Source organism: Dicentrarchus labrax, unplaced genomic scaffold (assembly GCF_905237075.1).
Source record: "Dicentrarchus labrax unplaced genomic scaffold, dlabrax2021, whole genome shotgun sequence".
NCBI classification, from domain to species: Eukaryota; Metazoa; Chordata; class Actinopteri; family Moronidae; genus Dicentrarchus; species Dicentrarchus labrax.
In genome coordinates, this window is record NW_026136702.1 from 17297832 (window position 1) to 17555923 (window position 258092).

At 38.5% G+C, this 258092-nt stretch overlaps 3 protein-coding genes and 2 long non-coding RNA genes across 18 annotated transcripts; 3 read left to right on the forward strand and 2 right to left on the reverse strand.

The window, feature by feature from the left end:
- Window positions 1-6777: 6777 nt before the first annotated feature.
- On the reverse strand, window positions 6778-12461 carry vip (vasoactive intestinal peptide). The gene is made up of 6 exons (XM_051378635.1): window positions 12321-12461; window positions 11336-11440; window positions 10670-10774; window positions 9513-9638; window positions 8920-9031; window positions 6778-8688 (listed from the first exon to the last, which is right to left on the reverse strand). Coding segments are annotated over exons 1-6 (459 nt in total). The 5' UTR covers window positions 12323-12461; the 3' UTR covers window positions 6778-8679.
- Window positions 12462-25815: 13354 nt separating this feature from the next.
- anapc1 (anaphase promoting complex subunit 1) lies at window positions 25816-82407 on the forward strand. Of its 7 annotated transcripts, XM_051425401.1 has the most exons (55): window positions 25816-26000; window positions 26621-26667; window positions 26763-26808; window positions 26960-27199; window positions 27513-27677; window positions 27838-27880; window positions 28009-28106; window positions 30128-30210; window positions 30450-30523; window positions 30645-30790; window positions 30874-31031; window positions 31510-31641; window positions 31914-32132; window positions 33389-33484; window positions 33746-33836; window positions 35245-35310; window positions 35427-35564; window positions 36040-36183; window positions 40261-40321; window positions 44771-44826; window positions 45138-45269; window positions 45385-45459; window positions 47433-47555; window positions 48127-48296; window positions 49918-50009; window positions 50360-50550; window positions 53071-53149; window positions 53858-53894; window positions 54657-54730; window positions 54936-55114; window positions 55951-56037; window positions 56137-56276; window positions 56639-56757; window positions 57079-57209; window positions 57480-57620; window positions 59809-59961; window positions 60229-60310; window positions 61725-61816; window positions 62452-62586; window positions 62931-63013; window positions 63544-63622; window positions 63788-63862; window positions 64655-64707; window positions 64903-65050; window positions 65241-65437; window positions 69164-69250; window positions 69878-69995; window positions 73357-73434; window positions 73636-73703; window positions 73887-74025; window positions 74743-74829; window positions 77262-77357; window positions 78619-78808; window positions 80726-80857; window positions 81674-82407. In XM_051425401.1, the coding sequence occupies exons 4-55, from the start codon at window positions 26984-26986 to the stop codon at window positions 81814-81816; spliced, it is 5991 nt and encodes a 1996-aa protein (XP_051281361.1). In that variant the 5' UTR covers window positions 25816-26000; window positions 26621-26667; window positions 26763-26808; window positions 26960-26983; the 3' UTR covers window positions 81817-82407. The 7 variants fall into 7 exon arrangements, with proteins under 7 accessions (XP_051281361.1, XP_051281370.1, XP_051281353.1 ...); XM_051425410.1 differs by lacking the exon at window positions 26621-26667; XM_051425393.1 differs by lacking the exons at window positions 26621-26667; window positions 26763-26808.
- An 8774-nt stretch (window positions 82408-91181) lies between these two features.
- LOC127377604 (uncharacterized) lies at window positions 91182-168206 on the forward strand. Of its 7 annotated transcripts, none has more exons than XR_007887721.1 (6): window positions 91182-91196; window positions 91291-91357; window positions 110653-110703; window positions 148542-148700; window positions 156158-156269; window positions 166759-168206. It is a non-coding gene; the product is annotated as an uncharacterized LOC127377604 (long non-coding RNA). The 7 variants fall into 7 exon arrangements; XR_007887716.1 differs by lacking the exons at window positions 91182-91196; window positions 91291-91357 and adding exons at window positions 91631-91923; window positions 103136-103217; XR_007887717.1 differs by lacking the exons at window positions 91182-91196; window positions 91291-91357 and adding an exon at window positions 91634-91923.
- A 41405-nt stretch (window positions 168207-209611) lies between these two features.
- LOC127377578 (bcl-2-like protein 11) lies at window positions 209612-235863 on the reverse strand. 2 transcript variants are annotated; one of them, XM_051425617.1, is made up of 4 exons: window positions 235538-235863; window positions 232707-233137; window positions 226897-227015; window positions 209612-214199 (listed from the first exon to the last, which is right to left on the reverse strand). In XM_051425617.1, exons 1-4 carry the CDS (start codon window positions 235549-235551, stop codon window positions 214035-214037), a joined length of 729 nt encoding a protein of 242 aa, XP_051281577.1. In that variant the 5' UTR covers window positions 235552-235863; the 3' UTR covers window positions 209612-214034. The 2 variants fall into 2 exon arrangements, with proteins under 2 accessions (XP_051281577.1, XP_051281567.1); XM_051425607.1 differs by lacking the exon at window positions 235538-235863 and adding an exon at window positions 234139-235480.
- Window positions 215793-230576, forward strand: LOC127377621 (uncharacterized). The gene is made up of 3 exons (XR_007887724.1): window positions 215793-216173; window positions 216331-216497; window positions 229069-230576. It is a non-coding gene; the product is annotated as an uncharacterized LOC127377621 (long non-coding RNA).
- Window positions 235864-258092: the final 22229 nt, after the last annotated feature.

Sequence of the window (258092 nt, forward strand, 5' to 3'; positions counted from 1 at the left end):
ACATATAAGCTACTCCTGGTCTAATTGTATGGCCAACAGAATTGAATTTAAAGGAATATGTTTGATACCAACCATTTGAATATAGCTCATCCTTCCAAGCATGTAGGAGAAACTATAGTGGCCACAAAACGCGTGGAAAACATCGAAGGCCATATATAGAGTGAAAATATACCTATGAATAGTATATTCCATTTCTGCCAATAGATCCTCTTAAATGTTACACATTGGACCTTTAATAGTCAGTGTGCTCCAAATCTCACCTTTTTATCTACTTTTTACTTGGCCACATTACTAAGAGGAAGTACACTGATGAGATTTATTGGCTGAATAGAAGGAACAGTATTGATCACATTTTGGAAAATACTTCATATCTGTTTGCTCTATATGAAACTTGAGCCAGCAACAGGTTAGCTTAGATTAGCACAAAAACTAAAAGCAGGGACAAACAGTGAGCCTGGCTCTGACTAAAGGCAACAAAATCCACCTACCAGAACCTCTAAAGATCACTAATGAACTCTTAATTAATCAACAATATCTTGTTAGTTTTTTTTAACTCGCAAATATCAATATCGGTAGAAATCCAGTTATGTGCTCCTCTTTCATCATATCACAAGCAACATGTTTTGTTGGAATAAAAGTAACACAAATCTTTCGCGCCGAGGAAGAGACACAGATGTGTTGATATAAATGAGAAAAGAGCAGCAGCTCTACTCTGAACATGTAAGAAAATGTCACAATGATGGAACTAAATGGACTATTTTGTAAAGCGTCAGAGCTGCTGATTAGTCTGTGCTGTGGCCTTTCACTCCCTCGTTGACTCAGGGTCATTTATCTAGCAGATTTATTGATCGGCTGCTGCACCGAGACACATCCCCAACACAATCAGACCCGATGTTAATCGTAAAAGTCGTTAGAGCTGGCTGCCACATCTGTGTGTTTGTGTGTGTGTGTGTGTGTGTGTGTGTGTGTGTGTGTGTGTGTGTGTGTGTGTGTGTGTGTGTGATGAACTGTTGTTAAACTTTCTGCAGGCAGAACATCCTCTCGCCTATAATCAAATATTGTAAATGAAAGACGAGAAAATATTATTTCATTATTTTAAGTGTCTTCCTGACAGCATGGCAAATCCATGTCTTTCTTTTTCCCACCAGCCCTCCTTCTCTCTTCTTTTCTGCCTCTATTCTTAGCGTTGTTTATCTGTGCATCTTTTGAAGTTCACTCTTAGTCTGCTCTTTTGCATAAACAGCTCATTTCAGCCCAAGGATAGAGGACGGGAGTTGTTGTGTGACAGGGCAACATCCAGACCATGTGAGCAATGTGTGTGTGTTTTTCAGGTTGATGATCCTGATGCGCAGTGACTTCCACATGTCAATCGGCCGTATGTCACCAAAGTTGAACTGTAAAAGCCCTGGAACAAAGCTGTCACTCGCGCTCCTGCAGGGAAACAAGAATGATGGAGGAAGTGAATCAAGTCCTTAGACTGGGGCTGAGGAGGGGAAATTAAGCCTGGCTGGTGACTTTATGTTTTTAATCTGAAAAGGGCAGAACAAATAGTAGATTGCTGTGGTGTGAGCTGGCTTGTAGTTTATTAGCTGTTAGGGAGCAAGATGGCAGCTTACATGTTTTCTATGACCAAACAATACCTCTTAAATATAAGACTAAACAATATACTGAAAAGGAAAGTTTACATCCTCCTTTACAGTTTACATTCAAGTTGCACAGTCAGTGGATTTTAGGGTTAATTATTTTTGCAACTAAAGACAACCCTGCATTCTTCAGCTGCAGTAACTTTGTGACAGGATAGTTCCACTTTATTGCAACTTATTTTTGTAGGTTTCATAAAGTTGTACGTTGTAAGGGTCTGTAAACTAGCAAGAGATGGCTAGATTTAGAAAATATCCAACCAAACAAATCCTACCCCCTCCCTTCAGTCCTCCCTCCAAAGCCACTCCCTTAACACACGGTGCCTGAGGAGAGTAGTAACCAGTAAGATAATTATGTGTCCCTCAATTTGTGCCATTGTTGAAAAGCCACACTGGTGTTAATCTGGTTTGACCTGTTGCTTTATCCAAACTTTTTGTTCATCACCTTTTCTCCTGCTGTGTTTCTTTTCTTGTTTTGTTTAGCACTGCAAACTGTTGTAGGTAAAGGTGGAACTATACATTTTGGCTGGTCTTTCTCTGCCATTCTTGTGCGACTAGCTCAGTAGTGTTAGCTATAACTGCCTTTGCCAGCTTGTGGAAGACCCTGGTAATGCCTTATGAGTGCATGTAAATGCTGACCAGAGCTATGAAGATAACACCCAGAAGAAGAATTACCTTTTAAGAGGAAATCTGAATTTTGGAAAAAAGTAAAAAATATTTATTGCAAAGCTGTCGTTTTTATCTCCCTTCTGGACAGCTTTGCAACCTTTCCAGGTAGAATCTGCTGAACACTTGCACACTGTATGCCTGATATTTCCCCCCCATCTTTTTTATTTATAGTCGAGCAATTACATTTTAAATAATAGAACGGCTACCACACTGACCTTGTGGTAAGATTGTCTTCTTAACAAATATTAGAAAGGTTTTTATTTCGTTGTGTGATTTAGGATTCTGCACACAAACTGGATTTTTCACTTAATTTGCACACATACGCATAATGAATGTTTGTAGTTGTAGAATCTGAACTTATTTTTGTGTTATGAGTGACTAGGGATATGCACAAATTTAACAATAAGTTGACTTGAAGAAGCTCACAAAGCCCTTATATATATATGAGTCATATATGTAGATGTACAGGTGTATACAGTAGAGGGACTTGAGTCTTTCAACATTGTAAGAGCTCAGTCTAAGCAAGTACACACACACACACACACACACACACACACACACACACACACACACACACACACACACACACACACACACACACGCACACAAACATGCACAGTGCTTGGTGTTAAAAGGTTGCAGCCCTCTCTCTGTCTGTCTATTTTTACTTTGTTTGGTCCATTAAGATCAGCAGTGATGAGAGTTAATGAGTGAAGCCTCTCCACAAAGCAGGCAGTAATCACAAATGTCCTGGAGAGCGGACACACACACCCACACACACATGCACAACATGGATATATATATACACACACAAAAATATACACCAGACTACAATCAATTAAAAGGTCACACTTGAGAACACACACACACACACACACACACACACACACACACACACACACACACACACACACACACACACACACACACACACACATACACACAGCCATCCACAAAAACACAAGCACAAGAACATAACCGCATGCTATAAATGTAACAAACAGGGAAACATACAACATTTACAGTAGAGGAAAAGTTAAATGTTACAAAGAATGTACACCCTTCCCCTTATTCCCATAATGTTCATGAAACATCTGTGAAGTTACAATAATAATGTATGGCTGTACTTTGTGCAGTTTGTGGGTGTGTTTGTCTGTCAAGAAAGATTTAAAAAAAACTACAAATGGTCTAGCATGGGCACAAGTAGATTTCCTTAAAATCTGGAGCAGATCAGAATCAAGGGGTGGACACACAAAGTCCCTTTGCAAGTAAAGCCTCACAGAGCAGCCAGCATGGCTGCAGACTCTTTGCATGTGAAATCAAACAATCTTATTGTGAACTGTGAAATTGATGTGAGGTAATGCTGAATCGGCTGAAAAGTCCTTTAAGTCATCCACACAGAGTGACCCCTTGGTGTCTGATTATAAGATAAGATGTCTGATCTGAGTTCAGCCCGGCAGAACATTGCTTATGACATTTATGAGTCAAATATCCGCTGCCATTTTGTGAGTCACAAGGGAGAGAGTGAGCAATTCCATTTAACTTAACACCAGAATTTAATCATAAGAAAAAACTGCATTCAAATCATCAGATTTCATGCGATTTTCTTTAATGATTTTCGATTTCTTTTTGTGCAAAAATCCCTGGGGATAGCACAGGTAAAAAATTACTCAACTTAGAAGTAGTATAAGGAGTTGAAATCGCATTTACAACTAACTTTAGAAATATGAAGAAGAGGGCAAAAGAAAACAATAAAAGAATACTTTGTAACTTCAACTACAATTGAGTTTTAGTTATATAATTTACGTATCTGCTGTTGACCTCTGATCACTTGTCTAAAGGACAATGTCAAAGCTTCATGTTAAGCTTCAAGCTTGGTTTAGAGGAGCCTAACCCCAGCTGGGTTTAAATTTAAACTTAGCCTAGTTACAATGTAAATTATTACTATGGTATGATTTGTGTATGACTGAAATAAAAGTGGTTGCACCATATATTTGAGTTACAACATAACTCTAAGTAAAAAGTAAATAGTTATACATCGGCCACTTAGTTATGACTTAACACAAACTAGTATCAGATTTAATTACAAACTAACTAGTAGTTACTAAGCCTCTAGTGTTGACTTTACACCCTAATTTTAGGAGAGAACTTTGACATAACTGGTGCAACCTACTGCAGATGTTTAAAAAGGTAAATAAAGGATAAATTAATTTACAAAACCTTCAAAACAGCATCTATTAAAGCATCTAACCCTAGATATGCGAAATTCTCTGAGGATTTGAATTATTACTTTGTTAGGAGTTAGGAGGCCTTTGTCATCATGGTTACATTAATAACCACTTGGTTAAGGTTAGGAAACATGGCTTCTGGTATATCTGCCATAGCTAACGCATGCAGAGTCAAATGCTGCTGTTCTGAATCAAGAGCGCATCTGCAAAAGCTTTGCAAATCTAGGGTAACCATCTAGACGTGACTGTGGAGTTGACCAAGGAGCTCCATAAAACCCTTTTTATTACAACAAAGTTGTAAAGAACAGGGCGGAAACAAACAGTCCATTTGCACTTCAACTTCTTTCATCACCTGTCTTTGGTAAACATTTCCTCTTACAGTGGGAGCTATTACAGAGCAGAGATGTGGAAACTCACAGTTGGTTGACTGAAAAGTCTGCTAATGGTGTGAAACATGACAACATGGCTGAAAGCATGGTTACTTTCAGACCTTTAGACTTTACACAACTGTCCATTAGCAGTTTCCAATATGACCTACTTCCACTAAAACTGTGAAAGCCGGCTGAATAGGAATTAAAGGTGTAATATTATTACATTGAATCTGAAGACTTCAGTGTGATTATATCAATAAAACATACACAGTACAGTGTATGTGTGATAAACTCTTAATAACATCAATACCTTGGTTTATGATAATAAAGAAACATGTCACCTAGTATTTCTTTATCTTTTCATGGTATTTGTTTATATGATATAAAAAAAGAAAACATCAGACTTATTATTTCATATAAAGAACTCAGATTTAGTTTTCAATTCTGTTTTGTTTATTTGCCTTACCTAATCCCAACCATTACCGAACCCAATATCTGTCACAGTGGATGTGCTTTTCTAAGTGTAACTAACCTGTTCAGCTTCATTTCTGGTTGTTGAACACTCCCGGAGGTCAGGTTGTTCTGAAAGGGCATCATTTAGCATCACAATCCTAGCACCACCTCCTTATCGCCTCTCCCCAGGTGATTTAATCCTCCCTTTCAAGCCTGAGCTGAGTGGCAAGACACAGGGCCATTTTATTGGTCCGGTTTCTGGAAGTGTTTCAGAAAGTCCTTAAATAAAGACCTTTAAGCTGTTGCCTGAAGCCGACATTTAAGAAAGGGAACCTCATAGCAATTGATTTAAATCCAGAAACTATTTGAAAAAGGAAAAGAGTTAGAGACAAACTAAGCCAAATATCCAATTGCTGGCAACGTGTTGCTGTCCATGGTGCTGAAAGTTTTGTTCTGCCCATCCAGAGTCACACAGTTTCTATGTTGTGCTTTCAAACTGCACAATTCTTCTCTCTTATTATTCTGTGTTTGCTATCATGAAACATAAGAGGGAGATAGAAAACAATGAGTAAAATAATGACACAGGATTGAATAGAATCGGGAAAGAATCTAAAAGATGCAACAAAGGAAGAAACTGTTGTAGAAGAGATATGAAGCAGAAATGGCCATAGGTAACACTTGTCTTTTTTTTGTTTCTACAATTTATGTCAGGCTATTTATCTTTATCTGTCTATATCTATCTGTGGGTGTGGTCAAATACTTGCTGATAGGATACTTAGATGATGCTTCTGGGAGATCTCAAACTTACTACTGGGACAGCTGGCACTTAAATTAGCTTCTAGGTCAAAAAGGAAAGAAGGAGGCATTTTAAGGGAAAACAAACACTCACTGTTTTTATGTCAGTGTTACTGAACTTTACATCAATCAGCTAACACCCATAGGGAAGAAGTGAAGGTCGCTTGCTTGTTTGTACTCATATATGTCAACGTGTCGCATCCTTCCGTATGATCACATCCATGGTGTTTTCATTTAGAAGCTCTACTTGGCTGACCTGGGATAGCGATGTTTGATTTAAAGCAATTAAAAAGTGGTGATTTAAAAAAAAAAAAATATATATATATATATACATTGCAGTTCATGTGATTGGAAAGGTCTACTGACCACCTAAAAAATATATACACTTGCCAGACATTTTGTGGAGACATTAAGAGTCTCATAATAGTTTGAATGCTGTTTTTCACCCATTAAAAGAATGAAATGTTGGGGTAAACACACAAACAACAAGTTGAGTGTTTGAAAGTTTTAAAGAAAGGAAAATGTAAAAAAAATATAAATCAACCATTAACAGCTCAAACTGATCAAGCTCATGTTGTAAAACTCCAATCATCAAACAATCAGCCAGACAAAAGACTCAGCTTTGAAAAATAAAACAATATATTTTATTTGGTGAGTGGTGTACATCACTATATGCACTAAAGGCAGGTCTATGCTCAGTTATAACGTCTTTGCTCTACATATTGAATAGTATAAAGTGATTATATGCATCAGCGTCCATTCAAAATGTTTTCCACTTCCTCTTTCTCCTGTATCTTTTTTTTAATCATCAAATGACCATGTTTGGATTCTCTAAAACAATTCAGTCGGCACTTACATCATGATTGCACCGTTGAAAATGGATGTGACAACGGCTTATTTGTACTTAACACAACAGATGTTCTGTTGAAACTTGTCCCTATTTGTTGTCCCATTTGTAATCGAACAATACATGTGAGGAAAGTTATCTTCCCAATGAAATGGAATCAATCAAATGTTTCATTGTAATTGTATGCAGCTATTGTTCTATTAACGGTAAATGAGGCAATATAATTTTTATAAAGCACAGATTCCACTGAAAACCAATGGTGCTAGAGTTCTCCATTGAAAGTTAATGGAACTATTGGTTAATATTAGTTCAATTAATCAGAATCCAATTAGACAGATGTTCCATTTAAAGTTAACTGTTGTTTCACAAATGTTTAACTTAAAGCTAAAGGGATAGATACACTGAAAACAAAATGAATACATAAAAATCAATGCTGTTCCATTGACGTTCAACAAGGCAAATGTTTAACTGAAAGTCATTTCAATTTCCACTCAAATTTTATAGAAGTTAGTTCACTGAATGTTATCGGGAGAAATCTTTCCACTGAAAGTTAATAGAACAGTTATCTTGAAACAAAATGTGACAAATAGTCCAGTGATTTTTCTTTTTTAATAAAGCAGTGATTTCACTGAAAGCTCATAGTGCTAGTGTTTCATTGAATATTATTTGTACAAGTTCTCCATTGAAAGTTAATGGAAGTACTTGTTAGTGGATATGAGTCAAAATTCAATCACACAGATGGTCCATTCAAAGTTAATTGAACAAATGTTGGTTTCTTCTTAATGCCAAAGTCACAACAGATCCACTAAAATTCAATAGAAAAGTAAAAGTAAATGCTGCTCCATTGATGTTCAATGGGTCAAGTGTTCAAATGAAAGTTGATGGCACAAATTTCACTCAAATTTAATAGGGCAGCAGCAAAATTCCATTTTATAGTATACAAGTATCTTCTGATTAATACTAAATGGTTCTGTTGAAGTTAAATTTCTGCAAAGCAATGATTCCCACTGAAAGCCGATAGTACTAGTGTTGCACTGAAGGTTAGTTGGACACATTCTCCATTGAGATTTAATGTGAGTGAAATTTCACAAGAATTCAATCAGACTTATTTTTTCATTCAAAGTTAACTGAACAAACCTTGGTCACTTAAAACTAAGGTTACAGTAGATCCACTGAAAATCAATGGGAAAGGTACGCTACTGAAAGTAAATGCTGTTCTATTGACATTCAATGGGTCAAACGTTTCACTGAAGGTTGATGGGACAAATTTCACTCAAATTTAATAGGACAGTGGTAACTACATAAAAAGTTATAAGAAAATGATTCCATTAAAAATAAATGGAACAAAGAAAGTAAACATAGTTATTTTGTTTATATTTACTGTTGCCAGTTGTCATTTTCAAACGCTGATGACCAAACTGCTCGTGGACATGCATGTTGCTCAGTGCGGCCCGCAGTCTTTGGCCCAAAATCTTTAGTGATTAGTATATATATACTGTATATATACAGTGTAAACATGTACTGTGTGTATGAATAGATAGATAACCACATTGGAGAACACATCATCATTGGTTGATTTGACTTTCAAATGTCCTTTGGATTAATACTCTGTTGGTTTTGGAATGGGCGGTTTCATGAAGATGACTTGAGGTATTCACTCCAGCATGGGCCCCTCCTCAAAGTGGCTGCAGGAGAGGGGAGAAAATGGAAAGGGTTATTGATCTAGAACAACAGAAAACTGACAGTCCCATAGTATCAATATAGTAATGTATCCTTAGTGTGAATGTGTGATGGTTGTAACAGAAATATTCTAGTTATTTAAAGGTTCACATATGAGGACATAATGTTTGTGTGCTTTTGAACTTTTATTTTTCGAGGGATCAACTTCAGTTTTAGACCTGCGTGTGTGTTCCTACCAGTTGAAGGTTGTTTAGGAGGTGATCCACATTGATGTCATTGTAGCTCTCCTGGAAAGAGTTTGGTTCGTCCCTGGACTCCTCCAAGTCGCTGGTTCCAGGATCTTCTAGGCTGTGAAGAAAATTAATACACATGAATAGTTTTATCTTGTGAACAGTTTTGTTTTGTTTTTTTAGTGCTCACGGTTGTGCTGTGTTCATAGAGTACTGGGAAAGTCTGTGTTAAATGGTCACATCACATGCTTTTTACTAGCAGCTGTTGAATAATGCTTTGGTTTAGATTTACAACGATATGTTTAAGAAGTTGTGCACAATGTTCTGAGGATTTTTGTTCATGATATAATAAACGTCGCTCATAATGTGTTGGCTAGTCTGGTTTCAAAACGCTGAGCTCATTGGAGTCTCAGCAAGCAGCAACCACAAAAATTGAATGGTGAAGTCAATGTGAATGTTCTTAATGGCTGCTACTGTACATACTGATTTGAAAGAAATACAGAATTCCATTAAAAATCCTAACCCCTTTCAATTAGTCAGCTTAAGGGTGAGAATGAAACAGAGATGGACAGGGGAAGGTAGGGAGGGCTGATACCCACCTTCTCTTTCCTGTTAAGACTGAGTTCAGGTACTTCTTGACGGCCATCTGTTTGCGGAAGCGGCTGTAGTTGTCTGTAAAGATTGCGTCTGAGTGGCGCTTCACTGGCTCCTCCATCAGCTCATCACTGGTCAGAAAAGAAGAATGAAGGTATAATAGTGTCACCACAGTTCAGGGGGCAGCAGGTTTCATTGCCAAATCAGTGCAGCTCAGGATCTGTGATACATGATGTCTTTCTTCTCTTTGTGTGTGTGTGTGTGTGTGTGTGTGTGTGTGTGTGTGTGTGTGTGTGTGTGTGTGTGTGTGTGTGTGTGACTGTGAATCCCTCCTGGCTGTAATGTAATGAAGCAGTAATGGTATAAATTAACCTTTAAAAATGTTTAGTCAATTACAAAATGCATCATCAAGCAGGTCGAGTCTTTTCATGGCAAATGTCAGCTGGTTCTCTGGTGTTAAACTGTAGACATTACCCATAGAAGTCACCTCTCGCTACATGAAATAATAAAACATGATGTATTTTGCAAAAAGTCTCCCATGACATTGAAGTGGAAAAAAAAGGGTTCGGTGAAAAACTAAAATGAGCTGACTAAGATTTAACAGCCAAAATCCCTGAAGGACCATCACAATCACAACTTTTAATTTCCTTCAAAATTAAGCCACACTTTAAAAATGCTTACTGCTTTCTTTGTGTGAGTTTACTTCAGTATGAACACAAACAACTCTGACATAACATTGTAATGAACAGTTTGTTACGAGTCTGAGGTGAGATTTCTCCCACTATGTGTGACATGTCTCCGACACCCTTTTTACATTTTATCTACACTTACACCTTTTTAAAGGACGAGGCTAATGTTGGCTTCAGAGAACCCTGTCTTTATCCGTTTTTCTCCCCTTTTCTCTTTAAAATAATAACAAATCTGAAACCATGTTCAAATTTTTTGGGATCTATCACTTTACAGATCCAGGTGTGGCAGATCTACGCAGCAGCTAGTCTTGACAAAGAAAAAAAAAACTGAAAAAGGTGTTTAAAATAGGTTTTAGGCTTTATGAAATCCCATTTAACAATTTCAAGCAATAAACAATTAACTAGAGTTTTCCATTTAGTAGTGATTCAAAGGCGTCTTCCTCTCGGTCTCTCCGGACGGGGAGGTCACATACCTGACCCGCTTCCCGATCAGAGACTCCAGGTACCTCCGCGCTGATAGCTGTCCGAGGAGTTTGCTGTATCCGCTGGTGAACAGACCGTCTGCGTGTCTCGTCGGTCTGCACAGTATCACAGGACAATTACAATAACATCTGGTTACATTTGATACATCGAAACACTAAATACTACAACAACGCGTGTCAAAAAAAAAAAAAAAAAAAAACGCGCACCAGCTCCAGTTCTCGATTCTGCTTAATTCTGACGGTGTTTCGGTTGTAATTATTGCTACTAATAATGATCTAAAGCGGGCAGCACGAAGACTTAGGTCACACACAAAAAAAGGGAAAAAAGATAATAATGATTCACTTCTTAAAGCTACCAACAAGCTTAAATCTTAAAGAGTTATCTGGTATGAAAGGCAAATAGCCAATCACAGCATCCCTTTCAGGAGACTAGAAATACAGTAATGCACTATAAGATCATAATTTAAACATTACAAATATTAAAGCGATTTTGGTGTAGTTCTTAACTTCGTTTTTGCTCTCTCTTCTCTGTTCTCTTTGAAACAATACTCTTTCTGAGGCACATTAATGTGATCCACGACCTCTGGCATCAATTACACACAGCATTTGTAATTATTTCTTCTTATTTTGTTTCGAAAGAACAATGGTTACCCTTACCTCATGGATGTGTACGGCAGACTCAGAGTCCGGGAGTATAACACACTGCACAGGGCTATTAGGAAAAGCAGCTGGGGGCCGGTTCGTTGTAACATCGCTTTACACCTGAGGATGGAAACAGTAATGGGTTATTCTCCATCTAACCTGAACACATACTGGACCATTTCCCACCAGTCTGCCGACGACCAGGCACTATCCTCCATACGTGACCCGTGAAGTTTTATTCATTACCTTAAATCACTCCCAACAATTAAGTCGTGAACAAGTGGCAAAGGTAAGGGAAAAAAGCGTAGTTTAGCCACGAAGAGCCGTTTGGATATCGATCTTTAATAAACCCCTCATTTAATGGTGAGTTTCGTCAGAGGAGAGCAAAAGACAGGCGGAATCTAATGCGTAATTACGCACGGCTGGCGAGGACAAACCCCATTACACCCCAGGTTCACTGCCAAAATGCTTTCCATCTCCTCAAAAATAGTAATCAGAGTAAATTTAACCGTCCAATCTCCGGGCAGTTTTCCGCTCACGGCTATTAGAGATCATTTAACTATCGGTTTCAACCAGTTCTTAACTGATTCAGATTTTAGTCAAGTCACTGCCATCTGAAAAGATGCAAAACACTTCGCTCGGTGGATGGTTAATTTTGACAGAAAATAAACACAGCGGAATCCAATGCGTAATTACGCACAGCGCGGACACCGGCGAGCTCTCAACATCTTATTACACCGCGGGGACGCTGCAGTTCTGTTGCCACCACAGATTAAAACCCAAATGTAATGTGTCGAACTGCTGCTGACATTACAACGAGCAATTCATTCTACTTAAAACTCCATATTAGGTTCTTTGGCAAGACTTTTCCAAAACCTGGTTGGAGCGCGCAAAAAGAAAAGAAAAAACACAAGTTGAAAATGACCAAACACAGACACAACCGAGAACCCACCATCTGATGAAGCTCTAAAATAATTTCTATGTAAATATAAAATCTTACATGTACTCTAGAGGAAGTTGTCAGATTTTTGCTCTGTCCGCTGCGCTCTCCAAAGTCCTGATCTCGAGTCGCTGCTGTATCTCCACTCTGTTGACCAGATGCTTCCTGACTCTCTTTGTCTTTCTGTCTTTCTCGCCTTCAGGTCTGCTCCCGTTTTATACACCTGGATGTTTCTCATGGAGCAGGAGGGGACATCAGATTCGATCAGGGGCCTGAGACGTCAGTAGGTCGCTGCTTCCGTCATCGGTCTTGCTCACGGTCGCAAACGTACAGGCTTATGGTGAAATTAGAGGGGAGTTTTTTTTCTTTTCTTTTCTTTTCTTCTAACTAACCGTAGGAATAACTAATTTATATGCCAACGTTGATGGTGTTGACTCATCTGATCCTTTTCCCCTGGGCTCTTCTCCCATCACAGTGCTGGTCAGGTGCTGCAGGAAGGGAGACATTGGAAATTGGACATGAAATCCAAATGAAAAGGATCTGAAATAGGAAGTTAACTCAAGAGTTTACTGCAGATGTATTTTACAAGGTAGAAGAAGAAGAGGAATGACAATATAAGGGAGAAGAAGGGGGTACAAGGTCAAGTCTCCACAAACCAAGAAACAGTTAATAAAAAACTTCATTATTTCACACAGCACCAAAGAGTTTCTACAAATAATAAACATAAACTGATGTAATATCCACATCAAATAAATATAACATGAGGTTTTAGACCCCCCGGATACTATCTCCATGAGCTGCAGTGATAAACCTTATAAGAGCTTTTTTCCCTTATTAATTTATTTCAATCATGTTTATACTGTATACATGTAATGTATAGCAAGCTCTTGTTTTTATCTTTATATTATGGTCTGACATCTGAAAGGAGAACTCATAGAGTCGATGCTGTGCCCAGAACTGGTCCAATGGGCTGGTAAAAGCCTCAACTTAGCTATTGTGACTGTATATTTAGGTAATGATTGGTAGTTGCTTATTATGTTGATACACTTTCAGAGTTAAATATATATAGTCATGATTGTGCTGTGGAGAAATCAATAAATCATGAACTTGTCATAATCTCTGAATGTCTGTTTAGCTGTTTTTTAGCTCTTGGGATGTAAAATATTTAATGCACAATGTCTGAGAACGACTCTGCTGAAGATATTCTTATGCTTTCATACTAACAAAATTATTTCAAAATAAACTTTTTTCAGCCCACACCTATTCGATACCATTTACCCATTTTCAGTCTCAAACCAAATCAGCTTTTCATCTTTCCAGTCGACACTAGACCAGAGAAGTTGTCCCTGAAACATCAGTATTTATGTGTGTAAAATGTGCAGAAATCAGAAATATATCACTGTTTATGTCACATTTGAAACCCTAAATATCAGACAAATGACACTTACTGAAGTACATATCATGAATAATAAAAAAGTCCAGCCTGCAGTATCACCAAATTCCGAACCAAGACTGTCAAATCTGTCTTCAGGCAAATATGATCTTGATGAACATTTCTGAGTGGAGATTTTTTTTAACATTTGATGTGTTTCACACACTCAAATTATCACACACACTAGACATACAGTACTTGAAAGTATGCTATTTTCTTTAAAACATGCATAAAAACTATGTGTTTTATAATACAGAAGAAAGGTTATCACGGGCAAACTGTAGCTTGTGGACCCCACTTTGAATGACTTGTTATAAATACGAGTTGTTGTCCTGTCTTGACACAAAAAATTAATTCCACAACAATGTTATCAAAATCCTGTTGCAGCCATTTATATCTATTTGTTTATATCCATAGTGCCACCGACAGTGCTGAGGACTGGATCTCGCAGATTACCATTTTAGACAAACACAATAACATTTTTGAGGGTTTTTGCAAGATACTGGCACTGTTTTCTATTTCAGATTGCGCTGGGCTTTTACAAAAGGACACCGCACAGGAGTGAAGTGTTTCTGAATCCACCCACAGTGTCCCTGATGAGCCTGATTTGCTCTGCTGGAATGGCACAGTGAATTAGTCGTGACGTTGGCCGGCGCCCCATCCAGCCCTCCATCCATCCCTCTATCCATCCACCCATATGCGTGTGAACCATTTAGCCAGTATCACTGGAGAGAAAAAGATGATTGGCTTAGACATGACCTACAGAGAGAGTGCAGAGCTTCTGTAGGTGACAGAGCAGAGATAGGGGGAAACAATTATAAAACAAAGAGAGAAGAGGCAATAGCGGTGTAGAATTAAAACGATAAATAGATAAACAAGTATCAACTTTAAATTACGTTATGTCAAATTAGCCATGAAAGTTATAATAAATGTTATTTCCTTCATTAGATTTGTTCATTTGTTTAATATCTTATTAATATTTTAATGTAAACATAGTATTTTAATTTGAGTATTCACTACAACCTTTTTTCTGTTATGTTGTCATTAACATCACCTCAACATCTTCTCTGACTCATATTCCACATTCCAAACAACTTTTAATATTTTGTCTAAAACTCTTATCACACTTAATATTTCCTTTGTATTATATGTTATGGACCATGATTAATATCGTCATTTTGTTTTTCTACGTGTTATCATTTCTTTCAACTAGGGCTGGGTGATGTGGCATAAAAATAAAACATGAACAATAAAAACAAAACACCACACTTAAAAACAAACATTTTATGTTTTATTATGTAATTAGGTGAACTCAAATCCACCTTTAGATAACAGTCAAAGTAAAAGGCTTTCAAGTTCAACAGAACTGAATAATAATTTAGAAGAGAAAAATGTTTCTGTCCAGTTATAATAAACTTTTTTTTCTGTCATATCAGTTACTATCTGTAGAGTCTTTTGAGCCCATGCCCTGTCAATTTTATTGGTAAGTCTGTACTAATTGGAGAAAGGAGGGGCTAATTCATTGGAATTGTATTACTTTAATTCTAAGTTTTGGTTGGAAAAAACCCTAAAATGGTACAAAAAGCATCCTATATTGTCACAAGCTGCTGAAAAACATTTTTACCTGCCCGATCAAATAAAAATGACCAATTTGTGCATAAATCTGTCTAATTAGGGGTGCTCTTTTGGCTGTCCTTTGGCTTTGGTAAGTACTAGTAGTTAGTTGGGTTTTTCTTTCAATGTTTCTTTATTTCAGATTCATTTCAGTTTTAAGCTCTTTGAGTCCTCTTTTGGTTGTATTTACTTCTTTGATTTAAGCACCACCAGCCCTCCTTTGTAGTTTTGCCTTACCCTTTTCATTTCGTAAAGGTTTCTTATTTCCTTAAAATAAATACCTTTGATTTGCCATTAAAGACCTTTTCGAGCTGGGTCGTAACAGTAGTTTGCAACTTTTTGCACTGCCCCAAGTAGCCAAAACACTTTTATTGAGACACTTTACTGAGTAAAATGTAACATACAGAATATTTTACACTTTGTGCTTACCACTGGCCATCAACTTTAAAGACTCACCTGACGGAAATTTAAAAAAATACATCAGAATTTTGGATTTTCTCAGTGGAGGTTTTGGAGAGAATTTTGTGCTAGGATCAAGAGAAATTTGAAATTTCTAAAAGTAATGTGAGATATACACTGATCAGCCATTATATTGTGAGCACTGACAGGTGTAGTGAAAAACATTGATTATCTGGTTATCATGGCACCTGTCATTGGGTGGGCTATATCAGGCAGCAAGTGAACATTTTGTCCGTAAGTTGATGTGTTAGAAGCAAGAAAAATGGGCAGCGTGAGGATTTGAGCGTCAGAGCATCTCCAAAACTGCAGCTCTTGTGGGGTGTTCCAGGTCTGCAGTGGTCAGTACCTATCAAAAGTGGTCCATGGAGGGAAGAGCGGAGACAGGGTCATGGGGGGCCAAGGCTCATAGATGCAGGTGGGGAGTGAAAGCTGGCCCGTGTGGTCTGATCCAACAGACGAGCTACTGTAGCTCAATCTGCTGAAAAAGTTCATGCTGATTCTGATAGAAAGGTGTCAGAACACACAGTGCATCGCAGTTAACATTATGACCACCAGGGTGCCCTGGTGGTCATAATGTTATGGCTGATGGCTGGTGTTTGGAGAGATAGATAAAAAAAAAAAAGATCTTTAAAGATGGGAGCAAGCATTTTTCAATACATATGATTTATATTTGCTTGCATTTGTGGTTGCGTACCTGATGATGATCATAAATTGTATTTACCACTACATCATGACAACAGCATATCTGGCCTTCCTCTTTCATATCTCCTTCCAGTCAGCAGATGACCCCGAACTCCTCCTCCTCCTCCCCCCTCTTCTTAACCATGATGGCACCATCTGAACCGTAATGTGATCAGTCCAGAGAGAAAGTAGATTAGGCAGAAGTCCATGGGAGAAGGAGCTGGTCTAATTGACAGCAGTGATTGGAGACAGATCCCTGCAGGAAGAGGAAGCTGATGGAGGAAACATCAGCGTTATTATGTTGATGGAATGTACGGTTGAAAACGTTCCTATAGATGACTAACAGGCCACCCCACCTCTGTACGCAGGATGACACAGAGGACTGAGGACAACAGGAATGTAATGTCTTCTTCCTTTAGTGGTGCTTCTTTGACTTCCCCTACCAGCGATGGCTCTGTTAGTCCTACTTGTACCACTACTACTGCAACAAATACTTCTGCTACCACTGCTATTGTTAGCTCTAATATCGTGCCCACTTTTACTACTACAGCTACTGTCAGTACTGCTTCAATGAAACAGTTGGATGCTTACTTTAAACTTACATACATTTACTTCAAACTTTCTGACCTGATGAAGATCCACGTGTCACTATTAAACTTTTGTGGCATGGCATGGCTGATAGCCTTGCATCCAGGTGAAGTGCATATAATTACTCTCCTTTATATAATTACTCCTCTTCTATAACTAATTCATCTTGGCTAGATTGTGAGTCATTGTGGCAAAAAAGGAAAAGAAGAGAGCCGTGGTCCACTACAAATCTCCCATTCCTTATGCTCTGTGTGCATTGTTTATTTACTCATGCAGTCACCTGCAGTTGTCCATCATGTACACTGCATACATACTTGCATAGAGCCCAGATATCAAACAATGTGAGTTGTTCACTCAGTGGTGGAAGAACTACTCAGATCCTTTACTGTAATAAAAGCAGAAATTCCATGGTCTAAAAATACTCCATTACAAGTATTTTAACACTAACACTAATTTAAAGATCCCTCCAACCTAAAGTTTTCCTGCTGGACACAAGATCTCTCCTTCTTCACTGTAAAGTCCATTCATGTGTGTGCACTGGCTTCAAGTTTGGACATCACACATCACACACAGTTGCAAACTGGACCAGGACTGACTTCCAAGCTATTTGTGATGTCACAAATCATGCCAGTAGGCAACGCCCCTTAAAATCAGATTTTCAAGGAGCACAGGGAAACTTTCCAGTTTTCATTATTCTGCACAGTGAAATTCCAACGTTCAACTGTAGGAACAAGAAGAGAAACATATTTTTGTCCACAGGGGCCACCAGAATCAACATAAGCTCCTTGTAGCTTCTTTTAGTGAAAGTAATGTACAGCAGTATCAGCAAAATGCACTTCAAGTATCAAAACTACTCATTCTGCAGAATGGTTCCTTTCAGTGTGATATATTATTATAGAATATTATAGTTTATGTTTTTATCGCTAATAATGTAACATGTAAGAGCATTTAATGTTCGATACTTTGTATACTGCTGGGTAGATTATTACTTAAGTATTAAAAGTACACTCAGTGTAATGCATCATATAATATAACCATATCATATATCCCACATCAAAGGAACTAACTATAAGTTTCAAATAAATGAAGTGGAGTATGAGTATAAAGTAGCATAGAATGGAAACACTTTTTTCAACTCATTACTCTTATAAAAAGTAATATAATTACTTTACTTATTACTCCCAACCAACAGTAATTAGTTACACTACTAGTTATATTTTTGTTCTGCTACTCCCCACAAAATTGGTAATTGTGTCCTTTCTCCCCAAAATTCAGACTTACGACGATTAAAATCCAGTTTTGTTTGTTAAAATTAAAGTAATGGAATATTTCCAGTTGCTGAATTTTTCAATCTTTCAAACTAGTTTCCTTCATGATTACAACAATTAATCCAAAGATGTGGTTGGATTGTTGGATTGCAAATCAGCAGAGGGTGACAACAAAAGTAATATTGTAACTATTTATTTTTTGGAGGAGTAACTGTAATACTGTTACTGAAATTCATTAGTAATTACTTAAACAACTAGTTACCGGGAAAAGTAATATTATTACTGTAATATTATTATTAGTAATGAGTTACTGCCCAACACTGACTACTACAACTGTTACTACTATTGTTGTACCTACTGTTACTGATTTATCTTCAGTTCAGTAAAACAAAATACTACATGGCAAAGATCACCAGTGGAATATACTTTTAGGTCCAAATGGAGGATGTCTTCGTAATGACACACTTTGCATCATAACTCTCCCACCAGCCAGTGTGATGAGGGGAATCCCCTGGCTTGCTGAGTGCCTCCTCTGCACCACATTATCCAATTAGCAAACCACAGAGTGACGGCTCTGATGGCAGATTACTGCTGGCAGCCTGACGGGACTCACTGGGGTCTCTCTCTGTCGCTCTGTCTCTCTCTTATGTATGTATGTGAGTGAGTGCGTGTGTGTGTGGCAAGTGGAGAGATGGAATGAAGCTACTGAGATAAGATACAGACAGATGAGGATGGTAAGAGTGTGAAAAAGAGATTGTATCAAAGATAGAAACCAAGAGTGGCGGAGTGAGGTGAGAAAAACTGAATCTGAGGGATCCAAATGAAATTAGCAAGAAAATGCGAAGTAAATCTGGCTTTTTTTTTTGCCAAACATACAGTAATACTCACAAAGAGCAGACAAATGGATAAAATAAGCCCTCTAGTGTGGTATAAAGGTTTCATTGACTTATTTTGTAGTAGGACAGCTGAACTATATAACATGCAAGAGTTTATGATGAATAGTGGTATTATTGCTCAGCTCATCTGCTGGACATCTATTTGGTTAAGAAAAAGCTCCTCCAACATTTAGCTCCTGGTTTCAAATTTCCGAAAAAATATATATCTGTAGTTCTCCATGTTCAGTCTCTTGAACAGAGCTGCTACCAATGGTTTCACAGGATTTTAGAGCCATACAAATAATATTACAGTTAAAAGCTTTAGCTCAAAACTGGACTGTGGCTTCAATTAGAAAGCACCCAGCGACCACATCTAAAGTTGCACGATCATGTCAAAACACACAGAAACAGAGAACCATGGGATTCATATACAGTACTTGCTGTTGTTCATGAGAAAAAATTACAATGTTCAATTAATGATGACTTCCTTAAAAACTGGACTATTACTATTACTACATTGCCATCTTGGAAAAAAATAATAACAACATGAGAGATACAAAAGCTTGTTAGCACAAAAACAATAAATGACGTATTAAATTTAACATTGCTGTGCCTCACCTGTGTGACATGAATGACATGAAATGGGTGAATGCTTTCTACTTTATGTGCATATTTTACATATAGTACAATAGCCGACGCAGTACAGTGGCAACATCGAGCAATTCTGGAAAGGTTAACTGATAACCTCATGGGTTTGTGTGTGAGTGATGGAGATAAATTCATTAACTAATTAAGAGATACTGTAAGAGACAAATACTGAATATGCATCACTGTGCGTTAAAGTATGACTAACTTCTCTTACAACCAGTGGGAGGAAGTGACCATCATACTAACAGTGTTTGTGCAGAGATGCCAGTATCATGACATCCCTCCACAGACAAATGACAGGCCTTTACACTCATCTGAAATGTCGTCATAGGTGCCGGTGTCAAACAGGTTTCCATCTCCCATGTGGGAAGACTCTCCACTTCCTGGCTCACTGTGGGCCCAGTTGGTTTGGTGATGGATTGCCATCTACAACCAGAGGAGATTAGTCTGATAGATTAGAGCTAAACTCCCCTGATGGCTAAACCTGGTTTACTGCAGCAGGAGACCGGCTGCATTCAGAGCTGAAAATGGAGACAATAGGTCAACACAGCCGGATGAAATTTGGGAAATGAGCAGCATTAATGCCGTAATGCAAATGACATGTTTACGACAGAAACTGTGTGTACAGAACTCCCTCCCAGATGAACTGGATAATAGCATTTACTGAACATACATACCAGTTTGGTCAAGTGACAGCTGTAGTTGTAGTCTAGAAGCTGTATATAGTTTACATACAACTCTAATTCTGTTTTTTTTCTATTTTTCATATATCTTGTATTTAATTTTGTTATTTAATGTGTATTTCTTTTCTTATCTGCTGTGTTGTATCTGGAGCTGCTGTAACGTGTGAATTTCCCCAGAGTAGGATCAATAAAGTCTATCTTATTTTATCTTAGGTTTGAGGCAACGTCTTTGGTAACTTTACTTTTGTTAGCCAAGCTTAGAAAACCAATTAAGCAATTTTCTCAAAGAATAAGTCACCATTTTGGGAATATGCTTTTTGTTTTTGTTTTCAAGCGTTAGTTGAATAGATTGATATCAATCTCACTTTAAGTTAAGCTCAGAGCTGGATTTAATGGTTAACCTAGCTGGTATAAAGACTGGAAGCAATGGGAAACAGTTAGCCTCACTGTTTAAAGCTATCTAAAGCTGAGTGACTAACACGTATCTCATGCTGTATTCACACCAGATCAGCAGAATGGGAAGTGCCTGAAAACCTACCGTTATCCCGATTTGGGAACATTCAAACATTATTCCAAGAAGGTTAACCCCACAGCTAACCTTGTAGTCACACCATAAAAATAGCCTAAAATTACGTCCTTTGTTGTGTTTCATATTTGTAGTAGCTTGTTAACAAGTGAAATCAAACCAAACACAAATAGTCAGTTAATATTGGATTTTATTCAGAAGCAGATGCAGCCATGTTGCCAGCAGTTGGTCAGACGTTCCCCAGATATCCGACTCAGTTTCAGCTCAACTTTTAGATCTTGTTGGTTTAATTTGTTTAGAAGAGAGAAAGAAATAAAAAAAACATTTTAAAAAATTGCTCCAACATGTAACCCATTGTCATTTTTACCTTTTATGTGTAATCTGTACTTGTACAGATTAAATAAACACATTGTTGTTGTTAATTTTTGAGCTTTAAAGGTGTTGGTAGGTGTATTTCTGAACTTTGGAGAGGCTATGACGAAAAATATACAATCCTCACAATAACTCATCCTTACACACAATCCTGTTTGCAGTTTGGAGCAGGCATGACTCCACTGTCAGTATTTAGTGATATTTCATTTCACACAAACACAGGAACACACACTAACAGAGACTCATCTCCTTCACTTACTTACACACACACACACACACACACACACACACTCCACGCATTCATCACAGACCGTGTCCCAAGAGGTTCCTTTAATGGAGGCCTTGTTTTTGGTGTGCGGCCTCCTGTACAGATCAATTAGACCACCAGAGCTCTTCATTGCATCCTAAATTAACTAAATACATAAATACATTTGGCCTGGATTCAGCCCCATGGCAGACATTACGTACAGCAATGCCATCCTGAGACTTTAATGGGTGCAACACACACTCATAAACGCACATGCGTGCACACACACACATACACAGTCACATTTCCATCATTAGCTCTCATTAACCAGCAAAACCCTACCCACAATGCACTCGGGTCTGGCTTTCATGGGGACCAATCGGATTACGTTGCTTGTTGCTCTCCCTGTTCGGGAAAACAACATAATCTGACATCTATCTATCTATCTATCTATCTATCTATCTATCTATCTATCTATCTATCTATCTATCTATCTATCTATCTATCTATCTATCTAAAATGTCTTTTTACTTTACACAGTAAATTTGTCTGACCATCATACCCCTTGAGCATGCGTGATGTGTTGCCTGAAAGCTCTTTTTGGGAAGGAATTCATACACGCACTTTTTCCCACTGCAGACATTTTAACTCATCAAACAGCTGCAAGTAATAACATAATAATGGCTGCATTCCATTTAGGTGGTGCCCTGCTATTGTGCATACTGGGTCACCAGCACACCTGAATGTGACAGAGTTGCCATTCATGTCATTAGCTGGAGCTGTGCCTTTCTGCTTTGACATGTCAGAATGTCTTGAAGAGATATTTTCCCATTGTAATCTAGTGGTTGAAAGTAACTAAGTACATGTACTCAGGTACTGTATGTAAGTACAATTGTCTGCAGCTTTATACTTGTACTCCACTACAATTCAGAGGGAAATATTGTACTTTTTATTCCAATGACTTTGCAGATTCACATTACAAATACAGAAAATAAACAACAAATCGATTATGCTGCAATATTGTAGATTAAGATAAAACTTTATTGATCTCTGGAGGGGAGCAGCTTTCAATACAATGCACTCCAATATAACATAATCACTAATTACAGGCTTAAAAATAACCCTAGATTTTAACCAACAATAGGATGTGTTGTAGAGTTGAATTGCATTAGATTGTACAACACTGCATTTTTCACTTAGTGTCTGAACAAAATCTGTAATGGACCAAAACATTGCAAACAATTAAAGTCACCATAGGAGCGTTATCTCCGTACAGATTCTTCTTTCGCTGTTCACTTGGGGAATTTAAGCCATTTCTGTCTAAGTATGAAGTCTACCACCAGAGTGCGACTCTATAACCTTCCCTCCCCAGTCGGCTGCAATGCGTCACCACAGACAGTTGTTGCTCATGGATGCTTTAGCAGCCCTGCAGTAATGAAATCTGACTGCCTGTTGTGGCAGGATGACCTCACCTCAAACAGCCAACCTGCTGCAGCTAAACGAGTATAATGAGGTGTCTGTCATGGTTGTATGGACGTAAGTTGTTGAGTTAGAGTTACCGTAAAGTTTATTTCTTGGAAAGGCAGCATGAAAAAAGGCAATTTTATCTGACACAATAACAACTTGATAAATAATTATTGGAAAAACTATAATATTTTCCTCATGGATTTGCTGTTTTCTGATAGTATCGATAGAAATACATTATCTGCAGATTACATTTTATACAATGCAACGTTTAAGGACAATTTACCAAACTGACTGCTGTTTTCATAACTCTGTATTGTGTATGTATGTTTCCCCAGGGTCAAGATAAGAGACCTCTGGAGGAAACAACCCAGGTGGGACTTGAACCCACAATCCCCAGCTCCAGAAGCTGATGCTGATTAGGCCACTGGATCAAGTACAAATGGACCCTTCTATTACAATTTGCCGAAATCCTCTGTGTGGTGAATACAGTAAATATATTAGGGAAGATTATTTAGTTTTCTTGTAATCCCAAGAAATGTAGTATGACAGATAAAAGAAAGTTCATGAAAAAGCTATTTTTTGTCTCCACACAACAAATAATTACTCAGTGATCTGAACAGAGCAAGTGATCGAAACATAGGAAAACAATGCTTTTTACTATATATTGAGAGCACAAAATATAAAACATAATTACACTTCTCCCTGGGCTTAAACATGTCTAAGTTAAAATGATGCTTTTGTCTGTAAATGTAAAATATAAAAATGTTGTGCTGCTCTTCAAGGCCAGAAACTGACATCGCCTTTAGTCTCCAGATTAATTAGGAAATACAAAAATGCAAAAATAGTGTGTAGAAAAAAGGGAACGCCTGTGATTCAGAGAGGGAATAATGAATGCAGTATTTGGGGAAAATATATATTTTTCCTTTCTCTTTAAAATTTCCTTTTTAGATTTAATAGATAAAATGTTCTCGCTCTCTCTCCTTATTTCTCCCTCTTTCTCTCTCTGACTCACACACCACCCTGGGAGCTCCACTGATATTGTCTGGGAGAGTTAACTCAGTCAGATCAGACCATGTTGTTGTGCGACATCCATCACATCCATCAGCACCCGTACCGCCCAGACTCCTCATTTTCCACTCAGGTATAATTTTTCATGACCACCTTTTACTGAATTTGATTTCTTAAACGCAGAAGGAGTTACATGATACAGTACAGTATGCAGTCTGTCTGTTTGTCTGTTCGGTCAACAACTTTATTGTAGACTGTAATGGAGATGACCTGATTGTGTTTTGGAGAACCTTGTTGCATGGAATAAATTAATTAATTAGAGAAAGTTCATGTAGAATTTCTAATTAATTATTGTACTTAATAATTACAGTAATTACCTAAATCTAAATTTAAACTACAAATAACTATTGGAAAAGTAAAATAACATAATCTAACATAAAAATAGAATATAAAATTGTTATATAATTGTTGTCTGAGTCTGAATCTTAGTGTGACTTTAAACCAACGCTGGCAATTACTCACCACTTCCCCGTATAAATATCAACTTATTTATTTTAGCTAACAATTAAACTTCATATAATTACATTTTGCATACTGTTTTACAAGCTGTTACTTATGTTAGTGAGAAAAAAATGAGTTCACACAAAATCCAATGACTGGTAAAATGTATCCAACCAGGTTGTTAACCTCAGTGGTGGATTGCAAAAGTGAAATCTTTCTAGGAAGTCTTTTCAGCTCGTAAATAAACAACATAAACAACACAACAGAAATCGTAACATGGAGAGAAAGCAGGAACCCAGTGGTGCTATTGCTTCCTATTCTAGTTATAATACCTGTTGTGTTGACAAAAATATTTGTATTTGTAATGTTTGTATACATATGTATATATATAGACTATGTGTATATATAGACTATGTATATATTACTTATATATATATGTTTTTGTTTCTTTATTTTGCTTCTTTCTTCCTCTCTGCCACACACACAGTCCCCCTTACCCCCATCCCAACTTTCAAATACAATCTCACATTACCCACTCCTATCCTACTAATATCTACTTCCTGATCATTACATACATAATTGTAATCATCATTGTTTTTGTCTTATTGTATGTTTGTATTATTGTAATGTAATATTATTCTTGTCAACCCACTAAGTCTATCTTGTATATCTTCTATGTCAATATGATTATGTCACCAATAAAACGTAATTTACAATATATATTATGTGCCGTGGCCATAACATTTTACAAAAAATAATAGAAAAGAAAAATAAGAAAGAAAGAAAGCAAGCTAATTACATTTTTTTTTTATTATTATTTGATTGACCAAGAAATATATACATTTTTTCAACAAATAAGGTAGTGGCAGAAGGTTTATCTTAAATTCATGGTAAGAATGAGCCACTAGTAATACTGTTGAGCCACTGCAGCAACATTTCAGTATGACATTCCCATTTTATGGATGTATACAACGTGTGACTATATGAGGCGTCCACTGCACATGGCAGGCAGATTAATTATTATTAAGTGTCCCAAATAGTCACAATGTTCCTGATCTAGCTCTACACCTGGCAAAAGGGAGGATGATGGATAAGACCTTCTGGATGAAGCGTCGTGGTGGAGGCAGCCTATCAGCGCTGTCCTTCCGTCCTCCTCGCTGCTGATTGGCTGACTCTTGGAGGAAGAGAGTGTCGGGACAGCAAAGATGTCCGCGCTCATTTGAAAAACCTGCTGTAGCCAAATCCACAGTTTGGCAGCTGGTCCGAGTTGTTTTAATGTTGGCGCTGGTGACGACGTTGTGCTCAAGCAAGGATCATACAAAGGAAAGAAAAGGACTCCGCGACAAGAGCCAGACTATTCCTTATTATCAGGTTAGCGGCTAAATGTCTCCCCGCTAACTCAAAGCTAGCTGAAGCTAACATTAGCTTACGTCCAACGGTACTCTACGGGTGTTTAGCATTAGCGTGCTAATGCTAAAGTACTTTATAGCTGACCTCTCAACCACAGCCAACTGACTGTCAACATGTTTATTGAGATAACTTAGGGCATCGTAGTGGCTGTCAAATACTGAACTTTGTGTTGGGGTCATTTTTGAGTGGAAAACTCCCAGCTAGCTGCTAGCATGTAGCGTGTGTCAGAGTCAACAGTGTTACTCTGCGGATCCCAACAATATCATGACAACGTGACGTTAACTAACATAAAGCCTGCTTTGGGTCTTCATCCTAGATGAGATTAACTTAGTGATATGGAAATTAAACTAGATAGAAATAAGTGAAAGTTATTCACACAGCACTTATAGTTAATCTTATGTTACATGTGAATCTGCTCATTATAATCAGCTCGGCTTTGTTAGAAAGATTCTGGCTTCTTGTTTTCTGAATTCATTACGATTTTTGTTTTTATGCTCTTGAAGCTGGACTCTTGTGTGTCTTTGTGTTGACCTGCTAACTCCAGTGTAAACACTGCTGTCTTCTTTTTGACTGGGTGCTAGGATTTCCCTTTTCAGATTAAAGTTGTGCATCACTGGCATGACAATAGGTTAGTACAGTATTGCCAAATCTACAGCAATTTTAAGTTAATATTTAATTTAGCTATTATTTTGGTTAAAAACCTTTTTTATGTGTTTGTACAAGGTGTTTCATATTAAGGATTTGGATGTTTTTACGACACTTGGTAGAGGTATGGCTCTAGATTTCTTTCATGGCACAGAAACTCATGCACAACATGCACAACAGTACTTTCTGGTAGAATATGTGGCCAGTAAATTGAAAAAGGTTTCTTGCTTATTTGTAAACAGTTTTCTGCCTTCCTCATCCCCCTTTCTTCCCAGAAATAATGCTGATATCTGGAACTCATGTCGGAAGTCGTGTATGAAGAGACAGCCACGATGATCGCCGCAGGGGAATTGCAGTCGTTTGTCCCATTTGGCCGCGAGCACTGCAGGAACCATCCAAATGCCTTCAACCTGCAGCTCAGAGAGCTCCAGCCCGCCTCCGAGCTCTGGTCGTCAGATGGTGCCGCCGGCCTGGTGGGGTCCCTGCAGGAAGTTAGTCTGCAGGAGAGAGAGAGGGTGAGACTGAATGGCATTACATTTTACATAATGGTACTAATATTCCACCTTTACAAGCACTTCTGTTTGTTAAGCATTAAAGAAACACCTAGAAAAAGTAGCATACAAGGATAATAACAGAGTCCAACAGCAGAAAGTAAGGAAATATAATATGTTCTTGCATGGAACTGAAAATCTTTGTTTTTGTGTGTAAAAGTAGCATTGTAATTGATATAATAACTGCAATAGATAATACTACCAAGTTCAAGTCTGTACAGTTTGTATTTCTGATTCTGTCCTTGTGTTGACCCAATGGATGTATTTTGATTGGCAGGAATGCTGGCAGCTTAGAAAAGGGTGCATGAGAGTCAGGGAGGAGGATGTGGAGTTCGAAGAGGAGCTCTACACAGCAGGAACCGTCGTCGTCTGGAGCCAGGGCAGCCGGACCCAAGCCTCCAACGTGTACAAGGCCTTCACCGTCGACAGCCCAGTGCAGCAGGTCGGTTACTGAATGCTGTCTTTACACCATAAACCATTGTGATGCTCTTCTGCAAAGGGTGTTGATTAGTATTTTTTGAGACTCAATGGAAAATGTAGACGTCAATTACATCTCAAACAAACATTTGTAGGATTTGACTCTCTTTTTATTTTGTCTGCAGGCCTTATGGTGTAACTTTGCTGTTCCTAAGAACAAGAAAGAGGGTACTGTATCATTAAAAAAATTTTTTTTTTATTGAGAAGCAAGTCTTGTTTCAGGTTAATTTCAATTAATTTACATTACAGTTCAAATTAAAGTTAATAAAGAAGATATCTTTAATATTGTTTTGCAGAGGAGGAAGTGGAGCAGACTGTGTGTATCGTCCAGAGTAGCTGTGTCAATGTTCACACAGTGACCGGGAAGGATTTCATATCACCGCTACCCTTCCAGGTGAGAGAGCACTAGTGGGGACTTTTTCATACTACAGGAAGAGAAAAGTCAAGACTTGCAGAGTTTCTAAAGCATCAGCTAAATGTCAGCTAGCTGGATTTTCCTTTCTCGTCACTTTGGTTTCCTTTGGTCTAACTTTCCACAGACAGCCCAGTCGTATTGTACGACTTTCTAATTTTGTAGGTGTAACATCAGTGGCAGTGTTTTCAAACGGTCATGCTATCTGACTCGTATATTCCACTGAGTAAAAAGTCCCTAGCTGTTTCTTTTCGATATAAATGCCGGATGCTGCTTCTTTTAGTGTGTGTGTGTGTGTGTGCGTGTGCGTGTGCGTGTGCGCGTGTGCGTGCGTGCGTGCGTGTGTGTGTGTGTTAGTCAGATTAGTGCTATTCCCCAGGGCTGAACCATTGTCTGGCTAACTGATAATAATGAAAATTTTGGATCGCTGACAATGCGAATGAACCCCATCAATATCAGATACCTGTGTGTGTGTGTGTGTGTGTGTGTGTCTGAGAGAGAGGGAGAGAGAGATCTCGGTAAGTTGTAGAAACGGTGTTTGTGGGCTGCTCAGAGGAAATCATGTTTTCCTCCTGTGTTTGCTTCTCTTGCTTGAGGCCTATGGAGGTGGTGATGAAGTGTTGGATATTTAGTAGCGGAAATGACACCCACTCTCATAAAGTGATTGAAGTGATTAAAGAGGCAAGCAGACAACAGCTTGGTGTTTTGAACAGAGTATGAAAATCCTTGTGAGAGCCTTTGCAACAGGAGGAAGCATCCCCTGGATGGGGTGTCCTTGACACTGAAACCCTCTCTAGTTGACCCTTCAACTGTCTTAGGAAGTGGCAAAGAAAAGCACAAAATGGCCACATTAATGATATGCTGAAATCCTGCATCCTCCACGACTGCATATGGCTGCATATCTTTTGCTGTAAACCCCCCTGATATTGTCTGAATCTGCATGCAGAGGCTGTTTAAATACTGTGGGGAAAAGGATTTGCTCTTTCCTACCAGACTGTCTCATCCTTGTGCTGTCAGCGGACACACTGGAATCATGTCAACACAAATGATTTATTGTATTGGAAGTATTACTGCTAGCATAACGTGTTGCACAGTGCGTGCAAACAGTTACACTGTAACTGTAACACTAAGTGCGTAATGCTCCCATACAGCAGTGTGGGGATCCTCTAACTCGAGGCTACTCTGTCTTGTCCACTTGCCATTTCCAAGACTGACTGACAGCTGCACCCTGCACTGCATCAATGTCAACTGAGAAGTTTCACTGAGATATCAGTGTGAACCTTTTTTTTTTCGCGCAGTAACTTTATTTGAAGTTTTTTCCTTTTCTGTTCATGCCTTTTTGACCTCATAGTCTATTTCAAATGACCTGAACAATACATACACACCCTGATGCTGTGATTAGCGAACCGAATGATTCAGATTTTTTAGCTTGAACCATTCCACTCCTAGTATTCTGTAATGGAAACTAGATCCCAAACAAGACTGTAAAGTGGCTATGATCGATATTTTTTATAATAATGTATCAAAGGGCAATATGTAATGGGAAAGTGGTCACTCGTAGTGATAAACCTACCGAGAATTATCGCCCGAATCTGCAGCTCCCCTCAGCTTTATAGTGAGTTGCAGCTCATTGTTTAGCTGTCTGGCTGCAGCTTCACTGTTTCAGTTCACTCTCCCCACTCTCAGTAGTTTTTGGTCACAGCTGTTTGTCATTGTCCACAAGTGACTAGCTGGTGAACATGGTGGAGCATTTAATTAAAACTGTTTGCTAACTAAAAGGTGATTATATGTTGTGCTTGCAACTTGTTTCAAGTGACTGGAGAAATCAATTAATGCAGGTTTAAAGAGTTGCCTATGTCTGCTTGTCAAGATGTACAAATGGCATTTGTGTCTGTGCTTAATCAAGTAAAATTTAAACAATAAAGGTGAACATTTTTATTATCATTAATACACCACAAAATTACAATATGTGAAAGAAGTCTATCCCGTCTTGTCTCCTACAGGTCTCAAATGTCTGGGCAACCAAATTTGGACTTTTGTTGGAAAGAAAAAACGCAGCGACCGATGCACAACTTGGCGCCCCCGGGTACACAATAACACTGCACACTCATGCATATGCATACACAAGCTCGCAGCAAAGAGCAACAGTAAACGAATCCAAACACCCATGTGAAGTGATGCAGTGATCAAAGAGCAAAAACCTAAAAATGTGTGTCTACATTAAAGACCTCCCTAGTTACACAGTCATGTAAACACACACACACACACACACACACACACAGAGTTTGGAAGGTAACTGAGTCACTGAGCTCTTTTTCTCTACAGGGAACCTCTGCCTACAGTGTTCAGCATGCTGCATCCTGTAGACGAGATTGCACCAGTAGTGTGTAAACCTACAGGTACGACACACAGTCACACACAATCACTCAGTCACGCATACTTTCCCACACTCTCTGTCTCTTTCGACCCTTCTGAATGAGTAGTTCTGACCTGATTCTGTGTATGTGTGCGTTTTTCCAGGTCTGTTTGAAGGCTCCCGTGTGCAGTATGCGTCTGACGCCAACATGAAGATAGTGTTCAGCTGCTGTCAGCCCTCTGTCGTTGTCTCCTATGATACTGTACAGGGAATACACTCCGTCTGGGCCCTGCGCAAGGTCACGCCTGATGTGAGTGATCACACAGACACACACACACAAACAAAAACAGAAACTCTACCTGTCCCTAACCTCCAGCTGTTTACTACCACCAGGAACGTTCTACTGTCCTGCGGTGTACAGCGGATCCAGTTGGCACGCCGTTGGGTCTGATGGCATCGGGCTTCCTGACCTCTCACCTACGTAATATCTCCCGCCTGGATTCCCCTGGTGGCAGTGGGGCAACCGGGCTTGGTCCCAGTACTGGAACAAGGTAGTGGAAGTGGAACTAGTTGATTAATCAATTAGTCAGTAGACAGTTAAAATTAGTCGGCAATTATTTTGATAATTGATTAATAATTTTAATCAATTTAATGACATCACCTTAGGTGTTAGTTAGGCCCTGCAATTTGGCATTTGGCTTTCATATGGAAGGTCCTCAATCATGTGTGCAACTATTTAAAAAAAAAAAATCTAAACTAAATCAAAAGCAAAACCTGTCCAAGACAACATCAATAGCAGTTCAGTAAAATCTATGCATCGAGACTAAAAGACACAATTAAAGATGAGACAGTCAATCCTGTCACAGATCTATCTTAGGACCGACATTTGAATGAATGAATAATGAAGACAACTTGAGATTGACAAAAACAAAATCAAGTACAGAAAAGAAGTATAAACATAGATTTGTCCGCTTGAAAGCATGTCTGGTCCCTTGCTATTGTCTGACCTCCTTGTTTTTTTGCTCCTAGTTGTGCTGTTGGTACCAGCTCTCCTCTCCACTACAGCGCTCTGCACAGCCACCAGAGCAGGGTCATAACGTCTTCACCAGGATTACACTCTCGTGTTCATTCCCCGAGTATATCCAACATGGCCGCCCTCAGGTGAATAGAGGCACTTTGTGTTTTTTTATTTTAAAGAAGCAATCTAGAAAACACATCTGTGACATAGATGACAGGACAGGTAGGAGGGGATTTAAAAATGTCCTGAAAACATAACATTTCAAATGATTCATTTCAAATAATTTAGCAAATCTAGTATTGTGTGTGAACACAAATGACATCTGAAAGACCCATTCATCAAAACGCTTCTCCACAGTGTTTCTAGTGGTCAAAAACTCACCCCTTTCTTCTTTTTGTATTCTCTACCTTTCCAGCCGTGCCCACTCTCCAGGAATGGCGGCTCCGTCCTTTTCGGGTGCTTCTCGTTTTAACACTTCTTTCCACAGCCCATCCCCGAGGGGGCACCATGGCTTGTTATCCTCTCCCAACAGCACGGTCAATGAGACGGTGCTGGTGCCCGAGATGGAGCCCATTGTACCCGACCTCTGCATGGAGCAGCTGTGGAGTGAGACGGTCACAGCTGGCTGTCACAGGTAATTACATGGACTGAACCCTACTGAAAACAGATGCAGAGTCTGTGCAGGCACTTGATTCACTTACATCAGTGACTGAAAATGATTGCGAGTATTGAGAGTTGATTTTAATGTTTTCAACTTTGTCTTGTGATTGATGCCCTTTGTTCTGGCAAGTCCAGTAATGTAAGGCTACGTAGCCTTTGACTTAGTTATAACACCTGAGCTTCAGGACACATAGCTTTTACGATTTACAGAAAATGTATCAGCTTATTCTCATAAAGTGTGTGTCACCATCTGTCATTACCTGCATCTTCAACAGAAACCCAGAAATGTGTTCTTTTTGAATAACAGAACATCAATATAAATACTTATTTATAATGTAATTTTATTTTATTCTTTAATCACAAACCCCAGTCAAGTGAAGCAGTTTGCCATGACTGGACAGCTACTTTATTTAGAATTATTGAACTACTAAAAGGTTTATGTTGACCAATCAATGACAGCATCAAAAGAGAGCTATATACTAGGGGTGGGCAAAAAATAATATCTTGTTATTTTTTGGGATTTTGGCAATAACGATAATCAGTCGATATCCTTTAAAATGTGATTGGAATTGTCTGAGTTAGGGCTTGTGTCCACCAAACGCGTTTTTAGCGCTTAGAGCGCTCAAAAACTCATTTTCTGAGCGCCCAGCGGTGTTAAAAGTTGAACAGATTTCAACTTGCAGCGCTCTTCTGCCAGAGAGGTAGACCCACGTCTCGGCACTAAATCATCTGAAGTACCGGTAGCTTCAGGGACTGGAGGTGCTTGCATTTTCTCTCTACCATCACAACGCGCTGCTAAACTGTTGCAAGGAGGATGCTAGCGAGAGGTCACTAGTTGTGAGACTGAATCCTGCCATGCGTGTATTAAGTGGATGTGAGGAGTTTTCGCGTGCGTTTAAATGTTTTTGGCGAAGTAATTTAAATACTCGATAATGGAAATTTGCACATCGTCAAAACAACAATGACGATATTATCGCAAACGATATAGATTGCCCACCTCTACTATATACCTAGAACCATTCTCACCGACTTAAAAGGTCCCGACCACTTCTAGCTCAAAAATGAAATGAAGATAATTTAAGCTTGCTCCTGGCAGCGATGGTAAACGTTAGTAGATTATTATCAAAATGTTTGTGAAATTGATCCCCTTTTTTGTGTTGTTGTGTTTTATTGCTTTTCTTCTTGTTCAGTAACTGCCGTTATTTCACATGAATCTTCACCTTTTTTCAGGGAGATGAGCAGCCAGGCGTCTAAAGTATTCCTGACCTCTGACCTCTGTGAGAACCGCTACCTCTGTTTCCTGGTGGAGTCTCACCAACAGCTCAGGTAAACAAACAAACACAATGAATATTTGATACAGACTCCACTAGCATGCACGTACTTTATATTATGGAACCTCAGGGCCCATAAAGAGTCTGGAAAAGTCTCAAATGATCTAAATTTAAGGTCCTACAGAGCAGTATAACAGTTACTTAATGGTCCTTACAGAAACATTGATCACTCAAATGCATAGACCACCAGACAAACTTGTCTGTCTCTCCCCCCTGACATCTTTACAAGTTCAAAACTTTTTCATTGTTTCCACAGATGTGTGAAGTTTATTGAGAGCAACGATACGTCTCAACTCATCTTCACCTCCGTCACAACCATCCCTGCCAAAGATGCAGAGCCACTGCAGGTATATTACAAAATATAATATAATTATAAGATTTACAGAGAGTTGGACAGGGCGGTCATGATACGTTTCCTAATCAATACCCACCCAATTTACTTGTTGTAGATCATTTCATGTCTTTTTGTTGGCATATTTGTGATGAAGAGTAGACAGTGATGTTCAGTTAGATATATTTGGCAAAAGTTGGTAGTGAACCAAAAAGTTAAATAAAATAAAGTGAGTTATGCATTTGTGTGCGTTAGTTAGACTGAAATATCTGCAAACAAGCGTAGTCCGGGATTTTTGGGTTTGACACTGCCACCACTGAAAACTGACAGACAGAAATATTCAATATGTTTCTGAAAACAATGCAGTTGGCAGCTATGAACATTTTCAGACTCCTCTGCTTTCACTGTCTCTGTTTTTGTGATATGTATATATTTGTGTATGGATTTCATCACTGGGCTGTAGCATCCGTGTATTTATTTAACATCAAATTCTTGTGTGGGAAGTGTGAAGTTGTGAATACTGCGTAGGAGGCGTTACTGTATCCTGTTTAATGCAACCAGATGTTCCATCTGATATAATTACGCCTTTATTTGCTCCCATTACATATCAAAAACGTGTGTGTGTGTGTGTGTGTGTGTGGTGTGTGTGTGTGTGATTATATTTTGAAATGTTTGTAATGTTTTTATTGTTTTTAATTCAATTCCAGTTTACCTACTTGTAGATAGCTTTTAAGTTACTTTTGCAGTTTTAGCTGATCTAGAAAGGATGTGTATTAGATTAGGTTTTATTTTTTAGTTATCATTTTATTTGAATTTTTAGAATAATTTCTAAGGAGTTTAAGGAAATATCGCATTGCTATATTTTCTCGATTGCTGTATTGATTTTTGTGTTAAAACCCCCAACCGCTAGATACCAGTGTTGTAAATGTAAACTGTGGGCTATGATGTTGGGTGCTACAGGGACTGTGGTGGTGTTTTCTTTCCTAAAATTAAAAGAGAAGAAAAAAAAAAAGAAGAGCAACTTATCGTTCTCATCTGTGATGTTATAGACAATGGGGATGCACAGGCAGTTTTGGCTGTTTTTAGTTTTGATGTGAGCTATCTAGTTTGTTTCAATTTTGTTCTTCTGTATACAACTGCTTTATTTTTTTACTCTTCGATGATGTAAGTGTATAGATATAGAAAGGTATCTAGCCACAGTTTTGATAATTGATTAATTGTAAGCATGAATACTAAAAGCTCTCAGAGAGCAAACCTAAATATCTTTGGGTTTTGGACTGGTGGTCAGAAGGAACCAGCAATTTAAATACGTCGAACGAACAATCGATTGAGAAAATTATAAGCAGACTAAACAACAATGAAAATATTTGTTAACTGCTGCCCTAGTGACTTAACATGTCTGACAATAAAACTTTGGCCCACAGAATATAGATGCCATGCTGGTCCTGGAGGCCTGTGGCAGTCTGGTTCTCTACACAGGAATCACCAGGGTAAGACCGGGTCAGATTAGTCCATCACAGCAGTGTAAAACACAGCAGTCTTTACATTCTGTAGATAACAATTATAAATAACATTTCTGCTCTGTCTTCTTTTGGTGTTCCTCTAGGTCAGTAAGGTGTTTGTCCATGGCCTCCTGTCGCCCCCTTTCAGTCTCACAAACCACCTCCCTCACCTGAGCACGCCGATGGACAGTGTTAGCACGCCGGCTAACGCTGGCAGTAGGCACCTCCAAAGACTGGATGAGGTACCTCCATATGTTGTAAACATATTCTTCTCAATGCGCTGATAGTTTCAAAGGCTTGAATTTATTTTTCTCTAGTAATGCATTTTTTATTATTTTTTTTTTTACAAAATTGTGCCTGTGTTACTTTACCTCTGTGCATTCATATCATCTGCACAGTTGCAGATATCGGTTTATCTCCTTGTTGCTATTCAATGTTTTACTGTCTGAAAAAGAATTTCCACAGAGAAAGATAATCTATCACAGTAAACATGGGGGCTTGATTTGGTTTCTTGTTTTTATAATTATTCAGTTTTGCTGCTTGAAATAATCAGGAAACAATCTCTCAAAAACTTTACAACCCATGTCTTTTTTTTTACTACCTATTTTAGAATTTACATTCTGTCACCTCATCTTGGCTGCTCACTTCATTTCCTTCTGTTTTCCTCCTTTCTTCCTACTTTTGCTTCACCTCTCTATTTCTTCCCCTCTCCTCCAGGCCGCTATGCCCTCACCAGTGTCAGAGCTGAGGGGTCCAAACATTAAACACCACGAAGCTTCGTTTTTGGAAGATTACACTTTCCAACAAACCACGCCTTACATCCATGCCTTGCGGGACCCTGTCTGCAACCGGGTCACTCTGGTAAGTTGGTGTGTGTGTGTGTGTGTGTGTGTGTGTGTGTGTGTGTGTGTGTGTGTGTGTGTGTGTGTGTGTGTGTGTGTGTGTGTGTGTGTGTGTGTGTGTGTGTGTGTGTGTGTGTGTGTGTGTGTGTGTGTGTGTGTGTGTGTGTGTGTGTGTGTGTGTGTGGTGTGCGCGGGCTACCTCCAACACTTTTACTAGAGTAGGGCTTTTTATAATAATTTTTTCCCTGCAATTGAGTTTACAAGGATTGGTCTAATCTGTTGATGGTTTAAATTACACCAGCTCAGACTGAAAGGGGATTTTGAATATCGTCAACATGAACCCTACCCCAGATTACATGTACTATACCTAGACGAATGGACTCCTAGCTGGGCTGAGATTAGTTGTTTCATAAGATTGATTTCTTTGCTGTTCCAGAGTCATGTTTAATTTTATACCTCTGGCAATTTAAGTCACTATTTGTTAAGTCAGCACTCATAGTTTTTTGATTGACACGCTTATCTTTTGATGTTCAGTGGATTCATTAGGTTCAAACTGCAGAAATTAAACAAAAAATCATATTGGAGGTGGACTAGACTGAATGCTAACTTGTTGTGTCATTAAACATTTTTCATATTTCAACCTTGTTTGGTTTCACAGCTGTGTGTGTCTCCCTGAAGGTATTGTTGAGAGAGAGAGAGAGAGAGATTCAGGCCCAGTAATATTTGTGAATGGGAGCCATAAAGCAGTGAGCGTTTGTGTGTGTGTTTCTGCCTCCTGGGTCAGTCCTGTCAGACTTGGTAAAGACAGTCTCTTCAGCCCTGGGACTCTACAGAATACACACGTTAAGAGAAAGTCACTGTTTCTTTCTCTCGCACTCGCATCAAAAGAAACTACCCAGTGTAGAAGTGAAAATCAGTGTCTTCAGGCTGCTGCTTTCTCGACATATTCCCTTCATTGATTCTCCCTTTGACCCTTTCATGTGTCAATCTGAAGACCAATTGTTTGCCAATGCAGTTCGCTGGAGTTTTTCAAAGCACCAGGTGCTCTCTGTTAGTTGTCAGGTCGACAGTTTATTTTCTTATCAAGGTTCCTTCTCATCAGTTCAGCTGTGCCGTGAAACCCTTCTGGAGAAAATGTGACATTTAAGCAACAAGATGTTGTGGTCCTTTTTTGCTCTATAACACAACTATTCAGAATAATTGAGCTAAACTACTGTAATAATGTGTACTTTATAATCCTAAAAAAAAAGTCTTCATTCACAGCTAAAAATATGGTTCTGTTATTTTTCTAGATCTGCAATTGTTGTGATTTATTTAAAGTAGCACAACAGTAATTGGTTATGAAATATTTGGAACACATACAGGTGTGTTTGTGTTCAGTACACTTAAACAATACAAAATGCTGATTTTTTTTTTACACAATGTTTACATTTACAATGGTACACAAATTTTACTTTTATTGATATCTTTTTATTTTTTGGGGGGAAAATACAGATATTGATCATTTTTGTAAAATGAAAAGATATTTAGGGTATTCTGCCTATGGGTTGTAAATTGTGATGGGTAATTCAGATTTTGGATGTGGAAAATGTAATACTAATGCCTCTATGTGACCCACATAAACACATAAAACCATCAGCGAGAAGATTTTAGTTTCTAGTTATTCTTAATGCCTGCCACCAGGTTGGATTTAGTCAGATATCCTTTGAAATCAATGAAATGACACATTACCCCTTTTGTTCACAGGAGTTGCCAGAACCAAAAAAAAAAAAAAAAAATTCATTGTTGCTGCTTTAAGTCTACACCAGACTGTTTCTAAACAAGTTGAAACTTCTTGTACTTCGGCCGAGATCCCACTCAGGAAACACCTGCTGAGACATCACTGATTGGATGTGATTGAACGTTTAATCTGATACATAGAGCAGCAGCAGCAGTTTGGATAATTCAGTGCCAGTGTTGGTTCCTGTGTACTTGGAGACAATGAATCATTGCACACACCAATTTATTTTTCTATTAAGCTGGATGTTTGCTTCTTTGTCAAGGTATTTCAGTACCATGTGATAGACAATGAGTCTTTTTCACAACAGACATTTGGACATGTCACAGTAGGAAAAGGTGTAAATAATAAGATTAATTAAAGCTGCAAGCAGAGTTGGGCGGGACCTCACACTCCGGGCAACTCGGGGCGCGCTGCGGCCGCATCGCGTGCCGTCATAACACGTGCGGACCACAACACGAAAATGTCACGTAAATCAGCTCAAAATCACCACGCAGCGCTTACCTCCTGTTGCCGGAAGGTGGCGCTATCACTATGTCTGAATGTTGTCATGTAAACATGTTCAAGGTGAGAGTGTTTCATTGACATTGGACCACGTACGCTGAAGTTATGAGGACGTGTTCAGGGCATAACTGTTTCAGAATATATGAAGTTTATTGGAGATTGGACATTGCACACTGAAGTTATGAGCACTATTTTATGGCGAATCTGCTGAAATGGACAAGTTGTCACTGGCACGCGGTTTAATGTACAGTCACAGCTCAACTTTTCAATCAGTTTGTATGACAACAGAATTCAGTGGCCAACATTGACCTCAACCCACAGACACGCCGTTCAACGTACAGTCTCAAATAGCACAACTTTTAATCAGCACCATTTTTTGACTGTACTGACCAATTTTGAAGCAGATCCGATAAAATCCCTAGGAGGAGTTCGCTCAAATACAACGCGAAAAGTTCGCCGAAAGTGAAACTTTAAATCAAAATGGCCGACTTCCTGTGGGGTTTCGGGTATGGGTCCGAGAGGCTTTTTTGTACGTCCCGGCATGTTACACGTGCCTACCGAGTTTCGTACATATCGGTGAAACGTGGCGCCGTGGCTGCTGTTTTTTTATCCTGTAGGGGGCGCTACACACACGACAAACACGATTTTTGGTATGTGAGCTTCAGGCACTACTCTACACGTGCCCTGTGAATTTCATATTCATAACTATTACGGTCTCCGCACAGTGATTTACCGTGCCAAAAGAGCACCACCTAGTGGCGTATTTTTTTTTCTTTTTAAGTGAGCCTCAGGGAGCCATGGGGAAGCATCGTACCAAGTTTCATCTTAATCACACATACCGTTGTAGAGATATAAACGCCACCTAGTGGAAATGGCCTGAAATTATGCACAACGCTTAAGGAAGACATGTGGAACTATGGACCCAAGTTTGGTGTCAATCGGACAAACCAATGTGGAGAAATGGTCCACTTCCTTTTTTTACAAAAAATCCACAGGAAGTGCTAACTTTATAGCGTGCTTTTTGTTTGAAATTTCAAAAATGTTCAAATTACTTTTTTTGCCAGGGCGGTCTCCAGGTGCTAGGTGAAAAATTTTGTGCGAACCGGACAAAGCGTTTAGGAGGAACATGAAAAAGTAGTTTAAGGACATTTCGCGCTCTAACGAAAAAAAATAAAAAGGCGGAAGTGGGCGGGGCCTATATAGGAAGATTAAGCTCCATTCACCGAACGCGTGGATATAAGTTTTTTGAATGTGCGACAAACTATGCAGAAGTTATTAGCCTAAACGCATTTTTCATGATAGTAGCGCCACCTACTGGCCAACCCGAAAGCGACGCATAGAATATAAAATTTATCACCAGGCCTGACCACTTTGCCAAATAAAATTGACTTTTTGTATATGTTCAGGGGCGCAAAAACGCAATCAAAAGTGCTAAAAATAATAAGTAAGAAGAAACATAGCAAATACAATAGGGACCTCCAGCGGTCGCTGGCTCTGTCCCTAATAATGGCTGAATTCCATTTAGCTGCTTCAGTTTCAGGATCGTGGTAATGGTGCATGCTGTCTCGCTGTCAGGGCTATTAGTCACGCCTGTCCCTTTTCTTCTATAACAGGTCAAAATGTCTGCTGTTTTAGATTATGTTTTCTGCAGTGGGAATAGATTTATAGTTGAGCGTAGTGTTTACTGTAGATAGTTTATTGTCTCAGCACTCAGCCCTGCTTGTCCTAACAAACAGAGCTGACCTAGTAACATTGCACTGATATGAAATTGAACTGAAAGTGTATAATTTGAATTTGTGCACAATCTCTCTCTAGGAACTAAGCAGTGGCTCAATGATGAGGATCTCCATCCCAGAGATTGCTACCTCAGAGCTCGGTGAGACACACACACATAAACACAAACACACTTAAGAAATTCTTTCTATGATTGTTTTACTGTTACTTTTTACACAAACACACAGCAACTGCAAAGAAACAAACAAACTCTATGCACAGATACAATAGTTATATAACTGGTATAATACTGTACAATAGGTATACTATAGCTATTGCTGCTATTATTAGGGCCCGAGCACTGACCGTACGAAGGCCCTATTGTAATTGAAGGAATTCTTTTTCCTACTAAACAAACGCATATTTGGAGTCTTTCCCATGCTCCAAAACTTTTGTATTTTCTAGGGTCCCACTATGAGCATGGCAAAATGGCCCCTGAGGGGCCCATAAACTGTACCACCCGGGGCCCCTTTCACCAATATGCATAAAAATCGGCACACACGTAGATCTTATCTAGACGAACAAAAAATCCAGTGGGCGCCATATCCCAAACCCAACAGGAAGTCGGCCATTTTGGATTTAGCGGCCATTTCTGGCGATTTGCACATGTTGTATTTGAACGAACTCCTCCTAGGGAAATGATCGGATCGTCTTCAGATTTGGACACAGCCAACTAAAGACATTTATGATTAAAAATTGTGCTATTTAGGACATTCCGTCGAACGGTGTGCGTGTGGCGTGGTGTGGAATTTCAACGACTCGCCATGAAAGAGGGATTTGTCATAACTTCTGCATACATGATCTGATCCCAAAGAAACTTCACGTTTGATAAGAGTCCTGCCCTGAACACGTCTATGTGATAATATTCAGTAATAGTGAGAGCGCCACCTAGTGGTGAAAGGAAATGAATTTTTTTTTACTTTTATGTATACCTTCAAGCAGATTGATCTTATCTAGCTGAAATTCTGTCAGAAGTTCCTTAGGACGATGACGATGACATTTTATCAATCTTAAGAACTTGTGTGGAACCGTGTGGAACCATGTTGCCATGGCGACGTGCGAAAATCTGCTTTTCTGTTACCATTTTAACACCTTTTGGGGGGCTAAACATGCCCGACAACTCATGAAACTTTGCACAAAATTCAGTCGTGGCGAAGGCTAAGATATTGTCTTGGTCCTGTAGATGGGCGTCGCAAAATGGCTTAGCCACGCCCCCCAGAATCAGGCCCCAAGACACGTATGACTGACATGTATGAAAGTTGGTACATATGTGCATCATGATGGGACAAGCAAAAAAGCCTCTTGGACCCCTAACCCAAACCCAACAGGATCAACTTCAGATTTAATCAGCGCAATCTAAAGACATTCATGATTTAAAGTTCTGCTATTTGCAACATTCCGTCGAATGGCGTGCCCATGGTGTGGCGTCCAATTGTGACAATTCGCCATGAAAAAGGAAGTTGTCATAACTGAAGTGTACATGGTCTGATCTCAATGAAACTTGACATGTTTGATAACAGTCCCTCCCTGAACACGTCTATGTGATAATATTCAGTAATAGTGAGAGCGCCACCTAGTGGCAACAGGAAGTATCACATTTTATACTTTCATGTTCTACTCCTAGCAGGATGATCAGATCCAGCTGAAATTTAGTTATAAAATGCAAAACACATTGTTGATGATATTTGATGAATGTGGTGAGTGGGCGTGTCTGTGGCATGGCATCAAATTTTGATGTACCGCCACAAAACAGGAGTTGGCTATAACTTCAGTGTACATTGTCCATTGGGCTCCAAACTTCACTTGTCTGATAAGAATCCTGCCCTGAACACATCTATGTGATGATATTCAGTAATAGTGAGAGCGCCACCTACTGGCAACAGGAAGTAAGCGCCGCGTGGCGATTTTGATCTGATTTGCGGGAAAGTTTCATGTTGTGGTCCGCACGTGTTACGATGGCACGTGACGTGGCCGCAGCACACCCCGAGTTGCGTGGAGTGCTAGGGCCCGTTCACCGCTGCTTGCAGCTTTAATTGTTGTTGCTTTCTGTTGTTGAAATGTGTACTTTTTCAGTTAGACCACACACATACATATACACACACAGATAGCTGAGTCAGAGCAGTTAGGTCCTGGAAATTAGGTTTGAGAGCTGCCCTACGCTGTTACACAGTGACGTATAATCTTGATGTATTGAGGATGCCATTACAAGACACACACACACACACACACACACACACACACACACACACACACACACACACACACACACACACACACACTCTGATAGTGATTACGCTCCTACATCAGTGAAGTGTCCATGTGTAGCTCTGAGAGAAAAAACAGATCCACAGGAATATTTTCTTGTTTCCATGCCTTATTTAGGTCAATCTTTTAATCTGTTTTTCTTAATTATCTGTGGCAAACAAGCTAGTTAAAATTGGACTATATAGAAACTTAAACTCAGATCTTTATCATCTCCCTTTGGAAATGGGTTGCACATATAGAAAATTAAAATCAACCTTTTTGCACATGTAAATAATTACCTACTAATAACTACTAGAGGGATGAGAGTGGAAGGCTTATGTGCATGGATGAAGTGAAAGATGTATTGAAAATGGAAATGTGTTGTGTGGGAACCGCAACTTGTCTGTTCCTCTGGTCAATAAAATTCACACCTTCTCTTTACACACTGGTAAGGTAATGTGCTTGTTTCTAGGTCTGAAAATAGAGCATAAAGATACATGTTTGCTGTTACTTGGTAATGTCATTATTTGTGTTGAGGTCCATGAGCTTTATGTTAAAGTCGGTCCACATCAATTCAGTGTATTCACTCAAATTTGAAAGGCCTGCTTTTCTCTGCTAAGCCACTAGATTCCCTCTACAGACCAGTAAAATCAATTTTTGAGTTAAAAAAACAAAAAGAAATCAATCAATTAATTTGAGCTTGGGAGCTTCTGTGACGCTCTTTTTTTTTTTTTTTTTTAAACAAACGTGAGTCAGCCTCTTTGTTGTTACTGAGGAAATTGCTGATGCCACCTCCCATCTGAATAAACTCCAGAGTCAGTGTAACTCATGCGTGACGTAAAGACGGCGTCATTCCAACTTTTCTTCCTTGTTAAGGCTTTACTAAAGTCTGTTTCCCCCTTCAGTTGTTCCAACTGACCTGTAGACAAAGATAAAAAGTATAAAAATATAGATTCCTTGTCAAAATAGAATCTAAACGAAATGTAGTTATCAATACCCATAAAACATCTCTCTTATATATCCATGTCATGTTGGATTATTGTTTAATTACTGCTTTCTTTTATTTTAACATTATGTTTCCTCTGCAAGTTGTGTAAAACACTAGCAGTCTTGTTGGGGAATGTATCTGCCTGTCAAACATGTTTAATTCAGACTGCAGCTCTGTAAAGTTTGGTTTTTCTTATGTTTGATGTGTAACAGATAATTGCTTGTGCATTGTTCAAGTCAGAAATTCTTGTAAATGACTGGAGACACTAGCCAAAATCCGGTTTTATGTCTCTTTAGCAAATGCTTGCTGAGGACTGAGTATTAAAGGAGTAATTAATATGCATTACGCTGACAATGTATTTTATTTTCTAGCTAATTAAAGCAGAGGTCTACCTGTGTATCTTTTTTGTGTTGTTTACCACATATGGGTCCCTGGGTCTGTTCAGAGCTCAACATCCTCTCTGACCATGAACCTTGAAGGTTCTTAATCTCACCTAGCTTTTTGTAAAGCTCACCTTTTGTTTTTTGCTTCACTAAAGTGTGTGTATGACTCTGTCTGCCTTTTGTGTGTGTCTCTTGCTTTATGTCTTTGCCATGCGTTTCTTGCCCATTAGTTAGTAATCGATCCTACAGACGAGGCTTTCTACCTCTAATGAAATGGCATTTATCCACCTCTTCCCTGACCTTTCCCACTCTGGATGTCCAATTAAGATTGCCTGGTGACGTTGATTAGGAATCTTATTGGTCAGAGTTGTTAGGAGACACAGTAACACTAATTACTGTTGTAGTGATGGTTCCTTTTTAATTTCCTTTTTTGTTTTCTGATTTTAAGGAGAAGAGGTCAAAAAAATTTCCAACAGGATTGGCATCATCAGAAAAAAATAACATAATAATTAATCATTAAAAATGATTAATTGTGGTTCTTGAATTTATATTAGCCGAGTTTTCTCAGTTGGTCCAGAGATTCAAGCCATCAAACCTCTTTTTGTTTCTTTAACCTCTGGACTAGACTGGGTCCTCAAAAAGTCTCATGTGGCCCCAGAAGTTTCACTCGGTAATGAATACTTTTATATCACATACATGGTTCATCTTAAAGCAGGATCAGAATTTGTCTCAGAACAGCAAGAACAGAATATACAAACTGAGTATATCACTCTTAACAAAAGAGCTGTTATCATAATTATCTTGTTTATTGCAAAGAAACGAAAAACTTTTTGTAAAATGACCATGTTTATTTCCCACTGTCATATCTCTTCAAATCACATCTTGTGTTTCTCCATTGTCACCTTTTCTGTCCCTTTTGTCTTCTATTTTATTCCAGTGAGGAAATGCCTTCAGGCTATTCGTTTCATCCTGCCCAAAGAAGCTGCCATGAAGGTTTGTGGAATGTTTGTGTGAACAAACCTTTTATTATTTATTGGTCAATAAGTATATGCCAGCATAGTTATGTTCTAAGTACCTGTACATATGGAATATGTAACTATATGCATATTTACCATTATGCTAAGCCTGGATCACTATTTTGGTTGATTGTCAGTGTTTTATTTAAAATCACTTCAATCTAAATGGATTTGAAGCATTTTCCTTTTAAAAAGGAAGAAAATAGTTTTGTGACTCTGCTGACATTGCCTTTCAACTTGACTAATTTAATAAATCCCATAAAAAATGGTTCATATGTTATTATACAGGTTTTGGTAAAGTGGTATAACATCTACAACGCCCCTGGTGGTCCCAGTGCTCATGCGGAGTGGAACCTGTTTGTCACCTGTTTCATGACACTGATGGGCTACAACACAGAGCGCCTGACCTGGACACGAAATGTGAGTCAGCTGTAGAAGTTTTTTTCTATTCTAAACCTACAAAAGCTTATTCTGACTTTGATCACTAATTCTTGTGTCCTGACCTTGCTTTGTGTCCTCCCCCATCTTTCCTCAGCTGCATTTTGAAGTGCCTCTCTCTCCAGTGATTGCAGCCAAGAAGGCTCGTCCCTCTGACGGAGGCTCTGATGAGGTGTGTGACTAATATATTATCTGTGTTGATGTCTGTGGCATATGTCTGTGACATATATTTTAAAATAACTGGTATACCTGTAACCTCTGAAGGACATTACATTTTTGTCCAATTTCAAGTTTATTTATAGAGCACATTTTGGAACACAGCAGAAGTATTGTACAGTGGTAAAAGCCAAAAAACAATACATTTAAAAAATAATAAAACATAGCAAAAGTGGCACAATACTGATACAACCAAAACAATGACAGTGAAATAAATTAAATAAGATAAGAGGGCAAAATTCTGGTGGACACAAATGCTAAAGAATAAAACTAGGTTTCTATTTTAATTTTAAATTAGCTTATGGAAGGGGCTGATCTAAGAGCGAGTGCTAGATTGAGGTTCAGTGGAAGCAAGTAGATGGAGAAGAGGATGGGACCAAAGATGAAACCTTGTGGGACTCCACAGGAGCGATTGGCAGTTTCAGATTCAGATGACTTTATTTTCCTTTAAATTTACGTGCAAAACAAGAAAACATTCAGGAAATGCTCTTCTCTTCCTCATTCTTCATTATCTCAACTATATTATATCTACATGCTCCTAAATATCCAGTGTGTAACATTTAGGAGGATCTATTAGCAGAAATGGAATATAATATTCATAGGTATATTTTAATTAGTATATAATCACCTGAAAATAAGAACTGTTGTGTTTTCATTACCTTAGAATGAGCCATTTTATCTACAGAGGAAGCAGGTTCTTTTCTACAGAGGTTGCTGTGTTGAACCATCATGATTCTACAGTAGCTCAGAATGGACAAACACTTACTCTAAATACAGCCTTTCTCGCTTTTCACAAGTTTCGCAGCCTCTATATTTAAATGGTTCCAATCTACAACCTAACCACTAGATGTCACTGAATCCTACACACTGGTCCTTTAATAGATGCATAATTGAAATAATGCTTTTATTATAGCATCAAGGTAAAGTTTTTTTTTTTTTTTATAGTAATAGAAAATGTACTTTATCTCTGAAAGATGTTATATGTTCATAGGCTTTGAATAAATATTAATGCCAACAAGCTATAGAAGTCAAAACTATTAATATATATAATATTTTATCATGGAAAGACCAGATTTCATAATTTCCTGTCACTCTAACAGTTTTGGACATCGGGAAAGCCCATCACTGTAGACTAACCCTATTAACCCAGGGGACAGTTTCAATATGTGTCTGAAATAAACATGTGACATAATGGACAAAATAACCTGTAGTCTGTCCTACAGTTCTAAAAACACACAGACATTAAAAAAATACTTTTACGCTGTGTGTTTGTGTGTTCTCATCAGAGCAAAACATGACTGTCAAATGTCGGTCAGCTGGAGGCTGTGTGTGTGTGTGTGTGTGTGTGTGTGTGTGTGTGTGTGTGTGTGTGTGTGTGTGTGTGTGTGTGTGTGTGTGTGTGTGTGTGTGTGTGTGTGTGTGTGTGTGTGTGTGTGTGTGTGTGTGTGTGTGTGTGTGTGTGTGTGTGTGTGTGTGTGTGTGTGTGTGTGTGTGACGTGTGTGTGTGTGTGTACGTGTGTGTGTGCGCGTGCCTGCGCACATGAGCCATATCAAACTGAGGCATGCTGTTGACCCTGTCAGCCTGTGTGCTCTGAGCTCTGTGTCTTTCAGATAGTTCACCATTCAACTTCATGGTGGTGCTGCCCAGATGTGGTGATGGCTGTGAAGCCACAAATAATACACCAAATCGACATAAAAACATTATAATACATATATAATTATGTCCTTTTTTTCCATTCTGAATGTTCCAATTCCATTATTTTTCCCCTAACACATGCTGCCTTTTTATCCATCAAAATGCATTACTGCATATATTTTGCTTTGTACAAATCTGTATTTTTATGTGGTTATATGCCATATACTTACAACATTGACCAATAAGATAACCCAGCTTTTACTGGTTTATATCTCTCTCTCCTCTCTCTGAAGGACTGGGACTACTTATTGGGGTCTCATTACCACCATCAGATGAATTCCCAGCCTGTCTGCGGTCCAGTGGACTCCAGTGGCTCCAACAATACTGTCATAACGGACACTGATGGCCTGTCCTCTGTAATTAACTCCCTCTAGATGGCTTGATAAATTACATTTTGTTAGATTTTTTTTGTTTGTTCTACATATTTGGGTCAGAGCATGATACACTTTGTTTGAATAAGACTTAATGTTGTATGGATTCAGATGCATCTCGCTAGATGCAATTATTACAGCCCTCAGAAACTCTTGTGGGTTCTACCTTGAAGGTAGGATTGATAGTAGGACTGTTGTATTAGACTGCTTTAGTTGTAGCTAGGTGAACCTAATAATAAACTGGTTGCTGAGTGTGTATGCTGCAATAGTGAAAAGTAATGGATAAATGATTGAAACTGCTGGTGAAAGGGTACTGGAGCTCATCTGACAGAGCTGTGGGGGTAATTCAGACAAAAAGGTTTTGGAACCTCTGGTCTTAATATTTGAAAGGCTTTTTCACCCTAACATGAATTCAGGCCTTAGTTAAAATAGTTACATAATTGTACTAATTGACAATGACAATGTCTCCCCTGTCTCCTTTTTCTGTATGCACACTGTGCTTTGCCTTGTATTCTTACAATTGAACTTATTTTTGTTTGTCCTTTGTTTGTCTTAGGTGTCCTCTCCCTCCTGTCCACCTCTAAAGTTGGACAGTTCAGCGCCTCTCTTCCCTCACATTCCTTCTCTTTTCTATGTTCTCCATCTGCTCTATCAAGAGCTGCAGCTGGACGAGCTGCAGAGAGCGAGAGCCTCATTGCTCGTCTGTCTGCTGCAACAGCTGGCCAGGTAACCACAAAGCACTGCAAAAACTGTTGTTTACGTACATAAAGGTTACAAAATTGAGAAGAGACAAATGAGAGAAAGAATTGCTCTACTTTACACCAAACTACATTTAACTTGCACCATGAGAAGAAAAGGCAAACACATTTTATTGTTTTCAGTGAAAGCTTGTGTGTAATCAAGGCTCTTTAGTGATGTACCGAGCAATAAACTTCAACAGGTTCGAGTGATCGCTGTGATGACAATAACAGAACAGGTGAAGTGGGAGAGTTAAGCGCTCTTCAGAGTAATTGGTCTGTGTTGGTTAGTACGTGGGCTGTTGTGAAGTATAGTACACATTTTCACACTCTCTCAGGCTAGCTAGTTATGACAAAAACAATGATCCTGGCTGTTTTTATAAGGTTTTTGTTGGGGCGCTTTTTTAAAAAACATTTATCTGAATAACATGAGGGAGAAATTGGTTTTAATCCTCTTCACATATCCTAAGTTACCATTTTATGATAAGGTATTTTAAGAATGATCCTCATGTAGCAGGTTTCAAAGCAAACAAGATTAATGTAAAGCAGAGGATCCAATGGAAGGGCTTTAACCAGCCTGTCGGAGCTTCAGTTTGCAGCCTCACTTTGCCTGTGGAAATTTCTGCCCACAGGAAAACGATGTGTTCAGAACTTGAGACAAAAGCCAGAAGTATCTCCCTGTAGTAACAGTGCTCCACTAGTGAGGACAGGATTTCTCAACAGTGATTGGACAGCTTCACTACCTACACACCTATCAGATACATTGATTTAGGTCACATTTATGTTCCTACAAGGTGCTATCTTAACACTGCACATTATCATTTTTATATCATCATTCATATCATTTAAAATATAGTATTAAATATGAGACTTTTTAAACATTATTATACATTTTAATACAGGAACAAAAATACCATAACTGTAAAATAACTTTACTATTTTGTTTTTCCCTCGCACTGGAAGTTATAGAAATAGTTACAATATAACAATATAAAAAGATACACAGGGTAATGAGGCTGTACAAAAGCATAAAAGCTTAGGGAAAAAAACGGAAAAGGATTTAGATTGACAGTTAATTTTACAGCTATAACCATGAGTTTATACATACATTTTATAAAATTAGATGACTGTATGCTCAACTATTTCCCAGTGTGCAACACACACATGCACACACAAAGCTTAAAATTGGGTGAGAGTCGGGGCTTAGTTCTGGGATTAAAAACTATTGATCAGCTGATGTAAATGCAGGATGGTAATGACTCACAGCTGCTACTTACTCAGAGTATGTGTTTAATTACTAAAAATAAGCTAAATGTCACAGAGGCTCTTTGAGAATGTGGAGCCATTTTTAGATTTGCCCTGGAGCAATTTGCTATCCAGTTGTGCACATGTGGAACAAGGTAGTTTTAATAACCCAGTGATAAAAGATTAGAAACATTGTCATTGTGAGTGGAAATGTTCCCTTTGTTCACTATGGTGGAGTTCAACCTCTGACTCTCTTATGCTGTAGATTTCTTTGGTAGATGAGATGTGACGTGTTTATGCATATGTAGAGTCATTGCTATACGGGAATATTAATAAAGTTGTTTTGCTTTTGTTTTTTTTTGCAGAGACCTCCAGTTGGAAGAGTACATGGATCTGTACTGGAGAGATTACCCTTCCTTAATTAGTGGCTTCAATGAGAGCTGCCTCATAGACCAGGGTAAGACCCATATGATAGTCTAATAATGGTATCAAGTCAGGAAACAGACAAGACATGATGTTGTGGAATGGAGAGGACAGGAGTGTCTGCTGCTGATAAAGACTCAGCATACAGTGTTTGCTTTATGTTTGAGTTTTTCTTCTCTTTCTATTATTTTGTCCACTTCTGGCTCCTTCTATATATCCCTCTTCCCTTGCTCCCTTTCTTTCCTCCCTGGTTCTCTGTTTTCACAATCCTTATCATGTTTGCCCCCTTTTCCTACCTGCATCCTACTTTGTCTCCACTTCCACCCCAACTTCTGCATTCCTCACACACACTCTCATCCCTCTTTCCCCTCTCCTCTCCTATAGTCCTCTGTTTTCCTCACCCTCCATCTTTCTATCCCTCGACAGCTCTGTTTGGTCAGATGCAGCGTCCGTCCTTCCTGAGGGCAGATCCTCCCTGTGTGCTCAGCTGGCTCAGTAGCTGTCTAAGAGGGGAGGAGATCCTGCCTTTCCCCTACCTGCCCGGAATCTGTCAGAGGACCAGGCTGCTGGTTCTGGTACGACCAAAGCTTAATTTTTTAAATAACAAGTAGAAACAGATGGGAAGACATAGGCCCTCAAACTGGAGACATTCACATGCTACACATCCTAGATGAACAGGCTACAAGGACACCAAATAATTTGAGTTATTATTATTATTGAATGATCTATTTTTAATAAAGACCAGGGGAAAAAAGGTTGAATTTAACCACTTTATCTATCACAGGTAATAATTAGTAACTCTCCATCGTGTACTGCCTGTGGATTCTTTCTTGAGATGTAACAGACAAACAGCGTGTATTCCAAAGGGTAGAAACGACTGTGGTGATTCACTCATAGCATGCTCCATTATCAAGGCATATGATGCTGTATATGAGCCAGGGCATATTTGTTATTTGCTTTCATAGCAGTTTGCATTTAATGCTTTTAAGTGAAACTATTGATATGACATTGAACAATTTCTTATATTCTGATATTAATGAAGTGTCTATTGCTGATACATAGTGCAATTGTTTTATTGCCCAGGCCCAATATTAATTGTGTGTTTCTAAAGAAGAGAAAAAATGAGGAAGAATATTATTAGTAGTCATGATCCCAAAATGTAGCAAAATAAACATAAAGTACAGATCCGATAGTATTGAAAATTGTGTCATGCATGCAACTATCCTCAGACCGCATGGCTCAAAGTCCGAAAATGGAGAAGCACCTTTCACAATTGAATCTTCGTCAGAACTTCGTTGTCTACAACAAAATACATAAATCAAAAACATATAGTAGAAATCAAAGCAAGTACTAAGTAGATATTCCATCTTGCCTTCTTTTCTATGCTTTGAGACGAAGCAAACTTTAAAAGTAAACTTGGATACATTATCTATACGTCAGAATATTTCAGGGTTTTGTTGAGTTATGGACATAGGCTTAAATCATCATAATTTGTACAATACAAACAAGAATGAGACAAATTTCCCCAGGCTGGGACCTCACACAATCAATATATTTTTTATATTTTGTCACACATCACAGGGATTGAGGAACTGCAGCTGAAAGGTTAAGGAACATTTTCTTAGCAGTGCAACTCGACGGTCGTAGGAGCAGATTTGATTTGTCAAAGGTTATACAGTTTTTAGAGGGTCTTGATGATGTCTAAGTGTGTTTTGTCTTTAACTTTGATGGAGTTCTGTCAGTCATTTTAAGTTTGATTTTCCACGTGTTCCCAGACATTCTTGTGTGTGTGAGCTAGAGATGGTGAGGGTAAAGAGTTCAGCTTTGATTGAGACACAGTCAGATAATCTATTTGCGTAGCATGTGATTATGAATTTTGCTATGATATGGCTTGAGATGTGTACATACGTGTGTGAGTGGTGCTGACGCATTCAACCTTCACTCATCAATGAAGGAAGGGCAACTATTGTTTCTCTGGAGGACGACTGAGGTGATGACGACTGAGGTGATGACGACTGAGACAGACAGAGAGACAGACACAGACATATACCGTATACACAGATCAGGATGTGAAAAGGTCCTGACAAACTTGTGCATTCTATTATCCTTAAAAATGCGTAAAAAATTGAGAACAATTGAATGGGGCATTTTGTGTCTTAAATTTAGTTTTAAGACAGGCAATCCCATTGTGAAGAATCTGTTCAGTCTGGCAGACTTACATTCTCCTGGGTCTGCAGTTGTTGTCTGACGTAGGCCTGATAATCAGACTTAATTGCCATTTCGTTTCACTTCCATTCCTTCTATTTAAATTACTGTACAACTCAGAGATGTGGGTGGTGATTCAGAGGTCTGGAATCCCATCACATACAGAAATAGAGGAATTGACAAATGGAAACATCTAACTATTTAATACAGGGGAACAAGCTCAGGCATTTGACATTTGTACGTTTGCAGTTTTAAGCTACTGCTGTTCCTTTGGTTACCTATAGGTGGGTTCTGTTGCACTGGTCTACGGGTTTGACCTTACTGATAATGCAGCTCTGCAAATGGATGATGTTGGCTGCAATAACTGAGCCTAAATTTAAATGCTTCATATCAACCAAACTGTTCTTGAAGACAGATACTAGACAGACTGTGGTTACACACAGACAGGCCCTTATGAAGTGTTGCCTACACACTACTTTGTGTGCATAAGTATGTGAATGTTTGCTTATTATTTAGTTACTAGCTCTAGCTTTTGTTTTGACCTATACACACTATCTATGCTGGTTTATATTGTGAGAGATGTAATGCTGCCAGGATCTGCAGTAGGAAGAGTAATGCTATTATAGTAGAAACAGCCAATGATCTTGCCCTCTGTGATGATATATGATGATTGGTTTAGATGTTTTCTCATTGTGCCTGGTTTTCATCATTTCAACATCATGATTTTGATTTAAATCTTTTGGCATATTTCTTTAAAAAATGTATACCTTAGTCACTGGAAATGTATATATAATGATGTAACTCTCATGTTATTTTGACTGTACAAATGATACCAATTCTGTTTTTTGCTTTGTAGTATTTATCTGTTTCTCTTTTTTCTCTTTCCTCAGAGTTATGCTCTCTACATCACTGAAGATGAAAATGCTACTTCGACAGACGTATCAAAGTACCTGGCCAAGCTCTCTGCAGGTGTGTGTGTCTTTGTGACTAGCCTTAAAGATCATTTCACTTCTCTTTGATTGCATCCTGGGACTACGTATGCTTCTGACTGAAGCCTTTGACTGTTTGTGTTCATGTGTACATTTATTGACAACCAGTCCTTATTACCTGCCAGTCCCATAGTTCCATGCTTCAGGGCCCAGTAACACAGGAAGAAAGGTAGTTTGCAGTGACGCAGTTTTGCATGTCACCTGATTTCCTCTATTTGTTTTTGCTTGGACAAAAACCCAATACAGTGCTGAGATGACAGCAGTCGCTGGAGGTGTTTGATCAGCCTACTTTCCACTGACACAGAATTGCTCATTGACTTTGTGGGCGGTGAGAGAGAATCCTGAGTGACTGTTTTTTTCCCGCTCTATGTTGGCATTTTTCACTGACAAAACAAAACCAAACAACAACAGATGTCACATAAATACACTCCTCCACTTATCAGGAACAAAATGTCACCTCCATTTAACCAGCAATTTAAGTGCCAATTTTCTTGTTAGTGACAAATTTTAGCAACCAATCATTGTAGATCTGAAAATGCTTTAATACAGTCTAGAGTTGTTTCCTTTCAGGAGCTGTGAAAATGCGATGAGCATGATGCGACATCTCACAAACAGAACAAATGAATCAACCTGTTGACCTCTTTCTCCTGTCATCTCACTGTCTCTGTCTCATCCTCCACTTTCTCAGGCCAGAAGTCTTGTGCCAGTGAACCTCAGTGCAGAAGGTAATTCGGTTCACAGCACTAAGAGGAAGAACAATTTTTTAAAAATAATTGAGTTTTTTTTTTTCTGTACACTATTATAATTTCAAAAAGCATTAAAGATCCAGTGTGTAGGATTTGGTCACGGTGAGATTACACATTGCAAACAACTGAATACCCCTCGCCTCAGACTCCATTTCTAAGCATGTAGGAGAAACTACGGTGGCTGCAAAATTTGCAAAAAACACGAAAGTCTTATTTCCTGTTTTCATACCTATGAATATTACATTCCATTTCTACCAATAGATCCTCCTGAGTGTTACACACTGGATCTTTAAATAACCCAAATGTTAAAGGTGTCCTGTGGGGTTCTCATGCACATAAACAAAGTTGTCTTTACATTCAGTGTCACTCACCTAAACCAAAGCCTGCAAAGCCTTTTTCAAACCTGTATTAATACAGCCTTGTTTACTAGCTAACAGGCATCTTATTTTTTGCCTTTGGTCATGCATTACTGATTTTCTTTGTACATTACTGCTACCTGTAGATCAGTGGAATTGAAACCATTCACAGGAATGTGTATCATGATGTGCAAGTGTGTTGTCATGCATGAGACCAGAAAAATTGCTCGTAAAAAAGCTTCTCCATAGCGCTGCTATTCTTGAGCAAGTAAAGTTAATTTTGAAAGCTATTTAAAAAAAGAAAAAGAATGATATCAATCTTTTTGCGTTTCATCAGATCTTTGTAGTCATCATTGTTGTAATTAATTATGTGTTTTTATTCTAGACAGAGCAGTGGGAAGGTGAGGGGTTGCAGTGGGAGTCTGGCTGAGCAGCTGGTGGTCTGGCTCACCTCAGAAGGTAAGACAAGCAGGTGTTTTTTTCAGTTTTTGCTGAAGCCATATCTTTTTCGGCACCACACTGGTTCACAATAATGCAAATTTAACACATTCACACCACAGTCTGTGAACTGACTCCCTCCCTGCCAGGCCACATGTCTGGAGTGTCTGTAATTTTTACCTGTTGGAGGCAGCCTCTAAATTAGGACATGGCTATTTTGATTTAGGTTTCACCTTGAAGGACTTGGAGTCAGTCCCCTTCGGCGTGGCTTTGCCTATCAGGGAGGCCATCTACCACTGCCGGGAGCAGCCATGTTCTGATTGGTCAGAGGAGGTCTGTCTGCTGATTGGGCGACAGGATCTGACCAAACAAGCCCACAAGATGACCCTGGGCAAGAGCAAAGCAGTAAGTGTGAAATAAGTAATATTCAGAGTCAGACCAGGCCAGGGTGCACACACGATTCATCTAAACTGAGTCTAAAATTCTGATTCCATTGTTACAGTTTGTACTTCTCAGTCCTAGTGGGGCGTTCCAGTCTGACCCTAATCCTTCCAAGTACTTGTCATCCCAACATTTGCAAGCACAAACAGTATATGTAATCCCTGCATTATTAATGAGGGCTTGCAGTAGCTTGACCAAGTCCAAGCAATATTTCCAAAAGCGCTTCCACTTGAAATATTTGGATAAAATCATCTTAAATTGTGCCTTTAAACATTGCTGCAGAAATTATTTTTACTTATTTGATAACTACATTAGTCAGTGTGCAATACACAGTGTATATGTTAAAAAATAAAACATTGAAAGTCTCCTAATAACCTGTAATTATAATGGCAACAAAAAATGCTTTACCTTCATACCATTAATATCTTTGTGGGAGTAATTCAAGAGCCCTTCCTTCCTTGATAACTGGAGGTTGAATCCATCAGCATTACACACACATGCATGTACAGACCTCCAGCCATAACAGGGTGTAATTGCTCTTCACGTTCCGAAAAAGACATGCTACGCAAATAGATTATCTGACTGTGTTTCAATCAAAGCTGAACTCTTTACCCTCAGTATCTCTTGCTCACATGCACACACACTCACCAGAAAGCCTGGGAGCAGGTGGACAATCAAATCATCTTTGGAATGAATCTTAAAACCAGTAAGGTTGTTGAGATGAAACGTCAGTCACATAAGACTCTCTAAACTGTCATCATGGTTGTCTGTGAATCATTTGTGTGTTTGTGTCTCTCCAGTCCGTAGGTTCAGGTCTGTCCTTGGAGCCTCCTGCGACCACAGAGGCAGATGAGGAGGAAGATGGGATGTCGGACATTATTCAAGAGGTAACAGGCGCAGTAAACATTGTTAGTTATCTAAAGAAGGCTTGTTGTTGATACCTTAGGTATTGTAATTTTGAGAATGTGTCATGTTCTCCTCTCCAGGTCACAGGACTGATCTGGAGTCAGGATCTGAGGGTCCAGGAGGTCAGGAGGCTCCTGCAGAGCTCCAGGCCGGTCCGGGTCAGTGTTGTCCAGTTACCAGAAGTTTCTGACCATGAGTACATTGAGGAGAAAGAGAACAAGTGAGTATAATGTATGTGTGTGTGTCCTGACTGCCAACATAAATACTCACAGACAGCAACAGAGCAATTTCAAAAGACATATACAATATCCTCTGGTGCCTTTCTCCTCATTCCTTTGAATTCCTGTTTCAGATCACACTTTCTTTAACTTTTGTTTTTTCACTGTGTATGTCTTTTGTTTGTCTCTGTTCTCTCCTTGTCTTTGCCTTACAATTGTACACAATCAATAGGATGTCTGCAGTAATCAAGGGTGGCGTGCACCTCCTGTCAGTTATATAGATTTTTCTGACTCTGAGCCTGTAATGTTTCCTTAGTTTTAATTCCCTGCTTTCTTTTTGTCCACATATGTGTATCTTCCCTAGACTCCTGCAGTTGTGTCAGAGGACCATGGCTCTTCCGGTTGGCAGAGGCCTTTTCACTCTCTTCTCCTATCACCCTGTACCGACGGAACCTTTACCTGTCCCAAAACTCAACCTGACAGGTAACATGATGCACATCCGCACCCTGTTTATGCATTAATGAACGTCAATGAACATATGGCATATTGTGAAATTTGAAGTGTTTTAGACAGGAATATTGAGGATAGGGGATTTATAAATTTTTCCTCAAAGTTATATCAGGGAATTTATAACTTATAGGAATAAAGCAGATTTTAGAGATTTTTAACCTCTGCTCCACAGGAAATTAAACTGTACATTAACAGGTGTTCTTTATGTATATATTGTGTGTACTCAACTTAGGATTTTTGTAGTTCAGTATTAAGTTCCAGATTTTACTTTGCATTTGTATTTTTCTACCCCAGGCCGTGCTCCTCCCAGAAACACTATGGTAGATCTGAACAGCGGGAACATTGATGTTCCTCCCAATATGACCAGCTGGCCCAGCTTCCATAACGGAGTAGCTGCTGGACTCAAAATAGCCCCAGCTTCACAGGTCAGTCACAAACCTCAGCTTCGCTACCTCCTCCATCAGGCTTTGTGTACAGTTTTACATACATGTTAGTGCAGCTGATTACTCACTTGTTTCTACAGTCAGTCCTGTCCTGATAATAAACCCTTATGTAATTATGTAATTTTTTATGAGTCTAGACAAACTCATAGAAACTTTGTCCCTTTTGTTCATGTTTGCATTGTAAACTCACCCTTATTTTTTTAGCTAAGAACCCTACAAAAAAATGTGAATTTCTTTTTGTTGGTATTTAAGGTGGACTCAGCCTGGATAGCCTACAACAAGCCAAAGAGCCCTGAGCTGGCTAATGAGTATGCAGGCTTCCTCATGGCCCTGGGCCTCAATGGACACCTCACTAAGCTGGCCACGCTCAATATACATGACTACCTCACCAAGGTACAGTACACACATTCACACAAAGGCATAAATGTGCAGAAACTGTCCGCACATTAGTTTCACACCTTGAGTTTCACTGCACAAGCAAAACAAACATACACATTTTATTTATTTATAGCCCTACAAATGTACAGAAGCAGATGTATTTTGGGTTTAATGAATACTTTCTACCTTAATGGGCAGTTTACAGTAGACAGCACTGTCACTAAATTACTGTTTCTTACTGCGGTACAAACACACACACCAACTCACACAGAAGCGCAAGAAAGGAAAACAAGTACGAACTTAAATACAGTTTATACAAAGGTACACCCAACTACTTTCATTTAACTTGCACACAAACACATGTACACACACACGTACACACACACCTGCACACACATTTTTTTCTAGATGACTGTAAATGAGAGAAGTAGACTTGCATCAGAGGCAGGCAACCAGTCAAAACGAAACCTTGCCCTCTGAGAACTTTGAAACGAGATGAGTCCTTCCCACTTTCAGGTGAGAAAAACAACAGGAGGCTGCAAGCTAAATCTTATTTTTGCTCAATTAAAAAGTCAGTGTAAAGATGTGGTTAAAGATAAAGAGTAACCATTGCACCAAATCCACACTCACACCCTGTACCAAGACATGCTTTGAGACTGATTCATTTTCAGTTCCCATTTTGATTGAGGATGTGAATTGATGCCGCAGTCCATGAAGATCAAAAAGCTCTCCTTATTAGTAATTTCTTTATAAATGAGATTTAAGTATGTTCTCATACATGTGCTTAAAATAAAAGTCCACTTGCTGAAATGGTGGAATTAAAAATATTAATGTCCCAAAGCAGATCCATTAGAAATTATTTTTGGATAAAGATACTGACAGCTCAGGGTAACACACACAGATTTAGTACAAATATAAGGGAAACACTGCAGAACTGTACAATAGACATTTAATACAGACAGTTGCGTGTAACAGCCTTCAGTCTGAATGAAAGCTATGAGCGTGGTTAACAGTGAAGCCTGTTTGTAGCTGGTGGTTTTATGTCGGTTTCTATTCTCGCTGTAAAAGAGAAATTACACTGACATACTCTGGATCAGTTCATTAGAATTGCGTATGGTTGTGGTTTTAGAGAGAATGTGGAGTTGTGTGCGTGTGTCCCTCGTCTTTTAAGCATCCCACTGTGTTCACCTTGTGGCTGCAGCCTTTTACAAAGTCAAACCGAGACAACGTCATTAGATTTATTTTTATTTTTTTCCATTTATTGTTTTAAGATCACAGTGTTATAGTGTTGTTGTTCATTTAAAAGAAATGTGTTTTAGAAAATAAAATACAGTAGTGTAGCGCAGCCATATTCAGCTACGGAGGCACAGGCCAACCCACACAGGAGGCAGTGACCGGTGCTAATTTGGTGGAAAAGTGATACTCCTGGCCGACACTTTTCTTCCCAATATTCCTGTTTGCAGCCATGATAGCAGTGTTTCTGGCCCATTCACTTTACCTTCACTTACTATGATACCATCACATTTTAACCTGTAACAGCTTGAAGGTTGTGTGCCAGCATTAATACATTTACCATAGTTTGAGAACCAGTGCACTAGAGAAATGGAACTGGTCTAATATTTTCACATTTAGTTGCTGTTTAGCCTTTTCCTGGATATTTTTTAGCAATGAATTGTCAGGTTATTTTTATATATATATATATATATATATATATATATATAAATATAAATATAAATATAAAAAAAAGTGGTTTAAGGTTTTATTTAGAAAAATATGTAGAATTTACTTTTAATTTTAATGTAATGATGACCCATATCAGTGTTGCTGTTACAACATGTTAGGGGAACATGGTATGCCTTTGCAATTATTAAACAGACACAAACACACACAGGTGTGATCCACAGGGGTCTAATGAAAACTGTCAGTCACGGTGAGCCTCAGATACCAGCCTCACAGTTAGAGCTGATTACATCGGAAGTAATTTGTTCTGCTACAGCAGGTGTTTAGTACACAGGGACACATATATTGCGTGGTCTGAGGTAATTTGCTGTCTACATTTAACTGAAATTAACCATTCTTTGAAGAAAACACTGTATTTTTCTTGGAAGTAATATAATATTCATATCATCAACAACTGTTTAGCTGTCTCTTTGACACCCTAAATCCACAATTTACCAGCTTTCTGTCCTTGTCGCTGCGTCAGGGCCATGAGATGACCAGCATCGGGCTCCTTCTGGGTGTGTCTTCAGCCAAACTGGGCACCATGGACATGTCAATTACCCGCCTGCTTAGTATACACATCCCTGCCCTTCTCCCACCCACCTCCACTGAGCTGGACGTGCCACACAATGTTCAGGTAACAGTGAATGTGCATATTTAAATGTCCACATGAGAGTGCATCAGGGCAATGAGGAAGAATATTAATTGTGGACTGTGAAAATGCAATACTTTAAGTGATTATACATGAGTATAAGACTAATTACACGGCTGTTAGTGTGTCTGTGTGGATTATGTTATTCAGATCTGCAAACATAAACGTACAAGTATACACTATTTTTTACACACACACACACACACAAAATGAAACAATAATCATTCAATTCTCCCTCTGTCTGTTCTGCAGGTTGCTGCTGTAATTGGCATCGGGCTGGTGTACCAGGGAACAGGACACAGACATAATGCTGAAGTCTTGCTGTCTGAGATAGGTGTGTATGTGTGTGTCTGCGTGTGTGCTTGTGTGTGCAAAAGATAAAAACATACAGTGACACTTTTTAAAAACAGGGGGATTCAAAGTTTTTAATTAAAGGTCTACATATTATTATTTTTTTATTATTTTTGCACAGATTAGAATTACATTAAAAACAACAAAGATAACAAATAGTGTAAAGTGCAGGGAGAGGCAGAAAACCCAGATGGGCTTATTTAAAGTCTCCACCTAAAATTTCATATTTATAAGGAACAAAAAATTAACATACACAGAATATTATGACTACATAAAGTAATAACAAACTGATAATAGAGAAAAAGAATATATAACATCAACAACAAATGATAATGACAACAAAATAACAATATAAAAACAAAAATATGAACATGATATAAAAGTGTGTTTGTGTGTGAATTTGAATTTTAGGACAGCAGTTAAATGGGCTTTTAGACATCTTTTGAAACATTTTATAGGGATGGAGTTTTTAGCCAGATGGGAAAAGGTATTCCATAATTTGGTACCCCTAAATTTAATAGTAAATTGACCCTTGCACGTAAAAAATCTTGGAGGATGAAGATCTAAAGATTGTTGCGTTGGATAAGAGTGAACCTGAGAATTAAATTTAAAATAAGTCTTAAAGTGCTCTGGAAAGTTTTCATGATCTGAAGATACCTTATAAATAAAAACACATATTTGAGAGATATTGATGTCATGAACAATAAGTATCTGGAGTTTCTGAAAAAGAGGTAGAGATGAGACATGTGACTCAGATCGGGTTGCCATCCTAACAAAATGTTTCTGAAAAACCAAAATTCTATGAAGTGAAGTAGGAAAGGTGCTTGCCCTTTCCTACTTAATTTTACATATGGTCAGAGATGCTAAATATTGCTGTCAAAATGCATAGACATAGCTCCAACGATCAGTCGATTAATTGACAATTTGTAGTCATTTGTCACTTTCATGCAAAAATGCAGGTTCCAGCTTCTCAAATATGAGAATTTGATATTTTTGTTTCTCATTTATGATAGTAAAGTGAATATCTGTTAGTTTAATAAAACAAGACATTTAAATACCTTACTGTGCGAAGTATACTGTACAACAAGCATGTTTAACTCGTATAGACATCTCGATTCATTGTGAAAATTATTGTCAGATTAATAGATAATGAAAATAATGTATAATGTCTTCGAGTGTCACATGCATTGTGTCAGACTAGCAACACTCAAACACAAGAAAATGTATCCTTACATAACTTGGTCTGGTCCAAATTGACTGCATAGTTTAAAAGTTGTATTCAAGCTCTGTTGGTCAATAGTAAAAGCACTAACTTCATTTGTAGTCAGGCAGAAGTGGTAGACCCTCTGTACCACAGTTCCACTCTTGACTTTTGAGTGTGTTTTCTTGTCTTTCAGGTCGACCTCCTGGTCCAGAGATGGAGTACTGCACAGACCGGGAGTCCTATTCACTTGCTGCTGGACTAGCCCTGGGCATGGTCTGTCTGGGGGTAAGTCACACGCATAGAAACACTCTGTTGGCCGAATAAATATTTGCAGAAATAGCTTAATGTTGTTTCAACATGCTGGAGGTTCCAGGTGGGGCCACATAAGATAGTTTTAGGGAACAGTGACTCACATGAAGCTGAACTTGAATAATATACCAATTTATTTTCTGGTACTACATTTTTCCTCTGGATTAGTCCCTATATATCTGCAGTGAGAAGCAATTGCATTCTCACAAAACTTGCTATTTATCATTTATATTTTAGAACACAGAAACATTTTGAGAAATTAAACTTCATTGTGGTTCTTTTTTGGCTTGACCACCACATCTTTCCACTAGACTGACCAGTAGTTTTTTCTCATAGTATAGAAGGTTACATTTTCCTAAAGTGTGAGAAACCAAAATCAACTGCTAGCTGTAAGAAACCTCATGTAAAGGGTTCAGTTGTAACACTACAATACCTTGTGCTCATTCCCACTGAGATGGGCTCTGGCTCACGCTTCATCTCCAAACACTTGCACCTTTATTCTCCCCTCTCCACCACTCCCTCCACCTCTCTTCCTTTCTCCCCTCTACTTTTTTCATCATCATCCTCTCTCCTTCCCTTGCCCACCCTCCCTCCCCTTTCTCTCCTGGCAGCATGGCAGTAACCTGATTGGGATGACAGACCTGAATGTCCCTGAGCAGTTGTATCAGTACATGGTGGGGGGCCACCGCAGAGCTCAGGCCGGGGCCAATAGGGAGAGACACAAGTCCCCCAGCTACCAAATCAAGGTAGATGGACAATTCCTTTATTTATATATATATATATATATATATATACATATATACACAACAGTATAGAAATGCCTATTATTTGTTTGAGGTGCTGTAATTTAGAAACATTGTCATTATATAGTCCTTCCTGAATTTCTTTTTAATAAACCACCATACACATTATCCATATTAAAATTCATAAAGGTGATTTTCATATTTGTATCATGTTGTTGTTTTCATCACGTAGTTATGACAGTGTTACGCACACCTTTTCAAATAACACAAATGTTGAAATTAGATGTTAACAAGACACTGATAGTTAGCTAACTAACCAAATATTTTGCTTTCTCCAAACATTTCAGGAGGGCGACACTATAAATGTCGATGTGACGTGTCCAGGGGCCACACTGGCCCTCGCCATGATCTACCTCAAAACCAACAACAGGTGTGAAAAGACAAACAACTGACAGATCCACCTATCTTTTTTTTTTTAATTTTAATAATTTAAAATATCAACTCATTGTACATTGACCTGGTTCCTTCCCCTTTTTTGTGCAGTGGTGCACTGTTATGAATCACTTGCAAGACATTCAAATGTTTCCCTTGCTGACTCAAGTGCTTTTACGAATATTAAGCTGTATTAACGGTACAGAATCCTCCATCAGTACTACGGTAACCCTGACGCTTAGTTTTATAAATTGTGTATAAAGTGTGGTGCTTTCTACTTTTCATCCATTTCTTGTCCATGTGAACTTCGAGCAGAACATCCTAACGTGCTCGACAAAAAAAAAATCTCATCTGACAGTGAGTGCAGTTGTCACGTTGCGCTACAGAAGAATCCTCCATCTTCTAGCCTTATGCTATTGGTCAAGAGGTTCCTGTCTTCTTCAAGACGATGCTGTATGTCTATTGGGTGAGAAGGTGTTTAAGGACGGTATTAACACCTCCTTGTCTCTTTCTGGTTCTGTTCTCTAGGTCGATTGCTGATTGGCTGAAACCTCCAGATACTTGGTTCCTACTGGATTTCATCAAACCAGAGTTTCTGCTGCTGAGGGTTAGTGTGTGTGTGTAGGAGTGTGTGTCTGTGTGTCTGTGTGTCTGTGTGTCTGTGTGTCTGTGTGTGTGTGTGTGTGTGTGTGTGTCTGAAAGAGAGAGAGACATAATTTCTCCCACCTTTCCATAATCTGGTATACCTGTCTCTCTCTGTCTTGCCTCTTAGACTCTTGCTCGGTGTATTATCATGTGGGATGAAATCCTGCCTAATACTGAGTGGGTCAAGAGCAACATACCTCAGGTGAGAAAATACACACTTATATACACACACACCGTATTATTGAGCTGACATATTTGGAGCTGTGATGCTGCAGACTTGGCAACTATGACTTGCAAATAATTCTAAACTGTGAGGTTTCTGTGGAGGAGAACAGGTTTAACTTCATCAGTTTGGTTATTTTACTCAATTTGGCGGCTTATTTGTCTCAAAAGATACACTGAGTTTGTTACTTAGTCTTGTGATTGTATTTACAATATAATTACTCCAATAAAATCCGGTTTATCAAAACTTTCCATTTGCCATTGTACTGTCCTAGTAGCTCTTTCCTGCACACAAAGTTAGCAAAGTTACTTGTGTTTCATTAGTCTGCTGCCAGGAAATGATCGTATGTATAAAATGAATAATAGTCTGTTGAGAACGTAACACAATGTGTGAACCTGGTGTGCCAGAAATATTTCCCCCCTCTGTTTCATAGAGATGTACGTGACATTATAGGGCAAAGCAATGGCCGTTGGTTAGGGCTGAGGAAAAAAAAATCACGCCACATGTGATTTATGGTTTTAATCAGTTTTCTTTCCTTCTCAAAAACAAACCAAAGACACCATCGCTTTGGGGATGTGAAACCCCACCACATCTGTAGTCTCTAATCACTGAATTTATTCAACAATTTCTAATAAGCTCAGTTTCTTACTTTTGCTCATTATTACCAGCTTTTTTTGACTTCCTTCCAATAAATGAAGAATGTTTTCAATACTATCTATTGAAATTATCAGTAAGTATCAGACTGTTACTGTTTTCTTCATTTGTTTTCAGATCATGAGGGGGACTTTTGACCCTTCAGAAGACATTAACATGGAGACAATGGCGTGAGTATTTAAGCCCAAAAACTGGCATTTCAATTGTTGTCATATGAATTCTGAATGTTGTACCTTGAATTGATGTCTTCAGGGGAATTTAGTGCAATCCAACAGCTTGTCACCAGCTTCTGTAGTTGCGTTCATAATGTTCTCCACATTGTCCCGCACCATGACCGATCATGTCGTGTTATTTGTCTCTCTCAGCCAAGCCCAAGACTACATTACTGCCGGGGCTTGTATGGCACTGGGCTTACGCTTCGCCGGCTCTGCCAACTCTGATGCCTTTGACTGCCTCTATGAGTTTGCCAGGAACTTCATGAAGATCATGTCCTTTGCTGGTACTGCTGCTGTTGTAAGTGTTACAAGTTTGTGTGTGCATGTTTAAATGTGTGCTTTGATCTGATGTAAGAATGGCCTTATGAGCTTGTCACAGTCATGAAGAGTGCAATGTTGTTGTCTCACCTACTTATACTTTGGATAATGATTTCTTATTCTCTACTCGTTCTTTCTGTCTCTGTCAACATGTGTACTGGTACTCCTAGCAGACGGGCTATTACAACCTGCAGACTGGTCTGTCAATGATTCTGCTGGCTATGTCCATGGTGATGGCCGGCACTGGGAACCTGAAGGTACTGCAGCTCTGTCGCTTTTTCCACAAGCGAACCGGCGGCGAGATGAACTACGGCTTTCACATGGCTCATCACATGGCGCTGGGTCTGCTCTTCCTGGGAGGGGGCAGGTGAGATGCACACACACGCACACACGCACACACACACACACACATACATATATACATATATATATATATATATATATATATATATACACACACATACACTATTATATGAAGCTTTTTCCAACAGCAGCCAATTACTGCTGGTCATACAAAATAAAGAACAGTTGGTTACAAAAATTAATACAACAGGAAATTGGCATTTGTTATTTCACAGATTCACCACAGGAAAAAATAAATGTTTTGCTGAAAACATGTTTGAAAACACTATAAAATGAACTAAATTCATCCATGTAATTACTTTTGCATCTTGGAAATTATATTTCAGAGCAAAAAAACACTTTTTTATTCTGCCACCCACTCTGATATCTCCCCAAGTTCATGTCCAGTACTATTGTTTTTAATTATATATAATAACATAAAATATTTTCTCAGCTATACCTAGCTGCTGTAGCAACATTGACTGCTGTTGGGCACCCTGTATATTATCTATGTAGACCAGAATGCAGAAATAGAACCCAAATAAGACACTTTAAAGGAGAAGGCTGGTTATTCTATGTTTTCCTTCTTGTCAACAAGTACCATAAAAAGACCAAAAACCAACATGGCGTTAGTCTGTCTTACAATTTTTTTCTAACTTCCCTATTCTGTCTGTGGCACTCAGCTGCGGGCCCAAAAATGGGTCATAAATATATACTTAGAGCTGGGCACTGTTTGTTTTATTAAATTATACAAAATAGTACATATATTGGGGAGTTTCAGCCGATGGTTAGACATCTGGTATTACACAGGGGAATAAGATGTATCAGACTTTGGCTCTACAGGCATTTTTATAGGATTTTTTGACAATAGGGAAAACACCAAAAAGGCCACTGTGAACATATTCAGTTCGGTTTTGTGGACACATAAGATACTTGCAAACACATATACAGGCATATACAAGAACAGGTATAATGTATCGTCATCATTTTAAAAACATTACCATTACTTCTGAGGAACCCTTGAGCAAAGCACTGAGCATGCAACTGTCCCTGAAAAATACACTTTGGATTTTTTCTCATTTTCTACATGTAGCCTCTCACATAGACACCTGAATCTCTGTATGCCAACAGTACTTAAATCATAAACACACTCACCAGATTTGGGACTGGTGTTGTTTGTGAATGACCAGGTGCACACACACTGTGTGGGTTAGGCACACAAATACACACAAGTCTGTTTTGAGTGCTGTCTTGTGCATAATGAATGACATTTATACACACACACACACCCACCCAAGCCAGGTTCCTCCACCACTGTGTATTTTCAAGAGAAACAACGGCTCCCACTCTCTCATTACATGTTGCAAATGTTTCTCCACCTACAGCCGTAATCAGATGAACCTTCTGATCATGTTTTATTTTAGACCTGCCAGCTGAACGCTCACACAGCTGGAGGGACTCGGTTTGAATGTCATGCACCGTAGTGTGTATTGACATGAGTGTGTTACTATTGGTCTGCTGAGGTTAAGGTTCATGCTGGGGAGCTCACTCATGCCATTGTAGTATTGTTGTGTTTCCTTCATTCTCTTCCCTCTGCTCGTCTGTCATTCAGTCCCGACCTGTTTGCGTTGAACATTTTTATTCATATTTGCTTGCAGCGTGTTTCATCGTTATCGCTACGTCGCTGTTATTCATTTGTTCTCATTCATTTTCTCACCTTTGCTTTTCCTCATAACTGCTAATCTATGTCGTGTGGCTTTCTCACCATTCCTCCCTTCCTCCCTCCCTCTCTCTTTCTGTTTGCTGAGTTAGTTTCTCTTCCCATTTATTAATTTTTTTTGGAAGGAAACCGAAGTGAAAGTTAGGTTTTCCATCATAGTCACACATTGCGTTAAGACTATTGATAACTATAGCATACAGCCTTTTTGTACCAAAGGCTTTGCGTGTTCTTACGGTGTTTGCATGGGTTTCTTGTGAGTGCTCTGGTTTCCTCCCAAAGCAAACACTAGCATCTTAGGTATTATAAATACTTCTGCTGTTGCCCTTGACCAAAACACAGGCCTCAGGACTGGAGTTGGTCCCTGGGAGCTGTCCACTGCTCCTAAAATAGTTAGTGTGGGTCAAATGTGGAGGACAAACTTCCCCACAAGGACTAATAAAGTATAACTTAACACATCTTTTATGGGTAGTAGAAAACAATATTAAAACAGCTAAAAGTTGTATTTTCTGCTCCACATACTGGACGGTCATACTTCAGAGATTGTAAATGTTGAGCCCAGCATAAAAGGAACTGGTGACTCAGAAGAACTGGTTGTTAGCCAGCAATCCTCCTTTTAACGGCTACCATCGTCCTATTGAAGCAGAAGTGGACCAAACTGTCAAAGCAGGAAGTTTCTGTTTCTAATGTTGCTGTTAGTCAGTTTGAAAGTTGTGAAGTGGCAGATGTCAGTTAATGGTCAGAGAAAAACTGTGATGTTGGTTGGTTGGAAATGTGAGACTGTTGATGCCTCACAGTTTGACAAAGTTTTTAACCATATTTGGTGAAGAGTAAAAATGTGTTATTTATTAATAAAACATAGGTAAAAGGCAGAAAAACACTTTTTTGAATAATAGAAGTGTATATTTTTCTTTCTTATACCTTTTAATATAATGTTTTAGGGCTTCAGCTAAAGATTATTTTCATTATCAATCAACCAGCCGATCATTTTCTCAATTAATTATTTGGTCTTCAAACGTGTGTGTGTGTTTTTATCTACAAAGGGAACAGATCCTCTTCCACACAGTCCACCATGTTTAACCAACCAACCAAACACTGGCTCTAGATAGCGACTTTCACGTAATTTCTCCTTAGGAAAGCTGAGCCGAAAGCACTCATGGTTGAAATCTGCACCGTCACTGAATCCTACACACTGATCCTTTAAACAATTTTAGTGCAAATGCAGAGTGCAATTCTCAAATTCCCCAATGCTCGTGGATTTGGACCAAATTTGCTCTAAAACATGCCTGTTTATCTTTTCCTTTTTAGGTTGCCTAAATTGTAAACTTGTGGGGAAAGAATGTAATGTTCAGTGTTGTGTTCGAGCCTCTTATACATCCCCCCCAGCAGCCTTTTAATTGAAGAGCAAAATCCTTTACCTCAGTTGACTGTTATTAAGTACTTTCACAAGTAACCTTCAATGTACAAGCAGCATTTATTGTCTGACCCAACTTTATTGTAATGACCCCATTAGTCAAAGTACACACTTAACTGCCAACTATTATGTTTAAGAGGCTCTGTTGTGGCCTGTGATGACGATGACTAGATTACAACACACACCTGGTTTCACTAACAGAGGGTTTATGAAAAAGTGTTTATTTTGAAGCAGTATGTCTTTCAAAATTGTGCAATATTGACAGTGCTTTGTGTTTTGTCATGAACACTGTAATTTAGAAATTTTTATTCTCCTCCAAAGTATACTTCACATACCCATCACTGGGTTTGTGTGAGCGTTGGTTGGCATTTTTTGATTATGACTGTTGCAACAAGTGGGCAATTTTTAGCACGTTAGAGTTTAGTGTGTGTGTGTGTGTGTGTGTGTGTGTGTGTGTGTGTGTGTGTGTGTGTGTGTGTGTGTGTGTGTGTGTGTGTGTGTGTGTGTGTGTGTGTGTGTGTGTGTGTGTGTGTGTGTGTGTGTGTGTGTTTGTGTTTTGAGAGAGAGAAAAGAATGTCTTTTCATTATTTGTGATGTTTTTTTTAATGTTGTCATGTTAGGTACACCCTGAGCACCTCCAATTCAGCCATCGCTGCTCTGCTGTGTGCCCTGTACCCACACTTCCCTGCTCACAGTACTGACAACCGGTGAGAACAGCACACACAGTATGATAACAAAATCTTGGTAAAATGTTCTCTTTCACTATGTTTGGTGCTGAGTGGGTGATGTCTGTCACATGTGATGGTCCACAGAGTCCTAGAAGGTGGAGATAGATGTGTATGAAGATGAAAACATGTTAACCTTCAATTAGTAATGGACAACCTGATGAGTCTGAGGTTGTATAAGTTAGCTGCACCAACGCAACCCCTCAAATTATTTGTTGTAACTACTTGATTGCTGCTCATAGCTTACACACACAGGTAGGGCTGAGTTCCGTTCACCAGTTCCCCTTGGATCCAGTTCCTGGTCTGCAAAAAACATGGATTTGTTGAGTTCAGAGACTCAGTGTTTGTTTTTTTTTATTAGCAAAGACCACTGTTGAAAATGTGGAACATGGGTTCTTAAATGCAGGGTCACACACCCGACCTATTTAATGGTAATTAACAACATAATACATAATAACATAATTTGAAGTGAAATAAAAAATTATTCATTCATTCAACTCGAGTGCTTATCTCTTCATTTTATTAGAAGACAATATACTTGATCTGTCTGGCCCTTTCATATTTTACTGTAATCAAAATCTGTGTGTTCATGTTGCTTTGATGCTGCAGCTACCACCTGCAGGCCCTGCGGCACTTGGCTGTGCTGGCTGCAGAGCCACGCCTGCTGGTCCCTGTGGACGTGGACTCCCTGAAGCCCTGCTACGCCCTCATAGAGGTCACCTACAAGGTAAGTTCATAAAGGTTGGTCAGGCTGACACAGGTAGCCACAAATCTGTGGATGGAGGATAGTTGCCCTTCCCTTGAGCAAGGCACTTGGGCCAACACTGTTTTAGTGTAGAGGCTGATTTTGTAGTTTGTCTTTAAAATGGTGTCACAAAGTGTGTTAGGAGTTTGACAGTTTATTAGTGGTTATTTCTACCCACCTTCATCATCATGGGTGAACATGGAGGTCTGACAACATCCAAATTCACAAGTTGACATGACAAGCTCCTATTGCCCTATGTTCTCTTTAATATTATAGAATCAAACATGCACCAAGTACAATTTGTACAGTTTTTCTGACGCATTGCATTCACTTCCTCCCTCTCGCTCTCTTTCTCATTCTCTTTCTGTCACACATTCTTAAATTGTCCATCGCTGCACTTCCTCATGACGTGTTTTGCATGCAAACACATACGCACACATATATGCTAACATGATCTGTAATGTAAAATGTGTGCTCGTTTCAGCTCATTGTGATGTGCAAGAAAAATACCTCTGTCCATCAGACTAGCACCTTCTGCTTTTTGTGTCAGTGTCATTGCTCTTAGCTAGACGGCTTCCATGAACTCACAGTTCAGACACTTGATGCGTAATTTGTGCCCACACCTTTTAGCTACGACTAATTTCCAACTTTTTACCACCGTAAAAACAGCCACACTGGTGGCATCTCATCAGAAGAAGAAAATAAAATAAAAAAAATAAAATATGAAAAAGATAGTTTAAAATAAAGACCACACTGGTACATGACCCAAAAAGAGATGAGAATGATTACAGAGGTAGTAGTCGCATACTATAATGTACCAGACGATCAGAGATCGCAGCATCCACCAATCGGATTTCTTAGTGCAAAGTCTTAGTCTTAAACGGCTGCTAACAAACATGTGCCCCTTTCTTCAGGAAGACACCTCACCTGAAACAATGCTCTCCCCTAATTCTCCTTCTTAGTGAAACAAACTGGAGATATAGTGAATCACTTTGTCATAGAGAGAGAACTTAAAAAAAAAAAAATAAATGGAATATGGATGTCCCTAGCAATGGTTATATACACGACTTCCGCATGTTACTGTGCTAAAGGCTTTGGATTGGTTCTGCAATCAAATTTTTTTTTTGTTTTTGTTTTTGACTCTTAATTGTTTCCACCCAGTCTTAGCAACTAAAGCTAGGAGAAGGTCCTTAGTCTATTGAGCGTTTAAAGATTGGATTGTGAGTTTAAATAGTTAGATTTTTACATTAGACCATATTAATTGAAATATATTTCACTTGCACTTTGAAGCTGTTTGGAATAACAATGTATTTGATGTACATTGGTAAAAGGTCCCTTGGGTACATTTAAGGTATTTAAGCTAAGCCAAAAAGAAGCAATGTTCACAAGGTAGATTTTCTAGTTTTTGTCAATAGCTTGTTTCTTTTCAAACCAAGTTTATATTTATGTGGGCCTCATTATATACTCAGCCTTCAGTTAAATTAATATTGTAGGACAGTAAACAACCGACCTTCAGTTAACTAAAGGCTATAAAAATAGTTTTACCAAAGTAATTGTTGTAGCAGACCAAGGTTTTGACGTACACTGTGGTGCAGTCCTCACTGTGGCTCAGACTTCCGGTTTTGCGTGACCTTGCACAAGACTACAGTGAGTCTATTAATTTTGGCCACAGTTATGTCATTTGGATCATGTGCACTCATGTGAAGCAGGAAGGTGACATACAGTGGTTTGTCCAGATGCCCCACTTTTCAAAAATGTAAAGATTTAAAAAACAATCATTCATATTTCACCAGTACATTAGATGCTTATGTGAGAATAACTGTAGATGTTTTTCTAGCGTGCCATATTTACTCAGTTATTATTATCCCACAGTCTGTCTAGAGTGCTCCAACATTTTCAAACATGTACATTCAACAGGCATTGTTGCAATACTGTAGGTGTGTCCTCACAGATGCAGTAAATAGCTCATGAGTTACAGGCGCAGTTTCTCAATCTCCCTCTGTGAGGTTTCATTGCTGCTCTGTACAGATGTGGCAAGTTTAGAAGTCTTGTTCGGTTCTCCAGTTTTTCTGCAGCACTGTGAGGCCCTGCTAAATTTGTATTAGCATTGATTATGGTTTAGTTTGTCATCTAGAATTTTGATTTAAATCCTTATTAACTCTATAAGGAGCAATTTGAAAAATACATTATGTGTTTCTGAGGTTTTCTGTAAAAGTAGGCCCACAGTGTGCTAAAGCAGACTGTGTGACATGTATGGAAAATTTGGAAACACAGAGAAAAGTAGAAGTGTACACATCCAATGGGAGGATAGGTGGTAGAGTTGTATAGACTCAAGAAACATTTTTCTAGTCAGTTTTCTGCAAAAGCTAAGGTACTAAAGTACTTAAGATTTATAGTATTATGGGCAATGCACACAGAGTCAAAACACCCACACCCATTGTTTTCTATGTGGGCCAAGCTCAGTGTTGGCGTCTTTTTGTGTCAATACGGGTTGATGTGCATCATCTCATCAGCACACACCGCTCTCCTATATCCCAGCGTTGATGAGCATCAACTTTGCAGAGAAGCAACTATTTTATCATATATGCTTATTGTATTATGGCACATTACGGCTACTGTAACTTGACTACTACTTCTGTCTGTTTGACACATCCAGTCGGGGCCATGGCAATAAACCATGTGACGCTGACAGTAATGCAGCTGATGTGTGTTACTGAAAGTGTTCATAACAACAGTGATTTTTTGGGCATTTTTGTTATTTGTTTGTTTGTTATGGATACTAGGGAGATGACAGGAAATGAGAGAAAAAAGGTACCCGAATAGTTTCAAACTGGGCATGTGGACGTTGCGGACTAACCCGCCAGAGCACATTTAAACTCCCGATATTTCAGTGTTTGCACATATGAAGGATGCTAGAAGGTTAAAGATGGAGGTTGTTGCTGTTCACAGTGTGGACCACCTCTGACAGCATTGCTCACTTCAATTTAATTCACAGCAGAAAGCTCAGCTTGACACTGTGAACATCCTCAGTCATTACGTCAATCGTTAGGGAAATACAAACATTCATACACATTTTACATACTGTATGAGAGCCCATAAAACTAAATTCATTTTTTTCAAAATTAACAGTTTTTGGTATTCTGCTGTCCTGTATTGCTACTTCTTGGTAACGTTATGTATGAGCACAGTAAACTGTTTCATTGCTTAATGAGAAATACCCAGAATGTGGCTCATATAGTCATGTAGCAATTACTAAGTATTATTACCCTTCATTGCAGCTGTAACTTTAATATGTGAGAGTGTGAAAAGTATGTTGTAATGACAGCATTTCCTGTCGTTTCAGGAAACCAAGTGGTACGATGAGACGACCGTACAGTTGATGGCTCCCACCATGCTCCCTGAGCTGCACCTTCTCAAACGGGTAAAGTCTGAGAACAACATTTCACAGCTTCTGGACTTTGTAGTTCAGTGGAAACTAGAGTAGTTCAGTATTGCTTCCTCTCTGCTGAGGATTAGCTAATTGATAAATATTTTACCGTATCAATTCCTTATGCCACCCAAACTATTTGCAAGTAAATCGAGCACATTCAATTTTTGCCTAATTTGTGTTTATTTGTTGCAGGTAAAGGTGAAGGGGCCACGATACTGGGAACTGTCTGTAGACCTCAGCAAAGAAACGCAGCATCTAAAGTAAGTGTAGGGCGAATGATAGTAAACGTCATTTGTTAAATTCTTAAACAGAGGTTTTAAAGGCAATTATTTAAATGAAACCATGTGTGCCACAGATGGGTTAGTGGAATCCAGGTGGAAGCTCCAATCTCATGTATTGATTTGGTTGACTTAAAGGAAAATCTCTCTATATATTTCCCTCAGGTCCATCCTGTCCAGAGATGGGGTGTTGTATGTAAAACTACGGGCTGGCCAGCTGCCCTACAAAGATGACCCTCAAGGCTGGAAGAGCTTGCTGGCCTCCGCCGTCAACCACCGCAACTCTGGAGTCAGAGCCTTCAAGGTAAACCCGTGTCACACATACCCAAGAACACCAACATCCATCATTTCAAGTCCTTTTTGTTTGAAATTCCATCTTTCTTTATAGGCAGGAAGTAAAAAATACTGTGTGTGTTGAGTGGGGAAGGTCTCATGGCTGATTGTTGTCTAATAATAATAACAGAGGCATTGAGATTTGTCCTTGTTATTAAGTCCAGCTAGAAATGTCCTCACATGTTAACAATATAGACCCCAATCGTAATGTATTTTGCCTTTAATCTAATTTCCTTTAATAACTCTGTTTGAAATAGAGCAACACATTTAAAGAAAAAAAGCCTAAAAATAGTGGAATTGAATTGACCACCTCCCCAGTGGCTGGTTGTGTCCAGTCTTGGCAGGTTGTCACTACAGGTTCATCAGGCAGCTGTGTGAATGACAGACTATTACTGGTTCCCTGATGGCCTCAGTGTATGCCGTCAATACACCTGCAGGTCCTGAGGAGGAAGGGGAGGGCTCAAAACAAAAATTATTTATTCCACTTGTCCTCACTGTCCTTCCTGCCCCCTTATCTTTTTCTTCTTAAGCATCCATCCTTCCTTCTGCTTTCTCCTTGTACCCTTTCCTTCCATTCATCTCTCTGACCCTCTTCCTCATCCTTTGTATCCCTTCTTGTTTCTGTATATGTCCTTTTATGTGTTGGTTCATATAAATAAGTTTACAATTGAATCGTGTGTTTCTGCAGCCTGAAGCCATCTCTACATTCACGTCAGAGCCTGCCTTGGTCTCCTTTGCAGAGTTCTTCTGTAAAACATCTGAAGGAATGAAACACGTGAGTTTTACACACATATAGATGCAGGTGCATTATAAAGCCAGCAATTTTGATCCCTAATTGCATGCCTTTGCATCCATTTGTCTATCCTGAGAAAGCCTACAAACCTCGAGAAATTGTTCCAGAGTTAGTTCTGCTAATGTAGTTTAGAATAATTACAATTCATAATTGTAATTTGATATTGAGTAATTTGAGGTATATTGTTTATTTTAGTGAAGTGTAATTTAAATGGTATTATTATTGTATCATTAAGATCATTATTAAACAACATTTTAATCAAGGAATTTCAGATTTGTCAGACATATTCCATGTTTTTACTCTCCAACCTCAACAGGCTAATAGCAAGCTAATGTTAGCTTTGTCTGTTGGTTTAGTTACATAACATTTACACCTGGATTAGTTAGTATAAATATTTATTCACAACTAATCTTATGTAAAAACTAGTTTCTGTGATGCAGCTTGTTTTAATTTAGTGATGTGTAAGTCTCCACTTAGTCAACACATTTTAAGGTTAAAAACTAATGATAACAGTTAACAGTTGATCCACTTCGCTCACGGTTCCTCTCATTCTGAGTTATAATACTCAAGCTTCAAATTTTCCGGAAAAATGCATTTTAGTAAACGTCAAGGCTAATTTTAAAAAATCAATGTATACGATAATTGCGACGTTATCTTACAGAGATCAAAATGATTTCACAAACAACACCATCTGTCAGTGGAGATAATACATGAAGTATTAACCTCACGTCCTGTCTGTGTTTATATAATGAATTATATTAAATGAACTGACACCTTGAAACATGTTTCTGGATTGGCTAACAAGTTTCCAAGGTTCAGTGTCTGTGGTCTTGATAGAGATCTTGTGAGAAAGACAGTCAAACATGATTTTGACTCAAAAGGCCAAAAACTGATTTGAAAACAAGATTAATGAGAAGAATTCTTTGATGTGCAGCTGCCTTACATCCCATGGATTTAAACACAGGATCTCTCGGCCTCTCTTGGCCTCTGCTGCAACGACATTGATGATTCTTTAAAAAAATCTGTGCATTACTTTTCAACTGCAGTGCCACTATAAAGGTCCACTGTGTAACATTTAGGAGGCTCTATTAGCATAAAAATAATATAATATTCATAGGTATGTTTTCATTAGTGTATAATCATCTGAAAATAAGAATTGCTGTTTTTTTGTGACCTTAGAATGAGCCATTTTACAGACAAGCGAGAAGGTCCTCTTCCACTGAGGCTGCCATGTTGAACCACCATGTTGCAAACCAAACACTGGCTCTGAATAGGCCCTTTTAGTGTTTTTTGCGAGTTCCGCTGGCCGCTGTAGTTTCTCCTACACTCTTAAAAGGCTGAGCTGTATTCAAACAGTTCATGCTACTACTGCTTCATGAGGACTGTGTGGGCGTTCTTTGATCAGATTTGATTTGACAGCGGCCTAATAACACAACAACCCACCTTCATCAGATTTTTATTAAAATTGCAAAATCCTGATTGGTGGAGAGGGCGGTGTGATATCATCTTTTTCCAATGGAGCCCCGCCCATTTCTGAGAAGTGCAAAGAAAAAAACACAAATACAGAAATTACTCATGTGGTTTATCGAAAACAGAAACTTTTGCATTCATGTAGGATCCAATTGCTATTAGTAGAAAGCTGACTGACAAAATAGGTTTTCAACACTTTCTGTGCTGCAACCTGGACGATTTTCTCAGCTTTAAACACAAGGCAGCTTTAAATGTATAGCACGTCATGCACACTCAATCTGCTCATTAACCACCTGACTCCTATTTTCCGAGTAAAGAGGCTGCTTCATCAAAGCTTCAGGTTAATTAGATGGAGGTCACTGGTTTCAGCGCAGTAAAATGGAAGAAAAATTGTCATTTTGTAGCGTAACATTCGGTAATTGAATTTAACAACATGGCAATTTTGAGTCCTTCAATTTAATTTACAAGACATTCCAGGTCACTTGAAAGTTATTAAATTTGCTTCTAGGAAGATTGCTTAGAAAAAGCACAAGCTTAAATGCACTTGCTGTTATATAAAGACGGTTACACTTAAATGCCAAAAACTACATGAAACAGAGGTGCAAATTTACTTTGTAAGGTCTCCGTCTGTTTAACACAATGATATGTGCTCAAATGGAAAAGCATAAAATGTTTACAGATTTCACCATCATCAATATCAGAATGCAAAATATAGAGACAGCAGATAAAAAGAGATATGTTAAATAAATCACTAAAAAAACTAAAAACTGTAGCTGCTAAACGGAGCTAATTAGCCTTGGCTTTTGAGCTTTTTGTGCTGTCATGGATCCATCTACATTGTCAAAATGTCTTGTTATTTTAAAGAGAATTTATATAATGTATACACCAACCTGTTTGTGTCTTTGAATACTCCTTCACTCACGCTGTCTGTGTTATGTTTGCAGAGAGAGGATACTCTGGTGTTGTTTTCGGCGATGCTGTATGAATGTGTGACACAGGAATTTCCTGAGATGCTGCCCACATATATTGCTATTGAGCAGGTGACACAAACACACACACACACACACACGTGCACTGTTATGTGCTGATGCTGTTGAATTGTTCAATTACATTAACAAGCAACAATAATGAAGATAGGTTGCTACAGTGGTTTAATACAGAACTGCTTATACTTACTTTCACTAAGACCAAAATATAATATTATACTTCTGCAGAGATGCATGTTAATATATAGAGAAGGGGTAACTGTGTGTCACAGAGGAGCCCACACACACCTCCCAAATCTCAACAATGCGTAGTGTGGGCGCCTTGGTAGCTCACCTGGTAGAGCTGGCACCCTGTGTATCAAGGCTGAGTTCTTGCTGCTGCAGCCATCGGTTTGAGTGTGACCTGAGGCCCTTGGTCCCCCTTTCCTGTCTGTCTTGAGCTGTCCTGTCCTATATAAGTAAAAAAAAAAAGGTTAAAATAAATAAATTAAATAAGCAAGCTTATTGGACGTTATCCAACGTCTTGTCAGGAGGCGTTTGGGTTTAGTTACATTACATCATATTGTCATACTGTCAGTACTGCCATAAGTGATTTTCCAGCAGAGCACAGGCATATTCCTCCTTAAGGCACGTAATGTCCATTTACGTTGATAAATCCACATTTTGTTTTACCAGTGTAGTCTTTTTTTCTGCCGCCGGGATGAAATTGTTTTCTGCTTGCTCATTTCTTCTAAGTTTTCTTTACATTGTGGTTTACTAAATGTGACACTGTTTCCTAGTAGACACATATGTTAAACCCCCAATCCCTACATGTATAAAAAACATGTACATGTACCTTCTCTTACATGCAGCCCAGAGAAACATAATCCTATATTAACATTCTCACCAACACACTGAACAACAAACCACAGAAATGAAGGTAATAACCATTAATATCTAATTCATTTTTCAAAGTTGGATACCCAAAAGCAAAAAAAAAGGTAGGGCACATACAGATTTCCAGGATAAAACTGACTTATCTATGGACTCATTTATTTGGGCCTTGTAAAACAAACATGCTAACATTTTGGCCTAGTGGCCTTCATCAGAGCATGTTCTATGAGTTTGGTGCAGCACCATAAACAAAATACTGGGAAGGCACATTCTTTCTAAGATCTAACTAATCAAGACTGACTATCAAATGTAATGGATATCTGTTTGTAATGTTTTGAAATATCCAGTGACAACTACACTTACAGATGAAAACCTAACACCACTGAGTTAACAATCCATTGTCATTCCATGTGAAGGTATGTTAACCCTTGTTGTCTCCCAGGCGGTGAGTGCTCTGCGTCGGGGTGACCTGCTGCAGACCTTCCCCCTGTGGCAGATGCGTCTGGTGGTGGAGCTATGGGACAGCAGGGTGCTGCGAGGCCCCGCATACAGCGATGACGCCCTGCTCACCTCCGAATTTCTGCCCGTCATGAAGAACATGGTGGATGTAGCACTCGACAGCTGGCTCAAAGGTGAGAGGGATGATGACGTGGAGTTGTGTTAGTGAATACGGATGAAGGTAGCTCAGTTTGGATAGATGCAGGTATGTTTTTATCTACAGAGGGAGTGAGTCCTCTATGGACTTGTTTCTACAGTAGCCCAGAATGAACAAACCAAACACTGGCTGTAGATAGAACCTTGTGGCCACTGTAGTTTCTCCTTCACGCTTGGAACGGGACGGTGATGTGAGGGCTTTGCAATCCACAGCTACACTGCTAGATGCCACTAAATCCTACACCCACTGGACTGAATATTTTGGCTCTGTTTAGCAGTAGTGTCACTGGTTCAGTATGTCACATGTTGGATGTGTTTCAGCTTGTTTTCCTGTACAGGGTGTAGCACACTTATGTCAGGACAGACTGTGTATAAACTCAAACAAACACACATTCCATCACTGACACACACATACAGACACACACAAACACAGACACACACTTACAGTAATACATGTGCACTAAGAGGCGTGGGAAACAGGTGAAGTGGTTAGACAAGGCTTTGATAATGTAAACAATCCTAACATGCCTTCACTTTCATGTTTCATGAAGCCTCTTGGCTCTGGCAGATGTTACAAAGGAAAACCAAACTAACTTGACCTCAAGCATCAGGAATGTTGCTGTTCTCTGGAACTCACCCATGAATGAAATATGTGTCTAGAGCTATCCTTGTTGGGGTTTTTTATTCTAGTTTCTACTTCTCAACTCTCAGTAGCATTAGTCTTTCTCAGAAGTCAGTGCTGCAGTGAATTTTGACATAGAGGACACTGTTATATGTGTGTAACATTGTTCTTACCCTAAAAATCTTGTTGTTCTGTGAGGTTTACTTTTAAAAGTGTCCCAAGTCAAATTCAGCCAACTCTCTCAAACTTGTCGTAAATTGTTAGTATCTTTCTGATGAATACCACCTGTTAATCATCAAATGTCCATGAGAATGTATCATTAGCATAATCAACATCCCTGAAATTGCCATAAAAAGCTGCAGTTTCTGCTCCGTGTGTGGGCAGGGTTGATTCACAAAAATGTTCCTGGACAGTAAAAAGAAGACTTTGACAATACGAAGCCTCTAGTTCTGCTTTTGGAAATCGGCAGACAAAAACAGATGTAGCCGTGTGAGGAGTGGTGTTAAAGGACACAGCAATTAGAAAATATTAGTAATGTGCTACACCTGCCAATGGTGTGCCATCAAAGCAAAGCTGACATGACGGAGATAAAGGAAAAGGGGATATTACAGACTAAACAGTGACGATGATGATATAGTGAACAGAGTATTAACTTTGCATTAAAGGACCAGTGTGTGGTGAAACTGCAGATTGCAACCAACTAAAACCTCTTTACTCAAGCGAGTGTAAAGGAAAAATAAAAGTTGCGAAAATTGTTTGGTTTTTTCGTTCTGGGCAACTTCTGAAACATCGTAGTTCCACATGGCTATGGATGAAAACTGCTCATTCTAAGGTAATGAAAAGGTGATTATACACGAATGAAAACATACCTGTCAACATTATAGTCCATATCTCCATTTCAGAGTGTGATGTTGTTCCCAGCTCCAAATTTGGTTCTTTCATGAGGCATGTTGTTCCTCAAATCAACAAGGCTTGTGATTAAGATAAACACTAAACTAGCGGCTGTTTATATAGCGGTAAACACGTTTGATCAAATGTTTTTGCATGTTACAGTCTGTCAGCAGTATCCTGTCTGTCTGTCTGTCTGTTATTTAATCAAAATCAAGCTGGCCAGCTTTGTTTCTTGAATTTTGTTTATAATTCGTTCCCTATACTGGTCATTTGTCTTGTGCTGGTTGTGTGATGAAAGGAATGCATTAATTCTAGACCTGTTGCACAAAGTAAAACCCTTAATTAAAATACTCATATGCATTGTGTACATTTTATCTCCTAGACAACAGCTCAGTGTTGAGGTCCTACATGAGGGGTGAAGCCCTCCCTAAGGACGCCCAGTCCATGGTGTTGGCCTGCTTTCTGGTGTACCGCTCCATCCCATGCCTCAGGAACACACACACACAGCTGGAGGGTAAGACAAACACATGTTCTCACTAAACTGGAAAACTTCACCTGCGTACACTCAAACACTCAGCATACTTTTCATAGTACATAGTAGTACATATACTTAAGGGCTGCATTTAGGTGCAATTTTGAGGCACTTATACTTTATCACTATATTTCAGAGGGAAATATTGTACTTTATACTGCACTACATTTTATAGCATATGCTATAACTACTACTTGCTTTTCAGAATACGATTTTATATTAAAAGCATGTTTAGCTTGTAAAATGTCATGCATTACTGAAGATTAAACCAGTTGTTCCTAACATGTTTTTGCTTGTAACAAAAAGTCAGTGTGTAGCAGTGGCTCTTTGTCACAGGTGTCTAATGTTTGAGTTGTTAACAGTTCCAGCAAAGAGACATTTGCTCTTGAAATTCTAACCTGGTTTCATTTTTAAAAAACTGTGAGGCTCAAAGAGGTCAAGTTATTCAATATTTCACAAAAAAGCAAAGATTATAGAGAAGTCTCAAAAAAGAATTTATGCCATTCATCATCCCATGACCCCTCAGGTTTATCATGTATCATCAGTATTAACAATCTAATAATGACATATATAATAATATATCACTTACAGGGGACATCTTACTATGAAACAAGTGCTTGTATGTTTGATACTTTTGCTGGTAATACTTACTGTCATCAAATAACATAACTAAGTCTTCTTTACCCAACTCCCATCCAAACATCCAGTTCATATGGAATAAATGCAAACTCTCGAAGAAAATGATTTTTCTGACAGTGATGTTGAACTTATCTGAAGCTCTCCTCTCCCACCCTGCAGGCTGCAGCTCATTTGGGGATTTATTGTCACGCAGCACCCAGCTGGGCATCCCTCTCAGAGACCTGCTGAGGCTGGTACCCGTCCTGCTGGGCTCCGCATCCGGACCACAGACACTGCATGGCTTCCCTCAGCAAGCATTTTGATCCTGATGCTCAGTACTAGTCAACTGGCTAGTACCCTCTCAGAGATGCAGTCCCATAGCCTTACGTTTCCCACTGCGAGCACAGGTAGGACAGATAACTGATCACTACCTGTAACACCTGCGGGTGTGTGCGGCAAGAGGGACCAAATGTGACTATAAGAGGTCTTGTGTCGTACTGCGGCATGGCTGCTCTGCCTCTGAGAAGAAGTGTTTGGAAAATACAAACTTTGTTTCCTTCTCAGTCACTAGTAAATGGAAAGAACTAATATTAGAGTTTTGTAATATAATATTTCTATTTAGGTTTTTTTTTTACACTATAAAGACAGGTTGGCTGCAGTAACTATGCAGTACATATGCCATTTTTGTGGTATAACAAATCCAGAATTGGGACTAACTGGCTCAAAAGTCATGTGGCAGACAATTTTGTTCACTGCCAAACAGGGAAGGACTGGTCAGTGCAAAGTGAAAAGGGTTTGGCTGTAGTCGCACCAGTGTCCACCCTGACTGTGAGGGCTCTCCTGAGTTCAGACCACTGTGTTGTGAGGACGAGAGGACAAAGACAAGACAATAAAGTACCTGCACGCTTCATGAATACTGTGGTTTATTCTGTGTCGTGATATTTCCTCTTGAGGCTCAGTCCCTGCGGTAATCAAGAGGTCAACTGCCTAAATTGTTTTCTCGTTATTTTTATTTTTTTTACAAAGGTCTGTCTTCTCATTAAACCACTAAAAGAACTGCACATTATTTTTTGTTTTCCTGCATTCACTCATTATGTGAAACTGGTCAGCCTTCTTACGCCGTTGTCTGTCATGTCTTGTTTATTTAACATGGATGTTGTTTTGTTGCCAGGGTTGCATCCTTTTGGTCAAGGCTGGTTTATTGAAGTGAGTCGAGGATCAAAACAGCATGTGTTTTTCTTTTTTTTAGGTGGGTTCCCCACATGACTGGAGTCCCCTTATCTTACAGTGGTAGTTTTGTAACAAAACAATATTCCCCACAGATACAACTGAATTCACTCATTGTTTGCACTTACTGGGAAAACATTGGCTTTCAGTTTTGCCTGTGTGTTTTTCTCTTACACTTACAGAGTTGAATAAACCGAATGATGCCCTTAAATTGCTTTGAGAATCTCTGAAACTATGATCATCTGGCACGGCCTATGATCACGCTGCCAGCCTCTAATGTTCATTTTTATTTAGGTTTTTTGCAAAGTGGTACAACGACCAAGTTCATAAAAATAATTATATATTCTTTGTCTTCAATCCACCTAAACAAATTGTCTGTTTTGTGTAGTTCTTCCAGTGAATTGTATAACTATATTTTGCCTCACAAAAGAAACTAAAAGTGGCAGAACATTTCAACACAGCAGGCAAGGACTGCATTGGAAACCACATCTATACATTGAGAGGTAATTGAGTCTAAAATTCATCAGGTACTGCATCTGCAAGTCTATTTTTATACATACAAAATAGCCTTGTTGGATACTTGCCACATTACCACAAGGCACTGATGCTTTTGTTTGATAGTTTGCCTAAGAGCCTGCTTCAGCCATTCACCACTAGTCTTGTGGCACCAGACGATCAGAGATCAGCGTCTACCAATCATCTGGGGATTTCTAAATACAAAGTCGTTGCTTGAGCCGCGATGAAAATGGCCGCTAACAAAAGTATGTCCCCCAACTTCAAGGACACTGTTTACCTGAAATGACCAGTGAAACAGACTGGAGATATAGCGAATCACTTTGTAACATGGAGAGAGCTTTTGTCCATTCTGGGCTACTGTAGAAATGTGGTGTTTCAACATGGCAGATGCTGTAGAAGAGGACATGCTCCCTCTGTAGATATAAACGGCTCATTCTAAGATAATGTAAACATGATTCTTTTCTGCGGGTGATTATACACAAATGAAAACATATATATTAATATTATATTGCATTGCTGCCAATACGTCCTGGTCAAATACAATTTAAAATAGTCAGCAGCAGTACACGCCAACACGCTGATAACATAGATATTATGACAACATAAATGGACACAACTGCTAATGAAATCAGATATTGCAAACAGTGTCAGGGTGTTTTTCTGAATACATTCACACAGTTGTGTGATACTGTTAGATTTTCTCATGCATATCAATATTGTGTTCAGTCTAAACACTTTGAAAACCCAGGACTGTGGGACTTTCCTACCAGGAAATCCCAGATCGTCACCAAAATCTAATCGACCATTTCTTGGGCTGATGCCTATCTGTCATATGAGCTTTTGAAAACAGTCAAACTTCTAGACATTAGCGCAGGGGTGGCCAATCTGAGGCGGGAAAGACATGAGGCAAAGATACTGTGAGAGGGGTTGGCCCGGATGCTTCTGCTAGTCTAAGGACCACAGGAAGTTAACTAGTTATTGTATTTTCTGTACTTGATAACACAGTCAGTAGTTGGCTGTAAAACAGATCATGGAGGCAATTAAAGTAGCTACAATAAAATCCTGGTTTTTGTTGTTTGAAAACCCCTGCCTCAGACTTTAAAAATGTTCAAAAGTCTTGGATTTTGATGAATATGAAAACTCAAATGCGATGTAGTTAGTGTGTGGGAGGATGTGCAGTGTGGGTTCAGCTCAGAGTCTCAGATCATTTCTAACCAACAGCTCTGAGAACATTCCAAAGCAAATGGAAAACATCCGAACAAACAAGTGGGTCCACACCCTCCTCACAGAGCTGCAAAATGCAGAGCAGCTCCTCACCCTCAGATCAAACTCTTTTAAAGGTAATGTGTGTTTGTATATCTTTTGTTTATATGGTACCCTGAGGTTAGATGAATGTTGTCTCGAGGTCCATTCAACGTATGTCCTCATAGCAGAAGTAAACGTTTGAACTGCCTCAGGATCCTTTACTGCCTGCAAATGGAAGTAACTGTCTGTTTTTGGCTACCAGTCATTAACTGTAAAAACAGCAGGTTCAAATGATGGATCAACAATGTATTTTCTAACTGCTGTAAGTCTACTCTTCCTCATACCGAGGCAAATTCCCCTGGTCTGGGTGGACAAAACGCAGGATTTAACACATCTGTTAAGCTTTGAATTTGCTGGTCCACCCACATTTAAACACTACTATGCTTCCTGTTGAACAAAGCATTAAAAAAACCCTCCCCACGATCTTCTCAGTATTTTAACCTTGAAAAGGCCCAAAAATAGCAACCAGACATGACTCACATCACTGTTTGATATAAAAGAAACTTTGAGACCCCATGACTGACATTTTGTGGGTACTTCTGTTATGTCTTTCTAGAATACTTCTTGGCTTTTTATCAGCACTCAGAGTTTTTTTGGGTGGATACTTGACATGGTTATTGCTGTGGGCCCAAAGTGATGAATAAATGTTTAAAAGATTAAATACTTAAAATGTAGGTCTGGTAATTAATACGAAATCCAAACATGAATTTAACAGGCTTGTCCTATGCATAAAACTTAGTGTAAATCTTCTCATTAGGACCCCTGCCACCTTAATTGACCTCCCTCCTCACTATGCCAACATGCCACCCATGTAGTATCATGTTTGACTGGGTATCCAGTATCACACATCATTAGTAAGATAACCAGGCCTTCAGTGTCTTGCTGTGTGTTTAGCTTACTGATCGTGCATGTGGTTTCCTGGAAACGTGGCGTTTCCATCTACATGTCTTAACAAACATTCCAGGGAAATGTCACACGACATTAACCAGTAAAGTGAGAGTCCAGGGCCAACAGGAAGTGGGACAGCCTGTGGGTGTCTTTGGCGCGTCTTTAGGATGATCAAAGTCTGGTGGTTTTAATAGTCCTGGAGTCTCCACTGAAGGCCATTTACAGGATTCTTCTTCTTTCCTGAACTTGTATAAGCTACTTGTATTCCAGCTTTTGTGATGCCGCTGGGCCACAGGGTATTCTCGGTAAACGGGTAAACACAGGGAATGGCATAAAAAGAGGAATCTCATTTTACTAGCTAAGTATTGCCTCTAGCAGACAAGGGGACACTTGGTCTGAAGCAGTTCATTAACTGCAGCTCATTACAAGATGGAAGTTGTTTGTAGGTACGATACACACGTTTATTTGTCGAATATATGTTTAGGTGTAATCTCTGGATATCTGGTTGAAACTAGGGATTGAGATTAAAAAAGGATAACTGTGTGAAAGTGTGAAACTGAAACTAAACTGAAGCTGACATTATCTGGTCTTCATTTCATTGTGGTTTCTTTCTAAATTAAAAATACCAGCAGATAACGTTCATCCACACTCAAATAGGAAACTGTTCGATAGCAATGTGGCAGTGGTGTTTGGGCTGACTTTCTTATAAAGGGGGAGGAAATGAGCCTGAATTCCTTTGGCTAACACTGTGTAATCTATGTCAAAGAAAAAAAACACACAAACTCTGAAACTGGAAACATTGTTGAGTTTTAGCCACACTAGCTGCGGAGCTTGAGAGATGGCGACGACAGCCCATTGATGGTGGCAGTCTCTCTCTGACACTATTGTTGTGATTACTATAAAATGTTATTTTAATAAAAGTAAAAGTTAGGTTTTCGTTACCTTGAATGAGCCTTTTTTTTTTATATCTACGGAAGCCGTTGGTCGCCTTCCATGTTTAACTGCCATGTTTCTACAGTAGCCCAGAAGGCCAAACCAAGCCAAACACTGGTGACAGCTACATTGCTAGATGCCACTAAATCTTAGACACTTGACCCTGGGCATTCACTAACTAGTAATCTTGAGGGCTGACTTGGTACTATGCCCTTGGATCTCCACAAAACGGAGCATACTTTCAGAAAAAAACTTAAATCTTCCTCATATTTAATATTTAAATGATTAACTTCTTCCTAAAAAAAATCAGAAAACTAAATCTGGTGATACAGTAGCAACTCTAATACAAAAATGGTATTTGTTATTGTAGCTCATGTCCTTTGCCATCACCGGTACCTGCTGGTATGTTCAATATGAATAATATATGCTGGGATATTGGGTGCCCGGTTAGCTCAGTCGATAGAGCTGGCGACCAACGTACTGGGGCTGGGTCCTTGCTGCAGCGGCGCAGGGTTCGGATCCGACCTGCGGCCCTTTGCTGCGTGTCATCCCCTCTATCTCTCTACCTCCCTTTCCTGTCTATCTTTGGCTGTCCCTATCAAATAAAGGCAAAAAAAATGCTGGGATACAGAGCAGATGCATCCCCAATAAAGTAGGTGGGATAAATGCGGCCTTTGAATTAGCTCGTGAGCTGAGAACACAAGTTCAGACTACTTTATGTTGTTTTGGGTCAGTCTCTTGCAGGATACTTTTTCAATTTTCCGGTAGCCCTACCTTGAGCTTAATGCTGTCATATATGCTGGGTACTTTTTTTTTTACTGGAAGCATAGCATACTTCCTGTCTCCCTGCTTAGTAAGCAAGTAAGTGTGTGCATTCCACGGTTTGCCTTTCCTTTCGCAGCATCAAATATTTACCAGGTGTTAAATGGAAATGTTGCTGTGGATCATGGCGATCCAAAAAAAAAAACAAACAAAAAGAAACCACATAGCAACATGCCAAGTGGAACTCCGCTCTTACCCGAAAGGTGAAAAGCTGTGCAGTCATACAAGCTTTCAAGGTTAGATAATTTACCCCTTTATCAGCTCCATGGGTGGTCTGTTACTGAATCAACAATACCGATGAGCTGAGCCTTTCTATTGTTGAAGCCATTCTGGATCGCATTTGATTGCCTTACAGAATGTAAGATTGCGTAATAATGTGGGAGTTGTGTTTTGTCCCAGACTACACAGCGGCATGTGTTGGGAAACCTTGACTGAGACCAGTGTTTGTAAGGACTGCCTGTGTGTGTTGAGCCTGTGGGAAAAAGAGCACTGCCTCCAGGAAAAAATCCTGTTGTTTGTTTCCACAATAAGCCAATCTAAGTGTGTCGCAGTGAACACACCCTCCAACCCTTTTCTCACGATGGGACTTTACACACAGGAGCACAAAGTATTGAGATGTATTTTGTTTTAACCCTTACTTAAACCATTTAACAAAAGGACACTTTCAAGGACTTTGATCTGACTGCAGTTTCCTTGTAAAACCGCAGCCTGACTGTGGACCACCAAGTAGACAAAGTATGTGTAAAGTAGTAAAAAATAGGATTTTAAAAAAGGACTTTTTTAAAAATCATATCCATATAATTTTTCAGTGCATTATACGAGTTGAGACAACAGAGTCTCAACATTTACACAATGTCTCGACTGATTAAAGCCCTGTAAGAGTAACTGATACTAGAGTTTGATTTTGATTTAGAAGTGTGACCACAACATGGAAGAAAATCAAAAACAGATCAGTGGTACAAATCTGTGTACAAAATCACTGCCTGGTAAATATCAGTGACACTGAAAACTACAATGAACATGAACTAGTACATTGTAGTAGTATAACAGCACTCTGTCTCTATTTCCTGACCAACTTTTGTGAGTTTTTTATGCTTTTTTTTGACCAAAGGGAAATCATACATCTGTATATTTATTACCAACTTTGTGAATCTCTTATTGACATAAATTTACTCAGATTACTCTTTTACTTTCTCTACATCTCTTTATTTTCTATTCAGTTTTGAGAAATGATTTTTTTTTTTTAACTGAAACCTGATTGGGATGAAGATAAAATGTTGAAAAGACTGGTATGTTACAAATGATTAAAAATGAGTTTCTCAAAGCTTCTAGCTGTAGTACAAATGATAGATAACATTCACATCTGATGGGTCTCCTCTTTTGAGAGGAGGTGTAGCTCTAGCACATTTCAATATGTGGGGTAGACAGAGACATATTATATCAATCCATATACCATCTGGACCAGCACTACTGTTTTTCACTACATTAAAAAACATCAATGGGCAAGATTTTGGGTAATATAATATCCAAACACGAATCAAGAGTTAAGTATGAGGGGATGTTGCTGCATTATCTTGTTCTGAAAATGACTTCCTTTGGCAACGAGTGGGAGTGTTTTATGACGACATTTAGCAGTGAAGACTGGACAGATGCCTCCTTCATGTTCATCTAGGTTACCCCTTGAAGGAATAATTGAGCATTTATGAAAATAGAAAAGAGTGGGAAGAGAAGACGTCTGTTAAATGTGTAGGGCCGGAGGACGTTAGCTTAGCTTAGCATAGCATAAAAGCTGGAAGCAAGGTCTTAAAATAGCAAAATAAGTCTACCAGCACCCTTTAAAACTCTTGTTTAATCTGTACAAAGTGTAAAACTGACAATGTGTGGCATTAGAGGTTGTGTGTAAATATTTGTTGGCAGAAGTGTAGAAAAGAAGGCTCACTTTTTTTCCCCCCATTCTCAGTCTTAGCTAAACTTAACACTTGCTCTTGGAGAGTATCATACATTTTCTGACATAACTCTCGGCAGGAAAGCACATTATAGTGTATTTTCCAAAATATTAAACAATTCCTTTAAAACAAAGTAATGTTTTGTGACCCCTCCTTGCTGATTGCATATGTTTACTGGTTGTTACCTGTTCAACCTGAACAAGTAAAATCTGGAACTTTTTAGGGTGATTAGAGGAAAAACACACATCATTTTGAGTAACAAAGAGATATTTTTCTTTCTTAATCATCTCATGACCTGTCAGATTTCTCTTGGAACTCCTGTGTGGGAACCAAAACACTGATCTAAGTAATACAGAGTAGTATCACATCCGTACTTAATTTACTGTATTTCAGTCTATACCAAAATCAATACTATCTGTTCCTTAGAAGTATCTGTAGAAATTCAGCAGATGGCATTTGGGTCATTTGTGGGATACAGTTTATTGAAACATCTGTACTGGGAGGAGTTCATTTTCCCAATATGACAACACATTCACTTTACTTCCCTCTCTCCTAATGCCCACTTTATTGTGTGTTTGCACTTAAAGAGACATTATGTAAATCCGAACAGGAAATTTCTCACTCAGCATTTACGCAGAAACTGGGCAGGGTTCCTTCTCAGTTCGTTAAATACAGAAGTGTGCGTCCACACGAGGAACTCCCCATATCTATCCCATTGAGACTAGAACAATTCGGTGGATCCAAACATTCAGAGCAGTGAAAAAGAGACCCCCACTCCCCCCCCACACTACCTCTTCCCCCCCCTACTGATAGCCCGTGTCTTCTTTTGCTAAGGCATCAAAAGCTAAACGAAACAAGCTGCAGGGAAGCCACCCCAGCATTTGCCACAACTTCTGCTTTTAATTTCTGTGTGTGTGCGTGTGCGTGTGCGTGTGTGTGCGTGTGTGCGTGTGTGTGTGTGTGTGTGTGTGTGTGTGTGCGCTGAATTCCCCTGCCTTTTTATGCATGCTTTTAATATATGTTAATGTCATGTATTATTAGTATATTGAACATGGGAGAAGAAAAGAAGGACGACGGACATCCTCTGCACGTGGATGATGTGGTTTGGCTTTTAACGGTATTGATTAAATGGGGGGGGTTTTATTGCTTTTAGTGCTTACTGTGTACTAATAGTTGTGTGTATTTTAATCTCTTTTTTCAGGTATTTATATCAGACAGTATGTTCTCTTGTTGGTGTCTGTTGATTACGATGACAGCACTGTAATTTCCATGACATTTGGATGAATAAATAAAACTCTGAAACTTGTTGGTCACCCAAGTACAGCCTCACAGAGCCATTACCATGGCTGTACACTCTTACAGTACTCTTGTTCAAATTTAGCTGCAATTGGAAAAAGTCACTTTTAGTCTTGTTTGCATCAATACATTTATCTTAAAGGTTGCTGGGCAACATTAAAGGTCCAGTGTGTAGGATTTTATGGCATCTAGCGGTGTATTTCCTGATTGAAACTCACTTGTTTCACCCTCCCTTTCCAACGACAATGGAGAAACTATGGTGGTCACGGAATGCACGAAAAATGCAAACAGCCCTGTCTAGGGCCATTGTTAGGTTTGTCCCATCTGGGCTACTGTAGAAACATGGCAGCTCGACATGGCAGCCTCCATGGAAGGTGACCTGTGTATATTATTAGATATAAACAGCTCATTCTAAGGTAACAGAAACAACAATTCTTATATTATACGCTTATGAAAACATAGCATTACATTACATTCTATTCCATTTCTGTCAATTGATCCTCCTGAATGTTACACACTGCGCCTTTAAAACAGGCCTCTACATCCTCTTCTTGGACGTATGCCTCAATGGAAATGTAAGGATGACAATGGAAATTAGCCTCGGAACTTTCTTGTGTCGTGTTATCCTTGACATTTTCATACTTTGAGTGTGATGTAATGTAAATACATTATTCTTGAAAATGTTTAGTTTGTTGGATTTACACAGCTTGGAGTCCCAGAGGGGTGGTAACAATGCCACGGAGACCACCATAATGAAAACATCAAGCGAGGTAAGTTCTCATGACAAAATATTGACCTGTATATTATACACCATATTCCCTACCCTTCCTACCCTAGTATCTAGTTAATGTGTGTATTTTGCAGAAGCTGTCCACGATGAGTGACCTTTAAAACTGATGCTCAGCCTGAGTTCACTCCATTGTTCATAAAGGTCAGTGATAGGTGTGGTTCTACCTTCAGCCACTGTCAAATGAATGGAAGCGTCTATGTACCTTACAGCATGCCTGTGTGTGTGTGTGTGTGTGTGTGTGTGTGTGTGTGTGTGTGTGTGTGTGTGTGTGTGTGTGTGTGTGTGAGAGAGATCTACATTGTGACAGAAAGCTTCATTCATACCATAGCTTCCTCTGGTGCAGCAGAGAGGGGAAGGACTGACAGGAGGTGGGTGTGACCAAAAATACAAAAATCTATTACACTGCAAGTCTGGCAGCCCGAATCAGTATGAATGGTGGAGCTGCAGAGGACAGGTCCGGTGCAGCAATTAAGAAAGTTTGATCAGAGAAGACAGACAGAGAAAGAGAGAAGGAGAGAGAAAGAAAGCGCGCACATGGTTTGCGGTTTTTTCAGTTTGATTTTTTTAGTCCGCAAAGTCTGAAAGTGAAAGAAAATGTGTCAGGTCAAATTCTGGTGCAGATGCGTGCCCCGCAAATGCTGGCTCAGTTTAAAAAGAAAAAAAAAGAAAACGTGCAAAGTTTGGGCTTGACCGCCAGTGATGTTTGGGTAAGTCTGCCACTTCATTTTTCTTCTGTCTATTAAAACTTCACACAAGTTAAGTTGTCCACTTCACAGCTGTGCTCCCTTCAAAGTCCAAACGGGGAGGCAGTTTATGACTTTGATGAAACTGCACACTCACTGGGGTTGAATTTGTTTTAAATTTCACACCGATATTTCCATACTCTTGCACAGAATTGGTCATTCCAGAGCTGCCAACTGTTTTAAGAAGTTCAGAAGGGGTTTGAGGGCCGTGGCAAACTCTGTCATGCGTAATGGGCGGTTTTCTTGTTTAAAGGAAGTATGCGGTGTCAGACAGAGATAGTAACCCGGTCTTCCTCTTCCTTTTGTATTTTTTTAAAAAAGTTATTGAATGACTTGTTCTGAAACGCTCTGCTTTGTATTGAATGCACCCTTTTATCTGCGCTGTAGCCTTGAATACATGACAAGTGTCACAAGAGCAGCAGCTGGTTATTATTATGGCCAACCGACAGAAAATAGTCCTTTTCTGGTAACTTGTGTGAACTTCGCAGATCTATTTAATGTCGGATCTTTATCAGTGTGTGAAGTTTGGTTGGTGAGCGTCACCTCCTGGAAAGAGTCTTACCAGAATGCAGTGGGCGTCGCTTAAATACTTTTATGAACTGCTGTAGTCAGGGTCTGTGAAAGGCTGCGTTCAAATGCTGTCGGAAAAGAGACCTAGGTTGTCTTCATGTCATCTAGAGATAAAACTTTTAGAAACACAACTTATTGTGCTTTTACAGTTATGACAAAACAAACGTACAAATGATGATTTCTAGCTGTCTAACATACTTTGTGCTACATCATCAGGACAATGAAGAGAAAATCAAACGTGTAATTGAGGGATTCATTTGAAAGAAACGACAATTTGTGCAACTTTTCATTGCCTCACACTATCCCTCCCCAGCAGTTTGGAGTTTGTCTAGTTGTCATGGAGATGTTTTTTTCATTTCTGTTTTTACTTTCAGGACCTCTCATCCATGTTGCCATAGTATCTTTAGTGCTCAGAGACACTGGCTCACTTTCTTGAGTGACTTTGAGTGACTTTTAACCCTAAGTTTAATGGCCAAGGTGAGCTACAGCTGCTCTAATCCAACAACAAAACATGCTGAAGGTGCTAGCACTACTGCCGATAAATTAACCATAAGGAATCTTAAGAATTACGCAAATAACTATTAAGTTGCTCTTGGATGTAAGTTCCTTTATGGGGTCCTTAATTTCATTTTGGCAGTTAGTCTAATTTCAAGCATCAAAGTTAGATCTTGCCCTTAAAAATTGTAGTTTTACCAAAAAAAATGTATCTCTTCCTTCAATTACAGCTCAAATGAATGTGTCACCCCTTTGCTGTGACGTTTTAATATTCGCAACAGTATTTGAACTCATCGCTAATGTCTCCTCATGCCTCCACTATCTGGTCTCACATAAAGTGAAGATGCAGTTGAAGTTTTGTAGTATGTGAGTGAGTTTCATAATGAGTGACGTGGGATTTCCCTGGCCCCTGTTTCCTCCATTCATGTGGCTGGGAGATCGAGAAGTATAGAGCTGTCAACCCGGATATGAGCTGAATATTGAGTGTGTGTTCAAGGGAGAGAGGGGAAGAGAGTGTGTGTGTGTGTGTGTGTGTGTGTGTGTGTGTGTGTGTGTGTGTGTGGAGAGAGAGAGACGTGGAAACAGTGTGTGTGTTTGAATGAGAGGGAGACAATAGGGGAGGGAGTGTGTTTGCATGTTTTATTTATATAACCTTTATTTAAAGAGGCTTGTTCTTTGAGTTCATGTATTGTATTCCCTGTGTGAGTGTGTGTGTGTGTGTGAGAGAGAGAGAGATATATAAAGCAGCTCAGTCATTTCCTCATTGTGTTTCCTTGTGACCTCGGCAGCTCAAGCTTCCTCTTGTCACTTGCACCATTTTGCATCCCCAGCAACTAAGTATGATGCTTAGCAGGATGTTCTTCTGATGTTAATCGATGTCATATCATATGTTTTTGACACCTACACAGGATGACAGATTACATGTAAAACATTTGTAAATCTGAAAGACATGTTCCAGCCTTGCTGACAAGTTAAGTCAGCCACCTGTGATTTCTTTGTAGATATTCCAACTGTAGCACAAAACAAGGGACATATATCTATAGCTACATATATCTATATCTATTACATATATATATATATTAAATATGTATTTTATGATCATGCTGCAATACTGAAATCACCACTAGGGGACAGTGTTACTCCAAAACAGTGTGCGGCCTAAAATAATTTTTTAAATCCAAAAATCTAAACAGCTGGCAAAGTAATCACAGAGTGAGGTGTTGAGGCAAACCCCACAAGCATGTTATAGTAATTCATATGCTATGGGAAAATAAAAGCCCGTACACATCCTTGGTGCATCAACACATTTCACTCAATTTACCTAGTCAGAACTCCTCTCCTTTGTGGAAGTTTACAGACTGCTTGATCGATGTCTTCCTCTATTGGCCTTTCTCACAGCAGATGTTCATAACAGAAAAAGCAAAGGTGTTATAATGTTATCAATCGCTTTGTTACGTGTCCCACAGTGCCATGACTGCAACTACATTTACATGCAGAAAGTGTTTCGGTTTTTGCCCTTATTCTGAAAGGGCAAATGCCTGCCAATTGAAAATTAATATTCCACTAATACTGGCTTTTACATGCAGTTGGCCACACTCCGATTAACATAACTGTTTCTGATGTACTGTACAGAGGAATTCCCCTGCTTTTCCCACTCTTCTTTTTCTTCCCTTTCCCGCTTTTTTCAAACTGCAATCATGTTGCTCCCCTGGTAAAAGTGCAGCTGCTTGAGCCATTTTGCCTATTTGCATCAAGAGGATTTTTTTCCCCAAGTTTTCCATTGGTGGCGGACTCCATTGACTGTGCAAATACAGCCTCCCTCTCTCAGTTGGCCAACAACCTTATTGAGAAATCAGTGTTACGATATTTGCACATATCTAAAAATCATCCAACCTGAAATGGGGGCTTTTCTTTTGTGTATCAGTGTGTAACAAACTGCGGTAAAAAAAAACCACGAGAGACATAATCCAAATGCGCTGTATACCTGTCCAAAGAATGCTTCTAAAACCTGAATAATAAGAACTAATTAGGAATATCCAAATGTAATATGCTGTTAACATGAGCCTTATCAAATGTGTAATATAGTTGTATTCTATAAAATAGTAGAAAATCAGTGTGCAGTGTACAATAGCAGCACCCTGACTCTGTTTGACCTGAATGGAACTGAACCTTAAATGGCTGCTGTGAAAAAAGGTCCTGAAACTGAAGCAGCTTAATGGTATTCAGCCATCATTAATTTCAATGTTTGCACCTGGGCTTTTCCAGTTGTGACGTGTGAAAATTTCTTCAGTGGAGAAAACCTATTAAGGCCTGTAACTATTGGTACAGAATAGTTCCACTCATTGTGCTAATCACCTGCGTGGGCGACAGTCTGACATTTTGGAAATACTGTTGCTGTTGCTCAAAGTCAGACATTCTCTCATTTTGACTCTTGACACTTGTCATTTCTTGTGTTACTTGTTCTCATATAGAGTTTTTATATTGACTTATGCAGCAGTTAAAATAAACTTTCATAATTAATATCTGCTTGCCATACATAACTAATAATTTGATATCTGCATACCATTTAGCTGCATTCCCGCTATTGTGCATGTTGACTTACTAGCATGGAGCAGAAACAATGAATCGGTTAAATGATTAGTACATCGATACAAAATGTATCTGCAACTATATTGATTATTGATTTTAATTTAATCCTTTTTCAAACCAAATGAAAACTCAAATCTGTTCCAAATGTTTTAATTAGAGCTAACAGGTGAATACAACAGTACAAAAGGTCAAAAGAACATCACTTGATACGCACACTTGTCGTGTCAGTCAGTTACATTTTTGGGGCTTTTCAACTGACTGACACAAGTGTTCATTCATGATGTGTGTGCAGAAGCTAGTTTGGTAGTCTTTAACTCCAGCACCTCAGCTAAGTCTGAACCCAGGTGAGCAATGTGTTGTTGTTTTTTCTCTGACTTTTCAAGCCAAAATGCCACCTTGTTCATATCAACCAGTTGAGCTACCGGGCGCCCCATATATATGTTGGGGTTTTGCACTGTTAATGGGGCAAGATATTTGAACATATCGCCTACGGTTTTGGGAAATTACACATGACAAAACTATTAATCATTTAGTAGAAGAAGATAGCGTAGCTTAGCTTAGCACAAAGACCGTCCACCTTACAATGTTTTTCACTGTGTATGTTCGCTAAATTGAAATAAAAGTTTCACTCACTATAGATGTGGCTGTGTTTGCAGTATGCAGCCATATTTACCATGGCTAAGTCAAATGTTTGTTATAACCTTAATCAGAGTAAAAAATGCCCTCTGCAGTATATCTGTGATATTCGTATGTTAGTGAGCATGGAAATAAATTCAAAGCAGGAACTGGCTTATTATAGGCTGCTCTGTGTGCTAGACAAATTAGGGGAAATAAACACGAGAGATGTTGCTATGGAGACGCAGGAAGGAGCAGAGAGAGGTATGAAGATAATTTCTAGTTAAACTTCCGTCCGAGCCAGGTAAGATCGAGGTTAATTATTATTGGGTCATGTGTTGAAGTACCAAAACAAACAAATATAACCAAAGTTAAAGTTAAGTTAATGACCTTTCCAGCACACTGGTGATCAAAATTTGTAAAGGAAAATAGCCAAGGGGTAGGGATAGTGTCACAATTTAACCAGTATCTTTTATTGTGCTTTTTTGGTGACATAAGACAAGAGATTCAACTTTAACTTACATTCAGAGATTTTGGCCACTTGGGGGAGCAGAAACAAGCTTAAACACAATTACATATCACCTTTTGAGTTGATTCGGCAAATGTATTAACTTGTTCGGTTGGTGTATAAAAGCTTTCGACCTCTTTCATGTACATGTAGTAAGGGGTGTCGAGATAAACCTTTTCAATAACCTTTATCGAAATAATTTATTAACATTATTTTAGTAATATGATTATACCGTGTAAATAATCCAGCTCCTTTTTAAATAATCGATTCCCGTTCTCGCTTTGTGATTCACAGTGTATTTGTTCTAATACGCTTTTGTACAGTCACGGTTACAGAGTCTTTCTTTACATCCCCACACTCACATTTTGAGTGTAATTCATTTGCAAAGAGACAAAACACACAATAAAAATTTGAAAAGATGAATTTGAAAATCGTGACAATATTAGCGTAAATTCTTTTCACTACAATAACCGTGTAGTGAAAATCTGATATCATGTACCTATAGCACCACGACTTCAGACTGTCAGAGCATACACGCAAAAACTCTACTTACTACCAACAGGTAAGGACTAAGCTTGCAGCTACTGCCCAGTCAACTACAGAAAAGGTTCAACTGTTGCCTCCTCAGACTGTACCACAGTCGTAGGTTTGCTTTGCTTTGCTTTCCTGAGCATGCAGTCAGCAAAGGTCTTTAGAGGCTACTTCTGCTCTTTATGTTGCAGAGAGAGCTGTAAACCACAGATGGCTCATTCAAATGAAAGTAAACCTTGTGTCTATTTGTGCAGCGTCAAAACCAAATGAGTAGGCAGCTTTTACAATTACACACATGCACACATACCGAAATAAGTTCAAGTCATCTCACTGTCATTTGTAACCCTTATCGGCTCCAATTCAGCCTGAATCATTGCTTCTCATTGGTCAGATTAGAAATGACTGAGAGCTGTATAATATTTACTTTTAACTCTACTACTACAGCATAGATATGATTCAGTGTGTTTCATTAGATACCTCCCTGATAAAAAATAGAACTTGTTGTGTATGGGAGGCCTGGAATGATTTTAATTTTCCAATAAATCTGCATAGTAAAAGCAAACTTGTGCAGCTGCACCTCCATTTCCATGTTCTCACTTAAGTTGAATTAGTACCTTGTTCCTCTGTGTGTGCCTCCTCTTTTACCTCCTTTGGTCTTATAAAACCTTTTCCAAACCACAGTGGATAAAGTCACAGATGCAAAGTAAAACTATTTAACACTGGACAGCCACTAGGTTTCATTTCCAGCTGTAGTAGTTTCAGTGGAGAGTTTTAAGGTCTCATTATGGTCTTAAAGCAGTAGTTTGACATTTTGGAGGGACACTTATTTGCTGTCCTGTTGAGATTTAGATTAAAAGAATAGATGCCACAATCATGTCTGTGCATTACATATGGAGCTAGAGTTGGGGCGGGGCAATTAGCCTAGCTTAGCATAAAGACTGGAAGCAGGGGGAAACGGCTAGAGGTTTTCCAGGCAACCACAAGACCCCAGGAAGTCACTACATTTCGCTGCCACACACTTTTTTTTAACCTGTTCCTTTTGTGTAAAAAAAACAAGATACAGTATGTCAGTTAGAGAGCTTTTAAGCTTCTGGTAGGTGTGTTTTTGAAGTTTGGTGGGAGCCAGGTGAGCTGTTTCCCTCTAGTCCTATATAGCCTAATAAAATAAGGTAATCTGCTCTTGGCTCTAGCTTCATACCTACTTCAGCATATAATTGGCAGCTTTCTTTGTAAACTATAAACACTAAAAGCTCTCAGGTCTGGCAGTGTCACATAAGTGTACAGTAAGCGCATCACCACAGTGCACGTTAACGCAAACATGTGCGTCACTCATGCGGCACAGGGACAGTAGCACTTCCTCTTCTGTCACTGTCAAACATATTTAGAATAATACCCCAGTCAGGCAAACACAATACTCTTATCTATACCATCTTAACTTTTCAGGAACTATTAACAGAAACCTTGTTTGTAGCTTGAGGGGCGTTGCACTGCATATTTTATGTTTGCCATGTGGTGTTTGAGCCTTTTCTGAAAGCCTGGGGTTGGCGAGAAACAGGATCCTCTACTGATGTTTAAACATGAAACCACAAAATTTGTTTTATGCAAAATCCTCACTGCTCGTGTCTTGTGAAAGAAAATGTGGAGGAATGTCTGTCTATATTCACTGGCTTGTGCATGAACGTGTTTGAGGTGTGTGTGTGAATATAGGGGAGGGTGTTTGTGCACACTATGAGTGAGTGGGTGCTGTGTGTGTGTGTGTGTGTGTGTGTGTGTGTGTGTGTGTGTGTGTGTTACTCATGTGGCCAGCTGGAACCTCTTATCATTTTCTTCTGCAGGTGAAGTGAAAGTACAGTGAGTTTAGAGGCGAGCATCAGCATAATCTGTCAGCAGCATTCCTATCTTATCACACTGTTTGTCACTGTATATGTTCTAAAACCTTATCAGCAGACAGCATGCAGAACATGTACTTTACTTGGGTGGCTTTCCTATGTTATTGTAGGAGGGTGGGAAGAGGGTTGTTTCTCAGAAAGTTTCAGGTTTGGCTGTGCAGAGCACCCTGAGTGCAAGAAATTAGTTCATATGATTTTGTTCTGACTTCAACCATTAGTTGACTATTGTTATTTTTTTTGCACAGAGGAAAGATGTTGCAGAAGCGTTCACATTTTTGTATGGGTTAACAAAGATCACAACTGTTCATGTTAAAGGGGAAAAAGAATAAACAGTTAGCCAACATGCATGACCATGACTTTTAGATAAGAACATTTTTTAATGGAAACAGGACTTTAGAATCTGCAGTGGAGAACCGAAGGAAGCATAATGCAGTGTAAGCATGGCTCTGCATCTGATTTGAGCTGCAACTGCAGTTTTGATATTGGAGACATTGACAAAATGTTGAATCTTTTGGCCCATTCAGTCGAAAGGAGTAGAAAGAAAAGTAAACTGTTCGAAGGCTCCAATTTTGCTTGCTGCAGAGTTGCTCAGTGTCTGTGGAGGCTTGGACTCAAGCAGCGAGCCTTGTACAGTCGTTGGAGACCATCAGGAACTGGTCTCTTTCCATTTTCAGTTCAGTCAGAGAAACTGAAGTGACTTTAGCAACTGCAACAGCATTTTCATACCTTATTAAGTAACACGCCCATGTCTGTTATCAGTACTTGAACTTTGAAACAAATCATCTTCCTGAATTGACAATGAATTGTGGCGATAACAGTTCACTCACACCCATAATACACACAAGTTTTGTGGTCAGGTTTTGTCGAGCGACCACGCTGGCTTACAGTTAAAGCTACTGGTTTCCAGTAAGATTCTGCCATAGGGTGCAGCTGGGTGGATGGAGGATGTGTGAGTTCTTGTCTTGATGGCACTGAGGGGTTAACTGTCTCACACTGTGCAACCTATCGGTAACTAACGGCTTCCACAAGTGCACCGTACACTACTACTGTGGGGTTTTTAGTCAGAGCTACTGGTTTCCAGTAAAGACCTGCACCCAGTGGCTTCACAGTAGAGGAAGTGGTAGTGGTGGAGTCTGAAACTTCAAAAAAAGCTTTTCAGGCGTCAATTGCTTATCTTTTCATGCAAAATGATTTTTGCCTCACATGCATTTACATATAGTACATGCTTTTTAATTAATTGAGCTAATGCTGCAACTTCCTTTGAAAATACACAGTGAAAGGTGAAAGGGTCAAAGGTCAAAACCACAGCACACTTCAATGAGCAGAACAAATATGCCTGTTTTATGAGTCCTTGCAGCACTTGATCAGGCAATTCTCATAATTCATTCTTTTAAAAACAGAGCTGACATACAACTTTTAGACCATCAAACATTCTGGGCTTAATGTTCACAGTTTCTGACTGTGAAACAGGTTTTAGGTTAGAAAAGCCTTCCACAGAAGTAGAAAAAAACACCCTAATATATTCTTCTTTATAGATTCTTTACAGTATTTAATACATTTTACCTTGTGAATGACGTCAAGCCAATATCATCACCCTGCGCTATACACAGGCTTATAGCGACACTCAGTGGAAGACCACAGACATTACATTTGTACAGATCCACATCTGCTTAATATCCATATGGACATTGTAGTTCTAACTTTTGGTATATAAAAGCACAGCTGGTAATTAGGATAATATTGAATGAACAGTCACACCGTTGGGCAGTGACACAATCTCCAGAACTATTAGTCGATTAATTGACTATCGAATAGTTGATCAACAGAAAATTAATCTGCAACTAATTTAAGAATTGATTGTTTCTATTATTTTTCAAGCAAAAATCCCAATTATTCCCATCTACCAGCTTCTCACTTGTGAGCACTTCCTGTATCTCTTTCTTATTTGATAGTAAAGTGAATATCTTTTTGAACTGCTGGTCAAAAGGGAGTATGGCTATGCATTTTCTTTCACCTGAACTATTTTGGAACGTATTTTTTGATTTAAATGTGAAATATCAGTCAGAAGCATATTATGCATATAGTAATCATTACTCAGAAGCAGATGCAACCCAGCTCCTGCAGCCAACCTTTCAGCCTCAAACCTTCAGGACCACTCTGCCTCCACCTGCTGTTTGAAAGCTGCAGAATTTTCAAACGGTCCCTAAACCTTTTAAATCACTCTTTAAAAGAAAAAAAACCTTTTATTGTTACTAACCACATTTTATTCCTCTCCAGTTATTTTATATAATTTTACATTCTGTGTGTTCATTAATTGCTGAATTGTACTTGACTGATTGTCACTCTTTGTAGTCTTGTAAGGTTTAAATCCTGATTTACCTAAAGGGCATTTGGACCTTGAAACAAGAAAGTCAAGTATCTATATAAAGTGTCTTTAACACACTTAGATCTTGTTATATGACATTTCTAAACTGCACAGAACATGCTTTTTAATGCACCTAAGATTACATTATTAACAGGAAATTGCTAAGATTATAATATAATTTAATAAATGTAACCACAAAACGTTTTAGGAGATATTTGAAGGCTCTATTTTATTCAGAACATCTCACTGACTTCTAAAAAGTAGATAAATAAATAAATACTGGGCTGTTGTCAGAAGAGGGCAGTGTTTTCCACATCATCCCCAGCGTCTGTGCGCTGGAATTAAGGTTCCTAGTGTTTGTGCCCTCCAGCACCATCAGTAGATTCTTTCAACCTCTGTCATTTCCAGAGGGTGAATGTTTGAAACCCCGTCCCCTGAGGAATGGGTGGTATTGATTGATTTGCGGGTGTCAGCTGGCGATATTGATTGGCATACTTACAGATAACAATGAAGGAGGACAGTGAGAAGCAGTCAGGTTTTGTTTCACACAGTAGATCAGCTTACTGATGGCAGAGACAGCTGTAGCAATGCATTAGTTTAATTGTGTGTGTGTGTGTGGGGGGGGTGCATGCATCCGTTTTTAGTGAATATTGATTGAGCAGCAGTTGAAGCTTTCCAATGTTGGTAGGACAGAGGGGCAGCTGCACCTATTCAGGGCCCTACTAATTAAAGATGAATATTCCTTAAAGGAGTATTTCACTGAAAATCAACAGTATCACACACTCACTGGCTCCTTCCTGGAGGTCATTCCAACACAGGGAAAACAGAACCAAGAGCATACAGCCATGTCAGACACAACTTTAAGCTAAATGCTAATGTCAGCATGCTAACATCCTCACACAGTGACAATGCAACATAACAAGTATAATGTTTATCATGTTCAGCATGCTTACATTTGCTAATTAGCACTATCACGTACAGCAGAGTCTGATGAGAATTTCAGTGGTTTATTATTTGGTCATAAACCAAACCTTGATAATGTTAGTAGATGGGGATCACCCTGAAGGGACCATGAATGTCTGAACCAAGTTTCAGGACACATCATCCAACAATTGTCAACATATTTCACTAAAAGCCACAAATGTCAAACGTGGGGGGGTTTAATACTTAATCCTGGGAGACCTTGCAGAGATTTGGGGACATACAGTACTTGGGCGCTAGAGGCAACAACAAAATCAGCTATTATATCTTTAAATATAACATTTCACATTTTTCAGATTTCGTTCCTTTTGTTCTTAAATGTACTCTGGCTCAGGATGACAATCATTTTCCTCCCAATGTTGTGCAGACACAGTAAATTGGTTCAATTTCCAATTTCTATACTATTTCACCTCATTGGTGATGCTTTTTTTTGCTTTTATCATGTGTGAGATAGTTGCTGTTGATTCTTCATCTTAGTTCTTCTTGAAAGTTAATATTTCAAAGTAAGTGTAAGACTCCCATTAAAAAAAGACTATGTTTATTTAATGGACCAGTGTGTAGGATTTGACTGCATGTAGTGGTGACATTGCAGAGGTCTACCAACTGAATATAGCTCCCCTTCCAACCATGTAGGAGAAACTACAGTGGCACAGTGCAACATGGCGGGGCTCCATGGAAGAAGACCTGTTCTCCCTGTACATAAAAACAGCTGAAGGTAACGAAAACACAATGATTCTTGTTTTCAGGTGATTATACACTAATGGCCCTTCTAATAAACAGTTACATACTGGACCTTTTTAAGATGCAGACTCAATTTCCATTTAATTTCCCACACAAAACACAGGCATAAGAGTCTGTTTAGTTTGACTTTTGGTTTGACTGGGTTGTGATCAACAGACACTGCCTAATTGGAAGTTTTCTTTCGGAAAACAAAATGTGAAAGTCAGACACGGAGTGACCTGGAAACTTCAATTTCCACTTTCTGATTGGAAACAAACAAAAGCCAGACGCCTCTGCCGGTCTTGTCTGGCTTGCTGTGCTCATTAATATAAATTAATGACATGTAGGAAAGTAGGACTGTGAACAGGGTACAGGCTCATAGTCTCTATAGAGCTCTGATGAAACTTGGCAAAAGCACTTTAGGAACTGAATCACCCTGGAAATATCCCTTATGGTCATTGTAAGATCACTTTATCACAGACTAACTCCTGAAGTGATTCAAGAATTACAAACTCATCATATTTTGTTTATTTATACCAGGGCTGCATTTTCATTGTTAATTAATTTGCAGATTATCTTCTTGATTAATCGATTAATCATTTGGTTAATTTAAAACAAGTAAATGTATTGGTGTGAGACCTTGGAAACTTGAAGACTGAGACACTACTGGACCCTAGGTGGAGACAAACAGATCCCACCTGCAGAGCAGCCCTGGTTGTCTCACTCTGGCATTAATCATAGTGAAAACACATACACATTTTCTCTTTTTCTGTCCCATACACTAAGCCCAGGGGACCACACACACAAATCTGGGAATACACCAAAATACCTCGCACACTGCCATCCATAGAGCCACCCTGAAGACATTGTCAGATATACAAAATTTCCCACACCGACACAGGATAACCCACTATTTCTGAGGGAAAAGTGTCTCACTCATCTCCCTCCGCCCCATCTGTCCATCTGTCTCAGTGGGCTAATCAGAAACACAATAGCGTCTCAGTGTACCACCTGGAAACTAATAGTGTTTAGACTCAAGGGGAGGTGAGTCAGATCCTCTGCTCCCACTGAGTCATGACCTAGACCCAGACTGGACTCTCCCAGAGTGGATAGAGCAGGAGGAGGCAACTGTCGTGGGGAGAATGTGGGAGGAAAGACGACAGAGGTGAGGCAGGGAATTCATTTTGCAGGGGCAGAGAAAATAGAATAAACACTACAATGTAATGTAAGCCTGAGGCAGTGCTAAGGTTTTGGTGAGACTGTCTTGACGGTCCTTTTGGAGGTTGTAGCTGGTTTCTGTTGCTCTGTAATTATCATTACGTCATTGTTGATGAGTGACCACTATTCGTCTTTGATAATGCGGTTTTCATACAGTATATTTGGTGTCTCCATATCTTGGAGAGTTTCACTTTTTACATTCATATTTTTACAACTGATGCAGAACAGCCAGTCAGTCGGTCTTTGTGTTGCTCTGTTTGCCTTATTTTGCTTTGTAAACTCGCTTATGAAAATGATTTTAGATTTCTACAAAAGCTGACATATTGCCCATTCAACTTCATATGACTCACTTGTGTAGGTGCCTTTGTCACAGTAATTTACAGTAGTTGATGCTTGCACTGTGGTTGTATCAGTAATGAATGCCGTAGCATTATTTACTGTGGTGCAGCACAGGGTTCTCAGAATTACACTTGACGACGACTGGGTGACTCAGCAGTGACAAACGTTAGGTACCCATGCAAGAAGTAATGTGCCCTACATGTAGGGAAGTAAACGGGTCAGTATGCTTCATCCAAAGTGCAAGTGAGATTTTAAAACAGCACTGAGATCCTACCCCTACCCCGACACACCTTTTCGACGGCAGGATTTGGGCCCGACAATTTATGTAGCTGTCCGAAACTGACAATCCAACAATCACACCCACTTCACACAATGTTTGACAAAGTGTGAAGGTGAGAATGTATACTGGACTTGAACTGCTCTCTCAAGCTCTGTTGTTTTTTATTCTTCACACAACACTTCAGACATGGTCGGACAACATGCATACGAGTTTGTTTCAGGCATATTCTTTAGCCTTAAAAGGTTGTTAAGGTGGATGGGAGAGTCTGCCATTAATGCGGAAGACTTGAGTTTGTGTTTTTTATTAACTATATCCCTCCTTCCCTAACCTTAACCAGGTGTTGTCTAAACCTAACCATACCTTAGCCACAGTTCATTTGTCAAGCCGGACAAATTTCTGTTTACTGCAGAACTGCTGTACTGTGTTGGTGGATGTTTCTGGTTCGGTCCCATTGTGAAAATGAGTCCTCATGTCCTCATGTTTCCATGGTAAAACATCAGCAGACAAATTGTTCCACTTCATGTCAAAACAGCAACAGCAGCAACCAGAGGACAGAGGTGGAAGTGTTGTTTTGAAGAAATGGAAAAAAGTAAGGGAGAAAAGGGCTGATGGAAATGTTCTGCTGAAATAAAGTGTCTCTTTCTTCTGCAATATTATGACTTTAAAGGGGACCTATTATGTTAATTTCCAGCTCTTCTCACCCCTGTTTCTTTAGTTTTGTAGACATTATGTAGCCTATTTTACAACATAAGACAGGTTCGGGTTTTCCGTTTTGTCCAGAAACCCTCTGAACATTGTTAAATCTCATCAAATATACATCACAGGAGGGGGAAAGGGGCTGCTAAAGGAAGTGACACAGCCCACTCTTCCATTGGCAATTACCCTGGAGTGAGGTCAGAGGTTAGCCTCCCTTGCACATGCTGAGTCACTGGGACGGCAGAGTGAGGACGTGGAAGAAATTGCTGGTTACTCAACACAGACACATGGGAGTGCTTAAATGAGTCAATACTAATGTAAAGACTGTTTCAGCTTTCATTCTTCAGTGGCAGCACCTGAGTGCAATGCTGCTGAGTGTGAGATTATTATATGCCATCTTGGATTTTACGTGGGTTGAACTGTTCGCTAGTCGAATCAGAACTTAGCAACCGTAACTAGGCAAGGCCTACTGTTACGCAGTAAGTACAGTAATCTGCATCTAAAGCGTTCAGAGGTTTTGGTCATTTTTAAATCGCCTTTCCAAAACTAAAAACACAAGCAAAAATGTAAGGACGGTCAGAAAAATCAGTATTTGCTGGCTAAAAATGAGATGCCTACTTTATGACGTTCAGGACAAGTGAATACTGGCTTACATTTGTTAGATGCCATATTAACCTGTATTTGCTGGATATAAGTAAGTGGATAAGTGAGTGAGCAATGTTTTGCTAATGTAACTCAGCAACCATAAAAATGGGAAATTGCTGTTTCAAAGACAAATTTTCTCATAAGAGGCATTCTGTGGTACTGGTTTCAGCCACTGCAGGCTCACCCAACCACTGTCCAGGGGCAGATAAAATGTCCTGAACATCCAGAAATAATACAACAGCAGTCATACAGGCACAAGGCAGGGTCTCTGCAGACACAGATGCCGACGGAGTGACCAGCCATAAGTAATAACTTTGTAGGAAAAGTAATTATATGGTATTTTAAGGAGGAAAATCCTGCTCAGTGCCTTGAAAGACTCAATGTTTTTATATAAAGAACAGTTAAATTCTTCTCCTTTCATTACTTAAAATGTTCACGTGAGCCAGACATGTTTTTATGTGTTTAGCAGCTGTTTTAGTTATAAGAAACCAGGGCTAGTCTAGTATATCGTCGTCTTCAACTGAAGAATTTGTTTATTAATGGCTAAAAATGTGCAAAATACAATTCTATTGCATGCTTTTCAGATTATTTTTCAGTAACTGACGTCATTTAGGGTCCTCTACCATATAGCTGTTCATGGGGGTATAAACACAGCCATGTTTACTATAAACTATAGTTTAAGCGAAACCAGGAGTTAAAAGACAACACCTTTACATAGTTAAAGCCAAATAAATACATCTAAATTAGAGTAGTACAATGTTATATATTTTGTTTAATATTATATAGGCATGGGCACATAACTTTGTGAGGGTTGAAGGTTTGATTCCTACATGGATACTAAAGATAGACCCATGTGGCATTCATTGTGATATCATGTATAATGGGTTCTCCTTGACTCATCTATAGACTCAATCTCCCACAATCCTCCCACAGTGATGAGCCAGCATTTCTCAAAGTCTTACTTTCTCTTTCTCCTCTTTGTTACATTGAATCTGTAACACTGCAAGTCAGGAATGAAAATAATATAAGACATTTTCATTTCATTTTTATTACCCCCCTGGTGGTTTTATAACGGTCAAAAAGGGTCAGTGGTTTTCCCAGTGTCTATGTTTGGCTATTTTTCTTAAGTGACTTTCAATAACTAAGTACCATGTACTGAATATATTTAGCAATGCTAGCGGCGTGGCTCTGTGGATGGCAATTTTGGCATTTCCTCCAGTCAGTTGACCTTGTAGGTCTAGACTAAAATCTCTCAGTTGAGCAGTTAAGCTTAATTGTTATGAAATCTTGTACAAACATTCATGGTCCTTAGAGAATTAATCCTACTGACTATGGTGATCCCCTGACTTAGCATCTAGCTCCACCTTTATCTGTACAATACTTTGCTTTATGACCAAACACCTTTTAAAACGAGCGACATTCAGCCACAGCAGTACTTTGTGTTTTTACTAATTAGTAAATGTTAGCATGAGAACTTTAGCATTGTCATTGTCATTATGTTAGCATATTGAAGTTAGCATTTAGCTCTTGAATACACCCTAAAAAACATAACCTATCATAGCATTAACACTAAAATAGAATGGTTGTTGATTCTTCGTCTTGTTCATGTGTGAGTCATTTGATTGAGCTGCAGAATTTACATGAGGGCCTTACTACACACTGTATCATTTACAGTGATAAGGCAGGGTGGCTTTCAGCTGGATGGTCTTTTACCAGAAATGGGCACATACAGTCTGCAGTGCTGCAGTAATGCTGCATAACTGTCATATCCTGTTCATAAGCAATTTATAGTATATGTTATTAACCAGGCAGAAGTACAGTGGCATCCGGTGCAATAATCTATTCCCCATTTGTGTCACTGCCAGTATGACTACAGATAATATGCATAGGCTATACATTGCATCATGTCCAAGTTTGTACTTGCCTGTGTGTCTATTGTTAAACAAGAGTTTTTGTGCGTGTGTGTTGTGAAAAGCGTGGGAACTGCAGGGGAGGATGTGTGAATTTACAAAGTTTCCTCCGGAGAGGAGACTGCACTGGATGGGGCAGGAATTAGTTTGTGTCACAATACCCCAACAGGCAGGCCGGTTCATACTGTGAATATACAGAGTAGTGGTAAAATCCAGGATTCATACTTGTTGGTATTACGGGTGATTTTGTGTTTGTTGCCTCTCTGCAGAGCTAAAAAACTTTATCAGACTCTATCAGAGTGAGTGGCTCTAAGGTTACATTTGACTGTACAAGGGCCTTGACTATCACAGGAGACAGACAACATCATGACACGTTCTCGGGATGATACAGTAATGTTGTTTTCACATTATCTATCTCATTACTGCTGTGTCAAAATAAATTTAATAACATTGGTCAGGGTGAGGGGGACAGATGTTTTAAAGTGCTCTGATTTACAAATTACTAGACAAAAAAATGAAATAAAATTAAACAGTTTCCAGACATATTCATGATACATAGGTCACCACATCTGAAGCGTGTGGCCCACAGATGTTTAAACCTACACTTTCACCATCAGAATAACTTCCAGTTTTGATTTCACGTCTCTACTGACCTAGCTTTACTTTTGCCGTGCCATGTTGTTCAGACTGCTGCTGTACTGTGGCTCCACTCACAAAAGGAACAGTTATTTAAAATTTGCGCTTACAGGATTTCAACACAAGCAATTTAGAGGCAAAGTATGTCCATCTCAAATATAGAAACAACCTCTTAAATCATAGAACTTTTCCTCAAAGCTCAGATGGGTGCTCTTAAAGGGATAGTTAAACATTTTGGGAAATATGCTTGTTTTTCTTGTTTTTCTTGGCAAAGAACAGCTGGGTTAAGTGTGCAGCATCCCGATGTTATGTTGTTACAAAGGCCCAAACTAAAACTGAAACTGTGCTAATCTACCAACGTGCACTAGCCAGAGATGCTGCTCCGAAGACAATTGTGTATTTGTCAAGAAATAATTCCAGCACATACAGTAATTCCCCCTAAGAACACCACTAGTCGTTTTTACATTTGTGTTTATGCACAGATAGTCAGATTAGCTGCTTCTCACATTTATGCTAAGCTAGTGTAGGAGAGTACAGCATAATAATAAATGCTAAAATGTTGTGAGTAGCAGTCTTGCTAGTAGAGAAGATTATAAAGTCAGTCATGACTCAGTTATACAGCAGTATCTCTGTAACGTTAGGTAACATTAGCCTACTGAATTGAGCAGAGTGTGTTTCTATTGGTTACGAGGCCAATGCTTAATTTGCTCAATGTGTTATTTCAAAGTGACAAAAAAGCTCATGTATAGCCTGATTTCTCCTGATGTTCTAGTATGGATGTAAAGCAGAGTGATCAGTGACCCTTCCCTGAATGGACAAAAGTTGAGAAACCATGCCTCTGGGAATTCTGGGAAAAGGGAAAAGCTGCTTTATTTTTGAATTTAGCAGCAGATTACACTGTTTCTCATGACACACAGTGAGGTCAGTTCACGGGTCGACTTCTCAGGCTTTCTCTAGAGGAACACACACACACACACACACACACACACACACACACACACACACACACACACACACACACACACACACACACACACAAAATATACAGACATACAGTCATCCCATATGTGTGGAAAGGGGAAAATAGCAGAGCAGTTTGAAAGAGGAGGAAATACTGCTGCTTAAGTGGGAGATTCTTGTGTGTGTGTGTGTGTGTGTGTGTGCTTGCTTCAGAAAGTTGGCCACTCATTAGTAGAGAGAGCTTTTAGAGGAAGTGGTGGTTACCTATGACTCAGCCAAACCATGCATTTCATTCTTTCTCTCTCCAGTCTCTCTCTGCACTCTCCTCTCTCTGTCATCTGCTTTTATTTCTACATTCTATTCATTCCTCTTTTCTGTTCTCACTCTTCATTTTCTGTCTTGTCTCTCTCTGAATCTCTGAATCTCTGTCTCCCCTCTTCTTTTCTCTCTTCTCCTGATTCCTCCTGACCTTTGGGAGGTATCTCTCTCTCTGTGTGTGTGTGTGTGTGTGTGTGTGTGTGTGTGTGTGTGTGTGTGTGTGTGTGTGTGTGTGTGTGTCTTTGTGTGTGTGTCTTTGTGTGTGTGTGTGTGTGTCTTTGTGTGTGTGTGTGTGTGTGTGTGTGTGTGTGTGTGTGTGTGTGTGTCTTTGTGAGAAGGAGTGTGTGGGATGATAACTGGCTTCCTTCAGAGTGATTAAAACATTCCTTCTCTTTTCTTCTTCCTCTCTCTTTCTCTGCCCTTCTTAGTTGTTAGTGAAGACTTTCTGATGAAGAGGAGGATGAAGACTGGTGAAACTGGTGAGTAAAAGCAAGCTGGACAAAGTTTTTCTTTTTTAAAACTGGCTGGTATTGATCAAGTTAAGAAGGAATGCAGATCCAGGAAACTCTTCTTTCAGATTTGAATGTATGGGCTGCTCTGTCATTAGATCACTATTTCTGCTTTAATGGTTCAGTAAAACAAAATATACAGATTTTAGGTTGTGTTGCAAGACTTAAGAAAACAGAGGGCTGAAGAGCAGCAGCCATTCAAGAGCTAGACGGAAAATATTACAAACGTTTTCCAAACTTTGATGGATTTGACTTTTTGTGGCGCTGAGTGGTTAAATGTTGTTTCTTTAGATCATTTTTATTTCTCTTAAGACTTAAAATGCAGTTTATGAATCCCCTTTTTTGTAAATAGATCATAGTTCATGATTTTCCTTGATCAATAAATAACACTGCATACAAAAGCGGTTTCCAGTGATGCAGCGATGGTTTAAAAAAAGAAGTGTAATATAAAATCTCACAGTGGATAATCAGCGATAGCGAATAGCACCGTGAGGACAGTTGTGTTCAGTTTGTTGGCAGTTTGCGGTGAAAATCGGCTATATTTGGTACTTGGCACGTAGCCCGTTTCTTCAAATTTAGTCATGTAGTCATGGTGTGACGCACTGACCGCACCTGTGAAGGGCTAAAGTGAAAGTGGCTGTGTTATAATATCCTGGTGATATTACAGCAGCTGTCTTAGGATGGAAAGTGATCAGAGCTCCAACTCAGGAGCTCTATAATCACCTTGATCCATCTGTGTACAGGAATGAGTCTTTTACTGACGTTTGTGAGAGTTTCACAAGCTCTACTGACGCACATTATCAAGATTATACGAGCAGTATGGTATATCAGTGTACACATGAGAGATCGAAAACACATGTACTGTACTCCAGATTCAACATTTTGTCTTTGTTGAGTGGGCTAGCTGTAAGTGACGACACTGGCAACGCTGACAACAACGGTGTTGTTCTGTAATAATGTGTTGGTAATGCCGCCATATATAGAAATAATTATTTTTTTGTAAATTATCTCTTGGAAGATACATTATTTGTTTTCCTCAATGGCAAATAGCTTTGTAGATTCTGTAATTCTTGCAGTGTCAAAACATAGACACCACATATCAGGTGTATCTATTTATCTAGCCAGCCTCAGTGTATCTGACAATCAGCTCTGCTTCACATTGGCCCACTCTGGCTGCCATATTTAGTGTGCAATTGTTGCAAACATCTAATTGTGTGCTATCTGAACATGTCACTCTGCTGTGTTTGCGGGCAACACTCATGATAAAGATCTATGTGGTAATCTGTTTGACTTTGTTTTTCTGATTCTTAGCTAGCTAGTACTGTCATGAAACCATCACTTCCTAAGTGTATTAGGGGAATTCAGTTAGCAATGCGCCATTTGTTTTAATGTAAAAGTTATAAAAAATGTTTTCTGATTATTTTTATTACCTTTAAATGTAACTTTTAATTCTGACAACAGAGAAGAACAGTAGAAGCAGAAAGAGTTGCAACTCACAACAATAGCTGCTTTGCTAACTTAGCCTACTGACTGCTTAGCAAGCTAAACATTAGTGTTAAAGTTTGTTCAGACAGAACAATGTTTGCCTTGAATTATTCGTTCAAATTTCACAGCTGGACCGTGTGCAGTCTGTATTTATTCGCTGCTAGCTGTAAGCTAGCTAGTGCTCAGCACTTGACTGTTGTCAGAAGTCACCAGGAAATCCAGTTCTCTGTATTTGCCTCCAGTCTCTTATATCTCTGTACATATACGAAATAGATTCATAAAGCCCTGGGATTCACATGAAAAATAGCTCAAATTTAATGTAACTTTGCACCGCCCCAGGTGAAATTGTGTCTACTTAGCATCTTTCCATTGACGTATGCAAAGGTATTCCATGTATAAAAAACATCAATCTCATACAAAGGGAAGATGAACCAGATTTAGCTAATAGTTAAAGGATAGATCTGCACCACCATTTGAGTCAACATTAATATATTTAGAATCTTATTATTATTATTATTATTGGGTCACTTGACCAAAAGTCTTTGAACAGAAAGTAAGTAGTTGAGGCCTGAATAAACCCCAAACAGACATGAACAGCAGTGCACAGTGGATACTTTATACAACACTGAATTGTCTTTATACATAGATGCGTTCAAGACAGGGCTGTCCTGACACATGTCCAGAACCTTGGGGACATGCAGATGACAAATTGTCGATCAGATCCCTGTGGCTACGCTGATGTGGAAAGTATAATTTGGGCTCCCAGCTGCACAGCTGAAAAAGTAACAGACGTGTCATTCTTGTCTGCACCATTTCTTCAGCATAGATAGCACAGAATTGGTCATTCAGTCGGGAATAAAAAACAAGGTCAGAGACTAAGGAGGGTCAGTGGTTGCGGTCAGCCTATTGATGCCTTACATATGCGTCCTTTTTAAGGCTTACATTTGAGGAAAACATTACAGACCATTCCCTTTTTTAATTCCAACCCCTGCATTAATTTCTGTGCAAAAACAATTGACATAATTTGATGTCTCAGTGGTGGTTCCAGCCTGTTTTGTATACAAATGTGTGCGGGTTTGTTAAGAACTGGACTTTTGAGAGCTGTCAGTCCTCAAACTCTGAACCCATTTGAAGTATTAATTTAGTTACACCTGTCAATCTCATTTGACTTGTTTTCTATCAGATACCTTGTGTATTGGACTGTCATGATACATTTTAACCTTGACTCTCATAAATGCGAGTCTTAATCAGTATCATCAAACTGTGGCCTCGAGGGTTGGTCAGAAGAGTTGGTCAGCATAATACTCTGTTTTATTATCTGTAATATCTCTTTCACTCTCTTTTTCACTCTCTGCTGTTTTTCTTACCCCTTTCATTCTATACACTCTTCTTAATGATCTATAATTGGTATCAGTTTCCGTATATTGTCAGAAGAAGCTTCACAAACACACACACACACTCACACACACACACACACACTCACACCAACCTATGCCAGCCCTGTTCCGTCAAGGCTCCCCCCGTTTACGGTAAATGTGTGTTTTTTATCATCTGTGGGCCTGGATTAAGTGATGCAGTTAGTTTTGGTATCATGTCCGTAGCCATGCATCTCCACCACTGAGAGAGACCGAGAGCAGTGCAGCGTGGGTAGGTGTGGGAGGGCTGTGACAGAGATGACTCAGCGCTCTGTTGCCGGGTAGAGAACACTAAACACTCCCACCCCCATACATTTAAAAAATACAGTATCTGATAGCTGTCATTCATACTCTGCCTTGGGTAAACGCTTATTTAAACTGTACATTGATAATATTTGCGCTATTCGTGGGGTTGGGTTGGGTTAACCTTGGGTTAAGCCCCTAACCTAACCCAACTATTCTAGCCCTGTCTCCCAGAAATTGTTTATATAACTAAATTGCAACTACAAATACATTTTGACAGAAATGTAATGATGACCAGATTACAATTTTTACCAACATAATGAGGAAATGTTGTGAAATTACATGTCTGACAAGCTGTTAATGCGGACCGTGTCAGTAAAATGTTCATTGACTACGTACTTCTTTTGTTTTCCACCAAAATATCTTATATCTCAATACAATGTCTACTCGTAGTGACAACTGCATTATTGATCCTGTTTAAGGTTAGGGAAACATTGTTGCCTGGTTCAATCCAGAAAAGGTCGGCACTGACTGGAGACACGTGTTTAACATTTAACAAAAACCACAATCTTTCCCTAACGCTTAACAAGTGCTCTTGTTGCCTAAACCTAACCACAAACAGGAGTCTGGCGGTACATTCATTACCTTTGCCAAGGAGGTTAGGATTTCAGTTTGTTTGTTTGTTTGCCTGTCAGCAGTAGAAAAATGACTAGCCCGATTTTCAAGAGGAGGAAGGTAGCAGCATGGGCCAAGGAAGAAGCCATTACATTGTGGAGCAGATTCAAATCTATTTTTGATGGATACACAAATAATTTTTCCTTTGATTAACATTGCGATTATAGGTCAATTGTAACGTGTTATTTCATTCACTCAAAAAATGTTACCTCTGAACATAATCCAGCCGGAGGTTACGTTGGACAGCACAGCCTAACTGGGATAACCATTTGGTTATATATAAACATAATTTTAATAGACAGGGTAGCTTCCCTCTGAGCACTCCTTTAGAGATAGTTTAAATTTGAGCTGATTAAAGGACCAGTGTGTAGGATTTAGTGGTTTGTCCCTTCTGGGCTACTGTAGAAAGATGGCGGTTCAACATGGTGAACTCCATGGAAGACGACCTGCTCTCTCTGTAGATATAAAAGGCTCATTCTAAGGTAACAAAAATGTAACAATTGTTATTTATTATATTATACTAATGAAAACATACCTATGAATATTATCTTCCATTGCTGCCAGTAGATCCTCGTAAATGTTACACACTGGATCTAGCTTGTGAAGTTTACTGTAAAACCTGGTTCATTTTATATTCAACAGTTCTCCCCTACAAGCGTTATGTTATCCACAAACACCTGACAAATTTGCAAAGCCTCCTCTTTGAATGTTGTGAACCCTGAGTTTATGGTACTTTTAAAACCTTAAATTACAGTATCTTCACAACTGCTGCAGTTGGTGCAAATGTCCGTCATGTCAACCCCGTGCTCGAACCATTTATGCGTACTTTACACATGGAATTCGGTGCACCATCATCCAAACATCGCTTTATGGCGTCAGTCTTGGTTTAAGTTTAATGGTGTCAACATGTCTGTTGTTGTCATGAGTCCATTCGAAACATTATTCACCGTTTAATTACTTTGTACATGTAGATGTAGATAAGTGAAATATTCTGATAGCTTTAAGTTGTGACTCAACATTTTTTTCAAATGTTGTCAGTTGCCTTCTTTAAGTGTTCTTAATCATTTGAATGTAGCTTATTGTTTGTTGTCTTCCCAAAATGTTTATTTCAGTAATTAAAATAATTGGGATGAAACTGGTGTAAGGGGACTTACATGAAATCACACTGTAATTATTATTTTTGGCTGTGGACCACATGGCTGATACTCCAGGAGGACTCCTGGGAGTCCCCTCAAATGACTTTGAATACCATAGTAAAACATTAACCCTTAACAGTCTTATCAGGCTGATTTGGCTGCACAAAATTACTATTTACTATTATTTAAATTACAGTCATAGTGAATATTTAACCTTCTTGTTGATTCATGTTGATTTCTCAGACGATCAGATGAATCAAAGGTCTATATTTGGTAATCAATCCACAACTCAGCAGAAATATGAAGATTTTAAAGAGGGTTACTTTTTCAACTGAGAGGAATATATTTATATATTTGAAGGTTTGTGTTTGGCAGTTAAGAGTAGCTACAGAAGAAGTGAGAACTTGCTATGTGTCATCCAGAGAATTAAAGCAGAAACGAGAGATTAAAAATGACTTTGCACCACAGCTCCCTTGAGGTATACAAGCAACTATCTGACCCTTCTTTCACTCTGAGAATAGACTGTATTTTATGATTTATGATAGTATTCCACCTGAAACTTAACATACAAGTCAATTCACACTTTAAATGTATTAGTATCAAGGGAATATATTATTAATTTACAGTAAGCTAGACCAATATTGAACCTGACTATCAAGTTTCCTCGTTTTTAATCAAAAATATATTTATAGCTTGCAAATAACACCATAAAGTCCATTAATAGCTGTTCTGGAGTTTTCAGTTACATTACACAGTCTTCCTCAGCAGATGGAGATTCTTATCCACGTTTGATTAAAAGTTAAAATTAAAAAATTTAAATTGTCTAACAGCTACTAAATGGACCATGTGTTGAGTATTGTCAACAACTGTTTCCAAGGTCAAGAATTAACTTTTTAATCTCTACATTTATAGAATTTTGGAATAAAACTGAGCAGATTTTTATTTAGTCTTTTATCCACGTTTTATCTATTGTGGCTTAAACTAGCAGTGTTAAGAGTATGATCGCCCTTGAAATGGCCCAAAGCTACAGAACAAATGATGTAAAATCACAGAGCAATTATGACTCAGCTTCACTTGAAACAAGTCAAGTGTATTTTTATCCCATGAGAGCTTTACAGTAAATGCTGAACACAAAAACAGACGAAAACAAGCCACAATAAAACCAAGGAGAAAACAACAAAAGACAGAACGAGTAAAACGGTACCAGATTGTGTGTGTAGGCTTAGTTCTGGTTTGAATCAAACTGGTTTTGGTTTGCCTGAACGTGAAACCATGACATTGTCCATAAAAATGCCTTCTCACTGTAGAAATTAATGAGTCAATAATGTTAGAGTATCTCAACCATGGGGTTGAGGTACCACATGAGCTTCACCAAGTTGTTGACAATGTAGAAAATAATAAGAATAAAAATAAGTTCTCATAATTGGATGTGAGCTCCTTTTAATGGTTTCAATAATAGAATTCAAAAGAATACATTCACATAAACTGCAGGGATGTTAAAACTGTCACGTGGTAGAAAAGGTCAGGCACGTGTGTGTGTGTGTGTGTGTGTGTGTGTGTGTGTGTGTGTGTGTGTGTGTGTGTGTGTGTGTGTGTGTGTGTGTGTGTGTGTGTGTGTGTGTGTGTGTGTGTGTGTGTGTGTGTGTGTGTGTGTGTGTGTGTGTGTGTGTGTGTGTGTGTGTGTGTGTGTGTGTGTGTGTGTGTGTGTGTTGTAGGCCCGGTTGAGCTGGTAATTTGTGTCCCTAAATGACGATAAACCTTTTATAGCACACTGGATAAGTGTGTGCCTGTTCTCATGAGTCAGATGTCAGGTTTGAGATCAATAAATGTTATAATATCCTGTCAAGGTGAAAACGGTAGTAGGTCACTAGTTTGTGGGCGTGTGTGTGGGTGTGTGTGTGTGTGTTCTGTTACACCTTTACTCATCACGAATTACGCTCCGAGATACAGTAAATGACTAAGAACGCCACAAACATCACTCTGCTCTTTACTCAGGGGTTGTAAGAGAAGGCACAAATGACAAAGACGTTTTCAGAAGCTCATATTCTACGGTTAGCTGCCTCATTTGTCGGCTCAAACTTCTCCTATTCTTTCTAACTCTTTTAACTCCCATTAAAGAATGACTAAGGTCTTCCTGTTAGACACATAACTCTTCTACTGATTTTGCTTTGTGAAATACAGGGGTTATAGAGTTCAGGTAACCTTTTTAAACTGGCCTTGCTGTGTAACATTTGAAATATGCACAATGACTGCATTCAGTTAACAAGATACCATCACTGAGATGACTGTCAGCCTAGTGGTCTTTATAATGCATTTAGCATTGCAATTAATAAAACAAAAGGTTGTATAAGAACAGACTCGTGGATACATTAAAAAGAAAACTAGGGGCACCCGGATAGCTCAGTGGATAGAGCTGGCGACCCAGGTACCGAGGCTGAGTCCCTGCTGCACGGCCCAGGGCTAGAATCCGACCTGCGCCCCTTTGCTGCGTGTCATCTCCTCTCTCTGACCCCCTTTCCTGTCTATCTTCAGCTGTCACGATAATAAAGGCAATAAAAGCCCAAAAAATATACTTAAAAAAAAAAAAAAAGAAAACTATAATATAAGCATCAACTTTAAATGGAGAATGAATAAGCTAAAATAGAGGATACCAAATACTAGACACGCAAGGATTGGTTGATTATTGAATTAGTTGATCAACAGTAACTTCACTGACAACTGTTCTGATAATTCTATTTCATTTTTAAGCAAAAATGCCAAATATTTTCTGGTGGCAACTTCTCAGATCCGAGGATTTGAGGCTTTTCTTTGTCATAATAAACTCAATGTCTTTGGATTTTGGACTGTTGGTAAAATAAAACAAGCAATTTGAATACATCTCGTTTGGCTGTGGGGAACTGTAACAGGCAGGGGGCATATAATTTGTTTTGTCTTTTATTAACATTTAGCGGTGTATCCTTCCAAATGCAAAGGATGAACAACAGTGACCGCAAAATGCACAAATACACAAATGCTCCTATCCATAGCCGGGGTTTGTTTCCCTTCTGGGCTACTGTAGACACATGAGAGGCTAATTGAAAGGTGACTCATGGTGTTTGTAGATAAAACCAGCTCATTATCTGTTAAGGTAACAGAAACATAACAATTGCTATATTCAGTTGATTTTAAACTAATGAAAACATAGCTATGGACATTATATTCAAATGTTACACACTTGACCTTTAACCAAGAAAAGATAATAGTGTTAATAGCTTTTAATACAGATATTGCACTTGTAGCAGCAAACCAAAAGTGTTTTTAAAGTGTGTGTCTTTATAATGCAGCATAGTTTGCACAAAAGGTCTGAGGTACTGCCATTTGCAACAAAGTAATACACTTCAGAGCTGTGTATAACTGTCATTTACCATATTAGGTATATTACTTGGTGGAACAAAACATGGTGTAGCTAATGAGACAGACTTTTTTTCTGATGTTTCTTGTAAATACCTTCAGTAAATCTTATTTTCCACACAGATTCTTGGTACCAAACAGCAGAAATAATAACTTTACAGCCTCCAAAATATCGCCATCCTCTGCCTCGCAATTCTAACCACGCAGTTTCAGCTTTATGTCAGATTACTCTTTGTGTCTAAACGTTAGGCGACTGTTATCAGCTCTTTCCATTCTTCTTCTTAATCTTCAAAACAGAGTGATGAGAGTGGAAGGTGTGTAGAGAAAACAACAGGGCTTATGAGAAAGTACAGCAAGTTCATTCTGGGAATCTTTAGCAGATATAAATCATCTCCACCATGGAATCATCTGTTTATGAAAACTATATATTAAAGGAATCAGCACTGACAAAAATATATTGATGTTTCAAAGTGCAACATGTAGCTGATTTTTCTGAGTTTAGCTTACACTATCAGCAGCCTGCAGGCAGAGGATGTTTGCCCAAGGGCATTTAGATGTTAACAGTATGTCCACATTAAGCTGGCTACAATTAAAACCCATCTTGTTTTCTGCTTTTTGGCCTTCTATTCCCATAAAATCACCATTTTCTGGAACAAAATGTACTTAAAGTATCAAGAGTAAAGGTGTTCTGCAGAAAGAAATGTTCTCAGTAACCAATATATTATAATATATGACATTATTACTGATGCATAGATGTGTAAATAGCATTTTACTGTTGTGACTGTTGGAGGAGGACCTAGTTTGAACTATTTTATATACAGTTCTGCTAGTTCAGGCCAGTGGTTCCCAACCCCAACCCCCTGGGTAAATCGGATCGGTCATGAGATGAGCAAAGTGAGAGGAAAGAAGAAGTTCTGTCACATATCATTTTGTTATTGTGAATAATGGGATAGTTTTACCTCTTTTTCCTAAAACAATTATTTGAATTACATAGTTTGAGATGTTTAGTGTCTTTGTTGGAACTGCTTACAACTCACGGACATGATAAGCAATACATTTTATAATCTTATGTTTGTTTTTTTAAAACAAATCTTGGTATGCAAAGTAACTATCAACTATAGTATATGTAATCAGTAGTATGTATAACTTATTGCTGCAATTATCAGTTGTCCATAAAGAGGTCACACAGCAGTTAATATAGATGAATTCATGCTGCACATCATTTTAATTGGGATAATAGATGTAATTAATATTTGGTGGCTGTTGGTGTCATTATACTTAATTACTTCATTCTGATGGCCTCACAAGCAGAGTTGTAGGGATTTGTTTTTGGTACAGCGTGATAAAAAACAGTCAGCAGCAAAACCTTAAAGGCAGACACCCAAATGGCCTCTCAGCTCACTGCATGACATTAGAAGATTTGGAGGGCGGTCAATACAAAAAAAAAAGTCAGGAAGTCTACAAATCAAAGCATTTCACATGCTTGAAAACCAGCAATGTACCTCCTTTTAAAGTCTTTGAAATAATACTTCAACAAGAAAAAAAAACTTAGTTCTTGTACATATGAAAAAGTTTAGTACTACCAAAACTCAAAGCAGTGCTCATTGTGAACCAAAGGTCTTTTCAGTGTATTTAAACTAATTTAAGATGTATGTAAGGGGAATTTTAATATGTTATATATTAATAGAGGTTAAGCTACCCAGCAGTATATAGCAGTGTATAAAGTCATTCATTTTAGCTCCACTTTCACCAGCTGCAACATTAAAGTGATATGTACATAAATATTGATTATTATAACCCATTCTGCTTAATGAGTACTTTTACTTTTGGTATTATAATAGTATTGCAGCTGCAGATTGCCATTCCTTCGCTTCACCCTCCACTTCCAAGCACGTGTTTGGTTTGTCCGTTCTGTAAAAACATGGCAGTTCATCATGGCGGCCTCCGTAGAAAGCGACCCGAGGCATCTGTAGATATAAAGGGCTCATTCCAAGGTACCAAAAACATAACGATTCATATTGTTAGGTGATTATACACTAATGAAATATAGCAGTTATGTAGATTATATTCCATCTCTGCCAACAGATCGTCCTAAATGTTCCACACTGGACCTTTTAAGGAAATGATCGGAGTACTTCTTCCACCACTTGTAGTGTAGTGGTGCCTGGAGATGTTGGTATACTCTTAATTTATGCCCCAGTAAAAGAATAGATTGGCATAAATTACAGTATAAATGAGGCACTTCTACTTGAATCCATGTTACTGTATTGCTTTCTGAGTGTAGCGGGTCAACACTGTGCTGCTCCAAAGGTTTCCTGGGTTTTCACTGCTTTGATGTGGACGTCTGCTTTCCAGGAAACATTGGCAGTGTTTGACTGTTTCCACTTCATCAGTAAGTCACCGTGTCTGGAGTGTTTACCTGGGTGGGAGCAGATGTCATTGCATGGGTGTAAGAAACTGAAACCAGGCAAGTTGAATGACAGTAATATGAAAGCATGATACTCAGTAAACACTGTGTCACAAAGAAAGAAAGAGGGGGAGACTTAAGAGGTGTGGTTAAATTGTCTCTCCACTAGAGGGCGACTCCTTCCCACAGAAAACAGCCTGTTCACTCCAACAGTGTTTTCTCTGCTACCATCAACTTACCTTGCCTCAAAAATACCTTTCAGTTGGCTTTAAACATTATTTTCGACGCTTTTCTTTTACATTTCGATCCAACAGAAACCTAAAGTTCAACCAGCCGCTGTTTAGCATGATTAAACACTGAGTCTGTTTAACAAGAGGTTTATTATCATTTCACTCTTAACAGTTCACACAGCAGTTTTCCACCAGAATGAACACGTTTTATCCAAATAATCAGAGCAATATACCAATATTATCAGACTACCTAAGACTGTTTAAGTATGGCTGTGGCGCTAAGTACCGAGTTTAAAGGCATTGTACAGGTGTAGTCTATTCTCTCTGCTGATGCCTTATGTATTAATATTCCCTACACACAGAATAATGTTGTCGTTATAGTTTTGACCTATAAGTATGATCTTCTGATTGTTTCTATTAATGATTTCATTTTTTAAAAGTCCCATTATATGCATTGTTTGCTGTTATAGAACACTAGTTTTGCTGTGAGGTTGTTCGCAACAGTCCTCCCTTTGTGTCCCATCGTGAAGCCCGTAAGATCGATTAGAAATCTGCGTGCATTTAGTCCCTTTGTTACTTAATTACCAGGATTTTAAGACAACCACGTGATTAATGTGATTTTTACCAAAACGAAAAAATGGAAAAGGAATTTTCCCAACATTGGCTTATTCAGTTATTTGACCTTCATGTTAAAGACCTCGCTTTCAAATAAATATATCGAATCTACATTATATATCTACATTAAAATAAAATGCCTTTTAGTGTATTTTGTGCAGGCTTTAGGATGTCTAATACACAGTGTGGTGTTGTTGGGGTGGAGAGAGAGAATTGCTTTATTAGGTTATTTCTAACTAACATGCAACAAACATGTAGGCTATGGTCCGAAAAGACACAAAGAAATAAATAAACTAAGGGGGCCTGTCTAAGCACGTCCTCACTTCAGAAGATTTTCTAAAAATCAGAAGCAGAAAATGTAATATTTTTTCATATTTAATAGCAGCATAAACTTTCTGCATCTTCTTTTCTGTTGCTGGAAAATTAAATATAAAATCGGCTGCTGGCTCAATATTAGGTAAGAAATACTACTTATTAAGTGACAGTGATTTTTGTATTTACTTTACTCTTTTTACTTTAATTTAATACCTTTTCCACACCGGACAATGGTCACATTTGGAGCCAGTTTATGCTCAGACACGATGGCCTGCAGACATGTCAGCCGAGCCTCTGAACGGCGCTGGAGCAAAAATAAAAATAAAAAAATAAAAAAGAATGAAAAGTAATGAAATCCAAATGTGACCTCTGCTTTTTAACTCCTGGCCCTTCTCACCTCCTCTTTCCTCTTGGATTTCCTAACTGCGCGGTCTCCTCTTCGACGCTTAATAGGAGATTTCTGCGGCAAGTCGGTGCTTTTTAGCGCATTTTTATTATCTATCAATCCAGCTCTCATTTTGCAGCCGTGTTACTTCATTACTCAGTGTATCTCTGAACAGTGAGGGTGTTATTAAACGAGCCATATGAAGAATAAAGGCTGGCAGAAGTTCGTTTTATTAATCTATTAAAATGTATCATAAACCGGAGGAACTGTAGTGAGTGTATGTTACACATTAGATACAATAAGACATAATTAAAACTGCAATTAAGACATTCTTCATAATTAAAAACCCTTTAGTTTTTCGGGGGAAAAAAAACACGTGTGATTTGAATAAAATGTAAAATAACAAGATGCCACGATTTCCTTTGTGTGACGTGGAAATATCTATGCATGTATGTATGTTTATTATTCTGTAAACATAAAAAACAACAAGAACAGATAATGTAAATGTCACAGCCTGATAAGCTTCCTGTGTGATGAGAAGGCAGACATTTGACATTTTGGGTTTGTTTTTCCTTCTCACACTCTCTCACACACCCAGAGAAGTCATCTCAAGTCGCACGGGAGGTGTATTAATAAGGAAGTTACTGCGTATCTAAAAATAAAAATCCCTTTACATTTTTGAGGATGTATAGTGTTTGATTTGTATTATTGTCTTTAAAAATGACAGAAATATTCAATCTGTCACTGAACAACAGTTTAAGAACTAGTAGCCCACTTATTTAAGAAAATTAAAGCCCAATAATCTATTTTATTTCTGTTTTTATTATGGAATTAGCATATCAATTCACAGTGATCTCCACATCCTTTTATTTTTTTCTGTAAACTTAACTGTGAACTTTGTAGTACGGTGCTAAAATTATCTGTAAAAGGGAATAAACGAGAATAGCTAAATTCCTCTTATTCAATATCTGAGTCATGCCTCTCTGCAGTGACAGAAAAATATGGCAGTAAAATCCCAAAACATATTTAAACAAGTTTAAACAAGCACCTATCTGTGAAATCAACTGCAGTGTTTGAATTTCATTTTCTTTGAACTTTGAATATATAAAGTTTCACATCTTTATTCTCATGTGAGTGTGTTTGTGTGTTTCTGAGTCACCTGCGGTTGTGAGGATGATAATATTCACCCCACTGGTGTCTCTCACTTTAAGTCAGCATAAAATGGATATTAGACTGCTAAAGCTTGAATTGTAGATTACTGTAGACAGAACAAATCATACATTTAATATCTATTTGGGGGTTGGACTCCTGGAGCTGCTTTAACTGTGAACCAGACAATGCAAATATAGGAAATGTGTAGTGGAAAAAGAAGGAGGGTGTACTACAAACCTGGAACAACAAACTGAAAATCTAGTATCATTATAAGAAAACATGAATTTCATTTCATTCATCAAAGATCCTAGATCTTTGTCCTGCTGCATTAGATGGTGTATATTATGGATTTACAGTGTAACAATTAATCTCATGATTAGTTCAGTTTGTGGCGTTTAACCTCCACACAATCCCTTAACAAAAACCATTACACTTTATATCATAATTCATAAAAAAAAACATACATTATGTTTCAGTCTATTGCAAAACAACATGCACAAAACAAACACAAAACAAACATTTTCAGGACGTGTGAATAACTTGTGGATTGTGAATCAAACTCTTAATTACATGAACACTGTATAAAGCTGCACATACACTGAGCTGCCAGTTAGGTAGACTAAAACTAATGCAGTCTAATACTACGTTATACATAAATATAATCTAGTTTGTGGTGCTGCTGAATTGTATTTCATTACACAGAGAGTTGTTTGTTACCCAGCCTGCTCTCACTACGCTGTAAAGTTCATCAACACCACAAACTGAAGCCTAGAAAACGATCATACAGTTGAATCAATGTCTCTAGCACAGTCCAAACAGAAACTGAATATTATACTCTTTGTGAAGGGAGGATTTATTGCAGTGCTGTTGTATTAGACTGCATTAGTCATTTTCCAATGAGTGTAAAACGACTTTTGCCACAGGGCACACAAGCATTAGATTTAGGGTGTCGGCGACTCCATTTTCTGAAGCAGGAGGTGGTTGTGGTGCCTATAAATGGTCATTGTATTATGGTGAATAAGCCTTTAGTCTGTATTCAAATGTATCTGGTAGCTGTGGATTTTTACTATTAGCAGTGTGTAATATTCATACACACATAGAACTCATAGAAACCAAAGCTTTGTGCAAATTGATCTGGATTGAAGTGTCAACGGTCTTGTCTTAAAGATCAAAGAAATTGGGGGGGGGTATCCGTTGGTAGTGCTGGGTGGAATGATTTCCAATGCAAGTGAGCTCACACTTTATTAATCTCGAGACACAAGGCTCTTGTCTTTTTTCAACTTTTTCATTCGCTTCCCAGATTGAAATTCACACTTCTCTGATCTCAGATAAACATCAAGTGAAACCTTACAATAAATACGGTACTTTCATTCAAACCGTAATCCTCTAATCGGGGGTTAAAGTGACACCTGCTTCTACCAAAAGCACTGTGGGCATCAAAGCAACGCCTGTTATATTGTTGTGGTTATGAGTTATGTTAATGATGATACAGATATGTGTTTTTGTCGAAGTGACTGTTAAACATAGAAGTGACTCCATATGTGAAACGAATAATACTAAAGCAGCAATCTGACGTTAAACCTCATCTCCTACGTATTTCTTTATTTAGGACTGCCTATACAGTGCAGTCCATGAGCATTATAACAGTGATGTGTTTTTTTTTGTTGTTATTGCTCTATTCTGCTTAGATCTAAGTTTTAAGGTTGTTTGGAGGCGTTTGTATCCATATTAAAGTGTGGGACTTTTTTACCCCTAGGCGAAGGAGGATGTATAAAAAAGGGCTGCAGTTTATATACGCTTCATTGCATGTGAATATAAACAACTATAAACAAATTAAAGTTGAAACTCAGCACTTTAACCTTGCTGTCACTGGTTCATCTCAGATCGAATATACGGCAGTACAGAGCCAGCCAAAACGACACCACTCCAAATGCAGGGACAGAGGAATCACCTGCCCGCCGACGTAGTTTTATTTTGACAGTTCTCACTGTTGTTCCTTTTGTAGTTCTTGCTGTATTATCGAGGTTTTTCTTGATAAGAAATGAAAATGATCTTTTAACTCTGCAAACTTCACCTGTGATTATTGACCTAGTGTATAGAGTTACAGTATTTCTTCTGAAAACTTTTCTTTAAACTACAGTAAAATAAGTTTAGGTAAGAGAATGGCTGTAATTTAAGTCCTCTTAGTAAGTATCTCATGCTTCTCTACAATGACTGAACACACACAACTGTACGGACATAAATCTTAAACCAACTGCTATCATGCACCTGGATATGAAACTGAAACCATTGATGCAGCAAACATAAAACATAAAGCAGAGAATTACAAAACTACTGATCGAAAACTTAATACCTGATTGAACCATGGAAATTTATTTTTTATTTCCTCATGCATACACTGAAACTACGCTCCTTTACAGCTGAGTCAACTTACAGGTTGTTTTTTTAAGACGCATTTCTCAATACTTATTTCACTTTGCTACATCCTGATACACATTGGGACACAGAGCGCCTCTTTTCATTCCTTCATGACCTCAGTGAAAGACTGAAGTAATTGTATCTGACAGTATGGCATTTCATTGTTCTCTTCCAGTCACAGAGTGGTTTACAGCCCATCCCAGCACGGTATCACTTTTTTATTACACAATGAATTCTGGGTGTCTGGACGTACCTGCAGAGGATGCCAGGGATGGATTAAGCATGCAAAATATTGTATTAGGTATTTTCCTGGAGAGGGACATAAAATGAGAACTTGTTATTTTGGTGGGGTTTCTAAAACAATGACAATATGCAATTTATTTTTTCTTTATCTTCATCATCATGGATCATGTGTAAAATTAGGTTATTACTTATGCGTGTATGTCAATAACTAAGTGTTATATATCAGATGGTCAGACATAAAACAAGTAGGTCATGATTAAGGCCACGGTACAGTTTGGACATTGAGTAGCACAATCCATTAAGTTTTTGTAATAACATCTCATCTAAATCTAATAAAACATACTTCAAAGACAATAGTGATACAACTACCTGTTGTTAATGTTTTTTTCTTTTGTAGGTTTTTGTGTAATGAGTTACAAAGTGTTACTGTTGGGAGACACATGTTGAGAGTGTGGCACAAGAGCTGAGCCTGAGATATGAAGCATTTTTGGTTGCAAGATTGACTGTTGTGGCGGTAAAGAGAACTGTCTGAACCAAACAGTTTGAAACTGTATTGTCATTAACCCTGCGAGGCCCACTTTAGGTTTATGCATGTTGCAGGGCCACAAATTGTTTTGAAATCACAAAACAATCAGCAGTGGCGTACTCACGCTATGCTGTTTGAGGGGCAGGAGCAGAAAAACAAATAAAAGGCACCAGGGTGCAGAAAGTTATATATAAGCAAGAAGAAGCAGATACAGATGCATTAATTCTCCAGTTTAAAACCTGAGTGAGGGGACTTGTTTTTTAGAGGACTTGCACTAAAATAATCTCCCTCAGCCTGTGTCCCTCTGTCTGTGTATGCTGACACATACAGCAGGTTATGTAAGGCCTCCATGCATGATGATGTTGAATCAATAACAGCATTAAAAATACACATCACTGTCCCAGTATTTACATCTGACAGAGACATAGTTGTACAATAACTGGGTCAATAGTTAAACTGAATTGCAGAGGACGTGTTTTGCAGTGAAGGTCTCTGTCTAATTTAAAAGTGTAATTAAATTCAAGCAAGGCTCATAGGAGGAGGTTTCAGTGTGGAACGAAACCCGGTGTTTGTGTCATACCGCTGCTGTTGTGAAGCTACATAAGGAAATCAGGCAAGGATCCTGCGGTGAAGCATGCCAGCTATGGAAATGAGTGATTATTATCATTAAGTCTTCCTGACCCACTCGCAGCACACACCCATACCTGCTAACACCCTCATACTGTCTCACGCAGGTAAACACCACTCACTTTGTCTCAGCACGCACTTTTATCGCGTTTGCCAAGAGTGTGTTATCCTGTGTTTTCTAAAGGCCTTTGGCACACTGGGATCTTCCTGGGTCACCTTGACAGATATTATAAATCTGCTGTGTGTGCTACGTTTTTGTTTTTTGAAGCCCACTGTGATTTTAGAGGGGTTTTTTTGTTTTAGTTTTTTAGCACTTTACATTGCTGACAATATCACTGTTCCCCTTCAGTATCACAGAGTTTTAAGTTGTGCATGTAAGGAAAGGCGAGTGTATTTGAAGAGCACAGTCAAATATTAAAAAGCAAATACAGCATTTTGGAGGCAATTATCTAAATTAAATTCTACTACGTCTATTAAGGCTGCTGTAATTAGTGTTACTATATCTGCTACAATGTATATTACTACCACTACTAGTGTATAACTATTGATATTACTATTATGACTAATTATCTTTTATTAAAGACAACTACTATTGTAGCTACATGCTATACTGTTACTACTAATATTACAACTACTACTATGATTGATACTACTACTAGTACTTCAACCACAAGTAACACTGCTGTAATAGTAGTACCATTACTGCCATTGTTTCTACTTTAATTTATACTACTATTACGACTACAGCAACTTTGTGCTTATACTACTGTTACAACAAGTACTATGATTACTGTTAACATTGCCACAATTCCTTCTGTTACAGCAGCTACTATAACAACGACTACAGTTAGTATTACCTTTAATACTAATTCATTAAATTGACATGACAGATGAATGCAGATTACAGTACGTGTTTGCATACAGGGTGATTTACTTGGCAGATTGAACTACAATACATTTGTTTGCTGGTGCCTTTAACAAAAACTGAGCCGAGTTTGTATGTGATGTACTACACGTTCACAGCAATATGTGTTTTTATTTCTTGGATTTTTCTTCTTTTTGTGTGTTATGGACCGTAAGTAGTGTTTTGTGTGCTGACTCATTTGGGTGTTGCTGCAATATACTACTGTAGCTCTGCATTGTGAGAAATAATGGTCTGCATTAACTCACTGATGCATAGATCTGCTCACAATGACTGCTGGTTCTTTGGTTAACCAAAGCAGTGATCCCCAAACTGTGTGCGGAGAGACAAGTCCAGGTGTGCCGTGGGATTTTGTGACAACCATACAATATGAAATATGCAACTACACAAACATTTAATACATTTTTAATTTACTATATCAGTACTTTGTAAACTTCTTTGTAGTTCCATTACCTTATTTTAAATTTTGTGACATGTCAGGTTTAAATGGGAGTGTTGTGTGACGTTTCAAATGAATTATTTTTTAATGAATATTTCAGTGATAGTTGTTTGTCATTAGCAATTAAAAATAAACGTTTACAGAGTGATGACAATGATTGTTGTATTATTTTGCATGGATATGAATACAGATGTGCCTCAAGATACTGGCTTGCTGTTTGGCTTTGGTGTGCCTTGGGCACAAAAAGTCATCTAAACAGCTGAATATAGTCCAAAGATGCAGAGATGCCCACAGTTCTATTTATACTGCATTGTGTGTCTGCATACGCGGATGTGTTCATGCATGTTTTGTGTACGGACACATATTTTGGGCTGTGTGCTCATGTGGACCCTTGCTGAGCCACATGCACATGTGCGTACTTTGAGTTTTAGCTTGTGTCTGATTTTGGTATCTAGCTGAGAAAACTGGTGCCAGCTGCTTGACTCATCAGCTGCTGGCTCAGAGAAGCTGCACCAGCTTGACCAGTAGTGTATGATGGCCATGCCCCGACCACAATTATTGGTTTAGGTGGTCACTAGTTCCGGATAGTACAGTATTCTGAGCACATGCTCGTCCTGTGTGGTCAACCAGCATTTACCTCATTTACCATCTAACTAGCATCATTCATTCCTGACCAGCAGATACACAGCTGTTCCCATCAGCACATCTGTCCTGTTTTCAGGACTGAGGTCATGTCCTCTGTGTGCATGTGTAAGCGGCCGTTTTCATTGTTTTTAAGCTCAGAGTGTTTAAATTTCACAACTTTTATGACACAAGAAATTATGATAAATAAATAAAAGATTCAGTATCTTTCCACCAGAACTTTATTTCTGGAAGCACAGAGAAGGCTTTGAAACAGTATTTAGACCTTCATATTGCAGCTGTAATTCTTTATTTTATGGGCCTGCAATTTCCTAATTTTTTATTTAAAAATTGATTAAAGTGTCGCTGAAGAGCTAACTCAGTAAGGAAAATTTGAGAAAAAAACAAAAAAGATTTGAAACTCTCATGTTGGTGCCCACCAGAAATTAGGTCAGACCATTTCCACACCCGCAACATGTTGTGTTTTTTCAGCAGAGAGAAACTTGCATAGAGGAGGATTTCTACAGTTGTAGCCACATTCAGTAGTAGGAGCAGCAGAGTGACTTTTCTTTGCCAATCACTTCATTAAATTGAGTAAATATTAACTACCTGGCTCATCTCCTCTGTCAGAAATGTCACTTTCCTCTCTGCAGTTTGAAGCATTTCCTGATGTTCCACGCGTTGTAAGCATGGCATTTAGAGCAGATGAGCATGACCTTTGAACATTAACATTAAGAGAAAAACTAATTTGAATCATGCACACAGCTGTAAATAACAGGTACATCACCCTGTTACTGTACGAGCCAGAGTCTAAAAATATACAGTTTTTCGAAACAAAAAAAGAAATCTACAGGAGTGTGACTAACAGAAAAACAGAGACCGTGAGAGTAGATGGGGTGAACTCTACAGAAGGGTTGTGCTTTGTTGACATTGTCGTGTGCTAGCAACTGATGCCAACTTTGGGGTTTTAGCTGTGCACATGATGGCTGAACATATAACAAAAGGAGACCTAAAACCATTTGTTGTGCCCTTCATTCCTGATATATTTTTGGTAAAAGTGAATAATGTGCATTTATTTATTTATTTATTTATTTATTTTATATAAATTAGTTCAATGTAGACCTTTGGCTTTGTTGGCAAGTAAACAAGCCAGCTGCTACTGTATGCTGTTATCTACTAGATCATGTATATTGGATTCTGAGCTACTCGAAAGACAATAGTTTGCAAGTAGACGACATTATCTGCTGTGAACAATCAGTGAAATTATAAGTTCCCAGTCAAAACTGCTACAGATACTGGTTAGCGCTATTATTAAGTTGAGCTACATGTTTCTTTTGTTAGATTAATCTAAATATTGTTTTAATTAATCAATCTATAAAATGTCTGAAAATAGCGTAAAATGTCCAAAGTGATGTCTTTTAAATTGCTTGTTTGGCTGGACCAACAGTGCAAAACCCAAATATATTCAATTTATCATTGAAGGAGACTAAGGAAACCACGAAAAATATCCTATTTGTCACCAGAACAGAAACCTAAACTAGTGCATTTTCCTTAAGAAATTATATATATGATTAATCTGTTATCAAAATAGTTTCCCTCTGCCGACTTATTGATTAGTTGACTTATTGTTTCAGCTCTACAATCAGCTGTTCATACATATTGTTATCAAGAGCTTAGAAACCTCCACATGGCTACTACATCACTGAAATTAAAAGAGAAAAAAGACATTAAGTGTTGAGAGTTCAGGTGAGAGGAGTGTGTGGGCTTTATTTGGCTCCACAGATGGCACACGCACCCACAAAATGTTAAATGTCAGCATGTAGCAATACCGTTGTTAAACACATCTCCCTGAATAGTAAAGCATGAAACCCACAAACCTTTTCTCAGTTTTGTTTTTCAGAAGTTGACATGAAAAAAAAAACAGTTGTTTCACCTTGAAGCTGACTAAATAAGGTATGTTTTCAGCCCAGATATACGTTCATATTCCTGGAACACATACAATATCCCCGCCATTCATCACCTGTTTATTTATCAGAAGCGGTTGGTTTTGTGATGGATTCCCCTATATCAGGTCTGTTCCTGTCTAACACTCACCAGATTGTGCGAGGAAACAATCTGCTAATTTGAGGTAGAGAGATGTGCCGAGCGATCGCAGGCGACCTGCTTACCGCCTGCCTCTTATCTGATCTTCCTCTCACTGATCTGTGTCATTATTAAAGCAGAACTCTGACATGAACTGGACTTTCCCATTTTCTCGCATTCATTCAATTCTGACCAAAATCTCTGCAGGTTGCACGATCACACCTTACCTGTCTGGATGCAGTTCCGGAGTAAAGCGTGTGTTTCCAGTATTTTAAGTCAAACTGAAATCACACAAAAGATTTTGAAATGTATTGTTTTATTGACAAAAGGAGAGAGGCAAAAAAAAAAAAAAAAAACTGGCTTGGATAATATACTGGATAATACATTATTATACTGATATTAGTTTATTGCAGATATATTTGAGCATGTGTCAGTTACTATAATTAACAAAAATGTTAGTACATAAATGCTAAATATATATGCATGTCTGAGATGGTTAAGAAACAGTCATGTAACAACATAGTTTGTCCAGCAGAGAGCTGTTCACTCATTAAATATATATCTTAGTCACATTTTAAAAAGATAGACAAATTATTTAAATGTGAGTGACAGAAATGTTCCTTCCTTAAGATGCAGTCAGTCCGGATTTTGCCTGCAAAATATACTTGCATAGCGTGGAAGGTGGGTGGGACAGGAAAGGGCGTGGGTGGTGTTGTAAGCAACAGCAGCAGTCCGCAAAGTTGTAAATATACAGCATTTTTATCAAATGTCTTATAGTAATTACCCTCTATTTATTTCTTTGTTCTCATTGCAGCCAAGCAGCATCCCTCCTTTTCTGCTGCTTGTATAATTTTGCTGGGTAGTTATGTAAACAACAGATATTTCTATAACAAGGTCAGTCCCATCTCCTCTCTAAAAAAACTGGCTGGACATGGAAGAGTCTCAGGATTTAGTCAGGTGGGGTCAATTCACAAATATATGTCACCCAAAATCTGGCGTGACAGCACCTTTAACATCTGAGCCTCTGAGTGGGCGGGCCCGCAATAACCACAGACCTGAGCTGGTTGTTGTGCCTCACAAGACCAAGACAAGAGAGAAGTATAGATAGTGTTTTGTTTAGTGGTGTTACTGAAAAAGAAGAATCACACCATTTAACATTTAAGCTAAAACTAACACGGCCTAATACAACAGTCCTGCAATAAATCCTACCTTTCTGAATACAGAGAGCTGCTTCTGTAATTTAGCCTACATTCCCTGAAGGTGGAGAAAATAACATTATATATATATATATATATATATATATATATATATAAATAAAAAATATACTGTGGGTTATTAAAATCTCTGTGACCTTTGTGTTAAACTTTGATAGGCTATATGCAGAGACATTTCTTTTTCAAAAGACTGTACAGGACATAAGACTTAGAAAGCAGATCTGTATGCTGTTACAGCGCAAAAAACATGCGGTCAAATTCAGTTGGACCCGCCATCTTGATTTATTGTTGCACTGCTTTAGATTGCGGAGAAAGCTGCCAGCTGGCAAGTACAAAAGAAAAGGCTGCAGCAGTGACTAAGATGGTATCTACAATTTGAGAAAAGTCTTACTTTAGATCATTTTTATTATTGTTACTGTCATGAGTCACCACTGCGTTGGAAATTACACGCTTTGTCCACAGCACTGGAGGGCTGCAACCTGGCAGAAAAGATGTATGCTCCACAGTAAAGCAGTGTTACATCTTTGTAAGCTCACTTGTTTAAAAATGTGCACTCAGATAATTTGCCTATTGTCGATGTCTGAAAACTAACCACAAAGCCACCACTGTTTGGATTTTCATGTTTTCATTTCAAGTGAAGGATGGATTGAGAAAAGTCTGCGGCCTTCAAGGCTCAATAAAACTCTTTCAGAAACCCACTGCTTAAACTCAAACCTTCTTGGTGGTCAACACTTTGGTCAGAATCGATCATTATGTTGGAAAAAGCTGGTTCAGGATAATTATACTTTAAATTTAAGGAGTCTTGCATTATATTAACATACATCTGTCTGAATTAGTTCATTGAGCTTGAGGCTTTAGCGAAGTCTGAGACATAGTGAAGTGATGAAGAAGGTAAAAATCAAAATTTTTATTATGAAATGGCCATGCAAAGAAAAACAGTTAGTGTGGACCAGCTCACAGATAGACTCAATCCTCACCGCCACTTTAATGTCACCCACTTTCACATTTGCACAGGACTTAGAGCTCTGATTTCTGAATTCTAGCAGCTGCTCAGACTCAGTTTTAAAGTATTATCAACAACAACAAGTTAGCCAATTATCTACAATTACTGGTTAGACAGATATATTTCCGAAGAAAAGCCTTTAAATACGTTTCACGGTAGGTGAGGAGGCCTTACTACTGCCAGATAAAATGACTCATCATGATCTTACAACCCTGCACTCTATCAACACATCCAGGGGTTTCAACATGCTTTAACTCAGTGGGAACCATCAAACCTCTACCAAATCTCAGAGGTGTGAACTGTTAAAATGTTTAATGATTCACATTTTCTTTAGCTTCTGTTTATTCTTTTTTTTTTTAACATTTTCCTCAAAAGCTGAGCTGATACTGTTTGTTCCCTTGTAGCTGTAAATCGGCATGATTTGAAAAGTTCAATTCATCAGTTATCACTGAAAGAAAGTAAATTCAGTCTTCCTATTGTGACAGCTGAGAGGCAGAACTGCAAATATTTCATAACATTTAAGTTCGGAGTTACCAAACCTCTTGGGTGTACCCTGGTTTATCACGTGGGAAAATACACACTTCTTTTAAAATATCACCAAATGATGCAATTGATGTGACTGTGAATGTTTCCATTGTGTGTGAAATTTAGAAAATGCTTCCTTAAATTTGGTCCTTTAATCACAAAGGGTAATGGCCTTTCATCTCTTTGTTTCTTGTGTCTAGATTTGTACTAGAAACAACAATCAGCCTGGTGGGTAACAGTGCTCAGGTGTTGCCTTACAGTAGCTGCCTTTGTTGCTTTAGGGTTACACTGTTAAATCATTAGGATGCACACAGTATTTGGTACATTTTTCACTCCGTACTTTGTTTTGTTGCCTGATGTCAACTGTTTTTTTTTTTTTTCATCTGCTTTGCCCCAGATGATGTTTTCTCTCACCCTGAAGGCAGTGCAAGTAGACTTTCAGCTCTGATGAACAACATCCTTTTTCAGATATCTGCAGTCCAGTTTTAGCTGTGTTGTCTCACTTTAAGATATTTGGCTGGGGAGCGTAGCCCAACAATGTTGCCATCGTCTATCACCACTTCCAACAACAGGAGACACAGTGATGATCAACAACTGTGTTGTTACAACTTTTATTTGCTCTGGGAAAGTTAATAAGTATGCACGCTTTTCTGGAATGGACTGTTAAATCAGTTTGTTGTGAGATGGCGTTGCCACTGAGGTTTACCACATTAGAAAATACAATAAATGCAAGATTATTTCGGGGGCTGACAATGTAGCTTCATCTCTTACCTCATCACCTTTGTATAACCACAGTAAAGAACATCTTTGTCCTTGCCGTATGTGTAATTACTGTAATTATTTGCAATCTGTGGGAAAACAGCAAATCAAATGAAATATAGTGAACTAAAATTAGGATAATCTTACTGAGGTGTGTGCAACATGGCACCTGATGCTTTAAATGTATACACTAAAAGTGATTTTAACTTATCAAGTTATTTTTGCCTATAAGTGTGTCTTTAAAATCAGATTTTCTTCCAACAGATGAAAATATCTGCCAGTGCAGTGAGATTATAGCAAGGCTTCCAATGCAAATGAATTATTTTCTAATATCAAATCAAAATTTTGTCTCTGTTGCAACGGCCTACCTTCTTCTTTTCTTGACAAGTTGATTTCCGTTACACACAGATTGGTATGGGTTTTAAAAATAAGTATTCACTGTCTTATCAACAGTGAGTCTGTGCCATTGTGTCTGTGTGCATGAGACCTCTCCCACTTGTGGTTGTCATGTCTCCCAGACCGTAGGAGGCCTGCAGTCTCTCACATCAGGACAGCTAGACGTCTGAATGCCACCAACACACACATACTCGTGCACACAGTTTTCTGTGATATAGAGGCTGATAAACAGACACACATGTTGTGAGGACAGAAAAAGTGCCATGGTTGAAGGACACAGCCTCCCACCTGACCAGATAAAATCAACTTGTTACTGTTAGAAGATGCAGCAACATGTTTAAAGTGTAAATAATGGAGCTGTATTTGAGGGCTACGCTTCTTTCTTTTTTTAATGTGTGAAAATGAAAATGAAATGAAGTTGTCTGTTTCTGCAGTACCTTTTATTTTATTTTTATTTCAATTGATAACATACAGTCTTATTGTTGTGTATAGAGAGACGAGTAAAGAGCAATGAAGGAGATGTGGGAGAGTGGTCTTTTGTTGTATATAAACTCATAAACCCACACTAAAGGTCACAGGTTTGATTCCTGCAACAGCCACACATAACACAAAGTTGTATCTGGTTGAAGCAAGCTTGAAGTCTCTCTGTTTGCACTGAATGCTGCAGTGGACGAAACACCCACTAGGCTAAATGTAAACTGCTATATTAAAGCATTTACTGTTAGTGAGATTTTAAAGAATACGGCAGGTGATGCAGGTCTATATTATTCTTGCTGTCAACAATTTATGAAAAGACCAAAACAAACTAAAAATAGTTCCCAGCAAATGCAGTCACTACTCCTTTGACTTGAAGTGAAGTGACGAAGAGCCTACAGCTCTGTGAGGCTGTTCTTTGAGCTAAATCCTAACATCAGCATGCTACCATGCTCACAATGACAATGTCAACATGCTGAGGTTTAACATGGTGAACATCAGGTACGTTGACCATGTTCACATCTTAGTTTAGTGCATTAGCATGCTAACATTAGCTAGTCTGCATTGAAGACAAAGTGCAGCTGAGGCTGATGGGAATGTTGGGTATTTAGTCATTGGACAAATGACTTGATGTTGGTGCTAGATGAAAAATGAAAGTTATTACAGTTTATTATGAGGGGGACATCAAATGCCAAGGTAATCTATTAAACAGTTGACATTTCACCCAGAACCACAAAGGTCAACTTCATGGTTGTGCTAACTTTCCCAAGTTGGGGTATTACCAAAATCAGTAGGATACATCATCTGGGGACCATGACTATCTGTTCATAAGGTTGTGCCACAAATATTGAAATGAACACAAAGGTTCAAACATCTTATGGCAATCCATCCAACAGATTGAATATTATTGGTGGACATTGCTACTTTTGGGATTTGTTGACAATAATAATAGTACAAAATAATGTTAACCTTTACTCTGAAGCTGTTTTCATAATTTTCATGGAGTTGACATTATGCACACAGAGGGACAAAGTCAGTGAATTGTCCTTTTACAGTCATTTGAAACAACTCATTTTTGGTCCACCAGTGCAGACACCAACCTTGTATCCAAGAAATGAAGTTTGTTTTCCCAAATACGTTGTGGTGACAAACGTAATGGCTGATTGGATTATATTGAGATGAGAACTTTTTTTTTTAAGTGAATGAATGACTACATTTATATACCACACTGGAGTCGCAGGGTCCAGACTCCCGTCTGTGGTTAGGTTACGATTTGGGAAAGATTGTGGTTTTGGTTAAATGTTGATAATGATATTGTGTCTGAAGTCACTGCAGACATTTTCTGTGAACCAAACTATGATCTTCCCCTAACCTTAACCAAGTGTGGCCAGTCACAAAACATAGCCATAGAAAAGTTTACATCAGCTTTGGCTTTGTCTCAACTCACATAATAAATAACTTTGTACTTAGTGTAACCTAAGGACATTTGAGCAGACAGGCCTCATTGTTTCTAGATCCTTCACACTTTGCATATAGGAAGAGAGTGGGAGTCAGTGCTGCACTGTTCTCTAAGCTTCATTGCCCTTGGAAACAGCAGGTAGTTCTGTTTTCTCTTGGGTTATTTTATTACATTTTAATGCAATACAGCCATTTGGTTAAGAGTATAGAATAAATGAATACACTATTGATAGAGGAGTCAAATTTTCCAGACCTCAGCATGTTAAACTTTAGAATTAGGTCAAAATTACAAAGAGATTCGCCACAAAGAAAACGGTGGTACGACCTTTGATATTCACACTGACTGTTGGCTTGTCACCTTCTCTGATTCTTTCAGTCCAACTGAACCAAAGTGTTGACTTGTCCTCTGTCAGCTTGTGTAATTTCAGTGATTTAAACTTGAATATTTCTAAGACAGACAACGCCACTTTTTTCAACTTTCTTCTGGTTATTAAGCGTCAGCAAGTAGAACAGTGTAGTGCTGGAATTAGCTATAATCTATGACTGTCGTATTTTAATGTAGTGATATACAGTGGCTTATGTGTTTTCGTTCATTAAGAAATGTCTCTTTTTAGTCTATCAGCATTACTACTAACATTAACAACTTTTTTGTTATTGGCCTGACTCCAGACTTCATGGAGGTTTCTCATCTATGAATCTAAACTGCTTCAATTTTCCACATCAATAAGGCCAGTCATCATACAGCAAACTCCTGATGGTGTTTAACTGCCCCACTGAGAGACTTTGGTGCCTTTAGCGGTCAGTTTTGCTTGATGAACATCTGTATGTGAATCTGATAAACGGACCAAACTTTGATCACGCTACCTTCTGATCTCTGAGCACTTTGATGTTGATTAAACATTAAGAAGACATGTGAAACTTTAGGAGACTCTTAAACTGCCAACTTCCTCAGAAGTGGTTGTCAAGTGGTCAGATAGTTTCGGAAACCCCCTTCCCTGGTCTGTGTTGGACCATTCCTGTAACCTTCTGGAACTGATGATCTGACATTGATACCCACCCAATTAATGCAGTGATTGGCCAGCGGTGCAGAGGTGAGAGAGGAACTAGGGTTTGAACTTCTTTCTCTGGCTCTCTTTTTTTGCATTCTTTTAAACTATTGCTGTCCCGTTTCATGTGAACAACCAAGTACATACACTGTGAATGCTGTCCAGGAAAGATGGTCTGAAAATGTGCACCATTATCCCCATATTTAAACAATATTCACTCCTTTCAGTGTGGCCATTCTGCACAGCTATAAAGCCTTTTGATTTCCAACGTGGAGGACAACATGACCCTTAAACTAAAATGATGTTTTACACAAGCACTTTGTTTATACTGTTGCATATTCTGTAATTATGTATGCATTGCTTGCTTTGCAAATACAGACACAATAACATTGTCAATAATGTTAACTTGATGTCTGGTCTCTGATATTTGTGCTTCAGGTTCATGAATATCTATTTTATGTTTGTTTTCTGTGTATGTAGTCCATTGTTTATTTGCTATATCCGTCTATCTAGCTCAGGTTCAATAGAAAATTTGAGTGGAGTTTTGTTCTGCTTGTTGTCTCCCATTGTTGCCTGTTGCTGGGGCGTGTTGGCCAATGAAATAACCAGTGGTGTGTGAAACTGCCCGTGAGTTCAGTGAGTTGTGACCTGCTCAGGTTGTCAGTCCTAATATAAACACCACCGTAATTTACTGAAAATTCAGCGTCCCCGGAAATTCACAGAGTGCACGGTCAAATGCTTTTGAGTATCTTTACGCACTCATAGTGATTTACCAAACTTGTTGACTTCCCTTCATTGACTTCCTCTTGGAAGATCCCTGTTGCCATCTTAAGTGAAGTTCCAGTTATAGCCACTGAACAGTGATGTTAGTGGACACCTCTTACCTGGAATTCATCTCATTATTTCACCTGCGCACAATGAAAATAAAGTGATCAATAAGAAAATAAACCATCTTTAACATTAATTAGTCCGTCCAGTATTTCGCTGGCTTTTTATTGGGGTCGTTGTGGCCTAAAATACCTGATTTCACAGCAGCTTTTCTAAAGCAAATGAAATTGTGGTGGCTACTTGTTCCAGTGAGAATAAAATTGCTGGTAGTTTGGTGACGTTTGGCTCAACACTTTGCTGGGGCACTGCTGTGACTGGTGGGAAGCAACAATGATTGGTGGCGAAGAATTCGCAGGGTTTGGTTGAATTTGTGTAAATTGTTTGGACTAATATACCATTAAAAGCATTTGAAATACTTTTCTTCTCTGAATAGTAAAACATAATTTATAATGCCCATTTTACAGCCCTGTGTTGTCCTCAGACTCTCGTCATTTTAAAAGTAGCCTCTCGTGATGTACAGTCGTACTTGAATGACCAAATGACGATGTTATGCACGCTATATATTTTGTTATTCTTTGCGAACTTTTGAGGGCACTATAGCGGATCAATTTTACACTCACTTTCGGGCACTGAAATGGTTTAAAAGTCCACTAGGTTGCAAGTGGAGAGTCAAGAGATTCATCCTGGTAAAGTGTGGTGTTGCTGAAAATCATTACACACATTGCTCTGTGCCAGCTGCCAGAGGAACCACAGACCACCCGCATTGAATCATATGGAGCACACGATTTGGGGTTAAGCACCTTGCTCAAGGGTATTATGATGGTAGATTCTGAGGTGGGGGTGAATTACTCACTCACTTTCTCCACATAGTTTTTCCAAGCTCTCTCTGACAGAGAGGGGCTATTAGTCACAATGAGTAAAGTTCAAACTACTACTATCCCAGAAAGTCTCATATTCTAACATGCAGGAGAAATATTGTATATATTCATGAGGGTGTAGTTATCTTGAGACTGCTTCAGTTAAGTGTGGAGGTGTGCAAGGCCTAGTTATAACTGGTTGCCTGTTCACCTCTTCAACACTTTCAATAGATGGTGCTGTCGTTTTCATGTCACTTCAAAATGGAGACCGCAGCTCTCCTACGGACTTTTGTTCTCTCTCTGTACAGCCTCCCACATTTCCCTGCTCTGTCTGTTATTTGCAGCAGGTCTACGCGCACCACAATTTAACCATCGTGTCTTTCTGTCTGTCTTTACTCCCTCTGTCTTTTTTGAGCCTCTTTCATATCAATTTTTTCTCTTTTACTTTTGGTGTTTCTGCTTCAAAACAGTCAGGCACAAAACAGAGAAAAGTAGATTAATCTATTCCTCTACTTGCTGTGAAACTGAATCTAAAGGAGAACTACTTTGATCGATGAGGCATTAAAGGTGACATGATTCAGACTAAAACCCACGTTTTAGAAACTAACGCTTCATAGTGAAAATTTAAACTATGACTTGTGAAAAAAAATGCATAATTTATGACCAACCTTTTTTATCATATACATCAAAAGCCTCCCACATTACTTTTCGGTGTAGTTTTACCTGTTTCATAATTTAACTGTACCCTTCTTTTATTTTTACTTTCCTTTCTTCCTCTTTGATTCTTCTTTCTACATAAAATATTGGTAATTCTAAAATGGAGGACAGTAAATTAAACTAGTAAATTAGTCCATATACTCAAACTAAATTCAAATAAGAATAGAACATTTATCTAAGTACAGAAATTAATACTGTAGATTTAAAATGCTCTTATATACACAAAACCTTTTATTTTGAACTTGATTCCTTCCTTCTGTCTCTCTTGCAGTTTTTTTTCTTTCATTTTCTCCTCTCTTTCAACTTAAAAATATCAGCGGCAGAGAAAGAGGAAAAGTGTTTCAGCTCCTCTACCCACCGTTCTCTCATCCTCTCAGCTTCCTTTTCACTTTTTGAAATGCACACCGCGCCTGATCGCATCAAAGCCCAGCCTCGACGTCTTCTCCTTTGCTCTCTCTGACTAATTTTGATAGTGACAGACGCCGAGTAAAGCTGATCTGTCTCCTTTTTATATTTTTAGGCGACACAGTCATGCTGGATTATGTCATGTTTTTCAGGTGTACTTTGTAAAATAGGTCGGTGGGACGATGGTCTCCAGCGGCGGCTGTTTACATCCCACAGAGACAAACCCAGGCTCTGTTGACTGGGGAAAAATTGTCCACCTTATTTCTGATTTGACTTTGTTTTTACTGTGTTTGTCGGACGCTAGAAAATTGTAGTCGGAGGCTGTTTGGCTTTTAGTCACAGGCCCCTGAACGTTCCTCGGGGGGGTCTGAGTGTCAACATAAAGTTAAACTGTTGATGTTGTTGTAGAAAACAATGCAAAGTAATTATTTGAACCTGTACTTGTACACAAAGTGTGGTTTGCCTGCTTTAGGTTTGTGTTTTTTAATAAATAAAACTATCAGTAATAGTGAAACTCTGAATCAGAATGAGAATTACTTTGATCGACGATCCTTTAAAGGTGACATATAAACTGTTGAGTAGTGTGGGTGGAGGGGTGTTAAATGTTGGCAAACGGTTATTTTCTTTTTTAAGTACTATCTACATTTATGAAGGTATAATGCTTTAGTGTTATATTTAATGTATTACTTACTAACAATACCTTAATGTGTGTAAACAGTTTCACACAATATTTTATAACATGAATAGCACCATGCCATTCCACACAGTCATTTAAATTATAGTTTGTGACTTATACTGAGCTTGTTTTAAAATTAAACTGATTTAATTAAATTAAACAATATAAAATGTAATATTTGAACATTCCCACACTCTTGAATTGAATCTATAAAATGATTGGTCATATTGAAAGTGAAGTAGATACTGAAACTCTAAGATGACATTTATTTGTGTTGAATTTGTTTTTCAATTCAGTTTCAAACGACATATAAACTCTAACTGGTGACTGTATTTTGTGTTAATCGGTGTCAGACTTGTTTTCTTCTTATAAATAAATCCATAACTCATACTGAAACTATGATGCTTTGGAGTGATAATATTACCAGAGCACCAGGGGAAATTTGCCTTGTGAACTGTTCGGTTCTCTGAAACCCACTCAGTTTCGACTGGAAAAAAAAATCTTTTAACCTTTTCGGCAACAACAAATGCATGTGTAAAAAAAAAAAGAAGAAGAAAAGAAAAAAAGAGCAAAATGAGGGTGGTTGAATATTATCAGGGTGCTGTGTGCCTTTACTCCTGTGAACCAGTTCAAAGTAAAAAATCCTGCTGTAGGGTGCAAACACTGATGATTTAGCAGGATCACACAGGCACATACCTACACAATTTGAATTTATTGTTTTCCTTTATTTTGTTTGTCTTGAGCGTTTGAATATTTAAAATAATTCTTCTCCACGGCTCCTGCCACGTGTGATGTTTGATAATTTATTTTTCATGACTGAGACAAGCAGTTTCAAAATGAGACATAGAGTATTTTGCAGCGAGTCTCGTATGTACAACGTTGACAATATTAGTTTTTGTTGACTTTGACTGTTCCTGTTATGTTACTGAATATTTTGTTGAGAGACTTTTACTGATTTGACTGTAGGTGTATGGTCTACATTTGTCTTTGCTGAGGACTCGATGTAGTTTAACATTTTAATCATGATGTTAAAATTCAATTTTAAATTCTTATTTAAATTTTCAAAGAGATTTATAATTGTTTGGATAAACTTTTCTTTTTTTTCTTAGAACTTAACTTTATTGGTTAATGTTTTTGTCACTATTGCGATTTTTTGTTGTTTGTTTATAGAAATTATAAAAAGCTATACAATAGATATAATCTACTACAATAGATTATATTTGACTCAATCCTTAATCCCCAATCATTCTCTTTGTGGAGTTTTCTGAAAACACTTGCATACATTGGTTAGTTTAAGATATTAAATGTCACTGTTTGCTCAGTTTCCCTGATCCAAAATGAGACACTGAGTAAATATAAACATGTTTATGGTTTCAGTCAAGCAGTGTTGCGTTCCCTGAGTCCGTGGGTGGCATCACTTTGTTGCCATCAGCGAGTGTTTGACTAATCACCTCACTAACGTGTTCATTGTGTGTGTGTGTGTGTGTGTGTGTGTGTGTGTGTGTGTGTGTGTGTGTGTGTGTGTTCATGCAGCTACTCTTATGTATTGATCCCAGACTTGTTGTGTGTATATGAGTCTGTGCTTGTATGCATGTGTGCAGTTTATGTGTGTATACATGTACTGTACTGAATAGCTGTAAAGATATGTGTATGTGGTTGTTTTTTTTCCCCTTTCTTTTGAAGTGTGTGTACTCCTGTAGTTATGTGTCAGTATGTGTGCCAGTGTGCATGTACTTATTACACGTAATATTACTGCTTATGCTATGTGTGGGAACATATGGTGTGTACATGTGGTTCTCTGAGTGTGTTGTGTTTATGTCTTTGTCAGTCGTGTGTGTGTGTGTGTGTGTGTGTGTGTTTACAAAATGTGTGTATATATGTATGTGCTAATTACCCATATAATATGATTACTGCTGCTATGTATGTGAACATATTGTATGTCTACGTGTGTGTGTGTGTGTGTGTGTGTGTGTGTGTGTGTGTGTGTGTGTGTGTGTGTGTGTGTGTGTGTGTGTGTGTGTGTGTGTGTGTGTGTTATTTCTGACAGTGTGTGTGTGTGTGTGTGTGTGTGTGTGTGTGTTATTTCTGACAGTGTGTGTGGTTCTATGAGGGTTCTTCTCCCGTTGGATGCAAGTGTATATGTACATACAGTATTTGGGTGCATGTGTTTATATATATCTGTCACTGTGTTTGTGTGTCTTTTACATGTCTATGTCACTCTACTGAGTGTATATATATTAGTGTGTGTTTGTGTATTTTTTCATATATTGTGATTTTGTGATCTTCCTCTTTATGTCATATCCATAATGTCCGTATGTAGACATGTGTGTGTGTACAGTATGTGTGCATGTATGTATGTATTTTTTTATTTTTTATTACCACCACTAATATATGTTTGAGCAATTTCTACTTGTGTATGTGTTTGTGAACTTTTATTTTTGACAGATTTGACAGATTGTATTTATCATCAGTACATCAGTACTGTATGTTTACGACTCTGGGAGTACATGTACATATTTTTGTCAGTGTGTGTGTCTTTTTACATATGTTATATGTATTTATCTTAATGTCTTTGTCCATATGTAGACTACATGTATGTGTGTGTGTGTATATGTACAAGTTATTATTATTAGTAGTAGTAGTAGTAGCAGTAGTAGTAGTGTTAGTATTAGTATTATTATTAGTAGTAGTGTTAGTAGTAGTATCAACATTAGTAGTAGTAATATTGATATTAGTAGTAGTAGTAGTGTTAGTATTAGTATCAATATTAGTAGTAGTGGTAGTGTTAGTATTAGTATCAATATTAATAGTAGTAGTGTTAGTGTTAGTAGTAGTAGTAGTAGTGTGCCTTCAACTAAAACATGTGTGGACGTATGTCTTCTAGTTAGATTAGATTAGATTCAACCTAGTAAAAGTACTAGGACAACGGAATGCAGTTAAGCATCTAACCAGCAGTGCAAAAAGCGGTAAAGTGCAGCGTAATGTGCATATGTACAGGGATATAAAAAATAACATTATAGATATATATATGATATGCTAGCAGGATATATACAGTATAAACAGCATTAACAGAATAAACTGAGTGAAGTGAATACAGTAAGATATATACAGCTATTAAGTTAACATATTTAGCAGTAATTATATAGTGCGAATGTAATATAATTAAATATGTGTTTGTGAATGTGTACATTTATTTCTCTCTGACTGTGGTTCTACTGTATGAGTGTGTGTTCCTCTGCAGTTGTGTGGCGTGTGTCCCTGTTTTATGCGCCTTGGTCTTTTTCTATACTTAGGCTACATGTGTGTACAGGTATGTATTCATATGTACATGTTATTATTCCACATATAATAATATTACTGCTACTTCTACATGTGTGAACGACTGTCCACTTGTGTATGTGTATGTATTTGTGAGTATAAGATTTTTGTGTGCTTTTCTATATATGTACTATAGACTATGCGTGTACAGTGTGTGCATGTACAGTATATTTATTATAACTACTACTACTATAATGCGTGTGAACATACAGTTTGTCCACTGTGTGTGTGTGTGTGTGTGTGTGTGTGTGTGTGTGTGTGTGTGTGTGTGTGTGTGTGTGTGTGTGTGTGTGTGTGTGTGTGTGTGTGTGTGTGTGTACACATTATTTTTCACTGTGTGATTCTATAGGTGTGTGCACTGGTAGTTGTGTGTGTACACAGTATCGGTGTGCATTTATTTGTACAGTATGTGTACGACTGTGTACATGTAGGTATGAGGTATGTATGCATGTTTGTGTGGGTGTTTACATGTATAATTTTTCTTTGTCCGTATGTAGACTGTGTGCGTGTGCGTGCGTGCGTGCATGCGTGCATATTTTTATTTATTATTAACAATATTATGTGCATGCATGTACATGTTTATCTGCAGATAGATGGGTGAAATTAAAGAAAAACATACACATTAAAATCACTTAGTTTAAAAATGTAACCGTGTGAATCATACATTATGGCTTTCACAAGATTGTGGACCTACTAACCACCGCCATGAGGGACTATATTTTATTTATTTTGTATTTTCCCTCCAATAGGATTTCACTGATTTGTAGAATCTTTGCAAAAGCAGCATTGAAGCTGTTCTGGAGGCTTGGGTTGAACCAACACCTAACTAAGGCACTTCATGTTGATTTTTTTCTTGAATTTATCACCCATCTGTCTGTGTGTGTATTTATGTGTACAGTTGTGTACAATATTTGTCACTACATGTTATGTGCTAACATGTAGCTTATGTGTGTGTGTACTGCACTGTGTGTGTATTTATTTGCATGGACGTGTGAAAGAGCTTGTTCCCTCTTCTTGCTGCTCATCATCTGTCTGTCCCAGCTGACATTTACACATTCAAATCAGAGACTGTTTATCGTTGTTTGAGGCACCATGACAAGATTTTGTACTCTGTTCAAGATACTTCCATTACTGCAGCCCGTGCAGTCACTGATTCATATATACAGACTCACTCAACACAGATGTGATGCTCTGTTGACGTCAAGTAAAACCTCACACGTCCCATAAGTAAACTTTTCAGGAACTAAGAGAAATAACTTTTTTTTTTCTTTTTAGCTTTACCACCATGTTGTTAACTTTTTTATGATTTAGAATTTCAAATATGCTCTTTGAAGTTGGTTCATATACATTTTTGTTGAAGTTGTCATTCCATTCGATGTCCTGGAGACCCTGGGCCCTCTTTAACATTTAAAAAAAAAAAACTGTCTCACTGTCAAAACAACTCAACTTTTCATGATTTTAGGAAAATTGCTTGTAAACATTATTTTGAACTTATAACATGTTAAAACTGTCACATTCATAAAATGTGCAAGCGAGGGATTACTACTTCAGTTTACTTTTGCACATATTGAGTCCATAAGGTCCAAACAAGGAGGAAGTAATGTGAATGTCAGCAAAACACAACAGTTAAAAAACTATTGGGGTTAAAATAAAGGACATTTAACACATGTATATATATTTTTTTACTTTTTCAATATACTTCCTGTACTGTATGCCCTACACAACTCTAGATGACTTGTTAGATTTGATCATATTATGAAGCTAAAACTTTGAATTATGTAAATCTAACTTTTATATTTACAATCGTTGGTTTATACCTTAGCTTATGGACTGTTGTATTTATAAGCCTGGGACCTAATGATAATAGGACATAATAGAAGTTAAAAGTTGTGTATTTTTTCAGGCTCTTGGGAATAAATGACAACTTTATCCTTTAGTATGCGGACTACAACCCTTTTCTGTCAATTCTTCCCACTTTCTTTTGTACTTTTGTGCAGTGTCACTTACAAAGGTGGAAATTTCTACTTTCGTCCTGTTATAGTGAATAGGTTTCTTGGTAGAAATGTTCATATGACAGACAAGTACTCCCACAACATCACCTTAGAATCTTTTACCCTATCTTGTTAAATGATTAACACATCCTGTCAGTATTTACAGAGCTCTTCACAACCATTCTAAAGTTATACAGGTTAACACGTGTGTCAGGGTGTGTGTGTGTAATACATCACGTCAGTCAATTTTAGATTGTTGACATACAAGGGTGTAAAGTGATGTTGATTACAGGGTTTAAAGTTACCAACCAGTATTCTGCCAAAGACTTGTCTGTAACCTATTAACCATAGCAACCATGAGAGCACTATAATATAGCATTGTCGACTGGCGTCATAGAGGTACAGACTAATACACTGATTCAACTCTAAGTGTTAATATTCTGTAAAAATTCTGTAGAAATCAAGTCATTATTGATAGTTATGACTAACTGCATTCAGCTAACAATCTGGATGCATAAGCCATTGATCCCATTATTTGAATACTGTTTCCTAATGTTATCCTTGTTTCAGGAATAGTGAATGCCTCATCTCAACAGAAAAACTAGCGTGTTGGAATTTTTTGCCTTCTGCGACTTCTTCCAAACGTTGACCAACAGGAGCACAGAAGAGCGTTCTGTGCTCCTGTTGGTCAACGTTTGGTAAACAAGTGTAAACATGGCGTAGAGGAACGATGTTGTTGTTGCTGCTGCTGGGTGGAAATGTGTAACAGAGGAATTTAAGTAAAGTAAAAAGGATTTTTTTCTTTGTTTTTTTAGGCCTTTCTGAACTCAAGACATCCAGCATCACAACCGGAAGATGGTCCAGAGCATGTCCTTCCTGATGACATCATGCAGGTCGTGAGCAATGGCAAGCTACAATTGGTCGGGCGCCTACAGGGAGTCTGTCATGGATCTCAACCAAGTCACGCCAAGAATGTATGACTCTATAATAGCCTAATCTGACACAGTGACCATATTAACAGACAGAAACATTGTGCTGAGTCTGAATCTGGCATTATGTGATGAGATACAGACCAAAGTATCTGGGGATAAAAAGCTTATGTTTACTTCTCACATATGTTATGGACAAGGTGGCATCACTGCTGCTGTTTGCTGACCTCGCTTCTTCTGACATTTTAATTTTAATATCTGTTGAGTTTGTTTTTAGCCTGGTGAGGACAGAGACAGAAATCCAAACCTATTTTACAATAAATATGCATTTCAAAATGTTTTACATTTTTTTTCAGAAGGGTCTAAAAGACACTAGTCCGTTGCATTATGGGAAATTGACCCATGTTGGACTAAAAGTTAAGATTTTGGCCTCTGTTAATTCAGTGACTGTTCTTCTTCTGACCTGTTACTCAAGTTTGCAAGTAATCGCAATACTACAGTAAATCTCTGGAGCACCTTGAAGTTAAAATATGTGGATGTACGATCAATTGAGATGAGAGATACTGAAAACCAGTGGCACAAAAGTAAGCTTAGAGGTGTGAGTGGGCTATCAAAACAGAGAGACACTAATATTTTATCTGTGCTCATTTCATTTCAGTTTCTCTGCTCTGTTGATGTTTAGTGATGCTGATAATGTGGGCAACACACTGAGATGTAAACAGTATGTAGACAAGAATTATTGCTCTGAGGTGTATGTGATTTTGTTTGCAACAATGTTGAACGCCAAAGGTTCCTAGGACAATAAGAAACATGTTTGGTAGCTCTTCATTGCTAGCTTTTGTTCTAGGAATCACTCTGCTGTTGTAGACATTGACAGTGACCTGTATAGGAACCTCAACTGAATGTAAACATGCTACAGTAAGGCATATACTGAGAATTGAAACATAATGACTGGATTTTCCCTGTGCTCCGCCGCCTCAGCAACTCACTGATATTAAACCTCTCACTTCCTTTTTGAAGCCGCTTTGTTTACCAGCCAACATGCTATTTATACTGGAGGCCTCTGCTCGCTCACAGCCTCAGATTACTGGTGAAAAGGATGTGTCCTCTCTAGCACGTGTCTCGTTTGGAACAACACACACTTGTGTTACTTTTTAGTGCAGCCTTTGACACTATTTTGTGTAGGTAGAATTTATGGACATGTATGAAAACACATCAACTTTTGGTTAGTTGCCTCTCATCTGTGTGACTGCTAGTTTTGAATATTTTCAAAATGCAACAAAACCAAACTTGTAGAACTTTGAAGTCCTCCTCCACTCAAAAATCAGTTCTTCTTCTTCTTCTCCTCCCTACAAATGGATGTTTTAGCTTCACCGTGCAGAATGATGTATGTGCAGAGTTTGACACTAGAAAGATGTTTTTACATTCATCTGCTGAATTTTTCCCTGTGCTCATTGAAAAACTGATCTTAGGGGGCGGAGCCTACCAGCATGATTTGTGACATCACAAATAGTTTAGAAGACATTCTGATCCAGTTTGCAATGTATACAGTGTGATGTAAATACTTGAATCCACCAGCGCTCATACACTGAGAATGGACTTACTACAGTGAAGTAGGAGACATCTTGTGTCTGGGGCGGCTGTGGCTCAGAGGCAGAGCGGGTCGTTCCTTAATTGGAAGGTTGTGGGTTCGATCCCCCCGGCTCCTGGTGCCACATGTCGAAGTATCCTTGAGCAAGATACTGAACCCCAAACTGCTCCCAATGCCGTGCATCGGTGTGTGAATGTGTATGAATGTTAGTTTCTGTTCGATGGACTTTGCCTTCACTGAGTGAATGTGTCAAAGGGTGAATGTGGCACGTAGTGTAAAAGCGCTTTGAGTGGTCGGAAGACTAGAAAGGCGCTATACAAGAACAGGTCCATTTACCATTTGTGTCCAACAGGAAAACTTTGAATATTCATTGATTCTGGAATTTTTAAAGGCGGAAGAAAGGAGTAGAAGACTTTTTACTGATTTTCTACATTTTTTACAAAGGAAAAACACATCAGACACATTATTATTCCAAGCAGATTGTATCTTAATACATGTCAGGAGGGGATCTTTCATTTCTTTGTCATGAAAAATACAGGCGGTAGTAGCATAAACATCAAATTATGCTAAATAAATCGAAAAATCTTGACTTTATCCCATCCCTGTTTGCATAAGTTCGGGTTAGAACTCTTGCTTGTTCATTTTGTACAAAAACCAAATAGTAAAATTGTCAACTTGTGGTTTTATTGGCCGTTACTGCCTTTGGACGGAGCCATGCTAACAAGTTTCCCACCACTTACAGTCTTTATGGAAAGCTAAGCTAATCGCCTCGTGGCCCTTGCTTCATATACTGTAGCATGCATTCTGAAAATGACGATGGAAGAGGATACATAGTTGAACAATATTACTTCAACCCCTCGGTGTCTACTTTGGGGTAATGCATATCTCTTTTGACACGATATAAAGCTAACATTATATTGACACAAAATTCAGTAGACAACAGGAACATTACATTTTGTAATTAAATATGTCTGTGACATATTCTTTCCTCATGAAGCTTTTGTGCTTGGTTTGAACCTCTGGGGAGGTTGACTCAGCTGTGTGGTAATTTGTGAGGCTGTAGTTTGTGTTATTGTTTTATTACGCTGGATTGGAGGAGATAAAATAACAAAATGCCATAATGCTGCTCTCTGGTTCCATGTGCAGTGAGTCATATTAAATCCATTTTTGACAAAGAGAGTGTTTATGTGCCAAAACAGGTTTTACAAGACAGAATTATTGTCACATTCCGTATGTATGTATGTATGTATTTATGAATGTGTATTCTGTGTGTGTGTGTGTGTGTGTGAAAGGTCAGTGAAAAGATTGAGATCACAGGAGAGCCTCAGACGGTCTTCTAATAAACACCACAAAATCACATTCATTAAATCGGATACTCTCATACTATTGAACATTTATTGGCTCACTTTTAATGTCAAAATAGAGACATCGTAGTGTAAGGCACTGGTTCCCAATCTGGGCGGTTTGAGCCCCACTAGGGGTCGCCAAAACCTTACGAGGGGTCACGAGGCCTTCTTGATGTCAAAGGACACTTTCTTTTTTAAATACAGCAGACCTACAGTATATCTCAGCACTTCATTCATTTCTGTGAAGAAAACTAAATGAAATTGTTATTTTCTAAAGAACCCGAACACAATACAGAGTACAAGTGTATAAAAAGGAAAACTCATCTCTGATATAATATTCACAGACCGTAATCATCGTTATGCACCAACTTCCTGCAATTATTTGTGTTCACTATTTGGGTTCATTGTACAGTATATCAGGTGTACTAGACTGTTAATGTTATACAATGAACATAGTATGAAATATCCATAAAATATATCACTCAGTTAGTGGCTGTCAGTTACTCAATGACAGAGAAAGGGTCCTTTTAAAAGAAAAAGGTATGGAACCATCAGTGTAAGGGATTACAGTTTGAAATTGAGTGATTAGGTTATACAGCTGCAACTAATAATTATTTTCTTTATTGATTAATCAGTTGATTTTTTACTTGTCTTTTGGTCTAATACATGTCAGAAAAAGGTGAAGAGTGCCTTACGTCTACAAATGTCCCCTTTTTTTGTCTGACGAATAGTTCACAAAATCAAAACAAAATCAAAAAAATCTGTTTAAATTATATAAAACAGAAAAGCAGATCTGCACATTTGAGCACCTGGAACCAGATAATAATTGGTATTGTAGCTTGGCGCAGAAACCAGAAGTGTGGAACACCTTGACAGGGACCTCCTAATCTATATCTGGTGTGTTCTTAACTGGTTTCCTTAACTTTAGCCACTGGTAAGCCTACATTTAGGAATCATTTTTTTCGATTCCTACATCTTCACTCAGGAGAGTGATGTCGCCTTCAGTTGTTAGTGTTAATCTGTTGATGGTGGCTGGTTGCTTTTCAAACCACAATGTCTACGTTACATGTGTTAAATACAAAAGATGCAACATGTGGGTGCAGCGAGTAACATTACTTTTTCTATTGAGTAATTAGTCGAGTAACAGTTACTTTTACGATGAGAGACTGATAATAAGTAATCGTTTACATTTCTCAGGTAACTCTCGCAAGACTGGTTATATTGTATATTTTTTATGTTTTTACCTCTGTTAAGTTTGAGATTTGCTGTTTATAGCATATAAGTCTCACATAAATTTGCACTTTTTTATTGGGTGCGTTTTAGCACTTGTTGCAGTGTGACTGTGTTGTGTAGTACTGTAGAATTAGTAGTAGTGGTTGGAGTAGGGGTAGTACGAGTAGTCGTAGTACTCAAAATGAGTGCTGTAGTAGAGATTATTATTATTACCATTAGTTTTCATTAACAGTTGTAATAACTGCCATAATGCCACTTTAGCCTCAGTACCTTTTATGTCAACTTTGATACTAAAGTTTGAGCAGAATACCTTAACCTTTACAGATGTTAATAAAGGAGGGGACAATAATAGAGTTTTTAAAATTAACTTTTAAGATGTAGCAAGTTATAAATAAACTAAAATAAGTGTAGTTATTTATATCATTCTAAAAAGGAGGCGTAATAACCACAGCTGAGCGCTTCAACAGTGTCAAGTGTGAAAATCTAAATATTGAAAACTGCAAGGAAGAACAAATTCAGCTACAGTCACGTGCTGATGAATGTTTACAATACGTGATACATGTTTTAAGGGGCAGATTTAGTTGGTTGGGTGAAAAAATGTCTTGCCACCCCAGTTTGATGTCAAATTATGTCAACTTTAACACATTAATAGATAGATAGTTAGATTAATTTGATAAATTAAATTACTAAATGTGTTAAAAAATTAAAATTACATGTAATTGAAAGTTCTGTTATGGCCATATTTTAGACTAAGTGACATGTATTTGGAAAAATGTCTGAAGATTTGGAAATAAAACAATTTATTGATTTCTAATGCCACCTTTAGATATTTCTATTCAATTTGACACGATAATGTAATATATTTGAGTCAAAATGCCTACATTTGGGGGCTTTTCAAAGTAAATATTGCCATGGGATTGTTTACGATTAAATCATCATATATTTCCGCCAACCCATAAAGTCTCCATGCCACCCACTTGCCACCCCGTGAATATTTCTTTAGATTTGCCCCTGGCTGTTTTTATAGGTATCTGTTTTCAAGTGTAAAGTGAACAATAGTCTGCTTACTTTATCTCTTCTCCATCATCATGAATCACCCTGACTAACCCTGCAGCAGTGTGAAAACGCACTGATGGTTCATACCCTTTGTACATATGATTTAGGGATTTAGATCTTTTGTAATCCATCTGTCAACATGTGATACATTTAGCATATGAACTCTGGTTTGGGCTGAAGGTTAACTGAGGATATATGTTTAATAACAGTTCAGTTTAGGTTATTGACATGTAATGTGTCATGTGTAAAAAAAAGAAAGAAAGAGAGAGAGAGAGAAAAAAAAAGAGAGAGAGAAAAAGGAAGGGAGAGAGAGAGAGGGGGGGAGAAAGAGGGAGAGAGAGAGAGAGGGGGGGGGGGGGAGGGAGGGGGAAGGAACAGTGGGAGGTTCATATTCTGTTAATATAAAAGGCAATGCAAATAAAATAAGACTTAGGAGTAGTGATAGCATGTGCAATAGCAGAACGTGTGCTGTTCCAATGCAAAACATGGCCAGGATGAGGGATGATTATTTATTACTTTAAGACACTTTACAGCAGCGTAAATGATTTGAGAGTGATGTTTTTATTAGTCCTTGAGGGAAAACTGTCACTGCTGCAGCTCAAAATTCAAGGTGCACGCTAGAGATGAAAGTGGAAAAGATATAAAAGGATATAAATAACGCTGAAATTAGTTTAAATAAATATCCTTTAAAAAGGAACGATGAGAGATGAGAAAAAGTTGACCACCCACATCAGATCTTCTTTCTGTCACACACCCCACACACACATACACACACATGTACAAACAGGCTACAGGTTTAGTCAAAACGCTGCCCACACAAAGGCCTCTTTGCATCTGTCTCATGTGTGTGGGATGGCTTTTCAGACATTGCCTCATGTGTCAAACACTACACTACACTAGCACATGCAGAATGGTGAGTGAACTTTTACTGTGAGACACACACACACACACACACACACACAAGGGTTCCCATTGCAATGAAACATATAGAAACATTTGGGGGTTAAACTTTGTTTTCCTGGACTACATTATTTACAAAATATGACAAATTTTACGGCACAAAATGTTACCACCGTCGAGGATATGTTTGTTTTCAGTCCTGTTAGTAGGATATCTTGGAAACGTGTTTACAGTTTTCAAAGGCAGTTAAGCCATTTGTGAAGTAGTGCGGATCCAGATGTATTTGTTTTTCCAGGAATTGTTTTGTTAACACACATGCGACACAATTTTTGATGTGTTTATTGGCCCTGATTAAACACATTTTTCTGTTATAAAAATAACATATTTTAAGGATTGTGTGGCTTTTTACATTGGGTATATTGATGCTGTAGAAAACCTATAGCCGTATTTGCCATGTATGTTTCATGTAATTATGAAACAAGATGTAGTCATCCAGCATCTTTCAGTGGTTAACACGTGAGAGAAGATTGATTCCAGCGGTGAGGGCATCTTGGTATCTCAGATAGAAAAGGCAGTGGAAACGGGGTCAATTCAGTTTTCTTGTGAGAAAATTTTTTTCAGCTATAGACACAGTTTGGCAGTAGCTCTCCGATATATACCTAGTGTGTACGCACCGGTGTGAGATTTGAATTTCCGCACGGAAATGGGTATTTCTCAATAAGAGCGTGCTCTGTGTGTGTATGTGTGCCTCCGTACAAACTTGGAACCAATCATACAGAGACGTTTATGAGTCAGCTGAAAGTGTGTGATATCATATTGTGCCAAAGATTTGATAACATCAAAGAGAGAATTCTGGCAACATTTTACATGCAGAAGTTCTTGAACAGGAATAACAGTTTGATCAAACATTTGTCTGAATGAGTATGAATGACAGCGTGTGTAATGGCTGCATGTAACAGCGCAGTGAATGATTCAGTCCTGATACAGGATGTTTAGATGAAGGAAAAACAATATTAAACAGGTGTGACACCATTCATTTATACATAATCGTAGTTGTCGGTATTAGAGAGGTTTAACACTGAACAGTGCTAATGTGTTTATTAGGTTACTTTTTTGAATGCTCTGACTTTCATTGTTGAGACTTACTTAAACCTGCGACATTAAGTGAACTTAAGGAACTAGCTGAGACTAGAATTAGCTGAGGAAAACCTACACAAGACAGTTGATCTCATACCCATCCTTGGAGACTTTTTTTTTCTATAGAAATAAAATGAAATAATTTAGTGGAGAACTCCCTAGCAATGAATGAATCCATTTGAGTATTCAATTACAGACAAACTGACTGGTTAAAATGGGGATTTTTCTTTCTTTTGCAGGGTAAAGGCGCAGGATTGAGAAATTGTTCTACCACAGGACTATCAGGCTAGTTTCCACCACAATCACCCATCCTAACAGACGGTGGGAAACCACCTCAGCAAAGCTCATCCGGTAGGAGTTTACAGATTTGTAAACTACTGTACTTGCTGTCTGACCTTGTTGATAATATCATGTTTATCTGACAAAATCCCAAACTTTTCTTTCTATGTGTATCAGCTGTGAGAGCTGTGTGTGTGTAATGTGAGATGGAGTTATACTTATAAAGATTCCTACACATTCAAAACATGGGGATCCCCTGACTGCAGTAAACGTGGTTGACAAGCCTACCTGAAATTACCTCGTTTGTGCTGCTGCCTGCTCATTTCTAGCTCTCAGTAAGAAGTGTCCAACCCACGCTAATGTCATTTCTCCAGCAACAGTTTTGCTCAAGTTCTCTTTATGTTGTTAATCTTTGTTTCATCAGTAAATATCGAAGGTCAGAATAACTTCAATTGTCCTGCCAAGTGCGTGACACTTGATCATTGCCTAAATCTGTAAAACTTGGATTGTAAAAATCGTTTGGCATGTAAAAAAAAAAATCCTCCCACACAGTCTCTCAGTTTCTGTGACTGTAGGAAATGCAGTCTGTGTTTCCCTGTTTGTGTGCCTCTGAGCAAGACACCATCTGTAACTAAACTGTAATTTCTCTGGCAGTTGCCGATAAATGCCAAAACCTGCTTACTGTATAAACCAGTACGACTACAGTGGCGCACTGGAACAACAGAGCGCCTTTGTGCTTTGCTCAAGATCACCTAATAGAATCACAACTTCAGCCATTGATCCTCCTCAGTTTTATCAACTGATCTGAGATTTGTATCTTCCATCTTCTTCACAAAGCTGCTTTCTTAACAGAAAAAGAAAAGAGACACTAAATCCTTACTGCACTGTGTGTCATATGAAAGCTGAAATTCTTGGAAAAAGATAAAAGAAACAATGAGCACTTGAACCTGATCTTTACGTAGAGAAAAATAAAAAAACATAAATAGGAATAAAGGGAAAATTAGACATTGGATTATTTTAATAGGACTTTAATGCCCACAATGTCCGGCTCAATTGACCGGCCATGATGTGTAGGCTCACACTGAGCTGAAGTATGGAACGCCTCTGTGTCCATTTAATAAAGTTTATTCAAACAAGACAACTACATCCTCAACAAAGATGACAAAAAGAGAGAAAGTCAGTGTTACTTTGTATAAATCGACTCTAAACTCTGGTCTGTTATGCAGTGAAGTTTGTTTTTTCGCCAAATTAAAATAAACTCACTGCAGTTTATAATGGATCTTTTGCCTGCAGCCAGGTGAAAAAAATCGAGCCACCGAATTGCACAAAATGCAAGACAACAGGCCCAAATGTCTGAGCCAGATTGTTTATCATTCAGGCAATTAATCTGGTGTTGAGACCCCAATACAAACTGCACATTAAACCCCCCCATCTGGCACAACTTCAGCCCAATTCTAAAATTGTTCAGAGGCAACTAAGTTCAAGTTTAAAATCAAGGTTAAATTGTTTGCTTGGGTTTAGGCTTAATTGTGCGTCTATGTGCTATCTGAAATGTAATTGTGATTGCTGAGGATCATATTTATTGTGAGACCTTTTTAAAGTAGTTAATATCTCTAATTATTATGAGAATAATGTAGTTATTACTCTACTTTCTCAATGTCGACCATTGTTTCCCTCTCTACTGCAGCAATAATACATATTGTGGAGTGAAAGAACTGCATTTATAAAAGGAACCTGTAGCCAAAATGCAAAAAAGAAACATTCTGTGGTTTATTTTGACTTTTATTGTGGAGGTAAAACATCAAGGGGGGAACCTGCTGCCATTTTGATGACACTCCAGCCAGTCACCTTTTCTAAAGGCTTGTTAAACAGTCTGCAAAAAAAAAACTCATAAACCGGAGGTACATCATGGGGGTATTTTTTCATTGCAGTCACCTTCAAACAAACCATCCAAACCATTGCTTTTAACACCTAACACACTCTACATCCTCCTTCCTCTTCTCTCCTCCTTCCCCTCCTTCAAATATCCTCCCTCGCCTACCGTTTACATTTTAGCCGACTCTCTAATGCTGGTTGACTGACTGAGTGCAGGTGCAGCGGCTCAGATTAATTAGCTAAAGTGGAGTCCATCCATTCATCACAAAGTCCTAATGATCAATACTGTAAGTGTCATGGCGTCAGACGGGGGGAAAATGCAAGTGTCAACACTATAAGCTCATACGTTGCTGTGTGTGTGTACAAGTATGTGTGTGAATGTAAATGTGTGTTTGGAGCTTTATATATCAGAGAGAGAGAGAGAGAGAGAGAGAGAGAGAGAGAGAGAGAGTACCTGGCAACAGAGGAGATAACAAGAGCCAAGAACTGTAAAGCGGCTAAGAAGAGCAGCTGACGAAGCATTTAGGAAAAGTACAGTTGAGGGTGGAGTGATACTGCATTAAGCAAGTAAACCTGGGACTTTATCAAGGTTTAAATATGCATTGCCTTTAATATGAGGGCTGCCAGATGTACAGTAAAATAGAGGGGACTGTCACACTGATTGTATAAAAGTGATTGTTGCCTCAGCTGGAGTTTAGTCACGTCACAGCAACCTGTAGTAACTGGAGTACTCAGATTTAACAGGGTTTAATGAAGACCAGTCACAACATGTTTACACCTTCATCACAGTTATTTGAGGGTGAACAAGCGACTTGTGTGTTAAACTAAAGCATCTCACGTTTTACTGTCAGTTTGTTGGAACGTAAGGACGACATGTCATATGTGAGAGGATAATTGGTACATTTTAAATGTTGTCTTACTGCCTATTATGGTTTTACTACTGGCATGAATGTGATCAGTTATTGCTTTCAGATGAAAACCTTATCACTCCAAAATGCTGACTTTTCAGAAAATAAAAGTATTTTGTCAGCCTAGTTATATGATTACAGGTTTGAGTTGCAGAGAAAACAAATTAGTGATATTTCTCATACAATAATCAAAGTAAAATCTAGATCTACAGTGAGGATTTTATCGTTATAATAGCCTGTTAGTATGGAGTGTAAAATATTTGGAGGTTTTGCATAATGCATGTTACAAACAACATGTTGTCAGTTAATTGGGAGGAATTGTTGTTTTTACAGACATTGCTAGAACCAGGCTACCTGTTTCCAGCTTTTATGCTAAGCTAAGCTAACTGGCTGCTGGCTCCAGCTACATATTCACCACACAGACGAGAGTTGGAATTTAACTTTTTTTAGCAAGTAATCAAACATATTCTAAAATGGTTATTTCTTTAAGTAACAGGACTGCTGGTGAGAATTGCTCTTACCAGTGTGTTTGACAGCATCTTGCATTTTTTTGGTATAGGGTGCAGTTTGGTGAGGGTATGGCTTTCTTTTATGTGATGTGTGAGGAGTGAAATATCTATGAACTCTAGATCAATTATAACCTGGTCATTGGGGTTCATGGAACGTAGTTTTATGTTATGCCAATGGTTTTCCAACTAGGACAGAACTGCCCTCCACAGAAAGTCAGTACACTGAGTTGGGGCTTTACCAAAATAGAGTATACTGCAGAGACGAGTACTCTGGGATTGGTCAGTGGCGAGATTTTTATTCTTTAACTTGTAAACGGAAAACAGACCTGTGAAGCTTTCGTCTGACAGACACATCATTTCATTTAATTAGTAACTGACTCTCTTCAGTGTGGGTGTATGAGAGCCTGTGTGAATCTATGTGTTAACTCAGTGGAAACTGAAAGTGCAGCATGTTTCCAGTGATCTTCCCTGTGCTCAGTCCGGACACGGCCACTTGGCCAAACGCACACACACACACACGCACAGCACAAAAGAAGCAGATGTAAATTTTCCCTCTTAAAAGTCGTGCAAAAGAGCCTCTATTCCTCAACTTGTTTTGACAGCTGTATGTTGTGTGTGTGTGTGTGTGTGTGTGTGTGTGTGTGTGTGTGTGTGTGTGTGTGTGTGTGTGTGTGTGTGTGTGTGTGTGTGTGTGTGTGTGTGTGTGTGTGTGTGTGTGTGTGTGTGTGTGTGTGTGTGTGTGCGCGCGCGAGCAGATCACAATTTGTGGTCAAATGTCCCACCTCTCTAATTTTGGTCTCAGGCCCAGCCATTTTATCTCCACATCCATCTCTCCAGTCAGCAAATGAGCCCCTTCTCCCGTGAAACGTAGAATAAAGAGCAGATTAAATGAGAGTCCAATGGAAAGTAAATCACTCACTCCGGCTCTCAATTCTTACATGTGTGAGTGAACGATAAGTCTTTTTTTTTTCCATTGCAGACACTTTGATGTGTTATAGCAGGGAGAGCACAGGTGTTACTTATAACATTAACAATGGCTCTTTTATTTTCAATTGACAGTGTGATCCTGAAACTGAAGCAGCTAAATGCAATTCAGCCGTCATTAATTTGATTATTTACACCTGTGTTGCTCTGACATGTCAAAATGTCGTCCGTAAATCGGGCCTATGAAAGAATCATAGGTCGCTGTGTGCAACTAGTGGGAGGCTTAGGACATTCTAACAAAGTAAAATTGTGTGACGCTTATAAATGATGTAAAGCTATCAAATGTATATATGTTGAACATATCTGTCTAAACAAATGCTAAAACTGTCTCAATATCTCTTAAAATTAACCCAGACAGTATCACTGAGGTCAACAGTTCCAGTGCCTCCTTCCACAACTCTTCTCACATTTGAATCACTGACTCTAAAGATAGAGAAAAATGTGAACCTACCCTTAAACCAAAGACAATGCAAGAGAATCTAAATCTGTTTCCCCGTACACTATTTTTTCTCCACATACTGGTAGACACGTGGGGCAGGTATGAGACAGATAACTCAGTCTTGAACCATTTGAAACTACCAACAAAATGTAAAATATAGAGCTTCTAAGCAATCAGGAGAACAGCAAGGCAACAGCAGAGAAACAAAAACAATACAAGCACAATGCAAACAGGCTTTTTAACATGAGTTTCTGTTTTCAAACCTTTGATGAACAAACCACGCTAAATGTTCTGTGTGGTTTCCCTGTGCTATTGTAGGTGACTTCTTCTTCATTTGATCACAAAGAATCAGCAGTTTTAAATGTTGTTTTGTTTTTTTGGGTGTCATTTCTGTATGTCCCACATGTCGCAGGCTGCATTCAAACGGGCTTCAGTAAGCTCTGACAACCCAGCAGGGTGTTGGCTTTATCTTAAATTTGTCATACAGTAGTATAATGTTAATATGTAATTGTAACTTCTTTGTAAACAAAGCACATATTCACATTTGTTTCTGCTTTTATCCTTTATAGTCAGATATTTGTGAAGCAATGTCCAGACCATTCAACTATAATATATTATTGTAAGACAAGACTTAACTTTCTTTATTGTCTTGGTCAATGTTAAAAAATTATTTTAACTTTACCCTCATTTCTTTTTTACATTTAACTAATTACATGTTTTTTGTGTTAGCTATGTATACATAAATAGACCATATAGTTGGCAATACTGGAGTAAAGTTAAATATATTATAAATAATCAAGTGTCATTGTAGTGTTAGATTCACCTCCCAGGAGGTTACTTAATAAAAGCTTATTTTAATAGCTGCATGTTTTAAAGTCACATAAGCCAATATCTTTATATGTTGGATACTGTACTGTGAAAAAGAGGATTGTCAAGACGATGACTTATCCGCTGCACAAGTCCTTTGTCTTCACCCTTGATCTCCAGCCAATATATACAGCTGGTGTTAAGTACTCTTAAACCTGCTTAACACTGATGCAGGTTTCCACTTCATCAAAATGAACGACAAGATAAAACACACCCTAATACATCAAACTGGTTAATCTCCTTTCACCAGTAATGAATAGACGTCCCACTGACCCATGGCGTGTCCCCTGATCTTCAACCGAATTACAATTTGTATTCACGCTTGCTTGCTGGATAGAGTAAGTGAGCGTCAGATAAGAGCTGTGGTTGCAGAAATATGTAACAATCCTGGAGAATGAAATGGCTAATTGGCTAACAGATAGATTTGTGTTGCTAGGTTACCTTTTATCAGTTAGTAGCAAGGATCTGGGCTTTACTGTATAGTATTTGCCTTTTTACAAAGCTTTGTTCTAAATATTGTCACCGTCTCATGCATCAATTCTCCCAAACTGGAATAACAAGAGGTTTTCCTGGGCTTCTTTTAATTTTGCCAATTAAAATGCAGCACTGAAAAATATATATTACACAATACTGTTACAATATGTGCAACAGCATCTTTAAAATTTTAATTTCATTTAATGGGAATACTTTTGGTTGCTCACTTTAGTTTACAACATTCACACATCTGTCAACTAGTCTCTGTCTTGTTTAAAACGTATTCCGTAGAGAAATGATGCTCTGGTATATTAAGACCTATGGGGACATCTACATTTTCCGTTAATAGGATTTTTTAAAACTAATTTCTCTTTTTGAATCCACTTCTAGATGAAGGTCAGTCAAAGATGAGATGTTGCTTTTAAATATTTAAAAATAAGTGTTGCAAGCTTTGAGAGCATCCTGTCACTTCTTTTCAATAAATGTAGTTTAAAGCTGCCCTGAGAAAGAGCTAAATGCAGCAGGCAGGGAAGACAAAGCACTGAGTCATCTATCAGACTGGTTAATCCTGTCCCTTCAGTAAATTATTCATCATAGTTATATGTCTTTGTCCTGAGTGAAAAAGATCACTGGAGTGAAAGGGCACCCATACTTAATCCCTGCTGTCTAAAGACGGTCATACAGTTGTTTACTTTAAAGAGAAGCTGGTCGTGGTTATGGGCCGACTCAAATGTTGCTCCAGGTGTTTCTCTTCCCAACAGTTTGAGCTTTGGGGCATTTGTATTTGTTAAAAATTAGTGGTGGTATTTTGGAATTTATCTATTTTCATTTCCTGAGAATCTGACTTAGTTCAGAGACACGGTTGTTGACTGTAATATCTGATACTTGTACTGAAATTGACAGAAAGCCAGTAAACCACTCAGAGTGGAATTGAAACATCTTTTCACAGCTTTATACTGAGTATGAAACTAAGTGGTACTCCACTTAAAAAGGCCAACAGACTAATTTATCTCCTCAGCTCTTAACAGAATGATTAACAGCGTCACCAAAGCTGAGAAATTTGTCCAGCCTACGGTCGGTGTAATGGCTACGGGGCGAGGAAGGAGACTGGGTTATAAATGGAAGACTGTAATTTATCTTTTTTGTTCTTCTTCGAGGTCTTTAATCATAGCGTCCACCTATGGGACCTTAAGACATTCATCCTCCAGAGAAGAGCCTGTCAGTTAGTAGATAACTAGAGAGATTTGTCTTAATAAATGTGGTTGGGTATATGTATAACGTGCATTTACATAAGATAGCTCTGTTTCTGGAGATTTTAATTGTGTCTACCACAAACAACAGCTAACATTTATGTGTGTATAATCATCTTATCAAATCATTTTTGTAAAATAGATGAATCTTCAAACAGGGCAAATCAGTGCTATTAAAAACCGGTGATGATGAAAATGATCTTAGATTTTATTACTATTTGAGAAAACATGAAACAATAAATGACAAAGATTACTTGATTAGAAGAACATTTAGAAGCACACTTTGACAGACTGCAATAGCAATATTTATATACTTTATAAACCAAATCATAAGTGAAATATAGAAGAAATAAAGGAAGAAAGAAATAAGACCGTTAACATAATTAAACATGTTGTGCTAACCACAACAATAGAATATGCATTTTAAATACTGTAGCCTTTGCAGGAGAGTACATACTGTACAGTGCTTCTGTATATCTTTAGTTGATTTAAAAAGACTAATAAAATAAACACCACACATGATGAGGGGGACCAGATTAATGCAAAAAGAAAACTTATATGCCATCTCGCTGACAATCAAAGCATCTCACATGTGTTGGTTCACAGTACAGTCAGTGTAAGCTTTCCAGAACATCATCTGCTAAAAGCCTAAAGTGTAAATGTCTGCAAACGGCTTTCTGCCTCATCTTTTCCAGTGATGCACAAAGCTGTGGGGAGGAGGTCCTATTGTCTGTTGTAAAGCCAAAAGTGTGCGGCCCTTTTATTCTACCAGGGAGGCAACGCTTTAAAGTTGCAGACGGGGTGCATCATGACTAAACAAAGCGTGGTCAAATCAAAGTGACCCTAATTATTAGACGTTGTAAATCATGTTTATTTAAGCTACAGTTTTAAGGAATTTCCCCTGATGTTTGAATTGAAGTTTAGTTTAGAAAGTCCAAAGTGAATAGATGAAAAACTATTTATTAAAAACTGAATAAAGATAAAGATTTGGCATGACAGAACATTTGCTTTCTTCAGGCTCTGCTGTATATTTACAGATATATACAATAACTCCTGCAGTTGCTAAGCGGCTAACAGAAGGGGCTCTGCCTTTTTGATGTTCTAACAAAGAAAATGAGGAAGATTAAAACCATAAAACTCAAATGTGCCTGCACCATTGTTTTGCGCAGTTGTTCTATCAATACACAAGTCTGTGGTGCAGACTGTGTGTTGATGTTATGTCATCCATTTCCTCTGCAGAGAGTGTATAGTATCTGTACAGGTGACGCAGGCAAATGCTCTCACTCATACATTCACGTCTGTGCTGTAGAGGTCATGTAAGGCAAGGGATTGTGTTGCTTCTGTGCATTTATTTTTATACATTTAGACTGATAGCTTAAGTTTAATGGGCTACAAAGAGGCTGAGCATGTAGCCTCAAATACAGGGGCTTAATAGTGAGACTGACTTGTCAGGATAAAGCTGCCAGGTTTTTAAACACTAATTTTTACTCACTACAGAAAACTAAATGGAGCTTTTCTCTGCATGCTGGGTACATTTCAAGGTCTATTTAAGGTCTGTCTATTTGTTGTTGTCAGTCAACTGTTTTATTTTAGCTCTGGCTCAGAGCCACGGACACTGTTTATACATGTAAATATATGCAACTGCATATTATTTTACTCTTTGGCTTTTACAGTTTTCTGTTCCCTGTAAAATAAACTGAGTTCCCCTAGGAACTATGCAATATGTAGCATAATAAATATCCAGAGATATAGTGCATATTGATCAATGAAGAATGCCACACTATGACAGTATAACATGGTAGTTTGGAAAAACTGGCAAAAAACAAGAAAGGACTAGTTGTTGTTTTGTTTTTTTTTTACTTTTGAGCCTAAACATAATTTCTGTTATAGCTGAGCCTCCGTCTGTGACCAAAATGTTGAAGGAAAAAGAAATAAAATTCTGGTTTAATAAGAGCTGGAAGATCATCTCTGGATTGTGACTTAGTGTGTATTTTTAGTCAAAATCATAGCCCGACATTTCCTTTGTTTTCGTCGATGAGCCTTGTAGTGTGCGTGTGTGTCATGTCAACAGACTGATCCAGAAAGTCTGGAATTAAAGCAGGAAGCTACAATGACGCTGGACGTTGTACACAGATGTTTATTAAAAGAGAGTGTTGTAGTAAAGAAATCACATATTTACATTTGCCAAGTTTTGTCTAGACGTGCATTTATGTTTGTAAAGGCAGTAATTATGGAAGTGCGTTTTTACTATAATTAGATAAAGTTAAAGTCTCCTAAAACTTGGGGACTTCACAGGGGACAAATGATGTGCTGAAGGGACAGTTAAGACTGATATATTATTGATATTATTATTACAGATATATAGTTTGATACTTGTTTGTACCAGAAAAACAATGCTGGTAGGTTGGTAAGGCATAGTTTAGTAAATAATGGAGTTTAAGAAGGAATATTATTCAGTTTTATTTACTAATGTATAATATGATTTTATAATTCCTAAATTAATCTGAACTCTTTTTTTAAACGACAAATTAATGTTTTAGCTTGTTGCTTTATTTTATTTTTTGTCTAAATTGTCAGTCTGAAAAAAAAAAATCATAAGAAAGACGGTACAACATGTTTGATAGAAATAATTATGTCAACCACAGCTCATCAATCCTCAGATACCAGTTAAGAGCTTCAGTCATTTAAAGAAGAACAATCCAAAGTGTTACCAGAAGGGAACTGAGGGAAAATGTGTAAAATTTATAAACCATTCCAGATTTTGATACATCTGCTTGTTATAAGTCATTGATGCCAGTAGCCATTATAGCATTACCTGAAACAAGTAATTGCTGAATGTCATTAACAATATGCACCCTGCACTGTTTATATTCTATTACTGGCTGTTATAATACCTGATTATATTACATGTGGACAATCTGAGGAACCTTGATAAATAAAAGTCTAGATTGTTTTTTAGGGAATTGAAATATCTTTCCTTCTCTGCAGGTCTGCAAAATGCAATTTTTTATTTGTGGGCAATAAAAGCTGAATTTTATTGTGTTGCATTGTGTGCCGTTCCAGCCTGTTATTTTTAATTTGCTCACAGAAGGCCTATAATGCACTTAATGATGCCCTATACTACCTAAGCACCACTTAATGCAATGTGTCACCATACGTTTTTATATTTTGTACGTTATTTTCCTACATTTACGGTCATTCCACATGTTTTCGGTGGTCTTTCCCTAACAATGTTTTTCTCTTGTTCTGTTCCAGTTCAGATGTTGCTGAGTCAGTTTTGGGGTCATGTCATCATCATCATAAGATGGGGAAGCTGGTGAGCAGTGACCACAGGCAGCATCGGAAGAGGTGGTGCCTGTGTGTCGTGGTTTGCAGCTGCTGGTTCTTGGCAAAAAAAAAAGTGCTGTGGAGTTGCCTCAGGGAATAATTTGCTCAAATGTTGAAAGGAAGAACAAATTCAAGAGGTTTAAAAGGGCAGTAAGTGAGATTTATATTGTCGCATTGCACCAGATGACCATAAAACACCTGCAGGAGGTTGATAGCGTTGTTAATTGTCCAGGTGCTGAGGTTTTCTGGGTTTCCAAACTGTCTTTCCGGCTTGTGGGCTGTTTTGGAGCAAAATTTCCACACCCAGAGTGAAGTCATGCTGATGTTGTTGAAATGCCAGCTGGTTATGAACACACAAAGATGACTTACCCTCTGGAGTCCTGAGTATTTTATATTTACAGTAACATAACTTCATTTATATTTCACATAGAGGCGAGTTGAGAAAAACTGTTGAAGTGCCGGTGTCGGCTTTCACAAAGTACTTCAATTATCTCTGCAGACCATAACACATATTTTAAAAAGGAATTATTTTAAAACACTGAATTATTAATACTTTCAGTAATTTACAGGCATACATTGTAATTTAACAGACTGTACCATAGTTGTATTTCTTCTATTTTTATACATAGTGAAACAATATTTTTCTTTTCAACCTACAATCACTAAAGATTTTTTTCTTGTAATTTAGGTTCCTGGAAAAACGATTAGACAATGTTGCCAACTTTGGCGGCAAGGACAGTTTAAAAAGTTCTTAAAAAAAAAAAAAAAAAGACGAAGATGAATGCATAAATGTCATTTTACCCTGCAGCAAATATCGTTTTGACAGCTGATCTGGCAAATCTTGAATAACAACGGTGTGAGCTTACGTGTTCTTTTATTGTTCACAAAGCCTCATTTCTCTGTCAAGTTGTGTGGTTTAAAGCTCATTAGTCTTTTTTTTTTTTATTTACACAGGTACATTTTTGACCTCCCAATTTAACATTTAGCTTCATGTAACACTAATGAAAATTTTGCATAAACACCAGTAAAGCTTCCTTTGGCCTGAATGACTGAATGAATTTGTTCTTTCTCTTTGTCTGTGTAGATAAAGCACATTTCCTGTATGTCAATGTCAATCAAAATAATTAAATCAACTTAAACATTAACTTGCAATTCTGTCAAATCTTCTTGTTTTCATGTTATAATGTAAGGCCATGAAATACACTCAGCACATTGATGACTAGCAGTACTTCATGTGTCTGTGACATACAGGAACACACACCAATGACCTGTCTGTTAATAATTGAGGGCTGCAACTAACAGTTATGTTCATTGTCCATTAATCATTTGTTAATTGAATGTATGAATATATTAAAGTTTCCCATCACAAAGCATAACTTGACGTGATCAGATGTATTGATTTGTTTGGCCAACAGTCCGAAACGCAAAATATTTTTGCTATCACAGGAGACAAATACAAGCAGAAAACCTTCACAGCATAGAAATTGGAACCAAGCGAATGTTTGGCACTTGCAGATTATTTTTTTGTCCATCATCTTCCTCCAGGGACAGTTAATGCACTCAACATTAAAACAAATATAATTTAAAATATTTTCATAGCTTTCATTTAATGCTCTTCACAGAAAAAAAATAACTGAATTGATTTTACGTGAAGAACTGGGACTAGGTTTTATGGTTGATCAATAAAGCGTTGATCATTAAATTTCTGGCTGAGTGTGACTGCTGAGTAACACTGCACTGATTTTACACTATTATCAGGTCATAATTTATGGGTTGAGTGAGTTACATGACCCTCAGGGTGTAAAGCCACGTTGTTAAATTTTCGAAATGTGGTTATCAGTGAGAACATGAATCATTCCTGTGAGATTTACTTTTCCCAAACACATTTTCCCCTCCTAGGAATAGTGATTTTATGTTTGTCCTGAGTTGAACCGAATTTTCTGTCTGACAAAAAACTGGTTTCCAGGATCAAAAGAAAGACATCGAGGTGTTTTGTGTAGATCGATGCTCTGTCTGCAGCACAGTTAATGCTTTCAACAGAGTGAGAGAAAAGGCATGAAACGGCACACCACATTTTGGCTTCAGTGGTCACTGAGACCATGTACATACTAATGCAGATTATAACCTTTACTATCCACATAAAGCACAGAAAACATCCTGAGCAATAATGACACATTTTTTTCACCTTTTATTTATTCAGAGGAGTCTCACTGAGAGCGGGAACGCCGTGATTACATACACACAGTTACACATTCACACCTGGAAGCAGCTCCACTGGAGCCATTGGGCTTAAGGGCCTTGCTTAAGGGCCTTGCTCAGGGGCACCACAGTGGTGGTAATGTTCATTCAATCGATTCAACTGACAACCTTCCAGTCACAAGCTCACTTCTCTAACCTTTAGGCCACCACTACCCATTTTTTTGGTCAGGTGATCTATTGGAGATACTTCTTGTAAACAATACAAATCACCTTGAAATGGTGAACTTGTTTATCAGACTTGAACAAGTCCAGTAATTTAGCTGTTTTTATTTTAGCACTCCCACATGGACAGCAAGACAGACTTGGTACATCGACACACCAGACCTAATCTGCATTAATGTGAACATGGCCTGAGGCAGAAAGGAAGGGAGGACAAACAATACTGATGGAGATCAGGCTCTGTACAGTTACAACATTTGGTGGACAGCAGTGCAAGTGACCCTTGTAGGACAGATCGACCTGGCCACTAGCCTTCAGATCATTAGAGTTTGAGATTTAAGAGCTTGTCTGTGTTCTTTTTAAGACATTGTTGTGTTATCACCGAATCTGAGGCAGAAGCCTGAATAAAGACAGAGAAAAGAGATCAAGAGTGCGAGGGAAAAAAAGGAAGAAAGGCAGACCGTGGGAACTAGAGAGAGAGGGACAAAGACCAAACAGGAAAGAGCGTGTGTGAAAGAGAGCAAGATGGAGAGAGTCAGGGAGAGAGAGAGAGAGAGCGAGAGCGAGAGAGAAAGAGGAGGGGAGATATATTTGTCTGCCTATAAAGCTCAGCATGCTTCTCGTTTTTGATTTCAGGGCTTGCCGTGTAAAGTTTAGCAGAAGTGAATCCTGATTGTAAGAAATGATGACAATACACCAATAAAACATCTCAAACCGAGGAAGCTGTCTGTTGTTCGTATGTTTGAAGGAGAACAACAAAACTACAGTTCACGTTTCTGTAAAGAACATTTTGTTTGTTTTGACTGGACTGGTGAGAATAGTTCAAAACTGTGGTGTGAACTGAAAATTGGTTATCTATATTATACGTGATATTTATGTCATGTGAGTAATTGACACAAATTCACTTGATTCATCTTTTGCATGGGACAGTCATTTCTTCCATTAGTCAGGACGTGTGGCTCCTCTTATAATATCAGTGATGGATGAAGTGCAGCTGTAGTTTCCACTGATGTTCATATTAACTATTTCAGCTCTTAACCACAGGAAAAGACTTTTTGTTGTCAACAAGGCTGCACAGTGATAATGACGGCAAGTACAACCGTATTGTAAAAACTGTATATTTACAACTCTGTTGGTGTGAAACCGAACTGCACAGAATGCAAAGTGCAAAAACACATCTCACATATGATTAACACAAAAAATAAGTACACTTGTGGGTGTGCTCACACTTTTAAATTCACACTTTGCCCTTATAGGTAAACTACTACTACTACCAACTGTACATTTTGAATTTGGACAAATATAATGGGAGTCGAGGCTGTGTTAGTGCTAACATCAAAAGTTTTAGCTACAGTCTATTATAATGGATCCATATCTTTCTTTTAGACAACTAGCCTATATATGTTTGAGCTAACTGCTAACAGTTAGCTCAAACATATATTTATCTTTAACATATAACATATTTTATTGCCGCTAGTCTGCCAAACTGTAAACAAATATTGGCTAAATAATGGTTCAAGTTGGAGCCCAAAGCTGACTCACTCACTCAAGGCAACACTGTACTTCCTGTTTACACCCCCCAAAACCTCCCAAATTATGGGAACTGTAGTACTGGAAGCAGTTGTCTTGATTTTGTCTGAGAGCCACAGTGTTTGAAAAAAAACCCTGCATTAAATAAAGCCGTTAGCTCATGAAAAGTTTAGTCTGTGGAGATGTTTGTACCATATCTTTAATGGGTTTCACACACATCTGAGCTAATTTTTGTGGGTTTGTGTGTGTGTGTTCATGGTCTCATCAATCGTCAGGTTTAAGGTTTATACCTTAAAAAAAAGCTGTATACATCTTTTGTGATGCAGTAGACCTCTATATCCTTGTTCTTAAGTATCTGTTGGTGCTCATCATTTCAACTAGTTCAGACCATGACGTGGGAGCAGGGGTGAGGATGGTGCTCAGCAACGATAAAAACCACTCGCACTGAAAGTTCACAACCTTATAACAAAGTTAGATAAGGTCATAGTATATATACAAACACATGCAATGGGTGGTGAAAAAAGATTTTCTCTGCAGAGGTGAGATAAGGTCAGTTTAAGTGCAGAGGACTACAAAGTGAAGGGTTAAATAAACCTCTTGAATCTTAAATGCTTTTTTGGAACACGTGTTCTTAATATGTCATCAGTCACTAAAAACCTCCCTTGATTTGAACATATTCACAATTATTTGTATTAAAACTGGAAAAGGACTAGAACGTAGATGTATTTGTTGATCAAAATAAACTCTTGAATGTAAAAAATATCTTTGGTGATTATAATAAATATAATGCAAATGCAAAAGAAACAAGCATTTTAGCTTGTGTCAAAGAAAAAAAGTCTTGGGTGCCCCCAGTAACCCCGTAAACAAACATTTTCTACCGTTAGATATCAGATAATCCTACACAAATATCATTAAATGAGTCAACAGTGTCGGCAGGTTGATGCTGCTGAACAGTCTGTCTGTGGCTTTGGTTTGATCCAGTGGCCTAAACTGAGATCAGATGTGACAGACGGGGGTAGAAACTAGGAAAGAAGAGGTTGAATTTGACATTTTGATCAAGTCAGGCGAAGACACACACACACACACACACACACACACACACACACACACACACACACACACACACACACACACACACACACACAAAACACACCAAGAGCTGTGAGAATGTCAGTTACACACTTATCAGTGTACAGGTCCAATACACCACAGGCACATCAACAGAAAAAGCTGCTAATGACAACCTACATGTTTAGTATAAATACTTTGTGGATGCAGCTTTTGTCTTTTAGACATACTAGCAGCGTGAGACTCTCAGCAATTTTGGCCTGTAGGTCCACTACTTTGGTCTTGACTGAAATATCTTAATAACTATTGGATGCATTGTCGGGAAGGTTTTGTACAGACATTTATGTTTCCCAGAGGATATTCCTCCAGCACCACCAGCAGGGTAAAATTTGGGGATTTGTGGCAATCCATCCAACTAGATCATATTTTAAATCACCCTCAGCAAAACTGTGATGGTGATCATGGTAAACATTACACCCGCTCAACAACAGTATGTTAGCATTGTCATTTAGCATTTTAATGTTGGCATTACAGTACAAGGGGGTTTCACATTGATAGCTGAGCTAATTTTTGAGTCAACTGGGTGTATAGGCAGGACCTCAATACCGTGGCTCTAACCCCAAACACTACTGCACAGACTCTGGCTCCAAATTATATCATCAGGGCAAGATGGCAGCCCTCGTGTCTGGGACATTTGAGCTTCGTTTTTGTACAGTGGGAGGAAATGGAGACACATCATCCATCTTTATGTAGTCTATGGCATAGTCTCACAGAGCTGCTAGCACGGATGTAGTTCAGCACCATGTACTAATTCTACACTGAATACTACATACTAATAGTATATGGTTTTAGCAGTCAGTGAAAAATCAACATACCTAACCACTTTATACAAACAGAAAATGACACAATACACGCAGCGTTAGACATCCATCAAACTGCAATAGTAGAATGTTACTATAAGTCAAATTTCACAAATACAAAACAAAATGTTAATGTTATGTTGACTTAAAGGTCCAGTGTGTAACATTTAGAGGATCTACTAGCAGAAATGGAATATAATATTCATAGGTATGTTTTCATTAGTGTATAATCACCTGAATATAAGAATTTTTGTGTTTTTGTTACCTTAAAATGAGCTGTTTTTTATCTACAGAGGGAACAGGTCCTACAGCGTCCACCATGTTGAACCACAACGTTTCTACAGTAGCCCAGAAGGCTCTAGATCGGGCCTTTTGAGTTTTTCACAAGTTTGCCATCATAGTGTCTCCTACCCACTTGGCAGATGAGCTGTGGTCAAATAGTTGTAACTTCACCACTAGATGACACTAAATCCTACACTGGTCCTTTAAGATGAATTAGTTATTTTTGTTTTTCAAAATCTTTCTGAAGCTGTTTCTACAAAATCTGCAATGTATTTAAATAAAAACTAAATAATAAAATATTTTTTTGTGCATTGCATTGTGGGAGAATAGCATCTATTAACAGCATTGGTGCATACTGTGTGTGTTAAGTATACTTAATTTGGTCACTTTTAACATTTTACAGTTTTTTTTTTTTTTCAGATTACAGCCTCACTGTGAAAAATGTGAGTTAAATAATAATATAATAATAAAATATGTCAACATTTTTTACTTTAAACTCAGAACTCAAACATATTTTTCACATGAGGCTTGAATCTTTCTTTGTAGTCTGCAAATTTATTTTGAAACAAGTGAAAGTAAAATTTCCACTTGTTTTTCTACTTGAGTCCTGTTGCAGCACAGGCAGTAGGACATACATACATACAGGCAGGCAGGCAGGTAGATGACCCAGGTGAGGCTACTGTAACCCAATTCCATGATAACGATGAGTCAGTGGTGTGTTTATGCTGCAGACGTCAGACGATAATGGGAGCGTAAACAGATATTCATCAAGATGTACTTCACGTGTACTCTGGCACCTGGACTGTTTTTCTTCACTATGACTCACTCTGTACACAACTCTCTGTCTCTCACCTTTTCACCGTAATACACTTTTAATTCAATAAACTTTGTTTGAATGTAATACATTTACATTTTAAAGACTTGAATGTTACTTAAAATACCTCTGTATTGCTGGGTAAAATGGTTTTCTTAACTTGCCTTGTTTTTCTCTGCAACTTCCAAGTGAGAACATTGCCTGAAACATTTTTTTCATGGGCTGTAGGAGTGGATGGATTGACTCCTAAATGATCAATGTTACTGATTAAGTAATTGAGCCTACTTAAGTCCCGCCCCTTTTTGTTCTGTGCTCCAATAAGAGTTGAGCAAGCCTCGGTCCACACTTCAGCCAACTTTGTCCTTTCCTATACTTGGATAGTTAGCAAAATGTTAGCTAACTAATGAGTGATGTAAATAAGCTCGCTACTTAGCTAGTGTTTTGCTCAAAATGTGGTTAGCACGCAGCATATCTAAGTACGGGAAAGTAGGAAGCTGACTGCGGTCCTGTTATTAGAGCTCAGAACAAATATGGGCGGGACTTAGGAAGCATCATTTCACAACAATAGAAAAACAAAGTGCCAAATATTTGGTAAACCACTCAAATTAAAAGCAGGGCGCAAGCTGCTCTGTAATTCTGCCCCTCTGTTGTGCACACAGGTGTGGAGTAGTACTTCATGCAGATCACGTACAGCCGTCATGGACAAAACAGAAGACGATACTTACTTGGATTTTCGAAACATTTCATTAACGGTCCGGTATATTGCCAGCAATACAATTCTGCTCCCATTGTCACGTCTTCATTGTTTAGATCTTTATTATTAACTAAACTGTAAAATCCGATTTGGCTTTAGCTTTTCAGTTTGAGCTGACTAATCGTGAAGTAACTGTGCCAAGCTGTGGTACAAAGTCTCGTCTTGTTTGTTAGATTGTAATTGCTGAACCAGACTGCAGTGTTCATGACAAACACACTGTTACATAAACTTAGAAAACAAATAGCCAGTTAGATGATTTTAAACGCTGTGATAAGAGCGGACTGGAGATTAAACACAAAAGCGACAACTGCAGTGTAAATGTAGAGTCTTAGATTCCCCTTTGTGTCAAACACTCTCATGAGCAACTATTTTATTTTTCTTATATTTGAAAACACATGTCTTGGTTATTAGTTTATTTTTATGGCACTGTCTTTTCTTTAAGATTAGCTTGCATTTATGATTTATGCGTCACATGACAATACAAACTACACGCAGGCTGTCTCCTGTCTGTGTGTGTGTGTGTGTGTGTGTGTGTGTGTCAGTTATTGCAGTGCCTCAGGCCTCTGTGCAGCACGGACTGAGAATACGCCCAGACATGTCTAACAGCAACCTTACCACATACACATACACAATCCCATTTGAGTCTACATGCTGCTGAGATACACTTACACAGGACGTGCCCCCCCACACGCAGTTATGCACTGTGGTTAAAGCCAGCTGCTCAGCTGGTTTACTGCCCAGATAAGACAGTCCCGGGTTCAGCCTCACTCTGACAACATGGACACACTGTTCTGATGACCTCAATGACACCGTGCAAAGAAAAATCACCTATGAGCTGCCACTCTTCAAAGATAAACTTAAAGTGTCGCTAACACATATTACAAAAAACAACAACCATACTTTATCACTCATTCTTATACCCTGTTCACACTGCCTACCTGAGAAGTGTGTAACGGCTGCCTCGCTGTATTGCTGCAGCGAGAGAGTCCTATCTGTCCATACTGACAGATAGAGTTTGCCTTTGATAAATACAGTACAATAAAAGCCCTGTTAACATATTAACGGATTCTGTCCACAGAAACACGATTTAATCTAAAACGATACAGATAGAGGAGATGTTGAGGTGTTTAAAAAAATATGTTTATATTTTTTTCCATGTCTGTGACATATTCTAAATACACAGATCAGCCATACTATTAAGAGCACCACAGGGTGCCGAGGTGGTCATAATGTTATGGCTGGTTGGTGTATGTATACATTGAAACTGTAGTGATGTATGTATACATTGTGGGAAGATGAATAAGAGGCAGTAAAGTGCAATATAACCTGTTGTGAGTCTTAGGAATTTGATTTCATCACGTGGGTTCATGTAGTGCTGATGATGCAGGATGACAGTCACCAAAACTATTTCGTGAATTGATTTGGATTTTTGGACTTTTGTCAGTGAGAAGAGAAACAACGCCTCTTTTTCTTCTTGGTCCAGACCAAATGAACTGATCTACAAGTATGAAAGCAACCTTATAAGGGCCTTTCACACCTGAAAGTCTAAACCAAGCATTTCATCTGGTTAGTTTTAATTTGACATTGGAATTATGCACGCACACTTAACTGTACACTTATGTTCAACCTCATCACCTATACTTGCAATTGATTGGTTTGTAAACAGTCATGCATCTACCATTGACATGTTATCAATTCAAATTTTCTCTCTCATCCTGTCACAAATATAATGACACAGTTTTTAATAGGTAGCTGTGAAAGGGCCCTTGGAGTAAGTATGAAAACTGTAATTGTGAAAACTGTAATTGTTGTGAACTCATCAGTTAATTTAGTTTATTTTTCCAGAACAAAAGGCAATAAATCCAGATTTTATTCCCACCTACATCACATTCTGTACTGGTATAAGCTGCAGTTTGTAGCTCACCAGTATCACAGACAGCCCTTGGTGTGGTCAAAGTTCAGACCTGCCTACACCACATGTAACTCCAGAGTTATCATGTAAAAGGGAAGTGCCAGTAAAAGAAAAAGAGAAATAAGGTAAAAGTGGAACATGTTTGCATTTACTTTCCTACCATTGCAAATGCCTTTATCTTGACTCACATGTTAAAAAAAACCCTCTTGGATGCCCCTATGGTAGATAAAACATGATAAAGTGCCCTTTTTGGAAGCTTATCCCAACCCAGATTAAGTTGTTTCACCATAAAGGCATCACAGCTCTCAGCGTGCCACTCAAACAGCCTGAGTCTGCTGCTGCTGAGCACAAGAAAGCAGAAAGTTGATTAGTGCCTTTCTGAAAGACACTTAAACAGAATTATTTTCACAAAGTACGTCAATTTGTATTGTTGCATTCACATACGATGTTATTAAATATAATGAAACATGGCTGCCTCCATGGAGAAAAACAACAGCATTTTTTTTTGTGTCAAATGCTTAAAGTCCAGGTGAAACAGAAATCAGAGTGCTATTTGCTTCCACATATTGACGTGTTTCCTGTAAAAACAGCCAGCTAGGGAGGGATGTGTCGCAGTAGCCAATAACACTGTTTGTTACGTCCCCCCTGTTAAGCAGCTGAAGCGGACCCATTAGCTGACTGAACAGCACAGCAAGACCAGGACTGAACACAGCATCCGATGCTGACAGACGACAGTTTGACCCCAGGGACTTAAGTACTGAGGTGTTTTGTGCCGGTTTTGGCTCCTGCGACCGTGGGGCTCAGCCAACTAACTTCAAGTGCACGAGCTAGCTAGCTAACAGCATCTAACATTACTGTTGCAGACAATTCCTTTTTTAGCAACAAGCCCATCTGGAAACTCCATAAATCACCTCGGTACCATTGTCGTCAAACTGGCCTCTGTCTGTCTCAGAGGTTGTGTTCACCGGGAGATTGCTGAGCCCCGTTCGCTTGTGTGATAAAGTGATAAAGTTGTGTTTTTGTATGGTTACCAATGAGGTCCGGCCCCCAGTAACACTTAAACATCCATGCTCCGTTCCGTGCTGTTCGCTAGCGAGCCAACTAATGAATCTGTCCCTGTATCGCTAAAAGATTGATTGACAGTTGAATGTTTCTCAAAAATGTGTTTTCTAGATTCCTCTCTCCTCACCTTTTCCTTCCATCTCTCCTTCGTGGGAGTCATTAAGATGCAAGTGAGGGAAATGTGGGAGCGATTAGGGGAATCGTGATGTAGTACTCATAATTGCTCATTGCTGTTCAAATTCTTTGGAAGCTCCCTCAAAGGGCAGGGCCTTTTCTGCCAAATTTAACTGTAACAAACTGGTCAAAATGGTCAGTTCCTTGACATAGGTGTGTCAAATCACATAAAATACATTAGTAATCACAGTGGTATATGATTGTGTTCGTAGATCTAACCAGCAGACTCTTTGTGCCTGCTAACAAAAGTGATTCACACTATCCTCATCCACTCAGACGATCACAGGGCTATGATGTGGTTGTGTTTCATAAGTCTGAAATATTTGCAGTGATGATGGTGATTACCTTGTTTATTTTCACAGTAGTAGAACTGTCATGAGTCAGCTGAGGGAGGGGGGAATGATACAGTTGAAAAATGGTTAAATCACATTCACAGTTAATAAAACTGAAACCAAAGATATGAAAGGTCAAAAGTAAAGTTTGGAAACTTTGAACAATGGTTTGAAGTTAAAAACATGATTAGTATTGTTTGATATAGCTTATCACTCTGTTCTACAGATCTTATTGTCATCCCAAAAATATTAAAATGAAATAAAGCCTAAGAACTATTGCATTGGTTAACATACTAAGAGCTCTAAGATTCCATGTTTAGTCTCTGGACGTCTCTTAGTTTCTGACTTTGCTTATGTGTTAACCTAAATAAACTGAAACTAAACCTAAGCTGTTAGATGTTAGAGCCCAGTTTGCAATGCAAAAGGATACCAGGCCTGGTACCACGCAGCTCTAGAAAAGCTGCACTATGGCACTATGGGAGAGAAGTCGAGCTCACCCGGGCTTCAGGTAAGGGCTGCAACCTTACTTAGCTGTCGGCAACCACTCGCAGCACATGTAGCCTGCAAGTAGCTAGCTAAGGAAGATTTTGATCTTGGTTAAAAAAATGTAAAGTCAGCAGTGACTTGAAGCATGAGGTGTTTACTTTATTAACATTTAACTGTAACTACAATCTTTCACTAACCTTAATCATAGTGTTTCTGTTTCCTGAACCAAACCACAGAGATGCAGGCGCTTCAAAAACAAGAGACCAAAAAGAGGCGGACATGGGAGGGTGAATTGTGATCTGTGGAATCGTACAAAATGAATGTAATTTGTTGGATATGGCTGTTAAAATCTGTCTGTGTGCTTGCGTTTCTTGTACCATTGGACGTACCTTAAGCGATGTTGCTGCATTCTTAGATGTCAGATATAAACATGGTGAGTCAAATTTTGTCATGACCATTAGGAATAATGGCTAAAACAAAGAAAAACCAAGAAAGGCTACCGCTTTTATCCACATGTTAATATTCAAAGTTAAGGGGTAGGAGTACTGGCATTGCACATGGCCTCTTTGCATGAAAGGAAAACTGTTTTGTACTGCAGGGGTTTGTAACTCCATAATTTACAACACATTTAAATGTTTTACCTACCAGCTTGGTTTCCTTTTTCTCTAGAAAATTCTGCACCTGCAAATGATGGCTGGTCAACTGCCAAAGTGGCTGTCAGAGTTGAAATACTTAATTAACTCAAAGTGCAGTTTATTCAGTGTGATATAAATTGTAATGCATTAGCTATTTCTGGAGAATTAATTTTCCAGTCGTGACCACTTGTCATGTTTGGTGTGACAGTTAAATTTTGGAAAATAAGAATTGCACAGAGAACCTATTTGTTTTACTAATTCAATGGAAAGTGAGTCGAATCCTGCACTGACATGGGTGAAACCACACACACACACACACACAAATGTGACACAATGTGCTATTTTGAAAGTAGCTGAGTAGATAAGATTTGCATCGGTGGTGTGGGACATATACTGTGGCAACTGCAAATGTCAAATCTATTTTTGTGACTTGTTTTACACAAAGTTACATCTTACATATGCACATTTTATACATAATAGTATTACAAAAACTAATACCTGATAAAAATGGCTCCTAAAATGTGAATGCAAATAATAGCACTGGGTCAACATAATAAAAATCAAATTTCCTTAAATATTGTCCTCCAAATTGTCTCCTGACTTTGGTATACCAATGAGTCTAAATGATAATCTGATCTATAATCCATAGTCGCTAAAAAGCTTTTTAACTGGGGCTTTTAAAAAAAGGCTTTTGCAACTCATGTCAAGCTACACGTGAAGGGTTGAAAATGAGCTTTGGTTAAAATGGAGAAGCTTGTTGCTGTGGAAACAAGGCACACGCACACACTCTCTCACACACACACACACGCACACACACACACACACACACACACACACACACAAAGAGTTGTGAGGTTGTCTGGGAACATGCTGTCTTGTTCAGACAAACCGGACATCAGGCGGACATGTTGAAATTTGAAACTGCACAGTCATACTCCAACTGACGTAGTTGTGTATGATATCATCTGGAAGTGTTGCAATTCTTGTATCCCTGAATATGCGATACTGCTCTCTGTGCATTTATTTGTTTACTCAGTGGTTTTTATATTAAAAACAGGTCGACACCCTCATGTTGAGAACTCTTCTGATGAGCACACTGCAGGCCTACATTTGTAAGAAAATGAAATACTGTGTTCATGAAAAGGCCACTTATTTTATTTTATTTTATTTCATCAGACAAAAACATAACAATCATGATTGTGGCACACTAAGAGAAGTCGTGGAATTTAGATGTTTTTAAATGACAACAGGAAGATGATTAGATGTCACTGTCTACCGATACAGTGTACTTTCAATTTGGCTTTGTGTTAATATACAGTACATTGGTGTGGTCTCAGTTTAGGCATTTGGAGAATCTACTGAGGTCAAGTCTGATCTTGAATACTGCTCATATATGCAAGAAAAAAACATTTAGGGATCCCTGTGGGGAAATTAAAATGTAAAATATGAGCTGACAGAACAATACAAGAATGAGCTATAAAATAGCAGAAACATTAAAGCAGTGAAAGTTGCAACATGAGACATAAATATGAATATTATGAAAATAGATGCCGCTAACAATTTCAAGTAAACCTCCATTTAAATATGGAATATGAATGACAAGTTATGAAAGATGTAGTAGTAGTTTTTTGCAATGTAGTAGGCTGTATGGTTACGATATACTTGAGCAAGACTTCCAGGGAAATGTTGAATTTTGTCTTCCACATGAATTGGATTGCATTATGTTAGGGTCAGGCATATATAGGCTGATCTGTACTTAAAAGGGAGAAAAGTAACACATAACTACTTTGTTTCTTGCTCTAAGTAGTAACATTTTCTTTTTTCCTTTTTTTTTCTTACAAAGTCCTAACTAGTGGTCGACCAGTATGGATTTTTCAGTGACAGATGCCGATATGTAGAGAACAGGGCTGCCGATGCCCGTTATATGCCAATATCAAAACAAATGAAAGTCATGTATAATTCTTTTTTCTTCTACAGGAAATTTAAGAATATGTCTACAGCAGGATGCATGAGAGTTACAGTACATGGCTTGAAACCAACTTTTTTACCACCTTCCCAAAACTCACAAAGGGGGGTGCAAACATTGTTCCACCGTATCCACACTGAGAAGGCCCTCAACTTAACCCAGATGACTCTTGGATTTATAGGCAACTAGCTACAGGGTGGAGGTCTCCTGCATATTGGTCTGGTAGGAAATTGACATGCCTCAAAGAAGAGACCTGAGAACAGCCAGACCAATCCAAATAGACCTGAGGATAATTGGGCCCGATCCACAGTTGGTCTAGCATCGTGAGGCACCAACTAATCAGAGCTTAGCCAGACTGATTGGCACACAGCGGTACCATCTCTGATTAGACTGAATAGAACTCAAGTCCAGGTCTCGGTTATGTGTTGTGCTCCCTATCAACGCCACCGAGGTCAAAGTGAGTGCTTATTCACTGACAGTAAAAGCACATGTGTTTGGGTTTATCACAGTCAGTAATATCCAACTCTCAGGCGGTTCACAGTAGCTTAAGTGAATGTGTTAGTTACTCAGTCTTGAAACACTCATTTCAATTTGGTAGTGACACAGACTTTTGGCTTGTTAGCTTCGAAACACATGTCAGAGATTGAAAGTAAGGATTAAATGGAGATGACTAAAAGTCAAAATGACTTCATGAAGAAGAAACTTGTGAATTTAGCTCATTTTCCCAAAGTTGAAGGTTACTGTTGGAGCAGTTGGTAACAGCACAGAACAACCCATGTGGTTTTTGATGATTTGCAGGTGAAGGGATATCCAGCTGTCTGTTCAAACCAGGATTAATTTCTTTAAAAAGTTTATTTATTTATTTTTAGATTATAACCTTTTTTCTAAATGCATTTTGTTTTCAATCTCCTTTATGTATTACTCGGCAAAAGGCGTACAAAAGTCATTAAAGAGTCTAAATCTTTTACAGTAATTGCAGTGTTATTGCACTAATTTACAAGTATGCCACTGCAGTAATGCTTGTGTAGTTCCACCCATAACCAGGATTAGTTTATGGACCTAATATGTGAACATGGGTTTTAAAAGTATTTCTCATATAAGAAAAAGATTCACATTACAAAAAAAACCACAAAAAACCCCGAGCCTTTAAAATCTGACCTCTAATAACGGCCTCACTCTTATTTAACCACAAACCACAAAAAGTGTAATACTGAAATATTATTTTTCAGACGAAACCTTTAACTAAAGTGTCATTGTAATGTAATGTAATGTACCCACTAACAGCTGCCACAATCATTTGAAGGTATCTTATGTTCTTGTGTAGTTGTTATATATTTAAACATGATTTTCACACAGTCAGTTATCTGATTGACCTTCAAGATGACACCAGACACGCCAGGAATATCTACAAAATGTGTTTACAATCCCTTTACCATTATCAACTTGTGTATACAATGAACCTATGCTCCCTTTCCCCCCTCTCTCTATCTAAATACAGCCACAAAATCTCTGCTGTTTATAAATCTGTACAAGAATAGCCCAGCCAATCACACGATACAACAGTGACAGGTACACAAAATCATTGCCCAATCAGCTGTCGCATTAATGTTTGCAAGATGAGTCACAGTGGCTAAATAGAGGCAGGAACCTTATTGGTGGGAAGAGTCCTGAGTCACCAGGCAACAGTTCCTCATTGGTAGAAACTCTAACAAATGACAAGTGAGAATCTTTCATGCTCAAAGTGAGAACCAGTTTAGGAGGGAAAAAATGAATGAGAGGGGGAAACATATTTTACTTTAGCTAAGATTAGCTCAAATTTTGAAGTGGACTGCCTGTTTATGAAGCAGTTTGGTACATTTACAGGAAAGTGACAAATGTCCCAAACAAGTAAGAGTTGAGAGTCGCCTCTGTATTATATTACCAGTCCCGATAGCGTGTTGCTGGTATTGTTTTCACCTTGCGAGTCTGTACGTGTATGCATTTGTCATCATGTCAAAATGTGGTCCTGGAGACACCTACTGTAGCAGCGACTACCACAGAGGGGATTTTGGCAGGTGTTTATAATGTATGTCGGCAGAGTTTTTCACCGCAATAGTGTCAAAACCTGCCAGATGCAGTCAGGAAACCATACAGTCTGTAGTTGAGATCACAATTAAGGCCCAGTTTAAAGATGGGTGTGGCCCGACTGTGTAGTAATGACTAATCATTATGTGTACTGATGTGATCCCATCGCAAAATGGTCTCTAGTTTAGAGATGTGTATGACAAACTACAGGTATACTAATACTTTTTACCTGTTTATTTAAACTGTTTGCCTCATTTATACTTCATTTCAAGTGTCTCATATTCAGATAAAAGCAAGATGACCTTTTAAACACTTTCACTTTGCCACATACATATACACGTCTCTGTTGTCCAGATCACAAATCTGACTGCAATCCATCTTAGTTTTCCCGCTACATGCAAATCAGGGTCGACCCTCCTCCAGTCCAGGACTTCAAACTGTTTGGTAGCGGCCAAAAATGCCAGAAGAAGAGAAAATTAAACAGTTTAGCTAGCTATCTAACAGTTATCTGTAACCAAACACAAACGCGTGAATTAATCCTATTTATGAACTACAAACACAACAAAAGTTTTAGTGTCTCTAACTCACGCCACTCCCTCACCCATACAGATCAATGCCCTCTCACCCTCACAGATCATTCATTGGTTGAACTGATAAGGGATCAGACAAATGCTACAGCAGCTCAGTACGCCTTGTATTTGATGGTATGTGTAGTAATCGCTGGAGACGTTTTACCTTGTTGCTTTACTGAGACAAGGCACAATGGTTCAGTTACAGATGACTTGGATTCCCCTAGCTAAATAAGTTGTGGTGAATTATTAGTCAACTATTAATGTAGCAATTAGAGGTTTCGACCACATCTTATGTCCCTCATTACAAGATGTAGTTGAAACCTTTAAAACAAGCTAGTAAGTGGACCTTGAGTTTAAATTTAGATTTTTCAAGTACTGTCCCCATGGTCAAAAATGAAGGTCTAGTATAAACCCTTTATAAAGTATGCCTTACAGAGGAAAAGACCAAGCAGATTTCCGATGTTAGTGCCATTTTTTAACAATTTTGTATCACAACAATTGGGTGAAGGATGGATGTCCGTCCACATCACTTCACTGCTTCACATTCATGCAGTAACACACATTTGCGGCTCGGAACTGCCGCTCCCAACCGCAAACCTTCACCGGCTCCACTTCTCAACCCCACCTCTGTTTTTCATTTACAGTGATCCCATGACCTGCCAATCACAACCCCACCTCTTCAACCTCCAGGCTACCACTGTCCCAAAACACACATATTGGGCAAGTTTCTGACTTCCTCTTGACACAGAGGGCACCTGGCGAACAAAAGCTTGGTCTGTATGTCGCCCACTGTCGCCCACACCAGATGGGATTCTTTTTTTACATCTTTGTTTCAGCAGAGGTTTTCAGTTATATGCTGAAGTTTCCATTCAACAATTTGTGGTTTTGAATAAACACTAAGCTCTCATCTAAAGAGGCAGCTAATGAGAGCCACATCCAGACTTTCTCCCCTCTGTTTGGTTTGGGTTTTGGTGGTAAAAATGAAAGTATGGTAGGGATGCCAATAAATAGAATAAAAGGAAGAATAAAAGTTTTGATTTATACTGTAAATTAGACTTTTGTTAGCCCTGAAAACATCTTTGTACACTTTTAAAGCTGCAGCTTAATTGCACTGTATTTACCTTGAACAAGTTAAACAATGTCAAGTCAACTCAATTTTGACTCAAATAAAAAAATCTGCCTATGATGGTTTGAATATATAGGAATCAGTGTTTTTGTTACATTTGAATGAGCCGTTTTATCGTCACACGCTGCAGGTCACCATTCATGGAGTCCGCCACATGAAACCGCCATGTTTCTACAGTAGCCTGGAATGGACCAACCAAACACTGGGGGAAGACAGGGCCTTTCGTGTTTTTTTTGCAATCTGCAACTTCACCACTAGATACTACAAAATCTTACATACTGGTCTTTTAATAAAGTTTTTAAAAGGCAAGAGAAATCATCTGTTTTGTGGCAGCAATACAAAACTTGGCCAAATTAAAGGTCCAGTGTGTTGGATCTAGTGGCGTCTAGTGGTGTAGTTTCAGATCGCAACTGACTCGCTACACTACACTTCCAAGCATGAAGGAGAAACCACGATATGTGTCAAAAATTGTTTTGTCCCTTCTGGGCTACTGTGGAAACACGGCAGTTCAACATGACAGATGTAGGAATATAATGACAACATAGTTACGCATATTATATTCCTTTTGTGCCTCCTTAATGTAAAAACACACTAGACCTTTAAATCTGTGTCTGTTGTCTCTTCCCAATACAGCAGGGAAGAGATAACATCAGTGTCATCAGTCCAGTTTCAGTGGAAAACACTAGCAGCACTGGGACTCAATCTATCTGAATATTTCATACGAATAGATGAAACCTAATAGACGTCGCACTGTTCACAGACTAACCAATTTTCTAGACAAAGTAGAGTGCAGGAGAATAGTTTGTAGTTTGTTCACCTCCTTTAAGAGGTTACTGTAGCTGTGTTTGTTAAGACACATTTACGTGGTTGTAACATTTTCTTTAACATTTGCAGAAGTTGGAGATGTTAGTGGTTACAGAAGTTCCCTATTCTTTTTAAAAATATCCTTAGTGTTTAAAACACTCGAAACACAGGAGTCTCCTGGATAACTTAAAGTCAAACTGAATTAAAAATCATTATGGTATATGTTTCATTACTTTTTCAAGACATGATGAAATCGTCCTATGGCAGCAATTGACTGATATGAACTGACATTGCTCTGCAACCCTGTCTCCTTAAATTTACATATGGATTTTGAACATTAGCTAAATTAAAGATGTCACTTTTATATTTTAACCATCTTCAAAATTAGGTTGTCTTGTCAACATAGACGATAGTAGAAGAGACTGGCTTTAGGATTAGGTCAATAAATGAGAGCAGCCATACGTCACTTTCTTGTCTTCAAAATTACCATGCCCCCTTTGGGGTGAAAGAAGCGTTGTAAAAGTGCCTTGTGGCACCATACCTAAAAACGTGTAATTCCCCAAATGGCGAACTTTTTTCAATATCTCTTTGTTTTTTGTTTAATTTGGGGTAAAGGGAAATGGGTGATTAGAGCAGCATTAGCGGCTTTAGCATGGAAAACCATGTCTGAGCAGGCAAAGGAAAGAATGATGAGAAACAATGAGAGAAATCCCAATCACAGTCAATACCCCAATCACACACACAATAAAGCGTTATGACTATGAGAGGAATTTTCTGGAATTGCAGTGCAGATAGGGACAGGAGGTATGGAAGTGCATGTTTATGGATGTTTAAGAGCAGGCTGTTTATTTCTGTTATTTGAATGAGAATCAGAGGTATAGCTTAGCTGCCAGGTGCTTTCAGATGGAAAAAGCATGATGAACTAACATTATCTAACTCAAAACACATACTGAGAAGCAAGAGATGTTGAAAAGTATATAAAACATAGAGTAAAGAAAATGTAATAATACTTTGTAGATAAGATATCAATAAGATCAACTTTAAAGTTGCCAGTTTGAGGAAAATACTCCTTCCTAAGGCAGGCCCCTCCAATGTTTGCCCATTTCCCTTATGGAAAGGCCACCAGGGCATTTAGAGACAGCTTGTTAACATTTACAACCGTAGACTTGACAGATTATAGATATAGGAGGCTCTTTTTAGTGATTTATTAACATTTTAATTGCAGGTGCCGTTCAATAATGCACTACATCAGATCTATAATGCATTAATAAATTATTTATTAACTATTAATAAAACCATTAAGGGTCCCTTATCAGAAATTGGCACTAAACACACTATTTTGTTTAAGCTTCTGATAATGTTCACAGATTCATCTTCACTAATTGGCAAGTAAAATTTAATTTGATTCATTTCTTGGTAACGGGAACTTTTTATTCTTATTTCTACCAGAATGTCAAGATATACAAACACTGATGTGCTCAATACAAATATACACTACTACCAGCAAACATGTGGCCCATGACTGCTGAGTGACATGTTGTATATTCATTGTGTTTACCAAATTCTGGGGTCAGCCATGGCCCCTCCCCTGTGTGGAAAATGAGGAATCAGACACACAGGCTATACACAGAAAAAACTGGACTTTTTATTGTTGTATCATCTTTGATATAAAGAATCAAAGACCAGTCTGATAATTACCGTCAGATTACCATTTTGAGCAACTAACATGCAGAGTTTCCTGCTGCTGCTTTAATTTCCCATTCTGGTTTTTCTGCACTCTGACTCAGAACTGGCACATGCCACTTTCAGTTCAAGTGTTTCTGATACTTTGAAGACTGTTATTTATTCCATATACAGTGATCAGCATAAATGAATACACCCCCTTTGAAAGGTAAGATTTTAATCAATATCTCAATGAACAATTTCCAAAATCTTGACAAAACTGAGTTTCATAGAACATTTGTTTAACTCATAACATGAAAGTATGGTGAATAATATAACTTAGATTACAAAATCTTCAGTTTTACTCAAATTAGTTGATGCAAAAATAAATACACCCCAAAACAAAAACTACTATGTCTAGTATTTTGTATGACCTCCATGATTTTTAAGGACAGCACCAAGTCTTGGCAACATCTATCTTTTTTGAAATATTTTTTGGGGGCTTTTATTGCCTTTATTACAGTGACAGCTGAAGATAGATAGGAAATGGGGGGCAGAGAGAGGGAATGACACGCAGCAAAGGGCTGCAGGTCGGATTTGAACCCTGGGCCGCTGCAGCAAGGACTCAGCCTTTGTACATGGGTCGCCAGCTCTACCCACTGAGCTATCCAGGTGCCCTCTTTTTCCATTCTTTAAGAACAACCTCTTTTAAAGCCTGGATGCTGGATGGAGAATGATGCTCAACTTGTCTCTTCAGAATTCCTCATAGGTGTTCGATTGGGTTCGGATCAGGAGGTACTACTTGTTCAATACATACTTGGGCACTGAATCACTTTCACCCTCTTCTTTTTCAGAAATGCAACAGTGGCCTTAGATGTGTGTTTAGGATCATTGTCATGTTGGAAAAGTGCACAACGACAAAGGGCACAGTGATGGTAGCATCTTCCCTTTTGATATAGAGCAGTACATCTGTGAATTTGTGATACCATCAATGAAATGCAGCTCCCCGACACCAGCAGCACTCATGCAGCCCCACATAAGGACACTGCCACCAGCATGTTTCACTCTGCCTACATGCATTTTTCTTTGTACTCCTTACCTTTTGGGACGCCATGCAGTTTTGAAGCCATCATTTCCCAAAAGATTTATCTTGGTCTCATCACTCCAGAGTATAGAGTCCCAGTAGTCTTCATCTTTTTCAGCATGGGCCCTGGCAAATCCTTGGCGTGCTTGTTTGTGCATGCCATTCCTCTGCAGAGTATGCCGTATTGTGTCACAGGAAACCGCAATGAACAGGGCAGTTTTCTTCAACTCTTCTCATCAGAAGGCGCTCCTGTTTAGGTCTTACCTTCAGTGGATGGCCTGGACGCCTCTGTGAAATGGTTGCAGTTCCATCTTTGTTAAATTTTTGTATCATTTTTGCTTCAGTATTCTGACTGATAAGTAAAGCTTTGCTGTCCTTCTTGTAGCCTTCACCATTCTCGTGTACAGAATTTATTTTTACTTTCTCAGGTCTTGTGACATTTTTCTTCTGTGTGGTGCCATTGTTGACAGCATTAAATGGGAAGGTGTTTTCTTTGTTAAGTAACGCCCTTTTATAGTCAACTGTCTGCTGGACACCTGTTTAATGAATAATTAGACTCACCTGTGGTTGAATTCTTGTTAATTAGAATTTTGTAGTCTAAAATTTAGCTTTTCTCCTTAGACTTTTAGAACATTTTACAACATGGTCTTGAATTAATTTGTGAAGAAAATTACTTTTTTGTGTGTGCAAATTAACAAATCTTGCTTGCAATCAATGGCCCACATTTCTGGGAGTATTTTGAAGTATAGTATCCCATAGAAAATGTTGATTCTGAAAGGAAACTAAAGGTTTTCTGACAAATCTGTTGGGGTGTAGTCATTTATGCTGAGCACTGTATTTATTATTGTTTAAAGGCTACTATTTAAAGACACAGCACAGTGTGTGAAATGATGCAGGCTTCTGTTGTTCTAAACTTCTCTGCTACACAGAAAGTGATGTTTACCATCCACAGAAAGTGAAACTAAGAAAATGCTAAGGAAATATGTGTCACCACCAGAGTATGAGACATATGGGAAGTGCAGGACAGATGAAAACCAATGGGCTATTTGAACTGGTGTCTTAGACACTGTCCTAGAACATTTCATAAAATGGCTTTTAGTTGAGGTAGAAGGAAGATAACTCAAGTTTCTGCATGTTTTAGAGCAGGTAGTTTTACCCACTGATTTAATGGGAATAAGAAGCGGTTTAACTGCCAGGTACTTTCAGATGGGACTGAAAATTGTGAAACAGCAAAGTTGACTGATATTTATCAGATTCAAAATGAGAGGCACTGAGGTAAGAGAGGTCATACAGTAATACACCGTATACTATAATATATTGACTTTTAAAAATATGTACAATTTGACATCTGTCATGAATTGACATTTTGTAGTGAATGTACATAGACGTAGAAATTAAAATAGGATAAGAAAATATGATTCTTGTGGATTGGTGGTAGACTGATCTTACTTACAATGTTTGTTTTCAAGCAGTGGAATAAGTATTCTGATCTTTTATAAAGTAAAAGTAGAAATACTACAACATAAAAAAATACTACTTTATTAAGTATACTTAAATATATTATTAAGATAGATAATGGACTAATTTTGTAATTGATTGAAAAAATTCATTTACTGATTCCAACTTCTCAGATGTGAGAATCTGATGTGTTTCTTTCAGTTTTGTTTTTACTGTGCAAGGGAATTTTATTTTACTTTGTCATATACTGTTTCTCTTAATGCTCTGAGCCAGATCTTCCTTAAAGAACCTATGAAACTCAAAGGAGGAACTTCATCAGGAACCAACTATGCCACCTTGCAATCACTGCAGAGATCTCAGATTAACTTTAGACAAAGAACTCTCTGATTGGAAGAGACATGAAGGCGGGGCTTGCAGTGTGGTGTGACTACCCGTAAATGGGGAGGGATCCATATGGAAAGTACCTGAAACTTTTAGCTAGACCAGGAGTCAGGGCAGGGTCAAGTGTATTCAGCTTTGTGTGTATGGTCATGTGCCTGCAGGCTTGCCCTGTGGTGATTTCAGTTAACCTAGGGGTAAAAATGTTTTTCATCAGTGAAACGAAATGATTTCAACTGAACATCACAGGTTTTCTATGTATATTAAATATTACCATAATGTAGCAATTTTTTTTAATGTTTTTTGCTCTATTTTCAAAGGAAAGGTGAGTCATATGCTCTTCATCAGAATAATCACCTGATCTGATGAGGAGCTTGTTGCATGACATACTGTGACCTGTGTGTTTAATGAATCGTAAAAGCACAGTCACACATATGGTATGCTATGTTGGCACAGGCTCATTGGTAGAGAATGAAGTTGTAGAGCCAAAAAGTGAAAGACAGATTGGCTTTCATCATGAATTTAACTCTTAGATTGATTGAAAAAATTAGAGATAAAGAGACAGACTTCCAGACGGAGAGACAGACAGTCAGACACTGACATTAGTGCGGCCATGCATTGTCTGCCTCAGTGACACATACTTTCCATGATGTGGTTAGATGTGGTTGACCTGACTGTGAGATGGCTCTGCGTTTGCATCAAAACATCTGCTATTACAGCAAAACATCAGAAAAAGAGCATTTTTTGATTCTTTTGAAAATATTTTTGCCTAATTTGGCTGTAAATAGCAGGAAAGGACAGGGAATCCCTCGTGCATATGTAGAATCCCATGCAGCAGTGTCAGACTGTGCCACTACCATTAAAATATATAGAGGTTATTATAGAATGCAAATACACCGAATGGTTATTGCTATAAAAATACCACAAACGGTACCAAAAGTAGGGTTTGATTTAATTATAATCCTTTCTTGAAAGGTTATTGGGCTGAAATGATACAGTAATATCATTAAGTACGTTTAGCACCTTCAATTTGTGTCTGAATGTACATGTTTACTGTAGGACTGTGTCGTATATTTTAGCTAGTTGCAGTAAAGGCAATCAACAATGTCCAGCTCCATAATAGTGGAAACTCCCCCAGATTTAAAACAGTCCACCTGTAATCCTTGTTAATGGTCATGTAATCTTTTACCTACCATTCATACACATTAGTCAGTGCACATAAAAATGGTGTCCCACTCTAACAATCGCTATATTTACTTTATGAAGTGCTGCCTTAAATGCAGCAGTGTCACAATGAGAACAAAAGCCAGTGGGAGTAACACATCCATATCCACAGCTGGACATTCTTGAAATCTAAATCATCAATAAAAAGGGAATTGTGAAACTTTTTCTCTCTAAAGAAATGTTTAGCAAGGTACTTCGACCTCTACATGGGGACTGACAACAGATGAATGTGTATATGTCATTTCCCAAATAATGCGTGTGACCTTTAGAAACTGTAGCTGCCTGCTGTGTTGTTGATTTTTAACATATTTACTGTACATGTGCAACTGTTTCCATAGAAAGATATACTCAAATGTACATGAGCAGTCCAATTACCTCAGTTTGTGGTTAAGCCATGAGTCATGAGTTGAATTCTGATGCATGAACTTACAACAACTCACTACATGATAAACACCACTTCCTCGTATGGACAGTCTTGGTTTGCATTTCTGGGAAATTAAGAGGGCACCCTGAGCATTAGCAACATATTTTTCTCACTTTTCCTGTTTAGTTCCTCTTTCTCTTTGAAAGCTCCATTTCCAGTATGTTTGTACTGTGTTTACTTCTACAAACTATAGGTGTGATGTAAAAATACTAATTGATTGACAAAACACATTATTGATCATCCTTCAGACACATAAGTATTGTCTGATCTGAGGCCCCAATCAGTAGGATGACATTATCAGTGCCTTCAAAAACAATTAAAAACCGCTTACAAATGTCTTGCTTATTGTTAATTGACTGATGTTTGAGCCTCACTGTTCAGTATGATGTGCAGAGGTCGACACTAGAAGAATGTTTTCACATTTATCTGCTGAAGAGAGAAAGTTTCTCTGTGTTCACCAAAATCTAAGTTCAGTGTTTTGTGATGCTTCAACTGGGGACCTTTGCTGTCACAAGGTTACAATAATAACTATCTGGTTAAGGTTTCGAGAACAATGCTGAATTGTTAAAAGAAACCACCATTGACTGCAGTGTGGGTATGAAAACAGGAAGCAAACAGTGGTCTCCAGTGTGAAAGTATGATGTTCTGTTGACCCACCGCAACCTCCTTTCTCCGCGGACTGTGTCGCTCAAACAACATCACACTGGACAAGAGTCATAATTAATAAGTGAGTAGTATCTGCTGGAAATAAGGAAGACTCATTCTGTGAAATTAAAGGCTAATAGAGAATCACTGAAGATAAACAGGACACATTTCTACTGTCTCTGAGCATTTGCTTTCTACTAAATATTTGACTTCTATTTGGTTCTTTTAACATTTCCAAGAGTAGCTTGTTTGAGCTGAGTCGGTGTATTCTGTATTCTTCTGTTGTGAAGTCATTCCTATACTGACTCAAATTTGAAGCAGCAGAGCCAAAAATATTCCCATTTTCAGTCTCATGTATGAGTCAAGGCCCCCAAAGACACAGAATCCTCCATTTCCCATAATGCAACATAATATGAGTATTTCATCAGAACCTCCCTGCTTGGTGAATACCCGTGTCCAAGTCCACACCCACAGATGGGGCCGACTGTCGAATTGAAATTGAATTTTTTCAGACTTGGGAAAGCTCCTCCAGATTAACATTATAAAATGGGCTGAGCTGTCATTTTCAGTATTTTTCAGTCAATTTAAAAAAAAATTTATTGCAGGGCAGCCCAACATTGTGCCACACATAGCAAGACAAAGCAACCTGATGCGATGCAAAAACACGAAAACAAGACAACAGCACAACGAAGTGCAACGCTTTGCAACAAAGACCCTCAAAGCAACACTGTATATCTAAAATAAACAGTAAATGAAGACCCTTATCAAAGATGTTGCACAAGTCTTTCAACTTTTTACTTTAGTCAGATGTATCTCACATTATTTTCCCCAGAGTTCAGCGAGAAAAATCAATTTCAGGAAGGTGAAGCTGTTTAGTTGCCTGAGGTGATGGAGCAGCTTTGATATCTTTGTTTTTGAAGATATGACACTGTGGTGGAGTTTGTGCAACAACACCTGATTTTAAACTTAAGTGGGGTTTAAAAGGTCTTTCACCAGCTTCACAGAGATTAGACCTATTTGTCTGCACAGCTGCTTTACAGTTTTACACACTAAGTCGAGTGGCTGATGAAATATTACAGAGTGGTGTAATGAGGCACATGGCAGGAGAGGAAGAAGTCTTGTGATAGGAAATCCTAACGTGTGTTAACGAAAACCTTCATGTGTGAATTTGTTGATCCAATAAAGCTGTTTTGTTACAGGACTTTCACACATTCCTTAATGTGATATGTGTTATAATTTTATTTCATGTGGTAAAAATTAAAGCTATTTTTAAATCCGTTTCAGATTAAGTAGCAAATGCATCACAGCTGGACTTGTTTGACTCCCTTTCATTAAAGAATCACTGAAATAAGTCCAAACTGAGCAGCATTTCAACTGGAAAAGCTCCATTTGCAACAGTTTGCAGCATCTTTCTTGTTGAAAAATATGTGTCCTTCTGAGGGTGTGCAATGACTTACAGCATTATTTTACAGCATTTAGTCAAACTCGGTGGGTGTAATGGAAGTTAAATTCACCATTGCATGGTGGAAACCTATAGAAGCCATCACACTGTGTTGCCAAAGCTATCACTGCAACTTGGGGTAAATTCTTCACTATTAAACACATATTTAAACCCTAATAGCAACAACACCACTTTTCTGGAACATTACCAGTGTACCATAGTGCACTATTATCTGGGCTGTAGCAAATATTTCATAAATACTGCGGTCATGAGTCCAAGTCCACCCGCTGCAAAGATTTTTTTATTAAATTAATTTGCTTAACTCTCAAACCGTGCACTGTATTTGACAACATGAAATTCAAAATAATGTTTCAAATTGTTCTTCACGTTGCCAGACACTGGAGACACCGGCCCTGAAATACCCACCATGTGTAGGTTTTAACAGTACAATATAAAAGCAGTCAGAGTTGCTAAAACCTCCCAAATTCCAGGAACAATCCTAAGAGCATGACCTCAGTGTCAATAGTAGCTACAGCCCTGACACCACTATGATATTGTGATTTTTTTAGAAAGTTACCATTAGAGTAAGTAAGTAAGTAATTCAGTTAAACTCTGAGCAAACCTTATTTTTCTGCAAAACATCTTCATCCTAAACCAGAACATTTGAAAACTGAAAAGTTTCTAATAAGAGTCATTTAACTTTTCTTAAACCAAACGGGAATAACAGCTTCTTTTGTCTGGGGGAATATCATGAGACAGAATAACACTGGATCTCGCTGTGAGTCACTGGATGACGTGTTTGCTCTGTTAACTGCCAGCGATTATATGTTGTGTGAGACCAACCTGTCATTAACCCAGAGGGCACAGAGGCAGCAGTAGCATGGGCTGAGCACCAAACTTCCCCAAACAAAGTTAAAACTGTTAATTTGGATTTCCAATTTCTTCTACATAGTGACATCAAAATGTAAAAATAAATCTATTTTAGTGCAAGTGTTGTCATCTTAATGTTTGGTGAGATGACGCAATTACATACCTAAAGCATTTATAAGCGACAGTTCTGCATTTGTCAGATGTCAGCTGACTTCCTGAATTGTATGTAGGTGCTTTTGCCCTTTTGCCCTCCCAGACTCGCATGACATTTGCCACATTTATATGTCATGTTTACTGAGCAAAAGAAGTGGCGCTATGTTGTAAGAAAGGACCACGTACAACACTTGTGACTGTGTGAGCATGAAAAGCTTAATTTGAACTTCCAGGTCCATTTAGGCCTGACAGAAATGATTTCTGTCGTCTCTGTTATCTTTGCAATGTCAGTGTCAGCAATTCTGCAGCTGTTTGCACAGACAAATATTTGATCCTGTGTTTGTAAAGTGAAAACTTCCTACCATGCAAATTTCCCATGTGCTGTTTTGTGTTGAAGACAAAGGATCTTGTGTACCTGTTTCAGCCTTCACGCATTGTCTTTCTCCTGTCATAGAAAAATGAAGGCGGGAGGGGAATCTTTAGAGGAAGGGTTTGAACAATGTCAGCAAATGGTCATGTCAGGGCCTTATACGAGTATATAGGACACAGAAAATTGCACATACATGTTCACTTTTATCCACCTGGTCTTCAGGGGATTTTGTGATTTTATTTTCTGATCTAATAAAAGAGCCTTAAAAGACTTTTAAGGCTGTAACATGACAATGCTGCTGTGTAGTCAGTAGTATAGCAAAATAACATATATACAAATCACACTATGGGCTTTAAAGTCCTCTCATTGTTGGCCTTTTCAACACACACATTTTAAACTAAGTTAGAGCCTGTGCAATCGCCCACATTTCATTCTCACAGGTTTCACAAGAAAGCAGAAATGCCATGACAATGATCTGTATGTAACTTACTTAAACTAAGCTGGGTGCAGTCTTTGGGCCTGTTCGTAGCATTTCCTATTCGAGGAGCAGAGGGTTTGTGGGATGTTGGAGCCGTAAACAGGAAGTCAAGCTGAGCACAGGAAGTGCATCACTCAAACACAATTTATCATTTCCAATAACCCAGTTCAGTTTGTGGCCTTTACGGTAAATTACAAGTATACAGACACAACAAGTACCATGGCATGGCAATTTCTTACTATTTTTTTTCTACATTTACAAAGTCACTTTTTCATGAAAAAGACAAATCAGATGAATCTAGTTTTAACCTTTCATCCCCTATTTATTTAAATCACATTTATAATGGTTTTGCACCTTTTATCCACATTTTTGTCTGTGGCTCTCAGCCCCAGTTCCATTGGTTCATAGATCACAAATCCTTAAAAACAAGTCACAAATATATAGTTTCATTTTTTAGGGCATTTGTTGGGGACTATTTTTAGCCACAGATTAATAGATATTTGGTACAGTAGAGAGTATTTACAGCAGCAGGCCATTGTATGTGGGACTGACTCAAAATAGTTGAATCTGTTTTTTGACAACAACTCCAGATACACTGACAATATTTGTTAGTAGGATTTGTCTTTTTTATTTTTTTGTTGTTGACAATAAGAACAATATTGAGTTGTGAAGTGGAAGAAATTAATGGTTCCATTTCCCATAAACAATGTTGTGTGACTCACTTCTACAGCTTGGATCAGCATGAAACAAAGGTACAAGCCTGGGAACGTAAAGATATTTGGTGTAGAAGTTAACTACTACTACATACATGAAAGTCTTGACGATCTTCTCATTTAACTCTTGGCAAGAAATCAAATAAGGGGCAGTTTTTCCCCAAAGTGTCAAGTTATTCCTTTAAGTTGACTGGCTGGGAAGTCATTTGGTCCATTACTTTATTTGACTCAGGTTAGTTTGGATGACTGGTTGGTTTCAATGGTTGACTAATTAGGTTGGTATGCAAACTAATTTGTTGTTTGGTGTGTTTGCTTGCTGGTTTATTTGGTTTGTGTGGATTCATTTTAACTGGCCTGGAGAGGTTTCATTGTTAGCCTGTCTAGCTCGGGTTGGGTGTATTTGATTTGGTTGTTTCAAATTGGTTCCTGTTTGGGCTCTCTGTAAGTGGGTGCTTTGTGGTTTGGTTTGGCTTTCTCTAACATGTTTTGTCCAGGCCACATTTGCTCGGGACTGTTGTGATTAGTCTCATGGGGGAGCATGGTCTCCCGTATCAAGTTAGTTTGGACAAGATTGAGTTAAATTGCTTGTGTCTGTCTGTTCTCTTACATTTCACCGCTTTCCTTTGCTGCGGACTGTTTAAGTTGGTTTTATTTCCTTTACTTTGGTTCACTTGTGGTTTGTCCCCTCTTTAGCTTGGATTTGTTAGGTTGACTCTGGAGCGGCTGGCTTGATTTGCCTCGATGACTATGGTGTGTATACGTTGGTCTGAACTACTACAGAGCTGCATATCTGCTTCACTGAGGCTGATGTAACACTGAGCCAAAGAGCTGCAACACTGCTCCTGACAGTGCAGTGCTGCTCACAAATAGAGATGCTTTGATACGAGACAAAACAAGCTCATATACTGTATTTGCATGGATGCACGCACACACACAGACACACAGATTCTTTCAGAAATCAACAGACGTCTGAGGAGGGAGAAGAGGAACTTTTTTGCAGCGGCACCCATCAAAGGATGTCACATATCATAGGAAGTACTCTACATTTTTAAAAAGAAAGAAGCAGGGTCACATGACGTAAGCTTCTATGGAAACATGTCACAGAGAAAATATTGCAGGAGAAATGCAAAAAAACAGCTGCCATGAAAAGAACTTTAACTGTGTATTAACATTCAGCTAAAATCTGCTTTTGCCTCTGTGTCTCTCTCTGTGTGTGTGTGTGTGTGGGGGGGGGGGTATTTCCACTTCCACTGAAGGCCTGTTGATGAAACCCAAGACAGGGAAAGGATAACTTCCTTAAAACAGAGACACTTGTTCTTGCACAGGGGACTGTAGAACAAAGAATAAAGAAAATAGAATAAAATACAAAGCAATGAAATGCAGTGAGATAGAACAGGAATCATATATACAATAAATGGAGCGACGGCTGCTAGCTAGTTTAGGCAGTCAACCCAAGCTGCACTGCTATACACACATGATATGCCTCACTCTCCATAATCACAAACCAAGCACACCTTTCCAATCTGGCAGTCTATTTAAGTAGCAACATTTTCCAGCTCTCCCTCTGCTCAGTTAATGAATGTGCATGTTTCTTAAAATAAACAAAATCTGTGACATGATTGACAGTTTAACTGGGTGGCGAGTGGTAGGTCTCTGTGTCTGTAGTAGATGAGGGTTCCTTACTTTATTTAGGTTTTTTGAATTGATTTTGAATTTGAATTTGGGAAAGGAATTCTGATATCTAAACACACAAAAATGTTCCTTGTACACAGATTTGACTTACAGTAAGAAACAGCAGAACAATTAAAACACACATAGGATGAGAACTTGAACTTTTTATTTCACTGTAACTCAAAAGAGGTAAAACCTAGCACCACAAAAAGCAGAACTACTACAAAACTTTCTTTTAACACCAGGGACGGCTGGTATATATGGGCTAACAGGGCTAAGCCCTCCCTATCTTTTACAGTAAAGATGAAAAACTATTATTAAAAACCTTAGGACATATTGTTTTGAATTTTGGTGGATCCTAGAGCAGCAACAGCAGTTACAGAAAAAACACAGGATATATAATATATCTTAGGTTTTTCCTATGAGTGGGCTTCATTTTTACAGCCCAAGCACAGTAGCGTAAGCTTCCATTCAAATATGATTGACAGGTGTCGTGACACGCCCCCTTCATATGCTGCCAATTTGGGCTACATTCATTCAGTCCAGTGACCTTTGACCAATCACAATGCAGTAGCTACAGTACAGTGACCTTCGACCAATCACAGTGCACTGTACAGTACAGTGAGGCTAGTTCATAGTAGAACGTGAAGTGAGCAACTGTGGCAATGGCGGGCGTTAGCATGAACATAAATGGGGTGGATTATTTACTTTCTAATCAAAAGTCTTTGGAGGAAAAATTGGAAGTAAAGAGATTGGGGACACATCATCAAAACGATGTTCAAATAACACAAAAGGACAAACAACAAAATTGTAACTTTGTTGTTACGTGGTTTCAGCGAAAGGACTGGCTAACGGCAAGTGTAGCTAGAAATTCACTTTTCTGTTTCCCATGCTTGCTTTTTGGAGGCTTGGACCCAACAAGGAATTGTGGATTTAAAACATTTATCCGAGCCACATTGGAAATAGCGTAAAGTTGTCATTGCTGGGTAAAGTGAACATCGCCTGTCAGCTTTATGAGGGACACCGCATCCTGTACAGGGACACAACGAGCTGGTAAAGAAAAAGAGGAATTCACTACCATGGATTGTGGACTGTATTCAATTTTGTGGGGGACATGAGCTCTCCCTGCGGGGGTCCGATGAATCTCCCACTTCACTCCGGCGGCGACCAGTTCTCTTTTTTAGACAGTCAATCAGCCGATCACTTGTCAAACACACAGGTTGCCAAGTACACGTCTAAGACCACAGATTCTCTCAAAACGAGACAGGCCCTAGAGAATTTTTCATGCTCCATATCTGAGCTGCTGACCACAGATGACAACCAGCCACATCCAGATGCGGACACAGCTGCAGCCGCAACGCTGTGCAGGATGCGGCCGCACAGTGCTGTGTCATAATGGTCGAGCAGTCAAAGGCTCGCTTTGAGAAAGCCAGGCACTTGGTGTCTTTCAAACTTATTGACCCTGAACTCTTTTCCGCTGTTTAAGAACACTTTCCCGCAGAAGCAGCTGGACATTGCATGTGAACAGTACCTAATGATCTGCAGGGAGAAACTGAAAGGTGAGCTGATGGTGATGTTCATGTTCATCCAAAAATCAGCAGACTTTAATGACATGGTGATTAACCTGTTTGTGTCACAGAAAGGCCGTTGATGTGAGCTACTTTTTAAATAAGGTGTGCCCAAGCTCTGAAACAACTCTCTCTTCTACAAATACAGTTATTTTTGCTTTGGTTTTGTAAATTTATTTTTGGTACATGGTGTTGCAAATTGTTACTGGTACTTTTCTATAATGTTGTTTTAGCGCAATTGGCATGTGCTGATATGTACAGAGGAGAGAGAGAGAGAGAGAGAGAGAGAGAGAGAGAGAGAGAGAGAGAGAGAGATTTTTTTGGCATCAGGCCATTCTTTTGGGTATGTCTCCCCAGTGTTGCCGTAGAGCACTTGCTATACAAAGTATACAATGTTGTTGCTGTAACTTGATGTGATGCTACTGTTGCTGCTGTTGCTGCTGTGTGACAAATTGATGAGTGTAATGCATTTTTTAGCCCACCCACCCAAAATCACCACCAGCCGTCACTGGTTAACACTATATACATACTGTATGAGTCAACTCACTCACTTATATTATTCATATGTTTTGCACTACTGCAGCAGTTTCAATATTGTTTTTCAGCGGATGTCAGTTTACTTCTCTTTCAATCATAATTCATGAATTCATGCAACGATATATATTACTGTAAAATTTGACGGTGACAGACAAATCGTGAGCAGTGAACTACATTGGATTCAAATTATAAATAACTGTAAATACATAATTTACTACTGGTAATACAACAAAAACCTTTTGAAAAATACACACTCCAACCTATAAAACACGTATGTAAAACATGTAATTTGCATATCTGACTTTTATATGATAAAGTTAGTTGGCCAGCCCTAAATTTATCTACATCTTGTAGCCAAATGGATTGGCTACTTCCAAAGTCCAGAAATTCCTTCTTGTGTTACAATACTATTCTTCCACTTCAGCTCAAAAGGCAAAACACAAAGAGGCTAATCTCTTCGTTGGAGTTGTATTAGGAAATGATCTTTTCACAGCCTGTTGACAACTGTCAAATAAATGTGGTGGATTAAAAAGTACAATATTTACCTTTTAAGTGGAGAGTAAAAGCATGTACCTCAGAATTGTACTTAACTACAGTAACTGAGTAAATCTACTTAGCTATATTCCACCAATACTGCCTACCAATATGTTGATGCTGATTTATTTGTAATGAGCTGATATCAGCTGATAATACTGGCTTGTCGATGCATTAGTCAGACTGGTTCACAGTCCAAGGCAGATTTCCATCAAAAGAAATGTTTGAAGTTTGCCTGTGAACCAAAATCAAACATCTATTTTTCCTTTCATGCCTTTCATAACATCTGCTTTCCGTATTTGGTTTTGTCTGCTGTCAGCAGATAGTAAACAGGCGAGATCTGATACCTAGCTATGTGGAGCTTTAGCAGGCAGCTCACTAATCCCCGCTGAGCTGATGGTTTGTTTCAGTTACCTTCTTATGTAAAAACACAGAATATCTTAGATACTATCTGTTGTGTCAGAATAGCCAAGCTGTTTGTCCCAACTCGAACTGTATATCATGAGGCACAAGGAAGTGAGCGTCTGTGTGTGGGAATCTGTTATCGTGATCTGCAGCGCATCAGGTCTTTCTGGACGGTCTTTTGTCTGTTTGTCTTACGTCTATGTGAGTGTGTGTTTGAAAGAGATTGTGTGCACATGACCAAGAAATAAATATCAAATACAAACCAGTTCAGTTGTCACGAATCAGACAGCGTTAAAAGCGTTCATTTAAAGTCCAACTAAAATTAAATAGCATGTTCTTTTTTAACTCTGCTAAAGCATACACATCTGCTCTGTAAACCACATGTCATGTTCTCCAGTGAGAATATCTCAGAATGCAGAGGAAGAAATTTTCAATTTTTTGGTTTTTAAGTTATAGCAGGTGCTCTTGTTCCGGAAGCAAACGTCCCATTGATTGTTCCCATAGACATGTTACAATCAGCATGAACCTCTCCTGCTTAAATCATCAGTACAAAAGATTAAGAAATATCAGATTCCTTGATTAAAAAGTTGAAGGTACAAGCTTATGCACATAAAAACTTTAAGGGAGATGTTAACTAATACTCCCAATGTCCATTTCGGCAAGAAACATCAAATCACAGCCACCGTAGTTTCTTCTTTGTGCTATCTGATGTTGCTCAGGCAGAAATTGTTCAAGGACTAGGTAATATTAAAGTTTTGTTCATGTTACATTTAGTCACGTTTGCCGACTTTACTCACTCTGACTTAATCCTTGTTTACCCGGAAGTTATAGCAACTATACTATTTCATTAGGTTTGAACATTGTTGGGAACATTTGGGAAAATGTAAGTACACAACTCAACAAAATATACATGTACAAAAATGTAAAAAAATACAAACAGATTAACCACTAACTCTAGCTGCTTTCAGTTAGTAAGCTCAGTTAGCCATGCTGCCAGGACATATATGGACCATACACTACAGGGACAAGCACAGTTTTCAAATAACAAAACTAACGTTAGCAAAAGTGGTGCTGATACTGAGGAGAAAGACATTTTTACAAAAAATAAATAAATAACACATCACAAGTAACACGTCATTATTTTCTGAGCTGACTATGAAAGTAGCCAACGAGCGAGCCATCTTGTTTCCTTCTCACACCTGTTGAAAGTTGCACATGCACAGTACCAATCGAGTAGGATGTACTGCGGCATAAAAACACGTACATTTTCCGACATACAGCTAATCATCATGTGTTAATGTGTTGCAGTATCTGTAAATGCAGGACCCTGAGCAGATCTGCGCATGAGCACATGTATTAGATTAGAGTATATTCAACTTTATTGTCATTGCACAAGTACCAGAAGTGCAAAGCAATTGTGCAGAGTAATGTGCACATGTACAAAAATATGTAAAAAAGTAATAATAACATTATAGATATATATATATATATGAATATACTGGCAGGATATTTACATTATGAACAGTATTAACAGAATGAGAGGAGTGAGGTGAATACACTAAGATATATACGGCAATTAAGTTAAGATATTTACAGTATGAGATTGACATTATATACTGACAGCTAGATATGATTACACTATAGGTAGTTATGAACACACTATGGGTAGATATGAAAAAACACAGAAAGAAAGACAGTTCAGAGGGAAGGGGAGTTTCCTCGATGCAGAGTTTAGCAGGCTGAAAGCTGATGGGAAAAAGCTGTTCCTGAGCCTGCAAGTTTGGGAACGGAGAGACCTGTAGCGCCTCCCAAAGGGGAGGAGGGCAAACAGTTTGTGACCTGGGTGGGAGGTGTCCCTAGCAATGCTGCGCCCCTTCCGCAGACATCGCTTGCTCTGGACAGCCTCAATGGTGGGGAGAGGTGAACCGCCATTGTTTTTTCTGAAGTCCACAATGATCTCTTTGGTCTTCTTGGAGTTGATGGCCAGTTTGTTGTTGGCGCACCAGTTCGCCAGGTGCCTGACCTCCTCCCTGTAATGTGACTCATCGTTGTCAGTGATGAGGCCAATCACCGTTGTGTCATCCACAAACTTGATGATGATGTTGGAACCATGTACAGGTGTGCAGTCGTGGGTGAAGAGGGAGTAGAGGAGGGGGCTCATCACACAGCTCTGTGGGACGCCGGTGTTCAGGGTTATGGGTTGGTGGTCTGATATTTCCACGATTACCTTTTTTTCTTCCTTTTAATAATAAAAAACTATTGACGATGAATTAAAACCAAACAAAACAGTGACCTTATTTTTCATTGATTTTAGCTGGACTTGTAAACAAATGTAGACCTAACAAATGCATATGCTTCCAAAATGGGAACAGAGATTCACTTTAATCTTTTAATATATAAATTATGTAAATCATATGCTATGGCCTTTACAATCACCAGAGCTCAATCCAGTTGAACACCTATGGGAGATATTGGAGCAACATGCATCATCAAAACATCTAATGAGGGATTATCTTTTGAAATAGTGATCATCAGTCCTCTAGTTGAGTTTCATTGATTTGTAGAATCTATACCAAGCAGCACTGTTCTGGAGGCCTGTGGTGTAAAAGCATCTCACTAAGACACTTGCTGAGTTTTCCTTTAATTTGTCTACTTTTACTTAAGTGGGGAATTTCCATTAGTTTTTTCATTTTTCCATTCTAGTATGTTTCAGAGGGAAATATTTATTTTTTTAATATATATTATCCCACAGCTATAGCTACTAGTTACTCTGCAGATTAAGTTTTCACATACAAAACACATGATCAACTTTACTGCTTCAAACACCACTGGTGGCTCACACTGCTCACACACAGACAAGTTAATAGAGGAAGAGAATAGACTGACCACAGCATCCTGAATATGTCTCTTCTGTGCTCCAACACAGCTCAGCAGACACGTTGCAGACTAAACTCGGCCCCTGGCTCAAATACATGTGCAAGGAAATTATGCGCACACCTGGTTCCTGCTGTGTTTCACATCGTAGGTTGTGGTAATTTGGAGGAGGCAGGTGTTAGGTGCAGCAAAACCCTTGAAAACGGCGAAGTGCTATCGTGATTAAAAGTGCTTCCTGTGTAATCGTGGACAGCTTAGACCATTTAGAATTAAAAATAAGCAGATTTCATGTGCTAGACCCAATAGTGGATATGCTAATTAGCTTGCAAAATGAGGCTCACAGTGCACTTTTCTTCTGGTAACCCCCATATTTAGCATTTATGAAGAGTATATAATGTAATAAATGGTTTATATCCGAGTGTGAACCTATCGTGGTGTCACCCATTGGTTTATAGAGAACCGTTTTGAAGCCTCGAGTTTGGCATTTTGGCCGTTGCCATGACAGTCAGACCACAGCATCCTGAATATGTCTCTTCTTGGCTCCAACACAGCTTGTTGAAGACTAAACTCCGCCCCTGGCTCAAATACATGTGCAAGGAAATTATGCGCACACCTGGTTCCTGCTGTGTCTCACACCATAGGTTGTGGTAAAGGAGGCAGGTGTTGGGTGCAGCAAAACCCTTGAAAACGGTGAAGTGCTATCGTGATTAAAAGTGCTTCCTGTGTAATCGTGGACACCTTAAATCATGATCTCTTTCTGAAGAAAAACCCCTCCTTCTAGGGGCCCTGTGGGCAAAAAAAAGCTGTCGGGTCCTCATATACCTCCTCTGCATAGTGTTCATATTTCGAAATACCTGGCCCAAGGTTTGTAGTGTGGTGATTAAATTAAACATAAATTAGTTTAGGGAATATGCGTCATAAGCATAAAATGGAAATAATGAATGTCATAAAGGTCCAATGTGTAACATTTAGTTATCTATCGATCTATTGGCAGAAACTGAAAATATTATTATTTTGATTTGAGTATAATCAACTGAATATAGGATATGTTGTGTTTTTGGTACCTTAGAATGAGCTGGTTTTATCTAGAGATGCCGCAGGTTGCCTTCCATGTCCACCATGTTTCTACAGTAGCCCAGAACAGAAAACCAACACTGATTTTTTTCCAGAGTTTCGGGGCCACCGTAGTTTCTCCTACTCGCTTTGCAGCTTGTTCTAATTCCCTGGTTCTCAGATACAGATGCGAGTGGTGTTCAGTTAGTTGCAATCTGCAACTTAACCACTAAATGGCACTAAATCCTACACACTGATCCTTTCCAACTAGATTTTGACAATGTGGCCCTCTTCAAGACAGGGCCTCAAAATCAGGCAATAAAGAAGGACCCAGGCTTTTATCATGTTTGTGCTTTAATGCTAATGAACACATTCACATGTTTAACCCTTTAAGCGCCAAAGGGCGACACGACGCGGTACTGAATCAAACAGCTGTTTTCTCCTAATAGAGTGTTATATCTCATTCATACTCCCCTCCACTAGTTGGAAGACATCCCTTACTTAGACCTTAGCTCAGAAATACATCATGCTTCAATGCAAAATGTTCGAGGAAGTCCCATTAAAAAACTGTTGGGTGAGAAACCGGAAATAGTGTGCCACGGCGCTATTTATGCTGAAGCGGTATTGCTGGATTTAGGAGATACTGAGACGAAATAAACGAAAATGACAAGCAAAAAGTTGACGCTTAAGGAAGTGATGGGTCTCCTATACGCTGATCCTGATTCTGAAGGGGAAAATCTCCCTTTGGTAGATGACGGTCAGTCGATTAGTGAGCGTGCTAGTCACGGTGCGTCTTTGCATAGCAATGGCGCTACCAGGCAAAGCAAGAAAACACACAAGCACAAACACATGACCCTTTGCCCAACATAGGTGGGAGTGGAAATGATACACGAACTCGTAGTATCAGTAGGGGAGCTAATGGATGTGGTAGACGTAGCGGGGGTAGTGAGAATAGCGCTGGGACCAGCGTTAGTGTTCACTCTTTCTACCATGCACGGCAGTGGTGCAGCCATGCGATGCAGCAGTGTGCCTGTCCATTTGTTCGGCTGTGTGGTGGTGGTGCGGGGTGGGGTCTCAATATTGTTCATATTGTCTCTGTACTGCGCATTGCAATGAGAGGTTCCACACTCTACAAATACTACAAACTTTTATCTGGATAGATGGGCACAGATTAGGCCTCTGCAGCTAAAAGACGCCTACTGTTATTATTATTATCATATTATAATGATAATAATAATAATAATTATGAAGAAGAGGAGAAAAAAGAAGAAAAAAAGAAAAGGAAAAGAAAAAGTGTCCTCCAATGGTGGTTGTGGGTAAAAAGAAAAAAAATCATAAAAAACGCCTACTGTTTACATGAGTTTTGTGGTGTAGTTATAGTTCTAGTTTACGACTGCTGGCTTACAATTTACTTTTTCCCTGTTCATTTGATATGTGGACAACATAACAAATAGATGGAGGGGGGTGAATCTGATGAAATAAGTTAAGGTATTTAACGGAAATTACATAATCCAATATGGCCACCGCCATATGACGTCATAATATGCAAATTAGATGGGAAAATTTACTCCCTAGATAGACTTTAGGTCATTCTCAATATTTGTCTCATTTACACTTTGTCTCTATCTCAAACCACTTTCAAGCCAGAGCTTTCTGAAATTTAGATGTCAAAATCTAGTATTTTTAAAAATAAAACCCGGCGCCTAAAGGGTTCAAACTAAATTACCACAAACCAATTGCTACACAGACATGATGTTGCTATGATGTGTTAGCAGTGGTATTTAAGAATTAAGACTAGACCATTTAGAATTTTAAAAAAAAGCAGATTTCATGTGCTACACCCAATAGCGGATATGCTAATTAGCTTGCAAAATGAGGCTCACAGTGCACTTTTCTTCTGGTAACCCCCATATTTAGCATTTATGAAGAGTATATAATGTAATAAATGGTTTATATGCGAGTGTGAACCTATCGTGGTGTCACCCATTGGTTTGTGGAGAACCGTTTTGAAGCCTCAAGTTTGGCATTTTGGCCGTTGCCATGACAGTCAGACTGAGCCAGCGGAGGTGACGCTATGCGAGTTGATCTATGCTCATTAGCTGCGCAGTTTCGACTCATTCGTAGCAGGAAAAAACGGCGGCTCACCTGGTCACACACGTTTTAGGTGAGAAATAGGCAATGCGGTAACAGAATCTTGTTTTATATTTGATCAGCACTGCCAAGTTTGGTAGTTTTGATCTGAGTGGACTCACTGAGACTCACTGAGAATTACCTGTCAGAGACAAGGTAGCCACGCCCTAAAGCATATTTCAGCTTTATCATTTATTTTTCTCTATACTGGACCATCATTTACAAAGACGATCATAATGTATGGAAGAAGACTTGAAACTAGCGATTGAGACCATCAACTTGTTAGGAAACGGTTTACTGAGCTTATAAATCAAGTGAGAAGTCGGGTCATTTTTTCATTAGAGTGCATGGTATCGTTTTTTTTTTTCGTTTTTGGCTTTAATTTCCATACCCTGGAAGCTCTGTCCATTATATATACTATCAATGTTTATATCACACAAAATAGTTTTTAATTTCAGTTGGACTGGAAAAGCAAACCGGCTGCATGGAAGTCTTTCAGTCCTCTCACCTTGAAACCACAAAGACAAAAAGTTACTTCTCTCTTTCTCTACAGATGGAGGAATCCACCCTACCGGACTGCTGCTCTGACTCATAAACACGTGTGAATGTGTGTGCACGTAGGAGCCATTTATGCACGTGACCATATGTGTGTGTTAATGAGTTGTGTGTGTGTGTGTGTGTGTGTGTGTCTGTGTGTGGATTGTGGAAGACATATAATTATCTATGCGTGTGTTTGTGCCAAGCTGTGGAAGGCACCGTACTTTCCGTGTCCTTCAGATGAACACTCACACACACACACACACACACACACACACACACACACACACACACACACACACACACACACACACACACACACACAGATGCAGGACAAGCAGAAGAAAAGAAAACAAGAGTGAGAGTCTGCTTTAGACAGTTACTCAAATTAAAAACATCTGTTTCATTTCACCTGAATGAACTTTTATACCCACAAACTACAGTGACCTGAGGAGAACTGCAAGGCTGGTGATGGACCTTTCATTGATTTAATAAAGAAATTAATATTTTTTAGTTTCTTTCTCTAATACGTTTGTGAACATATTTTTAACCAATACTTGGTTAAGACTAAATACCCCAAATTTTATATTGTGCACATTTAGTTGATGGTAAGTGGATTGTTATGTGTAGTTGTTTTTAATATGTAATTTGTATTATGTTAATTGGTAGATGTATTCACACCATTTACAAAAGTCAATGATGTACAACCACAACATAAAAATACAAGCACAAATCCTCCATTCAAAATGTATCCTAGAAGTACAGGAGTACACTGTAAAACATCATACAGGAATTTAGTGGAATCACACTTTTCTCTTGAATTTAACATAAATATATATGTTTTATTAAAAACATAGTATATAATTAGTACAACATAGACATAATTCTATATGTTTTACTTATAGAGGTACAGAAGTACACTGTAAATCATAGTGGAATTAACTAAAATTTTCTCACAAACTTAATGTAAAGATATATGTTTTATTAATTTCAAGTTTATTCAAATTATAATTAGTAATTTTTATTTTATTTTTATTTTTTTATTTAGTATTGCAGAACAAACATGAGTTCTTCTGATTTGCAGGCTTTTGACTTAATGAATGTACAGCTAAGTTTATTCAACTCATTAAGTTTATAAAGAAACATCATCAGCATATTAGCAGACTTTATGCACTGTTTCTGATAGTTGACTCTCTAGAGACCATTGTTTTTTTTTTTTATAGTTTGAAGAAAACAGTCATGATGGCAATTTGCAGTGTGTCTTTAATACATGTTAAATTAAGCCATGGGTCTTACTTTTCATGATGAAATGAAAACAATGCTAACTACCATAAAGGTTAGTATCAAATTCAGTCCTGACCCTACACCTACTGTATACTGGAAGTGTCCTCACATGTTGCCTTCTAACTAACAATGGTAAAAGTGGCTTTAACAGAAGCAGCTGCAGCTGTAAAGCTTTTATGTCAAATTAAGAACTGCTTCCTCAAACTGAGAAAATGTAAATGGAAAGCAAATCTGTCCATAATGTTTGTCAGTATGACTAAGGAGTTTAAGTTTATTTAACTTGTTTTCTCTGGGTCAATTAACAACTCAATTGTTTTGCATTTTCAAAAAAATACCAAGACAACTTTGAACTAATTATTTAACTTCAGTTACCTCACAGTAGTTAATACAATAACAATTTCAGTTGACAAATAAAAATCATTCTTGCAGTTTTATGTAAAAAAGATGTAAAAGCTTTATTAACAACAGTGAAAAGCATTTTAAAGCAATTAAAACACCATAATTACAATATTTTCAGTGTACAATAACAATATAAACAAAAAAAGACATGTTGCTACAGTTGTACTGGGTCATTTGGAGTCGTTCAGATTAGTTTGTTTCATTTTCTGCACGAACAGGCTCCAACAGATGCATTTTTGTACAGCATTTGCAGCAAAGCGCAACACACCAATGTCTCTGTCCCCTCTACTTCATGTGTTTTATATTTTTAACAATTCCAATGAATAAAAGTAAGCATAAATGTTTATTTTCCTGTTAATAGATCATAGACTAGAATGAGTCTGTTCTATAAATCCTCAAAGCTCAACAAAAACAGCGACACCAGCAGTGTTGATGTGAGTCAGTAAAATCCTGAATGTCACACAACCGTTTCTGTACTGTAACACCTACAAATGATAGGCGGCATAACCAGGTTTCCATATCAGTTTCAGAGATGGTAATTCATCTTTCAGTTTCCTCCCTGCCAAGCTCTCCTCTCACACTCCAGCTGTAATACAGTACTTCTAAATGAGGTCTTAGGTTTCACATGGCACAATATCAGAAATCAACATGCAGTCACAGCACTCTCAATGTCACAGCGGAGGAAGAGCAAAGCAAGTAAATTCGGCACACAGAAAAGTGTGCATTTCCAGAAGTATACTGTATGTCAGTAAACTGATATGTTTCATGTTTCTTTTATACATTTCTCCAGCAGGAAAGGATTAGGACGAGGAGGAAACACAACTAGAAACAGGAAGTAGTGTGATGAAAATTAAATGTGGACCAATGAATGAAATCCACTCATTTGTAAAATGAGTAAAGATGTGTTAAGCCTGGGTTCCTGGAAATAATTAAATGTATGTTATTAATAGTAACAATGTATTTTCAGTGTACTACATTAACGACAAAAAACTTTAAATATTGTAAGATGAAATAATATCAGTAAATGCTATTTGTAACCTTAATACCCAACAACCATGGGCAGATTATGAGACAAGAGGCCCCTGGACACAGACATAAAGTTCCCAACCCCTCCTTCGTAGGAGTAAGACCCCCACACTAAAAGATGACCACTCTTTATGGTCATTTTGCGTCTCTGTAGTCGTTTTGATTCTCTTTGTAGTTGTTTTGTGTCTCTGTGCGGTTGTGTATCTCTAGGTGGTCGTTTTGAGTCTCTTTGGAGTCGTTTTGCATCTCTTTGATGTCACTTTGCATCTCTTACAAGTCTTTTTGCTTCTCCTTGTGGTCATTTTGAGTCTTTTTGTAGTTGCTTGATGGACTTTTCAACAAGAAATGTTTGCAGTCACTTTATACAGAGGCTGTGGTCTAGGGGCCTTCAGTTCAGTATCCACCCATGATACCAATAAGCCACTTATCACCTTGATAGTGGGGGTCGGTCAGTTTCCAGGAGGGGCCCATGCAACCCCTCTGGCTTCATGACTAATTCATGCTGTTGTCTATTTGTGCACGTGGATGTCTAATCCATTGTCTATTTGTGCATGTGGATGTCTAATCCATGATTTCTGTCCTTAACACACGATTTTTGAGACTGTTGTCAAGGGTGGATAATTTTTAAGGATTTCTGCATCCGTACAAACACTACTGAAATAAATCACCCATGACATTACCCATTACATTATGCAAGCAATAACAAATGTAACAAATGTCAACAAGCTTCGGTCTCTTAATAGACAGTAATCCATCATCTCATTGGAGGAAGATTGAAAATGACACTTGAAGCTGAACAGCTAATTTAGCACTATTAAAACATGAGATTACACAGATGACAGAGTTTCTGAAAAGAGAGTTTATGAATGATGAAAACCAGGATCGGTCTGTGATGCATTTGTGTTGACACAACTGTGCAAACATCCAAGCTTGGCTCAAACACATACTCAGATGAATTTGGTTATCGATTGTGTTACAACAAACTTCTGTTGCTGCTGCTCTGATTTGCTGTTCTCGTTTGCATAACCTCACAGTTCACATTCAACAGTGAAGAAACGTATTTGCTTAAGACGATTAAATCCAAAACATGTAACACACATAACAACATGATATCTTCATTGCTGCGTATAGAGACTTTCATTTGAAACAGACAAACTTCCATTGAAGAGTCAAGCTTTAAATGCAGAGCGAGATCATATCTTGGTCAAACGGTTTCAAAGTATTTTTCTGACACCAATTGATGTTAAATAGCATAAAACAAAAAATTACATTTGCATTTTAATTCCAGTCAGGTTGAAGCAGACACTTGCCGTAGCTGATGTGATTTTGTGATTTGGTAGTACCGATCAAAACAACATACAGTATGGCAGAGAATTTGATAACGTTTCACTTGTACCATCCGAAAACACCCCAGAAAACTATAAGTTTGCACAAATCTCTTTGGTCAACATTAACACTGCATCCATGGACTTTTAAAACACAATGTCTGATGTTACCTACTGTGTGGCTCAATGGGCAGAACATGGAAAATCCAAACCCAGTCTGGGTGATGGGTAGCCCCGCTTGGGACAGTCTCATCCACTGCTTGGACAAGCGGCTGTGCACTACTCTTTAACATACATTTGCAAAACCAACAAGTCTTCATCCTTGAAGTCTTTTTTTCTTGTAAAACATGAAAAATACAGTTTGAAAACTTCAATAAAGTAAGCCATAATAACTGCCCCCTGAAGAACTGCAGTTACTACGGTTGGTGTAAACAACAGTTGTAATGGGTTTTTTTTCGCCCATAGGCACAAGGGGCAACAATTAGTCCATTCCATACTAACAAACTTGGACGAGCCATACAAAGTTCAAATTTACCAAAAGAGTTTTCCAACTCTATGTTTTTGTTTTGAAAAAAGAAGACTTCAATGATGAGGATTAACTAATCAGTTTGGCAAATGTAAGTCTGGTTAACATCCCCACCTCCAATAAAGAGCAACACACATCCACTGATATGAGAACTGATATGTTTTAATGAGCCTAAAGAGTTTAAAGATAAAAAATATACTTAATAGTAATACCTGTTTAATCTGAAACCTGTATCACCATTGTTTGATATATTAGCTAAATAATAAGTGACAAAACCCTCTTTGACTCTGCATGATTCAGTGTTTGGTTGTAGTCCAGAAATCTCTGAGTGTTTAATGACCTGGCAGGCATGAGGAGACTTGGCCGGGTCTGAATCACTGTGCTAATAAACGGATAACATGACCTTGTCAACAAACCAGTACTTTCCAACTATATTCAGTCTGGCTGCTAATGGCAAATCCAGAGGCTGAAACAAAGAACGGTGGAAGACAGAAGGGTTTCATCAGTTATTGAAATTGTTATATAGAAAAATGCTTGGAATATTAAAGCAACGGTAAAGTAAGGTTTGTAAAAGCAACACGTAGAAGATGAGTAAACAAGACAACAGGAAATTACACTGTTTAATGGTTTAAATGATTGACATGATTTCATGATTTCCTTTGTTCATCATGTTGGTCTTACTTACTAACTGGGCAACTTAGTAACAAATACTCAAGTCTTACTATTGTTTTGACAAGTGAAGTAATCTTTTGATTAGGATTAATTTCTCTAGGAAAAGGTGGATCGTTTAAATATTGTATGCACTAATCAGTCCAGAGGGCATTTTCCTTTATTTACCACAGAATTATTTCTTATTCTTTTTTCTGTAGCTGAAAATAGTGGTGTATACACTAACAATGTAGACTTAAGGAGTTGTGTAATTCATGGAAACCAAATGTTTAATGGCATAGTAGTTTAGGAACATTATATGACGACAGCGTTGGGGAAAAAAGATCACTTTGGCCCAGTTGGTTCCCACACAGTTCACAAGTCTTCTGCATGCAGGATTCTGATGTGGCAGGAGTGCAAGATCATTTTTCCCTGCCTATAACCTTCAGGAGGGGAAAGATAGAGATACATGTTGCGGACTGGACCCACGCACTTTAACAACCCTGGGTCTGCAGAGTTGATCACAACTTAAAAGAAGCTAAAAAAGTAAACAGGAAACTGTACAAGGCACATTTGAATTTCCACAGGCGTAATTTTGCACAGAGTCATATCTAGATGTCATGACTGCCTCTGTGCTGGAAAGGAGTGCAAAATCCCGGCTCTTTGGTAGCACTGGAAAGGCTTAGAAGCCGTGAAGGAAAAACAGAGGTGATAAAACAAAGATTCAGGCATTCTACAGTTCCTTATAGGTGTTGACAAATCATCTTCATCAAAATGACCAGTCAAAAGTTTCCTTCCTCAATTGGGAAAGGCAGGAAGAACGGTGAAAATTAGTTCCCCATAAATATAAAGGAGAGTCAAGGTGTGATAGCTCCAACACAGATACATTATTGAAGAAATATGCTACGTCTGCTGGGTTTTCCAAAGGCTAAACCTGAGAGTGGTCCTGGCTGTCCGTACTGCCCTGTAGGTAAATTATCCGTCCAATCAGAAGGAGCAGGAGGCCCATGCAGAACAGCATGGTGGGTTCCTGGTGGATGTGAGGCAGAGGGTTCAGATGGATCAAAGCCCGCCTGCGTCCGCCTGCCCACCCCTGGGATAGAGAGGAGAGAAAAAAGAAGAAGTTTCAATACAAAAATACATCTGTTTCTCAAACAGGAAATTATTGGGTGGAGACGCAACTAGAAAAATTAAGAAGTTTGACAGAAATATTCTAGCAGTAAGGATGATGATTTCACAGGAGGAAGATGGGTAAAGACAATAATCTTTAACTATGATGATGTGGTATTGTAATCCTGGTTTAAGACTCTCTGCAGTGTCGAGTCTCTTCAGCCTAGCTGCTCTAGGACCCTTTTCAGTCTAACAAAAACAAACATTGAACATGACTTGATGATGTGACGAGTGATTGTGGCGGTGGCTTGCCATCATCTGCGACTGGCTTGTCAATAGCGCTATATTTTGTTATCACGACAGCCCTCGACGTTCTCTGTGACTTGATTGAAAACGCCATCATTGGCTATCTGATTTGTTTAAAAACCCTTTTAACTATGCACTTGATGGCTAAAGTTAGCATCATGTTGATGATCCATGTAGAGGACATGCAAATAAAGAAACAGCATTGTTTATGTATTGAAGTATAGAGCTTATTAGTCTTAGTATCACAACTACCAATAATCATGTTTTCCTACTTACAAAGTCGGACAAACAAGAGGTAAAATGTAGGTTTTATTGTTTGTATTTTGATACAGTATACAAGATATTTATGGCAAATGTAATACTATTTTGGATAAAGAATTTGGCTGAAGTTGTTGGTGGGTAAACTTCCCTAGGTACGTATGTGGTTAATGAGTGAAAAGAGCACTTTCTACTACTACTATATGTGTATATATGTATTATATGCATAAACTCAACCATCAGCTGACCATTTAATGCAAATAGTCCAGTTCAGGAAATTATTCATGTAGTGAGCTCTAATTTCAAAAAAATTGTGTTCTATGATATACATCAAATGTTCAGGTAATCATAAAGGGGTCCCCTTATGATTTAAAATCAAAGAGACACATACACACGCTGTAGGTTTACATTCACAGGAAGCAGGTAAGTACAGTTCTCTACATCCTGCCACAACTCTCTTTACTCTCTCTGTCTCCAGGTGTGATTTCCTTATGTCAGTGTGTGTATGAATGCATATGTGCAACATGTGTTTATATGTTTGAATGTGTCTGAAGGCTTCCGGTCTTTCTGGCTAGATTTGTTCACTTTAAAAAATTGTGTCACTGTATGCTGTACACTCGCATGCATTTTTGGAAATTCTCACAATATACTTTATGTGTATATAAAAGACTGTATAATATATGTAATATATGTAAACAATCTATTATTAATAATGTCAAATTAAAGGGATATTTCAGTCATTTAGTCACGTGCATAAAGAAAAAATCAAAGCAACAGAGATACCCTGTCTTATATTCCATAGTAAAAGTAAGAAAACATTGAATCCTACATTTCCCATGATGCAATTGTCAATAGTGAAAAGTCTCAAGATAACCCCGATGACTTTATCAAGGTAATTATCAGACTTTGGAAATCACCCTCCGAAGCCAGAAAAGACATTATACAACCATTTTCACGGGTTGAGTGGTATCCATATTAAAGGCCAATTAATTGTCATGCAGTATATGCTATTCAGTGACGATTAAACTGACCTTTATATGTAACAATGATGGATTTTCTCTTTACAAATCACCTAACGTCTTTATAAAGTACAAACTAAACTCTGAATTACGAAGAAGAGAAAAGATTCAGTCAAGGATTATTGGAGTGACTTTCACCAAATGTCCTCCTTTAAACTGATGGAAAGCTCATTCAACACCAACAGCCAATGAGGGCTGAGTTTGTAGAAAGTTAAAACAAGTCAAGCTGACAGCTTGGATTCACGTTAGAATGCGCAAACATCTTGTTAGACACATCTAACAAAATGATCTAATCCTGGCTAACCTGTGCTGTCCAGTCTTCAGATATTTCTTCTGTTGAAAATGACATCATCTTCATGGAGAGAATTGAATTAGTAAGTGAAATCACCTCTAACAGTTCCTTCATACTGTACGCCTAAACTGCCTTTCCTGTCGTTTGCTATTTTGAACAACTCTCTGCAGTCATTCCCACACATTTGGCACGCTGTTGACTGAAACAGGTGTTTTCTTTTCTGTTCTTCATCCCTGCAGTCGGAATCAGTCCAATGCTCCAGCAGCAGCAGCAGCAGATAAGAGATCTGCCAGGTGGACAGGAGAGAAAGGACATTTCCCCTGGGTGGATGCGCACTGGGAAGTTTGGCCCCAAAGAAAACACTCCAGAAACAACAAGGTTCCTGTGACTAAAGAAAGGTGGAAAGGTGGGTGGGGATCTCCACAATGAATGACTTGAAAAGTATCTGGTAACTTCGTTTATACCAAGAAACACAACTTTAGTTAGTTAGACAAAAGATTTAGCTGAAATGTTTGTTATATACCATTTTACCCTATTAGCTCCAGTTCAAATTTATGTTAGGACTAAACTGAAAACTCTTCTAATTTAACTAATGAACTTGTAGTTACACTCTGTAGGTCTCAGGTGTGAAATCTTGGCGATGTGTGAATGTGGAGCAGGGTTCTGCTTAAAAAAATACATCCTCAGCTAGTCTTGCTCTAATAAATAAAGGTTTAAACAGGAAACCTTACACTTTAACTGAAGCATTTACAAGAATAACTAAGGAATTTACAAGAGTAGGAATCAGTTTTTCCGCTGGAAGATGGATGTCCTGTTTTGGCACGAGGCCCTTCAAATACAGCCCAGCCGGATGGAGTGTACAATACCATCCAGACATCGACTGGCACAGAATAAGCCTTTTACCCTGAGGCAAGACTGTTCTATGAAAAACAGGATCTTTACGGACTAGAGCAAGAGAGGAATATCAAAGCTGTGTGGTTTGATTCGAAAAGTAAGCCAAAAACCACAGATACCCCTAATGCCAGAGGAGGAAACAGGTGAGGGGAAGACTAGTTAACCCTGTAATGAATCCGCCTGCTTATAATTCTGCTTCTGACTAAGGTGACCGAAGAGCTGCCAGAACACTGATTTGAACAAGACTTGACCCAGATTTCCTGTATATAACCAGTTTGTGAAGCCTGAAGGATTCATAGAGATGCTTGCAGACAGAAATCCATTGTCGAAGAGGCATCCACAATAGCAGAAAAAGACATATTGAGTTTTGAACCCTCATGCATACAGACTCAAACATGAAAGCGTGTAAGATGCTACTCATGGTGAATGAATCCTCCCAAGAAAACGCCAAAATCCCACCGGGCACGGCTTCATGGCAGCGTACAAGCGACGCAGTTTGGCTCTGTCATCCGCATATCTTCAAATCCCACCAGGAGCGTTTCAGAAGCAAAGCGTCTTCAGGGCATCTTGCCTGTCCGACATCGTTAACTTGTGTTAGTCCAGATTCTCTATGCTGTTTCTGTTCCTGACTTCCTGCCAATGCAATCTGCTCCGTGCTACTTGGCGCTTCCGTGAAAAATAGACCAGCCGCATACTCTCCGCAGAGCAGAGCGGGATGCTTCTGGTTCTTTGTTTTTAGGGCTAATTCTCAATTGTTAGCATGTAAACATGCTTAACTAAAATGTTTAACATGGCAAACATTACACCTGTTAAACATCAGCCTGTTAGCGTTGTTACTGCAGGCATGTTGCCATGCTGACATAAGCATTTAGTTCAAAGCTGTGAAGGACAGCCTCACAGAGCCATTGGTGTGGCTGTAGACTCTTAATCTAATTTTATTATGGGTTGGAGGTTTAAATTAAATGCACCATGAAAGAAGAAACGGGACTGCCTACTTTTTATGAACAAAACTAAAACAAAAAACAAACAAAAACCTGTCACAAGCCTCCATTAACATATCTGGAACCACTTAATTCTTCTTTCCTAGGATTTGTTCCCCAGTAATCATCATCTTATGAACTTTCTAACTTTAAATCAACATTAGAGGAGACAGCAGTGTAGGAAGTAGCTGAAAGAGCAGCAGAGACTCAGAACTGTAAGGCTAAAACTGAACCTTGATTTCCCCCAAATGTCATCAAGGGACTGTTGTGTTTGGCATTGAAGTGAAGAGCAAACTCTCCCAACATTGATTTTTTGGGGATTTGGTTTCATCTCCACAACCTAAACTTCTGCTATTATCATAAATCAAGACTTGTGTGGGTGAAGCTCAAGTGAAAACGCATTAGTTCAGCCTCCCCTTTCATTTGGAGCATAAAAGTTTGTCGTTTGACATCACAGGTTAGAACTTCACCTTTATTTTGATAGGAGTGAGAGCAACTTCTCTAGTAAAGGATTGCAATTTTCCTTCAGTGATTTATTTTCTCAGGTTACACAATTTCTGGCCTTTAGATATGTAATTATACTTTTCTGTCGTGAAAACTTTACAATTATTGTTATTAATGTTAATTTGCTTGGAGCAGCGTTTATCATGTTGCACATTACAGACTTGTCTCTCCTCAAAGCAGCTTTGGAAGACAGACACAAGCCTTGTGGTTTTAAGTTGGCAGACTTTCTTTTCTTTCCTCACCTCATGAACCACTGTCATGATTTAACTGTCAAGATGGTCTGCAGTTTGCAGAGTGAGGGAAGAGACCACGTTGGCAGATTTATGATTATCAAGACACAAAGCAAAACTTACTGAAAGCTTGTTTCACTACATGTCCAATTTGTTGATCTATTGATGCCTAGATACCTGACTATGTAACTAGGGAAGGGGCTAGTCAGGGAGGGATTTATAGATCAGTTTTAACGTCAGATTAATCAGATGTTCTGACCCAAACTGCAAAATGCCGGTATCCTTCCATAAAACAGTACATCCAGCTCTGTAGTCAAGAAAGGCACTTATATATTATATCTACAGAAATCTGTATCTAATGAAAGTGCAGGAAAACCTATCAATGAAAACATAACAGGAGGATGTGGTGTACCTGGGAGGAGCTGAGACTTTATGTATGTGGTTTAACACAACTGACGCATTTACATCTGACCAAGATCTGTATACAATATGTCTCACACCACCTCGGGATCAGATTACGAATGATCAGAACATCGTCCCACCTCAGTTTACACCTGGATTCATTTTTATTAAACATTACAGATGGCTGTCCGATAACAGACAGGGATGCATGCTCAGATCTCTGTCAACTGGGTTTAAGGATTCAAAGTAATAGTTGGATATTCATTTATTTGCTTTGTTTAAACTTACTCGCGTGTCTGTGAGGCTAGAGCCATGGAGCTATTAGCTTAGTTTAGGATAAAGAATGGAGGCTAGAGCCTGGCTTTTCCCAAAGAATACCTACCAGCACCTCCAAAACTAATAAATTAACATGTTGCATCTTGTTTGTTTAACCCAAACACAAACAGTAATGTCAAAAAAGGTTACAGTGAATCAAGTGTTCTGGGAATAAAAATAATTACCTAAGCTTAAAAACCTGATGTAGAGACTGGGGCTGGTCTGTTATTTGGTTGATTGGCTGTATTTCAGTCAGGATGAGAGGGTTGATTTCCACTGCAATCAGAAGCAGATGTACTCCTCTGAGAATCTGACATGAAGCCAAAACCAGTTTCACCAACCAACACTCTTGATAGTCAACCTTATATCTCAGGATTACAGAAAAGGAAATACACACACATGCACACACACAGACACACACGGTTTATCCTCTAATAGTCACCTCATTTAAACTCTTGCCTCAAATAACCCCTTCCAACATTTGAGAATAGAAAACCTGCTGCCACAAAATCATTTTCCTGCTGTCACTGCAACTCTGCAGGCTTCTAACAAATAGTTAAACTGGTACACACACAGATACCACCGTGTACACATGCACACAGTAGTGCTAGTGTGATGCAATACGAGAATAGACTGATAAACATGCAACAAAAAAAAAAGTACAGACACAACACGAGAGAAAAAGCAAGCAGGCAGTCAGCCAATCAACTTACTAGATAGTCAACCAGAAAATCCACCAGAGAGTAAATCAGTGCACCAGTCAATCAACGACACAATCATTCAGCCAACCGAACAAACGCGATGATACAACTCTTTTACACAATATCTACAGACCTACTTTAAAGCATAATGCTGTTATGATAGCATGTTTTATCTCAGTTACTACAGAGAGCAGTTTTTAAATACATTTCCAATATTCTGCATACTTTTCCCTGTGTTTCAGGCAGCCATTGGCTTCCATTCATTTCAGTTGAAACTTGGCATACAGCAGGTATATGAATGCATCCCTATGAACATCATGTCGCCTTTGTTTTAGTTATATTATTGTTGCAATTTAATGCAGCTCAAATTTTCAAAATTTTAAAGGTCTTTTAGGATGATGAGTTCAAATGATGGTGAATATCGTCAAGGATGTCCAAACTTCTTACCAGCTCTTGAATGCACCATCTTGACTTTTCAAATGAATCTGAGATTTGAGCATTATGATGAATTTTATCTCAGGTTTACAGTGGCGGCAAGATCATGTATGGTGAAATGAATGGAAGACAATGGCTAACTGGAAAGAACTATAACTTAGGCTTTACAAAATAGATGGCAGCGCTGTCAAATATACAGTATGTCATAGGTAGAAAGGTCTAAATCAGAACCCTGTTTGACTGGTCGGTATTCAGTTGGGTCAGAAAACCTGGAAAATCAATGCATGATAGGATACAAAAGGTTACGGATTACATTACTCTCCTTTCCTCCATCTCTTATACTTTCCATTTTTCTGTGTGGAAACTATGGATTCTGCCTTTAGACTTTGGGAAAAGACACATCTCCAGTGCAGAGGAGTTTAAATATCTCATCTTGCTCTTCTTCTTGTCTCTTTCTTTTCACAGTGGAAACATTGAGTCAGCCCGTTCCAAAAAGCTCATGTGATTTTGTTTGGTCACCACAACTTACTATGCTGCCTCTCAAAAATAGCTCTCTAAACAAGGCTACACTTACAAGCGCGCACACACACACACACACACACACACATACAATGCAAACTGTGTCAGGCTTTGTTATATTATTTCTCTATCATTCTCACTCTTACTGTCTCTCTGCTTGTTAGTGCTACTATCCAAACCTTATCGAACACTATAATTTAACAAAGGTTTTACCTCTTAAACATTTTCAGGAAATTTCTTGTTGATAGAGCATGCATAAAAGGACAAGAATTTGCAGTATTCAACACCCACGCACAGAGGTTGCATTAGTGAATCTGACTGATGACCATCATCTATTACTATCTGCTGTTATTTCTATTCTTTTTTGCTCTTTTCCCCCCCTGAAAGCTGTGACTGCAAAAATATTCCAGCAGGCTGATCTCTGCCCTGTATTTCTGATTCTGGCACAAACTGTAGCAGTCGGTGTGTCGATCTCTGTCAAAGTCCGTCATTACTCCTTGCTTAACTGTGTGTAGTTCAAGAGAAGAGCTTTTCTGTCAGAGGCAGTTATGTCATTACAGCTTAAGGTTTTCCTCATATAACCAGGACCAGAAACCAAAGTTTAGCTGACTAACATTCCCTCAAGTCCAATTCCTGCAATATACTGTAGTTTTCTTCTTCCACAGGCCCACATCACTTATGTCATCAATGTTTCATAGCATTATGACTCACGATTAACATTTTTCTATGAGTGAATCTAGCCTTAACTGTTGAAACTGAAAGTACTGCATACATTTTGTAAGAAAAGTGGAGCCTAGAAGGTGTACGTTGTTGGAATTTATGCAATATGGAGTCATCAGAAAGCTCAGAAAGTATAGATGAAAAAAAAAACTACCCTTGTAACCCTGGACACAAGCATTTCAGCTAGCAGGCTATAAACAGCCAAATGCTACAATAAATCAGTGTTTAGTCCAGCATTCCACTGATGCAAGCAGCAATGCACTCTTGGTTAAACATGGGTTGAAAATACTGTCTTTCTCCCACTCTTTGTCTTTCACGCACAGTCGAACACACAAACAAAAACACAAGCAGCCAGCCTTCGACACCCGACTGGTCCACAATGTTCCTCAGAGTTATTTCTGTCTTCAGGACAAAGAGTTTTACCTCTTACTGAAGGATGACAGAGTGTGTGTTGGAGTTTGTTTGAGTGTGTGTGTGTGTGTGTGTGTGTGTGTGTGTGTGTGTGTGTATGTATGAGTGTTTTGGCAGGATAATTAGACCTTGTGCTTTGCTCCCTGAGAGTTTTTTAACCACAGGGCTGAGCCATAATGAATCTACACTGTCACGGACACTAGACTGAGACACACACACGCACACACACACACCAGACACCATACTGAGCACGTTTACAGATGTTTGAAAACAAACACGCACACATTGTGTAAATGTTTAACTGAGAGAGTGGGGGGCAGGGAGTGAGAGAGGTTGGATTAAATGAGGACAAGGGAGAGCGAGCCAGTGAGAGCGAGGAAGACTACTGACAAACAAATAATTACTCGTCATTAAGTTGGTGATTACACAACACTGTATGTCTTCCACAAATAATCAATCACTTCTATATGGTTTGTGTGTAAAAGTATTTGAAATAAGCGTTTTGCTAATTTCTCAGGCAATAAAATGAACTGAGCCAAGAGGAAACGTCTATGTGTTTGTGTGTGTGTGTGTGTGTGTGTGTGTGTGTGTGTGTGTGTGTGTGTGTGTGTGCGTGCGTGTGTTTTTAGATGACGTGAGTCATTTTAAAGTCTCTACAGGCAGGAGTAATACAGCTCTGCCTCTTGGCCAACACCTTCAGGCAATGAACTTGTCAGAGTGTGCGAAGATATTCTGCTGATAAAGTCACAGATCATCTAAAACAGTACTTATGTTACAATATCATTAGGTTCAAGTTTTTTTTTTTGTCTATTTTATCATTTATTTTGCAATAATATTATGTGTGTACAGAGGCTACGTTCTTTCTGCAGCAGCTGGGTTTGATTTCAACCTGCAGCCCTTTGCTGCATGTCATCCCATATCTCTTACCTCACTGTATCTGTTTGGCTGCTTCTATCTAATAAAGGCAATAAAAGTCCAAAAAATGATCTTGAATAAAAAATTGCCTCCCTGCTCAGCTGGGCTTATCTGATGATGGATGTCCATGACATTGTTGAGAACTTGCCTCCCTTTCTTTTTCTGCAGAAGCTTCGTCAAGTTTCTCCCCTCTAGGACAGTGGTTCCCGAACTGTTGGTTGGAACACCCGCAAGTAGTTATAAGATAAATCTAAATACAATGGGAGTGTCATTAATTTCGAAGATATTTGGTCAGAAACCCCCAAAGTATTTGATAATTATGGTTTTGAACAGATGGTGGCACTGGATTGGAAGTTAAAGGATGACCAAAGTTATAACAATTCATCTTGAGAGGAGCATGAATGTCTGAAGAAAATTTCATGGCAATCCAACCAGTAGCCATTGAGACATTTCCCTCAAAACCTTAAGTGTTAACGCATAGTGGCACTAAAGGAGAAGTCAGGGGATCACCAAAATTCGTCATCCTCTAGAGACCATGACTGTCTTTTTGATGGCAATCCATGTCATTCAAAAATGTATTTGACATAAAACATATGTGACAGAAAAATTACCCATTGATTGAGCTGGTTACAACTGGTAATGCAAAGCAGGGGGTCACAAGGAGGATGGGAATCACTGCTCTAGGTTTCATTCAGAGGTCTTCAGGGGGCAGCCAGGTGCCTGAATCAACTCAAATTCACCCCTGTCCGAGCTGGATTTGAGCCAGATATATAATGATTTACCCATCCTGCTGGGCCTGACGGTGTGAAGTTCGTTGCATTGTTGAGAACTTCTGGAAATTTCCTTTAGCTCCAAAAACTTCCTCAAGTCCTTAGATCCTCAGATTCTCAGAGTAGGGAGATGTTATCCCTCCAGTCTGTCTGGGTTTGAGCCAGGCTTCTGGTAGGGTCATTCTTCAAGGCAAACTTTTCTCAGATGAGAGGCCAGGCATAATGACTCACAAAGACAATGATTGAGAATGAGTGTCGCCTGGAATAGAGACAGTATGACTCGCACCTGGAGCCAGGCCTGGGAGTGGTGGTCTTGGCTCAATGCTCAGTGGCGGGGTGACCCTTGTAGTTGGGCCATGCTTGCTTTGAGAAGAGACATAGGACCATTAAATTGGGGGTTCACCACTTCAAGCAGGCGTCAAATCAAACCCCTGTCCTTATTTATTTAGCCATATGTTCATTTTGTGCAGTCATGTTTATATTGGGATTAAGACTGCTCAGATATTAGGTTATCAATCATCTGCACATTCGTCACGGGAAAAACTGCAGTGAACAATATGTCCTGGATTTTGGCCATTTCTTTCTTCTTATACTGATTGTCTGATCTGAAATCTGAAAAAACGGAAAAACATCTTATGCTACCGTGGTTATGAAATCATGCGCAACCATGCATGTGCACTCGTCCACAGCAATGCCAACACCTGGCAAGAGAACAGGGAACAAGCCTCCACGTTCCTCTTTTCTCTGCCTTCTCAATGTTCTACAGCATGAACAAACACACATTCACACACTTTCTGAATAACTCTGTACCCAAGTTCACAGAGGGTTTGCCACTAAGACACATACAAACACACTTCTCTTCTTCTCTTTCTGGTAGTGTGACTAGGTATTGAGTCACAGCCCTGACTTATCACGTTATTACATTTTTCTCCAACCTCTCTCTGCTTCCCTCACAGCTGGGAGGGCCAAACCAGCCCTGCCTTGCATGATTCTTGGCACATACCTTATCCCAGCTCATGGGATTTTTCACTACTTCTATACCTAACTCTGTGAAATATTCAAGGAGCATGTTGACAGTAAATTTGATCATTCCTTATGGGGTTTAATGGCGTTTTGGTCATTAATGCATGTGTATTTGGGGGGGAAATGCTAAAGCAAGAGGGCAGAAAGGGAAAACTGTCTTCCTGTTTGATGCTCATTAGCTCCCAGTGGGTTAAACACACGTTTACGACTAATCTGACTGCTCGGCTGGAGAGCTGTAGCTTTATCGCTGTTAAGCTTTTGACGCTGAGGGAGCATTTTAAGCTCTTCGCTGGGATCCAACAGTCCTGTCATGCCTGTTCTTGACATTTACTTTTTAATCTGTTTCTCTGATGAGATTAAAGTGAATTTCTAACCAGCTCTCATTTTTTTCCCTCTTCCTCTCTGGCTTCCCGAAGCTGCAGTGAACTCTTTGATAGTGGAGTAAATAAAACTGTTATGATGCAACATGCAGAAATGTTGCCAAGGAATCAGAAGCCAAGCGAAAATGGACTCTTACTGCAACTTTACAACACACCATTCAGAAGATTTATATTCCCTGCAACAATATGATTATCAGTTCAGTAAAGCAATAGACTACTGCAACTGTCATTTCATACTATAATCAGAGCTGATTAACCGAGCTTGGTTACTCACCCATCTTTCAAAATACTCTTGTCACATATCCTCTTAAATCAAACGCAGTTTATTAAAATCATGCCATGTTTACGTCTATATTTGCTTACTTGCAGTCTTCTTCCCTACATTTGCTGGCACATTATCACACTACTATCACTTCTTTGCAGGTTATGTCCACCAACTGTCGATAAGCAGAAAATGCAGCAGTAATGTGTATCATATATCATATACAAACTCTCGTATAAACATTTCTCTATAGCACTACTAGTGGTCAAAAACTTCACAGGGAACCTTTAAGTATGAGTCTTTACAGTGTCTCTATCTTTTAACTGACTCTGGAAATAATTTGCTGATTTTCAACTATAACACCACATAACAATAATACTATTGGTATACAATTACCTCTAATATTCACAAGCTAAATAACTTCCTGTTCTCATCTGTCTAGGAAGAGTCAGCATTCACAAACATCTCTATGCACATCATTACTTCAGTCAGCCTGCCAAGAAATAATCAGCTAAACTGTTGTTACTGAGGCAGAGCAAATAAGCTCCCCTTTTATAATGTGAGCACTGAGCAGTCAATGAGCCTCTTTGGGTCTCACCACATTTAAACACCCTTAGTTGTACCACTAAGTTTTGTTTTTGTTTCTCTCCCACTGCTGGAAACTGGCTGAGAGCGGTGCAGAGGAGAATGGAGCTTCTTTCCTCCCTCTGAGCTCAACAAGTCCATCTCCTGCTTCTCCACTGTTGATGTTTTTTTGTATCATATGGCTGTTTTCTTGTTTTTTGTTTGGGGGGTTTTTAACTGCAGTGGTTACTGCGGCATTTGGATTTTCTGCAGCTTCAGGCTGTCTGCTTAGTTATTTTCTGATCAAAAGTCATTTAGCTTTTCTCACCCCGAGCGCAGTGGAAATAACCAGCTGGTCACAGGCTCCCTCAGATCCCCCACGGCGGCACTTTAGGGGCATTTTTGTCCTGAGCCCCCCTCTCCCTTTTATTTCTTACCCTGAGCTTATTGCTCATGTTCAACAGCATCCTGGTTCACATTCACACAGTTAAGCAGACATTGTTTTGACTTGATCTGGGGGTTAGTTTTCTGTATTGCAGTTGTTTGTGGCCAACAATGATATTAGTGAAACACGCTGGATGGGGACATAAAACACATAACACAATTATGCAATCTAAATGGGACAACAAACCCTAAACAAACCTTAAAAAACCTTAACTAACTACTCAGCCAATCAGCTGCTCTGTTGATCGTACAGCCCTTTGCTCAAGAGGTTTACAAATGTGGTTGATGATAAAAACAACAAAAAAAACTGTAAAAACAGTGTCTGTGATCACTGACCCTTAAGAGCAGACTGTTGTAGTCATCTCCAATCCGCCGGAGCTCTTGTCCGATTGCCTCCGCCTGCATGTCCCCTGCTGCGTTTCGTGGCCTCGTGCTAGAGGGACTGGGAAAGTGTCCTGAAACAGAGAAGAAAAAACATGTCAAATTTGCTAATACGGTAGGGTTTCGCAAGGATTAAGAGGTTTAAAGCATCTCCACTGAGAATAAATGCATGTTGAACTAATCGTATTTTGACGATGCTTCATTTATGTGAAGCACAAAATGTCGAACAGGACTTTTTGTGCTTTACGCTTTATGTGTGGTTGGGGGTTTAGGCATGAAAACATTGTGGAACTTCAGCACCGAGATATTTGAAATATGATGAGAAAAATGAACAGAAACCAGAGAAGGACTGGATTCTGTATGTATTTACAGAACAATATACAGTGTTCCAAGTTGGTGGCCCATTCATTGGAACATATCCCCACTCAGTACACACATAAAAAGAGTTTGAGATTAAGTCCTCTTGGACCATACGGGATCACCATACAGCCTAATTAAGTTCCTGTGAGCTTAACTGATGCATCGTTTGATTTGTCGAACAATGATGACAGAAAAGCAGACAACAGTTACATGCAAACCTACACATTGGATTTCTTTTTTCACACGTGATGTGCATGTCCAGTTTTTCCACCTAACACATGAATACAGCACAGTGTATACAGTTACAAAAGTGAATTGTCTGGATCACCAGAAAACTCCTATCAGTAACAAACAGACAAAACAAAAAACAACCAGACAAGCAAAAGTGTGATTCAGAGAGTGGGTGGTTCACAGCATCAGAGACTTTTTTGACCCAGTTGAGTTTATTTGATGTTATAAAAGATACATGCTCACAATGGTATGCTAAAAACCACACAAGAGATGGAAAGCAGAGTATTCATGCAGGTGAGATTACAAAAACAACAAAAGACACTCAAAGGCATCCGCATAGTTTTATGGTATTCAATTTGTAGTTTGGATAGATGAGAGAATGCACAGATTGAATTTCCATGTGAAACAGCCGCAGTAATGTGTCTGTCTCACTGGCATCACATTGAAGACATAGAGTAATGCCCCTCAACCAGCTGACCGGGTGAGCGGTCGCGTGTGTATGCATATGTGTGTTTTCGTGGTTAATCTGATATATTTTCGGTCTGTAGTACAGTATGACTATGAAAGGCTCTGACCTCTTACCGATCTTCACTTATGACTCATGAACACTGATATGAAACCCAGACTTAATATTTCTCACATCCTCCAATATTGAAGAGACCAACATCGCAGACTACACCAAAAACCTCCACAAGAGGGTTTATGATGGGAAATATTGGAACGACAGCAGCATAACCTGCGACTATACAAAGCACTATATGCTATGTTAAAGCTTTGTAAGAGGGTTTTTTGTACTGCTTTTCCCAGAAAATAAAAGGCAACTGTCCAATTACTGCCCAGGTTCAGATATTGGTATTTAAAGATGGTTGGTGCTGATTATGCTGTAAGGTCACAGCGATGCCATTTGAACACCGGAGACACCAAATAATGGATCTAAGGTGGTTGGAAACATCTCATAGCTATGGATGCAGTGCCTCATTTCCCCAAAAATGAGCTCTGAACTGATGGTCAGCATCCACCCAACTGGTATGAACACCAGAAGAGTTTAAATGAGTCAGTCATGCTCGTTGTGGTCACCTGTTGTGTAATTTTTGGGGTTAGTTTTCAATATAGCCCAGCTGTTTCTGTTTCTGACACTGTTTCTTATGGCTGACATTAACACTGATACTATCTGCCACAAGCTAATTTCATATTGGCCTGGCTGATTTATTGGTCTAGCTCTAGTTTTTAAGGTAATTTAGCTCTTTAACACCAGCCCTCCTTGGCGGGGAGGCCTGCTTTAATCGAATCAAATTGGTTTAGGGAATCTTGTTTAGTAAACGTTACGACTTATTACATTGTTGGACCGCCAGACTGCTTTGAAGGAAGGTAGACAACATATTTTTTTCATTTTCATTGTTTCAGTTTAGGGCATCCATTGTGCCAGGATATTATAACAGGAAATTTTGTAAAAAGAATCACTGATTAATTTGCAGCCTTTAATTGTGCACAATTAAAAGCTTTGTTATTTTCTTTTTTGTTGTCTTTAATCGATAGTGACAGCTGAAGAATGACAGGAAAGGGGGGAGAGAGAGGAGATGCCACGCAGCAAAGGGCCACAGGTTGAAACCGAAAGCCTTCGTTTGCATGACCCAACCCCTGGCACGTGAGGTGCCTCCACCAGGTGAGCCAACCGGGCGCCCAACATGGCTCACAATTTGTGGTTTGCAAATGCAGAGAAAACAATGGCATCTTGGATCACTGACTTTTCCTCGTAACAGTTGACTTGTTCCAGAGGACACAAATCTTCAGATGAAAAAAGTCTTGATTTACCCAGAGTACTTAAGGATTTACTCCTACTGAAGACAGTCAATTATGAGTTTATTTGTTGGATTGAAGCCTCGGGCAATATCTATCTTTGTGCAACCAGCCCGAGGTTGTGTTATAACTTGAATACAAATGAAGAAAAGACTAAAATTGAAGCAAAGGTGACTCTTCCACTTTGGCTAAGACTGAGGAAACATGACTGTAGGTATCTTCCTGCTGCAAGAGGAGGAAGTGTTGATAGGATAGCTGTAATCACGCTGTCAGGGAGCGACAACAACAAGATGATAAACTGATCCTCCTTAAGCTCCACTGCTCTATCTCATTCTCTAACACTTCATCAGGCCGGCCTTCCTGATAACTGAGGCCTTTCTTGTGTTGAGGACAACGTATAAGATTTCGTATGAGTGTGTGTGTGTTTGTGTGTGTGTGTGTGTGTTTATCTCCTACCTGTCCTATCTGATGGACATAGCGAACTGAATGAGAGGCGTAAGGTTTCTGTCTGCACATTACAAAAGACCTGCAGGCCTATTTTGACTGCTGCACACACGCACACACACACACACACACACACACACACACACACACACACACACACACACATACACACACGCAGTGGACTATTTTGATTGAAGTACTTAATGAATGACACACACACATGCGCTGATCTGTTTTGACTGGTATCTTGTCTGTCTGGCTGCAGTGAAAAAGAATAAAAGAGGCACAAGGCAATCAGTGAAGGTAATCACTGCTATTATAAAGTCATACATAAAGAGGTTACATGTGTGCTAAAGCCCTACGGAAGTTTTATTTCGGCCAAACAACAACAACAAAACACCACTATCCTTGTAAGAAGAATTCAGGTCCGTATAGATATGGATGTGGTTCAAGCTGGGGTTTTAACAGAGGGGGGTTTGGGATTTAAATTGTGTAATTTTCACACTATTTTAACATGCAGTTCTGTGTGATACTTCATCATGACTGCTCAATCTGGATCAGGATGAGAGAACACTGTCATTACATAGTAGATATACTGGCATCCAATGCACCAACCCTGTAAGGATATTTGCTCTGTCAATGGTTTGTTTTGTTCTTTTCGTGCCAAATTTCAGCCTCATGCCGCAGTGTTGTTTGTTACCAAGCAACGGGACAGGCAACTTTGGCCGGCAGCATCATAGCCGAAAGCATGCGTGCCTTGTTCTGTTTTTGTATCTAAATAAACAGCAGAAATAAAAACAGGATCAAGGCTGTGAGAAGTAATTAATGTCCAACACACACTTGTTTGCTCCATCGATACAAGCATAAACTTAAGTTTACACTTAAGTTGACAAATAAACACAGAATGTGAGACTAAATTATAAGGAATTATATAAAATGATGACAAATGGAGTTTCAGTTTGAGATTATGTTGACAATGTTAGACTGGAGCATGAAAATTCATCCTTGACCTTTGGGACCAGTGTATGTCATGAAATAATCGAAGCTCAAAATGGCGGTATGTGGACAAATGGACTTATTGCTTACACTTTAAAGGAGCTGTATGTATGTATATGTTTTAAACTTTCAAACTTATTATATTATCAACAAAATGTGAAGAATGAACTGTTCTGACATTATGTCAAAGACATATGTATTGTCTGGCAGAGATATCTACTGACGTTAGCATGCTAACCAGCTAGGCCCAGCCCATACTGTCTCGTAATTCTACTTTAAATTCCGTTTAAAGGTCTTGGGGAGCACTGTGAAAAAAGTTGTATGAATTATTGTTAAGCCTGCCCCCCCACATTAGTGATTCTGCTGCAGCGGTTTTCTATACTTGTTTTTAAAAACTATCCATCATGAGTGCAACAATGTTGTAGAGGTGCAATGCTAAAGTGCAGTACTCTTTAATGTGCTTCAGCATCAACTGTAAATCGTATATGTCATATTTAAAGCTTTAAAAGCTTCACTGATTGGTTACTGCATCATTCCTTCTACTGTAATGGTACACACACACACACACACACACACACACACACACACACACACACACACACACCCTTGGGCGTGGTTAGTTAAGCCAGAAGTCAAGACCCTTCTTCCTTCCTGTAAATCTGACTCAGCAGGATTCAATGAAAACAGTGAATCCAAGGCAGCAATCCAACATCAGCAAGGGTAACAAAGCCAGCTGAGATGTCCCCGTCAAACTCATTCACAAAGTCAGTGATGCCAAACAGGAGGGGAAAAACAAGAATTACAATTGTCTCATATCACAAAGTGCCATTATGTGTTTGTTTGAGTCCAAGAGATCAAATGTTTTCACACTAGGAAGTATAGTTGAAGATAAGGATTTGGATGTTGGATGTCCACCGCACTATTTTTATTCCTATCAAAATACATTAGAAATTACTTTTAACATGATCCTGTGGGGGTTGGGAGGATTTTACACACTGAAATTAGACATCACATATCACAGATATTACTCAACAGAAAGAAGAGTAATACTACAATGGAATGTAAAAATGGGGAATCAGCAGGAATGGTTTTGTGAGCACTGAGGACTCAAGTTAGTGGGTTTTGGATCTGCATGTTTCAGCCTGACCTTGTCGGATCTCCCTCTGAGGGCCAATGTAGCAAGCCATGCTGCGTATTAGTCAATAAATCAGTATGCAAAACAAAAATGAGACTGATTTATTCATCTGAGAGCAGCAAAATACTACAGTGTGGTGGAAAAAACTTTTCCCTTGTGAGTGAGATTTAGTGAAAGGGGAGTACAAAAACATCCTGAGTATGTTTTTGTTCAACTTTTTTCATTGTTAACATTCAACAACAGCCCCCGCCCAAACCCCCAATTTTTTGATAAAGGAAGCTTCAGGGAGCATGTGCTGGGCTCATATCTGGTTTCATATTTTGCTGTACACCCACACAGAAGCAGCAGCAGCTAGATTTCACAGTGAAAACATCCACAGCAGCTTGTATTGGCTGATGATTTAGGCCAGACACTTTCACACATAACAACTACTGTATTTTTAATATAGTATCAGGGCGTGCATTTAGGTATTTGGCACTCAGACACCTACACTAAACTTATTAAAACTGATTCTGGGTGACAAAAATTAGTAGTGGGGAAATTATTTCATGCATGATTAAAAGCATTATTAGTTTTTTGACACATAATTGATTTTGCAGGTCACTGACTGGATGTCTAACTTTATCACCTAAGGCAGCAGCAGCAGGACAAAGAAATGTGCTTTCTTGTGAGTAAAGTGTTAGTATGCTGATATATTTAACACTCAACACTTGCCAGAGGGCTTTGTAATGAGAAACGTCAACCTATCCCACCGTGTATTCCGTACTGGCGGTTAATCATCGGCTATGTGTGCGTGCCTCACCGTGCTGCTGGTGCCTCCCCGGTCCTCCGCCGTGCGCCTCAGCCATGCGCTGTAGGGCGTGTAGCATCACCTGGCTGTTGGGGCTCGGAGTCTGGGTAGCTCTGTCAGCCGTCACTGGCCTCGGGGAGAGCGGGGAGCTCGGCAGCGAGTCGCCGTCGTAGGAGAAATATCCACTGGAGGCGCGGCGAGGGAGGTGGAATATTGTCCTCTTCTGAAACACGCCTAGACTGTCGATAGGAGGTTTTGTGCACCAGGACGGAGAGTCCGGCTCTCCTCCTCCGGAGGAACTGCGGCGGCCGACGCTCCGCTCGCCGGCGTTGTCTGAGCGGTTCGTTTGCGCACAGGCACCGGCGGCACCGGCGGGTGGTGGGTCTCCTCCGCTTCCCTGTGTTGCCGTTACTGCGGTCGAGCCATCGGACGGGTTTGGTGGTCTGTTGGATGAACAGAGCGGCACCGTCAGCCTGGGCTTTCATCACTCTGGACAAACAGCCTACAGCCTCACGTCTCATGTGGAGCTTAAGCTGGATATGTAGCAGCGCACTGCTGCGTCAGGACTGGACCTCGCAGATTGAAGGTTTTCCTTTAAAACTGCGGGATTTCTGTCATTTAACTCAAATTCATTTCACAGGGAACCGCGGAAACAGGCGCGCCGACGAGCACCGACTTCTTTTTTAATAAAAGCGGGCGTGTCGACAGTAAACTGCCTAATAGGTTCGTCTCATGACATGTTATATATTAGCTCACGTCCCACAGAAGCGTTGGTGTAGTGTTAGACTAGCTTATGTGTTCCTGTTCAGACGGCAGCCCAGGCTTTCCTGCCCAAACTGGTCGCCCGGTGCGTCTCCATTGTTAGAAGTTGCTGATTGCAGCAGAACTTTGTTTGACTTGTGGGAAAAAAATAATAATCAGGCATGAAGGAAACGGCTGGATTAACTTCAACTGCGTCACATACAAACAGCCATAAAAGAAATCCGTCTCAGGGGACCACAGTCCGTCTGGAAATCTATTTTCTTGTTTCATTAAATTATCAATAATTCCGTTTGTTCGGACATTTCTGCTCATCGACAGGTGACGAGGAATATTTTGAATGAAGGTAAAATTGTGCAGATATAACTTTTTGTTAGGTCGCTTTATATAAAACACACTTATTTGCGCATTGAGAACAAAAATCTTACACTCTTTTTTTTTTTCATTTTCCGTTTTACTCACCAAAAACTCAGACTCTCTACGGGACATTCTAAAAAAAGGGACTCGTCCAGATGATATTTTGCTGCAGCGCTTCCTGTTTGTCCAGACTAAACTGCAGCTTCCTAAGCGCACGGATTCCCAGCGGTAATGACCCACTTCTGCGCCAGAATGAACTAAAATCATGACAAACTTTTTTTTTTTAGCACCAATTCATGCACCGACAAACACAACTTGATTTACGCACCTTGGATGTAGACAGCCATCTTTTTGCTTTTTACGCATTTTTTACGCACGGAAAAGCGGCGTTAAAAGCCGCACTTTAACTGGACGCGACATATGTCCTCCGGCCACATGAAAATGCAAACTTTCCCTTTGGGGTTCAGTGCAAATCCGGACACTGCGAGCGAGATAGTGTGCGTGTCAAGCGGCATGTACACACCAAAGTACCAAAAAGTACCGGCGGCCACCTCGCCGAGAGGGAAAAGCCAGAGGAAGGGAAGAAAAGGAAACCCGCAACACCAGTACAAGAAAACTAGCAAACGAGACATTTGATCAGGTGTCACGGTCCTGAATGTCTCTTCAGCAGCATAACATAAGGATGTAGGCTGTAGTGTCTGTGTATCCGTGGGCGATAACAGAAAGGTCTACTCTCACCAGAAAAAAACTGACATTTCAGATTACACGATAAGGTTTCACTTTACTAGATATTAAAGTATTCGAGCAGCTGTCACATGGACGGCGTGTGCCTCTTGGATCGTGCTTTCTATAGTTTGTTTCTTCAAGCCCAGTGGTGCACATGCGCCCCCTGCATATAACTCTGGTTATTGCCTTTTTTTAAGTGACATTATTAGTTAATAGCAGAAAAGCTAAAGGTGAACTAGTCTGAATGTGTCTTTATAATATCACGTGAATTCATTGCCTGACATGGGGTGGTAAATCAAGTTCACCTCGATCATAACTAGAGCAGTGTCTCATCTATGAACAAACACCAGCTCCTCTTATAGAAGAAAAAACATCATATGGTCGCACAAGTCTTGGCAGTATTTAAAAACAGTGCTATTAATGCATGCCCAACACTGCACACGCTCTATTCAGCAAATGAAACGCTGTTGATCCCCTGCATCCCCGGAGACAAAGCCACATACACTGCACACTTGTCATCCAGACCCATTACAGCGTTTATCCCGTGCACGCTCAACTGATGGTGTAATAAAAGGAACTGAAGCCGGTGCGTTGCGCTGCCAAACATACCGGCTAGCTAAAGTCAACAAACATACACCCTAAAAACCTCTCAATATAATAAAAGAAACATCCACAAAGTAGGGAAAATGCCACTTTAAACTCTGACTGGAGTATTACAGGAATTCTTAATGAGAATAAAGTGCCATAATGTCAGCTCAGTTCGGTTTAAGTCACCTTTTGCGCATGGCAAACACTCTTCAGAAAGATTACAGTGATATTTCATAATATAGGAAATAATTACTATGTAAGAGAAAAGCTATTATTATTCTCCTGCATTATAAAACACTGACATGAAACAGTGACTGGTGACATGCCGGTGGGCAGAGGGAAGCTGGATTTTTGTAAAGTAATTGTTTAAAAAACACAAAATACACACCTGTGCTCCCTCTATCCCAACTCACCTGGACAGACTCATGTCAGTGGCGGGACATCACCGCAGGCTCAAAAAAAAAAAAAAAAAAGAAACACGGTGATAAGTTTATTGTAAGTATGTCTAAACAATATCAGTGCTCCAAGTCCAAATAGGATCCACAGGTCCAAAGTAAGAAAAACATCAATTTAAGTCAAAAAAAAAAAAAAAGTAAATTAAATCCCTGAGTTTTTGCTGAAGTTTCCCCGGGAGGAGAGGGTGAATAATCCGCCTAGTCCGAGTGGAAACTGCGCAGAGGAGGTAAACAAACTCCAGAAACTGCGCTGAGGTTTCCTTCTTCTCTTCCTCTGTCTCTCTCAACACTACATAATGTACTGTACTCTATGCGCATAGACTGATAGAGGCTCTACTCTAAACCCCACCTCCAAATGGGTGGGGGTTTCACTCGTTTTTCTGTTTTCTCTGTCTCCCCCTGTCACATGAAAGGTGCAAGTGTCTCTAAATGTGACTGTCTACTGCTGTTTCTCTGTGTCTCTGGCTGTGTTTCATACTACTTACTAATTCTAACCAGATCTGGATCTTATTATTAATTCTCTATTATCAGGATGAAGTTTAATCCTGGACCTGATTTGTTGGTGTTCCTAACCTAATTTGTTTTCAAAACTAAAATACTTAAATACAGATTGCCAGTGTTTCCCCTTCTGCACAATCCGAGAAAGCTGAATGTGTATTTGATATTGAGACATTCACAGTTTGGATGAAACTGACGCCTACACTTGTACTATGACTGCTGGCTTGACAGTAGAACCCAGCATGAGATCCTATTGCAGTTATGAATCATCCTAAGAGCTTTGCTAATGTCGTATTTATGTTTCTGAAGACAGACTCACATGTGTTTCTGAAGAACAGAGGAAATTCAGTGAACAATATTCTTCCACTAAGGATATTTGATTATGCTCTGGTTCAATGCAGTGCTTTGTACAACTATACTATAATATATTGTTTATTTTTGTACTGTAAGTCCACATTTCTGATTGGCTGCCAAGTGTCCATTAAAATCATATGACAGGGCACTTCAAGCATAGTTCTGGTTAAAAGTTTAACTTTAATTTAGACTACTGGACACAAAAGGCCACTGATGCACACACAAATGTCCTTTCAGAAATTGTGCATTTGGTTTATGCGAGCAAACAGAACAAAGAAATAACGTCTCTTTCTGCATCTCTTGCAGCCAAATTCTTACAAAACAAAGAAACTAACAACTAGTACATCTCTTACAACTAAATTAGCTGAGCACTGACTGCTCACACATGAGCACACATGCACAAATCCATACAGACAGACAAAAGGGCGAGACAATCAATGTCATTTACATGTGATCAATACGAATCAATTCCTGAGTGTGGGAAAATGTTTGTGAATGACTGTTAATATCTGCCTTGGTTAGCTTGTGTTTCCTATTGCTGCTTCTGTATTTATCTTTTTCTTTTGCAGTTTAGAGCTCTGTTTAATGCGATGATGATGGTGATGATGGTGATGATGATGATGATGATGATGGTGATTGTGGTGCTGATACTGAAGAAAGTGCTAAAGGGATGGCCAGGCTGACCCATAAGTAAAAGGCTAGATCTTTGTATGACTTCTGTTGGAGTGTGGTTATACTTTATTCGTTATAGCAACAGTAAGACTTTGATGAGGACTCATATAACAGCAGGATAGAGTCCACACTGCACACTGGGTCAAAGAATTACGTTGTACTTTTTTAGCCATGCAGAGAATGTGTCCTCCACTTTGGTCCAGACTGAATTATCTTATCCTGTGTAGAGATATCTATAGTGCCAAGATGATATATGATTCCCTGAGGTTAAAGGTCCAGTGTGTAACATTAAGGAGGATCAATAGGCAGAAATGGAATATAATATTCATAGGTATGAGCTATTTTTATCTACAGACGTCACTGATCGCCCTTCATGGAAGCTGCCATTTTGAGTCACCGTGTTTCTACTGTACCCCAGAAGGGACAAACCAATCACTGGCTTTATGTAGGTACATTTGCATTTTACCCACTGTACTGTCTCCCCTACATTTGGAGAGGGAGGGTGAAACGAGTGAGTTGCAATCTGCAACTACACAACTAGATGCCACTAGATCCAATACACTAGTCCTTAGAGTAGGTCTAGATTGTCCTCCTCATACTCCTTTTAATATTATTTACAGAGACTCAACAATCCCTAACTCTGAATAAGCATTTGGTGACAGATTGAGCAGAACCTGGCTGTAGATGGGAGGCTGTCTGCATTGACCGGTCGGGTTTAGAGAGTTAAACTAAGGTGGTGACCACAGTAAACATTACATTTGATAGCATTCTAGTATTGTGACTGTGAGCATGTTATCATTCGGCTCAGTACTGAAGGAGCTGCTAGCATTACATAGTCTCTTGTCTAAGTCCATTTAAATCTTTCCCGCTTTATAATGAAGTTTGTGGCTGTTGGTGCTCTCCTCTGCAAACAGGAAAATCATTGTTGGAGCCTGACACTGCTGGAACATCGAAACCGAACTGAGTTTTATGGCATCATTCAATTGCCCTGGGGGACTTTAAGGGTAATTACAAAATACTCACAACAGTAGATGCCACTAAAACGCAATAGAGCATAAAGGGCTGTAAATTTGACTGCAATACCAAACCTACAATTGTGTGCAAGCAAACAAACAAACTGACAGCCATACAGTATGTCAACTGTGTTATGATGACTAGATAAATTCAGGTGACGAATACTTCCCAGTTTGTCCATAAACTCTATCAGAGTTTCTATAGACATAGTGGCCGTCCACTCCCCAAAACATTAGTTCCTTATTGAGAAACATGAGATGTTAACAGCTACAACCACAGTAGTTGCTGGTAATAAGATTATGTGTAAAATATAGATATGTTAAATCTCTATTATCAGCATTCCTGTGCCGCCTCGGGAGAGGCTTCATCACAGCATATTGACCCAGTTGTGAAAATCAGTGAAGCGTTAAAAATGTGTGAGTCAGGCTGCTGAACACAGTGTTTACTGTGACTGAGTGTGAAACAACTTGTTCACAATGGAGGACACATTCTACATGTAATGAGAGGGTAAAACAGTAAACTGTAGTAAAAGTTCTGGTTTTGCTCCTAGGAAAACTAGTGGTTTTTACTATAACAGTAAAAGGTAGGTCAGATTGTGTAATAAATTACAAATTTGAATGCTGAAAGGATAAAAATATACACATATTGCAAACTGTATTGTTTTGGTGATTAAGACATCAGCAAGTTCCGCATCAGCCCTACATACAGTAAATGTACCCTCAGCTAATGAGTCCAAATGCTCAGTTAACTTCCCTAACTTAACACCCTCCTTTATTAAACCATGTCCACCATCCACCACTTACAGCACTTTACAGCACAGTGATCAAAACACGAAAAACCACACACACACACACACACACACACACACACACACACACAATATTAAAGACCATAAAACCATGGTGCATGCTGACCGTCAACAATGCACAGCCTTCACCTGCTTTTAAACTCAGTTTGGAAAAAAACACATTTATTTCCAGGGTTCCATGTTGAACTCTCCATCTAAACCCTGCCATACTCTGCCCTGCAGATGCTGCACCATTATCCCTCTTAATGCTGTCCTGCTCCTGTCTAGATGTTTACTAGAGCTGTATAGAGAACCTTCCCCTTTTCCTCCCCAGGAAAGGAAAGCTGATTAAAATAATCACTCATATAAACCAGTTTTAATTCCTCTTTACTGCCACCTGCATCCTAATCCATGACAACTGAGCAACCAAAACCAACGCCTGTGAGATGCTGCTGAAATCAGAAAGGAATAATATATGGACCTTGAATTAAGTTTGTTTTCTCAAATATAAATATTAGAGCTGAAATGATTAGCTGATTAATAAGTAGATCCACTATTTGGCCACTATTTTTTATAATGAATCAATTGTTTAAGTAATTTCTTTAAGCAAAAATGCCAAACAACTTCTCTAAATATTCTCTGGGTTTGGTCTTCTATTATAGATGTCTTATAGAATTATAGAATTATATAATATCATTTTGACAGCTGTTTGCTGCAATTAAAAGACTTTACTTTGGGTTGAAAATGACTCCTAATTTCCTGAATATGTATGTTTATAAAAATATATAAAAAACAAACAATGAAAACAATAATTGAAACACTGATTCACATTTAATTTCAAAAGTATGTGTGTGTGTGTGTGTGTGTGTGTGTGTGTGTGTGTGTGTGTGTGTGTGTGTGTGTGTGTGTGTGTGTGTGTGTGTGTGTGTGTGTGTGTGTGTGTGTGTGTGTGTGTGTGTGTTTAACAGATATTTACTGCTGGTCATTGAGCTAATGGAAAGTCAATCCGTTCCCATGCAGTGAACCATGACCCCTCCCCCTTCACCCCCAATAAGACAATACCGACCACCTGGACCAGTAGAGAGAGAGAGAGAGAGAGAGAGAGAGAGATGGTGTGTGTGTGTGTGTGTGTGTGTGTGTGTGTGTGTGTGTGTGTGTGTGTGTGTGTGTCCATAATAATATTGACTGGCTGTAATGTGAGAGGTCAGGACACAATAGCACTGTGACTCTGAAGACCTAACACCATGCTGTGAGAGGTCACAGCTATGTGTCACACAGAAAAGCACACACACACACACACACACACACACACACACACACACACACACACACACACACTTTGACTTCTGTATCACTTGTCCGTTTTATGTCAGCCCTTCTCTGCTCACACTGCAGCTGAGAGTATTCTCTTCACATGACTCAGTTTCTTTTTCTTGGGTTTTAATCTGCATGGACATGTACACCCATTGCTCCCATCTTTCATGGTTTTGAGATGAGTTTGTGCTGTCTTACATAAAGGCTGCAATTGATTGTAGCCAAGACATCACATGCAAGCTTGAATGGGTCACAAATTAAGTACTTGAAATAATACTAAGGGTAGAACGGTTCACAAAATTCACAGTTTTGGTCCGTGACACGGTTTTGGGTTCAGTTTGGTATGTTTTTTTTTTATTTGGCAATACGTTCGCTATATTATTCATTCATGGTTCATCATATTGTAAGTATTACTGCTAGCGTAAGCCACACGTATATATAGTTGCCATTTTATCCACCATTATCCGTCATTGTCATAGGTAAGACCCATAATACATACATACCGAAATGATGCTGAGAGATCCTCTTACTCTACTACTTAAACTATTTTGTCTGTCCACCTGTCAATTCCAAGACTGACTGACAGCTGCACTCTGCACTTTGTCGCTGAACCAACAGTCTGGATTGGCAAAGTAATTTCCTTAAACAGCGGGGTACTGTAGTTTCTAGCTAATCAAACTCAAACAAGGAGTAAACTGTACATTTCATTTCTATTTTCAGCCACAGACCAACACACATTTGGTGTTCTAGTGAGTTTTAGCGGCACCAGGATGCTGAATATGGGATTGGCTCAAAATAAACTACAGCCAGTGTTCATAGCAAAGACGGAACATGTACAACGGTGTAGCTCACTGATTTTTAATAGTTTTCAGTCAAGATCCGGAAACAGAAAATTGTTATTAGGATATATTCATTGTTAGTTTTGGTCTTCTCAATATCGACCAATTTGCTCCTTTTTAAAAGTTTTCTCTAAATGAGAAGATGAGCATAAGAAATGGGCAAAAACATGTAAAAATAACAGTGCATACTTTCAAAGGAGGCCCTAGTAGCTCACCTGGTAGAGCTGCTACCCCACTTACCAATGCTGAATCCTTGCCGCAGCAGCCATGGGTTCAACTCTGACTTGTGGCCCTATTGCTGCCTCTTGGTAACTCTTCAGCTATCACTATCTATTGAGCAATTTTACATGTTAAGATTTAGTGAAACTCTGTGAGTGTTGTTGTGCTGTGTTTGCTGCTGGGCCTTGCAGCATCTCAATGTTGAAGCAGATCTTCTGCGTCGATTAGAAATTGACAGTTACAGTACATTGCTGCATGACGGTGTTCTTTAATCTACTAGGAGTCTGAATACCCTGAAATATGTCTGATACACTACATTACTTTGTGTACTGATTGGCAACCAGCCCACTGCACAGAAATGGATTAAGCTTATTTGAATGCATGGAACAACGTCCATTGTATCAAATCTAAAATCCCAACTAATCTCTCTGTGTTAGCCTGTCTGTTTCGTTTCTTTGTCTGGCTCTTATTACCTTTGACTCCCTCTGTCTCTTCTCTCGATCTTTATCTCCCAACTCTGTCTGTAATTCTGTGTATTCATTTCCATCTGGCTGCGCTGACTGTCTTGCTACTTGCATGTGTGTGTCTATGTTCAAGATTCAAGATTCAAGAAACTTTATTTATCCCGAGGGAAATTGCTGTGTTCTGTGTCTACGTACTGTATGCTTGTTGATCAGTTCCAGCAGTCTGCTAGTACAGTTGTTCTCACTTTGCTGTGATCAAACAGTAGTGACAGACACACTCCTGTGTACACACAAACCCTGTGTCATGTAGCGTGCTAATTAAATGCTGTACTTTAGTGTTGCCATGTTTGGGTTGGCGTCCATTCAGCACACTGTTTATACTTCATGTCCTGACAGACCAAAAGACCAAAGACCAACAGAAATGCTGCCTCATCTTCCATTAAAATGTATACTTGAACACACCACAGCTATTACAGCTGACAGCCCAGTGAACGCTGACATGCATGTATGTTCTGAGCCTGCATGAGAAGAAATACCTTGTCTGTAGTTTAGTCTAAGTGTTCCTATCTAAAAAGAACAGAATGGCAAACTAAAAAACTAGCCAACTAAAAATGCCACTGAGAATGAGATTTAACCATCTAGTTGTTTCCTTTGGAACGGTGTTGTCTTTCGCTTGTGGAAGAAAAAAAGACACAAAAGAGACTCTAAATGGGTGAAGTTAGCCAGACAGTTAATTCTCAGTTACTGTTACTGATAAGAGATAACACATCATAAAAATAACAATAGTCAATGGTTCGCAGCCCAATGGTTAAATGCTTAATAGATCCTGACAGCTGCGGATTACATGGCAAGCATTAAGCAACCAGATAGTCGAATCAATGCAATGTAACAAATTAAGTCTGTTTCACCAAAATGTTGAGATATATGATTGTAGTTATGCTGAAGCCAATGAAGGCAGCTTAGAGCAAAACCTTAAAGCAATCGCAGGCGTTGAAAGCAGCATTTTTGTTTGTTTGTGTGCACAGTTACAATGTGTCTACACAGGAGGTGTGTTCAGGCACTGTACTGAGTGTGGGACACCTGCGTTACACAACCCGATCATTGTTTTTATGCACCTAAAATGGACAAAAATAGACTTAAAGCATAAAGAAACGGTTCCATGCATATGATGTAAGTGAAACGCAAGCTGTTACACGTTGATTCAAATTGAAGCGCATCTATTCCGTCAGACATGCAGGAGACTGGAAAACATGGCTGAAACTTGTCAATTTTCATTCTTCCTCAGAAGAGAGTTTGCCCAGTAAATATTCAAATATTACATTCTTTTCAGATGACTTTATATTTAACCTTATATGCTAATAAAGAACATGTGATGTTATTAAAAGCTCCAGAATAGCAACCTTGCAAAGAGATTTTCTCAACTGTAGTTTCTGATGTCAAAAATAAACATGAACGAGTAGTCCTTAAAGTGCAAAATGTTTTAATATTTAAAACTTGACAAACTCTGCTGATAAAGATAATGTGATATGAGCAACCCCCCCTAAACAGCTAATAAACCTTGTAGTAAGATTGTTTTCTCAACTGAAGTTGACTAGTTTCCAGCATTGTGAACATGAATCCACGTGACACTGAAATTAGAGTTGTAGCATGCATTCATTAATGTTGATAATTGTTACTTAGTTAAATGTTGCCTGACTGACCTTTATTTGTCTGTTGCATCTACATTTTTCAATGAGATGATTGGGTTTAAGTTACGTTTCCATCCATCTGTATTGAAGATACATTGTTTCGTGAAGACCATCAAAGCAGCAGTTATTTAGTGTTTTAGTGGACAGTTGAAATGCAAATCTTCTGACTGCCAGTGGTGTGGGAAAGAAACACTCTGAGCTGTGTTTTGTGAGTAGAAAGTCAATTTGGTTATTGGAAAAGAAAAGCATGTGGTTAGTGAGGTACCTCAACAGCTCAGTGTGAACAGAGGAAATGGAAAAATAGACATGGTTACTCTAATAGATGGTCTCTACAGTGCTCATGTGTTAAGTCTTAACTGCCACATAAGGTCAAAGCAAAGAGTGGAAAAACACATTGTGAGGTGTACACGCACATTTGTGTCAACATTATCACATCTGACTGAATAAGCCGACAAAAATCATTGAGTTTATCTGTCCATACACAGTACATTTGTCACAGTTTCATCTATTTGTCCAAAGCACTGAATGTGTTTGGTAAAGCTTTCCTTTGTGCATCTACTGTTGGTGCTTTCAACAAGGTTTGACTGGTTGGTGGTGCAGTCCATTAAACTGTCAATGGCTTTACTGAATAATAAACATTGTGTCCCTTACTACATTAATCCACATCCATAGTAATCACATTATATATATCAGGTCAGGTGTTATAATACAATACATATAACACCACATTTTTAGGATATCTGAGCACATATATTTCTGATTAAAGAAACATTTGAGCATTTCTAATGGTGCCAATGATTACATGTTACACCCACATTACACCCAGATGTTACTAATAGCATTAAGAATAACTTAAGTGTCCCCGAAAGCCATGACAGTGTGACAGCGGCATGCACAATACAAGGACTCTGAAACAGGCAGGGATTCTTTCTCTGAATTAAAGTCTGGAGAGCCGTGAATCATGCTTGTGAACAGGGGGTTGTAGGTTCAAAACCCAGTACAAACTTTCCAAAACAGCCAAACACCCCGAGTCAGTGACTGGCCAGGTGTGCAGAAGTGTGAAAACAGGGCAATGTCTGAACTTCTCTCTCAAGCTACCTTTATTCTTTCTTCTCACAACGACTTCCGTGTGCTACCATTAATGACTTTGCGCAGACGCTGCCCGAAAGCGAGCGCCGTTAAACCCCTTTGTACAGTTTATCTCGCCAACACTACAAAGACAGGCAAAAGACAGAGACTTCTCGGAGAGAGATCAGTGTGTGATGTGTGATGCAGCCAGGAAGCTATAGCAGCAGGCTTTTCGCCTGCCCAGTAAGAGGGGACATTCTGAACAGGTATAAACATTATGGATGTGGTCGGAAGACACGTCGTACCAACTGGTTAGTTTGGGGCACACTGAAACCTGAAGTGTGTTCTTGAGCAAAGTGGCAGGACAAGAAAAGAGCAAACATTTTCAACATGTACAATGTGTGCTAAACACGCTTTTTGTCCATATTCAAATCTTGTTGTATAAGAAAGCTACCATCCACTATTCATTTGACGTCAAAGGCAAATTATGGCAATACCTGATTTACATGTGAAAATCCCGTTCCCACACTTTAAACTTGAAGCTATTTTTGGTTTTGAGTTTAAAACCATATATAGCAAGCATGTAAAAGAAAATGTTGCACCAAAATGAAAAGTGATGACATATCAAAATAGACTACAGTGGATGTACACTGAGGGCGGTATCAGCTCCTTTCAACAAAATTACATTTTCTCATCTGAAACACTGAATACTGCTCTACGTTACAAATGCGAAACTGTGCATCTCTCTCGCTGTCTTGCACTGTTTCTCCAGTCTCTTGCAACACCAAACCCCCACACATCCACACACGAGGGGAAAATAAAACCCACCACAAACTCCCTTAAAAAACCCAAAACGTGATATTTCAGAGGCGACATGTATATAATCAGATGAGAGAAGCAGACAGTAGAATGTGCCCTCGTTGTTTCCCCCTGCAAGGGGTCTGGTGGGGTTTTAGTCCCACGTAAAGAAAGATACTAATAATATATTACTACATAAATACTAAAATTACATCCCGCTCAAACTCAGACTATTTTATTATTATTAAGTAGTTCATTTAAACAACATGACTTTCAACCATGTTTAAAAAAATTATGAGAGCCAGACTTACATTGCATTTATTGAGCGAGTTATTAAGCAAACCTGCCTCTACACAGGATTATGGGTAGAAGGAGACGGGGGAAGTTCCTCATGTAAATAATTGTGTTACAGGGGAGCCTGGGAGGGGGCTGAGCACCCCTGAAAATAACACAAGTTTGAGTTTGGGTGGTGTCTCAAAATAATGATTGCTTACCAACATTAGCTTTTTCTAATGAAGGAGTAATGGGCCTTTAAAGGACCAGTGTGTAGGATTTAGTGGCCTCTCGCCGGTGAAGTTGCAGATCGCAACTCAATAAGTAACTGTATTTGACAACCTGGGAATCAGAACGTGTTGTGAAGTGTGTAGGAGAAACTATGGTGGCTGTGAAACTCAGTGCTTGATTTGTCCATTTTGGGCTACTGTAGAAACATGGCGGTTCAACATAGCTCCACAGAAGGCAACCTGCGTCGTCAAAATAATACAGCTCATTTTAAGATAACCCAAACACAACGATTCCTGTATTATTACGCTACACTATACCGAAAATGTGCTAGTGCTCAGTGTATCATGAATGTGGGCTTTTTATGTTGTATTGTGGTACGATTTGATGTCACTGATCAGGTCTGCAAAGACATTATAAGAAAAGAACTGACATTTCCTACCTGCTCTTCCCTGTTACCACCTCCTGCTAGTACAGTAAGTAAGTGAAAACCTTATTGCTCTTCCTGACCACACCTCTGGTTAACCACAAAGACAAAATTTCAGCTCAGACAAGAAGCACGCACAGTATGGCAGATTAGTTGAGAAGAAAGTGGTGAGTTATATGTTTTTTCTCTTCGTAATATTTGTTATAAGGCAGCGATAGCCGCTTTCTCTCCCTCCCATGCTGAAGCTGTCCATGTTTTTCTTTTTACGACAGCCACTGTGTAATCAGAACACTGCTTGGAAAGGTGTGCAGAACAAAATGAAGTCTGCTCAGTGAGCAGTCGCTCATGGCACAGACGTGACCAACTGTACCTTTGGCTGGAAAGTTACACAGATTTGTTTTGATTACAGGTTACCAAACCTGTTGTGAGGTCTGTCTACAGGCCTCATTTTGTTTGCAAATAGTCAGATGAGCGTGAATGGACCAAAGACATAAACACAACAAATAAGGTTTTATTTCAGGTTCAGACTTAAGAAAACAAGCTCAGGGTGTAAATGAACCTTGCAAAGTCGACAATTGTGAGTAATGTTTGGAGCTTCTTTTAGCGGAGGCAACTATTAATATTTTTGTAACAAAGACCTTAAACTCTGCGGGCAATAGCTGTTAACATGATCCTTTTTTTTGTTGTGGTTGTTTTTCTCTTCTTGTTATATTTAGACCTGTAATTTATTTTTAATCTGTAACAAACCTGACAGATGCACACATGTTAACGCCATGTTCCGTCATTGTGCCATGTCTATTTGTTTGTATGTGTCTGTGTGTGTGAAGTTTCCATAGAGAACAGTGGGCTGACTCAAAATGAGAACTCAGGGTTTCCTCTACAAGCCTGAGAGACAGAAGACGAGTGGAAAACTGGTTTCACACACAAACACACACACACACAAGCAAAAGCACAATATTCTACAAAACCATACGAACATATACACACAACAAACAACATACCCCCCGAAAAATGAGAAATGTAGTAGCACACACACACACACACACACACACACCTCTCGCAACATATTGTGCAGGAACTGAGATGGGAACCAATGCATATTGCGCGTCTACTGTTAAACAGACATAACAATACACCCACCCGCCCCCACACACACACATACATACCTTTGTGAACAAGGTGCAGTACTCACTGTTCAACAGCCAAAGCAAACTGCTCCAGGGTGACTATACAGAAACGCACAGGAGGGCTAAATAAACAACAGGATCATCACATGAGGTTAAAGGTCAAAATGTACAAGCGCTGTAATGCAAAAACAACTCAACGGACAGGCTTTATGCATCACACTGTCACACTGCATCACAAAACAAAAGAAGTTAATGAAGGAGCAGCTGATTTGTTTGTTTCAAAGATTGTCAGTCTACAAAACCTGAATGAAGTGAATTTACTTTATGTAGAAAGTCAGAAAGAATAGACATTTTAACATAAACAGTCTTACAATATCAGTATCTGGTTAAACTTATGGCAGATTCATTTCACGATGCCAGAGGAAAATTGGGTCCTTTCAGTTATGAATTTAAAGCAAACAGAAACAGCATCATTATGGTATACTATTACAACACATTTGACTTTATAACTATAGAAACATTTGAATGAAATGGAAATCTGAACATGGAGCAGCATAAAGAAGGTACGCAGGATTTGCAAAAGCCAAAAAGCAGAAATATATATATTTTTTCTTTCACAAATATCACATTTAAGTGCGTTCTTGTTTTTATTTGCGTTATATTCACAATATATTACATACAAAATGTAAGAAAATAAACACAGCAGAATACTCCATGACAAAAGCAGAATATACAGAAAAAATGAAGAATGTTCATCTGCATATTTGAGAAAATTTGGACAATATGGTGCAGTGAACATAAAACGCTTGAGTTAAGTTACTGTGACGTACAGTTTTTTTACAGTTCTATTTGGTCATAAATCTTTTGTGGTGAACATGAAGCAGCAGGTGAGAAAAGACAACAGCCTGCAAGACAAAGAAATCTGCCACAACAAAGCAGCACACCTTTTACTTTTCTTTTTGTGCTTCTTTTTTAACTTTGTTTTTCATCTGTGTTGTTTCTTGCACACTATGAGGTTTTAATATTTAAACATGATATTTTTATACTGTGGTTGTTCCAAAGACCAAACCTGCCCCCAACCTAGCTTATCTTGTTTCCTTTAACTTTGTGTTTTCTTCCTTTTTTTCTAATCAGCTCTTTTCCAATTTTTCCTACTTTTATGATTCTTTATTTATTTATTTTTTCTCCTTTACTATCCTCTAAAGCAAGTCAAGTCAAAGGTGTGTGTGTGTGTGTGTGTGTGTGTGTGTGTGTGTGTGTGTGTGTGTGTGGGTGGGAGGGTGAAAAAGAAAGGCTGGAAAGTATTGGTCTTAAAGGTGTGAAAAAGTGTGTGGTTTTGTTTACCTTGAATGGCTTTAAGAATATACAAAAACAAAAAAAAAAACGTTTTCAGTGGCATCTTTCAGCAACACAAATCACAAAGTCACACAAACACACACAGATACGTTTAATCACTCACTTTCTCACTCTGGCTCGCAAACGACACGATCCCTACACAGTCAGAAAAATACAAGCACACACACAGACACACTACTAAAAAATTACTTAACTAATAACTTATTGAGTGTTTTATAAGAAAAATATATGATCTGTTGCTAGTGTGTGTGTGTGTGTGTGTGTGGGTAACAGTATAAAACATGTGAAAACGCAGCCTTAATATTTTGCACGTCACATTCCAACTTCTACAGATTAATACCGCATCACTTGCTGTTTTCATGAATTTGTGCGGGCAAATACAAATAAGTCCCTTTGGTCCCCCTAACTGTACTTTAGTCAACTAGTGTCACCTTACTGGGATGATGCAGAAGTATATACATTATTTATAAAAGTTTTATTAAAAGTGGTATCTGAGATACTGCGTGACACATACAGTAGATGGATTAACTAACTACAGATCAATCCAGTGTGTCCCTTCTCATGTGACAGCTAGTGGTCTTGTAATGCATCATTAGCTCATGTTATAGCAACAAGTAAAATAAACTAACAGCGCCCCTCTTAGGTAAATTAGTGTAAGTTACTAATAAAGCAGCAATCACATTCTGTATTTAGCATCCCTATTATGTTATATAGTTTGATTTGGGAGCTCTCGCAGAATCTACGCAGCAACAAGGATTAATAAAAAGGATAAATGGATATTGAATCTTAGTCAATAATACCAAGAAGATATAGCAGATAAAGAGGCTAGGGTGGTAGAGGACGCTGTGGCAGCTACTGATGCTAGTATGAGCGCATCAGCAGAGTAAAAGCTATATGTGTCAGGTCATAATGGTTGCACTGTACACCTGTATGAGTATGATTGGACGTTACGAGACAGCAGATAACCAGATATCTGTCTCAGCCAATGCTGACGTAGAGTCGACTGTTGGGACTACTTTACGTCATGACATTTATGAAAAGAAAGAGTATTAACGCCCTCTAATCAGAAGAGGACGGCCCACCTCCCCCAGCCTTTCATTGTCTGTCTGCTTCTCCAAACAGTAGGTGCCCACTGCCATTTATTGTAGGTATTACACTGACTATGGATAATACCTCAACCCCACTTTAAATACCCTGAACAATCCCTTTAGGGTTATTCTGGTGCCTTAATGGTTGTGATACATGCCATATGGCTGTAGTTGTATTCATGTCGGGGACCTTTGTTGAATATAATTCCCCCCCTCCTGTCCTTCTGTTTCCTGGCTGTATCTCCTCTGACAACAATGCAGAAGGACAAATGCCAAAAGTAGTCTTAGAAACACTTCTTACAAACCTGAACTTGTATTGCTGGTGTTCCAAAGGGAATACAAGTTACACAATCAGAAACATCTTTTAAATTACTTCACAAACTTTTATAGACTTTATGAGCCTTTTTTTTTTTGGCTTTTGGAGCTGCAGGACCACACCATATGAACCATTCATCTAGCAGAAATACCTTTTCTTCTTGTCCTTGTTTTGGTGATAATTATTTTCAGTCAACCCTTGGAGATCTGGTGCTTTCCAACATGAACATCTGTCCACATGGTGCCCTTTGCTTGGCCTGAAAATGTGATTTATGTGCCTCTCATGACTTATGTTCTTATTGAAATGAACTGTGTAACTTAGTTAACCTAATTACAATATCATATCTGCCCATATGTCATGAACCACAACCACCAAACAAACCAGCTGAATCTCCCGCCAGTCTTCAATGCAAGAAAAATCTGATTTGTCCAAATTGTGAGTGATCACTTAATGCATTCTGGTTTCAGCGGTCAACAAAGGTCGCTTACAAATGTCAAGTGGAGCGGGGAAGTCTTGTGACTGAACGTGAAGACTGTTCTGCTACAGATGAGGACAAAGAGTTCAGATTAGGATCAGACTTACAGGCCTCCACTGATCACGGCTTTAGCCACAGTCTTAGACAACTAGTTAGACAGCCATTAAGTCACGGTGACAGCCTGTATCTGCAATCTGTTGAACATTAGTTCTTCTGTTTGGAAAGACGAAGAGAGCTCAACCAAACTAAACTATATCTTATCACAGCTAGTCCCCATAATTTGAATCATTTGCCGTGCTCAAACAATTTTAGGGCCAAAGATCGCGTTATCGCTCCACTGTCCCCAAGTTACATTTCATGCCTTGTTCTGGAATTCAAGCCAGCAGTTGCTCCTCAGAAGTTCAGTTTTATCACTTTTACACCAATAAATATCATTAAAACAACAGACATACAATTCAGAAATATAGAGACATTATGGAGACACATGACGACTAGATGGGTTTCCACTGATCAGATAAGGACAAGCAGTTCAGTCTAGGTTAGCTTTTTTATCCTTTATCAGTTCAACTTTAAAATAAGGCTACAGCCATTTAAAGTTAGATATAGCAAATGTAATTATTGTGTTAAGACTCATAAAAATGCTGAAAGTCCAACTGAAGTGAACCTGACTGACAATCAACATTTGTTTCTAGACACCTTTGGGAAACAACCCCTAAAAGGGCAAGCAGTCTAAAAAAACTTTTTAAGGCTTGCATAAGTCTGCAAAACACAAAGTCAGGGCATGAGTAGAGTAAGTACATCAAAGTAAGTAGAACAGTTAACTATGAGTCTTATGGGGTGTGGCTGGAGGTGTTTGAGACAAAAGTTTTTCAGGCCAATGAAATTAACTAAAGATATAATCCACAATGAGTTTACAGTGTGTCCTGAGACAAAGGCTTGACACATCTGACGCACTTACAGTCCACAGTCCAATAAAGAGAGAAGAGATATGAAGCTCTGAAATTCAATAAACCAGTCTGAGTATTTGTTATTATCAAATAAGGATCCATTCAGGTTCATTTTGAATCCAGTCAAATAGATTTTTTAATTGCAGTTAATAAAACATCTGGAGTCTCAGCATCGCTGTTGTGGGAAACATTTTTCCCAAAATGCTGCCTCACATGGACAAAGCAATTATATTATTATTATATTATACTTACTGACCAAATAAGCCAATCCAATCCAAGCAGATTTTGACATTCTCGGCTCAGTAAAGGAGGAAGATCTATTATTATTATTAGTAGTAGTAGTAATAGTAGTAGTGTAGTAATAGTAGTAGTATTATTAGCAGAAGTAGTAGTGGTGATAGTACTAGTATGAATTAAGTCTTTTATCACTATTACTACCTCTCTTCCATGGGTATTTACCTATATACATTTACCTACCTGGGCAATATATGTTGACATATCAAAGCTACTGTCACATTGTCTCTTACATGTCTCAGGTGCTGATAAAGTCAGCACAAATTAATCTATGTTTAATGTTGATATGAATAAATCAGAATCAGAATCAGGTTTATTGCCAAGTAAGTTTTCACATAGGAGGAATTTGCCTTGGTACAGCAATCACAAGGAAGCATAGAAAATAAAAATATAAATAAAGATAAAAAAGATAAAACATAGAGACAATAAAAAGGAGCCTCTATATACAAAGAGCGAAGAATATGTACAAAATGGCTGGATACTAAATGCGTGAAGAGCTGTTTACAGAAATGTACAAAATTGACCAATAAGTTTGCAAGCTAGCAGTGTGACATATAATTATATTTGCAATGTGCAAGATAGAAAAACCAAGTGCATTAATGGAATGCATATATACAGGGTGGGTTTTATGAGTCAGTGTCAGTGGGGGTCTTTTTGATGAGACTAGCTGCAGAAGGGAAGACACTGTTCTTGTGGCTTCTGATAGACCACAGCCTCCTGCCAGAGGGAACTGTTTCAGAGAGTCTGTGTCCGGGGCGTGAGGGGTTAGCCACAATCTAACCTGGATGCCATTGGAGGGATCGCAGATTGCAGCCGATCACCTTCTCAGCGCATGGAATGATACGCTGCAGTCTGCCCTTGTCCTTGGCAGTGGCAGCAACGTATCAGATGGGGATGGAAGAGGTGAGGATGGACTTGATGGTGGCAGTGTAGAAGTGCACCATCATCGTCTTTGGCAGGCCACAAGAAGTACATCCTCTGTTGTGCTTTCTTGGTGAGCTCCTGGGTGATGATGGTACCCAGGAAGCAGAAGGACTGCACAGAGGAAACTTGGGGGTCACACAGGATGACGGGGGCAGGTGGGGCTCGGTTCTTAGAAGCACATGTGTTACCAGATGTGGCTTCCCCTCAGTTGAACACATCTACGTCTATTGAAGATTGAGAGATAAACCATACATTTTTGTAAGGTGATCAACAGAATAAAGTTAACAAAGATAAGTTTTTTATGTCTGCACAGACCTCATCAGCAGCTTTCAGTTGGGTCTTTTGTGAATTGTAAAGCAGCAGTCTATTATAAATGGTCAGTGGAATTAAAAATCTTGCATGAAACACAGTGGTTTATGTGTGAAATTACCAACAAAGTATAAAAACAACAAGGCAGTAAAGGACGACTAGTGTGTAGATAAGTATTTTTGTTCGGCATGCTGACGTTTAATGTCGTCGACAACCTCTGTAGTCTCATTCTGCCACTTGTTAGCAACCGCCTTTTTTTAACTTGTAAGAGCTTCAAACATCAAAGATTGAGTATATACTGGCGTATTATTTGTCGTAGATCAAAATGTGAAAATCTCTTAAGTTTATGTTTACCTTATTTCAGGCATGTAAATGACAGTAACAACAGTTCTGGAGTAAACATAACAGCTGAAATACTACAAAATAACAAGTTAGATACAAGTCAGAAAAAAAAGGTAATAAATAAAATCTATAAGATGAGTAAGATAAAGATTTAATGAGGGAACATACACACTGTATGTTATAAGGAATACGGTCTAGACCTGCTCTATTTGAAAGTGTCCTGAGATAACTTCTGTTATGAATTGGCGCTATACAAATAAAGTTGAACTGAATTTAATTGAATTAAATCTTTATCTTGATGATCACATCACACAACAGATGAAAAGGACACAATAGACACTTCCACACACACCCACTGTGTGTGTGGAAGTGTCTATTGTGTCCTTTTCATCTTTCAGTGCTTCTTCAGGAGTATCTTGTGTTTTGTAGAGTGTTTTTCTTCCCACATAGAAGTGTGTTTGAGTGATGTGGTAACACACATACATGCACATGGACACACACACACACACACACACAACACATACTGTTAATTTAATGGGACAATTTGATCATTCGGGACCACTTTAGAGGTTTAATATGAAAATCACAACTACCATTTGTTAGCTAACAACTAAATATAATAATAATTTTTTTCCTTCTTTTTTTCTAAATAAAAAAAAAAAAAATAATTTTTTTTTTTATTTATTTTTTTAAAATTATATTTTTTTAATTTTTTAAATTTTTTAATATATTAAAAGGGAAAAAAAAAAAAAAAAAAAATTAAAAAATAAATATTATAATTTTTTTTTTTTTTTTTTTTTTTTTTAATAACAAGATTAACAAAAAAAAGAAGTCATAATATAACTATTTTTTTTTTCCTTCTTAATGAAAACTACTATGAAGCTGCAATGGAGCTTTCCTCTACCAACCAGGTTATGTCTTTAATAATAGATTTTCATAAAGTTATCAAGCTGCTATCCACAGGCATCAGACCAAATACTAAATTAAACCACAATAATGCAAATGTTAAATCTACTTTAGCAGCACCAATTAATGCAGAAAGTGTTCATTAGGATATTTTCACTAAAAAAATGTGTATTTTAAGCTTAAGAACTACTGTGCTCGTGGTTTTGTAATATAAGAGGATTCTTAAGTAGGGTTGGATACTGTTGTGAATCACAATTCACATTGTAAACAAACTCAAAAAGTACTTACAAACACAATACATTATTTTCAGAACCAATATACTTTTTAGTTTTTATTTATAGCGAAAACAGGGTAAACATACAATTTGTTATACAAATAAAATTGGAATCAATGATTTACATATCATTTATACTAGAGACATTGTTCTAACTTAATCTTGATATCAGGGTCACTTAAGTACCAAGAATTTAGTAGTGAATTACTAAATTGTTGTCTCACCATCAAACTTTTAACCTTAATTTACTAAGGGTTTTCTCGTTTACGTCTCACATGGTTCTTATTTTTAACACATCAACTACCAAACTTATATTGTCTTTAGTACAATACTAACAACCCTAAACTAGTATTCATTTTTCTGTTTGTTTCTCATTACTTCATAGTAAAATAATTTCTTAGTTAAAGTAAACTCTCATTTAATTATACATTTAAACTTTTATTGAGTCTCTATTCGTTTTAAACAAACTAAAACGATAAGTCGGATACTTATTAATCTTAACATTGTGCCTTTATCTAAGACAAAAAGTTACTTAGACATATATCTGACTAACAAATAGTGACTATATTATGACAATACAATTAAAATTTTTAAAATTCTACAGTGTTAATAACCACTTAATTCAAATTTATATTATACTTTTTACACACTTAATATTGGAGTAGTATTTAACAAATGGTCTAACACAAAGTCTAAACAAAAAAATATTTTAAACTAAGTTACTGTTTTTATACTTAACATATAATATTTTTTCAAAAGTTTCTACAATATACCTTAAATAATTATAATTAGCAATCAAATTTACAACATTCGATTTTAAGTTAGGCAACATTACTTTTTACGTTTGAAAACAGCCTTAAATATAACTACATCTAAATATTTAATTAAACATAATATGAAAAAAGTTATATTTCTCAGTATTATTACATACCATTTTAATACAATTAATTTAAATCAACACTCAAAAAATCATCAAATTCAATATTTTTATAACCTCTGCCTGTTTTACACATATTGAATAAACAAGCTTAGTGGGGACATATAAACATGTCGTGGTTCTTATGGAAATGCTAAAAGTTTAGGTTGTAGATACTAACACACAGTTTCTATTATACATATTAAATGTCTATGGACGTTTTAAAAGAGTGATATTTTATCAAAAGTAACATCCTTAGAACATTAAAATCGCTGAATATCCTATTACCATTATGTTTCTAGATCATTTAAAAACCTATTTACCTGCTTAAAGGGCATAAAAAGCAAAAACGGTAGTTAGAAATATTCTAGGAGTAAAGTTTAAGTTAAAATGAATGTACCTGTTATTAGTGTCTATGACTAAAGTTTAGTATTCGTTTAAAAAACATGTTACAGGATGACAGCATCAGCTGCATTATGGTCATCTGCAAACATTTCAAAATATGAAAACAAGTTTAAGTCGATGTTATCACTGCATAATATTAATTACACTAATGCATGTTCTAATCAAATTTCTAAATTAAAAAAAAAATAACAAAAATATCATTTTTTTTCTGTTTTTCTTTTTTTACCACCTTTAAGCTAGGTCAATACTTGTCCCTACATACACTCTAAAAAATACAATATAATAATCCACCTATATACCTAGGTTTTCCTTTTTTTTTTTATTAATTTTTTTACTTAAAAATTTTTTTTATTTTTTTTTTTTAAAAAAAAAAAATTTTTTCTTTTTTTGGTGGGAAAAACCCCCAGAAACACAAATTGTACGTAGCTTGTAAAAATTTTTAAAAAAATATTGTAAATTTCTAGTTACACTAGCCTTCTGTTGCTAATTAAAGCACTAGCTATCTACTAACTAATTAACACTAATTAACCTCATTAGTGGTTTATGGTCATCTATAATAATGATATACAAGTAATAAGATTATTGCTTACTTGGTTTAGTTCTTTATTACATCTTTAGGGCTTCTTATTTCTTCTTGGGTAACATATTTATATAATAGGTTGGGTGGTGGGGGGAGTATATTAACATAATAAAAAATAAAGAGAGGGAAAAAACACCCCTTTCACACACACACAAAAAAAAGAAAAACATGCCCAATGGGCCAAAGCAAAAAACCACACAGGCACTAGAGACTCTGCATTCATTTAAAGGTTTCCCTTTAGGGACCTATTTTCGTATACTTTAGAGGTATCGTGCTTACAGTTTGTTGTCTGTGAACACACACGCACTCACACACACACACACACACAACACACACGCACACAGACACAAACACAGTGGCATTATGCACCTGGCTGCAGCATGATAAAAGTTTATCAGTGAGTGAATCTAGTGTAAACCAACAACGCAGGTGTCTTTTGTGTGTGTGTGTGTGTGTGTGTGTGTGTGTGTGTGTGTGTGTGAGAGTCAGAGAGTGAGAGAGAGAGAGAGAGAGAGAGAGAGAGAGAGAGAGAGAGAGAGAGAGAGAGAGAGAGAGAGATCACATTTCCTGGCTGACATCAGTAGTGCTGTTCTGTTTCTTTTATGGTGTCTGTGTTTAGTAGCAAACAATATTTGATTTAAATCAAAATTAAAACTTGTTTTATACTAGGGCTTCAAGTTACAGTACTATAATAGTTAAAGCCAATAATCATGTTTATGTTTTTGGACTGAAATAGCAGGTAGACTTAGGTTTGAATAGCATAAGAATTTGATCATTTTCATTCTATAGAAGCAAAAGCTTCTCTCCAGAGAGATATATAATTGCCAGGCTGAAAACAGCGTATGAACATTAATGGGAAGTGTTTTATACACTGTACAAGCATCACAGGGGACAATGCAAAGGGCAAACTCATACTGATCTGGCATATGGAACTGCTTAGGCCAAACTTTTCTCACTGCCTGTGTGAACAAACTAAAATGGAAGAAGATTTAGAGAGGAATCTGGCATTAATAATTGTTAAGCTTTTTGCTCTGTTGGAGAATGTATAAAAGCACATGCTCCCACATGGTGGCCATGTTCAAATGCTCTGCTCAAGCATCACATTGGCTTTGCCTCCCCCATGTGGATTAGCAGTATAGCCTGAGAGTGAACACAGGATGCTGATGTATGAATGTTGTATCCACCATATGTTTGTATTATTATGTGTATGCATTGTGTGGTGTTGGGACTGAAAGGGTCCACTGAAACCTGGGGCAGTAAGAAAGACAGGAATAAGAGGGATAAGATGATGATGAAGAAGAAGAAGAGATCCTGTTTTCATGCAAAGCTGTGCAGAATCTGACCAAAATGTACTATGTGTACTATGTATGTAAAAGTACTACAATGTATTTTTGCGTGCTTTGGTGTTTCACCATTGAATTATTTCAGCAGACAGGAAAAAACGAGGTTTTGTGTGTATGTGTCATTACAGAAACAGGGGGAAGTCCTTTTCTCTTCTGTTTTTTTTTCTATGTTCGGGGATGCCAACCTCAGAGGAAACCCCTCCTCCGCTTGCCTCCCACGCATCCACCTACACAGTGGAAACTTCTGTCTGAAACACACACACACACA

What these genes read in the sequence shown, in the direction of transcription:
- vip (XM_051378635.1), bottom strand. An exon ending in CTGCCGTACACATCCATGAG is followed by an intron (nt 10,775 to 11,335) that starts GTAAGGGTAACC and finishes GATACTGTGCAG; the next exon opens with ACCGACGAGACACGCAGACG. An exon ending in GTCTTAACAGGAAAGAGAAG is followed by an intron (nt 9,032 to 9,512) that starts GTGGGTATCAGC and finishes TTTTCTTCACAG; the next exon opens with CCTAGAAGATCCTGGAACCA.
- anapc1 (XM_051425401.1), top strand. Translation starts at nt 26,984, where the DNA reads ATGTCGGAAGTCGTGTATGAAGAGACAGCCACGATGATCGCCGCAGGG. An exon ending in CCCCCAGCTACCAAATCAAG is followed by an intron (nt 62,587 to 62,930) that starts GTAGATGGACAA and finishes CAAACATTTCAG; the next exon opens with GAGGGCGACACTATAAATGT. An exon ending in CATCTGAAGGAATGAAACAC is followed by an intron (nt 74,830 to 77,261) that starts GTGAGTTTTACA and finishes TTATGTTTGCAG; the next exon opens with AGAGAGGATACTCTGGTGTT.
- LOC127377578 (XM_051425607.1), bottom strand. Translation starts at nt 234,176, where the DNA reads ATGCGTAAAAAGCAAAAAGATGGCTGTCTACATCCAAG. An exon ending in GATGGCTGTCTACATCCAAG is followed by an intron (nt 233,138 to 234,138) that starts GTGCGTAAATCA and finishes TTCATCCAACAG; the next exon opens with ACCACCAAACCCGTCCGATG. An exon ending in GGGGAGGCACCAGCAGCACG is followed by an intron (nt 227,016 to 232,706) that starts GTGAGGCACGCA and finishes TCTCTGTTTCAG; the next exon opens with GACACTTTCCCAGTCCCTCT.